Source organism: Argiope bruennichi, chromosome X2 (genome assembly GCF_947563725.1).
Source record: "Argiope bruennichi chromosome X2, qqArgBrue1.1, whole genome shotgun sequence".
Lineage (NCBI taxonomy): Eukaryota > Metazoa > Arthropoda > Arachnida > Araneae > Araneidae > Argiope > Argiope bruennichi.
The window spans coordinates 87,961,387-88,249,744 of NC_079163.1; the positions used below are offsets into that span (position 1 = coordinate 87,961,387).

The 288,358-nt window shown below is 28.1% G+C and overlaps 2 protein-coding genes across 3 annotated transcripts; both read right to left on the bottom strand.

Moving 5' to 3' along the window:
• Positions 1-28,274: 28,274 nt before the first annotated feature.
• LOC129960598 (alpha-N-acetylglucosaminidase-like) lies at positions 28,275-187,353 on the bottom strand. Of its 2 annotated transcripts, none has more exons than XM_056074100.1 (24): positions 187,214-187,353; positions 171,624-171,673; positions 149,858-149,897; positions 132,628-132,767; positions 128,618-128,799; positions 119,636-119,783; positions 112,817-112,887; positions 109,218-109,379; positions 108,000-108,068; positions 97,485-97,548; positions 92,352-92,422; positions 88,702-88,776; positions 85,835-85,919; positions 68,708-68,857; positions 58,534-58,676; positions 54,871-54,943; positions 53,085-53,171; positions 50,864-50,955; positions 50,608-50,712; positions 47,927-48,047; positions 41,891-41,953; positions 32,021-32,064; positions 30,452-30,609; positions 28,275-28,488 (listed from the first exon to the last, which is right to left on the bottom strand). In XM_056074100.1, exons 2-24 carry the CDS (start codon positions 171,660-171,662, stop codon positions 28,424-28,426), a joined length of 2,247 nt encoding a protein of 748 aa, XP_055930075.1. In that variant the 5' UTR covers positions 171,663-171,673; positions 187,214-187,353; the 3' UTR covers positions 28,275-28,423. The 2 variants fall into 2 exon arrangements, with proteins under 2 accessions (XP_055930075.1, XP_055930076.1); XM_056074101.1 differs by lacking the exon at positions 187,214-187,353 and adding an exon at positions 178,575-178,663.
• Positions 187,354-229,513: 42,160 nt separating this feature from the next.
• On the bottom strand, positions 229,514-230,704 carry LOC129959817 (DNA-directed RNA polymerase II subunit RPB1-like). Its single transcript, XM_056072710.1, has one exon. The coding sequence runs from the start codon at positions 230,702-230,704 to the stop codon at positions 229,514-229,516; it is 1,191 nt and encodes a 396-aa protein (XP_055928685.1).
• Positions 230,705-288,358: the final 57,654 nt, after the last annotated feature.

Below are 288,358 nucleotides of genomic sequence, written 5' to 3' on the forward strand. Positions count from 1 at the left end.
CTTAAGATAAAGAAATTTTAATCTTACCTATTTCTACATCGATCTCTCGATTTTGAGTAAGCGTTTGTTTCTGGGATCCAGTTTTAATCTTTTAAATTTTATTATTGAACTCGAACTACTGAACATTTACATTCGAAGAAGCAGGATTCTTTTTAAAAGCAAGTTTCCTTTATTATAGCTCCTATTTTGTTTTATTTATATATCTGGGAAAGGAGAATTAGTGCTATGAAAAATCCTTGAGTATTGGATATACAAATTACAGCTAGTTTTATCTTTTACAAACCTATTCTTCTTCTATTCAAGCAAATTTTCTTCAATCTCGAAGTTTTTAATTATGTCAAAACTCAGATTTCTTTATTTTTAATGAATAATTTTGACATTTTAGTTTATTTTATTTTTCAATCAATTTTGCAGTTTCTAACATAATTTTTGAAAAAACATCTACCATTGGAAGCATGATGACACTCTTTGTTTTCTGGTGATACAGCAAGATAAAGTCACAAAAGTTGAAAAAATTGAAAATTTCCAGTTGAATTATATAATATTATAGTAATATGAAATATATGAATTTGTAATGCTTCTGTTTTTTCCAAAAATAGTAAATTTAAAGAAATCTGATTTGTATCTGTATGGGATTAGTGAAATAGTTATAAAGAGATTTCGGGTTAATAGTTAAAAAAATTTCAAATTTATCTAAATGACTAGAAATATATATATATATATATATATATATATATATATATATATATATATATATAATTTCAACTTTAATAACAAAATATAATTAAATGAAGATAATATTTGTTGTACTATGTATGTCATTTTCTGCATGAAATAGGAGATGAATGATATTAAAAAATCTTAGATTTGTAGGGTTTGATTGATATTTTAATACAATAAAATCAACATTTATTCTTAAGGATTCAGTGATTAAATGCGTATAGTATTATATTATTTCGGATTGTCTAAATTCTTTTGAATTGCAATATCTATAATGATTTTATTTTTAATAAGAATTAATATTTTTTTTGTTTCCTTCTAAAGAGCATTAAGAAAGGCGAATTAATTTTAATTAAATTAACTTTAATTCTTCTTTTTTATAAAAAATATTTCTAGCATTTTTATTGAATTTCCTCACAGTAAATGGTTTTATTTTTATTAAAATCTTATTTCGAAAACAAAACAAAAAATTGCACAGTAAAAACATGCTAGAGACAAATACATGAACATATAAATTTAATTCCTCTTCTGTGCCTTTATTATAATTAATAATGAAAAAGTGAATGTATCTTTTTAGTATTAGAACGTTAATCTATTAAGTGGTAGTTGAAATATTTTCCCGTTACAAAAGCGTATTTAAATTTTTATGATTATGTTTAGAGCTTAAGCCATCTGTCATTCATAATTTATAAAAAAACTATCAATTAGATAATATTTCTAGATATATACTAGATACAATAATAGAGCAATGACATGAAAAAAAGTGAGTGAATTCAGCTGCAACGTATTAAAATTCATTCTCAAGGGAAAGAAGCATTTTTTAAAAATGAGAAAATGAAAATGATCAATGTTTATTATTCATTTATGTTAACAGCATACTTATACTGCCTAATATATGATATCAAAAAGCTCTTTTTTTAACATTGAGGAAGAGTGCTTTTGTTTCTCTATCTTTTTAAATTCATCTTGAAACAGTCTTTCAAGTAAATATTATTAATTTTGCACCAAACAGAAAAGCTAGATAATTATTAGAATGCAATATTTATTCATTTACTAAATATTTAAAAAGAAGAAAAAGAAAGAAAGGAAAAGTAAGAAGTAAAAAAATAATTTAAGAAATAAAAATCCTTAGAAATGATACGTTTGATTCCTCTGTTATTGCATATTCATAAAAGTAGAAATTATGTAATATGACAGCAGCAGACTTAAACAACTCATTTTGTTTGTCGTTGGATATTATTGATGATTCAAACAATAAATTATTTGTATAATGTAATGACTTGATCGAATATAATAATACGTAAATAAACAAGAAAGCAGATTACCATAAAGAATATTGTAAAATTATTTTTAATCTGTTTAAAGAGTGAAGAAATTTGCTTATTTGCATGTTAGCAGATTATTGTGAATCCAAAGCAAGAGATTCTTTCATATAGAGAATCTAGCTTGATGAACTGACAATGAAGCAATGAAAACCTTGTGAAAATTGTCGAGAATCAAACAGAAAGATTAAGCTTATTTAATAACAAAGGAAAAATAATCAGTGATTTTTTTATTCAAACATACATTTGATGCGAAGTTTGGAATTCTGTCAATTATTCTAATTAGTTATATAAACATTACTGACTAATCGATGAGGCTTTAATGAAAACAGACACTGCAAATTTCAGCCCGCTCATGTTTAAAGGAAAGCTTTTTTGCAATTTTCCTAAAAAATAAGTTCAGATATTTTGATGAAAAAATGGTATAAATTTTTGCTTCTTTAATTTATGATAATAATTTCTCCTGATCAACAGTATATTTCTCAAATAATAACCTTTTTAATAAAAACAACCTATCAATTTTTAAGACATTCAATATATCCATATGGTTTTTTTTTAAAATATAGACTTACTATAATGGAATCATGTGGAGCACTGTTCAGCAGTAATTCAAAATTGAAAAGGAAAATAAATTTTAAAAAATTGGTGTATCGTTTAAAAATGAAGTAAAAAAAAAATGCTTATCATCAAAAACTTTCAAATTCTTTACACGCACTCTAAACAAAATGGACGAATATTATTTTAAATTCATACTTATTTAAGAACTTTGTAATTCATTTTTTATAGTGCTACAGAATTTTGTAATTAACTAGAAAAAAATGTTTCTTGAAATAAAATAAAATCTGTTTTTAAGTTATAACAGTTCTTGATTGTTTAAGATGCTACATTTTAAAAGTCAACCATTTCTGCACTGCTATTAAAAATGTATTTCTACATTATATACATCTTGTTAATTATTACCTATAACCATTATCAAGTCTTTAGGAGAGTTATATTAGGGTGCAAGTTATCATAATTTTTAATATACATAAAATTTTTTTAAAGGATTTAGTCATTCACTTTTTAAAAAAAATATGTTAATTATTTATATCACTTGAACTAGCCAGCAGTCCTATTTGTTCGAAAGAACCGCAAACACATACTTTCCTGCTTATGCAAATTATTCTGTGAATTTGCTGTTACTCCTTGAATCCCCTATCAATCTTCTCGGAATTTCTCTACTTCTCAGAATTCCTAGCGGGATTATCATAGGCCTCTTGGCGAATTTGTAACTTTTCTTGGAAATCTTTGGACTAATTTGGTTATGATATCTAGGTTGTGTTCTTATAACAAACACGTATGCCAAATTTAGAATCTAAACCTCTCCGACTGGCAGGAAAATTTCCTGAAAGATGCTACTGAAAGAAAAGGAAACGTGAAATGCATCGGATAAAATTATTTTTCTTACCCTAACTTAATCGGCGCGGAATATTTTGCTAATCAGTCAATATGCCCAGGACTCCATCTGTTCAGCGAACCAATCATCCAATCAAGATAAAAACGACTCCACTATTTGTGTATACAAGCATCGATCAGCAAGAAGTAGTATTGGAAAATCTTTGGATATTTTGCTATAAAAAACGATGCCCCCAAGGATCTTATCAATCTACGTCTGTTACTCTATAATCTTATCTAATTAAAATTTTTCATGCATTAGTCAATTCTGAGATAAAACTATGTTTTAATTATCGCTAATTATATTTTAAGTACATTATGCCATGGAACAAAATTTTAACGGGATCATTATTATTCGAGAAATATATTTCCCCTTCGAATTCTGTACCTATATCCAGTAAGTATTTCTATATATTAACAATAAATTAAATTTAGTACCAGCTACAAAAAACTAATTTGAAATATTTTGACATATTCTCTCTGAAGAGATTTTTCAAAAGTATATTAACTGATTTAAATTTTCAGAATAAAACATATTCGGAAAAAAAATTTTTTTTTTGAAGAAAGGTATGCTAAAGTATGGTTTAATCAGGTTTAATTACTGTCAATAAAATTCATACAATGGTTCCTAAAATTTTTGAGAGATATGGCAGATTATCTTTCTTTATAATTTAAAACAAAACCTGATTGAAGGTAAAAAGCAAACAAATCATTATCGAAGATGTTATCAGCTCATTGTGATCACATATTTAATCTGAAATTATTTTTTCCCCTAAGCATGCTTCTGGTTTAGCATCATATACGTTCATAAGGAAATTAAAAACCATTAAAATAACAACTCAAAGTTTATTCCTAATAAAAATATTTTGACGTAAAAGCTTTAAAGAAATCTTTTGAATCGAAAATTAACACTTTTTAGTGGATATCTAAAAAGCAATTTGATGAAAACGTATTAACTGTTAAATAACTCATTGTACTTATTACAAAAAACTTTTTGTATGCAAATTAAGCAGAGAGGCTCGAAGGTATTTTGTATGAAAAAGTAATATATTAGATTACATAATTTAACAATGTAAATCAATTTTCAACTTAACATTGGAGAGCCCTCTTTTATTATCTTCTAAAGATAAGGCTTCTTAAAAATCGTTAAATATTTTAAAATGATGATTACTACCTAGCACTCATTAATATGGAAATAAATTTGACCTTTAGGTATTTGGCGATTTTGCGACAAGGTTATGAAGTTGATATTTAGGAATATGAATTTTTGTAAATAATTTATTCTAAAATTACTGTTGCACAAATTTTGATTGAAAAAATGAAAAAACTATTTAATGAAAAATTTGAAAGGATAGAGGGACTTTTTTTATGTTTTTAATTTAATTCGAAGTCAAATTCTTTTAAAACAAATTAATCAACACAAAAATTTAAAAAAATTATTTAAATAGTAAAATGTATTTATTGCACATGATATGGAAACCTTATTATTTTACATTCTTAATATATTTAAGCGCAAGTACGCAGGTGAATATGAATTATTGTGCTTTTTTATTATTATAAGTGAAAAAAAAACTCATTTCAATCCAGTGTGGTTGAAAATTACAAAACATTATTTCCGTCAAATTGCTCATCACAATATAACAAAGAGTCTAAGAACCAAATATCATTTTGAAGGAGTTTGAGTATATATATATATATATATATATATATATATATATATATATATATATATATATATATATATATATATATATATATATATATATATATATATATATATATATATATATATATATATATATATATATATATATATATATATATATATATATATATATATATATATATATATATATATATATATATATATATATATATATATATATATATATATATATATATATATATATATATATTAAAATTTAATTAAAACTTAATTAACTTCCAAATTTTTAGCTTCATTTAGCATTTAGCCCATATGAACTTCATTCTAAAATGTTCTCTTATTTCCTGATCCAATTCCACTTTTTTCATTTCATCAATTCAACGCGAGTTCTAAAATTGGTGAAGTCGACAAGTCCCCACACTCCGAGTGAAGGGATAAAAAATTGTCAACCGAAGCGAATTCTTTTTAAAAGATCCTTATAATTCCATTACCGAAATCGAAATCGACACGTGGAAAGAAATCCCTATTAAAATTTCTCAGTATATAATCCCGAGGATGATTTTTTTTAGCTTTTCCTCTTTTTGCTCTTGTGTCGTTCTGTGTTGATGTTCTCGTCGCTTATGCTTGTACATAAATTATGCCTCCCGGGATGGAATAAAAGCGAAGTTTAAAGTTCGAAAGTGTCTTCTCTATCGTCGACCACGATTCTGTTTTAAAATTATATATATATATATATATATATATATATATATATATATTAGTCTCTGCTCTTTTGTGCCAATATAAACAAATAAATAATTAACTAATAATAAATAGTTTATGTAATAATATTAAACCTAAACATGCAGAATAATTCTATTTAATTTTTTTTATATATGTTAGCAATATTTTTATTTCTTATTTTAAATGTAGGACATCAATTAAAATTTTTTTTATATTTCTTAAAAAATACATATCACTTCTTTAAAAACGATACGAAAAATTCAGTAGAAACAGCCTTGTAAATTAAGGTTTAAAACGTCAAAATTAAAAATTTGAAATAGTATTATTTGTTACTCAAGACTGCTAAAAATAATCAACTGTACGCAAATTACTGTTTCTAGTTGACTAATAAAAATCTGTAGCTAAAAGATGAAATCAATTGCTTTATTCTGGATTTTGTAAAAAGCAAAAATATAATAATTTAATTTATATAATAATCTTTCTACGAAAGGTATGCTTTAAAAATCATTCCTTGCAATTGATAAACCGAAATCATTGTCTTTTTAAAAAAAATATGATGAAAAAAAATAATATTTTTATTTTGAGCTTAGATAACATAGAAGTAAGTTATGCACAAATTGAGATGTATTAAAAATAAATATTTTGTAATTCAAAGATTATTTTAAGCAAAGAAGCATAAAAATCCAATAACTTTTTCAGAAATAAATGACACAGCTATCAACACTTGAATCTGATTATAATTATAAGAATTAAAAACTGAGATGGAAGAGAATATTAAATAAAAAAATACAGAGTTATAATTTCAGCGTTTTCAGTGTGGAAAAATAAATTGAAATTTGCACCTTCAATGATGATTAGTACCGAATTCTACCGAACGAGATAGAAATTGTGTAAATAGTAGCATAAACGAAATTGAGCGAAATATGAAAAGAAGATTTATGGAAGAAATTATTATTTTTAGGCTTTACTGTTTAAAATATATGTACGAAGTACTAATTTTTGAAAATTAGTTTTTCTGTCTGTTGATAGAGGAGATTATTTCAGAAAAATGAAAAGATTATAAATTTGTGAGCGTGTAATTTTTTTTATTGCGTAAATTCTGAAGAGAAAAGCAGAGAGGAAAAAGTGTTACAAAATATAATTATCTATCAGAACACATAAATAAAAGTATTTTAGAGACGTAAATGCTGAAAGGAAAGACAGATAAATGAATAACAAATATCACGCTTATTTGTACTTTATTGAATATAATTTTTTTTTCCAATTGCAATAATTTTCTTTCACGGTCTTTGCTAAGAAGCTCATGCCTACTATTCCATTTTGTATACTAAATATAATTTTATGTTTTTTATCATAGGTGTTAGCTCATTTTATTTTTTCATTAAGTTGTGTATCTTGAATAGCTTTTTCGGTTTGTTTACTACCCTTCAATTCATTTTGATTTTTTTTTGGTTGGATATCCGAAGGCAATTTTTCTGCTGAAAATAAAATCTTTCTTATTTTTTATGCTACAAATGTAATCCCTTGTTGTGGAATTGTATAGATTGCTTAGATAATTGTTTAAGAATTTCTTTTTATGCGTTGCATTCACTCGGACTAGATTATATCTGCAATGAATAGGTTTTGAAATAATGCCAGTTGTGTGTTTATTTATTGTATTAGTTACGTTTCCTTTGCTTAAGGTATTCATAATGAAATTGAAAGCTGCTAAAATTTTAGCTTTAAACTTTAAATTCGAAGAAATATAATCTGTTCCCTCATATGAATTTGGAAACAGTTATAATTTTAAGCATAATTAATGCTCTAAAATATTAACATATTTGTAGTTCTTAGAAAATTGCCTCCAATTTATTTATTCAGAGGAATAATAAGCTGGAGAAACATAAAGCTGAAACGGAAAAAAAAATATTTCGGAAACGATATCTGCAAATAGAGATCCAGGCGTAAAATATCGCCAGGCCAATCAATACCTTATTAGGATAGGGATTATTGCAATTGTAAAAAATATATATAAAAGTATATATCTAGCTTCATATTTTTCTCCAAGAAAAATTTGCAGAAGTCTGGAATAAGAAAATCCACAGAAATAATATTCAAAGTTTCTTATAAAGTAAAGTTTCCCAGCTCATGTTATAAGTAAATATCAATAAGTTATAGGTTAAGTCACTCAGCAAATTAGAACTAAATAAATTATTTATGGTTAATTTACTTAAAAGGAGCAAGTAAAATTATCCGATATTAAACGCTGTTTTAATTTTACGTCGCCTAAATTGGCTGATTAATTTTATTTCATTTAATCCAATTTCATCCAGTTGTTAAAAATAAAAAATAAAAATATCAGTAAAATAATAAGAAAATGTATAGTTAATGAAAGCAAGTAAAATAATGAGAGCAAATTTAACAGCTCTGAAGGCCTTTTTATAGTTTATGCCAATACAAAAAAAATGATAGTGGTGGTTGTAACTGCTTTAGCTAGTATCATAAGAATAGTCTTTTATAGAAAGAAATGATTCAGTTGTAATTTATTTCTCTTTTCTATTCTATTTCCATTTAAATTTTAGTGCTTTATATAAAAGCATAAAGTATTACTGTCAAAACTTAATCGAACATAATTTATAAATAAAATAGCAAATTAATAAAGAATTTTATTTTCAAACAAGCGATAAATTTGTTTGAGAAAAATTTAAATAGAAACAAAGGAAAACTTTGCCAGTCAAATCTTATATAAATATTTCTCATATAATAATATTTTAAAAGTAATTTTAGTGAAACATAAAAATATATTATGTGGTAATTTTAAATAAAAAATACTGAATTTAAGGCCATTTATGCTTAGAAATTCAATTACAAGGTATATTTTTGATTTAATAACCATGACATATTTTTTCAAAAGTGGGCTAAACTTATATTTTACATAAAAATAAGTTATATAAATTAGGTAATAAGCAAAACAGTCCTAATGTTAACAAAAGAAAGATGTATTGAGCTTAGTAACAGTTATTTCCATTTCTTCTACTATTTCTACTAAGCTTTTACTCATCCATGTATGTTGATCCGAATCTGGTTTTTTCATACTTGTTAGGAAATCTCTCCTGAATATCTTACAGATTAAGATTAGAATCCTTATTAAAACAGACTTTTCTGTATCTTGAAATTTATATAATTGTGTTGACCAATAAATTTTATTTTTTGAGTGTATAATATAAATAGTAGTATGAACTTATTGACATATATTGCGTTTATAGGACTTATTCGTTTGCAAGTGTTAACAAAGAATAGATACCATCTACGAACACTATCAAATACCGTAGCATATTTTTATGGCACTTTATTCTGCCATTTCAAATACTGTTTTTAAAATAAATCTTTTAAATTGAATTTTTTTGTTAAAACATTTAATGAAACTAATCCGTAACAATGAAGTCTCTGTATTTTATCCTTCAGTTAAGATGCATCAAATCCCTTCAATATGAGGTAAAAAAATATCGAAGCAGGAAAAAATATATTTGGAAGTCTATGTGAATTTCTCATGAAACAACAAAAAATGTTGTTTTATAGAATAGCAAATGTATAGCAAATCTGTTCCTGAATAATAAATATTTGGACGAAACGCAATATATATAAAGGTAAAGCGAAATGTTAAACTGTAAAATCGCGCATAAACGGGCAGATATTTTGTGATATAGAAACTAAAATGTCTAATGGAAACTTATGAGATATATTAACAGAAAATAATATCTAAGACGGAAACTAATTAATAATCCTTCATGTTTGAGATATCAGGAAGGAAAATAAGTAACATTTTAGACTTTAGAACGTGATGATAAGTTAAACATATCTATTTTAGTCACTGAGGAATTTTGAAGAATTAAACATTATTTACATTTATATAATATGAAGCATGAGAAACATTAACGCTTACAAAGGATAATGTAACTATGACCAAACCATTAGCTTCTATGATGAGCTAAAACTATTTCACGTAGTCCCAGGTGATGACCACAACATTTTGTAACAAATTGCTTTGAAATTAAGCTTCTTGTAGTTACACCCCCGCACGTTTTCTTCCCTTACTAATTACACGCTCTTTTCTTTTGCAGATAGAACAGTATTGTCTTGAATACCTAATTACCTAATTTTCAATTCAAACATTTGTAAAATACTCTCTCTTATTCATGACTAAGATGTTCGAAATGTTTGTCAAATGGTGTCAGTGGATTTCTTTCCGCTTATAATAATTGAGAAATTAGCCTTTTATTGAGAAAATAATGCGAAAAAGCTTGAAATATGGTGAAATACATTTCAACCAAAAGTGTACTACTCATAAAAAGTTTACCGATATTTTATTTAAAAGATTATATCTATACTTTTGAAACTTCGAATATTCAGCGTATTTTGGGTGCTTAGTTTACCTTAAAGCAAAAGAATACGAAATATAAGACGCAAAATTTTCAACATTTATTGTACATGTGTGTCGAAAATAACATTAAAACACCCTCCCTATTTATGCACCGTATACCTATAACATATTGTATTTAATAAGATAAAGTGTTTTATTTTATAGCTTAGACCTGAAAATGGCCGACCGAAATTCATTTGCAATGCTAAAAAGCAACATGCAAAGCAGAAATGCTGTTGAACCTGTGTTGTTCATTACTGTGCGAAAGGGAAATTAACAAAACGTGGAAAAACATTTTCTTGTTCTTTGTATTGCGCCTTGAATACATTACGATGTTGTACTACATAAAACAGACAATCACTTTTATGTCCTAACCTGATATCTTTACAATGTAACTTTAAGAATTAAGTTACATTGTAACGTAAGGTAAGTTGTCCGTAAATTTTTTTATGGAATTGATTTTAATGTTAAGGATTTTTCCCAACATTTTTATAAGTAAATAGGCAGTTTTTTGTAATTCGACAATGGTACTCATATACAAATTTAGGAAAATGAGGTGAAGTTTTATTGTAATTAAAAAAAAAAAAATGTAGCAACAAAGAAAATGCACAGAGCGATATAAATTCAACCCATTCAGCATAAATTCCTAAATTAAAGCGATTTATTATTCTTAATCTAGTTTAAATTTTCAATTCTCGTATACAAGAAACACTTCAAATTTTATACATTTAGTCAATAGGAATAATCTTCATATACTTAATTGTTTAAAAAAAAGCAAATTTAAAATAATTATTTCTAATGAATGATAATAGTGAAAGACACGCACGACACATAACTGGAAAGAGGAGAGTTCAAATCTAATTTTATGCAATTTTAACGTGGCGACAAACATACAATCAGAAGTCCGCATCTGCCACATATGAAGTAATTTGTCCCTGATAATTGAACTCACAACAGTAACAATTCAGTCTCTCACACCTTGAAGAGTAGCAAACAATAGGTGGAACATAAAAGCTGTATTTCATATACACCTTCAGATAGGGAAAAATTCGAAAGTAGTTCGGTTAGGCTGAACATTTTCATCTGACGTGCAAGGATGATCAGTGCTTTACCCTTTGAATATTCAGCCATCTTCTTTACCAACTGTAAATCTGCTTATGACAAAAGACTTTTTTTTTTGCAATGAAAACGCTGCATTGCATGCAACAAATGTATTCACTCTTTGCATACTGCAACATGCAAAGTTACTTTTCCCGAGGCTTTTTTTTTTGTGAAAAAACGCAACATTATTTTTACTGGGATTATCAGAACTTGAACTTTTCTCAGTCACTTGATGTATCCTGTGTGTCCAGATTTATTGCTGAGCTCTGGAAATAAATATTTTAAATTTATTCTTTTGTTTTTGAATAACCCTGTATTTCGAAATCTTGAGATTTTTATTAGATTCTGATAAGATTTTTTCAAAAAAATTGATACATTCTTCCATTTGATAAAACTCAATTTCCATACATGAATAAATATCTATATTTTTAAATTATAGATTACAGTAATTTTCATGGAAGAAAAAAGTTTTTAAATAGGAGAACATTACTGAATTTGCTTTATTTAAAATTTTTGAAAGACAATAGTAAAGATGTAAGTTTAGTTTTAAATATATAAAATTATTCTTATGTTTTATTAAAAAAAATTAGCATAAAAATTTGGATTATTGGCAAAATAACAGGAAAAAATTGATACTTCCAGTTAGACTACCCATTTCTTTATGCGGAATTAACTGAAAAGTAAGTCTTGTTTCTAAAATTTATATTAGCATACTATGAATGAATCTAATATTTTGTGTTTGATGAACGAAATTTAGAAAATATTACATAAAAAATAAATTATTAAAAGGCATTAAAATAAGAGAGCCTATAAAATAAAATAAAACATTTCAAATACTTTCTTTAATAAGAAATTTTAAAATTGAAACATTTCATATGAATTAATTTATAAAAATATTTGAAAAACATGGGATTATTTAATAAAAAATTTTAAAACTGAAACATTTCATATGAATCAATCTATAAAAATATTTGAAAATAATGAATCATACTTGTAGTATATCATGAACAAATTCTGAAAATAAAGCAATCCAGGCATAAGCCCTGTTTCCTAAGATTCCGAAACCTTCTTTTCCAGATAAAAATAAGTTTTTTTCTTTGTTTTTGGAATTTTGATGTCGGAACTAATCTACTCGAATACCATATAATAGTGTTCCTAAAATCGTTAGCTTCGGATTACTGATCCCCCAACTTGTGATGTTTCAAAGCCTAGTATTTACCAATTTCAAAACTGTCTTCCTTAAATTCTTTAAACAATGTCGATAAAAAAAAATTCAGCAAATGCAGCTGTATTGCCTACGTTTTCATTTAAGAATTTTCTATTTTATGTCTGTTTAGTAGGATTATAAATTAAATAATTTAATATAATCTGTATGAGAGATTTACACTAAATTATTAAAGATGAAAAAAATGCCTTGTTTATCTCCCAAAAATGTATGCTAGGTATAAGAGAGAAAATAAAATACTCTAATACTAAATAGTAATTATCGCTATTTCAATTTAACGAAACATAGAAAAGTAACGAATTCTCTGCATTCTGCTGATATCTGCTGATATTTAGAATTTAATTAAACGCAATTTTAAAAGCCTTTTTTCTTGTTAATTCGTTTTCTATATAAATTTACAAAAGAAATAAATGTAATTTGTAAATTTTTTTATAGTATGGAATTACGAATGATTTTCAAAGTAAATCTAAAATACCATATTGTAATAAAGGGTTTATTAATTTTCTTTTGAAATATAAAATAAGCTTCGAATATTGGACTAACGACATTCAAAATATTTATCCCAAGGTATAATTAAAGGTTTGATAGAAGAAACAATTTTATTTTTTGGTTTTGGAATTTTTTTTTTATTTTTATTTTTAGAGTTGCTAAGAATACTTGTCATACTCTAAAATGATAATGCAGTAATGTGAGATGTTGTTTTTGTACCCTATTTTCTCCAGATCAGTTAATGACACAATCATTTCCCAAATTACACTCGGACTTATCTGTAAAGAATACTGATATCCACTATTTTTTGGTCTAAATGACGTGTTTTTTGATGCCCAGTAATCAAGTACATATCAGCAGTCGGTCCGAGTATGGCTCACAAATGGTCATCGTTACCTATTCTGAAGACGTTTCCGCACCGCAATTAAAGTCACTCTTCTCCATGTTTCTGAAAAACGATTAGTTGCCAGATGAAATACTGTAGTGATTCTTGTTCTTCGGATTGAATGAAAAAGATGATTACCATCATATGGCGACATAACAAAAAGAAAATGTGGGACAAATTTTGTAATTGAATTTTCTTGTTGAAATTAATTTCATGGCTTGTGGATAAATATAGGATAGACATTTAGATGCCTTTCAGCATTAGTTTATAATATGCCCATTTCTGTGTATTCAACCAGCATCCTTTTCTAACGAATTTGCTAAACTATTTTGGAAATATCTTTCGATATCATATTTTGAAAACAAAATCCATTTATCGATATCGTTACGATGAATTGCGATCCAATGAATCGATGTTCATAATTAGTTTCCGTTTTCGATGCTTAATAAGTGTTTGCTCGAACTTGCATTATTAGTACATTTGCAAAGTTTATACAACTGTATGCTTTACCGTTATACTGCCCTTCTAAAATCCATTTTGATTTAATTATCCTGATAGGAATCAAGCCGAAATTATATGTTTTGAAATAAAAGCGTAAAATAAAACGATGGACTGTGGTCAAAATTACATATATATTTATTTATTCAAATGCAGCTATTGTATTTTACATATTTTTTTCTTGTGCCATGAAATATTTTTAAACAGCAAACTACATTGGAGCAGATTTCTCAAAAATGATACCAAAATTTTATAAGTTGGTGGTTGAATCCTTATTGTAAAATTCCGCTCACTTAATATCAAGGCTTTATACTAACATTTATATGGATTTCAAATTTAGTTTTAAATTTGTTAGATTATTTGAGTCAATAAATTTTTTTCTGGTTATAATATTTACAATACATTGAAAATTTAATTTAAAATCCTATGCATATAATTATATTTATTACGGAATAATTCATTTCGTTAACTTCTCTTGTGCTATATGCATATGTACTAAATCTAGTTCATTTGTCATTTTTGAATATTTACTACATCATTCAAATTTTAATGCTTATGTGTTAAAAGTATCATTTAAATTGTATTATGTTTATTGAATTGAGATAATTTAGAAAATTTTTCGGTAAATAATTCATTGATTTAATTATGATGGTAAAAGCAAGTCGGCAACAAAAATAGAAAAATATTATTAAGGTATAAAAATCTAAATAATTAAAATTTTCAAATTTACTTATCATTTGATGAATAAATTTTAATTTTTATAAAACTTTCGATGTAGATCGAAATTTTATAATTTCAAACTTGAAATTCCGAAACCAGCTCCGAATTATACTTTAAGATTTTTTTTTTTTCCTTTTTAGTTCATTTTCTTTTCTGTAGTATGTGCTTTCAAAGTTTCAAAATATATAATTTTCCAAACTTTATACTTCTAAAAATATTGCTTTATTTCTATTTTATGATATAGTGTTCATTAAATTATGCTTTTTTATTTATAAAAAAAGATACATTTTTAGATACAACTTTAAATATCGAATTTTCAGTATTTATAAAGCTTTCGATTCTGATCGAACATTCAAGCCATTGTGAATAAGTTTTGTGATATTTACTTACTGGATTCGAAGGTATTGCTTTGGATGCACTTGAAGACCCTTATTATTCTGATTTATTTCAGATGGCATATGAGTAGAATATGTGTCTAGTGGGCCGCAGTCCTGGCATAGGGGTAGCGCGTCTTCTCCGTGATCTGGGAGTCCCGGTTTGGGCATGGTTGTTCTTACTGTTCTATCTGTGAGATGTGTGAATGTGCCCTCCTGTAAAAAGGGGTTGTGCAAGCGAATGAGTGATGCGTGAGTAGTTAAGTCGTACTCTTGGCCCTAGTTGGCTCTACGATAAAAACAAGAGACGCTCTGACTTCGAATAGTAGGCTTGTCCGTGGAAAGATCCATAAGTAACAACAACAACATATGTGTCTAGTGGATGCTTATAATATTTATCATGTTTCCTTTATTTCATATGCTTCTATATATTTTCATAAATCTATAATTTTCAGAGTTTTATGCCATTAAAAATATTGCTTCATTTATGTTCCATATACTGTTTATTAATTTATTTTACTTTGCATTTGTTATAAAAATTATTTTTAAAGATAGATCGGTTAATAGCTATATAAATTTAGATATTCATTGAATTTGATTGAACTATAATGTTGATTGAGGTTTTAAGAGCATAGATTATCAGTAATAGCAATATTTTGGAACATTTCTCTTTTCACGTCGGTTGCAAGCCAATGAGATTGGCTCTATTGTGGTAAAATGGTCAAAGTTAATGGGAATAAATTGTAGAAGGATAAATGTTTTTTTTTTTTGGATTTATTTTATACGATTGTGCTTCTTTTACAGTGATTTACAATTAAAAAATGTTTCTTTTTAAGTATTTAATCATTTGAATTGTCTAAAAGATTTCCCCATTTAAATTATATGAGATATTTTTCGATGAAATGTTTTATTTTATTTTTATACATGGTAGCATATGCATAAAAATGATATGGCATCATATAAAAATTTATAACATATTGCAAGTATTTTTTGGGGTGGGGGGAATCTATTCCTAATATACCTTTTTTAGCGATGCAGAAGATCTGTGAAAACTGTTAATAGAAAACGAATGAAAACATAATTACAGAAAGTAGTGATATTTAATGTAGAAAATATTTCAAGTGAAATTTTTATTGCATAGAATTTCTTTTATGATTTTCTGAGCAAGTGAAATGTAAAAATAAAAAGTATGAAAGCGTATATAATCCCAAAACTTTTGAAAGCTAACTATTTATATTAAAAGACAGAAAAGAAGTATATATATATTTTGGAATAGTTTAAATCTCTTTGGCTTTATAAATGTCTGGAAGTGTTTAAGAAAGTTTCTGATTTTTTGGAAATCTTTTGTTTTGCATTTGAACTATTTCAAATCGAAATAAGTAGGTTCTGCTCATAAAAAACAATTCATTTCATATAAATTAAAATTGATAATGAAAATCCCAAGTGAAAACATATTTAAAGAAGACAGAATGCACTAGTACCCATGGGTTTCTAATTATTCAATTATGCCATAACCATAAAAATTTTAGTTTGAAATAAGAGAGGCCGTAGAAACCTCAAGTGCTTTACTCTTCAGTAAATTTGATTGCTATTACAAAAATTAGAGAACACACTTCTTGAAAATGAAACAGGTATGACTTAATCTAATCAGTTAATCTTAAAAGGCAGATTCCAATCCTTCTTTGAGATAAGTTTTTAACCTGCTATGTATAAATCTCCTAAGAGATCGTTTAAGGTATCGCGTAAAAAGAAATATATCTACGAGTTATACGGCTATTTGGAAATTCCATGCTTTGTTTAAACTTTTACCAAAAAAATGGATTTATTACGTTGAAAAGAAATCTTAAAAGATTCTGTATTAGAGCTCCTGGCAGAATTAGCTCAATAAACTTTCCTGTGAATATAGAAATAAGCGTGTGCTCCCTCCCATTGTGGTCTTTCTGTTTTGATCTTGTAAGTTTACCCTTTGTTTGTGTCATTGCGCAACTGAAGAAATATAATCTACCATAGAATAAGATAAGATTTTCAATGCTCTTTAGTAATAGAAAATGGGAAACAAAGTGCTGTCGGAAATTTATAATTTAGAAAGAAGAATAGTGAGCAAAAAATATCTTCTCAGAAATAATCCCCATCTTTAACAATAATATTCAATCGCCTCTGTTTCAATTTTTAGAAAGTTCGCTCGGATAAAAATAGGTGCTTTAGAGTGAAAACTGATGGCCTTTTTAAAAGCTTTTCAAAAATGTTCAGTTTTTATTCTTCAAGTGATTCGTAGACATGAATAGTTGGAATTTCGGGGGCGAGGAGAAAAAGCATTGAGAGTATGGAGAATGAATGGTACAGACGCTTCCAATTCAATTCCTGATTTACTCGGATTTTACTATGCGTGACCAAGAATTATTTTGGAGATAAAGATGCGATTCATAAGCGCTACCCTTTTCTGCTTCAATATTTCAAAAATATCATCCTAATATCCACAACACACTTCAACATGCATCACCTATCCTCTGAAAAAAAAAAATCATAGAAAATTATTCCACAGTGATCCCCCAGACGGATAGTGGGACCTTTTAGTGGTTCATTGTGTATTTGGCTACATTTTCGCTCTAAATCCGGCAAAACGACAGCTGGATTGTTGAGTGTAATATCAACAGTAAATCCAATTCTCTTTGCAAGTGATTATGGAGTAGAGAAATGGATCTTTTTTGTCCCTTCCCATCAGCGACTGACAAATCTGCACGTGGTCAACTATCATCGAGTGGAACCCATTTATCGAGCTGTTTTCAAAATTCAAGCGCATTCAGGTGTTCCCGAACACTAGTGGGAGTTCTCTCTAAGTGGTTACAGAGTACATCAGTAGAAATCGATGGCTAATCGAACCATTGCCTCCTCGTTTACTTTGCTTTATCCGTTAGATCTATGCGCTTTGATCTTCGCACGGTTCCTCGCCATTGTTGAAACTTTTGAACCGGTATCCGACTGTTGCGGCACCCTAACACAGGATTTGTCGCGGTTGCAGGCATGTGAACATTAGGTTGAATTTTCAGTAAAACCAAATCATGCAGCAAATTTTACATTTTTCTGCAGGCGTTTTACATGTTCCGCATTACTTTTAAAAGTTACAAATTGCTTGAAAAAACTTGTATGTATATAGAAAATTTTAAAATTACAAACTGGAAATATAAAAAAATTTCAAAAAAAAAAAAAAAAAATGCTATTGTGCAAATTAGGATTTAATACATCAGTTGCTGCTAGTCTGGGGTGACATATCATTTCTGGTAAGAACTTTGCTCTCTACTTTATAAAATGAATTTTTTCAAAACATTCGTAGTTAATATATGTATCGTAAGATAATTAAAAATCTAATTGTATAGAAATAAGACCACTAATGTTCATTGCATCTGCATGTTGTTTTTCCTTTAAAATCTAAGAACTTTTTTGTTTAAATACTTACTTTGCCATATCTCATGTTTTCGATAGTTTCAAACTTTTTACTCTTTTCGATTTTTGGCAAAATTTAAGAATTAAGTGCTTTAAATTTTTAATTTTTTTTTTAATTTTTACTTTTCCATACCTCATGTTTTCTAACGATAGTTTACTCTTTTCGATTTTTGGCAAAATTTAAGAAATAAGTGCTTTAAATTTTTAATTTTTTTTTTAATTTTTACTTTTCCATACCTCATGTTTTCTAACGATAGTTTACTCTTTTCGATTTTTGGCAAAATTTAAGAATTAAGTGCTTTAAATTTTTAATTTTTTTTTCATCTTTCATTCGTATTATTTTTAAACAGGAATAAAGAATAATCTTCATAAAAACTATGGAGTTGTCTCTTTTTCGTTTCTTGCGCTTTTGTTTTATTGATATCCAAATTAATAGAAATTGATTTTTTGAGAAGAATTGAAAAGTGGCAGAATTACAGTCATTGGACATATTAACTTAAAAAAAAGTTGTCCGGAGAAATTTTAAATTTAAAAAAGAAAGCAAAATTAAAAAAAAAAATATTTTAAAGATTTAAAGAAATTAGATAGTATTAATAATCACGAATTCTTCAAATTTCCAATATTTGTTTAATCGCCACAATTTTAATTTAAAATAGAAGTGATCAGTTCGTTTTCTGGTACTTCATTTTAAATTTGGTCCGTATAACTGAAACGTTTTTAGGAAAAACTGCATCTCAATTAAATTTTGTTCTTTAAAAAAAGAATAATGTTAAGATGTAAATGTAAAAATATTTCCCCTTTCTCTTTTTTCTGATAAATTTTAAAATATCAAACTGATATTAAAGTAAGAGGATATTTTGCTCTAACACTTGATGTTGAAGATTTTTTAAAAGAAATTCCTATAACAATTAATAATTACGCAAATCTACCTGGCATCATCTATTCAAAATTAAATGTTCATTTACACTAAACAAACCATTATTCATTAATTTTTACATCTAAAATTGCCCATCTCTACCATATTAAAAACACATTTTTATTTGAAGTAATTTCATATATCTTTACGAAAGAATACCATAAGACTTAACAATATTTTCTGAAATGAATAAAAGGAAACTAAAATAGTTCTATATATTTCGAAAGCAAAGTGCAAAATCCAAGAAACTAATATTTGGCGTTTATTTGACCTTGGCTTCTATTAATTTAAAGTAATTAAGTACACTTTATTGAGAAGTAAATTGCTTGATGTTTTTTAAAAGTGCATTTATTTTAATTATACAATGACAGTTTTTTTATTTTATTATTAGCAATGAGGATCTCTTCCAAGTAATGAGCTATACTAAAATATAATCAAATTTTTGCGTGCTTTTATAGAAATAAATTTCAATATTGTTCAGTTATTTTTCACATTGATATTGAATTACATTTGAATTTGAAAATTTGAATCATGCAAGCAATGTTTCAGTGATTTTCTGGAATTTTATAATTGTATTTAAACCTTAAGCAGAAGCTAGGAATATCTACAACTTTGCTTGTCACATATTCTAAGAATTCCTTCATATTTGTACAAATTGTATCCTATACATTTATGAAAGGACTAATAGGAATCGAGTACATGAACAGAAATAAGGAAACATGACTTTACTGTTTATTCTTGAGTGATTGACGTCTACTCAAGAATAAACAGTGGATGTTTGCTCTAGTGCAAATAGGGAAAGTTAACAAACGCAAGGGGGCACACCACGCGTCTGTTGACTTTTTAGGATATCTTTTACTTTGCGGTCATGCCCAAAGCGAAACAGAAGCCGAAATGTTATCTTGAGAGAGTTCTTGGAGCTTTGTCAGTTATTATTACAGATCCGATACTAATGAAATCTTTAATATATCTGAGAGTGGATACGTAGAGCGTAATGTCTGAAAATGCAAATTTTGCTGATTGAGGTTCAAGAGAATCAGAAAACAGTTAAAAATGTTCTTTTAAATGATGACGCAAAAGGGTAGGGAAAAAGAATTATCCTCTCCAAAATATAAGCATAAAATTTTATAAACTAGTGCTTCCTTTTCTTGCAATAAAAACCTTTAAAAAGCTTGGACAGAGTAATAGGTATTTTCTTAGTCTTCTTCAACTATGAAATTATCGATTTCGTCAATATGGCCAATAGATTAATAATTGAAAGTTTTAAAAAAAATGCGTCAAATTAATGTGAAATGAATGATAAAAGCCATTTGGAACCCCCCACCCCAAAATAACAAAACAAATGTCAATGTAAAACATTTCTCAGAACTGTGAACAAAAAGCCAATTTTGTCATGATAAAATTACTTAATGTATACATATTAATTGTTTATATACTCCAAATAATTTTTAAGAGGTGTTTCAGATTTCTGATACAATAAATACTTAATTTCAAAAGTTAAATGAATAGTACAGCAGTCAAAAAATAAGATCTAGATTAATGTCTCAAAATTTTAAATTTAACTTTTTTTATAATTCTGACGTATTTTTATTGGACACTTAATAATTTTTAAATACAGAAGAGTTATAAAAATAAATTTAAATACAAAAGATGTTTCAGATTTCTGATACAATAAATACTTAATTTCCAGAGTTAAATTAATAGCAAGGCTATCAAAAATATAAAATCTCAATTAATGCCTTAAAAGTTTAAATTTAACTGTTTTTAACAATTCTCATGTATATCTACAGAACACTCAATAACTTCTTAAATATAGAAGAATTAAATAAAAATTTCCAAATTTTTTTTTTAAATTTAATATCAAAGCATTAAATTTAGTCTACATAAGTTTTTACAAAGCGTTTCATACATTTTAATAAAAGTTACCAAGAATACAAAGCTCGAAAACAATCACGTAATAAAGCTGAATGTATAAAAGGAAGTCAAAAATCCTTCGCCGGTCTGCTGAGTAATGGGAAATATTTCGTAACACTTTAAATAATTTGAAATTAGCAATTGCATTAATCTGTATCACACTCAAATAGATGAGTATTTTAAGATCAAATTTATAATTGTTTTGGCAGGAATGTAATCCATTTATATGAAATATTCAGTCTTGACTACATTTAACAACATCGCAATGATCAGAAATAGGGGCATTAAATTCGTATCCAGATGACGTGTTTGACGTTCAATGCATTCGTTTATGATTTTCCTCGTCAGAATGCTTCTACTAATTATTTATCAGGTTATTAGGAAATACGTTACGAAGGTAGATTTCAATCGCTTTGTCCTGGAGTAAAATTAGCTTGCAGATATCTTAAGAATTCCTTTTATTTCATTATCAAGATTAATGACTGCATGTGCTTAGCATTGTTAAAATGAAAATATATATCAGTTCTATTGGTTAGCGTTCTTTTTGAAAACAACCATGAGGAGCTTTGTATATTTAATTTAATTTATTTCTACCCATTTTCGATTTCGTGCATTTCTCCTATACTTTTATGTAATGTTATGTTTTTCCTAGCATTTTATCTAGTATACCGAATGAGTGTTTATAGTATCGATAGGTTTCATATTTTTTCAGTGATTGACAAATTCTGTTTCATTAAGATATTCAAATGAATAAACAAATATAAAAAGTGTATTCTTTTATAAACTTACTTGGATCTTCACACTTTTATACGCTTAAATTTGACGCGAATTTGATCTGCATTTGACAAATATTCTTTCGTCAGAGAATTTAAATTAAATAAATCAAGTTAAAAAAATTAACAAAATAGTAAACTAACTAATATTTGATATGCGATTACAGGGGTACAGGGGTAGCACGTCTTCCCCGTGTTCTGGGCTTCCTGGTTCGGGCATGGTTGCTCTTCTTCTGCGTTCTATCTGTGAGGTGTGTGAATGTGTCCCCGTATAAAAAGGGGGTGTGCAAGCGAATGTGACTCATGAAGTAGCTAAGTCATACTCTTGGTCTAGTTGGCGCTTCTGAAAAAACAAGAGACGCTCACTCGGCTTAAATCGCTGACAGATAACTGTCAGCGGGGTTGTGAAGTGCCATAATTCACAACAACAACATGTGTTGCACATTCTGCAACATTACACGAATTTCTTACATATGTTATGTTATGTATGTATTCCTTATATATCTTATGTATTCACAGGTAAACTCGGCACAATTGAAGAACTCTGCTATTAAAATTTGCCGCAGTTTTGAGTTGAAAATGCTTTATTTTAAATTTTTACTATGCGATACTGAGGAATAAAATCCAGATACAATTGTCTTAACATTTATATTTACAAACAGGTGATTTCCTTTAATCCATTTGTCACAAACAGTTAGATTTTTCAGAAACTATAAATCATCGCGAAGCATATCTATGGAGGTGAAGATAAAAACAAAATGAATTATATGCTTACTTTTTCTCCCTTGAACAAACCATAGAAAACTAATTGATGCACTCCCCTCAAATTTTTTTAAGTATATAAACTGCTTTTTAAACAAGTTTGATATATCTAAAAGTAACAGAACATAAAAGGATAAAACAAATCGAATTGTTAGCAAATATTTTGGATTTTCTTTACTGATTAATGATCGAAAAAATTATTGAATTTATACACATCTCCATTTCACTTGAATTGCTTCATATTTTTGAAGATATAATTTAATATTTTAAGAACATAATCATCTGTATGTCGCTTTAATTAAATTAATTTTTATTCCTTATAAAGAATCTTGGGAACCTTATAGAGAATCTCGGAAAAAATTATCTCAAGACTTTACATAAAATGAAGGATTAAAAAATTAAATGAAATGAAAATTAATGATTCAAAAATTAAATTTAATTAAAATTAAGGATTAAAAAGAAGAAAATAATTAAAAGAATGAATAAATTTAGTGTACCAAAGATTTGTGTACTAAAATATATTCGCTTCTTTAGTACACAAATAAAAGTGTATTTTCAATAACTGCTTTTATTAGAGGATTTTGTTAATTAACATAATTTTTGCTTAGAGGTATCTAAGTAAGCAGCAGACTCCCATTTAACTGTAACCCAAGCCTAGAAATTATCAAAAAAAAAGTGACATAAGAATGAAACTTAAAATTTAGTGACGAAAATAAAACGAAAGACAAGCTGATAAAATCTATTTAGGCAATTTGAAAATGTCTTGAAAGCCATATGAAAAATATATCAGAAAAAAGGAAGTATTTTCAATGAATTTCATCCTTAAATTATTTCTTAAAAATTCTTCTTAATTAATTATCAAACATTAAAAAGATATGTCAATGCAGAAACTGCAATATGATATAAAAACTAGAATGAAGTAATTATAGAACTTTAATAACACCCTTATTCATTTAAATAGATAGCTTTTTTTTTTCAGTATTTACTCTATGTTAATAATAACCAGTTTGCAACGAATATTGTTAAATTTTTTTAGATGTTTAAGATAGTCAAATTATTTTTTTAAATCTACCTCATTGGTTGCTTTTATTTTTAATCCATACTTTCATTTATTATTAAGCAGTTTATTTGACTTCAGGCTATTAAAACGATAATGAATATACAACTAATTTAGTCGTGTTAGATTTTATAGGAAATTAATTTTTATTAATAAAGATTTTGTGTAAATTTAACTATGAAAAGATACCTTCTTCGTATTTAATGATTCTATGTCCGCTTGTTTGTTTATTAGTTGCTTTATATCATGAATATCCTTTCTGATATGAAATAATGGTGAAGGTGATTAATTTGGAGATTATTTGTAAGCAAAATATAATTTTTCTCGCTAATAAAGAATTATATCTATTGAATAAAAAGCGTATAAATTTCAATATGGTATTTTCTCAAATTATCTATACACGATTTATTATTCTTCAAACCGAGATAATTAACTTACTCTGACTGACAGCAACAGAAACATAAGAACTGAAATCTATGTTTCTTTACAATAAGTTAGAAAAACATATGCAATTTTCCTGAAATAAATGATAAATTACTTTAGCACAGCTTTTTGGCATTAAAAGTCTAGTTCATATACCAAGTTTTGATATTTTTTTCTAAATGCTTCACTAAAATAATAGCTCATTTGGTGGAGATCAACGTACAGTACCTTTAACAAAATCTGCATTTCATAAAACTATAAGTGTTTTTAAAAATCTATCACCTTCAAGAAAATGTGTCCCAGGAAATTCATTTTCAACATTTTCTGTTGAACAGCAACCAAAATATATTACGTTTTGACAGTGGAGTAAATTTTTTCATGTTGGTAGATTTCTCGGATAACCAGCGAGATCGTGGCTTTGCAGATAGAACTCGGAGTTGCCGTTGTAGAATTTTCTTTCTACATCCAATTCAAATCCATTATCCAGCAGAAAATTTAATAAATTTTTATAGATATTAGAAAAGAAAGATTTATTTTTATTCAAACTGCTTGATTTAATCGGCAGAGGAATGCCGAAGAACAAAAAAAGCAAAATTAGCCTGTCCAGTCTCGGCTTCAGCAGGGTATTCTAAATGTTTTCATATTATTTGATGCGTCATACCCACGTAGCGATTTAGTCTGGATAGAATTGGCAAGGAAGAAGGGTAGATTAAACGTGTCAGGTCAACCGTTCAGTTTATAATCTATTGGTTAGGACACAATTGTTCTGTTCAAATATTGGTGCATCGGTTTGAATCCTCCTTCTGCCAAAATTGATATTTTTTAAAATCTATACTAGTTTTTAGGTTAATGAATATAAAGTCAGCTTTAATTTACGAATTTATATTGCTTATTTTCCTCTTGTTGTGAATTATGAAATTAAACTTAAGTGTCTTTGGTTCAAATCCCAATTCTAGCACGAAAAATCGAACTTACACATGCTTAGAAATTCTTTTCATTTGATTAATTGCATTGTTCGCTTATGTAAGCCACAAGATTCTGTCTTTAGAAATTAAATTAAAATTTCATATTAACTGCATTAGAATTAAGTAATGTACCAAGAATTCAAATGTTTGGAGATCCTTCTTTTGGATTAGAATATGATTATTTCAAGATTAACGATTCAGTTTGATGAAAATAGCGGAATATGAAAACACCAAGAGGAAAGGTGTCCTTCGAGATCCCTGTCTAATTAATATATAAAAAAAAATTGAAGATAAGTCTTTTGTGTCTCCTATTTTATTCCAACAGGATTTTTTTAGATAGTAACAAAGTAAAGTTCATAGTAATTTATGAAATTATTACTATGTACATACAAAATGTATGTTAAAGAATGTAGCAAGAATGCGAAATTTCGAATGCTCAGAAATCTTCTAATTATATTGTTCTGCTTTTATTCAAGCTGCATGATTTGATCAAGATAGAAATGCAGGAGGAAAAAATTATAGATATTCGCGAGTCGTTTATATCTCGGCGTATTGTCTTAGTCAAGTTTTTTTTTTGTCTTAGATTCCAATCTCGCTTTTACGTAATTCTTTACTTTATTTTTATTTTCCTATTTATTAAAGTTTTTTTATATTCGTGCAAAACAAATTTTATTTCAACTTATTTATTTACAATCAGTTTTCCAATTATTTTGGATAGAAACTATAATTTCGTATAAAAGATAATATATTTAAAACCAGTGAGAATTCAAAATTCTGCATGGTCAAGAAAAGAAGTCCTTTCTGTGGAATACTCCGTACATTTATTCAATTTACGGAATCTAGACGAATAGGAATTTATATAGAAATGGAGAATGAATGGACAAGTAAAAGGTATCCATTTAAATGACTAGAATGCTGCTTGGTGGTGAGAAACCAATGTTATATTTTTTTAAAAAAATTATTTTATTTTATTTATTTATTTTTTTGTTATCATGTGTTCGGTTATCCTTTCCAGGACTTTTTTTTAGATATTTAAATAATAAAGTCGATGACAATTTTTTAAATTATGCTTTGAATTTCCGAATGATTGTGGGTTACCAAATAAAATTTTTTATGAAATACATTTTCTTGAGAGAATTTAGAGAGAGTTTGGACTCGCATATGCTCAAAATTCCACTGAAACAAATTTCTGAAGAACGAAATATTACGTTAGATGTATTTAGTGATCAGAACTTCGTGTTTTAATTGATGTTTTTGTGTCTCCGGTTTGATTTACTCCTCAAACAAAATTTGTTTTTTAGAAAGTTTAAATACTTTTTTAAGAAAACAAATAAAGTCCGATTCAGTTCATAAAATTATACCTCAGATTTTCCAAGTATTTTGTGTAATGATATTAAAATCTTTTATAAAATATGTTGCATTTAAGGAATCTGACGAGAATATGAACTCGAATATTGTCAGAAATTGTGTGCTCTTATTCAAGGCATGCAATTCAGATAGAAATTGATGGAAGACAAAAGCTTAGATTAAAAATGTCTAGCAATCTGTAAACGCCATTGTTTCTTGGTTAGAACCTAATGTTATCATTATAGATTTGCATCATCGATTCAAAACTCGCTTCTTGAGCTAATTTAAAAGAAAATTATTTACATTTTTTAATGGAAAACAGCTTATGAATTTATACTTCTGGATTTCGCATTTGGGTAATTAAGTTATAATTTTAGGCAAATAGATAATATTTAAAAAAACCTGAAGAGAATTCGAAAGTGCACTTGCTGAGAAATTTGACTACTGGATTCATTGTTCATTTTATTCAAAGTAATGATTCAGACTTGATAAGAATACTTTGAAGGATCAATGCGACGTCCTGTTTGTTATCGAAGTCGTGGCGAAATTTTCTTACACGAATATTTTTTCATCTTTTTTTTAGAGAATAAGAAAAATAATGTTTATGCCAATTTACGAAATTATATCGTCAATTTTCCTATCATTTCGGAAATCGTCCCTTTTTTGTGTGTAAAATATAAGTATAGAAAAAAAAAGTCTGGAAAAATTTCGAATTCACGCTTGCGCAGAAATTCCTTTATTGCATCACATTTTTCTTTCATTCAGGCTACGCCTTTCAGTCTGAATGTGAATGCCGGAGGGCGAAAGGTGAAGTTAAAATCGTCCAGCAAGTCATCGCAACGCGATCAAGAGATTAAAAGTAAGTGTCGACTTTCACAGTTCAACTTTGAATATAAATTCTTATTCCTGTTTTCTACTCTTTTTAACTTTTAAGAGTTATCTTTGTTTTTTGATTAAAGTTTAGTGTAGTTTATGATTTTAAATTGTTGATATTCCTATGGTCCTGAATAATCATTCAATAGAAATTAAAATAAATTCTAAAAATTAATTAAAATTCTCTGGTTGTAATTAAAATAGCCTTATTCAGAGTCTGGTAGAGAAAATCGAATGAGTGCTCATAAAAATGCCCAAATATTAGCAACTTGTGTTTGGTAACATAGATAGAAATACAACTATAAAAATTGAGGAACAAATTTTGGTACAAAATGCCTTTTTTGATATAAAATGCTTTTGACAAAAAACATCTTTTTAAATGTGTTTTTCTAAGGCAGATCTTTTACTTCTAGTGTTCACCTTTGAGAATTAAGAATATATATATTGTAAAACAACATATAATGTTCAGAATACTGAAATGTAAGTACGAATTTCTGTATCATATATGGATATACATACGGTAGAAAGCTGGATTAATTAATTATTAACAATGTCTTTAATCTGTTGAATAAGATCATGAATGAAAATTTTGCAGGCACATTCCTTCTAACCCTGAAGAATATTTATCATATTCAGTAGATAAAATATTAATTGTTAATTCTGAAGAAAAAATATGAAGAAAAATTAATAATTTAATTGAAACCAAAAATGATGTTATTGGAAAAATGAAACGATGCTTTCTTTGAATATGTAGTATTTCATTTTTCTGTACGCAATTTTCATTAATTTTCACAAAATTGTCTTATCAATTGTTTATTTTTTTCCTGATTTCTCCATGAGCTATAGATGAAATGTTTAATATCAATTAAAGAGACAAGGAAGTTCTCTGTGATTTTCTAAGATGCACTCTGAGTCTGCTTGTATTTTTCAAAAAGTCTTTTAGAAATTTCAATAGGATCCCCTGAAAAGTAAATATATCAATTTTAGAAAACTGTATGATATAAAATATGTACCAAATTTATGATTAAATAAAATAAAAGAAACAAGAAAATGTTTTATTAAGAAAAATAAATAAATTCGTTAAGAAAAAAACCAAGTATAAGTTTCAAAGAGACAGTTTCTAGAGATATAAAAGAAAACATTATTTTTTAAAACTCTGGAGATTTTAATAAAATTTTATTTATTGTTTTATTTTGTATAGAAAGCATAATATATTTTTATTTTTTCATTAGTTGTAACATAAAGCCATAAATTTAAGTAATTTTGCGCCATTTCTAAATAAAATGCTAGATTCACAATTTTTTTTAACCCTTTCTAGGGCCGTGGGAAGTATGCTTCCCAACAAATTTATCAATCTTTGTATGAAATTATGTAGGTTGGCATAAGTTTTGACAAATTTTTATAGTAAGTCAGAAACTTAGATGCTTCAGTTCTTTATCTCAGACAAAATGATATGTCTTGATTTGTTACTTAATTATTAATTAACCAAATTAATTAACTAATCAAATAAAATTTATCTAATAAGCTAAATGCATCCCTTTTCTTATTCTAATTTCAAACCTAAAAATATTTCAACATAATATGATTAGAAAAAAATGGCAGGGGAATTTTGGCAAAAATGTGAAGGGGAATTTTGAAATGAATTATATTTGAAACATTATTACTATTTTTGGAATTAACTTGACAGGCTTTAAATATATTTTAAAAGATTAAGAGACGAATTTCATTAAATAAATGTTCTAAACTATATAATTGTAAAAAATATTGAAAACATACAAAAATACTTATAAGGAAATTTTGGAATAAACTTTAAACAATTCTATATGGGCAAAATAACGTATAAAATATTAAGATTAAAAAATATTTAAACTAAAGTTGAATATCAAAACGATATAGTTTGTGTAATATGAGAACAGATACAAAAACAGCAAATCTAGCAACAAATTACAACGTTTTCCATTTTGTTTCTGAAAAGAATACTAGAATGTTACTTAAGTAGATAATAGAATTAAATAGGCACGTTGTGAAACCGCAGTTTTTTCAATTAATGTCTGCTTAAAAATAAAGTTTTAGAAAACAGAGACGATTAAAACATTTTAATTTGAGGTTTATTTAAAAATAAATTAAAAATTATATTATTTAAATACAGCATATCTCTTTTTTTTATTAAAGATAATAGTTTGGGGTATATTCCGTGCGGAAAATAACACGCCTTTTTTCTACTTGACGTTACTAGAAGTATCCAAATTATCATATATGGTTTTACCTTCCAAAGTATAGCGCAGAAACCCGAATGAGCTGTATAAAGTTTGCATGTCGCCAATTTGGGCCCAAAATTTATTATATGTAAAAAATGTTGGTAGTAAGGCCAAAATTCATATGTTTGTGTCGTTGCATATTTGAATCATTGTATTCACGCACATGCAAGTATACAGACTCATAGACGGTCAACCTTTGACGGATTTTATCTAAAATTTCTAAAAATCTATAATTCTAATGATAACCCAATAGCTAAGTCTCATTGACTTATTTCCTTTTTTCTGTTTCGTCATAGGGGCACGAACGAGAAAACATATTTTTTGTTGATTATTCGGATTTCGTCCAAAATTTGATAGAAATCTGGAATGTTGGTAAAAAAGCCAAAAATCCACATTCATGCTTCTAGTTTATCGTGAATTTCAGTTTTCATATTCAGAAGTTGATAGACATAATTTCAAAATTATATTTACTTTGGACGAAGGGAGATTTGAAACGTAGAAATTCATCAAAAGCTTGAAATCAAACTTTTTATCAATCACACTTTTTCTCTGTGTAACTTATATTCGTGAAAGTAAATTTTAGTCAAACTTCAAGAAAAGAAAAAAAGTAAATGTTTCAAGTTACTTTGATTCTAATGACCCTGAAAAAGTAAATTTTGTTTTTACCTTTGGGTTCAGATGAATAAAATTCTTCTCCCATGTCAAATTTATATTCTATTTCGGTAAAAACTGCTTTGTTGAAGTCTGCTTGCTTGAACGGATGACGATTAATTATAGTGTCTTCTAAAGTTTCGAAAAAGAACTGCCACCGTTTTTTATAGTAGCTAGAAGGAAAAACATTAAAATGAAAACAAACTGGATTGAACACGTTCATTAAGTACCATAATAAAATAAGAAAAATAATTAAATTTACAAGAAAAATATTTGATGAATCTGTAATAAATGCATTTGAAGCTAGAAAATGTGAATAATTATCTGGATTTCACTAATTTTAAAGAATGTTACTTTTCAATATTAAAATCTAAACATTTTTATGATAGAAATGTACTTTTAATAGAAAAAAAATACGTTTCATTTTTCTTCAGAAGTATGGGAAATTTCATATGGGAGAAAATGCATTTTAAATGTAATATAATTTTTATTAAGATGTGCAGAAATATTTTTGTTAAAATTTTAAATTAAAATTAATTTGTAAGATAAACTGTTTTTTCTTAGTGGTTTTCAATTGCTGTATGATTACTGTAATTCTGACTCTAATTCTATTAAATATTTAGACCACAAAATAAGCCTCTTTTGTTGCCACGATATAAATATGTCTTATGGAATCATTTATAAGAGACATGCTTACAGGGGGTTGCAATTAGGGAACAAGTGTTTACATTTAGATATTATCAATGAAAAATATCTAAGAGTTTTTACGCTAAGTAGTAAAATATATTTTCATCCTTTCAAGGAAAAAACTTGTTTGTTTAAAATTTATAATAGTTTATAGTAGTAAAATAATTTATAATAGTTGTTTAAAAGAGTTTATAAATAAAGTTAAGGAAATTATTTTTTCGTTATAGACTATTAAATAATTTATATTTTGTATTATATAAAGTAGAAAAATAGTCTAGAAAGTAGTTATAATTACTAGTAGTCTTCATAAAATAGAATCGGGAACAAACTAAAGCAAAAATAAATAAATAAAAGGGCATTAAAGACATCAGATGTCTATTTTTAAAAAAATGCTAATACAACGTCGTTTTCTATCATATGTAAGGAAAAAAACTGAATAAAAAGTACTAATGAGTGCATAAAATGCCATACTTAGGTTCAAAAATTATGTGCTTGTGTGAATTTCAAAACTTTAAAAATGCCTTTACTTTCATTGTGCTTTTAAAAATTGATGATCCAGTTTGAGGAAATAAATTCCTTAATTTCGCTGATGACAGAATTTTGTATACTATATTTTATAATATGAATTGCACATTTTCAAAAGTTAGTTACATTGCTTTGAAGATAAATAAACCAGAAAAATTATATTGCTCTTTTATGAAAATTACTTCTCTGTCATTGTACATTAAAAAAAAATATTCAGGTGGTGCAGATGCGGCAATCTTCCCTCCTCTTTTAAATTTACTCCACTTGGATTTAAGGGACTTACTTCGTATAATACAAAAATTAAATAGCATCATAGAAGATGAAATATAATAAAATAGCAATAATTTTCAATAAAATTCTAAAAAACTTTACTTAGATATAAGTCCAGCCCACTGCTTGTTCGCGTAGTCGACCAGCTAAAATAGAAAAAAAAAGAATTAGAATGCTAAATATTATCTATTATGTATGAAGTATTCAATGAATGTAAAATTATAAAATAATTGTATCAAATGTATGATAAGACATTAATGCCATTCATTCAAATTTTAATTACTATACAATTTTTAACCGCCATATTATCATAAAATTTGTTAGTCATATTAAAAATAAGAAAAAACTTGATATAAATTATGAAAAATTGTTATTTTACTGAAAAATAAAAATCTTAATAATTAGTATATAGACATGTCAGTTTTTATCACACACAGTTGTAGTGAAATTATGTATTTGTAAATATAACCATATCTTATGTTGCTAAAAATATGCTATAACTTTTTTTTATTATCAAACCAGTAATTCATTCGAAAATGATACATTTTTTGAAAAAAATATTTTCTTATAATTCAAACAATTATATATTTTGTAAAAAGGCGTGTTTGTTTACTATCTCTCATTTACATAGAAATTGGAAATCTTTTGTCATAAATAAAGATAGAGAAATATTTAAAGCAATTGTTTTACTTAATGAATAACGATAGCATTCTTTTTCTATTAATCGAGCAAGGTATGGCATAGTCATGCCTTTTCTCTTTCATTGCATTATATCAATCGTGGGAAAGAAAATTGTTGATAAAAAATTCCAAAAGTTTAATTCTTTTTCTCCATTTTAAGTATAGAAATACAGGGATGAATACATAATTGAAGTAATAAGTAAGTGAGCATATGTCAACATCTTTTAAAAACAACTTTGTTTTTCAGGCCTATATTTAAAGGAGAAAATATTATAAAGGAGATACGCATATATATATATATATATATATATATATATATATATATATATATATATATATATATATATATATATATATATATATATATATATATATATATATATATATGTAATATTATTTTTGTGAAGTAGAATGCAGTTTGAAGACAATGAAGATACTTTTAATTTCGTGACGTCGTTTTATTTCATTTTGAAGAAGCAAGCATATGTACAAGCGACGAGCACACAGAACGACACAGAAAGGAATGAGGGAAGAGCTCTCGGACATTTTATCCCTGGTCTTATATACCCTATGATTTTGATAGGGAAAATACTTCTTCACAGCGCTAATGTATTATGAGATTTCGATAGGGATTTTCATTACAGGCGCGGAGGAGGTAGGGGAAACACAGGGAGATTTTAAAAAAGAATTTGCATGATCAGCGGTATGTTATCTCTTCACGCGTAGTGTGGGAAAGTTAGATTTTAGCTGATTCAACAATTTAACAAAGCTTCTCTTGAATTAATTAAGTAGAGACAGTGGAATTGGATCACGAAATAAGAGAATATTTTAGAATGAAGTTACTATGGGCTAAATTAAGATGAAGTTACTATGAAAATTAATTAAATTGAAATTAGAGTTAAAATATCATTACACACACATATATATATATATATATATAAATTAGTATTAAATGTAGGCAATAGTTTTTATGTGAAGTTTGTCATAAATAACTAAGGGAACATTGGTAATAGTGCCAGGTAGCCAAGTATAGGCACTATTATTTCTAATAAAATTTTATAGTGGAGCGTTATACTTGTTAATGTTGGAATGAGGTGAAATTGTGGCTTATAATTTAATGGCACATATTTGCAAAATGTTTTGATGACAGAGTGCTAGAAAAATGCTTACACTATATAGGGTACGCTATTGATTTATATTTTTATAATGCATCAAAATGTTAAGATAAATTATTCTTTATTTCAATCCTATTTGATTAATCTCTTAACAGGTTAGTATTCTTTACTATCTAATTAGATTGCTCACTCTCTGGGAATGTTTGTTTTTAGATTCAAATGAGAATCCATAGAATAATTGGGATATTTATGTATTTCACGTAATTTTTGTATTGAATTTTGTTGTTTGGATATAGCTGGAATTCTGGATTTTTTCAACATCCGGGATTTGCAAAAGTTTCTGAATTCTTACTTATGTTGATGGTATTATGACAAAACGTAGAGCATACATAAAGGTAATAATAGCATAAGAACTGTTCAAACCCCAAAATATTAAATATTATCAGTATATACGGTATGTGAATTTTTTTGCGGTAAAAATTATCTCCCAAGACCCTGCTTTTAGGGACAGTTGTTTGAATATTGAAATGCCTAGGGATACAATGGTAAGGTGCTGTCCGTCAAACGAAACTGCCGTTTCTTCGTCTGACTTTCGCCTTTCAAGAGTGAAAGTAACTAAAACTTCAGAATTCAATTATTTCTTTATCAAATTGCAAGCGTTTTAAAATTTTTGAGTAGGATTGAATTGAATGGGCTTGTCACCCATTGGGGTTCTGTCATTTTCATCTGGCCAGCGACATAATAAGCAGAGAGTTAGTCAATTGCATTTAGGAGAAATGTGACTTTTTTTAAGAACTTTTATTCTCTAGATTCTTAAAACTTCTGATAACCCTGTACAAGTGCAGGTTTACTTTAACAATACTATACTTTTCAAAATCTGGGAACAAATTGGAATTAGGTTCCTCGAAACAAAACAGTAAATAGCTTTATGAAATCTGATGACTCCATTTGCGTAAGAGGAAGCTTGTTAAGAATATTTTAAAATAGCTATGCTCTATTGGGAGGGAGATATTTATTCTTCAACAGGAGGTTCTTATTTAAATTTTTTAAAGATAAAATTATAAGGATTCAGATTTTCTGAACAAGTTAAGTTTAAATTCCATTAAAAACTTTCTAAAGAATTATATAAAATCTATTTTCAAATTTTCAAATCCGTTTATTTCTATGTTGCATTTTAAATCATGAATCGAGCACATTCAGTGTCTATTAAGCAGCTATCTCTAGCAACTAAAAGCATAAAAATGTGCGTGCCTATTGCTTATCAATAGGTGCATTATAGGGCATATTATTTGATTTACAGTACCAAAATTTGGCACAAATATACTTTAGAGAGTGGGAATATTTACCTCTAAGTAATTTTTTAAATGAAGCGAAATTTAATAAATTAAATATGATAACTTTTAAAAAATATTATCGAACAAAAATATATTTTACACTGTCTGAACATTTCAAAAATTATCTTCTCAGAGATATAAGTTTAGTACTGCAATTTTCTTGGAAGAAAAATAAAACTTAACCTAGTAAACATTTGTATGATTCCTGGAATTTTATAAAATTTCATTCGTGATTAATTTTTAGATTAAAATAAATAAAAAAATTTCTAACATGTATAATATATATACTGGTTGAAAACTGAGTAAAAGGCTTAGAGGTCTTTTTTTTATTTCATTGAATGCAGCCTTTTTTTCATTCTTGGTTATGAGTACAAGTCGTAAATTGATTTTTTTTAACTTGAAGAGAAAGAATTTATACACTTAACACGTATTGTTAAAACATTTGATAATTCCGTGGGCATTTTCTTTTGTTGAAAGTAGTATAAAGTAAATTAACAAAAAAATTGATAAAAAAAATGATGTGATGCCAATAAAAAATATAAAGGAACAATTGGCATGAAATGTAATAGTATTCATGAGAAATATCAATATGCTACTTAATCCCTTACCAGTTAAATGCATTTATCAGACAGTAGGACCAACTTATTCACCTCGTACTTGTTGAAAATCGGATCTTTGCTCATTTAGCTACTTCTTGGCTATTGTCTTGATCTCATTGTTGGAATAGAATCAGAATCTTGCTCTTTACATAGGAAGAAAAGTCACTAGAGATGAAACCAGAGCTATATAGGAGAGATACCACGACTCTCAGTTAAAACTTTACTGCAAATGGTGAGTGGGGGAAGAGCAGAACATGGCACATATTGATCTTCTATCCCATTCGATATGCTGCCTGCCTATTTCCCGTTCACCATAAACTTTAATTATTTGACAGTAGGTTTCACTTTCAAAATCATTTTTAAAACCGTATGAGCATTATGCTTCGCACTCTAACGAGAAATCAATTTTGAGCCATTGCCGTCTTTTCAGATGTTATCTCTTTCGAAGCAGAATCTATTGTTCTTCTGAGGAGAAAACACATTTGCTCCATAATTATTTGTTTTAGAGTAAGACATTGTGTAACTTTTTAATCAACCTTTGCATTATTATTATTTTTCATCTAACATAATGAAATATGTAGAATAAATGAGAATTTGGGGTGCATCGTGCGATCTCCACACACATTTTATGCATTCTTGGCCGAGTAGAGCACACTTTCTTCGGTTTAAAAAGTTCGTAAATTTATTGTAATGAAAACGCAATTATAAACGTTGTTTTGTCCCATGGAATAAATTAATAGAATAGATAAAGTTAGTATCATTAACAAAAAACGATGCATGTTTTGCTGCAAAAGGTTATCAGAATAACAAGTTAAAAATTTGCAATATCTAAGGCACACGTAATTTTTAGAAAGTATTCAAAGCAAAACAATGTTAGTTTTGTTAATGCATAGAACCGTACCTTTTAATTTATTAATCATCTCGAGTTTTGAGTTTTTTTTTTTTTTTACATTTATTGGCCAGGTTTTATTATTTTTACAATTTTTTTGCAACAACTACCACGATATGTATTCAAAATTAGAATTTATCTATCTGCGATTAATTCGTTTTGTTTAAATTCTAACTCGTCAACTGCGTAGTTTATTTAATATTTTAATCAGAAATGAATCACAAGTGAAATACGGATGTTGAAAAAAAAATACTTCATTACGAAATAAATATGATTATCACAGCGTATAGAACATTAATACGAATCATATCATATTTGATTTATATAGAAATCAAAGAATTAATAATATTTTAGAAAAAAATTGGATTTTCAAAGTTTATGAAGGGAAAATGAAACATTTTATATAATTGTAATTTTTTTACCATTATATTTGGAAAAAATGCATTAAAGCATCAACATTTTTCTGCAGCTATGGTATTAAGCTTATTTAAATGAAAAATAAAAAATAAATAATTACTGAAAGATTTAAAACAATTTTTGCTTGATTTAACAAAAACTATTAATAAAAATAATTTTCATAAATAAATGAAATTTTATACAAAATTAAGATAATTGAATATCGATTCAATTTCCTTGAAAATGCTTCATTTATAAGATATTTTAAATTTTAAATAGACTATATAAGCACTAATATTCAAGCTGCATAATTCTTGCTATGCTTTCTAAAGTACTTTAAAGAAAGTACAAAATTAAATAATTTCAGCAAATAGTTCTCATTCTTTATTTTCAAACATGCATATTATTCAACACATATTTCGGTATCAACTCTTTTCCTTTTGCAAGTCTTTTATGAACTCATGGTAATAAAATATAATTTACTAACATATACTTCATATTCATTTGGAAAAATTATTTTTATCTGACTACAGCTCAAAACAAGCGACAAGAATAACATTTCTACGATGTGATGTTTACAACTAAAATGTTTCAAGAATTCTTATTTTTTTTCTGATTGATTTATCAAAATGTGATCCCATTGTATTTTTAATGATCCTTATTCATGGAAAATGAGAGTAAAATCCGAATGGAATTCCAAGTAACTATAGGCTCATTATTAAGGTACCGCTATAGATATAGCATTTTGTATGATGAGCATAAAATTGATTTTTAAACTTAATTTGATTAGATAGAAAATAATGGAATGCAAACCTTCAAATCCGTTATAAAAAAATGATTTATAGAATTTTACAAAATATCATGAGCTTATTTCAATTAAAACATGCTTGGAATGCAATAGAGTGAGAGAAAAATAAAGACAATAGTTAAAAAAAAAGAATTCAGGTTTTTTCTTATTAGTTACAGACTTATTTAAATGTAAAATTTCAAACTATTGGCTTGGATAAACAAGTCAGTCAATAATAAATGAATATAAACCTTTCAATTTTAAAATTCCACTTAGTCTTTAATCATCGAATATTTTCAAATAGATATAAGAAATAATTTCAGTTTTCCTGGAAGTTTTAATGGTTTTAAGTTATTTTGAGGCTGTTGATTTTAAAACTACAATTATTCTTGATAAACTGGCACCGGTAGTTTGGGGATAATGTATATATATTCTTAATATTTCACATGTATTTCAGCTACTAATGTATACTGCTGATGTTAATTTCTGTGTCTGCCTGTTTTATTCATTTTTTTTAAATTTTATTTATACATCTACTATCGCAAAAAAGATAATCTAAATCAAATACAAACGAGAGCTCACATTATTCATGTTAATGTTACCGTGTCCTTTTACCATTTTCACTTTATTACCCAATATTTTTTTCATGAGACAAAGATATACTGAACTCTGAATCCATTAGTAGATATGAAAATGAAGTAACCTAGTCTACAATAATCCTTTGAATTGAAGTCGATTTTTATAATAGTTCAAAATTAGTGCTTATGAAGACAACTGAATCAATTTCTCATAATATGTAATTGAGTATTAAGAAATCGTAAACATTAATGAAGTAATAAATTGAAATAATTTGAAAGGTTTTCCCGGACATCAACAAAAGTAACAAAAAAGATTTTATATCTTATTCAAAGACATAGTTTGATTATATTCAAGTGTTACAACGCCGCTTGAAAGCAATATCGTCCAAAAATGGAAGTATTATGCAAGTGCTTGCTAAAGTCCTAAGCCCATCACTTAAATTCAGAAGGGCGACAACTACAGTCTTAAAATGGATAATTAAGTATAGTAGACTAAGTACGCGACGAAACCATTACATAGCCACCTAGTGACAAAATTCAGAGTTAATTTTCCTATCTAGAAAACGGTACCGGAGAGGAAAAAATAAATTTTAATCCATCATCAATTTGTGGGAATTAAAGCATTATTTTGCATCAACCATGCTCAAAATAATACCAAGAAAACAATGCATGAAACGAGCATTTCTTTGCCGCGACATAACTAAGGAGAGGCAGGCGGAACATGTGCACCGGACGCAATCAAAAGGAGCACACCATTCAATAATCAGTTTATTGTATTTAACATAAAAGTAGATTTTTTAAAATCCTATTCTTTAGGTACATAAAGATTTAAATGTTATAATGTTAGAAGAAAAATACAATAATGTAATCCGTTTTGCTACCTGGGAGCATACCTCTATTCAACTAGATTTCTATGAACATAATAACAAAGAAAGATCTTCAACACAGCTATCATGACCAGAACATCACATCTGAAATGCTTTTCAAAGATGGTCGGGGAGAAGGTTATATTTAAACGTCTTCAGATCTTTTTAAAAAAAAAGGGAATATTTCGATTAACTCCACAGGGTGTCCCGAAGTTTGACATGATGTACATGGAGATAAAATGCCAGAGTCTCCATGTCCACACGGTTGGATAGCTGCTGCTTCTGAAGTTCGTGAGAAATTAAGAAGAAAGTGTTGTTATTCCTCTTTTCAGAGAGTACAAACGGTATGAAATACTTTTACTCCTTTAGTAAATTGTAAAAAAATCCATTTCAAACTTATTAGAATTTTTTTAATAGAAAAAGAAATGCATATAATTTTTAGATTATTATTCAAATTGCTACTCATTATGAAAGAGACTAGTCTCTATTATTCGTAGAAGTGCTGAGTGTTTAGCTATCTATTCAAATATTGCAGAACATATATCTTAAGTAACCAAAGTATGCTATTCAGATACTGTTGTTACTTTATTCAGTTGGGGCGTTATTATGAGCCCCCAAAGAGATTTTTCAAAACTTTAAATACAATTATAATTGATTAAAAAGTAAGCTAAATTTCAATGTTTCGTAATGAGAACGTCTATTTTTAAACCATTTTAAAATTCCGAAAATAATCTTTTCAGTGAATTAAATTTAATTATGAAATTTTTTTTAAATGTTATATACAACACTAGGTTTTCACAGTTAATTCAAACTTTAGTTTCATTAAGTCGTATATTTTATTTCTTTGTGTTAAAATTTTATGATTTGAAGTAAAACTTAATTTTTATTTCAGAGTTAGTTTTACAATTGGTATTGATTAAGTGATCTAGAAATATATATAAATTTTTATAGCTTCGAAAGCTGTGGATATTTTTAACATGTACTTCAAAAGACAATGGCAATTTTTCATATTTCAAAATATATGCAGCTATTAAGTTTTATTACTAATAATAATTACTGTAATACTCATTTGAAGCATGTATGACTTTAATGGCTAAAAATCGTTACATAAATCAGACGTAATTTTTCATCAAAACTTAAAGTTTTTTATTTTACATTATAGCTTATAAATGCTACATTTTTTTCTTGTACTTATTATTATGAATATATGATCATTTATAATTCTGAAAAATATTTTTTACTCAATGTATTTTGTATAAATAATGAATGATTTAAATGGCTGCTCTACCTTTTCGCATATTTTCTACACATATACAGTTTTGTATTATATAAGATAGTAATTTTACTTAATTTCAGTGCAAACGCATCGGCATCAGTTAATTTGTTATTCAAGCATGTAAACAAATGATGTAAATTTTTTGTTTACAGGCTTAAGGTAAACGAAACTTGTATCTTGGATGTAACATTTATAGTTAATCAGATAATGTATTATAGTTAATTATTATTTTTGTATTATAGTTAATTATTATATATATTATTATAGTTAATTATTATATATATTATTATAGTTAATTATTATATATATTATTATAGTTAATTATTATTTTTGTATTATAGTTAATTATTATAGTGTATTATAGTTAATTATTAATGTATTATAGTTAATTATTATTTTTATTCAAATTAAAATCATACTTGGTCAGAATAATAAATTATCTTCATTAATTTTTATATTTTTAGAAAGTCATTTAGCTCAGCTTTTTTTGGTATATAAGGTCAAATAGATCAGTGGCAAAATGCGATGAAAATTTCCAATTAGTTTAGGCATGAAAATTTCGTTCTATATTTAGCACATTTTATAAAATATGCATGATAATATATATTTTGTGCACTGCCTATTTTTTTAAATTCTATAACTTTTTTCTTGGTTGTTTGCAGCAATTAATACTTTCAAAGTGCTAACAAGGCTGTTTTGTAAGTTCAAAGATATTTATTATAAAAATAAAGATATATTATTTTTGCATATATATACTATATTTTATATATTAATATTTAGGTTTCGTTGCAATCTGAACCCGGAAACTCCCGGTCATAAAGTCTCAAATGATAGGAAGGGCAATATGCAGATTATAGTTTTTCCAATAAAGGGGAGGGGCATTACTTTTAATTTGCCCTTGGCACTATTTTGTGTAAGTAAGCCCCTGTTTGCTTGGTAGTCACCTCCATTTTTATAGAATACATTTCTTTAAATTATAAAATATTATCAGTGTGATGGACGGAAAGCACTTTCTAAAAGAATAATAAATGAGCCAAATAACAAGTAAGTGCTTCTTTCTTCCGTGTATCTTAATGTGACAACTTTGGGAATCGTGATCAAACAAAGGTACGTTATATACTTTCGACTCTGGACATTTATAAATTTACGATGTCTTTTCATGCTAAAAGGATGATGATTTAAAATGTCGTATTTAGCACTATTTACTAAATCAAAATTGTAAGCCTGAGTTTTGCCTGTAGGTGGTACTTAATTGGTCTATCATATTAATCACAGTACTTTATCTGTGCGCCAATTTGTAACTACTTCTCGGCTTTCTGGAATTAAGGGGGAAGGACTCAGAACTTTCTGTACTTTATCTCATTTTCAAACTTTATCTCATTTTTGAAACTTTAGAGTCGATAAATTAAAAAATGCCCACATAAGAATAAAACAATTTTTATAATACCATACCTCACCAGATGGTCCCCAGAGAGTAATTTGGTTTCTGGCATTGTATTCATACTGTCGCCTTTCCTACAGATGAAAAAAAAAAAGATCATTAAATAGAAATCTTGATCGCAATATAAACCTGATCAATAATAAAGCTTCGAGCCTAATATTTAATCGCATTATTCAAATATTAAAAGATTCTTATTTGACAAATATCCTTTACTTTTTACTTCAAATCATATTAAAATATTTAAAAACATTTACTTTTTTTCTTTGGCCAAAACCAATTATATATCCAAATGAAAAGTAGAAAAGGGAAACTCTTTTTCTTAATCTAAAATGAATTGATGAAATAAAAAAAAACACGTCTGAAAGTTATAAATTAGCCAATTACGTTTAGAAGAGAATTATTTGAACAAAAATGAAAGTAATGTTTATAAGATCTGACTCAAATTAACTAGATTAATTGGAAGGAGGTTTAGGTTTCGCACTTTGATTTCTAAAACGCTGACTCGGTCAATTAATTGTACGATATTTCATTTCATTTAATTAATATTAGTTTATGTATTTTTTATAAAAAAATTTATAGCATAAAGTCAAAAAATAGAATAGTTTAATCATTTTTTGTTTCAGTTTACGATAAATCTTGTCTTTTAGCATTTGGGATATCAAATGCAGTACATATTAAAACTTCTTTTTATATAAAAAAAAGTGTTATAAAATAGCATGTGCCTTTTGTTACAAGTAACCTTTCTTATATTTCATGAGTAGTGAAAATTTGAAATTGCTATTTATTTATTCTTGTGTTTATGCTTGTAAATAATCTGCTTTCTTTTCAATAAATAGGAAACTCGATAATACATTGTTCTTCCAAAAATTAACTGCAAAATTTTTGTAAACATTTTTTTATTGAAATATATAAAAAAGATCAAATCGCTTAATTGGAAGTAATTTTTGAGAATAAATGATGAACGCAAGCACAATTTTACCAAAACATTCTAAAAGATTTGTTTTTTAATCTTTATTTGCATCAATTTTTTTTTGTTTTCTTTTCATTCATCATTTTGAATTTTAATGTATAACATTTGAAATTAGATTTCAAAAATATTATTTAGCTTGTCAACTAACGAAATAAAAGAAACGTTGCGTGGGCTGCCTAACATTTTCTTTCTCTTTCGATGTGTTATATTTTTTCTATTTTACGATAACTGTAATAATACAGCACTGCAATAAATGCAAACCTGAATACTGAATGAATGTTTTGTTATGTATTTCCCTAGAACACTTTTCGAGGATAATATTCTGATATTACGTTTTCATAGAACATATTCGAATGCGAACGTTTTCTGTCACAATTTCTATTGTAATACTTTTCATTCATTGTTTCTATTGTAATACTATTCATACAATCAAATGGACTCATTCGATTGCTAGTGACATACGATTTCTTTTAAGCATGAACAATTTCTTCATATCTGGGAAGAAGGCCTTTTTTTATTCGAATACGAAGCTAGAAATCATTTTTACTTTCTTGTATACGAAGTGTACAAACAGAAAGTATCGTGATCAACAACAAATTCGAACTCATTTGACGAATCTCCAAACCTCCTGGAATTAGAAAAACACATTTTAGAAATATGTCTGCCTGTCTGTCCGTTCATACATGTGTCTGATTGTGAACACTTAAAAGCGTTCTGATTTAGACGAATCAAATTTCATGTAGGGTCTCTACTCTACTGTCTGTCAAGTTGTACGAATGTTATTTAATAACAAAACTACAAAAGCTAGATGGATAAAATTTGGTACAAAGATTTAACATCTAAAATATACATGCCTATTAAGTTTTAAACCAAATCCGTCAAGAGGTTGACTATCTGTCGGTCTGTACATGTAAACGTGATAGTTCGAAACCCCAATTTTTTAAGTAAGTGAAATTTCGTATGTGATTTTGTGACAACAATTGCAGTTCACTGTCAATTTTGTTTCAACTGGTCGGAAGAAAGACAAACAAAATTTACATTCGGTTTTCTGGTTCTTCCATGATAATCGCATTCCAACGATTAATCGCCAAAGATCCCATGTTATTAGGAATCGTAACTATTGTTCGCCAATGGCGTACCGTTAATTTATTAGAGAATATGCTAGAAATTTCCGAGTGAAAAGAAAGAAAATTGGAAATAAAAGATTGGGACAATATGGTATACACTAATTTGATTTATTTACAGACGTATAACTGAACTCACCTGCTTATTTTTATAATGGAAAAATTTGCTGTTAAATTTCATTTAAAAAAAGAGAATTTTAAGAAAAAATAAAAAACTTTTAATGAATTGTTTGATGTTAAAATATTTCTATGGAAAAATATTGATAAAAACAGCACGTAAAAAAATTCAGTTTAAGACTAGTTGAATTAGGAGAAGAATTAATATTTCTGTGCACACATTTTTGTACTTCTTTGAAAACGAAACAAGTAAATATTTAAAACAATAAATGCTGATTTATTATTATTATTATTATTATTATTTTGAAAACTTGCATGGTAGTTACTAGATTAAACATGCTTACAACGATTCCGATCAGTTCAATGATTTCAGTTTTGGGATTAAAAAAAGCCTAAAAGGTCAAATATAGAGAACTTATATCCGTTATTTGTATTTCAATCATGTAACGACTTTTGAGTAGCTGTGGTTACGATTTATGTATTGCTCATCAGTGAAAAGCAAAAAAATATAAATTTTTCGAAGAATCTGCATATTAGCAATGAAAATCGTGTAAAATGAGCTAGTTCTGACTCTTCTTTGATTCATGGGTGCTCAAACGATGATTTGCTCAAATCAAATCATGTATTTCCTTTACGTGATGATTGCCCGTTGAGGCTTAAAAAAAGACATTTCGGATCAATATTGGAAGATGTTTGTCCCGATTTGGAGTCGTTAATATTCATAGTATTGGGATCAATCAAAACAGTTGTCTCTCCAAACTTTTAATATACCTGAAATATCTCAGTAAAGAATTTCGGTAAATTTCGGCAAAGATTTCGTACAAGTTCATTCTCTTCAATTTCTGAAATTAAAATAAATTGTCAAACACGTAATGAACCTTTTCACTGTACCACTCATAATACAGTGAAAAAATGGCTTACCGTTCTCGAGAAAAACGGCAGGCCCAAGCTTAATATTAACGCTACATAATGCCATTACTGCGAGACTATACACTGACGCATTAATACTTTAATATAAAAGTTCAGGTAATTTTCCGACATACTACGGATATGTTAAACTATATTTCATTATTTTTTGAACAATGTTGTGTAATTTCTCAATAATGTTGAGTTTTGGTTTCTCGGTTTTGTAGAATGGTTTTTGTAGTATCGAGAGAAAATGTAGATTTCTCGCGATTTCGCATTTCCTAACTATACAACATCATTTCATCTTTGATATAATATCTGCAAAATATACTAACAACCTTTTTTCGTGAAGGAACAAATAAGTTATTCCATTACAGAAAAATTCTAGTCAATTACTAAGCATTTAGAATTGAAAATAGACTTTTATGAATATGCTGAGAAAGGATTAAAAAATGTACATAGAAGATATGGAATTTGCTTTAATTTATTTTATTTTTTCGAAACGAAACTCATGCATTGTGCGCATTTCCAAATTAAGATGATAGAATTACAACACTCTAAATTTCAAAGTAAATGAATGCCACGGATAAAATCTCTCTGATTTACACATTGTTAGTGTACAAATATTATTAAAGTGAAAAACAACACTCAAATATAGTATTCTTTGGTATCAAAGAAATTCCATTATTTTTCATTAGGACCAACCTTGATGGAAAGTTCGATTGCAAATCAAATACTTTTCTTCTTTTCATTATTTACGAGAGAGTCGACGGTGAAATATAAAAATCTCAAGATTCCAAGGAATTCAATTTTCTTCGAAATTAAATAATTCGGAGGGAAAACGAAATGAAAAATTAAAATTTTTGATACTCGTAATTCGAATCAATACCCTCACTTCAGATAAAGGTCAGCAAGCGGTTTGTGACAGGAACGTTCTATCTATTTTGAAATATTTTATGTGAAAAATGGAAAGAAAATTTGAAAATTCATTGTACCTTTTAAATCGTCTGTTCTAGAGCGAAAATTTATTTAAAATACTCAACGTAAAAGTAATATTTCAGTAGACAAATTACTATCGAAGTTACTTCAGAAGTAAATTTTTTCAATAAAATATGTGTCACCGACATCTGACTTGATAAAGAAAAAAGAGACCCAAAATTCCTTGCGAAGTGAAAGCCGTTATTCAGCAAACCATCAATAATAAATTTCTTCTCAGATTGATTTCTTCTCAGCTGCTGGCTAAGGAAAATGGTATATCCAGTATAGCAGAAATGTTTTTCATGGAGAGTGGACGAGATTTAGAAATGAAAATGATACACAATCCTGCAGTGGATTAATATTTATAACAAATATAAATATTAAAACAATGCATAGAAAATTAAATAAATGCATGATTAGCAACCACTGAAATAATTATGAATATAAACCAGTTTTAATGAAAGTAAGACATGAACAAAGTGTTTCAGTGTTTCCAAGGAATTCGTAATTTACTTTTGTGTTTACTCAACATTTTTAATTTTGTCTGCCGACTTTTTTCTATATTCTGCATTGGAAAAAAAATGTAAAATATTTTATTTGGAAAACATTATAATTTATAATTTTTATCTGAAATACTCTTTAAGATTGATTGAGCTCTATTTCATAATTTTATAGAATTTCTAGTACAATAATAGTATTGGATTAATTATCAAAAGTAACTATCGTAGAGAAATAAAATTTACAATCTCATTGTAAAACGGAAAGTCTAATTTTTTTTATTTTAATAAATTTGTTTATAAAATAAAAATGACCTGAGATTCTATGTTTTCTTTAAAATTAGAAAATTTTTATTTACGTAAATTCCAAATATGTTTAATATGACTTATCAGTAAATTTTATTCGATTTACATTTCGCAAAAAGATTTTGTGATTTCAAGAATTAATAAAGGATCCATTCAAAATTTTAAAACAAATTACAATCGAAGTTTGAAAATGAATGAACACTAAGAAATTCATATATGCCTGAATGTTACCAGTAAAAATTTTTGAATGTAATTATTAAATCGCTATTAAGTAGTTATTAAATCCTAAATATTTCCCAGAAAAATAAACAAAATATCATGTATGTGTTATATATTAAATATAAGTTTGGTTCGTTCTTAAAAGAATAATAACGAAACTTATTTGAACAATCCATACAATTAATTTCTGATTACTTAATTATCAATTTAAATTTTAATTGTTCATTTCAAATCTTATTCTATCTTAGAATATATCATATATAAAAACTGGATAAGCATATAAACATGTATAGAAACTTCTATTCTCTTTTACATAAAGGAAAGAGAACGAATCTTCAAACATATATTTTTCTGTAGTAAGAATCTTCTGCATATATTTCAAAATAATGCATAAATTATATGAATACATTTTAAAACTAAATTTCAAACTTCTTTATAATGCAAGAAATTTAATTATGAGTCTCATAATTTTTTTTTCATAAATACTTCCTTCTGAAAACTCTAACATACGAGTCATAAAATTTCCTCAGTAGGTGTTCATATTTCGAGTGATATTTTATATCTTGAATGAACTGAAAAAACATTTCATAACACTTGTTCAGAAAGAAAAGGCTAAAATTAGGTTCTTAATTTATAAATGAAAAGAGCTCAAGGAATTTCTTAAAGGAATTTTTAAAAACCAAGATATTTATGCTTCTGAATTTCACCTGTATATATAATATATTTATTTGAAATATGAACAAACATTTATTTTCATACACTAAAGAGGATTCAATAAATAATGTTTTTCTAGGGTAATATCATAGCAGACGACAAAATATTATTGCAAGGATTTTGATAATTTCTTTAAATTTCGTCATGGAAATTGGAAAGAATTATATAAATTGTTAAACATTGTGAGGCAAATAACTCAAAATAATTCATACTTACCAGTGGTGTACGGGCCAAATTTAATGCATCATTTATCCATCGTCCGAGTAGAAAATGCTCATCAGAAGCTAATAATTCATCTAAATCATCATATAACTCTAATATAGAGCTAGAAATTTCTCTATATAAAAAGAGACAGAAATTCGTAGTTAATAACAGGTTTTTTTTTTTAATTTAATGATATATAGAGAAAAGAAATTATCCGTGTATAAGAGAGATTTTTCTCTTTCAGCATGTTCTTAAAAAATAATTTTCTAGACGATTTATGAATGTTTTAAATTTAGTGCTCATAACATATATTTAATTAATTTTAGGATGGTCAAATTCCTGTTTACATTTGTACATTTCAAGTCATTCATAGTTTATTAAAATTCTTAGGGAAAGTATTTATAAAGAGCAATTCACCTCACATGCTTTATTATAATCGCTAATCATAGCTCAATAGGGAAAATTCATTGGTGTTTTGTCTTTTCGGAGAAGATATTATAAACTCTGTAATCACAGGTAATTCATTCGAATTTCCCCAAACTAAAATTGTTCTCCAGAGAGTATTAAAATACAATGAGTTAAAGTTTATACAATGCGTAGAATATTCTGGAAATAATCGCAAATAAGAATTTCGATTCCCAAATTAGTCACCTGAATCTCAGGCTTCTAAATTCTTTCGATATACATTCTGTGCCAATAATTTACAATGGGATTTACATTAGTTTTTGATTTGCTATAAAAGTATATTTTTTACTTTTATCAATTAGACCTGTTAGTTCTTCTAGCTCAATGAAAATGGAGGTATTAAATACAATAAACAAAACGCATATATATATATATATATATATATATAATGTAATTATAACAAATATGTTATAAATATGTTACAAAAAAAAAGATTATTTCGGGTTTGTAAAGGATTGGTTTCAAATATTTAACACAAATAATACATACACTAAACCCATAAATAACATACAGTAAGCACATACAAATAAATCTGTGTTTAAACTTCTTTTAAAATTATTCTCAGCCCCCCTGACATTAGATAAATTAGGTAAGCAAAAAAAAAAAAAAAAAAAAAACTACTAACGCATTATTTTGTGAATAGTAAACAGGCCCATTATTGAAACATGCAATAAACTTTCAGAGTCGTGCAAAAAAAAGACAATTTTTACAATAGGACACGTGTTCGCAAAAGCAAAATGGTCGCAACGGGAGACTCTGAACAACAGGTGATTGCGAAATAATTTGTGGGGGGTGAATGGGAGACGTAAGCAAATGGGAGTCAGAAGCTCAGTGGTCTAGCTAGCAGTCAGATGTGGAAGAAAATCGATTTTTCTGTAACTGAGAGGTAGGCCGTAACGACTGATCCTATCAAAAGAAGGTAAGTGCGCTTTTTCCTAATGGTTCGTATTTAGGCAGAGAAGTGTGGGCGATTGATTCAACAAGTGAGACACCCAGAGTGTAATTTAAAATTGGTACTTTGCAGATGATTCTTGGCTTATGTTATAGTCACTGCAAATCCTCATTTTAATTTAATTTTTACACAAAATATGGCAGTGAAAAATGTCACTGAATGTATTGGGCACTGAAATTCAAAATTCATGGCGATTCATCAATTCAGGGCTTTGTGAAGGGGGCTAAAGAGATGGAAACGAAATAATGCAACAGTGTTGCATTATTTCGTGAAATGTGAATTATGCAACAGTGTTGTGAAGTCGTTAATACGTATTTCATTAAACTTGTGTTGTACACATCATGCAGTAAATTCTTTCAATTAAGCCCTTGTAACAATCTTTTTTTCTTTTATGACCTAATGAAAAGATCTGTTCTTTCTGTAAGTTTTTTTCATAATCTTGATCTATCATTTATGATTTAAGAATCAGCCCGTATATCATATTCTTTCCTCTTTTAAAACTGTGGACTAATTCAAAATAAATGTACATTTTTTATCATAGGTCAGATTTCTTTTATTTTTTTGTATCAATAGAATATCAAAAGAACCTTTAAAGTGAAACTATTTTCTTTCATATTCTCCATTTTTGATAAAGTTTGGGTATAAATTATGAAATAAACAATAGTTTAAAACTATTGGATTTCAAGATTAACATAATTATATTTGAGTCTAGTATTACTTGAATAAATCGGATTGAATCTGAAGCTCAAAAATATTCCTTAATTAGCCAAAATGAAAGGAAGCCGAAAATGTATTGTTACATCATTATTCAAATAATTTGGTTCCAGTTTCACAATCATTATTTTTTCCAAGATATACGCGAATTTGATATGTTTGTTTGCTTTTTATGCAAATTACTATTCAGAACATTTTTGATTTAAATTGTGAAACTTCTGTCTGAATATTTAATTTCTGCCTCTAAACATAGAAATTTTTGAAAGTAATAGCTGTATACCATTATTCAACGAAGAAAATGAGATGGAAAGAATGAAAATAAAATGAATTCTGCTTGTTAGTCACTAACAAGAAGTATTCTTTTGATGTTATTTTCCTCTCTTTGCGTTGATTATTTCAAAATAATTTTTGTCTTAGCTTAAAATTGTTGCGTTTTCTTTATACCGATGGAATTTTGGAATTTTACGTTCAATGAAACCTATAATATAAAAGCCTATAAACCAACCGATTCTGCAAATTTTTATAAACTATCTATATTTTCTTTCTTGTTGAAATACTTTACCTGAAGGCGGTCAAGTTGCGTTTTCTGAAACTTTGAACAACTTTTGGATACATTATATCCATAGTGAGCTGAAGTCCTTGTCTTGTTATATCAACAAGATCATGCCTATAAGAGGAATTCCATTAGAAACAAATACATCATACTGTCTAAGGTTATATCTTAAGCGATGTTTATTACAAAATAGGATATTATAAAGGAAAGCTATTTAGGACCATTGCATTAAGTTAATTTATAAAATTCTTATAATTTTACTTACTTATAAAGAAGTGACTGAGATAAGATGGGATCGTCGGAAGCATTTACATACAGATCCCAAGCTATGAATACGTCCTTTGGATCATACCAAACCTAAAATATAAAAAATGTTATGATGTAGGTTTAATGCATTTTCGAAGAAAAACTTTGCTTTTCGCTTAGTTTCTTAATTCATTCATATTATCACAAAATGTCCAAAAATATTGTCCTAATATTTTCATAATAATGTAATGTATTCAGAAAATTCAACGTCATGGAGATTTTGTGCATATCTTGTGCTTAAGATATTATCATTTTCTTTAATGAATACAAGTCACAACACATAGAAATATTTCTTTTCGTGCTTCTTCATTCATCAAATTTGCAGGTCCTGATGATGTATAATAAAGTGCATGCTTCATGATTGAAATAAAGTAGGCCCAAAATCCAATTCCACAGCAGATAAATTATTTATGTGGGCAAGATGAAAATCAAATCGGCTCTGGAGAGTTGAACGTTCTCCAACAAGTGTGAAAGTCCAATATAGAAATCGCAGTGTCTCTTGGAATATTATCCTCGTCACCAAAACAGAACATTCCAAATCATCCCGAGTCATTCTTTGAAATTTAAATGATAATTAATAAGAAACTACTCAATGCTTTGACTTAAATCATGAATGAAGTGTTTGAATCATAAATGAAAATTAAGAAAGATTTTTAAATCAATGTCGTCGGTATGTAGCTAAAAGTGAAAAATCCAAAATAAAAAGTCCTAAAAAATATGAGTTTATATGCTCTTGTTATTTTAAAATGTCACCTCTGTTACAATAAAATTCGCGCATATTAATATATTGTCAATATACAGACTATACTACAAATGTATTGACACAAGTAATTTTTTCTCTTACAGAAATAACGTTTTAAAATAGTAAGAATATATAAACTTTTTAATAATGGCCAGGATAGCTTGGTTGGTAGGGCGTTGGATTCGCGTCCCTAGGGTTGCGAGTTCGAACCCCGCAGGCTGGAGACTCCCCGCGGTGCGGTGGCTCACGCGCATATCAATCTGTCAGGTCACAAAGTCCTCCACCACTGGGGGTACTGGAGTAGGGGTGTTCGTTCTCTGATTCGGGACTAAATGTGGATGAGTGAATGAAATGCATGAACAAAGTCCGCCCCATAAAAAGGCTGTGTGACGTGTGTGTAACTAAGTCGTACGTTTGGCCCTAGATGGCGCTACGGAAGAAACAAAAGACGTACTCTTGGCTTAAAACCACAAATGACTTCTTAAAGTCAGCGAGCTTGTCTGTGACAAGTGCCATTAGAAACAACAACAAACTTATTAATTTTTGCTTGACTTGAAAACTTATCGCTGTAAAGAGGTGATACATTGATCATGAAAATGCGCAATTTCTCAAAATGGTTAAATATAATCGTAATTTTATAAATTTTTAAGAACAGTGATAAAATGCAATTAGCTCCTTTTAAATGCGACAAGATCATATGAAAGCTTACAATCATGTAAGTATTGTTTGATGGGAAAAATTTCTTAGTTGCTTCTTATATGATTTTCCCGCAAATTGTAGTTTCCTCTAAATGAAATGTTTGTAGATATTTTGAATAAGTCAGTCACTTAAGAAAAGATGATGATGATGCATTTGCAATAATTGCGAACCTTTCCTAATTGCCTGATCGGAATTTAAGTATTTTGTTTATACCATATTTTTGTGATTTTTTTCTTCTTCTTTTCTTCATTTGAGAACACTGAATAAAAGACACTGCATTTTCCTCCTAATACTAGTTTAAAAATATATTTTGAGGTTTGAAGATCATTAAAAGATTTCTCATTTTATACATTTTTATTTATCGAGTATTTAGATTCTTCATCTCCTCGTTTTATTCTTAAAGTTTAAGAAACAGACGTGAAAAAGATAAAATGGTGAACTAGGTACAAATGTGAGGTACAATATTTAATTTTTCTTCCACGATAATAGAGAAATTAATATAATATTCTACGCTCTATATTTCTATAATTTACATCTTCTTAGACATTAAATTTTATATATAACTAAACGCTGCTATATTAGAATGCTAATGGCGTCAAGAATTTCAACTCAGTATTTCTTTTTGGAATTTTTGCATTTAAGCATAACATTCTTAAATAATTTTGTTTGAACAAATAAAAAAAAAAATAACGAACTCAGAAAGGAAGCTTATATATAGATTTCTTAATACCATACTTACGTAGGGGCTTAACTTTAAGGATGGCCTTCGTATTAGAATATATTTTCCATGATTCCGATATGGATCAGTTGCGTTATATACACTTCTCTGCAATAAATTTATAAATTTATTTTCAGAATTATAAAAATATAGGTTTGAAATGCTGTTTCATTCATTTCTGAAGAACGTTATAAAATTTCTATCACTACGATATTTAAATCTCCGCGGAAATGTCATCAAGAGAAAAAAAATTCAGCTTCAACTTTTTATTTAAGAATTATTACAAATAAGCATATAAGCAAAAAGATTCTCGAGAATTTCAGATATCTTTGCGGCATTTTATCCTCTTAATGAATGAAATGGAATATTACTAGGCAGTTTTATGATATACCCTTGTTTTTCCTATGATAATACAAAAAGAAACTCAGGAAAAGTAAAGTAATTAAATTCACTAGTAAAAGTAATTAATAGTAAAAAATAGTAATCATAGTAAAAGCATTTAATAATAAAAAATAGTAATCATAGTAAAAGTAATTCATAGTAAAAGCATTTAATAATAAAAATAGTAATCATAGTAAAAGTAATTCATAGTAAAAAATAGTAATCACAGTAAAAGTAATTAAATTCACTAAATAAGCGGTGTCATGATTTCAGAATATATATGTATACCGTATAAAATTAAAAAAAAACTCTTTTCGTTTATATTTATTGGGAAATATGCCAATAAATCTATCTCTTAAATATTTAGAATTCTTGAATATTACTGCAATTGGTCTTTTTATTTCTTAATTTTGAAATTTTACATATTTTTATTAGTTTTAATACCTTATTTATTTTTATTAATATATTTAAAGTTGCATGCTTTCCTATATTACTATGTTTTCACTTCATTTCTCTTTTTCCATTACTCCATTTTTCTTTCCTTGATATGTATTCAATTTAAATATTTACATATTCTAGAAATTCTACCATTCATTATTTTTATAATTATTTAACCGCACCATAAGTAATTCGGATAAATTATTTTTAGATGAATTAAATGTTTCATAAATACACTTATCCGAATCATATTTATTTATAACTTATTCTACAATTAAAATAATTGTCTCGTTTTGATAAGAAATATCAGTGCTTATATGTGAATAAAATAGCATTAAAAATATGCTGATAGATAAAATAAAGACTAATATTTTAAAATGAATGGCCCATAAGACTAATATTTTAAAATGAACTTTTCTAAAAAAAGATATTTTTTACGATTTAAAAGTCTTTGAAATTTAATTTGCGCCTTAAATTTCGAGAAAACTGCAAATATTTACAAAAAGGATGCCTCTAATATACTTAAATGAATCTGTCTATTCATTCTGAATTTATACTTCATTCAGATTAAAGTATTAGATATATGAGAAACGTTTTAATGGAAACTCAAAAAGAATGAATTAAAATAATACTTTTGTGCATGATTAATAATAATTTTGTGCATGATTAATAATAATTTTGTGCATTTTAAATGAAATAAAAAATAATACTTTTTCAAATATATTTTTAAATTATAATTATAAAAAGTTAGAAAGTACGCAACTTTAAAAATTTCTTAGTATAAAATTCTATTCTTTTAGTAAAAAAAAAATAAGTAATTAAGTATAATTGAAATTTTTTTTAAAAAATATTTAATACAGGATTTTTTTCGTACACATATATAAATTTTCACAGGTCAATGATTTAAAAAAAAAAAAAAAAAAAACTAATAGAGTCCAGCGTTCCTTAAGCTAAATAATTCCTCTTAACAAATAGAAACTGTACTTACTCTTAAATATAATAATGCCAGTTGCAATTTAGCTGATTCGATACCGTACCGACGGCTAGCAAAATCTTCTAGCCTAATATAAGAATAGAATGAAAATTTTAATATATTTAATCTTTCAAAGCTTTTTAACAGATATTCATTGGTTTAAATAAATTATAAGAAAACTCCATTAAAACAGGAATAAAAATATCTCTAGTTGTACTTTAATTTTAAATAATAAATTATTACTGAAATAAACTGATGTTTTAACGGAACTTAATAAAGTTATAATCTAATAAAATTATTCCGGTTCAGTAGTATTAATTTCTTTTTGAATTGGATATAGAAAAAGTTTTATATTCCTTTATGTAACTTCTAAAATTGAAGAAAGGAATGAGAAACATCAAAAATCAATGAAGCCATCATTTTTAAGAGCAACTTAACGCAATATACTTTTTAAGACATTATTCTTTGGTTACATTGATGACTTCAACTATGTTCTGAATTTCTCTCATAAATGAAAAAATGTTTCCAGAATGTTTCATTTAAATGTTATTAGAAAACAGAACTTTTATACGTGAGTAATATTAATTTATAATTAAGAATTTATAAAAATTTAAATTATGAAGTATGTGAAAAAATTTAAAAATAAAAACAATATTTATACAACGAAATTAACCTGAAATTTCTATGAAGTAAATTCTTTGAAATTTTTTTGGCTATATAATTTATTTTTATTACAAGTATAATATTTAAAATTCTTCTATTTGTAATAAATGCAATAAGCGCGTAAAAAAATAGTTAAAACGCCTAAAAGCTGAATATTTCTCGAATCATCCAACCGAAATCTATACAATAGAGGTAAACATTTTACTAAATCATAAAAATCGCGACGCAAAGGTTGTTCAAGATATTTTAAATAAAAAGAGGGGTTTTGTAGATGAAGCAACGAAGCAAGTTTTAATAAATATTAAAATAAGATACCACAAAAAATTCAGAGCAAGCATATTTTAAAAGACGCATAGAACACATCTAAGGAGAGTTTGAAAATCATTTGTCAATTAGAAATGTTTCCAAAAAAGGAAATAAGGAAACGAAAGCTCAACAATTCAACTTAAAGCATATAATGATTTATTTATTATTTTTAAATCTGAAATAAATCCTGCAAAACTAAACTGAGCTTACATGTGTAGTTTTTATAATTATTTATCTTTTGTCGATGCCTTTCCTGTCAATTAACTCTTTCAGGCTGTTCTGAATTCATTGAAATAATTCATTTTAAGGAATAAATTCATTTAATGATATTATCAATCAGATTTAGTTGATTACTCTTGTATTCAATGCATCTTAACAATACTTTGATACGCACAAGTCTTAAGAGATACATCTTCTTCAGGTGTGTCATGAATCATGATTCCCGGGTATCCTAGTAACCTTGTCTTTTTTCCAACAAACTTTCCACTTCAGCCCCTATATTTTCCTCGCCCTCTTCTTTTCCTCGGACACGAGGAAAGGGATCAGTTTAAATAATTGTAGCTGCTTAGATATCCTTGAATAGTAAAATACCCGCTGCATTGACCATGTATGATGGTAATGTATGTTGTCAGTGTTTCATCCGGCTAGTAGCTTAAATACTTAAGTGGTTAACTAGCTAAGGAACGAGTCAGTGTTTTAGCTTGGCATTAAAGATTGTTAACATTATTGAAAGTGACTTTGAGCATTTAAATTCGAGCTGACATCATGGTAAACAGTGAGATTTTCATATTCACTTGTTGAGATATTGGAAATTGCAAAATTTAAAGCTAATAATTAATTAAGTAAGACGTATTTTTCATAATCAGTATATTTTTAGCGATAATAAGAAGGCTTTTAATTGTCCCAATCAAGGGAGATTCTTTCGCAAATATTATATTTAAAAAATATGTTAAAATCTTCAGATTTATTAGAATTCACGATTTTTTTTTATTGTTTCGTAAAAAAAGTTTTCTGTGTGTGAAACAAAAATTGCAGTTTCAGTAGTACCAAAAAATTCAAAATTTTGTACAAATTAAAAAATGCTTTGAAAAATCAAAAGGATTATTTTGTAATTTGTGATACAAGGCTATTTTTATAGGTCAAAGATATATTACAAAAAGTTGTTAAATGCAACAACTAAATAATGAATAATTTATTAAATTTTTAGATTATAATGATTTTTTATTAGAAGGGTTTTTTTTTCTTTATATTTTAGTTAGAAAAGTTGAAAACAGAAGTTTCTGTTCCATTATATTTTAGAACAATTGAAAAGAAAAAAAATAAACGTTTCATATGAAGATAGCCTGGACATGAATGGAATGAGATTTTACAGAAATATTCGTACCTTTATTGTGTTAGAAATGAAGAAATAAACATTTCTATTACCAGAAAACTATTTAGTACTCAAAAATGGTTTTTTTTTCGTATTAATTACCGTAAATAAATTATATTCTTTCACTAGCAAGTCAAAAACCCTAAAAAATCATCATCGATCGTAAATTCTATGAATTACTTAAGGAATGTTTAGAATATGTTGTATAAAATAAAAATAAATAATATTAATTAATTATATAATATTTTAAACTGTAGGTTAATATTAAAAAAAAATATCTATCTAAATATGACATTGTAAATCTTGCAATTACAATTGCTAAATCAAATTGAAGAAAGAACGTTTTAAAGTGTAGACAGTAACGAAATTAATATATAGCTTTTGGTAAACATAATAATTGTTAAATAATATAATTATGTAATAAAGTGTGTGCAATTAAGTTCAAAAGTCATTTCATTAGTCTCTATATACTAAACGTTATGTAGCTAATTAAATGATAAGATCAACGTTTATTTGTATATTTCAATGAATTAAATGTAATTAAATAAATATAATCAACTAATAAATATTGTTTAAAATGTGGTCCATTATTATTCCTGGAGTTCTCATTAAAGAATATTTGACAAAGGAAATGCATTTTATCAGTCAAGGTAATTTTTTATTTCTCTTTTCTTGGGGCTTCTTAATCGCTGTAATTCATCAACGCAATGCTATAAATATGTTTTTATCAGCCAAACTGCAGACAATAATTTTTTCGTAAAACCCATGCCTTCATCACTACTTGTAGTTAATGCAGATTTTTGAAAAAATATATTTTAAAAAAAAGTTTTTTTCGTCTATTATTTCATGTTAAATGACGAGGGAAAATTCAAAATTTTCTTCCAGATTTTTAAAAAATAACAACTGAGTTATATCAAGTATATGAAAGAAATATCTAAAATGGCAGCTTTTAATAAGATTTAACTAATTCTGAGATTTCTGATTTCGCCTTTGCTTTAAGGCAAAAACTGGTGATTTTGAGATAAATTTTAAAAATAATAATTCAGTCGATCCGTAACATTTCACTTATTGGTCCTTAACTAATTTATCCCAAAATAAGTGACCAAATAAATGCTAAAATTATTCAAGAATAAATTTAAAGTTTTATTTTACAAATATAGACAAAATAGGAAACAGTCGCTGTACTTCTAGATTCATCACTTTTTAACCCACTAAATTTATATTTTAAATTGTCTTGTGTAGTAACTATTGTCAGACTGTAAGTATGAATAAAATTTTGCCTCATTCTAAAACATATAGTTTTCTTTTTATTTTTTATACATACAAAAAATTCTTACCATTCATGTAAATCTACAGGTCCTTTTCTCCATCCCATTTCATTCATCAATTCGTATACGATATCATTCGTTTCAATGCCTTCAGGCGTCAAACCAGTTCCAATCATTGTGCTTCCTTCGTAGTTTCTTCCCTCAAAAGGTCCCTGTAAGGTATCAATTCAAATAACATTTGATTGATATACACACACAAAATAGAGGTCAAACACAAATTAGAGATTAAAAAATATCTGCTTCTATCTAGCTACTGCTTGCATTTTGAAATATATCCTATTATTGCGGAATAGATTGTGAAATACATCTTATCACTGTAGAAATAGGAATAGAGAAATTTATTCCTATTTCACAAATTTTAAATAATAAGTTCTGTGTATTTTCCTCCAAACAAATATTATTTTCGGCTTCCATATCTATATTATTCGGCTTCCATCTCAGATATGCCTTTTCCTATTTCAACAAATTAAAATAATGTAGAACAAAACTTGCACTATTTCATTATTTGAATGTCTTCCTCTGAATGACTAGATTTCTTGGCTGAAATGTGCGAATTCGATTTCTTTAAACCTTTGGGAACAAAATTTGACGGGCGAAACTTCTTATGCACTTGTTTCGAATAAGTTACGGATTACGAATTTAATTCGTCATTCCAAATTATTAAATCTATTGTACTGCTCCGTCAATGTCACCTGTAGAAAGAGATATTCACAAGAATTTTCATTGGATAATTGTGATAAAGAAATAGGAGCCTTGCTTCCTCAGATAATTAAAAAAAAGAAGAAAGAAAATATAAGAACTTACTTTAGGAAGGGCGTGGATAAACCTGAAAGAAATTTCTGTGTGTGAAGAGCAAGGAATTACATGGCATTGCAAAATTTATAGAACACGTCCATCACCTTCAGGAATATGACTTCGAAATTCAGCTTTACTAAGGAACCTCTCACAGATATGCATGCTTCCTCCCTCTAAGAAACTGTGTCGAGAGTGCTAGTATTGTTTCCATCCCCCCAAAAAAGAGTGGGGGGGGATTGAAACATACATTTTGGATTCACAATATTTTCCAGTTAACTCCAATTGGCTTCCATTCAAAACATCCAGAATGCCTTCTAGTGATGGTAGAAGGGAGCTGACCTTTTCCGTAATTGATGGGTTTGCTGCAAAAAGGAGGTAGCTCCAATTATTCAAGTTTGTAGAAAACCGGCGGTTGTACCAGGAGCTACCTCTATATGGCAACAAACTAACGAGACAAACAGCTCCATCGCTTGAGTTAACGCCAGAACTAACGATTGGGATCTATATCTTTCTGGCACCAAACGAACAAGTTTTTATTTCACAAGATGATAGTACATGTAACTCCAAATTCCCTAATTGGAGCTACATCCGTTTTGCAGCAAACCCTTCAATTTCATTTAATTTCCTGTGGCCAACATAGATTTATATCCATCATTTTTTCTCCTCTCTTTTCTGGTGATGGGACTAGCATGACAGGGAAACAACATTACAGATTCTTAACACGAATTTGTCATAATGTTTAATAGCCATGTTAACATCATCGCCGGATAGAGTGGTTTAAAGATTTTTAATATTATACTATTCCACGCAATGAGCAAATTAAATACGTTTCAAACGCGAAAATCTTTTCAAATAAATGGGTGCTCAAAGGATTTATGACATTAGTCGTATATTTCGGAAATGTTCTATTTGATCGCTAAATAATTTATATTAAACTTAAAGACTCCAGAAAGTTCAAATAGATAGTATGGAATTAGGTGTTACAGAAATTGCATGTCAAACGTTATTTCCAGCAATAGTTTCTTATTGGGTCTAGATACAATTTATGAATAGACATTGTATATGAAAATTGTATTATTGTAAATGAAAATTTATATAAAAAATCAAAATTGTTTTGCAACGAGTTACTAAAAAAACACATATTTAGTTAAATACTTCTAAGATTTTCTCATTCAAATGGACTAAATTCAAATATTTACATAATTCCGGAAAATATAAACTATTCTATTTCCATAATGACGATCTTAAAATATATTAACGGTTGACCTAAAAATGTTTTATCCATGTTATCCTATGGTAGATATTTTAAAATACATGAAAATTTCCATTTAATTAATTTCTTCTTAGCCAACTGTTAGATACGACTGATTTCTTAAATCTTCGGAATATATTTTGCGTTTCTAGTCGAAATCTGTTACTTTCATGCCATATTTTGGTTTCTAACACTGTGTATTAATGAAGTATCGATTTTAATCACCCATATTCTGACTAAACCCACAGTTACAAACTCGCATATTGCTGCAAATAAATCGCATTTTTCTTTCTTTACTTATTTTAAACTGTGCACTCTGAAATTTAGTACAAAATGGACTTTGCATCATGATAAAGTTTACTTGGAAATCGTAAATTACTGTCTAAAATAAGTTTTGTTTTGTTTTGTTTTAGTTTTATGATTGCATTTCGAACATAAAATCTTTACGATGATGAGAACGATTCGCAAGACTCACTAACTGTCTCTTTGATAATAAATAAATTGTTTGTAAAATTGGTAAATCAACTAATAAGAATTTTAAGCATTATTTTAACTACTAAATTTCAATTGAAATAAAATATTATTAAATAAATCTAATATAATAATATTAATGGAATGAGATATTTTCAAGCATTTCCTTATTTGGAAGCACAACATAATTTGCGATAGAGTAAAATTTTACTCACTATTATACTCTATTGTAAAATAATACAGGACTGTAATGTAGTATTGTATAATATTTTATTATTACATTGAGAATATTTACAGTATATTATACAACAGTATTTTTTTAGAAAATGCAAATAAATGCTTTATTACAGTGTTTTGTTAAAATGCATTTTAGCTAGACCAGATGCGATTTTTATTAAATCTAAATATTTATATTAGTCGCGATGTCTTCGTGAAATAATATTGGCTTTGCCGTCAAAGAGACCGGTGTTGGAACTAAAGAAACCAAGGAATTCTTGGACCAAAACATTGAAAGAAAGTTCAGGTACGTGGCTCGTACGCAAGTTGAATCCGTTTATGTAAACAGTCTTTCCGTTGCTCCGACATTAAAGTTTTGTGAATGAGATACTATCTTAGATGTCGTCTCTGGCATTCGACATCGATTCAGAATTACCGGAAGAATCAGAATAGAATTCAGAATCACGATTTTGATTCAGAATTCAGATTTTTGGTTCGTTTTCCAAAAAATGAGTAGCTTCTAAATGGGGAATTAATTTAATAATTGCAATTAATTGCAGAAGACAGAAATAAACAGTGGACGTCTGTGATTAAATATATTAGCAAAAAGTGTCGTACGAGCACAGCAGGTTACTCGGCTGAAAATGTCATTGCTCGGCATAGTAAATCTTTTCAAGAGGGAGAGTTTTTGAAGGAACCCTGCTTAGCATGCGTGTCCTCACTTTTCGATGATTTTGATAATAAAGATAAGGTAATTCAGGGCATCAAAGATGTTTCTCTGTCTAGAAACACAATAAAAGAAAGAATCTTAAAATTGGCCGGAAATGTATCAGATCAACAAAAAAAGAAAAAAAAATGACATTAGCTCCGCTCCTTTTAAATCACTATGTCTTCACGAAAGTACAGACGTCACTAAATGTGCGCGTTTAGTTGTCTTTGCTCGATATTGTGTAGGAAACATCATTAAGAAAGAATTAATCGTGATAACATCGTTGCTAACAACTACAAAGAGCACAGCTATTTGTTCGGCTGTTAAAAATTCGCTTGCTGAGAAAAAAATTGATTGGAAAAAAATTGTTTCAGTAACAAGTGACGGTGCTCCAAATATGGTGGGCAAAAAAAGTGGTTTCATTTGTTTATTTCAAAGAGATGTAGGACATTAAATTCTTGAATTCCACTGCATTATTCACCAACAAGCCTTGTGTGCTAAGAGTGGTTTAACATCTCTTGTTAATGTAATGGCGTTAGTGACGAAAATAGTTAACCTCATATCGTCGCAGGCTTTAAATAAGCGAAAGTTTGATGCTTTGTTGGATGAAGTCAACTCGGTGTATAATGGCTTACTAATGTATAATAATGTTCGTTGGTTGAGCCGCTAGAACGTACTTCAAAGAATTGTTGAATGTTTGGAAGAAATTAGATTATTTCTTCAAAATGAGGGGGAAATAGAACAATACCCACAGTTGCTAAATGTTATGTGGCTTTCAAAATTGATGTTTTTTACAGACATGTGCCAACATTTCAATGAATTGAACGTAGAGCTTCAAGGCACAAATAAAACAATTGTATTCATAATGGATCTCATTCGCACTTTTGATGCTAAACTGCATGTTTTCAGAAACGATATTATCACAAGAAACTAAAAGCACTTCCCAAACTTGAAAAAAATTAGATGAAAGATTAGATTAGATTAAATTGATAAAATCAGAAAAAAGATTTAGATGTACATGAGGAAGCAGAAGAAGAAAAAGTTATTAAGGAATTTATATCTGTAATTGATTCTTCAATCAAGGAATTTTCATCGAAATTTTCACAGTTCAAATCGAATTTTCACAAAGAATAACTGGAAACGCTCAAATTTATTATGTACCCTGATGTGACTTCATTTGATAAACTGAACTTGTCCCAATTCGATTGGTTGGAAATTGAAGAATTTGAAATGCAACTGATTGATTACCAGTCTAGTTCAATAAGGATTCAAAAATTTATTGAAACAAGGAAAAAGTTGGAATTGATTGAAACAGAAAGATTAACAAGCAATATAAGTAAAAATGCCAGTAACGAAATTTTGGAAACATGGAATTCGATTTCAGATACATTTAACTGTTTGAAGAAGCTGGCTCGTGCTATTTTAACCATATTTTCATCTACCTATGCCTGCGAGTCATTATTTTCAGAGATGAATAACATTAAAGATTCGCTTAGAAACCGTTTGGCAGATGACTCCAATTCAGCGCGCATTCTGCTAAAAGTAACATCTTACAACCCTACTATAAATTATTTGTCATCTAATCTGCAACAACAGAAGTCACACTAATGTTACTTTAGTTTGAATTATACGCATAACTAAAACATTGACTACTATATAATACAAAATGTATTTTTTCGTAGTATATAAAGAGTTTTGAGTTGTTAGTATTTAGTTTTATTATTTTTTCAATAATCACAATTCAAAATTATTTGACGGCACGTCTATACCTCACTAAACATTTCTTTAGAAAAAATGACACGTTGATCCATAAAGGTTCGCCACCCCTGACATAGAACAACAATTTGTTTAACGCGTGTCGAAATGAGGAACAGTGACCCTGAAAAAAAAAAAGAATTCTCCTCTGTTGAGGTGTTTTCTGCTGCTCCCCATATAAGAGAGATTTTAGGGTAACACCATTCACTTGCTATCTCCAAATCTCGTCGAAGACGGCCACGGCAAAGTATTGACAGCAAAGCTCTGTGAAGTCTCTCCATACCGGGGAAAGTCAACCCAACCAACCAACACCATTCACTTGTCCCAAAGTTGCACTGACGCACAGAAAAATATAAGCGGTCGCTTTTTTTGGTCTCCGTCGGTGTCCTTGCGAGTTCGCCATTTTGATCGTAAATTAAATATTATTTTTAGTACATTTCGGATTTTAATATGAATTTCAATGAAGTAAAAGCTAATCTTTGCCAGTTATCCTGTAATGTTGAAAAAACAATAATTTTCACCAAATTAAAGAATCGGTTCGAAATCGGATCTTGCTATGGCATCCGGACAAAAATCAAGATCATCCTAAAAGGTACTAAGAATTTTTGAGCCTATACCAAATTTGGAGCACCAAATTTGCCTGAAAAGGGGTCCGTTTTCAAAGGTATTTTTCATTCTTTCCCCAAGAAGTCCTTTGCCATTTCAGTATCCATAAGAAGACTTTTCAGGGCGAAATCAAATCGCCGAGTCGGTAAGTTTCTTGTTTATTTTCTTTAGAAAACACTAAAAAAGGAATTGTTATATTATAAAGTATCAGATATATTGGTCAAGTAAGTTTATTTATGTCATGGGAAACTATAACTGACAAAAATACTTTAGTTACTCTCATTCAATTCAACTTAAAGTAAGTTTGATCTTTTTCAAAAAGAACTAAAAAAAAAAAATCATTATACTAAATGAATGCATTTGGGGTTTACATTTAAAGCAATGTGTAGAAACATGTACGAATGAATTTAAGATCCCTGGTTTAAGCCATGAGGATCTATCAATAAAATTCAACCACAAACTTATGGTTGATTCTGCTATAGCGCATGAAATATCGGATGCTTATCGATTAATGTTTGAATATGCCTATTTAGCGTAAATATATGATAAATACCCATCAAAAATTACAAGCGATCACGGAAAGAAGCATAAAGAACAAAGAAAATAATATAAATTTTTTTATATATATATTCAGCAGACAGGAAGAAAACAGGAAAAAAAAATCATTCAATTAGTATTTGCTAAAATTTACATATAATCAAAAAATGAAAGTCAGCTAAAATATATTATTACGCGATCCAAAGAAATTGATTATAGATTATTAGAAAATGAAGACGAAAATATTTTTTGCTTAGCTGATTATTATAGTAAATATCATTTTTTTAAAAAAAAATCAGAGATCTTGCAAGAATTAATGTAGAAAGACTTCTTTCGTTAATGGACTTTTAAAATTTTTTGAGGGTGTTAGCATATATATGAATCTTAGACAAGGACGTGAACTACACTAGTGCTCAGATTTTCTTTTATTAAGCTGTATATTCATTGAGATACATGAGCGTTTTGTGTTTCGTAGAGTAGTGAAGAAAACTGAATATGAGCTTTGAATGCTTTTTTTTTTCGGCCAACTAAAATCAAAATTTGAAGTAGATATACAATTTGAGTAACAAGACTACGTACAAATTTATTTAAGTCGTTGCCTTTTTGAGCTGTCGCATTTTTATGCTTATGAACGTGCAGACCGGCAGACAGTCTATACATTCGTTCACAACTTGATATAAATTATAAATATACACTTTAACTGTATACCAGATTTCATTTGTGTAGCTCTTTGTGTTCTGTACTTATCATTTTTCTAAGATTCGATCAGAGTGGTAGACGCTATTTTCATGAATTAATTTCTTTCACAATTTGATAGAAATCTACAAGTGTCATCACGTCTACCAAATTTCATCCATCTAGTTCAAGCGTTTTTGCGCTATCGAGCACATAAACAGTTACACGATTCTGAAAAATATACATATTTTTGCTGTTTATGATCTTAGCTGTAAATAAAAAATTAAATTTTCATCATTCTGTTAGGTTACTGGGGCTACCTGATATTACTAGGCATGTGCACCAAGTTTCATTAAAATAAAAATAAATAAATAAAAAATATTCACGATTTTATACATTTCGATTTTTAACCTTATGGTTGGAATATTAATCCAGGTTTCTATAAAAATTGCAAAAAATGAAGATCGCAATCTATATTTTTTCCTTCATGACATCCTGTAAAGACTAAAATTGCAAAAATTCGCTATACTGTGTCGTTACTGTTTTGTTTTAAATCTACATTTATGAAATATTGATTTAATAATTAATCAGTTTCCAGGTTTCAACTGCAGTTTTTGCAGCTTATTTTCTCACAAAGCAATTAGAAATTCCTGGAGGTGGAATTTGTTTCTATATAAATACACGATATTTCTGTCATATTGTATCAGAAATTGATTGCCTGAAATTTTAATTTCAGAAGTAATTAAAACCTTTTTCTTTAATGATTTTTTTCTCTCTAACAAAGCTTATCATCTTCAATTCTAAAATTCTGAATTTTATTCGTTATTTTCTAAATATAGAACTTCTGAATTAATTTTTGTTTTGAGTAAATAATTTTTATAAAATTTATTCTGAATTAGAATAATTAACAGCATATAGTTATTAAAAAATTTAAATAAAGAACTGCTTTGCAATTTAAAAGACATAGATAGCTTTTATTTTTCACTAATGCTAATACCTACAAAATTTCTTTAATATTGATAAATTTTAAAATTTTTCTTGCTTATTTAAAATTTTTTTAAAGTGACGTGTTTCTTTATAAAATATATAAATTGAGAAAAACACAAAAAATTGGCATAAATCTCTAATGCCTATGGCATCATGTTATGTTCACCAAAACCAAGTAATCATCCACTTGTTTTTTACATCAATTAAATTCATATTTTTAATTAAGAGAAAAACATGATACTATTACATTCAATAGTTGTTAAAACTTTTTATCAACTTTCATACACATGTAGTTACCGTTTATTAAAAAAAAAAAAAATTAGTAATAATACATAGACTCTCAGTTAAGAAGTGTGTATTAAGTCCGATAGAGGGGGCTGTTTTAGCGTTTCTTTGCGTATGGATACTCGTGTTTCAGTATTTGTGTGTCTCAGCTGTGATGCACAAAAAAGATACAAGTAAGATTGAATGTTATTTTTTTTCTCTTTGTTCATTGAGGCCATGCTGGAATTCAAGATTCATGATGAAGTAATCATTAATTAGGATGAACAAAGTCGCGTTTTCAGTACTAATTTATTTATCTTCGAAAGCATCTTTTGTGTCTATTTTGAGAAAAAAATTGTGAAACTTTTTATGAAAACATATTTGGGTCACAAAGGTATTAATATTTTGTACAAAATGTTATGTAACCAATGTAGTTCGCGAAATTGACTTCAATTAGTTACTTAACTGAATACTGAAACAGGGACATTCAAATAAAATGTAAAAATTCAGCAATATCTGCTGCATCATGAGGCAACGTAACGATATAAAACTTCTTTTAAATTAAATGAAAACGTCCCATCTTTAAATGTTGTTAATGCCATTATAATATCATTAACAACATTCCTGTAAACTTGTAATCCTGCTTGATCCGTTTCAAATTATAGATAAATTTATAATATATAATTTGAAACGGATCACGGATTTATAGATAAATTTATAATATATAATTTGAAACGGATCACGCAGGATTACAAGAAGATTCTTTAGAAAAATTATTTTCTGAAATAAAATGAAGCAAACGTTAAAATTTTCTCGCAAGACAGTTACTTAATAAGACGGATAATTAAAAAAAATATCAAATAATCTCTTAGCGATGTCATATAAATTTAAACACCAAAGGTCCTAATTTTTTAAATTTTACATAATGTTTTGCTTTATTCTGTAAATGCTGCTGATTTCCGTTTAAAAATGTTCGACATTTTCTCTAAATATTTACTTATTATTTGTTTTTTTAAATTTCATTGGAATTGAACATCCCATATCTATAAATCCAATTTTCTATATATTATAAATTCCAGAACAAAAGTAAAAAAAAAAAAAAAATCCTGGCTGCAGTAAAAAGACTTATGGAATAAAACTTTATTAAATTTCATAAGATCCGATGTCCTTGAGAATACAATATTAAAAGAAATTAATAAATACAATCAAAGAAATTAATAAATACTTGCATGAAAAAATAAAACGGCCCGTGAATTAGATGCGGCCTGCTTAATTGTTTTATTCGAACAGCCACAAATTTAATATAACGACATTAAAAATCGAATATACAATATAATAGCTATTAGAAATGCCGCATTTATACTGAAATTTTACATTTGAAGCATAATATAACTTTTAGAATGCAATTAAATTTTATACATCGCATTATGATTTAAAAAAAAATTCTTATAAGGTTTTAATCCTGTATTGAGATTTATAATTATTACACTAGCTCCTTCTTCATTTTTACCCGGTTCATAAAGATTCTGTATTTTCCTGGTTTAATGTGTGCGAAAAGTTTTAATTTGCTTTTAATTTAAATTTTGCTTATTCTATTTAGATATATAATTTTTTTTAATTTATTCAAATGTAATTTTTTTAAGCAAAATTTTTCTCTATCAGAATAATTTTAAAAAAATAACTTTTATACATTTATACACTTGAAATTCAAATTTTTCAATATCAAAAGAATTAATCTTATAATACAGAAATGTAATTTTAAAGTAAATGGCAGAGATACTTGCAATTTACAAATATTTAAGTTTGTCTTATAATTTGAATCTAGTTTTTAAATTTTAAATCGTTTTTTCGTAGCACATCAAACATCTACAAGTCTATGAAGCTTCAAAAAATTTGACAAATATAATAATACTTACAGTATTAACTTGTTCTAGCGATCCGTAGAGTCCTGTGACACCTCCGTAATTGTGAAGCATACACCAAATAAACGGTTGCCCATAATATGAAGGCAAACGATGGTATTGTGGATATAATTCGGATTGAAGGTCTAGAATTATCATTTTACCCTGAAAAAAAAAAGATTTTTTAAAATTCTTTTTTATCACTTACAGCTTTACCATCGATATACAAAATCATTTTGAAGATAATATTGTTTAGCATTCAGCCTTGTTAACATTTCATTTCACTATTTTTAAATTAAATTAAATAAAATCGCAAACTTTTTTTTAAAATATACATTTTTACATGGAAAATAAAAGTGTTGTCTTCCTTTTCAAGTAACTAGAAAATTAAATCTCTTATACTTCCCCCTCCCCTTCAGGACTTTTGCTTTACAAAACTAGTTAAAAATCTATCTATTATCCTATGATGATAAAAATAAGCAGAAAGGAATATGAGCAAAATGATAAGAGTCGATACAGATTGGCAACGCGAGGAGAGCAAAATTAGTTTTGATTTATTGTACAGAAATTACTAATTCTTACGCAGAGAAAAGAATAGAAGTACAGAAAATCTATATTAAATGTGTGGGAAAAATGAGGGCTCACTGGAATGGCTATGATAAACAATGTCAAAAGAAATAACTTCCTTCAAAATTTCTTAGAAAGAAAATGGCCAAAACATCTATCTACAAAAATAAATAACAAAAATTAAAACCTTCTCTGTGAAGCAGTTTAAAGAGGTGGGAGAACGATGTCTCTTAGAAATGAAAAGAAAACTGCGTAATAAAATTTTTCAATTGCATATGGAGTTTGCATATGGACCATCCAGTTTTGAAAATATTCATTTTTTTAATTTTGAAAATCATTATCCCAATTTTAAAAATTGTATTTTTATTTAAGAATAAATTTTTGAATCACTCTCTTTTAAAATTATGTAAAGGTTTTCTTAGATGAATTTTTTCTGTGCACATGCAGCCAAAAATATAACGAAATATGACAAGTACTTTTCTCCAAGTACAAATAGGTGGATCAATGTTTTAAAAAGGTCTAATATATTATATGGAAATGGTTCGTAAACAGTTAATTATTTATTTTTTTTGAAATAAAAGCTTTTCAGTGGGATGTTACTTGATTCCTTTGTCTGTTCCCCCTATCATGAGTCATCATTTCATTAATACTGTTCCCAGTCTTCTATGATGTTCCTCTCAGTTTGGAATTTGATATAAGAAAAGGGAGCGGGGATGCCTCCCTATACTTGTTGCTTTTCAGGTGCAGGTGCATTCGCGAATTCATTACTCGCGTTACATACATGTGCTTTCACGCTCTCATGCCTGTTATTCTTCCCCCTCCCCCTCCCAAAGGTTTTGGGGTCGGTAAGTAGCAGATGGATATTGTCGGGGATATTTTGCAATTAATTGATGAATACCGAACTTGGCCTAGCACTCATCAAAGCTTCAATACATGGTTGGCTGTGGGTAAGAATATTGATTTAAGTATTACTTTTTCATGCCCAGCTCACAGCAGAGGTAATGTTCGTGGACTTGTATTGGAAATTTAAACTAAAGTATTTATTTTTAAGCAATAATTTTTAAAAGAGAAATTATATTTGGAAATACACACATCCTGTCAATCCTGTAAACATCAAATTGGTTGCTTATGGATATGTGGTAAAGACTTAGCATTCTTTAATTAATTGGTATTCTGGTAATATTTACGTAAGTATCTAATTCTTTAATTTTGAAAATTCTTGGGACGAGTGACATGCATAAATTTGATATTTGATATAAATTGATTTGGCAATGAAATGAAATAGATAAACTCCCTCGACAGATAAAACGAATCTCTCGGCATTTTTCCTATGATAAATTTCTGTAAGGAAATTTAATCCAGTGAAAGATTTACTAAAATTTCGTTAATATTTTCATTTAAGTAATTCCGGTTCTACCACTGATTATTGATAAAAATAGAATTAGCATTACAAAATAAAACTGTTAATGTAAAAATTCCATTATATTGATGCATTTATTGATCCTTGAAGACAACTTTAAAATAATTATATCCGACATTCAAAATATAATATATATATGCAAATTGTCCATCTTTCAAAGAATTCTACATAAAACTATAGTCAAATTTGGAAACATCACATTTATTAAACAGATAAAACAATACCAACTGATCCATATTAACAAATTCTGATTTAATACTTAATGAAATTAGAGTTGAATGAATACGTTTCCTTAGAGCTCTCACTTTATGAATTATATTATTCGGCAACATGCCACAATTTTCTTCTTCTCTAAAACCAAACTGGCTACTACATATAATCTTATTACTGTTGAGCCAGAAGTTGAATCGAATAATGAAATTTTTTTCTCATATTTTACCAATTGTTGGCAGAAGACACACTTGTCGATATGTTAAACGTTATTCAGGATCTTTCGCTCATTTTGCAGAATTCCTAATATTTTTGCAAAAATACTTAATATTTCTTTGAAATTCAGAAATATAATCTGGAAACCTCATCCCCTTTTAAATTCTTAAAAACAAATTCTGTTCCTTTTTTACTAAGAGGATTAATCATGTCGGCAGTCCAACTGCGGTAACTTTTTTATCGTTACTGGATGAAAAAAATGGATAATTAAAATTGTAATTTTATAATTAATCTTTGATTCAGGATCTTTATTTTCAATTAATTTGAAAGAGGATTTTTTACATGTTTAATGCTAATATGACTATTAAGTCAATCTGAATAATATTCAGATTAAATTAATATTCACATTAAAGTCAATCTAAACGTGAATCTGAATATTGTCATACCTTTAACATAATTTGTAGGGAAAAAAAATTCCATGCTTCTTGTTTTGTTTTCAGAAGTAATTTTTTTTACACTTTGTTATAGCTTATTATATTATTGATTATTGTAATAGATTTAAAATATCCATTACCTTTTCACTTTTATTGAAATTTTAAACAAATTTTTAAAAAAATAATTTCCTTTATATTAAGATATATGTTTTTAATTTGAAATAAGAATTATATATTCCTTGCTATTATAATACTTCAAGCTTTTAAAACGTTCTTTTAAAAATGAAAATTAAGCACAAAGTTACAATTATTACTTATTTCTCTGCTAAAGTTTTGGAAAAAACGGTGTTTTAAAGTTTACAAATCTGTCCAGCAATATACCAATGAGAAAATATATTTTTTATTCTTTAATTAATTACAAAGAAATGTTGTTTCTCGTTTAAAATAAATTTTTTCGTTCAAAATAGAACAAATAAAAACTCATAAAGTTTGCATGACATGCTTGTAGAGAAACTAAAACTTTAAGTTTAGAGACATTCTGAACTTGAAATATATTCCTCTTTCCCTTCAATATTTTCTATTATAAACTTTTGTTTCGTTGCTTTGTTTATTTCTACAGATGTTTTATCATTTTCATAAGGACTACTGTCTTTCTAACGAAACTGGCATTCCGAATATTCTTTATTGTTGATCACGTCTTATTTTTAAATAAAGTAGCTGGGAAATGTTTCTTGTGACATGTTGGAATACTTTATTTTGCATTTTGAATATTGTTCATATAATTAAGAAGATAAACTTTAATCAAATATTTCTTTTTTCAAAATGTGGAATTTGGATTTATCCGTTTCAAAATTTTTCAGTGATAAAAATCAATCTTAAAAATAATATCATAATATTCGAAAATTTCTACTTCAATAAATAAACAGTAGTTATTTATTACCGAATTAACTGAAATTAATCAGGAAAAGCGATAGAATCGAATGATATAATAAAGAAGAAAAAAAAAATGTTGTATAACACTGAATCTAAAACTAATCACTTTCGCCTCGTGTTATTTAATTATGAACTTTTTACGTGCTTGCATCGAATATGTTGATATACTAACTTCAATGAAATTAACTATTTAACAAAAAAAAATGTTTATAGTGAAAAAAACTATTTTTATGCAACCTTTCTTCAATCATTACGATTCTAACACACTGTTGTCGCCAGTTTATGTTAATTGCCCATACACTTAATCTATAATTTCTTTGTTAGCATTTTTGTGCAGGTTCATTCTTTTTTAATTTTTGACAAGAACATCGACGATGACTATGTTTTACAACCTTCTTTATCCCGTGTACATGATTTTCTTCTTGTAAGTGCCAATATAAAACTGATTTTTTACACCCCTGATCTATCCTTAAAGTTGGTTGGATTCTTTTCCTTATTACCTTGCAATAATATAATACACCAGTGGTAAAAATAATCTCCTGTTCTTAGATTCTCAAAGTATTCGTTATTGTTAACATATTAGAAGAGAATGTATTGATTCTTTTTGGCTCATCAGTAACTAATAGATCCATGAAATCTTTGCATTTGTTTCTCCACAGCATTATTCTATTTATGTCAGCTGTTATCATTCGTCAAAAAAAGGGCTTTTTGAAAATTAAAATAAAGATTCTTTTCATGAGAAATAAAAATTGCTTTGATAATTTGTTTCACCATATGTGTGAATTAATTAAAAATCAACAAATTTCTTATTTATGCATATATTAATTTACATTAAAGAACAATCAACAAAAATATCAATATATGAATCAATATATTTTTCTATATTAATGGAATTTCAAATAACAGGCTTTTAATGGTTTCGCTAATAATGAGGATGGGTTATTTTTTTCGAAATAAGTAGCATTTCATGCTGTCACGTTATTCCACACGAAATATATTAAAATTCTCTTGCGCATTACTGCATAAAATAGAAAATGTGAAAATATATCTCTTTGATTTATTTTCAAAATAATAAAACTTAAGAGAATTTCCGAAAGATTTATTGGATGTTTTGAGTGAAGAGTAGAAGAATTGCTTTTTAGAAGAGTTAGTGAAAATAAAATATGAGTATTATTTTTTACAAGTTTATAAATGCAAAAATGTTTTGAAGCATACCACAAAATGAAATCCATAATAATTATTTTTTAAAATTTCACTTAAATGGATGATATATTCAAAAGAAACATATCAGATTACAAAAGGGTCCATTAGCAAAAATGCTTTTAATATTTTAAAACAGGCGGTTTTGGTTAGGCAAAAAAGGATACGATAAATCTTAAAAAGGGGAATGCTTTCTTTCGTTTAAAGTTCTGTCATTTTTTTTTAATATCCATATTATTCTTCTAATTGAAAAGCCAAAAGAAAAAAGTATTTTAAGGGCAAACCTATGTATAGAATGTTTTAACTGATATGCTCTTAAATAAGTGCCAGACAACATAGAAATGTATAAATTATAAAATTTCGTGGAAATTCTTATAGAAAAGAAATTTACCCCTCCTCCCATCTTAAATATGCAGGTAGGTTTTCGAAAAGATACATAACAAAAAAAAAAAAAAAACTATAGCTTTTTTTTAGATGGATATAGTCGCTACCGTTTGATTAACTTTTGATTTTTACCTTTTTTTTAGATAGTTAAAGTCACTTCAGTTTTGTTAACTTTTGATTTTTTCTGAATTAAAGTTAAAAATAATAACTGCAGCTAAAGTTTCGATTCCCACGATAGCATTCCAGTAAACAATAACATATTATCTGTCAAAGGTGTAATACGGCCTTAGAAAGGTTTAAGATATGTTAATCGATCTTAAGTGTTCTCCTAAAAATGTTAAAAAAAGACATTTAAAAGACGTAAAGACACCGACAAAGAAACACATCTACTAAGGTTAGAGTGCGAAATTAAAACATCAAAATCGAACGTTCAGTAAGATCAATAAAATTAATGTTCAATTCCTTTAAAGATTGAAAAAAAATAATAAATAGCATACAATTTTATTTAATTTTTTCTATCAAATGAATCCGAAATATAAGGATTAATTGCGAAATTTTAAAAATCGTTTAAACTTATTTCCTTATAATTTTTATAGTAGTAAAATTACTAATTATACAATATATTCATAAATATTGATGTTGCAGTTCATCACTAGTTTGTGAACAAAGAAATGTTTTTGATTGATTGCATGAATTTTGTATTGATTTCTATCATATAGTTTGTCTCCATTTAGATCCAGGTTTTAATCCAAATCCAATTTTAAATTCAGCATCTCCCGATAAAAAGTTACTAAGACCAAAATCTTACATATGGTAATACAGCAGTAGAAATGGAAATTAATGAAATTGCTATTATTTCATCTGAGATAAATTATATTCCTGACATAAATGAAGAACAAACACTTACTTACTCCAGAAGAATTAATGGATCGTATGAGAGTCTTCAGTTTATCAAAAAATACCAAAGTCAATTTATGCTATTGTAGTGATATAAGTGGTTTAATGTCTACTTTTAACGATAAATAATTCAGAAAAAGGGCTATTTGCTTATTGATGGCTCGAAAATCAACTTAAAAGATTCATATCGGTAATATCTCACAATCTGCTCCAAAACTCCAATCTGCTTCTTACATAACGAAAAAAAATATGAAGATAAAAAAATATATTACATTTTATAAAAATATGAAGATAATGCTTCATGAAATCGACTGTTCACATCATAGTTGGAATATATGAGAAAATTTTGTAGTAATTGCCATTCTTAATGGTATGCAACTAGGTTAAACAAAATACTCCTGGATCCTATGCAGTTAGGGCAGAAAAGCAAAACATTATAATTCTATCAAAAATAATTAACCAGAGCGTAAACATTATATTATGGGTGAAAAAATATCCAGAACGTTCTCTAATCGATTAAGAGAAAATTATTCCATTATTTTACACATAAAATTGTTTGTTTGTTTGTTTCTTATGGCACTTGCCACTGACAAGCCCGCTGTTACGAAGACAGCCATTTAAGCCTGAGGGGGAACGTCTCTTATTTTTTATAGCAGCGCCAACTAGGGCCAAGTGTACGACTTTGCCACTCACGCATCACTCATTCGCTTGCACAGCCCCTTTTTACAGGAGGGCACATTCACACATCTCACAGATAGAACAACGGAAGAACAACCATGCCCAAACCGGGACTCGAACCCGGGACGCCCAGATCACGAGGAAGACGCGCTACCCCTATGCCAGGACGCCGTCACACATAAAATTGGATTACTTAAATATTCAGAACGTTTATTTACCAATTAAAGTAGCAATAGTATATAGATAAATAATAAAAAAGCTAAAATCAGAAACGTATAACCATTTTGATTTCCTTTCGGTATTATAAGATATAGTATATTATATACTACAAGTCGCTCTTGGAGACCAGTTGATTCGCCAGAAGTAATGGTTACTAAAATTTTTAACCAAATATTTTGTGTAACTAAGTATTAATGGCATCATCAACAAAATATTTTTAACCTTCAAATTTTGATGCTCATATAACCCACATTATTTTAGAAGCCTTAAATTTTTTAAATTCGTTTTACTATGCATTTCCTTAATTTTTATCTCTATATCTTTTTGCATCCAATTACATCACAAGAAAGAGCGCAAAATTTTTTCGTCATTGCTGTATTTTGAATTTAAACCGTAAATGCATGCGCAGCAAAATTAAAAAAAAAATTATTATAAATATCCCTTATCCTAAACCCTATTCAAAATGGAAAAAAAAACCTAATCTTTTTATCTTGATTATTAACAAGGAAAAAAATTCAAAATGAAATACAGTGAAAGCGATCTGAGTTTCACGTCGGCAATAAAATATTTTTGGTTAAACTATTTACTTAAAAATCGGAACACAAAATTATGCGGTAAAAATTTGTATTTTATACAAATTTAATTGAAAAGATAATTATTTTTAAATTTTAAGATGGCGTAAAATTTATTTTTATGCTATATTATTTTCGGAAGTTATCATTAAAAAAGCTAAAAGCTCCCTTAAATTTTAATTAATAAAAAAATTAAATAAAGTTAAAAATAACCAAAAAATGCACATTCCCACCCTCCAAAATATATATGTGCTGTGTTTGGTAGCTCCAAGTCAAACGGTCTAGCCTATAACAGACGTTCAGACAGATTTCCTCTAAATGGATTTCGTTCAAAATTTACTAAAAATTTGACAAGGAAGAAATCTGTTGCAGTAAAGAACATGTACCAAATTTCATGTCTTGCTGAAAGCGTTTTTGAATTATTTTGTTCACAGATTCACAGATAGACATACATAACAGCAAAAACGTATTTTTTGGTTTCAGGAGAGGGGTTGGGGGTCTGAAAAAAGGAGTTACGCTAAAATCTAGCATTCTAATCTTTTGACATTTACAATATTTTCTATTCGTACACGAGAAAGTAAAGCAATCGTCGCAAAAACAGGCTAAACCATCAAAATAATTATAAAAGTTGAAATTCTCTCAATTTTTATCTAAAATTATTTTATTTTTCTTTGTTCTAAGGAACTCGCAAGAAATTATGCTAAAACTCTAGGATATATTGAAATAAATTCTGCAGGTCAACATTGAAACTTTGTATCAAAGAAAAAACCACGCAGTTTCTTTAAAATTCTTTAGAAATATGCGGAATAAATATTTTGGTTTTGCATATTTACTTTAGACTGAATAATTCTAGAGGTTTCATTTCTTATACTTTTTTAAATAGAATTTAATATTTTCTGCACTTTAAAATTTGCATAAGAGAGTTTTGAATTAAATCTTGTTGGGGAATATTTCCATTACAACAAACACTTATGAAATTCATAAGAATTTGAATTTTAGTATAAGAATAACATATTTTTTTCTATACGAGGATGAGTTCGTATCTTTTTGTGTAGATGAAATGAGACACTCTGACAATCCAGTAAATTTGACCTATGAAATTCGTCTAAGAGGTTAAAGAATAAATTTCTTCATTTTTCACAATTCTGGGAGATTAAAAATTTAGAAAATTTGTAAGAATTTTATTTTTGGTATATTTCCAGTAGACTGAGAATTTTTATATGCTTACTAACCTAGGATTTTCACCTAGGCATTTCATAAGATTTAATTTTATGCAATGCAATATTCTGAATAGTATGCTATAAATAATTTGTAAACATTTATTATTGCGGATATAAAACGTTCTTGTATTTAAAAATAATTAGTAAGAGTTTTTTCTATATGTTCTTAAATTATTACTGCTGCTAAAATTTAATAGTATTACTATTACTAAGTAATTTTATCGAAAGTATAGTCCAATAGTTTCCTTATAAAATGCTTTGACTAAAATATATAATATTATTCATGTTATTTCAAATTTATTTTATATTCTGTTGTTATTTCAAATTTTATAATGGATTTGTAAAAAGATCATTAAGAATATGGACCTGTTAAATTAAATGTTCAACGATTAAATGTAAACGATTTTAGCTTTAATATTTGATAAAAGTACCATAAACAATGATGTTTTAGAGAAAAGAAAATAATTCATAGAACTACCTGAAAATTTTTCTTCGTTGATTAAAATATGTTTTAATTCTGATAAATAAATACTTTGCTGTTCTTTCAAATTAAACACGATTTTATTCCGGTCAAAAATTTAGAAAAGCATTATTCAATTAATAATGCTTTTCCAATGCTGGTTATTGATCATAATCAACAATTTGTTGTAAAAATAAAGCTAATATTACAAATAATTAAAAAGAATAGACATTGATTTCCATTTCCATTTATTTTATTTTCCTTTTGTACCCATGAATTCGCAGTGAATCATGAAACGAAAACTATAAATCATCTTGTTTATTATTAAGGCAAAAAAAAAAAATGGATAGGAAAATATTTAACATTTAAAATTTTTATAATATTATCTTTTAGTTTATAATATTTTAAAATTTTAACAACATTTTAAAAACTTGAGAACCGACGCAATCAAAAGTTGCGACAGATTCAAACATTAATAAGGCGAAGAAATAATCACTGATTCATTATTTTTGCTGTCAAAGCAGAAAATATCATCTGTTGCGCTTTACATAGTTATGTAGAAGTGAATTCTCAACCGTTGGAACAGACAAGACTCTGCCTAACAAAGGGTCTTAAAAGTCTGTATAATAAACAAGATAAATTTTATTTAATATATCATTTAAATGGTGAACAATACTATATAGCAATCTTTTCTCTGAATAATGTGTCAATTTAATAAGCTCATTCAGCTCCAAATAGTAAATAAAAACATGTAAATATGTAAAAAAAAAAAAAATCGAAATATTTTCAGATACTGAATTGTAGAACTACATACATAGCCTTATTAAATCTGTTTTACGGTGCAATGCGCCGTTGGAAACATGGATTTGCAAATTTATTTAAAAATAAAATTTCAATCATAATAATTTGAATAAATGGCTCTTTATTATCGAAAGACAGCTTCCGACAAGTTTTCGGCATAAAATAGGCTATATACAGACATTCGTATATCGGTGGCTATTACATTTTAATTGTAAGCAACATAAAAATTCATATAAAGTTGAAAAATGGTAAAACATTTCTAAATTCGATAGAAACATCTAAAAAGGTCCACCTTGCTAATATCGTCTAAAATATAATAATCTAAATAAAAAATGCATTTTGTATAATTCATTAGATTTTTATTTTCCTAATTAGTAACATTGATCAGTTGCTATTATTTTTAAGATATAATTTCTGTTGATATGAATTTCTATTGAAAATGAAAAGAAAAAGCGAATTCTTTTTATTTCAGTCTTCTTCTATTGTAGGATAAGAAAACCCATAAACTTGAAGGGAAATTTAGTTTTTATCATAGTTACTTTCATGTAAAGAAATAATGAGTTTTAAGCTGCTTCAGTTGAAATACAAATGTTAATGTTATAAGCAGAATATTTAAAGACTTATGGTATTATAATTGAAAGGTATCTAAAGGAAATTAAAAAATGCACTTGTTTAAAGCAAATCGATATTTTAATATCCAACAATAACCGATATAATCGACCGAAGGTATAAGTAATAGAACTATTAGTCCAAATTATATTAGACATCATTAGCAAATTAAGAAGACAGAAATAAGAAAAGAAGAAACTGCCAACATGCATTATTTGTAAAAGATGTATCTACATATCATTAAACTTTAAAAATAAAATGTTGCCTGAGTTATTTTGTGTGACAGTTGCAAAGATTTCTTCTTAAAAAGGAGCTATTTGCTTATAGGAACAATTGCTAAGAAACACCATTACCGCTGTTCTGCTGGCATAGTAATATGAATAAACACATTATTTCATTTTGCTTATTGAGCAATAATTACCTTCATTTATTACTTTTCTTTATTCAGTCTCTTGTTTTCCAGATAATTTCTTAGAATAATAATTGGTTTACTTAATAATCATTCATATTCAGTTCTGTTTATCTGCTTGGAAATGTCTTTCCGTAACCGAAGACGATATTTGTCTGATGTTTAAATGAGTTCTTTTTTTTCAGTTTCAAATGTTATATATTTTTATATCTTTAAAGAATATTTAATGAATATTTTATTGACTTTGCTTTTAAATTTATTAATGTATGTTTTTGTGAATGAAATTGTCTCAGTTTGCTATTCAACTGCAACATTAAGTTTAGAAACTCTAATTAAATTTAAAATATATATTCTTAACTGCTATCAAAATATCTTCGAAATATTTTTATGAAATGTTCGCTACTATTTTAAACTTTAATTCAAGAATAACGAAATACATTAAAATTCTATTAGTAACTTATGAAGTTAGTTCTATTAGTGAAAACATGAAGTACTTGATTTTGCATTTAGCAGGGTTTTCATTTCATGCAAAGATTTGAGAGTGGAACACTGAGACAAATGATGTATAGAATCTAGGGTTGCAGATATTAGAATGTACTATATTCTAAAAATAACATAAGGATAAATGTAATTTTGAGGCGGACCGTTAGATGAAATGAAAATTTTAAATGTATAAATTAAATAGTCGTATCGTATTAATTAAATCGTATATTTGTTCTAAAATATGGGCTAAGAACATTTTGATATAAAAATTTCTCCATTTAATCTTTCTAATATTAGAAAATAACCTAAAGTATACATATAAACAGCTGTTGAAAAATAGGAAATGCTAAATGGAAACGAATAATTAACGAAATATAAACAATTTGGATAAATTTATAAATTATTCAGTAAATTATACATAAAATTTTTACCAGTAAGGATTTGAGAAGGATTTTGTTACACAAGTCTATCGGACACATTTTTGTTTAATGGAAATAAATAATATTTCGATGGGATTTTGATTGAATATTACAATAAGAAAATTAACCTCTCTGTATCAACCTCTCCATTTTTAATTTTTGGTCGCATTAGAGCTATTAAAAGTTTGACATTTATGCAGTCATAGAAAGATATAATTTTTCTAAACCATAAAATCCTGAGAAAGATAGTGAATATGCGTTTTAGAAATACGGAAATTGTGGATTTCAAAAAGTCTAATGAATTGAATTTTAGCTATATTTCATTCACAATCACTTTTGAATTGAACTTTGAACGAGTGGAACAAAAAAAAAACTTTTTTCCACTTTGACCGAGTGGAAAAAAATTAGAATGACGAAAATAAGATGGAACCAAAAAATAGAACGGCATGTAATTGATGTTGAGCGATAAAATTTTCGTTATAACATAAAACTTATTTAAAAGGGTAGTTGCGATCAATAAATGGCGTGAGAACGTAAAGGTTAAAATAGAAACTATGAAACAATATAACTTTTTCTCTTTAGATTAAAGGAGGCATAAGCCTCAGCGAAAGAAAATTGTTTTTCACAGATAAATGAAAACATTTAAGTACTTTCTCAAAACATTTAAAATAAAAGCGAGAAAACTTTATGTATAAATTTAAAGAAACACTCCTGGTGCGTAGTTATGATGCATGTAAATTGTTTTTATGACTTCAGGGAATCGTAAATTATCTTTCATTTTGTATCTTCTTTCATGTTTGTTTTTTAAATCTTTCGTGTGTAATATATTTGAAATTACTATTTTTAATCCATTCGTAAAGGTGATTTGTAAATGCGTTAGCACTTTTTCTTGATACTAAGAATTAAAATTTGGCAATAATTAATTGCATCCATAGTAAAAAATTTTAATATTGAAATAATAAATATAAGTAATGCCTTATAAAGATAGTCTATTAAAACTAATCATGTAACTATAATTCACCTACGCAAATTAATAAAAGTAATTTGCATGCTTTGTGTGAATATTAAGGTTGTAATACAAGTTTTTATGTCACTCAGCCGTATGTGATGTCCTGTATAAACATTATTTTCTCATTATACAGGCAAATTATTAATATCTTTATTAATATAATTAATAATAAATAATATAATTAATAATATTAATAATACATATAATTAATACAAGAGAAAATGATCAATATTAATTATCCATAATTAAAAATATTCTTAACACACAAATTATTAATCAAGCAATATGCCTTGATTTTAATCAAGATATATTGCTCATTCATATATGTCATTCTTTCCGCTCTTTGAATTAAACTAATTTCAATAATTTATCTCTAATCAATTAAAAAAATATTAGAAAGATTAGTAAATTAGAAAAAGTAGCATAGCAGAATCGATGACTTAATGTGAAATATAAGAAGCTAATTTCTGAAAACAAACAGTAAATGATAATGAAATGATCTGTTCTTATAAGTAATATGAAAAATATATTGATAAGAGGGATGAAAAAATAATATTTGTGCATAAATTTTGACTAGAAAAATTAAAATTAAAAGGTCAAAAAATCGAAAAGGGAGTGAGTTTTGGTTGACAGGTTCTCAAAATTGTTGTAATGAAATCAATTAAGGAGGTTTTTGTACCAATCAATTCACATTTCCTTCATAAAGTTTGAGAAACATTATATTCAGGAGAAATTATATGTATTATTGGTTTAAACTATTTAAAGAATGCAAAAAAAAAAATAGATTTGGGAATTATGAAATGCATATAAATAATTCAAAAATAGCGGGATTTCTTTTCAATTATGCTATTATTTTAATACAATTCATGTGTTTTAAAATTCTTTTTAATGCAAATTTACCATTATTTAATAAAATATTTCGGTTTATGATTATTTTAATATTTTAAAGTTATTTTAATCATTGTATATCCATATTAACCTAATTCTATATCCCTTTGTATAAAATAAAGATTGTCTTTATTTTTTTATCTATTTCTGTGGATTTTTTCTATTTTCCTTTATTTATTTATTTGTTTCTTAAAAATTCTAAGGAACTTTAATTTTTCTTCTATTTTATTTCATGGAAAAAACTCTTTTTCATGTTAAAAATTAGAAATTATTACTAAGCAATTAATTCTAAGATATTGATACTTTTTCTTCATTTGCTTCTTGAATGGTAGGGGACAAATAAACTCCAAAAATAAGCTTTATGCATTTCTTCAACAATTAACAGTATATTGATTCTAATTTTTTTTTTTTTTTGCATTTATACCATTTATTAAATTGTCATTTAACTCAAACTCTGTTTGCTTTATCTTGTAGTTAATTGAATTTCTGAAGATATTTTTGCGTCTGTTTCATACAATAAAATAATAATTTTTGAAATATTCTTACAACAGTGTCCATAATTCTTAATATTTTATAATTTATAACACAGCTATAGGGCATCTTACGTTGTTTGAGAAATAAAGAATTCAACCAGAATAAGAGCGAAGATTGACTTTTTTTTTCTAACAAAAACGCAAATTTTTAGAAATTAGAAGAACGGGAGAATGTTGAAACTCTTCAAGTTTTTTGTAGTGCAATAATACTGAAATCTGCAATATTATTTTATTCCTTACAGTCGTAAACTATCCGGAAATAACTGGAAGCAGTGCTCGAATTTTAATAATTGGGTAATTTTTGTGTCTAAGATGCTAACAAAATATTTATAAATCTTTCTACAAATAAGTTAAGTCAATTTATACAATTTATGCATATATGATGCTGACAGTAGTAAAGATTTTGTACAAATTTTTTTGTTATGCAGTTTCGAAAAAAAATGATATTTTACACGAAATCCACCTATTCTTTAATGATCAAATAAGACAAAAATTTGCAAATACATTATTATAACATGCCATTATGATTAAACTAATTGTTTAAAGCTTTTATTAAAAATTAAACGAAGAGAATGATTTGTTTGCCGAAAAGTTGCATAAAAAGTTATCAAATATTTAAAATATTGGGTGAGAATTCTTACAATATAATTAAGTTCCTGAAAACATTTGATGAACTTGAACCTCTATCTTGTGAACAATATATATATTTAATATTATAATTTTAAAGCAATAAAATCTTGGCCCATGTACCATAGTAATGAAATCTAATTAATATTATAAATGCACGAAGAGAGATTAATGCAAAAGAACCCAGAATAAACTAACGCAGAGAGATGTAATAATAGCGAAATTTTGTTCTATCTTGTCGCTCAAACAAGGCGACAAAATAGTACAAGAGTAATAAAAAGAAATAATGCTTTTATTACTACGGGCTCGTATTTCCACTAGAGAAATATAACTCACCATTAAAAATTATATCCGAAATTATATCAATCATATAACAATGTGTAGCATTGCTTGAAAAGGCTGTTTTTATTTATATTTACAATCATATTGAAAACTATTTTTGGTTATTAATTATAATTATATTAAACTGAGAATATGAATATAATTTTACTTTTCTAATTCTAAAGGGTGATTTTTAATTGATCCATCTTCGATTTGCTAAAATGCATGCTTCAAAATTGTACGAGCAAATTCATAATTAACATCTGTTTTTTTTTTTAGTTTTCATAAATAACATAAAAGAAAAGATTCTTTAGCGATAAAACATATTCTTCGAAGTTGCAAGTTTATGATAAAAAACACAACATTATTTTACCCTATTAAGATAATCACTGTCAAAATACATGCTATAAAATACAGGCATACTTGCTGTATATGCTACATAAGAAACAAAATAAAAATTCAAAAATCTATTAATCCAATGGAAAATTAAATAAAATCCAGCAGAACATTTTTAAGCCTTGCCTTCTTAAAAATTTACTAAATAATAAGAAAATATACATTTTCTCTAGAAAAATAAAAGTCTCCCAAATAAAATGAAATTTGTAAGTTCTTATTTGCTTACAAAAAAGCATTTTCAGAAAATCAAATGATATATTTTACAGAGAAAAAATCATAGTGAACAAATTAAAATAATTTTGACTAATTTTTCCAACTCGGAATCATTTAATAATAAACTCACGAATAAATAAATAAATTTCCCTACAAATTATTTATCATTTTTTTAAACAAGAAATAAATTATAAACATCTAGGATCACTACGCAGCAAATATTTTCAATAAAAATTCTACCGCAACGAAATCATTAATGAACACAGAAGGCATTCAATCAGAAATATTAACTCATTTTGAAATTCTTACAGTGAGTGAAATTTTGAAAGTTTTAAGTTATTTACTGAAATGTTACATTAATTACGTTAATGAAAATACTTTTAAGCTTTAAGAATCAGTAGCATTTATTTTAAAATATATTACATGAAACTCATTTTTAAAGATAGTAATATTATCTTAAATATTTAGAATTTGTCTTCCTGCTGAAATTCTCGGAGTTCTGCCAAATCTATTCCACAGTTTTTTCATTGAAATCACTTAAAATATTTCATCAAAGATATAATTACATTGATTTAGGCTATATTTATGACTGAAATACCTGAACGCAGAGTTGTTTCATGATCAGATATAGAAATTTGATATCAAATGGTCTGATGATTTAAAATTCTAGACTTTGAAATCATATTTATCCAGAAATAATTTTTTTTATCATTTTGAAAAATGGGTTCTTTTAATATTCAAATTGAAAAAAATACCATAATTTAATTTCAATTATATAAAAGGAACTTATCATTTATTAAAATTAGATTTTCATTAATATTTACGAAAGTTTTTGAGCAATAAATTTATTGTTTTGAAGAAACAAAGAACTCAATTTCAATATTTTTCTATATATTTGTTTTGCCATTTTTAAAAGTTTCGAAAGGCTGTTACATAATGGCAAAATATGCCACTATTAAGAATTTTATCTCTCAGATATGATTTTCAAGTTTTAATTTAAAATTCGTTCTTATTTTTTACTTACCTGGGGTACAGCTCGCAAAAACGCCCTTGCTTGATCCGGCTGCCAGATGTCAGGGTCAGAATAGAACATCCATCCTTGGGTAATCCTGGAAGATATAATAAAAATGGAGAATGTCATGAGAAGAGACTGAATAGAGTTATTGTCACATGAAACAAAAATCACACCGTACAAAAAGAATGGATTATAAGATGACATATATTGTATATTTCTGTCAATCAGTATACATCATCTTATCGCCGTATCTTTTTGAAACATCCGAGAGAAGTCATAAATTTTCAAAACAGTTAGAAATGAGATACATTCTTTAGTTATTCAAAGAACATTTTATTCTTCTATGAAAATGATGGATAGTTATATGCAAGGTACAAGTAAAAATGAGATAAGTTTCGTCGAAATATAATACCAGGAAAAATGTGTATATAAAATAGTTTTATAAAATCCAATTTTCGGTTATGATTAAAAAATGAGGAGCATGTGTTTTTTTATTTTCTGGATAATATTACGTCAGGAGAGGCTTTATAGATTTACATAAAATCTCCTAGTACCAAACCTCGTTTTATGTTTAAATTAAAATATGCTCAGCTATAATACGTAATCATAATAAGTGCATTAATCTTTTTTCATATACATGGTATGGGTAAAGGCAATAATCTAATTTGAAATACTCGTTTCGAAAAATATTTTTCTGCACAATAAAAAAATAATAGTCGTATGATTTTAAACCGGTACTGATTCCTTAATAAAAGAAGAGTCACAAAAGTAGCAATAACCTAAAAATGCTAAATTTTTATTCTAACGGAAAAAATATACAAAGGTATAAAATTATGTGGAAACAATTTGTTTCAGTTGTTTTACTTTAGGAATTAACATGAATATGAATATGGTGGTACTGATGTGCTAGCCTCAAATTTTCTCCGAATTGTAGTCCACTGGACATACTAGCGTATTTAAATTAAGCTCTTCCTCTGGCAATTAAAAGCAAATCACACAAAAATATGTGATAGCATCGTATGCACGCTATCTTTATAAAGCCTCCTGAGTATAGTGAAGAGTAGCACCACACTTTCAATGGCCGCAACAAAGCAAGACCTAAGTTGGCTTGAGGCTTCAGAATGCTCAGTTATTTAAAAATAATCATGGATCATCAGAAATTGACATACATCTTACTGTCCAAAGTTGAAATATCTAGAAGCCAAATTTGAGAATTTGAATAATATAAAAACTACAGACGAATTTAAACATCCCAATATATAAACGATTTTGATGCTCCTTTAATCAACGTAGATCTTCAGACTCAATGTATCATTTTAAAATTTGATTCTAACCAAGATTTCATAACTCACTATCACAATGAAACCTATAGTTTTAAACAAATGTTTTTTCTGTACATGCAAATGAAGTATTCCTGATATACAGATATTATGTGTCTATTGCAGTTTTATTCAGCAGATATTAATTAACAATGCGTTCCAATTTTGCTTTGCTTTTATTTTTTTTTATTTTTAAATCAATTATTTTTTTTTTCTAATATTGTCTTTAATATATAAACGTCAGTGCATAAACAATAAAAAATTGATTAATTGATGTTTATTAAAATTTTTTTAGTTTTTCTTTAGAATTATCGTATATTCTCCTTTCTTCGGATTTGATATAACTCTAAACAAGTACTATTTGTATAACCTTGAAAAATCTCGACTTAAAATTTACCATATTCGCAGTTTTTTAAACAATAATTCGAACTTTTAAGATAATGAGCTAAAAGATTTTTCCATAAAGTGGTAGCAAATTTTGAAATGTTTCGGCAATTCTTCTGAAATCCGAGAATGAAAAATACTATAGTCAAGGGAATTATTTATAACGTTAGAAGGAAATAATTGACGTAAAATGATACTCTCTCATTATTTTAGTTCCAGAAATTGTCGCTTTATTTATTAATATAGTAAAACAAGAACCTTCTTAGCTTCAAATCTAATCTCAGAATAATACTTAAAATTTTTAAAAAGTATTCGCTCAGAATCATTCAAAACTAAATGAAGTTTATACCAGAAAGAATACGGAAATAAATAAATAATCTGGAAAATATATTATTTAATTTTGTAACATAAATTCATTAATTTTTACAAAATAGTACATATTTCCATCTGATGTATCACAGTACGTAGAAATTAGGAGAAATACGTAAAAAAACTGTTTCATTTATTTAAAGGTTTTTGTTAAAAATATTTTATATAAATACGTTTCCCTTCGTTAAAATGGCATCTTCCTATTCATTATGTTAACCTTTATATTATTTTTATAGAATGTAGGAGAAATTCATACTACACTAGTAAAGAAAAATGCATTTAATGCATCGATTTGGACGTTTGATGTTTTGGATAATTTATATCTTTAATTGTATTAACACTTTATGTTCTTAAATATAAGCAAATTTTATTATATTGTAAACAAAACTGTATTTTTCCTTTCAGTATCCCTTATCTGTTTACTTTTGACGGTTTTATTCCGCCAAGGAGTGATATACAGCGACTGAATAGAGTGCAGCTCTGCTCTAGAATTCTTTGCTAGGTATGTGTTTTTTTATTACTATTCTTTTCCGATGTTGATTTTTCAGTCTCTTTTTTTATTTTCGCTATTTCATTTTAATTCAAAATTGTAATATTTTTCTGTATATCGCTTTGTTTAAAAAAAGCAAAAAAAAAAAAAAAAAAAAACTTTTTTTTAATTGTTATATTACTTCTATTTTGGTGAAATCAAGATCTCTTAATATATGTGCAAGAGATCTGAGATCTGAGGAATCTGATAGTACTTTAAGTGGAAACGGCAGAATATTAAATCAAATAATTTAATTAATTATTTTGAAAACTTACCAGACAGCTTCAGGATCTACTGCAGTCAAACTCTTGTACAATGACTTTGAACACGATTGCAAGTAATCTGGATCGCTGCAACGAATTTTTTAAATTAAAATTAAATATTTTCCTTAAAAATATATTTGTGAAATATTTTTAAATGCATGAAGCAAGATTTTATGTGTAAGAAAATATATAAGATTACTTTGTTTTTGTCATAACTGTTTCATGACTTGTATTTCAAAAAGTTTTAAAAGACTGAATGATTCATTTTCAGCAGTTAAAAATCATGCAATTTAGCATCATAATTTTAAAATAAAGTAAATCAGATATTGGTAATACTTATACGTTGTACAAGCTTCTAAACTTTAAGAATAGTTGAGACTGAGAGAAAATTTTATATTTTAAATCTTTCGTTCGGCGTCGTTTTCTACTCAGGGAATAATTAATTTCCTGCTCCCTCCCCCAGTTCAAAGATCTATTTTCACTCCATGGGGTATTGTTAAAACATTCATTTTACAGTAAATTGAGGAGAGGGGTTTCCGAAGCCTAATAATCTTTTCCCTGTTAGAAGGACTCCTAGATTTGGCTACATATGTCAAAAAAAGTTTTTCTAAATTCTTCCCACTTTTAATAGAACCATTCGCACACTTTGAAGTATTTATTTTTGTTTTTTGGATTAATATGTTTTTTACAAATTACAAGACGCATTTTAAACAAAATTTGAAAAGTAAATTGACCTTTTTACTTTAATTTTTATGATATTTTAGATATTAAGAATATTTTACGTAATTTTTAGTAATAATCATATATGGAAAAAGTCATATATTTATTATTTCTATTTGATTCATCCGTAATTTTTTTGAATCCTCAAATTACTTAAAATAATCTATTATGAAACAAAATTTTATAATTATTGTTTAAATATAAGAAAAACATTATACGAAGAATGATAAAACAGTGTGCAATCATTATTTGTGTAATAAAATAGTTTCAAAAATTGTTAATCAATTCTTATCAAATGATTTCAAAATTTCTAAGAAACTATAAATTATAATTTAATATCAAATATTAGGAAATTTATCATAACCAAAAGTGAACAATTGTATAAAGTTACATTTAACAGAAGTGGACAATTTACTAAAGAGGCATAACTTTTCTGAGAATTTGAATTTCGATTAGATCTTTTATTGCCAAATAATCTTGTAAGGTGCTTTTGTCAATATGTCCCATCAATAACGTAAAACTGCGAAATTTTAAATTTTCATTGTTATCAGTAGTTATCCTTGAAAATGCATATTCCTTTTAATCTCCATGGAAATTTCTTATTCCTTGTTTTTCATTGAAATGCAAGTTTATCCACAAAATATTTATTGAGGTTTTCAAGAAAAAGTGATTAAATTTTCTCTGTATACAAAAGTGAAAAAATCATATTCATATTTATAATTGTAGGTATTAATTTTTCAGCTGACTTTTCCCCAAAATGGCGATACAAATTTCACTTCTTATCTCATTAACTTTTCCAATGAAAATAAGTTTTTCATTTACTCAACAAAATTCTCTTATGCATCTAAATAAATTTCATTATTAACTTGTAAACTAATAGATTCCTAAATCTTCTCCAAGCTCTAAATCATAAAGAAAATTTTTTTAAGTCATGAAAATTTAACTCGTCTAAATTCTTCATATAAATTCTCAATCTCTATATGAGTGAGAAAATTCCGAGGCATCAAATAAGAAAAGAAAAGTCCGCCTATTATGGGTAACATAAATTTATTCAATGGTGTATTTCTTTCTACTCTTGGAATACATTATTCCTAAACGTCGCCAATATCAGGGAACGCTCACACAGCTAATAATATTGGCGAAAAAATATCCCCACCCATTTACGGAAAATGAAGTGCAGGGTTATAAATTGGTCGGAAACTTTTCCTTTTGGGAAAGAAGAGGAGAACCGATCATTTGGCGCAACAGTTGTATCGCAGTCAGTCAAAGTAAGAGATTTCAAAGGCATTACAGGACGTGTACCGCTGAACGGGTAAGGGTAAGTGACAATTTTTTTAAAAAGAATTTAGGAGAGTGTTCATAGAAATGTTTTCCGGACTAAATTATTTGACTCCTGCTTCAATGTTTACCTTTTGATAAAAAATATATACAAAAGTTAATTCAAATTTGTCTCAGACTTGAGTTTTTAATATCATAATTAGGCGTTTCAGATTAAACAAAGAAAAAAAGAAATATTAGAGTTATTAAAAGTTAGTTATTAGATAAATATGAGATAAGAAGTGTAGATTAATATTTACATTTCGTAAATATTAACTAGAATTTGAAAAATTTTGTGACATTTCTTAATCTGGTAATCAAGGTAATTTTTTAAAATTCAAAAATAAGGCAATTTTTATTTCACTGTTGTCATATCGTGCCAATGGTAATGTTGCCATGTATATTTTTTTTTCTTCAGAAGTTTGAAAATAAGAATTAGTCACTGAAATTTAATATTTCCAAAAAAATTCTTACTTTCGTTAATGATTGAAGAATAGAAGTATTAAATACTTTTTTCATGCTTGTGGACTCTTATGGAAAACACTTGGAAAGAAGTTTCCATAAAATATAATATATTCACGATATGAAGAATTCTAACTTGTTAATGATGAATGAACATCATCATCCATTATTCGGTAGCAATATCTCAAAGTACATTAAGAAATTATGCATATTTACTGCCATATTGTACATAACGCTGAGTTTTCCTAAATAGCCAGGGGTTTTGTACTCTGAAGCAAATTGAGAAAATTTACATTTTTTTTATTAATATTAAGACGTGTTCCATTTCCTTGCATTCAATTCTTCGACTTCTACATTCTTTGCATTTATTTTTAGAAATATACGATCTAATGTTATATAATTGAAACAAATCGGTGGTGTTTATTATTTTTATTAATATTAATACGCATTTCTTTTCGTAGCATTCAATGTTCAGCACTCTATTTCATATCAAAAGATATTGCAATATCTTAGTGAAAATGACTTTTGCAAGTCAACATTATGCACGTTTTGAATTTATATCTAGAAGTGTATTGTCATGTGTTATATTCAGTGAAACCAATAGACGAAATTTCTCCTTCTTTTTTATTAATATGAATACGTGTTTAACTTAATTTCACTCAAAATTCAGAGACCTGTGTTTAAAAGAAATCAAAGGCAAATGCAATCTGTTAGTCACAAGATGACTTTTGTTCAATGTTCAGCACTCTATTTCATATCAAAAGATATTGCAATATCTTAGTGAAAATGACTTTTGCAAGTCAACATTATGCACGTTTTGAATTTATATCTAGAAGTGTATTGTCATGTGTTATATTCAGTGAAACCAATAGACGAAATTTCTCCTTCTTTTTTATTAATATGAATACGTGTTTAACTTACTTTCACTCAAAATTCAGAGACCTGTGTTTAAAAGAAATCAAAGGAAAATGCAATCTGTTAGTCACAAGATGACTTTTACAGGTCAGAATTCTCCAAGTTTCGTATTTATTTTTAGAAATACATAGTCAGGTATTATATATTTTGAAACAAATCAAAAGAGAAGAGAGAAAGAATTTTTTTTATTCCTTTAAACAATGCATATCAATTTAGAATTGATTGCCGGAAAATTTAATTTTTCTTACCTTGAAGGAGGCGGCATCTCGTTAAATAAATCTGCGCTGTACATATGGTCTGTTCCAAATTCCTCAATATACTGAAAAGTAAGAGTAAGTTGAAGCAAACTTTGAATAAACAGAAAGATATACTATTTATTTCCTCCAAATACTGTATTTGAAATGAAATTAAGACTGTAATCTAAATCAGGTCATTCTTTATTGTACATCATTTAGAAAAGAATTAATTTAACATGGCCTCTTTAAAAAAAAAAAAACATTTTTCTATGTGAACCAAAATCGAATTTCTTATTTTAATAATTTTTCCCTTTTTAGTTTTTAAGTTATAATTCATGATAAGAAATGTCATGGAATCTTGGAAATGAGTTCTTTTTCATATTCCCTATTATTATATGGCGCCGTTCGTATGGATTTAATAGTAAAATTCATCTGCTAACTAATAACTAAGCTCTGAAAATTTTAAAAAAGGGCATTGCATGAAGAAGTAAATTCAACATCAGGAAGTGAATGAGAAATAGATTGATGAACTCCATCTATGCAAACCTGAAACAAATCGAATTAAATAAAGTCTGGAAATAAGATTTTTATGCAAACTGTTATCCAACATTTAGCAATGCTATACCGTATTTAAAAAATTGATTGTCTATTATTTTTTTTCATTTGAAAAGAGGGGAGAGGATAGGATTGTATGTCAAAAATAATAAAAAGAATTTCAATGTGTAGGAAATTTTGAATAAAATACTTTTTATAATTTATAATTTGAAGTTATAAAAAGTTATATATATATATATATATATATATATATATATATATATATATATATATATATATATATATATATAATGATTATGTAATAATATTTATATGAAATAGCGTAACATGTTTTAATTGCTTAAATTCATTTTTATGGAAGTGGACAAAATTTTTTATTACACTCTCATAGGCGTAATAATAATTAACTTTAAATATCCTTAAATTAAGTTAATAAAGACATTTTTTGCAGAAGAAGTTATAAGTATTTCTTTGCCCTTTTCATACTCAAATCGAGAATTAATTTCTCATTAAATTATATTAGGACATAATGATTGACAAAAATATTTTAAGCTGTATTATCATAATTTTTTTCCACTAGAGTAGTACGAACTGCAATCTAGCATACTAAAATGATAAAAAAATATTTTGAAGGAATTAATAAATGATGGTGCATAATGAATCAAGTCAAGAAGTTTCCATGGATTGTTTGAATTAAGTTAAGCTAAATTGAAAATCAATAGCATCTTCTATCCTGTAATATTTTTTCCAACTCATTTCAAACATGTGAAGTAACAATTTCCTGGCATTTATATTGATGATTTATCAAAATAAAAACTAACCACCTCACTGGCATTTAACTGAAAAAAATGTATATCTTTGTTTCATTCAAAAATATTTTGGGAAAGTTTAAATAAAAAATTAAGTTATCTGAACTTTCACTGAAAGGCCCATTAAACAGCAAAAGAAATGAAAACTGAATTTTTATTTTTAAAAAGTAATCATTGCCATATTTCTAAGATATTTCTTTATCTTAGTCCATAGATTATAAAGCAAAAAAATGATATCTTTCATTATATCAGATATTTTATTATAGAAATATGAAAGTGCTTTCTTTGCACTTTCGATCATAAAGCATATCAATATATTCATTCACTGAAGGACTTGTTTCCCTTTATCAGTGGCGTCATATATGAGGTTAATCAAAAGAAAATGAATATATAAATATATGCAGTGTGATTAAAAGAGGCATTAGATTATTTCCATCAAGGGTTTTCAGTCTTAATAATCGAATGACATAATAATTGTATCGATCTAAATCCAGAGGGAAAAAGTCTACTGGTATAGCATATTTGCCAACCGTAATTAAATGTATAATTATTATCTAATTAAAGTTGTTTAGTTATATTAATGTATCTCTATGAAATATCATGACGACTAATTTGAGACATAGCTACGTTATTTTCATTCCTGATAACATAAAGAGGGCCCCTAAACCGGCATCCTCCTCACCGTACTCCCGTCTCCCGCCTGAACCGTCATCCTCCTCTCCGAAATCCCGTCTCCAGCTAAATCCTCAGGAAGACGTCAGATTTTGGATGGTTTTCTTATGTCTGCCCATATATACAGTGAATTATAAAAAATTCTGATCATGAATCTGCGATCATCCAATCTGAAAGTAACGATTTGGCCATGTTGCCTTATTTAAAGTACGTTGATTATTGTATTTAATATATTAATTTATCACTTATTTAAATAATAATAAGTGCATTCATAAGCAATCCTGTACCTCTTTATAAAAATACAAAGTAAATATATTAAGTATAAAACGCTTACTATCTCAAAAAAAAAAACAACCAATAAAAATAAAAAAAATAAATATTCAAGCAAAAGAAATATAAAATACATATCATTTTATTTTATCTTAATGATGTATTTTAACTTCAGTAAGATGAGATGATTTTGAAGAATATCTATTCTCGGAAAAATACTCTGTACCTAAAATTAAACAGAAGGCCTATTTTTACTTTTAATGCTCTCTCCAGATGATATTTCATTTTGGATCAGTAAATTTAGACTTTCTGAGAAATCTAAAAATACTCGATTTCTCTCGATACTCTGTACCTAAAATTAAAAACAAGGCTTATGTTTCCTTTTAAAGCTCTGTCCAGATGATATTTCATTTTGAATCAGTAAATTTAGACTTTCTGAGAAATCTAAAAATACTCGATTTTCGACATATCAGATGGTAATGAACTCGCTTCCGACTATAGGGTCACTTCCAAGAACCTTTTTGCATCTTAAATATAAATATTCGACTCTCTTTCGAAATATTTTATTTCACTTTCAAAAACCTACGAAGTCTTAATGGTTTTCTAGAATCGGTTCAAAGACAGTTGAGCAATACTATGGAATTGTTTTTAATGTATTGAGATATATATTCATAGAGAATGAAAAACATTCGTTAAAAAGGATTAGAGTTTCCACTTAGTGGAAACTCTTCTGCTACATCTGGAATTCTCGAAAATTTCAAAATTGTTTTTAGGAAAATATTTTTATTTTTTAATTTTCCCTCCTGATATTTCTAACAGCGATGGAATGATAATTATTCCTCAATTACTTTATTTTTCTATCGGAAATTATTTCTAACAGTGCGTAAAAAAAGCTAATAGTTTTTAAGCAATACTATAATGCATCATTTCTATCGACCTGTTGTCAGTTGATAGCAAATAAGCAAATATATATCTTGATTTTAATTACAACGAAACTCAAAATAAATTTAAACGTTAAATGGTATCGTGAAACACATCACAATTTTTTATACAACAACCCTGCAAATAGAAAATTTTGAAATGATTTCCTACTTGATGTTACAAAGACATTCAAAAATAACTTGATGTTTCCCGAATGTATTTTTAATACGAATTGAAAATTACAAACTGAACAAGGACTTTATGTAAAATAGAATGAAAGAGAATTTTAATATGACATAACTTTTGACTATACTGTATTAAAAGTTCTACATGAATTTAATTCTTCAAATTAGAAACCGTATTCACTTGAATCTTTTTTATGTATATAAACTCAGAAATAATGCAAATGTATAAGCTATTATGTGATTATTTTCATGAACATTTTTCTTTTATCTATTAAGATTTTAAAGAGTACCAATAATTTCCATTTAAATATAATTTTCAGACAATAATGTTATGTTTGTAGTAAATATATATTTTGAAATCCTTTCTAGAAAGTTCACTGTAAAAAAACTAAAATCTCCAATTTAGTAGAGAATGTGTCTGGTTTTGATGTATTAATGTTTATTTCATACATTTAGTTGATCTCGCTATAATTTAGGGAGTAAGCAAAGCATATCATGATGTAGAAATTCGCACGTTCAAATAATGATATTGATTTCCCATATCATAATATATGAAAAAATTTTATAAACAGCCAAACTTTATAATATGTTATATCTTATAAATGAAGTGTTTCTTCCTTTTAACGTGAAAATATGTTGCCGCAAAATATATAAAAATGTATTTTAAATAAGCAAAATATATTTTAAAATGGCCTTTCGGTGAATAAGCTGAACTTACTGAGTATGTTCATGAAAATACTCTTTTAACTAGTAATTTTATAAATACGGTGTTCAGAAATGTTACTTTATAACCAAAATGGTTTGAATTAAGGCATATATGCTCGGAGTTCTACAAAGAAAACTCTAGTCACAATAAGAACGGAATTTCGATGGCTTTCATCAAAGATCATAGGAAGCGCATGGCGAGGTATAAAGAAAAAAAAACTTAAAAATCTTATAAATATGACAATTTCTTAAAGAATGTGTTAGAATTTATCACGAATAAAATTTTCTAGAGTTCACCATGAGATCGATTTCAATATGCAAAATATTGACACAGTATAAGAACACCTAAGAAAACAAGCCCGTGTCAAACTGGTTAGAGATTCCAGTATATTTAATTGAAGGATTTTTTTATTGACATTCATTTTCATTATCTTAAAAATAGAAAATGTAAGAAAAAAGATAAAAACTGTTGATAAGAATTTTGAGTCTCGACTTCGGGACTAGAGGGCATAAGCCAGAATCTGATTCTATTTAAGATCTGTCATTTTTGCAGGCCTAGTAACATTAAATTTGACATCATGGGGCGAACTTCCTCATGTTGGTGTGATGAACTTTGGAGTTAGGGAGGATTAGGCGTCTTTCTTGTCATCTGAATGGGGTTCAAAATTATACGAAATCCTTTCCAAAATAGTGCCCTAGTGTTGCTTCCAAACTTTAAGTTAATATAATTAAAAAGAATTAAGCAAAACAAATAAAATTCCTTCACACATTCATCAACCTGCAAAATGGCATTCATTTAAAAGTTGAAATAAACACACAGTTATGAGCCTAAATTTTATCGAAATTGAAACGCCACACTTTGTGTAACTCTATTACTACGAACAATTATGAAAGCAAATTAAAATATCTCTAATCTGTATCCTGTCTTTGAAAACATAATTCATACAATAATGCCGAAATTCAATCCAAATCTGATTATTCTACACAATTTTCTTTAAAAAATGCATTGAAGGCACTAACAAACTTACTGCTCTTAGGAATTTGGCTCCAATTTCTTCAAATAGAGGATCAGTTGGCTGGAGGAACGTAACACTGAAAATAAAATAAATGTTAATTTCATTTGCATTTCTGAATTTTAATTTAAAAGAGTTATTTTCTGTACAACCATGAATAAATAATTTTCAGTGTTTTCTTAAAATTCCAAAAAATATAAAAAAATTATTAAATATTTTTTAGAGATTAAGATACATATGAAAGTCTTCAAATCGAATTATAAACATGCTAGTATAAACATCAGTTAAATTCCCATTTATATTTCATAAAGTGTTGTTACAAAGAATAAACCAAACATTTTATATTTTAGCATTAATTACTATTTTATTCATATAAAGTTCAGCAGCAACAAAACGTTTATTTAATGAATCGTATTGGAATGATATTCAATCTTAATTAAATGGCGATCAATTCTACTCTACTGAATAAGATAAGAAGAAAAATAACATATCGTAGAGTCTTAGAAATCTCAACTACTGAAAAACTTTTATTGCACTGATTGATTTATTAACTTTATTTGATTTAAACCACTTCTTCTGGTTTTTAAAAAGGGAAACAATTCTTCAAAGTCAAAAAAGTTAGTAAATAAAGTAATAAGAAATTACTGACGAATGCATTTAATTGATGACGATATTTTTTTATGTCTCTATGAGAAAAGATACTAATCATGCTTGTAGGAAAAAAAGTCTTCCTTGCAGAAAAATTTGCTGTCTTATTACTAACTTAAAGTTTTGTAGAATGAAGAAACTATTGGTTAATTGTAAAAAAATAATTTCGATAAACAAAATAAAAATATCGCATCTACATAAATATATAATTATATGAAAACTGACTTTCATTATAATCATTTTGCTAAATTAATCTCAGTGCATTCACTCATGACATTCATAAAATTTTTAAAGTTCACCGAATAAATATATAACTAAATTTTATCATTTTGTTTATCTGCATTAAATTTAAAGAAGTCAATTAAAAATAATATAAATGTTTAAATTTATGAGCAATTTAGCTCATTTCATACTTTATTTTGCGCAGTTTTACCAGACTAAATATTGGAGAGTAAAAAAATAATGAAACATAACAATTAAATATGGGAAGAGAAAATTATTTAGATTCAAAAAGGATATACTTAATATGCGAATTTTTGGCATCCTTAGAAACTTTATAATGCATTTTTGACAAATTAATTGAGAAGTTAAATGAAATTGTGAAAAAAATGTCCAATTCTGAAATAGCTTGAATTATACAGCAGTTGGCAAATGTTTTTATCATCTAATAAAAATTTGGAGGAAGGCTATCACAAGTATATCTAACTTAAAAAATCCTCAGCGCGATTTGTATACCAGAAAAATGAACTCTCATATCATCGTGAGCTAAAGTAGAATTGTTTAGAAAAATTTCACCTCTTTCCCGAACATTTTTGTACACTTAAATTAAATTTTTGTGATTGTTATTTAAATGGAATTAAGATTATCTCATATCTCAATTATCTAATTAGAATATCGAGTTAAGAATATCTAAGAAATGTGAAAATAAAACGTGCATGCTTTAATAGAAATTATACAAAAAGAATCCGCTACAAAAGTTTCTTCAAAGTCATATAAAAAATTACGCAATATATTTTCTTATTATATTATTAATCGTGTTAATATAATACGACCATGCTTAAATTGAAATCCATCGCCTTAAGGTTTAACCAAAAAGAATTTTCATAACTGTTTTCGTGATTTCATTCATAAATTATATAAAATGGTGATCTCGTTTAAAATCTAATATCGAGTGAAATCTTTTTTTTTATAATGGTTGTAAATATTTACATGGTATATTAGCATGTTAAATATTTACTTTATTAACAATTCTTTATTTTAGTAACTTATTTTCTGCCTACGCAAAGAATTTAAAATGAAAGAATGTTTTTATTAGCTAGATATTATTATTAGTATAATGATATTTGATACTCTATGTGATATCATTAAATATTAGCACATTTATATTCATTGTACTTAATAACAATATAAACAGGGTTGTCAAATATTATTCAAAAGAAAAACAGAAATATTAAGTTTAGGGAAAATATATTAGATATAAAAAAAATATAATAATGTTATAAATAAAACTGTTTAATATTTATTATTTCTTTTATTTTTGAAAGCGATTTTAAATTTGCTTGAAAAATATTTTCTTAAAGAACACTTAAATGTTGCATTGAAAGTAACTAGATAGAGTAAATATTTAACATGAAACGTTGTTCTATTAGTCTAGGCTTTTATAATAATTCTTGTTCTTTTAATACATAAAAGGGGAAATGTTATATTTGAAAACAACAAAAATTGCCCCAGTTAGGGAATCCACAAAAATAAATATAACACATGAAGAAATTTTAGTAAAGCTAAATCCACATTTAATAATTTTTTTAAAAAGTATTTTTGCCACCAATAGTATTATTTACTTGCTTCATTTATAAAGAAAGGTGATAATTTAAGTTTCCAGTTTAATTTAATTTTCTATATTTAAACGAGATCTTCCGAAAATGATGCTTTTTTGTCTCACTTGTATTTAATAAAATGAATAATAAAGCATTAAATTTTCCATTAAAAATATTCAGCAAACTTTTTTCTATTAGATTATTTAAAATACTTTTAATAGGGTTCCATAGACCAAATGTATTAAATTTTATCTGTTTTTAAACATTTATCAAAGAATGAACTGCGAGAATCTACACATAATAAATATTCCAAATTAAAGAACACTATTTTTTATTACACCTAGATTTTGTATGTTCCGGATGAAAAACGGGAAAATAATATTTTTATATATTAAAAGAAATAACAAATCTGAACTTTAAAATTTTATAGATACTGGCTACTTTTTTATTGCCACTTTTCTGACAAAAGCACTTCTCAGTTTTCTCCACGGATTTTTAGCTTTTCAAAAAGTCTGATAAAATATTTTGCCTGGCAAAGGTTAAGTGCACGAGGTTTAAGGTAAGCCAATAAGTTTCAGAAATTTTTTTATAAGAAAAATAAAAATTCATTAATTTTAAAAGAGTTATCATAACCTCAATAAACTGCAACTCAAATTTTTTAGTACTGGGTAAAAGTGGGTAATTTCTCACACTTTTATCTTTATCTGGAAAACACAAAAGAAATTTCAATAGAATTGAAGCAAAAATATTTTCTTAAGAGTACTTTTTATCAGGAGAGTAAAATTGTGAGACGAAAATATAAATTTATTCTAAATGTAAATTCATTTTTAAAAATTACATGACACAAAAAGTCAAAAGATGAAAATTAGTTTATATATTTAGATTCTCATTCTTGTGAGAATTTACTAAAATACTCGTTTAGACCTAAAATAAAACAATACCGCATTTCAGAATCTTAAATCCTCAAGTTAAATAAACAAAATATTGATTTAACATGGATATTTTAAATTAAAAATGACATTAATAGATATTAAAAATTACATTCAAATTATGTCATTGCACACTTTTCAAAGGAGAAAACAATAACGAATAAGTTTTCAACTAATCCAAGGCACTATTCATTTACAAATAAAATTAATTTCACTCTAAGAAAATCTTTAAAAAAAATATTTCTGAATGAAGGTTATTCGCATTGAAAATAATTGGTGTATTGTTTGGTCTAGAAAAATTAATATTTCTTATATTCCTCGATGTTTATAAATTTTAATGCTTTTTCTTGAAAACTAAAATTAAAATTTCTTATTGTATTGAATTTATTCAAATATTTTTTTAATTAATAAATAATAATTAAATTTATTAAAATTTTTTTTATTTAAATTATATTGAATTCCAGTTTCTTTGAAATTGAAATTAAATATAACTTCAAACCAATTTAAAGGAATTGTAAAAGAAATTATTTATATATTGCAGACTGTAAAAATATACATAAATTATTCCTTAGTGATTTGCCACTATTATATAATGCATAATTGTCTTAATTAAACATTGAAATGCGACATATTGAGTACGGATGACTGTCCTTTTAGATGATTTCTTTCCTTTAGATTCGTTAATTTTAATAAACAGATAAAAATGAAAAAAGACGTGTAAAAATAAGCTGGATTAAGGATATTTCCGTATTCTTATTTATGTTTGCGGCTTTTTCTTTCAATGAAGCATTTATATAGATTTTTAAGCAAATATTTTTATATTGTATTTTGGTGTAAAGCGATGTATATATATATATATATATATATATATATATATATATATTTACTTTTTCGAGAATTCCTTGTTTTTGGCGTTTGGGACATATATTTTCATTTTAATAAATAAATTAAACTATGCAAAAAGTTAATAACGAATTTATCATAGCGCATGGCCCGTCGCGCGCTCTACCAAGGGGCACTGTGGATAGCTTTGTGTCAGGAGCATTCACGGAGAAAAAATTACTGACACAATTGTTTTGTTTAAAAAATCTTAAAAATGCAAAAAAATATAAAATTTGTGGAAACGGAAAGTGTAAGACATGTCCATTAGCAGATAAGGAACAGATCAAAAATGAAAACTCAAAATTACAAATATTCTGTAAAAACAAAAATTTGATTTATCTCCTTAATTGTTCAGAATGTAATTTAAAATATATTGGCCAAACTAGCACCGAGCTTAATTTGAGAATTAACAATCACAGATCCGATATAAAAAACTTCATAAAAAATAGGAACACTGACTTCGAACTGGAGCATTTTCAAAACCATAACTTTAACAATATTAATATCTACATTCTTGAAGACAATATTAACGAATTAAACAAAAGATTAGATCTGGAAAACATTTATATTTGCAACCTGAAAACTTTATTTCCTTATGGTCTCAATAGTAAATTAAATGGGGAAGGTTATGCAGATTTAAACAATAATTGCATTTATAACAAATTTAACATATTTAAAAATTTTCTAAATAAAGATAACTTTTCTAAAAGATTTAAAAGAGGTAAAGGGAAAGGAGGAAATTTTCAAATTATATTTGAGGAATTTCAAAATTTCTGTAATCTGAAACACAATAGTGAAAACATTCACAAAATTAGGAAATACATTTTTGGTCTTAGAAATAATAAAATGAAATGGTTTTTAAATAATAAATTTGGGGAATTAGAGTTTAAAAATTCGTACACTAAATGTATTATTCTAGATCTTATTAAATGTAAACTTAACATTGGAAAAAACGATTTACTTTTTAATAATAAAAATAATGTTTTTAAAGAATACTGTGTGATTAAATTCTTGGATATTTACTTCGAATATCTAAAATTACCCAAAATTATACATAATAATAATATATTTTTTCCTCTTGCAGATAAAACAACTGTATCAATAGCGTTTAGTTACACTTCAACTTTAAAGAAAAAAATTTGTAATTATAATTACTATAGCAAAAATTTAGATAAAATAAATAAAACAGATTGTTACTGTAACAAAGAAAAATATAAAGATTTTATAGATATTGATAAAGGTCATATTATTACAGGTAATTTAAAAATTATTGAATCCAACTCTTTAAGAGATTTGATGGGAAGAGGAACAAAATTTAGATTAAGAGAAAAAATAAAACATAACAAAATTTTGATTTCTATTGGTAAGGATTTGGATGTTTTTATTGCCAAATTATCTAGAAAATACCATTGGCCTGCGGAAGGTTTTGGGGAATGGAAAGTGAGAATTTTAAAGGAAATTAAACTAAAAATGAATACTGATTTTGACAGATCTAAAGAACGTGGGATTTATTTTAGTAAAACATTAAAAAACGAAATAAGAAATTTAAATGAAAAATTTGTTATTACAGTAATAGATAAATCAGCAAATAATTTCTGTTTATTTTGTAAATATTATTATAAAGAACTTTTAATTAATGAATATAACTCTAATGCAACTTATATGTTAAAGAACACCGGGAAAAAGGAATTAGATAAAAGAATGCTAGCTTTCGCAAAAAAAACCAAAACTAAGACTTGCTCTCTTAACTATCCTTATTTATTCCCAACAGTTAAATTTCATAAAAATCCATTGAAATTCAGATTCGTAACCTGTAGCACTGGCAGTTATAATTACTATACGGGTAAACATTTCTTTAAATACTTAAAAATTATCCTGGACAAAATAAAAAATGAAGACATCTTTATTATTTCTAGTAACAAAGAAGTATTGGATTTTCTTAAAGATAACAACATTAATAAACTTAATACTTTTGATTTCGAAAATTTATACACTAATCTACCTCATGAAAAATTAATAAAGGTCTGCACTTTTATATATGACGAATATTTAAATGAAAATATCATTCCGAAAAATAACTGGCTTCAGTTATGTAATTTTAATATTACTGAAAATTACGTGTTTAATGGTATTAATTTTTATAAACAAGTCAAGGGCATTCCAATGGGAACAGCTTTCTCAAGTGCTTTAGCTAATATTTTCCTGCATTACTATGAGAAAAAAATAATTAAATATAATTTAATAAACGGGTGGAGATATATTGATGACCTACTTTTGATTAACTTCGACAGTACTAATATTATTACTAATTGCTATCCAAAAGATTTAATTCTAAAAGATACAAATAAAAATCAACTTGAGGCTACCTTTCTGGATTTAAAAATCGAAATTGCTAATGATAAAACAATAGTTGGTATATACGATAAAAGGGATGATTTCAACTTTAAAGTAACAAAACTATGTAACTACCATTCCAATCTAAACTCTAAAATTTTCAAAAATCTAATTTTCTCACAAGTTAACAGGATCAAAAGGGTTTGCAATAATAAAAATTCTTATATTGAAGCATCAAACAACCTCCTTAAAAATTTAATTAAAAATGAATTTCCTAGAAATTACTGTAATGTCAATTTTTTAATTAAACAAGGTATGGTTTGGGATTAATCCTTTGGCTTAGATAAAAATAGAACTTTCCTTGCATATTGGATCACTCAATAGATGGCGCTGGGAGCCTACATCTGTTTACATAATTTACCGCTAGTTTTTTAAAAACAGGGAATCACAATCGATAGTTTAAAGTTTCTTTGACTGTTGATGGTATGTACTGGCCTTTTCGTTTTTAATTTTTAATTTTAGTGCTATTTTTTGTTTTTATTGTTATTTTTGTTATTGTATTTTTACTTTGTTGTGGTTAATTTATTCTAATTTGTTGTTTTATATTTCCTTTCTGTTAAAATGGTATATCTCTTGAGCATAATTTCAGGGGATTTTCGGGTCACGAGGAATCATTATTAGGCAATGTCTGTTTTTCCTCACAGAAAAAATCCCTTTCTTTGAATCCCTGCCTGAGGGTGACCCTTGAAAAAGTCTTCAGGCCGGATTCTTTTTTTATTTTTTTATAATTTTTTTTGGTTTAATTTTTATTTGATTTTTTGTTTTTCCTATTAACTTGATTCTAATACTTTTGTATATATATATATATATAGAAATTTGAAAGACTTCAATGTGAATGCAACGTGAAAATTTGCTCTAAAATGATTTAAATTAAAATATTTATGAAAGAAAATGGACACAATTAAAAAAATTTACTTCAAGACAAGTAAATCTGCTCAAGGAATTCCTATAGAGACAAATAACTAAGATATCAAGCATACTAGAGTAATAAATATCTTTTACAAATATAGGTTTCTGAGGAATATTTTACTATTTATTTTCATATTATCCATTTATTTCCATTCATGTGGAATAAGTCTTTGTTAAATAGCTTAAAGGATATTAATGACATTAAAAAGATATTAATGGAATTATAAGTATTTGAATGAAATGAAAGCAATATTAAAGTTCTGATAATGAAACCTCTTTTTCGTTAAAAAAATAAATACTAAGTTACGATTACTTTTGAAGAATCTAGAATACAGCAATTGCTTTGGTTTTTCGGAATTTTCACTTATTCCTAAAAATGGCATGCATTGATATCAGTGAAACGAATAAAAAAGAAACTAAGAAACTTCCAACTACTTAAAGATTAAATTATCTGAACTTCTTTTTGCCTTTAAAGCTTCAACAAGATTCGAAAGAAAGAATCATCAAATAAAAAAAAATCCTTGACTTAGTAATAGAAGAGTAGCTCCAAGTAGCTCGAATGAATTTACTTCATTTCAGAATAAATTTACTAATTCCACACTAACTGTTAGTACTTTTTATGTGAAAGCGCAATAGTTTTGTACCGATGTGGAATTTTCTCTTCATTCTTTTTATCACTAAAGTATTTTTGTACTGAAGTTGTTAATTACGATTGTTTGAACGCATGGTAGCATATAAAGAAAAGTAGCCGAAGAAAAAAAGTACATTGCAGTCTGAAGTGGTCTTTAAGTGAGTGGAGAAAATAAGTAAAGGGAGTAAGCTGTTTTATGTATGTAATGTTTCTTCATATTAGGGATATTAGCAAGACTATGAAAGTTTCGAAAAAGCAAATTTTAGGGATTAATTTCAATATTGAAGTGAGTCTTTTTTTTGTGAGACCAGAAATTTTCTATCATTAGAATTTTCCTAATAATGCTGAAATAATGGAATTAGTTCCTCTTTATTTGATATGTACTCAATCTGTTGATAGTTATACATCGCTGTACTGAAATTTCATCGCCTTTGTGATTATTCGATATATTACTGTTGAGGGAATACAAATTGCAATTAAATGGATCAGCGAAAGGAACTACTCATATTATTTTTTACTGACTTGTCAAGGAGGAGGGAATTTTATTTTATTTTATTTATTTATTGTCAGAATATCATTTTAACAGAGTAATTTGCTTCCTTATTTCAAACATCCAACTGGTTATTCTAAGATTTCTGCTGGATAGAAGTCAGTGTATTTTCTGCTGCATATTGCAATTTTCTCTGATTAGAGCGTTTATCTTTTTCCATTTAAGATATAAATTATATTATGCTATTACCAAGAAGCATATAATAACAATTCACTTTGTTTTAAAACAGCTAAATTTGTTTACAAACAGGCATATATATTGGAAATTTTAACAATTAACTATAAAAAGATTAATAATTAAAAAGCTAGAATAACTTTTAATAGCCTTGATATTACATTATTTTTGGGTTGCTGTAAATAATTAAGTTTTTGGTTAAAAAATCGAGTTAGGATTCCACTAAGAGTTATAAATATTAGAAGTGCATTAAATATTTAACATGCTCAAGTATTATCAAATATTTCAACTTCTCCCAAGATGTATATATATATATATATATATATATATATATATATATATATATATATATATATATATATATATATATATATATATATAATGATTATTTTGACATCTTATAATCACTTAAAAGTAGGAACGAATTATGAAAAAAAATATGTCAGAGGTTAAATGTCCCAAACTAGAAATAAAAAAACAAGAATGTTTTTTTTTATAAAAGGTGTCAGAATTATAAATGTAAAAATTCGGTTACAAGCCCTTTATCATTTTTATTAATAAGGAACGTGGTGACTTATCATTTTATTAGCTTTATTTATCATTATATCAAATGAAATATTATTAATTTGAATAAAACTGGCAAAACAATCCCAATACAAAAACTGTCATCTAATGAGATAAGAGAGTACATAAACCAGTAAAGCGATTAAAGCTTCTTCAAACATTGAACTTATAGATATGACAAGAAGCAATAGCTATGAATTAGTTTCATACCTATTTCATGGCATAAACTTTTAAATGATGGAAAAACAGATTTTTTTTTAAGCACGGCTACTAAACCATTAACAATGATTTCGTTGAGGTTGCTAATAGTTGAATTTCTAAATAGTAGATTTTAAACCTAAATAGAGATAAGTTTTTTATATACAAATGATTTCGTTTTGCTTTATATATTTTTATACTTAGATCAAAAAATTTGTATTAAATATGCATGGAAAATATCTTTATAAAGTACGTTTCTTCTAAGCAATTGTTTTACAATCCCTTACTTCTAATTACTTAAAATTCTTAAGTATTTATATGTAAAATCAGAATCCTGCTCATGACTCTTAAAATTCGACATACGCCCTTTTCGTCGGTCAAACATATTACTTCTATTCTTCGCGCTTTCGCAAATTTCTTTTTATAACTTTATTATTCATTATTAAGGCTCTGTCACTTTTCATAAAGTATGAGCTTTATATTTTCAATCTAAAAGGATAATCGGCTTTATATATTTCATTATTATAAGCATACATTTCCAAATTAGATTTCTGATCATGAATTGATTCAGGAAATCCAAATATTCTTCTTCATTTGGAGACAGTTAAATTTTCTATTAAATATTTTAATTTAACTTCAAAAACAAACCTTTCTTAGTAAGTCTTGAAATAGAATATTAATCCAAATAAATTCCTCCCAAATTAACAGAAATTATTTTCATAAAAACAAGCAAATAATTATGATTATTTCATAAAATTCAGAAAACCAATATATTATAATTATTTATATCTAGAACATATAATTAAGAAATTTAAAAAAATAAAACCTACTCACAAGGCGAATGGTGGTTGAAAGTGCGCCCATGTTCTGTTCATGTATGTTGTATTTGCATGAGGAAAGTTCCTATAAATCATAAAATCATTTTATTTTTGATAATTAGTGCAAGAAAAAGGAATTATATAAATAATAATAGAATTCATTAATTCTATTAAATATAAAAATCCGCGTCTATAATTTAAAAGAAATTAAATTAATGAAATGAGTTTCACCTTAAATAGAAATGTGTTCAGTTTTCTTTAGTTAAATATTACCATAAATCGTTAGTTATAATTGGTAAAATGTTAATATGATAGTTCTAGTTAACTGTTAATATAATAATTAAATTAAATTTAGCAAGGAACTGAAATAATAAAATATATTTGAGAAACTCTTCATTCACAATATGCATAAAAATATAATTTTCAAACAAAAATTTACATTTTATTTAGCAATCATATATATTTTTTCAATAATTATCACAATCATAAACAATTGCCAGAATTTAAGAGCAATTTTAAATATTTTTGACACCAGTGAAGATTTCAGCACAGAATTATACTTTTTTTCAACGTTAAAGATTTTATCAAGCGTTAAGCTTGAATTACGTATTTATAAATATTAAGTTGCTAATGTAATATGCTGATCAATAATCATAAGTGACAGTAGAATTTCTTGAATTACGGATTCCTACTTTAAATAAGAGCGCTTCTTGTCTTATATATGTGCGAAAATATTCCTATTCTAGTTATATTTTTCACTATCAGAATGTTAAAAACCTATGTTGCCTCAAATGTTTTACTGGAATTTTCCAAAACAAATATATAAACTACACAATCTCTAGTTTTTTTCAAAAGTATTTATAACTAATTATTGCTTCATTTATTTTATACGCTTGAAATCAAGAAAAACTGCGTGCATATATGGCTCAGTAATTTATTTTCAGATTGCTTGTAGTGATTTATTTGTTACGATAAATAAATTTATTTATCATATAACAATCTGTTCAATAAATATCTCACGATACCATATTAAAAACATTTTGAAATCGATTGCTTATCCAGACAGGAATGATGTTCAAGAAGCACAAACAACATTTTAATATATTTTAGGTAACATACATAATTATGATTTATATTCGACTGTAACCTGATGTGAATTGATTTCAATGGCAACAACGGATATTATTTTCAATACAATTTTAAATAAGGATAAGCAATTGTGTTTATCAATAACCTCTTAAAGGCAGGAACTACTCTTCCACTAAAGGCTGGAAGTACTGGAGTCATCCCAAAATCTCTCATTCGTTTAAGAATCTTATGTTGGAGATCCACCTGAATTCTGTGCCAGTTATCCGTTAATGGTCCTACCCAAGCTTGCATGTTTCCCATTCTGTTCCTGGAATGACACATACATGTTAATTCTTTTTTTTTTTCAATATTAAGAGAGTGTGTTGAAATTCAGATTGAATTAACTCAGTTAGAGATGATTATTTTAAAAGTTTAATATTACATTTCATATGTTCCGATACATTTCTTCTGGCAAAATTAAAGAAAGGTTTAATGATATTTTTCATACATTTATGTAAGGCAAATAAAAATACTGGATAATAAATTCATTTATCTCATTAAATGATAGTTAATATTTCTAAAGTAATTAGTTCCTTTCGAATAAGCAAAATGGAGTAAATTCATGCCTTGATCTTCACAAATATATCCAACTAATATACACACACACGCTCACACACCTAGAGAAAAGCAATCAGAGATAATTCGCGGAATTTCATATTCTCTTTACTTTTCGATTTTACAAAAAGAAGTAGCTAGATTTTCTAGTGAAAATTGTTATAATCATTTAATTTAATTAATGATTCAAATAGATAATTTTTTCTAAAGTTTTGAAACGTTTCTTGAAACTACTATTTTCTACTACATTTTTTTTATTTATTTCTGCATATGATATAAATAATTATTTGAATATGAAATACAACAAATCATTAATAGATATTTTAAAAAAAAAAGACCCAAATTAATATGAATAATTGTTTATTTGTTTGTTGCTGTTTCAATTACTTTTTTAAACATAGAAATTACCTTTGCAGCAACAACACGATGAATTGAAAAATATTCATAAAAGTCGCCCATAATGAGATGTATTTTGTTTGTCGTTTCCAATTTGTCTGTGTTTATAAAATTTCGATTATATTATATTGATATGGTGTGAAAATTTAGAGTAAAGAACCAGTTCAAAGATCATGTAAACAATTTTCTATGGTTGGTTATGAATATTAGAGACCTTACACATTTTTTAATTAGATGCATTGATATACAATATTATACAGACTAACTTACAAAGCCGCGGTGACCTGAGGATAAGTTCTCGTCTGGGGGCTTTAAGTTCGATACGGGATTCCGACGCGATACATGACAAATGATGGTTCATTGTTGGGACCAAATATCTTTTCGCTTGTGTGCCGGGGAAGCTTGGAGAAGGAAGTGCCAGATCAAGACCGTCCTCGCTATCTGGCCACCGCTCAACATCACGAAATATGCCCCAGAATAGCCATAGTGTTGTCTAGGAGTTGAAATAAGAAGGCCGCGATAGGATATTAGACTAACTAAATTACTTTGTCTAAAAGCATACAATATCTTAGAAATGAAACTTAAATTGACAGATATTTGCAGAGGGATAGACGAAAATCTCGCAGTAGCTTTAAGTGTCTAAACTTGTTTTTATTGAATTTTATTCCTCTCTATATAAAATTCTATTAATTAAAAAATATTCAACTCAAATAAAACCAGTGTTTTGCAAAGAAAACTGTGATAATTTATTAGTCTTACAATAAATATTTTGGCTAAACCATTTAACAAAACTAATAAATAACGACTGATTGAGTTCGACTTCCAAGTAATGTTTTTCATTGACAGAAAATTCTAAGATTTTGCTTTATCTGACATTCCCAGAATCAAAGAAATTTATCAACAGAATTTCGAAAATAACCCAACTTCTCCTAATAAACAAAAAATATGTTCAAACAGTGATTCATTTCTAGCATGGCAAATATTTCGCCAAGTCGAAGAATCTATAATGGCAACCTAAAAATCGATAAATTGTCGTATCATCGTGAAAAACAAGATGAGCTCCTTTGTGAAACGGAAATGCGAAAACAGGGGGATGCAAAAAAACTTCCGGGAATCTCTCTCTACTTAAAAAATTTAATTAAAATATTTCACTTTTGGTAACCGAATATGGAGTTGCAACCCATTCGCCAATCATCTTCCAGGATTGATAAAAACGATGGAAGCAAGAAATAAAGCTGAATCCCTGACACCGGTAGAACCTTTCTGTAGGACACTAGCTGCGTGGGAAGTAGAGGTAATATGACCTATCCCCATTATTGCACTCCCTAGGAAACGCTATCCCCAAATTTTCTCATTTCCATTTCTGAAGCGACGACGATAGGAGCTCTAAGTTGGTAAGTCAAAATCTATATTCAATATAAGCCGTACAAATATGATCATAATGGTAAGTTAAACATACCGATTTATGAAACTTTAAAGAATTTTATTTCCTTATTTACTTTTGTATTATTTGCGTTTGCAAAACTGGGAACGTGGGAACTAGTTTAAAGTGTTTATAAACCTGCGATCCTAGGCAGTATACATTAGGAGGCTTTTTCTCTCTCATCTCATTTTTACTTGTCTATTGACTTTTATATATTAAGATATTTTTGATTTAATCGATAATTTGATATATTTACGAATAATTTGTTATTACAGTAATGCTATGAAATTGTGTATGTTTACCTATTTAATTATTTATTATACAGTAATGCTATGAAATTGTGTATGTTTACCTATTTAATTATTTATTATACAGTAATACAATGAAATTGAGTATGTTTACCCATTTAATTATTTATTATGACTGCATCCATATCTGCAATTATTGCAATATATAGTATATTGCATTTAAACTGATATTTTGAGTTTATAAATACTATAATAATTAATTGAAGGTTACGAAGCAGATAGGAAAGTGATCAGTTACACTGCTTAAAGTATAAATATTATCATAATATTTTGTAATTCACAGAATTTTTACTTTTCAAAAATTTCTTTGGTAACTAGGTTAATAACATTTTTTTAATCGACCTATCTGCTCTCCTCTTTTCCACTGACCAACTGCTTGATTAGAAATCTAACACTGATTTTAAATAAACCATTAATTTCTGATGTTTTCAGAAACAATTTCATGCAATCCCAAGTGACGACCTTGAAATTTTCTAACAAATTTTAATTTGGAAGTTTATTTACCAATAGCAGCAACCCAGAGAGTATTCTTTTTTAACTTACCTTTACCTAACATTTACTTTACCTAACATTGCCTTTAGAAAAACACAAAAGTACGTAAATATCTAACAGCAATGTGTATGAAATATTTGTTAAATTCTTTCCTGCGTCATAAAATTCATGAGATCTGAAATAAGGAATCAATGTTTATGAGACCGCTGCGATATTTAAAACTTTTACTTAAATCGTCCATAAATACCTTTATTCTATATTTATATGGTCGCGTGACTGATATTTAATATTCCTTTATTACCCCCGACTTTTTCAAGTATGAATTACACTTGGAGAAAATACTGTATTTCTCAAAATATTCGGTTTCTGTATTTTAAAAACTCTATACTTTTGACCTTTTAAGATCTGAAAATTTTATTTTTAAAATTACGAGCTTCTGTCTATTAGTGTGCTAATTCGAAAATAGAAAGGGGTAAAGGAATAAATACATTTTAAAAATGAATAAACGGAAAACTTTTGATTTCAACATACCAAGCTAGAAACGCTGGACCTGTGACGAATACATCGATATCATGAACCGTAAAATTCATCTCTTTGAAAATCTGTAAATGAAACATAAAATTATATGGCATATAAATAAATTCAAGAAATTATCAAATAGAATTCATGTTATTTTCACATTAAAAATATATAAATTTATAAAAGTGCCATCAAGAAAAATTAGATATGCAAACGGGGAGGATTTGATATGTGTTAATTAGAGCAAAGGAATCACATTTCTCATAAAAATGTACAGAGAACCAATTTCTATTATCTTACATTTTTAAAAAAAGTTTTAGAATGTTGAAATGAGAATGTTGTTAAGAGGTATCAATAGAATATAAAAAAATCGTTATAAACATAATGAATTTTCAGAAAGCTTCAAAATACAATTTTCAGACAACTTCATAAAAAAATTTATGAGCACTTTTATGTATAAATATAAAATATGAAGAGCAGAAACAAGAGTGTTTCTCAGATATTTACATTTGTCATTTAATTAAAGATTATTAAATATCATGGTTTTACATTTGTAAATGCATAAAATGTCAAAATTTCCAAACGTAACTTTTTTCATTGCTTTGCTTTGAAATCGAAAATAATTATATTTAAATTTTATTTAGGTTATTAACTACAGACTGTAGCCTAAACATGAGCTAATAAAGTAAATATTCCAAATTAATGTTCTTATATTGAAATGTTGATAATCACCAATTTCCAGTCTTATTCACTATATCTTAATAAAATCACATTTATTCTGAAATTAGTCGTCTTTGGAGCCCAGCGGGTTCTCTGTAGACATTGGATAGATTTAATTTCAGTTAAGTCGTTGAAATATAAATTCATGTACATTATGCTACTAAATTGTTAGACATTAAAATATTATTTTAATTCTCTTACATACGATCTATTCATTGTGAATACGAATGGTCGCAACGGGATTCGTTCCATGACATCATAGCGCTGTTAAAAATGTAATTGTTCAGCCATATGTCTTCTAACTTTTACGGTATTGTAACTTCAATTTTTTATTCGTCTTATATATTACATAGATATTAAACATAATCTTTCTTCTTTGACTTTCATTAATGAAAAAATCATGTGATCAAATCTTTGATGAAAAAATGAAAACAGTCTGACTTTCAGGGCAAAAATGTAATCAGTTGATGAAAATTAGGTTAAAAAAATTTAAAAAATGCCAAAATTAATGAAAAATTTGTCCGCCTTTTAAACTAGCATCGTTAGCCTTTTAAACTATCATCATAGCAAAAGATAATTTTTAAAATTTGTAAATGGTACAAAATTAATTTTTGTGAAATAATATTTTCGAAATAATCGCAGATAAACGCCAAAATGGAGCTTAATTTTTGTTTGTTTCTTATGGCACTTGCCACTGACAAGCCCGCTGTTACGAAGACAGCGATTTAAGCCTGAGGGGGAACGTCTCTTATTTTTTATAGCAGCGCCAACTAGGGCCAAGAGTACGACTTTGCCACTCACGCATCACTCATTCGCTTGCACAACCCCTTTTTACAGGAGGGCACATTCACACATTTCACAGATAGAACAACAGAAGAACAACCATGCCCAAACCGGAACTCGAACCCGGGACGCCCAGATCACGGGGAAGACGCGCTACCCCTATGCCAGGACGCCGGCGCTTAATTTTTAATTAATTAAAATTAAAATGTCAAGAAAATCGCTCTGAGATGTAAATTATTATTCTCCAAAGTAAGTGTATGAGCCAAATTTGGTAGTTGTAGATCAAATGGTTCTGCTCTGTAGAGCACAAACCTCATACACATTCATCTTAATTATTAATAGAGGTGAGGACTTTAAAGTATCTTCTTCTCAGTTAAAAATAATAAAGCATTCAAATGAACAAAAATGAATTTAAATACGCTGCAACACTGAGTTTTATGGAATAAAATATTTTTTGCATGCTCTTATTGATTTCCTCGCTATTTTACATTTTCAAAAATGAATATCGAACAATATATCTTCGTCAATACTAATTTAATGTTTTCCTTTAGTTAATTTCATTTAGTTCTTTAGCAATGAAGGTCAAAATTCGCTATTTTTAAAATATTAAAAAATCTTGGAAAGAAGTTCGAAGCTTTTAACTTATCAATATCAACGTATTTTTGTTTTAATAGCAATTTGTCAGAATTTTTTTATTCGGCTATCACGGGAAAATGTTTTCCATTTTAAACTTTCTGTGAGATAATGTCGGGTATTCGTATACATTTTATTAGTTTTATAATTTTTTTCTCATATAAAGAGCACTGAAGTAAGAATAGAATGAAGCATCTAGCTGTCGATAGATACTCTTTTGAGGAAATATATATATATATATATATATATATATATATATATATATATATATATATATATATATATATATATATATATATATATATATATATATATATATATATATATATATATATATATATATGCACTTTTGGTGAAGAGATTGTTATCAATTTGATGCCAAGTTAAAGAACATATCTTTTTTTTTGTTTGTTTATAAATAACTGTGCTGACAGATAATGTTTTTCTGCACTCATTCAAAGTTCAAATTTGCCTGAAAAAATCAAGAAAGGCTGATTAAGTACTAATCTTGCATTCAATGTTTAGATCTTACTCTAGATTAGATTAGAACTAGACAAATTTATGAAAAATGGATTTTTTGCTACTTCTCATATTGCCATTTCAAATGAATCTACAAAAAAAGTGAAGAAATTTATATTTTTATTAGATAATGATAAAATTCTGAAAGTATGAAAATAGTGTTTCAGTTTTTCGTTTATTTTTCGCTTCCTATTTCCGCCAGTTAATATTATATTTTCCTTCTTTATCAAAGGAATTTTGATATGCAGTCGAATCCATTTTAATGTCGCAAAACAGAGTTCATAAAAAACACAGAAGGGCTGACAGTGGCCTACAGAATGTTCGTCAAACTGCTGATCAGTAAGAACTCTTTGTCACACTTCGACGCCTGCTGTATCTTCATTTCGTTCTTAATTCAGGAAATCTTTGACGGATTCCATGAAGCAAAAATCTTCAATCAGTGCAACTGTAAACTCTAGTTACTAGTGTAGGAATATGTCAATTTTATGACACTTTAGTGTAACATAATAAATTAAATTGACTATTATAATCCATACGATAGATTAAAAAAATAAGAAATTGATACTTTAATATCTCTATATTGATATTTACTAACTCTAACAAAAGTGATAGTACAAAATATAGTGTACGCCTTTTCAGATAAAAATTTTATTACATCATTTGTAGAAGATTAACAACTTATTATGTATTACATGCAAATTAGTAAATGATTTACTTGTATTCTGCATATTTTTCTTTGTAAAAACTAACAATAAATTTCCAATAATGCTTATAAAATCCTGCGCGTGACACTACCTTTTATACGTGCAAGAAATATCTTGAGGATTAGTGAAAAAATCGACTAAATAAAATGTTTTATAATGGCTGCTATTGGGGAATTTCCCTTTTGTAAAAAAAATGAGCAACATTAGAATATTCAACTATTTTATTATAATAGCATAAAGAAAATGAAATTGTATATGTGTCATTTGAATGTAAATACAATTATTAAAGAAGGAATTCAGATGTATATTCAGTCGAAAAAACTCATTTCTGCTAAAATTTCTGGGTTTTGTACAAAGATGGAATAAACTGTACTATAAATAGAATTAATTTCATTTAGCCCTGAAATAATCTATTCATGCAACAACTATCCTTGTATTTAGATACCGGAAACTTTTAAAACTAAACTACTCCAATAAAATAAAAATTAATTAAATAACTTATGCAATGATTAATACGTTTCTATGAATAAATTCATCTGAGAATTTTTATCTAGATAAGATATTTTTTTATTTATCCCATTTCAATTTTTATTGCAGAAAAATTGAAATGGAAGAATTTTCTTTTCGATTTAACACTCGTCATATTTAAATTATTCATGAATAAAATGCACTCACCGATATAATTAGCCAAAAGGGGGAGCATTTGTTCGAAATCATTTTTAAAGCAAAAATTTTTCGGTACATTTTACTCTAAACTGAGAAATGGTTTCTTATTCCTTCATGAATGTCGAATATGATAACACTAATTCATATTTTATTTCTTATTTTATCTTATTATCTTCTTTTAATATTAAGTTCTACTGGTTACTTTTTTTTTCTTGTTCACGATGTATAAATAAAGTATTGTAAGTATTGTAGCGTCAAAAAAATCGAAATCGAGATTTTGACCAATCTCCATGTTTTAGACCTCTTTGATTTTGCAAAACACGTTTTTGACATTATATTTGTCTGTGAAAAAGATAACTCAAAAACACTTAGAGCTAGATAGTTGAAATGTAGCATATGATTTTAACATTGTGACCGAAAAACATTCAGAAGAAATCTTTTTGTCCGATTGCCGAAAACAAATTAACACTATAACTATAGAATATAGAGAACTACATCAATAAAATATGATAAGCAGATTTAATATTTGAAACGTATATATGTGTTAAATTTGGAACGAAATCCGTAAAAGGGTTGGCCGTTTTCGGTCTGTACTTTCAAAAGCATGTAAACGCGATAACTAAAATCCGCAATGACTTAAATATATGAAATATGGTATGTGATCTTGAAACTATAATTCTAATTCTGTGTCAAATTTTGGATTCAATCAATTGAAAATAACATGGTTAAAACACAAATAAGATTTTCGAGCATTGGCATTTTATTGCTAAAATGCCAATGATTACTCACCAAAACAATCGCTGAGAATCACACAATAGAATCAATAAAAATGCTAAATCACGCCAAAGATCAATATTTTGCAACTATTGTTCAACAATGCATTTGGGACCCTACCCAACATCCACAATTTTATAAGAAGAAAGTGGATAACACCTTTCTTAGAGTATGAGGAAAAGTTTCGAGAAATCCACATCCGCAGGTTACAATAGAAATTTTGAAATGCAAAAGAATTTTTGCTATCGCGTAGTTTTGTCAAGAAAAAGAAATAATTTAATATTTATCCAAATTGTGATTATTTTTTTTAAATGATGCATAAAATATTCCCTCGAGAAATATCCGGAATTCAAGCGCAAAAGCAACCTTGTTGCTATAATTGCAGTGACATAGTATTTATGTCACTGCAATATTTTTGCTATAATTATTGTAGTGAGAATATTTTGGTCACGGCAGTAACTTTAGTTTGCTATTGAATACTGCAGCAAAAATTGTCTTTCACATGAAAAATAGAAACAAACTGAGTGTAAATTATATGTATAAAAAATTTATATTGACAAATTTTTACCAAGTGTTTTTGATCAAAATATTTTTTTTGACTTCTCATAGCAAAATAGATAATTTAAAATGAATACTTTTTTATTTATCATCTGAAAAGTATTATTTTGAAGTGCTTATTAAATAGAGGAAACCTTAAAAATTACGTCATTCAATATCGCATAATTATTTACGCTATATGGTTTATATATTTATGGAACATTTAAATGTAATAACTCAATTTATTTACTAACAGTAATGCACATCTTCTACGCAATCTTTATTACTTAATCTATATTTTTATATAAAACTAAAATCAAAAGAATTTTGCATTCAATTATTTCAGTTCTTGATAAAAACCGAAAAGCAATGCAATAAGCATGAAGAAAGATAAACTTGTTTTCGAGAAAAGATAAAAATGTTGAATAAGGTACTGATTTTCAGTGAACTTATTAAATATCGAAATAATTTTTAAAATTCACTCAAATTCTTTAATGTGATTGCAATTCAAGATAAGTAAGCTTTTACTAAATTATTATTACAAAGCACATTACATTGCCTTTCACAATAACAAATTCACCATTTCGTATCCTATTGATTTCTGTTTTCAAGTAAATTAAGAACGAAATAATCCTTAGATATTTAAATGACATCTTGTGAAATAAAGGCTAAAAATAATATAAATTTTGTATAAAAATAATATAAATCTATTTTATTAGATAGAAATAATATTGAAAGTGAGAATGGTAAGTAAAAAAGTAAAAAGATTCGTGTGAGTTAAGTTTTGCTTTTGGTGTTTATGTTTCTTTATCTTCTTAAGCGAGTTTTTACTTCATTTTAAAGAAATATTTAAAAGTAGATCTTAAAAAGTAGTAGCAGAAAATTAAAAAAAAAGAAGAAATTTTGCTTCCTTTAAGTTTTTACAAACAAATGAGATGAGAGATCAGATTTCGTTTCAAATTAGAAAAGTTTTGTAACACAAACTTAAAATGAAAGAGAAAAGCTGGCATATTAAAGAGGTATTCCAGCCTTGGGGCTGCTTCAAAGAGGAAATGTGTTGTTTGTTTTTGTCTTATGTTTAAAAGCTAACTATTAGCTGAAAATAGTTCTATTCCCCTGCGTCATTTGAAGGCCTCCTTTTCACAGAGGACAGCTCGATTTTTTTTTAATTATAGTTTTCTTTCATAGACATCTACAAATGTTTTCTCTTTTTTATAATTCATATAAACTCCAAGAAATAACTAGTAAGAAAATAAAGATAAGAACCTGTACTGGTTTTTTTTAAAGATTTTTTTTTCAATTTTCTTGAAAATATTGTAAAATTAGTGTTGTTCTTTATTTGCACAGAAGTCTTCATTTTCTCTTTTCATGCCATTGAAATTTTTTTTCCGTGAATTCTAAAGAGGGCATGCTATATGCTTGAAAATTTAAATCTGAAGCAATAAAGTTTATTTAACTTTTAATAAGTTTATTTAATTTATTAAAACAAATTTACCTTATAATAAATGGCTTCTTGTGCTGTAAAAGCAAGTGGTAAGTTCATACCATTCAAGGCCATCCAATCGATTTCTTTTTCCCATCTGTCCCAAGTCCACCAAACGTAAGAATAACTAGATGTGCAAACATTTTGGTAATACCTGTATCTGAAAATAACAAAAAAATTATAATTTATATAAATCATCTAATTGATTCTTAATAAGACATGTTTTGTGTAAATTAAGCATATAATGTTGCTATTTTTATTGTACATTAACTGACGAAAATAGCATCTTTAATCATTTTCATATGTGAATTTATCTAATATAAATTATTATTATTTAATAATAATTCGCAAATATTAAAAATATATGATGTAGAAATTATTACTTATTGAAAAAAAGTTTTTATGTAATCGATTACTTTTGAGTCCTGTAAGCCATTAAGGGAATAATTCTTACAGAATAAAAAAGAAAGCGATTTTGTTTTGAATATGTTTGAACTATAGTTCTATTTTAACAAAACCTTAATTAACTTTTCTAAGGAGTTTTTCTGTGATCAGAAAATGCAACACAACATAGCGCAGAATTTTATCTAATATCAAAGAAGGTAAAGTATTTTAAAATTGTTGCATAATTTGTATCTTAATAATGTAAGAAGTAAATTAAATAAGGTAAATATCAAAAAGAATTATGGTTTCTTTGCTTACAAAGGAAGTGATAAAAAAATCTCTTTTTTCTTACATTATCGGTTTTAATTAAAGAAGAAATTTCAAGTATTTCCAAATTAAAATTAACTATAACTGACATTTGAAAAAGAAACTAAAAGATAATTTCCATTCGAAATATCTTCATAAGATATTGGAGCATTAAATGTTTTATTATTCAGTGCGAGCCTTTCAGAGAAACCCTATTTAGATTTAAAAAAATAAATTATTATAAAATATTTCATTATTTTGCAAAATTGAGGAATAGAGTTCAGGTTAAAACTCTGAAAATGTAAGTTTTAATTTTAAATCTGTAAAACATATTATCTTACCCAGGTAGGAATACTAATATATTTTTTTAATTTCTGAGTTTTTTTTTAAAGATGCAAATAGGTTATTTAGGACAAAATTCAAATTTGAAAGCGTTACATAAATTCTTTATTTTTTTTAGCAAAATCAGATTAAAAATTTTACTTTCAAAAATAAAAAAAGGTATTTTATCTCAAGCTGTTAATATTTAAAATATTATAAATCAAAGTTGAAAAGAAATTGATAATAATGAATTATATTTCATCCTTTTTACATTCTTCTAACATTTTTGTGCCATCTGGTAAATTTATAAATATTTTTGCAGTAAAATTCATACTTTTACTTTACAGTATCTTAAATATTTAACTAAATTTATAAATGCTTGAAAACATTCAAAATTTGCAAAATAATATCGAATTTAAAAGTTAATAATCGTTCATTTTCATAATTATTATACATACAGTTAATAATTTATTATGGATCTCAATTATGTAAAGATAATTACGAAGGTACTTATCATGATGTAATTAAACGTCGTTAATTTTTAAATATTTTACCTTAATTAGATAATTAATTTTTCCAACAACGGATGTAATAAATTCATTTGAAGCCATGAAAGATATCCTTTGCATATTCTTTCCTTCCCAATATTCTTTCTCACTAAAATGTTAAATAATTTTTGTAAAATCGCTCATTTGTGAAGGAAGAAAGATCTTCCAAAATTTCTCTAAGTTAGGTGTTTTTGTCTTCTGTCTATGGAGAAACATTTCTAAAAACAATTTAACTGGATTTTTAAACATGTGTTTGAATGTAATGATTATATAGACATATTTCTTCTTCATTTTGTTTCTAATGGTACATTCGAATTCTTAAAATGAAACAGCTACATTTTAAACTATTTATTAAAAATTTTCAGTATTCTTATAGCATTTTTAGATTTAGCAACATTTTTAAGAAAGGCATAATTGATAGTATATGTTTCATATTACTGCAGGGAAGACCAGAGCAGGTTGACACCAATTTTGATTGCGATTATTTATTTATTTTTTTTTGGTAATAATTAACTAGCTTATATGTATTCTAACACATTCTAAATCCTTTTTCTAGTTTAAACCGGAAGTAATAACAATTCGGTTAAAAAATAAGCAAGCAATATCGAGTTGAAGGAGCTAACTCTATCGGTGTCAACGTGCTCCGTGGCCGGGGAAGGAATTTTATTGAACTAATGTTTAAATAATTGAATTTAACTAAAAATTGCACTTTTTTTCGAATTTAGGAACATTTAATCAAGATAAACGAAATGAGATCGATTTCAAATTGCAAAATTGTTTTTACATCTTAGTAGCCCCAGTGTTCAAAAGCTGCGGCAGAAACGTTTTTAAATCATACCTTGAGGCAACTGCTATTTCAGCATTACTGGAGAAAACAAATGCATTTATTATTTTAGAACTTTTCTTGAGGAAACTCACCTTCCATTCTTGGGGGCTCTTATAGTTAAAATTTTAGCCACGAAATTTTTAAAAATTTTTCTTATCTTCAATTAACAGTTTCACTAATATAAAATCATTAACCTCTGGATTTTTTTTTCTAAACTCAAATAATCCGAGTCTTCCATCAAATCACAGTTGATATCAAAATCGTCTTCATCGCGAGACACCCATTCATTTTCTTCACTCTCAGAATGAAAAATTTGCCTCCTGAGTTTCATTCTCCGCATATCATCTTTCGCCGCTTTTCTACTTTTTTAGCTTACCTTCTTCATTTTTTTAAAGTGTACGACTTTTGTCTTGGTTTTCACAGTTGTTTGTTTCTTTAATTCTAACGGCTTGTTTTTTATTTGAAGTGAATCTTTCATTGGGTATCTGTCAGAATAGCAGCCTGCCTCTTCCTCTATTCTTTTCTTATTCCTCGTCTTGTGCTAGCTTTTGATAATCTGATGCTCTGATATCGCCCTCATCATCTGACTGCGGTTCAAAATTACGAGGTCCGTACCCAAAAAGCTCTAGTGTTGATTTAAAGTGGGGCGCTGATATAACTAAACTTCTATGAGTTTAGGCACTTTCCGTTTAAATGAAAGAACAAACTGATAAGTAAAATTGCGTACTTCTTTCTAACTGATACCAAAATAAACATTTGAAGCTCGTTTTACATATTCTGCCAGATATGCTTCCTCCTGAGAGCTGAAAAACTTTCGTATTGGCAGGTAGTGGATAAGCACTCCCGGCTTTTGAAGCTTTTTGACAGTAGCGTTTTAGGGAAAGCAAAGATATCCAATATTTTTAGCAGCCTTTATGCGACAATTTTTTATGAAATACCTCTTTTACTGCTTCAAAAATGGCCTCCCGAAAGTCAAAGTTCTATTTGTCATATTCTTTCTGTTTCTAACCATGACTGAAAAAAAATATTAGTCCTCGACATCATTCAAATCACTAGGTCAACCTACCCAACTGGTACCAACTTGCCCTGTCATGCAATTTTTTATTTTAATTCCATTTTTTTTCAGAAATATTAAATTAATTAAAAGGCATATTCTCATGAATACGCTCATGAACGTCAAAATATTAAATGTATCACGCAATAAACTTAACTGCTAATATTGTATATTCTAGAAGAAAATTAAGTGAGTGATAAATAATTACTTTTCAAGCAAAAAATAATAATTTGACCTCTAGTCAAAAAATAACAATTTGACCTCTAGTGTCTGCAGTTCGTAGGAAACTGACTACAAAACTTCCGAGCGTATGAAGTGATACTTCCTGTAAACTCTATTCCCACTTTTACTGCCATTTAAGGTTTTTTAACAATATTATTAGCCGAGTGCCATTTTGCCCCTGGCGCTAACCAGCCCCGGTCTCTCCTATTTGCAAAGCTCATTAATTTTTGTAAAATTTCTTAATTGTGATGGAATAATGATCTATCAATATTTCACCAAGTTAAGTGTGTTTGTTTTCTATCTGAAGAGAAACATTTCGAAAAAAACATCTTAATCGGACTTTTAATCATTTTTTGAGAATAATAATTATATAGATAAATTTCGTTCTTTTTTGTTTCTACTGGTTTATTGGAACTCTTAAAATCAAAAGCAACATTTTGAATCATTTATTAAAACTTTTCAATATATCCTATAGCAAATGCAAACGCCTCATATGGACAAAAAGATTAAAATTTTTTGAATATGTTTGCACAAATTTATAATCAAAAATGAATCGCAATATATACTCTCATAATTGATTTAGTTTTCGAATTAGAATTCAAGTATTTCACTTCATCAATTTTACATTATCGTCTCCTACTGCCTGAAAGAGATTCCATTCTATTACAGTTTCATTGCATGGATATTACTTAAATGCTTAAATGCTTCATTTTTGAAGAAATCGGAATTTTTTCTTTAGAATTGTCTTTATTTACACTAGCATAACTGGTCGCGATTTCAAAATATTGAGTATAATAATTTAAGATCAACTTAATTGAATTTAAAAATATAAAATAGCGGCTTTTACGGGAAAATCCTAATTAATTTGTCTATTCGTTATATTTTTACAAATATCTAAACTGATAGGAATGATTCACAAGTATTTTAGCATTCAATTTTGAATTACCTTTGACACTAAGTTTACAATGCTTCATCGAATTTAAGATTACAAATGAAAATGGAGCTTTTAGTATTAGCCTGTATAAAATGTACCATAAAATTCGAATGACATATAAAGATATATTATGTTCAGTGGCCTTTTGTGTTATAGCCGAATTTTACGCAACATACAAGGCAATATAACGCACATGAACTGAGATAGACAGCAGTCTAGACATCTAAATGTACGATTTCATGCGGGTCTCTATCTGTGCCTGCGAACCAAAGGTTTGTAACTAACTATTCATAGCCACGTGTATTCAGAATAGAAAAATCCAGCTGTTGTTTATGACTTAAAATTGATTGCAATAAAGCTCTTCTTGCAACTTTGAAACATAATTTGAGTAAGAAACTAAAAGTTATCAAGCTCATCTATCTGTTTGTTAAGTTAGAAAAGTGCAGATTTGAGGAAGAATAATTTAGAATAATGTTGATAAGAATGTTTAGAATAATGCAGATTTCAGGGAGGAGTTTAATATTATTTAACATATTATTATAATATTAAAAATATTAGAAGTTTTCTAATATTAAATACAGATCTTCTAATAAACCTTCTTAAATATGATATTTTCAAACTGTCTGCGTATAATTTAAATTGCTGCGAATATTCCTAAGCTTCTTTTTTTAAGTATTGCTAAATGATTTTGCATGTTATGTTAATAGTGTACACTATAATGTTAATGATGAGATGATGAGTTAATGTTAAATGATGAGATCAAAATAATGATGTAGAGTGATTCACGTGACAGAAACTAAGCGGAACATCAACCTGATTTTCTAATAATTATTTCATTACCAGAAAACAACATAGATGATATATTATATGATATATGTTTGATATCCGGGACAAATGTTATGAGATATATGTGTTTGATAATACGTCCTTAGTTAATATACAATAAATTTTATTTAGCTAACAATTTTAGTAATTGTTAGGCCTTTGTCTCTGTTCAGTTCTGTTGATAATTTAAAGAGACTTGATAGCCTTTTTTAAATAAAAACAATGACATCACGTCTTTTAATAATAATTTTTTTCTAACATATACAAGTGATGGAAATTTTGAAGTAAACACATTCTTCATAAATCTAATGAGAACAATGAATATTTAAACCTATTATTAGTTAACATGCAATTATATTATAAAGAATGTGTTCATTCCAGCTTTTATTACTGTCTTTAATCTATAAACACATTAAAGCGGAGACAAAAGCCTTAAGGCTTAGTCTCCGCTCTTAAGTAATGTTGGACATTTATTAGAATTATTAATTAAATAAAACTTATTGTATATGGGCGTGTTATAAGACACGTGGACTTTATAACATATGTCCCTGTGTTGCTTTCTAATTGATGGTATTGAGGATTTATATTCTTCACATAGATTATTTTCTCTGCATCATTATTTTGGTCTAATTAGTAGTCATTATCACGCTGAATATTATTTTTATAACATATATACAAAATAGAATAGCAAAACTGATTTTTCAAAGGAAGTTTGAGAGTTTCCGCAGCAGGTTATATGAAATGCAAACACTTTTGAAATGTGACATATGAGAAAGTTTATGAATAAAAATTTTAAGAAATGTTGTAAAATTTCTAATATTTCTTTTATAACTTTCCTCTTTATTTCATTATTTTGAACAATATTACGATAATAACTCTCTTTGAATTTATTATTCTATGTTCATAAGAGGAAGTGCAATAATAATAAACGTTTCAAATTTTTTTCTTCTTTCGGATATTTTTCTTCGATTTACTTTCTGAGGATTGATTTAAAATTATTTCTTAAACGGCGCAAAAGCTATAAATGATACCGGATTTCAAATAGAAAATTTCAAGAATGATACCCCCATTTCATTTCTTGAACTGAGAACTATTTAAAAATCTAGAGAATTCATTGACTTCAATCTAACTTATCGGAGATATTCACACAAGAAAAAGAAATAAGTATGCATGCTTTCCACTTTTATTTTTCAAATATGAATTAGTTTCATAAACATGGATAATCGCCATTTTCCATACTATAATTATAAAAATATTCTGGGAGCATAAGAAAGACATGATATTTACTTTTTGGTTCATAGAAATTAAAGGAAAATCCATTCAGACCATTTATTTGCTAGCTAAGGACCTTAATATTTGCTAAGGTCAAGACATGCAAGGAAAAGGATATTTTGACCAAGATATCAAATTCATTCCACCTTTTTCATGTTAGATAAAATGTGGATAAAAAACAGAAATCAACCAGGTCTTTTATTCAACAATTTGTAATACTTGGAAATGCCGATTTGATTTCCCGAAACATTTTGACAAAATCAATCCCCATGATTCACTGATCATCAGGTATTGAACGACCAATATCTTGAAAACGAGTACAAAAATCGGTGCAACAAAATTTTTTCTTCTGAGAAACACCATTTTCCGCGGTCGAAGTGATAGCACAAAGCTTTTTGTGATTTTCCTTTTTGTGTAAAAGGAATAAGAATTAATTCATTAAAACTTCCACCAATTGGCTTTCTGTGCTATACATATTCTGATTTAAGTTACAATAATTTCCTGTTACTTATATCAAGGCATCAAAACACCAAAAAGGCAGAACACACACACAAAAAAATGAAAAAGTGTATCCTCTCAACCAAAAGATTATATAATTGATATTATTTTGTTATTCTAGAGCCACAATGGAAAACTAAAAAATTGAAAATTTTTCTCGACTGATAATCTTATATTATCATGGGCTTTATTTTCCAAGTGTCGACTACGGAATCTGGATACAGTAGGGAATTTCCTGGTATCTGAAAGATTTCAAAGTGAACTTCTAATTATAAGCCTTCATAAAAGAAATAGCAAAAATTTTAATTATTTCATATTAAACTAATATTCAGCATTTATTTAAAAATAACGCTCTAGTTATCAAAAACAGTAGAATATGGCATGTTTAATTATAATCGTATAATTTCGGAGTCAGTTTATTGGAAGTTTTAGACATCGAGACCAAAGGGTTCCAGGTTCGAAACTCGATTCCGTTGAAACACTTCCTTGTAAATGAACTTGTGCACGTTAAATCCAGAGTCTCGGTCAGAAAATGAATTAATTATCAGCCATATATAGAATATAGAACTTTTAAAGGACATTGGCCCTCGTTTGCTTTACGTTTTATGGAAAATTTCCAGCAGCCAACAATACATTACTAGGAAAACATATCAATCCTTAAATAATGCTAGTAAAAACACTATCAGAGGTTAGAACCCAAACGAAATCTGATTGCATTTTTAAGTGTCGTTTAATCCATAATAGGCTGATCTTTGTACTTCCGCTCTGTTCTCTAAGTGGTATATATTAAATCTTTCAGTAACGTTTTCAGATATCTTAAGAATTTAACTAGGAGACCTTTTTTCCTTAATTCTAGGCATTTTAATTCTCTTTAAAAATTTTATATAACCTTTTCCTCTTTGGCGGTATAGTTATATATTTGCCAGTTCGAGAAAGTATATATATTAGGTTTCATTATCAAAATATCACTTTTATATCAGATACAATTGATAACTACTATAAATTTATTTATTTTACTGCAGCATAAAACAAATAAACAGTTTAATGTTAAAAGTGATGTCAATTTTTCAGTAACAATAAAAAGTACAAACGCATTTTTTATTAATGCTCTAAATCTAAAAATATTCGTTATAATAAATTGTATCGATGCAAAATAATTACTATTTTTCAGTTTGAAGCTATATTTAACATTAATTAAGGTAGTTTGAAATGGATAACATTCAAGGCAACTTTATTAATAAATGCAAAGAAACCCACACAACCCATATATATACCATATTATATAACCGCAATACGCTTTAATTAGTAGCTGCAGTATTCCAAAATGCTCTAAAGAATAAGAAAAAAATCAGAATTAAAGTTAAAAGATATTTCACTATTAAAAGGAAAATTTCAAAAGAAAATCACTTCAGGAGAAATTATTTTTAGATGACCATACATAAAGCAAAGCAAAATATTTATGACCAATATTATATAACCGAAATACGCTTTAATTAATAACTGCAATATTGAAAAATGCTCTAAAGAATAAAAAAAAATTCAGAATTAAAGTTAAAAGATATTTTACTACTAAAAGGAAAACTTCAGAGAAAAGATTTTTAGATGAAAATACATTAAGCAAAGCTAAAGAATATATGAATATATATAGAAATAAAAGTGATTCTTAGAAGCAATGAAATTTCGTTGATCAAACAGAACAAAGCTAAACTATAAGAAAAATCGATGTCCTAATTCATAAATGTAGAAATTTTCCTATTGCCTGGACCAATCAAAATCCTTCGAGGAGAGGAAAGGTCTTACTTACTTATCGTTAAACCTTATTTTTAGTGTTTGGGTAGGTATTGGTAGCTCTACAGGTAGGCGGAGTTGGTTCCCAGACCAAGATATATGACAGCCGCAAAATTCTTTCAGATAGTGATAGACTCCCGCAGCTGCTGCATATCCTCTTGTTCCCGATATTAGGACTTTGTCATTTTGAGTGGAAATCTGTTGCAAACAGGTATTTATCATTTAAAAGAATACAAGTGGTGCATTCAGTATATAAATCAATCTTATGGGAAAAGTATCAGAATTGATAAAAATGCTTGTCTTTAATGATATATTTGACTCTTATGTGAAATTAAAAAAATCTCGTTAATCATATATCGCTTAACAATAATAATTTGAGAAAATTGTTATCACTAAAAACGAATAAATTGCTGATAAAAGTTTTCTATGGGGTGAATTCTGATTAAAATCGGTTGAAATTTTTCAAGATATGCTTAATTATTGTTTAATTTACATGTATTTCCCTTTATGAGTAGCATGCATATGTATACATAAATATAACAGGCATAATTATAATACTTCTTAATAGCAGTTTGTTTAGTATTGACACTGCCAAGGGCGAAATTGTCTTTCCCTTTACAATTCCTTATAAATTATATCAACATTGCCTCAGAGTGAGAGCCTGGATGAAGTCTAGATTTACTGCTGTGTATCTTGTGCGGTGTGAGCTCTCGCAAGCTCAATCAATCTAATATTACAACATATTACATTATTATATTTTAATTAATACTGTCAATGACTTTACTTGTTTTTTTAGCATAATACAGTCTAAAATATGAAGAAATTCTGCATATATTTTATACATGTGAGACTTAGTTTAAAGTGATAATTATTTATTTTTTGTATTTATGTGTTCATTTGCATAATTTACTGCACATTAGACACAACCACTCTTGAAGTCTGTAATTTCTAAATTTTTTTGATGACCAATGAAAGATAGTTCCAAATTGCATCAATTATTTTTTCATTTAAAGCCTATCCAGATTTTAATTTTCATATGAGAACCATTTCCCTTATTTTATGAATATATAATGCTATTCTAATTATGGCATAATTGAATCGTTCCAATGTTTTTAAAAAATAGTTTTTATTCGATAAATTTACTTTTCGCTTATCCATTCCTAAAAAAAATTTAAAAAAATAAATAAATAAATAAAAATTCCAAAATCACTTTTTACTTTGATGCGATGATTTGCTTTGTATTACCGACTTGTATAAAGCAGTTCATTTCTAACTTAAAAAATTAAAAAGGACATTGATTCTATCGATTTAAATGCTATAAAGTAAGTAACTATAGTAATGTTGCTATAATGTGCTATAATGTTAGTAACTATACTTTGATTGCAATAATATGAATTAATAAAATTAAAAATATTTCTTGTGTTACAGTCTCTAAGTTTCTTTAAAATGGGAATTATCCTGGGTGCTTTATTATTATTACATATTAGAGTAGTTATAATTCCATACATTCCTTTATAAAGGATATCTTGATTAAAATTATCACACGGAAAGTATTTAATCTTTTCATTCATTTTCTACTTTCATTATGAATAGATAATTGTAGTTTCTTCATACAAATTACTCATGAAGGATTACTTTTTGACTACATTTAATGAAGCAAAACTATATTTACAGTCGCTTTTTACTATATTTATACCGCTTATTTAAAGCGGAACTTTATGAATCTTAGTGATTGATTTGTCGGGGACAGATCTCTTTACCAATTCTACTTTTTATAGTTATTTTAGGGTCTGTCTAAATTGAATAAATGCTGAAAGCTGCATACGAATTTCCAACTTCTCTTATATGCTGTTTAAATTAGAGTCATTAGTTGCGCCGAATCAACAATTATTTTAAGTACCTTCTAATTATTTCTCAATGTGCGTCTTATTAAGTTGTTAGAATATTATTTATAACATAATTATATTAATATATTTCAAAAGATAAGTTATATTTTTAGAAATAGTATCAGAAGTTGTTTTATATACTATTCCATTCTGTTTCTACCTCCCTTTCCAAAAGTTCCCTCATCCATTGGTGTAAAAGTGTGGGGAGAATTAACCGATTTCATTCGACCACATTTGGTATTTCCGAAAGGAGCAGAATGTAACGATGCTGATAGCGATAGTGAATAATTGCTATAAATCTAATTATAAAATAAATCCTAAGGGTTAAATTCAAGTTCTTTTTTCAAACTTATCTTTCTTTTTCTTTATCGAAACTAACTCCCAGCTCACTATAGCCTTATCTAATATATGAACTAGAATCAAACGCAGAATTTAATTATATAATGCAAATTAGTTCATTATTGAGCTGCGATATTAATTTACTAAGAAATAAAAGATTTACTATGGGCTGTTTCAGAATAGTCGATTTTATCTTTCAAAATTTTGTTTTAGAAAACAATTTTGAGTATGAATATTTATTGATTTTTGGCAATCAAAACAAAAAATACAAATACTTTAAATCTCATTTCATTAATAACACATATTTTGTTATTTTAAATGGAATTTTATTGAAATGTAACTTATTTTCATTACGTTTAAGATAACTATTCATGGAAACTCGCCTTTGCGTCCGAAATTTAGTAGATTAGAGCTCCAATTCAACTGATAATCCATAGTACTTGTAGAAACGGGCGTTAAATCTGGGTCGGGGATTAAACATCCTCATAATTGCATAGTGTATTAAAGACGAATTAATATGTCGTGCCAGGTAAGGTGAAGGCGTCTGATATGACTACCGCTCAAAATTACGCGATCTGTTTCCAATAAGAATGGTATAGTTTCAAAAATTAGATGTTGGTCCAATATAAAGGTGGTCTTTTTTCAAACATTTAAAACTATTTCGCTTGATTTATTTCAATCATATGAAATTCTACTCATTTCTGTTAACTCATGAAATGTTTGAATATTCATTATTTTGTACAGAGTATCGGTAAATCTCAGAGACTGAGAGTAATTTAATGATATAAATAGCTCGTGAACGAACTACAAAAAGAGAGTATATTTATTTAAATAAAGCGATAATTTTGCGTATTTATTGAATATCTTGACGTAAATAAAATTCTATTTAACACAACTTAAAACATAAATTTTAGATGAAGTAAAATTAATCAAGTAGAGTAGAGTAAATTATGGGAATTACAGGAATTAAAGCATTAGAGGAATTACAGTACTGTCAGGAGCACTTCAGAAAAGAAAAATTGAACATTAAGACGCAAAACCTCAGAGGTATGCATAGAGTAAATTAAATATATAAATAGCTCGTGAATGAATTACAAAAAGGAAGTATATTTATTTAAATAAAGCGATAATTTTGCGTATTTATTAAATATCTTAACGTAAATAAAATTCTATTTAACGCAACTTAAAACCTAAATTTTAGATAAAATAAAATTAATCGAGTAGAGTAGAGTAAATTATGGGAATTACAGTACTGTCAGGAGCACTGCAAAAAAGAAAAAAATTAATATAAGGACGCAAAACCTCAGAGGTATGCATTTCAGGCAAAACGAATGAGACAAAAGAAAAATTAAGCGGATGTAATTGATTGATAAAGCTGCATGATGTGCATTTCTTCTAATATACATTTTGTATCTCTGAACTCTACATTAATTAATACTTGAGTGCGTTTATGAGAGTTGTTATATGTCACTCCTACACCACCAATTCTTAATTAATCTGTATTGTATTATTGATTATTACTCTCTGAAATTTGAATTCTTATATGGTGACGATAGAATTTTATTTAGTCAGGTTCTGCTACCATGCATGCTCTCTTTTTGAAGATTTTTTTCCTTCATTTCTTCTGAATTGCATACCACCAAGATTTGGCTTTTGCTCTAAAATGCTCTGCATGGGATATTTTAATTCTAACAACTTTGCATATAAAAATAAAACATTTACTATATTTTTTCTATCTTTGATATTTCCCTAACAAATTTAGAAGCGTAGATTTAAAAGAATGTCAGAAATGAACTCAAACCTCAAAAGCATCTCTATTGTCTAGATTGTAGTCTACTTCAATCAGAATTTGCTCTGCTTTCTCTGGAATGAGCCTATGTAAAAGTTGCGTAACAGCATCAGCTTCATCGTTGCTTGACCTATATGTGCGTCTTTCAACATCTGTAAGAAAGTGTAATCAAAAATACTTTTTATTCTTCTTTTTTAAAAATATATAAGTATTCATGAACGAAATATTTTATTTGAGGTAAAGAATAAAACAATTAATTTTAAACTGTAAAACAATGGGGAGGTCAAAGATAACAATTCACAATTGATAATGCATTTCGAAGCAAATGTTTCCACACACTTTTATCTTGGATATAAAAATTCAAATGTTTCTAGACAATAAATAGTACAAGTAAAAATAAACTATAGAAAATGTTATTGTTATTTAAAAATTCTAAGATATTACTTTTCAGCATGCTTTGAAATATTCAAAATATTTAAAAATGATGAATCTTGATTTTTTTAGATTGATGCAATTTAATCGACATTTTGTTCTTGTTTTCTGATTGCATGGGAATGTAACGAATTTTGGGTTAAGAAGCATAAGATATGCTCAATTATTATTTTCATCTTCGTACACGGTAACATTTATTTTGAGAATATATATATAAAAAAAATTAATTACATTTTTCGACTAATTTTCGGTTGAAATGTTAAGCTTTTGCTTCAAATATTATTAAAATCCTTTTTAAATCTGACTTTCAATATTTAATTTCACTTTTGTCACTAAACCTAAGTAAAATTAAGTATTGAAAGCATTTTGTGTAGAAAAAGCACTGAAAACATTTTGTATTGTGTTAGAAAGTATAAAGATTTTCTTACACTAAAAAAAAGAATCTTTCTCTAAATCGTCCACATGACAAAATTATCTCGCTTCAGTGCTTCTGCCTTTTATAATGAGCAAACAAAACTCGCAGTCGGGATGATGGGTGCTAAATACAACGTTCAATTCAATGGTTATAAAATAAATTTTGATAAAAATTTCTCAACCAAATTCTCCAATTCTATATATTAATATAACGTCAACAAAACATTGTGTTATGCATATTGCTATTTTCCTTTTTAATCTTGAGTCTTTGCCAGTGTGCTGGAAAACGATGAGAAAATTAAAATTATTCGGTTGATATCGGGTTAAACATATCACTGCAATTAGATTAGTGTGTTCAAAACTCACGAATAATAACATTTAACTGCAATGTCATGATTTCAAAAATATATTACATATCATATGAAAAGATATTGCATATTATATATTTTCAATGAATGAATTCTGTTCATCTGCCAATAGCAAAAAATAGAGAATGCATACATATACAGGATAAAACTGGTATGTTTGCGATGCGATTTCCACTGACATTAAAATTCAAATTACACTTAGTAACAGGATTGTGATTGTTAAAGTATTTTTAATGATTTTAATCATCATTTTTATTCTGAATTGAAATATGCAAAAAAAAACTTTCTACCACTGATAGTTTTTATATAAAAACACTTTTAATTGAATTTTTGGAATCAGGTTATATTTTCGACGACAATTAATTTTTGTGAAACATTATTTTGAATTGAGCACAGCACAGTTGTAGAGACATTAATTTATATGCTTCTTAAATTGAATGATGAAAGAAGCAAATAATTCATGCACCATCATTTTGCGACAATGTGAGAGATATTAGGTTGTTGCACCCACACAGAGCGATTTGTTATAAAGAAACCAGAATTTCTAAAACATTTCTTCAATACAATTTTATTCTACTTTATTTACTATTTTGTATTTAAAATGCAAGTGATTTGTTTTGGTTGATGGTTACTTATGAAAATAAAATAAGAAAAGGATCGTAGCTTTCAATAAACATGTAGAAATGTTATATTTAAATATGAACAGTGATTTATTACTCCCTTGGCTAATCCACCGGGCAGGGGCACCTCAAAGTAAAGATGAGATGCTTCAGGCATGGTGGTTGGATTTCGCCACCCTGGAGACTACACGAAAAAGTGGGGGTCTGACTCCTCCCATCGATGATGGGACGTAATTCCTTAGGGAAGGGTTGTACCGTGGCCGGTGAGGGCGCTTAGCACTCAACCATAGTTCCCGTCAGTGTTGCTGTTGCGCCGGTCCGGTCATTCAGTATTTATTATCCGTGTATCTTCGGGCGGGTCGGGGAGTCAGTAATATGACCACTCCCTTGGTTAAAAAACGTTTTGAACATACTTTCAAGAAATGAGTGTGGAGTTCAGATAAGAGTTAGGCCACTCATATAAGCTGCTCACCTCACGTTAACATCTGGCATATTGGGATAAGGGTTCTCAGCACAAAACTGTCGTCATTTAAATAATTCGGTGCAAACCAGGCGCTAATTCCTTAGACTGATAATTTTTATTGCAAAAATTATAGGAATTAGTGTCAAATTCAAACACAAAGTTAACGCATGAAATTTGACACTTGTTATGAGAACTGTAACTTTCAGTGAAGAGTTACCTATCTATGTAAAAGATAAATCAGAAGCTAGATGATTTTACCTCTGAAAGAAATATTACTTCTTGTGAATCTTATCTAGTGATACCAAATTATTTAAATGACCTCATACAGTGTTTGAAATTGTACAAAAAACAATCTGAACTTTGGGGCTCTGGTTCAAAATTCTGAAAAATATTGTTTGCCAAAAATCAGTATGATAAATATTGTAGAATTATATGTTGCCACTTAAAAGTAACTGGATTGTTAATGCAACTACTTTTGCACTGCAAGCCCAAGTAATTAAATTTTGGGAATAATTTTAATTAAAAAATTTGTTATTTAATTCGATTGAATTTTTAATTTAATTTTTATTAAATTTATTTTCAATGGGAATGAAACAGCAAGGGTCAGAAAAATTTTTATATCTACAAGAGATGACCAAAGAATAAATTATTATTTTTAATTCAAAAAGTAAAATATATTGTATATTTTTCCTTGACCAGCTCTAAAAAGATAAATATATTTCTTCTTTATATGAAGTTAGTTTTTAAAACCTTTGTTAATACAATGAATAATAATGTTGAATTTCAGTTTTTGAGGTAAAAATTCTTCCTTGTAAGCGAAAAGGGAATTCTAATAATGAAATATTTATAAATTCCCAAAATCAATCTGTAAAGTGAATTCGAAAACTTATCTCAGAAAATATTGAGGAGTGTCATTCAAATTTTGTTGGAAATTGTTAAGCATAAAATTTCTATGAGATTTTAGGTCAGTTGCAATACACATACAAAGATAAAGGTTCTCAGTTAAAATATACCTCAAAATAAATTTGTTAGACTCACAGTTGAATTTATTATGTGGGTACTAACAGCAATGAAAATGGAGAGCATTTTCAATAAGATATCTGTATAATGAAAGAGAGATAACAGGGACAATGGAGAAAATAAGTGAAAATTGAAGGGGAATATTTCAATCAGCACAGAAACTGAATATCTCTAGCATTTTATGTGAATAGAATTATAAACATACATATTTCATTTTCATTTAGTTAAATACACAAAATTATGGTGGATGGATCCAAATGACTTAATTATTTTTATTCAATGGGAAAAATTATATTCAAATCAAGAATTGTTCTTATTTACCAGAAAATCGTTAAATTGCGTACTCTAGGATGTTATAAATCTCATGAATGTACTTGTATGTACTTGAATTATCATCCTGTCAAGAATACAAAACATTTTTCATGAACAAACTATATTAATCTGCAAATACCATAAAATAGAAAAATGCCATAAAATAGAAATACCATGAAAAAATAGAAATATGTATATTTATACATAATTCTTTACAACTGACTTGAGATCTTCAGTCTTAGAGCTTTCAGATTAATCAAAATTATTTCTGCTTTTCAATGCATTTGATCCCCATTTTGAGTACTTTATGAGGCCATATTTTTCACCAGTCACTGAGTTAGTCAATAACTTACTTCTTCCTCGTGAGGATGAGAAATGATTCAATGTAAAACCATTCTTAGTTTCAGTTTGTGTTAGCGTCATCACGTGTCTGTGTGGAAGAGGTGGCTTTCGGCTATTTTTTCGAATCTTTTGATTTTTCATTAACTCTGCGCCACAGAAAGTGCTTTTCAATTTGGACGACAGACCATTTTATCAGGAAATCAAAAATATAGTAACTGGCTGGATAAATTAAAGATTTTTCTTAGCAATGAAGTGGGACGAAATGAAAAGATTCATATGTTTACTTTGGATTACCTGCACTCAGTGCCATAAAAGCAGACCCATCATTCGGAGCCATGTTTGTCCACAAACGTTGTTTTCATCAACATGACAAAAGATGAGACAGATAAGTAAAATGTTTTGAGTTTTTAAGTTTAAAATATAGTCATTGAAGCTTTGAACAATTTTTCCCTCTAAAAATGTCATTTAATATTTGAAAAAGAAGCTTTTGCTTTAACAATTCATGGAAAACATGTTAGATCAATGTTTAAAGATGCTCTTTTGAAACATTATAAAAAAGTCCGCAAAAGTCGTTCTTGTGAGTTGAAAATGCTAAAATGCATGTTATAGGAAAAAAGGAAATAATCAAACTATAAAATATGGTTGAAGTGTCAAGATTGGTTTTTGAACTATACAATAATGGCATTGAAATGGCTTGGTGTTTTTATTATAGATAATTGATCCCAATGATTATTCTTAATTCAATAAATAATGGTTTAATTGCAGTTAAGTATATTTCAAAATAAATAATGGACCATAGTTACCTTGCAAGAAAAGAAATAACTCTTGAAATCCTTTTTTTGTTATGATGTTTTTTCTAAGAATATATATATATATATATATATATATATGACATTTTTTCTAGCCAATATAAGGTAATTTAAACAATAAAATATTATATACTAACTTAAACAAATTATTTAATAAAGATGTCAGAATGAATGGAAGATGAAGTATGAGTTTTAGTGTGTATCTGTCCATGAAATTGATTTCCGTTTTCTGCCCTAATGAAATTCTGTCAGGTAAATCCATGAAATTAAGTTCGGATATAAGATCTACCAAAATAATATTTTCTTAAGATTCAGTATTCCTATTTTACAAACTTAACAGTTTTTTGTTTTCTTTCTTTCTTTCTAAGCCTAATGAATTCTGTTTATACGCTAACGACGAGGAAACAAATTCGAAACTGTTAAGTTACGGTAACAGTTATGTTCAAATCTTTGGGAAGTTAAATTAATTTTCGTATTTACATAGTTTATGTTTTAATACTAATTTTACATCGCTAAAAGTTTTTTTCTAAAATAATAAATTTATACGAAAATGGTCGCAAATTATTATCTAATGCATATATCACTAATCATTTTACAAACTTTTTGCAAAAAGAAAAGTCAATTTTCAAAACGTTTGGCTTTTAATAGATAAAATTCCATTTCATAAGCATTTTTCAATCTATTTTGTGCAAATAATAATAATAGTAATAATAATAAATATTGTATAATATTTTTCAAAAACTTCAGCCTGAATGTATTCATGTACCTTAAAACAGATCGAATCCAGATCCATGTTTATTTGTAATTACTTTATTGGAAATTTCGCCTTCTAGTGCTTTAAATTCCTTCAAGTGAATAATAATCAATGTAATTTTAAATATATATATATAACTAAAAACAAATATGAATTCAAGTGAATAAAAAATATTTTTTCAAAAAAATTACAGAAAATTGATTGTTATAACTATGCATCTCTTTATACTCTGGAAAATTATACGCATACAACCTTTTCTTTACACTCAATGTAGTTTGGTTTTGCTTTCTCCCACATTGTGCATGCAAATTTTGAATTATTGCTTTAATTCATCATGCTTCCATTCCGATGCAGGACATTTAACTTTTTATTCTGGTTAGTATCTATTTTCTAATGTCCTAGTTCGTGAAAACATAATTGCTACTTCTCGATTAAACTCCATATGAGTAACTTGTTTTGTTTTTTCTGTCTAATGCAATATATTTCAATACCATTATGCAAATATATTTCAATGCCATTCCTTACTTTTAAGCAGTGGAGGAAGGTACAACACAGCTTATGCAAATGATCAATTTTGCCCATACCAGAATTATATCTATGAATCAAATTTTACTGTCCCATGCACATATTTTTCTTTTGTGCGTGAAAATATCTTTAAGTTAATTGTATCGAAAGAGACAGTCACAACAGAATTATCATTAAAATGATACATAAATCTAATTTCTCTACAATTGCAATCAAATGCCCGAGATTACTGATAAAAATTACATAATTTTTACCAAAATTAAGGGAATTCTTATAATGCAACTGAAAATAATTCTCCTTTCTAAAATGCAGGAAAGTTCATCTTTCATTTTCAATCACAATATGATAATTCTTTTCTTTTACAGAATAATGATAATTAAAAAATCTTATTAATTGTGAATATTGAAGGTTAAACTATCTGTCTGGATTTGAATACAATTTTTAAAAAATAACGCATAACATATTTATAGTGTTAGCTTATTGAAATAATTTTAAAAAATCACAATTAGAAGATATATATATATATAATATATAATCTGGAATTTCAGCAACATTTTCAATGCTAAGAAAATGAGCATAAAAAATAATGTAGATATTTAATTTTCATCCTAAATGTTCTTCTTATCAAATTATCTTGTCTATAACAGACCACAAGATAAGAATTATTTGAAAAATAAATGTTTTGTGAACATTCGAAGCTTTAGTTAATGATTATTTTGCCAATATTATTCTATGTTTTGAACTGAAAATGACTGAAACATGAATAAAATCTTAAAATCCTGAAACATGAAAATGACTGAAACATGAAAATGACTGAAACATGAATAAAATCTTAAAATCCTGAAACATGAAAATGACTGAAACATGAAAATGACTGAAACATGAATAAAATCTTAAAATCCTGAAACATGAAAATGACTGAAACATGAAATAAAATCTTAAAATCTGGGGTATTTTACACCGTCAAAGAATTTTGATACATGTATCCAAAATTTCACAAATTTACTTTTGAGTATTAACATTTTTCGTGATATCATTATCATAGTGAAACATTTATTCTCCATAAAATGCATTGAAAAATATATTTCCTCATTTGTTGATATAAATACTGTTCCCATGTCTTTTTAGCCGTATAGCCTGATGTAAGTAAACTGTGGTCAAGACTTAAGTAAACTGTAAGACAAGACTTAATTTAAAATTTTTAAATATTATTTTCGGGAAATGTCTTTGTAAAAATGGAATAAATTATCCACTTCTGGTTTGAAATATCTCTATTGCTGGATTTACTTTTATCTGTTGTTCATTATTAAAAATGTTGCATATGTAATATTATTTTACATAGATTAAAAATAAAACCTGTTTTAAAATCTAAAAATTTTCCTTTATTTTTAAATCATAAAATAAAACTGGAATTTTTCTCTGAAAAGCACCTTTTCATCCTAGTCGGATGATGTATGATGTACCTAGTCGGATGATGTATGATGTACCTAGTCGGATGATGTATGATGTACCTAGTCGGATGATGTATGATGTACCTAGTCGGATGATTTATATTACCTTGATGAATTAGAGCAAATATATTTCTTATTTATGTTATTCTATCAATGTGCACCTTTTTAATTATGTTTATAGATTTTTAAAAGTTTTGGATTATTTCATCGCATTTTTACAAACACTACTGTTTATAGTGATTGCGAACGATAACTGAATTAGAAATAAAGTTCAAACATTAGATTTTAAAGATCTCAGAGGAAGTTTCGAAAGCCACATTTAAAGTTTCGAATAAAAATTTTTCAAAATATAACCCTCAAAGCCCTAACAATTCAGATATTGCACTTTTGGAAAATTATAGTAATAATGGACTCAAACGACCATCAGGAAAACTCATTAAAGGAATCTAAATAAAAATGATAAAGATAGCACTTAAAAGTTTAAATGTTGCAGTTAAATTATAATTTCTTTCATTCAAAGGAGTTTCCCGACGGAATATTTCCAATAAATGCAAATACACTTCATGTCTTGGGATTCTACTGATACCCTTCAGGGTTTCCGAAAACTTGCGCCATGAAAATGTTTGATAGTTAAGCTTTTCAAATGTTTAACGCGTAAAACTTTTTGAGCATAATAATTTTGGAGTTCATATTCAAACTAAGAAAGAGAAAATATTTGGAATAATTTGTAATTTACCGTTATTCCATATTTTTTCCACCCCCATTAGCTGGAGGTCAACATCTCAACTTAATAACGGGTGTGATCGTATGATCTCACCATTACACTTTTATTCTCAGTTGTGTGTTGGTACTTTTGTAAATATCTGGTAAAGTATTTAGAACTTACATTAATTGGATATATTTAAAAAAATATTTTATGGATTATCTTATTTAAATATCATAAGTACAATTGGTAATTAATGGCATTTACTAAATTAATTGATACGATGTAATTATTACTAATGAAACACGTGACGTAGACTTAGTCTTTCAGATAAGAAATTAGAAATAATTTATAACTTCATTTAAAAAGTATCATAATCTATTTTATTAAGTATTTTAGGATATTTTATAATTGAAAATGTTTATATAGTTGTTTAAAATTCACTCTAACCGTTTCCATTGTTCGCCCTTCTGTTGGATGACGTTGCCCACGCACGCCTTGTTGCAATTTACTTTATTGTAATTGAAATCGCAAAATATTTTTGGTTTAATATATTGTTATTTACTTTTACTCTTCATTATATGCATTTTAAATAATATAAATTAATCATTAATAGGAAATTTTAATAAAATTATATAGTGACTTGGGCGTTGGTCGGCAGCCATTTTTTTAACCAAGATGTCCGCCATTGTTGAAGCCTATGGCGATTATTTTTCTAATTTATTATTTTAAGTCAAGACAATCTCTCCTGGTACTAAAATCATTGTTTTAACGCATTTATAAGTCTCAAAATTAGAAAAAATTTAAAAATTTTTTTTTAATTAAATGTAATGATTTGAAAACTAAAAAAATGCTTTGTTCCTGTAATGGTAGCAGAAAATAATCTTATATTTTAAATAAAATATCTTTTAACCAAGTTTTGGTTAAAACTGATAAAAATTTTGCTTTACAGGTTCTTTTATAAAATGAAATAGCCAGAGAAATAATAGTTATAAAAAATTTTAGAATAAAAGACCTTTTTATTCTTTGTTAATATTTGTTTATTTATAGAAACATTTTCATGCTCATTTGAAATTAATTTTCATAATTTTTCTTCTTTATATTAATTATTTTCTTCAAAGTATTTTATTGCAAAGAAAAAAAGCAGGGTTAATTCTAAAAAAATCATAGCTATATTATGTATTATATCATCAAATTTATAACATCAATAGTCATAGTTTATTAAATGAACTTGCTCCTCTTGAGATATTCCTCCAATTTGCTGATTTGATAGTGATTTGGGCGTTGGCAGGCAGCCATTTTTTTTAACCAAGATGTCCTCCATTGTTGAAACATATGGCAATTATTTTTCTAATTTATTTTTTTAAGTCAAGACTATCTCTTCTGGTACTAAAATCATTGTTGTAACGCATTTATAAGCTCGCAAATTAGAAAAAATTAAGAAATATTTTTTTAATTAAATGAAATGATTTGAAAGCTAAAGAATGCTTTGTTTCTGTGTTGATAGCAGAAATTAATCTTATATTTTAAATAAATTATCTTTTAACCAAGCTTTGGTTAAAACTGATAAAAATTTTGTATTACGGGATGTTTTATAAAATGAAATAGCCAGAGAAATAATAATAAAAAAAATTCTTGTTTATCAAACTTTACAATTTTCTTTATAATCAATTGCTGGTATCTTATTTTTAATATCTTTTTATTCTTTGCTAATATTTGTTTATTTATAGAAACATTTTCATATTCATTTGAAATTAATTTTCATATTCATTTGAAATTAATTTTCATAATTTTTCTTCTTTATCTTAATTATTTTCTTCAAAGTATTTTATTGCAAAGAAAAAAAAACAAAACAAAAAAAACAGGGTTAATTCTAAGAAAAATTATTAAGAAATTGGATGTTATAAATTTGATGATATAATACATCATATATTTGATGATATATTGTGTATTATATCATCAAATATATAACATCAATAGTCTAATTTATTAAATGAACTTGTCTCTCTTGATATATTTTTTCCTTCAATTTGCTGAGATTTATATTATTACTCTCATTGAAACTGTAAAATATTTTTGATTTTATAAATGATGATTTTCTCTCTGTTATGCCCGTTTCAGATGAAATAAATGGATTATTAATAGGAAATTTTGATAAAATTACATATATATTGACTTTGGCGTTGGCCGACAGCCACTGTATTAACCAAGATGTTCGCCATTGACAAAGCATGTAGCAATTATTTTTCTAAATTATTATTTTAAGTCATGACAATTTCTCCTGCTATTAAAATCATTGTTGTATTCACTTGTAAACTTAAAGATTAGAAAAAAAAAATTTAAATATTTTTTAATTAGATGAAATTTTTTGAAAGCAAAAGAATATTTTGTTCCCTTAATGATAGCTGAAAATAATCTTATATTTCAAATAAATTAATTTTTAAGGAAGCTTTGGTGAAAAAATGATAAAACTTTCCTGATCAAGGCATATTATTTTAAATTTATATCTAACAGGTTGTTTTATAAAAGGGAATAGCCAGAGAAACAATAATTATTGAAAAAAAATCCTTTTTATCAAATTTCTGAACTTTCTTTATAATTAATTGCTGGAATCTTATATTTAAGATCTTTTTATTCTTTGTGAATATTTGTTTATCTATAGAAACTTTTTCATGCTGATTTGAAATTAATTTCCATATTTTTTCTTCTTTATCTTAATTATTTTTTATTAATTTTATCTTAATTATTTTATCACAAAGAAAAAAAAAGCAACGTTAATTATAAAAAAGTCAGAGCTATGTTGTTTGTTATATCATCAAATTTATAGCATCAATAGTCTATATATTAAATATCATCCTGGGATAATTTTCCACCAATTTCCTCCGATTCATATTATTCTGTTTGAAATTGTGAAATATTTTTGATTTTATTTATCATGATTTCTTATTCATTATGCCTATTTCAGATAAGTGAATTATTAATAGAAAATTGAAATAAAATTACAAATTTAATGATTTGGGTGTTAACTATCCGCAATGATGAAGCATGTAGCAATTATTTTTCTAATTCATCATTTTAAGTGAAGACAAACCCTTCGAGTTTTAGATTGATTGTTATAATGTACTTATAAAATTCTGAATTAGAGAAAATTTAAAAGATTTACAAAATTAATGAAGTTAAATGAATTAAAAGAGAATTTTGTTTATCTGTTGATAAAATATTTTTATATTTTAGATAAATTTTCCTTTAATCACGATTTTTTAATTAATTGATAAAACTTTCGTGATTAAGATACATTAATTTTAATTTAGATTCAATAGGCTTTTTTATGAAATGAAATACCTGAATGAAGAAAATCAATAAAAACATTTATTTTCTATAAAGAAAATAATTATATTTTGAAATCTTTTTTCATTTTTAGAGTCTATTTCTTCTTTTTAATTGTTTATTTATTTTATGAAACAGTTTCATATTTAATTTGCCTTACTTTTACAGTTTTTATCTTGATTATTATTTTTTGAGAATATTTTGTCAGAAAGAGAAAAAGCAATATCCAATATATCTCAGTTGCAATATCTATTATATATTAATATTTTTTCTAATATCCTAAATAATGAAATGTTAGCTACATTGGGACCTAGATTTTGATACATTTAATTGTTATATTTTGCTTTAAATGAACATTATGCTCAGGTTTGCCATGCTGAAGTCATCAACACTTTCATAGAAAGAAAATCGTTAAATTAGATCTATTTTTATCCAATATTTTCCACTTTCATTAAAAATATGTTTATCAAATTTATTTGAAATTCTATATTGAAGCAAAATATTGTCTCCATTTTGATAATATCTGCTATTTGATTTAAGTATCTGGCCAATTTTTGAAGCATTTGTGAGTTTTCAATAATACTAACAAAAATAATTTCTTTTATTAATCATCATTCCATTGAGAATTTTCATAATTTTAGGTCATAATTTTTTATTTTATGTTTTCAATAATAAAACGGTGAAAATGGTCAGATTATCAGATTTTTATCGGAGCTATCTTTAAAAAATTTATGCCTTAATTTACATTCTGTAGAAATAATTATTTTATTTATTTATTTTTTATTTATACTTATTCAAGTTTTTCCATATTTGAATTCTTTCGCAAATTTACCTAGACAATATTTCATTACAGGTTTTTGATAGTTTCACGCTGTTTGACTCTTGTTCCAGACATAGAGTGTCATCTATTTGCAAAGTCTACTAAAGGACTAGGATAAAGGTTTGTATAACTTAGATATTACACTTTTGATTTTTATTCTTGTATAAAAATAAGTTTAAGTTATTTAAGTTGAGCTGTTAAGTGTGAAATACTTTCTTTTTTGGAAGTCAGGAAGTCATACAATTCTTCCATGTGGATTTAATTGCTGAAAAGCAATTCCATTCTAATATTATTCGGTTCCGACAATGTCTGTCCTGAATAATCCATTTGACCGACTAGTTTTGAATTTTCGCATTTTAAATATGTGAAAGCACAGCGTGAAAACAGTCAACTTTTTGATGGATTTGTTTCTAAATTTGAAAGGTATTTACGTTTTGGAGCTGAATGCATTCATCTAACTTTCTTTATTTTGTAGTTATCTCGTTAACTTATATTTAGACAGATTTTTTCCAGAATGTATTTTGTTCAATATTCGATAGAAATCTGTAAATTTGGTTAAAAAACCATATACCAAATTTCATTCGTGTAGCTGAAAACTTTTTTGATTTATCAGGTTCCTAAACACTGTAATGACTGTTGATTTATAATTATTATCATTAACTGTTGAAATTTCATTGGCAAACTATGATCATATAAAAGATATTTGGATCCAGTGTCATGAGTCAATTTGTGGCATTTCACGAAACATCGATATAAATAACTTTTATGCATTCAAGGTTTGTGGAAAATTTCTCAAGAATCAATTAAAAGATCGAAGTTTTTATATTTTAAGACATTCATTAAAATCTATTTGACAACGATTAATACAGAATTTATTATATTTCTCTTTTATAAGAATAAGAATCCACATCCTTTTGATTTCTTTCAGACAAGTTATAATTCTTAGTAATTTTTTATTTATTTTGTACGTTATTTTCCCGATATTTGTTTATTATTAATATTCCATGATATATAAGAAATAAAATACGTTTGCACGTATTAGAGCAGGTAAATATTTTCATTTATAATCTTTATCTACAATAAAAGAAAATACATTTCAGTATCACAGAATGACAGTAACTTCCTGATAAAAAAACCCGATATTTTTAACAAATTCATATGGTGCAGTATGAAAAGATAATAATTGGTAATATTAGAATGATAGGTTTTTTAGAGATTTGTTCTTTATTTCACAGAATTTTTTTCTTTAATTAAACGAATATTTGAACAAACAATACCCAATAAAAGGGGGCATTCATTTATAACTGAGGGCTCTTTCATTACATTTCTCTCATTTCTTCTTCAAACAAGAAAGTAATAAAATCTTAGTAGCTGTGTGCCAAACTTTCATCAGTAGAATGCAGAATTGAAAAGAAAATTTTAAAATATTGGTATTTATTTTATGAAAAACGAATTATAAAGGCTGAAATTTATGGAAAAGTTAAAAATAACGTGTTACTTATAATATTATTTAGAAAACATTCTTCCAGTATTAAAAATTTGGTACTCTACTTATTTAGCCAAAGCATATTTCAAAAGCTTTATGTTATCCTAATTTTCTTCTCTTTAATGAGGAAAAAAATATGAATATAAATAACTTTCAATTTTACCCAATTCGATCAATCTAAAAAAAAAATGATTTCAAGCTTTATATCCAGTTGTTAGTGATAAACATAAACTTCTTTTGGAATTTGTAGTTCTCGTGCTGATAAATTACAATTCTTGTGAGTAAAACTGATGCCAATAATTCAGTTATCAGTTCAGAATTCAGTTCAGAAGCCAATAATTATCATGCAATTGCTTACTCCATTTTTCATAATAAGATTCATTAGAAGTGGAGTGTATTCTCTACCGCTAACAAAATTGCATTCAATCTGACTTAAAAAGTTTTGTTTTTAAAGAAATTTCCCAGGTAAAGTTTGAAAAAGATTTTTGAACCAGAAGTCGCTTATTTTTATTCAATTACCCACGAAAGGAAATAAGATGATAACAGAGCATTTCATAAAACGAGACATGCTGACCTAAGATTAAGTAAATACTTGCTAAGCAAGAGATATTTGAATTAAAAATGCATTCCACTCGCATAAATTGATTTGCAAAATGATCTTCTAGAAAAATGCATGATGGCTATTGAAAATATTAATCGCCTCAGACTTATTTTCATTTTACACAAAACACAGATGTTTTTTGTTTTTTTTAAGTTACCCGTTATTTTAAAGATTCGAATGAAGTAAAGGGAAATAACTATGACTATCTGAGAATTACTGGGCTTACTTCAGAAAAATGAAAAATATTTAAATGGTTGACAGGATACTTTACTTAGTTACATTTTTTTGTATTATTTACGCATTTATGGTGGTTGATGAAATATATAAATAGTTTGTGCATATTAAAAACTCGGTAATTAGGATATTCGTTATACATTTCTCGTTGTTGGCAATTAAATAAATTTATACATGCTTTAAGAATCTTTTATTGCATAATTAACGACTATTTTCACTAACAAGCTGATATTTGTTGCTTTCAGACTTCAAAAAGATGAAGCGGATGAATTTTCCATGGGGAACCGAGGAGGTAAGTTTTAGTTATTTCATTTCTTTATGCATATTTCAGCAATAATGCTGTGAGTTCGATTAAAAGACATCCGACTACGTTGTAAATGCTATCTGACTATGCTTTTTTCAGAAAAATGTGAATTTTTTTTTATTATTTGAAAATAACGTCCAAACTTCATAGATTTTAAAACAGACTTTGTTTTTAATATATGTATGATAGAACTCTAGATAGGAGCTTTCAATAATACACAAAAAATAAAAATGTATTCAGAAACATTGGTCTTTTCAACCGAAAATGAGTGATTTATTTTATTTTTACTGTAAAATTCTCCAAAATAATATCTGATATGCTTATATTAACTCTCTACCTACTCAGCCGTAGTTTGCTAATTGTTGGCATTTCTGTTTAAAGCGGCATAAAAACTAGATTTGTTTCCAGCGCTTTTGGATGAACTAATTGACAACTAGAATATCTAAACGCATTTTCTGAAGAATGAATATTTCACTGTAATTGACTCACGGAAAACATGATAACTCAAGATCAATTCAATAAGATTTCAGGAAATATGGTATGCATGTATCCAAACTTTTTGAGGGTGTGATAGATGGCGTATTTTCAGATAGCTTCATTTAGACATGTTTTGCATACACTTTAAGTTCAAAACATAGACACATTTTGACAAAAAAAATCATTAACGGCAACTTCAGATGCTCATAAAATTGTTATTTATTAAAATATTTTTTGTATGGTTTGTTACATTTTATGTAGTTTGAGTTATATATAGATGAAATAAAAATTAAATATTTCCATTATTTTTTAACTTACTCTAATTTTCCTAAGATTGAAAATTCTGCTAAATTTTCTTTAAATAAGTAGTTTTTCAAAACCTAAAGGCAATGAGTGTATTTATTTGATCTTTCAAGTCTTTTTTAACTATTTAATACAATAAAAAAGTGTTTAGTCGGATACCTTAACAGGACGGTGAATTTTGTAATTTACAAAAAATGAACAAATTACTAATTTCTAAAATTTTATCTCTAAATTTTTTGCATATGCATTATAAATTTTTTTTTACTGAATTTGATGAACATTTCAATAATTTTTTGCTATCCTCATCTGTAAATGTCAGTTTTTTTATATATTTCAGCGCCTTATTTGATGAAACTTTTTAATTAGAGGTATAATTGAAATAGTTAAATAAATAAAGCCTTGTTCCATTTTTTATGTTAACCTGTGTGCTAATTCAGATAGTTTAATACTTCATTCTTTCTGCAGTGTGATTTTCGAGAAATTAATGTTGTCAGACACTATAATGGGAAAGAATTTCTTTTTTTTTTCAATGGGTGATATCAACGTTGCATCTTCTTATAAATTTTGTTTATTTATTGGCAATATTTTTCAACTTCAATAGCTTCAACAGTTTTTAGACTATTGTAGTAGATAATTCCTTTTGCTGAGTACCAAACTTTCTCCTTAATCTTCTTTGGGTGCTATTTTGGGACGTGTCTTATATATATATATATATATATATATATATTCGTTTGTCTGCACACTGCACAGAGCACTGCATTTAGTTAGTGCATAGAAACTATTTTTCATTGTACATGCAGCTACGTTGATATATGGGTCATTTCTGTCATTTACTAGAGGTACATAAAACACCTCAAAACAAGGAATTTTTTTGTTTGACTCCTACAGCAATATTGTTTTAATTTTTTTAAATTTTTATTTTCGTTATTATTTTAAAAGTCCGAAATAATGTAGAAAAATACTCATAACGAAACCACTAGCATATAGAATTTAATGGCAGATCCTACACTTTGATGTGATGTGTAACAACAATAGACTCAAGCGAATTAATTTTTTAAAATTGCTGTCAAAATCTGCAGGGAGAAAAATTGCAGTTATTTTTGCACCAACTAATAACCACGCATTACTGTTTTCTCAAATACTAAGTAAAATAATGTGCATTTATATAGAATATTTGAATTTATGGTATTGGGAGTCAATATTTATGCAAGTTTATTCGCTTTTCATTTCAATAGTTTAACTTTAGGAAAGCATTTTCATCCAAATAGTTTCGAGTGGCTTTCAAATCCATTAGAGAAGTACTGTATACTTTCGTCACTTTTATTTAACACCCACTAACCATAGATTCCAATAATCAATTTGAGTTTTTAACCAGAACTCGAATCCAATATCAGCTCTTTTTATCATTACGTCATACATAGCAGAATGTGAATAAAAAATAATAAATAATGTTTAACATGCAATTTATATTTCTTACCTGTTAATACTACTGTGATGTGCAAAAAGATGGCAACAACCTGCAAAAAAATTGAATAGTATTTAGCTGAAATATATTAATTTATAGTTTAATTTTTTAATTAATTAATAAATGATAATTTATGATTTTCTTGTCATTTTTTTTCTTTTTTCTTATTAAAAAAATGATGCATATAATTATTTAATCGTATAATCAGTAAATTTATTGCCTTGACCTTAATGAAGTTTAATAAATGCATTTGTTTAATGCAAAAGATTGGTCTTTTAATTCAAGTTTCAATTACAAAACTTAAAATATTGATATTAATAATAGCAAGCATCCTTAAGTTAGCAAGAACATAGTCTTTTTTTTCAACATTTTCTTCATAATCGTGTATTGTTCACTAAATAATTTTTTTTTGTTTAAAAATGTCCTTTTTTTGTATGACTTCGGCACACTGTATTAATACAATACTTAAAAATTCTTTTTAGTTTATTAAGAACTGATTTTATTTTCTACTCAGACTCTTTTTCTTATTGACTAATTCTTTTTATTCTCTTGTTATTGACTAATTGCTAATCATTCGCAGTTGAAAATGTTTACTTTTAAAAATTTGTAGGATAAAGCATGAATTTTATCCTTCTAATTTTTTTCAAATTATTGTCATCATCTTTTACTTCAAGTTGGACTGAAAATAATAATGACCGATAATGTATTTGACGTAACAGATTCTAGTATCAAATTAAGTATTAAATCTTGATGCAATTTGTTTTATAAATGCGGATTGTATGACAAATTTTCCCTTTATATGCTCGATTCCATCATTCTAGTTCCTAACAATTAGATTCCATTGTAGAATTAATTTGTAATAGGTACCAGATTTATAAGAAAGAAATTTATTGAAAAAACGAAATTTTTTTAAAAAAAAACTATAAATAATTAATACATTATTCTTTTCATACTTCTGCTTTCCTTTAAAATCATAATTTAATAATTTTAAAATCCGACGCTGTATAAATATTTTTAAGAAAGAAAAAAATGCTAAGCAAAGTGAGTTCTTTTAAAATCTGGACTAAAACGTATAAGTATTTAAAATTAATTATATTTTATATCAGAAAATGTTTTAGAGAATTATTATTATGCTTATTAAGGAAACACATTTCCTAAAAATTGGTCTAAACGCAGTTTTCTTTAATTAATGTTATTTCCTTATGTCGGAATGTGAAAGTTTTGTCTTTAATATTTCACTAGTATTTCATTTTTTTTTTACTATAACAACTATATTTTTTTACTATAACAACTATATTTTTTTACTATAACTTACTATTTGCATAATTTTTCGTAATATATTTTACTGAATCTAGAAATGCAGATATAACGATATTCATATTGAAAAAAGTAGTAAGTAATTCTAAAACGTGATTAAAAAATTAAATTCCAAAAAAAAAAAGCAATTTAAAACGCCCCCTCCCTTTTTCTTTTTTCTCAAGGTTATTTTATTTGAATGTAACATTGCAATACTATCAAAATGTTTTCAATAATACTTAAAACATAAAAATGCTTTGTTAACATATTGCATCATCTTAATATTAATGACAATATTTTATTCTTGTGTAAACGACTAAAACTGTTTTTTATACAAACATATAGTATTGTACAAGAAAATCATAAACAAATTTATTATAAAATATGTGAAAAGAAAATGTTGATCAATATGATTGACAATATCTGAGAAAAATGACAATATCTGAGAAAAATTCTTCTTGCTTGAAAAATGCTTGAGCTTATTCCATAAAGATTAACGTAAAAGTTATAGTGAAACAAATTTAGAAAAAGAAAAGGCATGTAAATCCCTTGTTGGTTTCATTTTTAAACATATTTTAATGTAAAGAAATATTACTTTTCTTCGTTATAATTTGAAGAGTAAGGAAAAATATCATTGTTAGAATGCTGTTTTAACCACTAAATATATATCATAATTTAATAAGGAAATTATATATCCGTTTTATCAAAAAATTTAAGTTGAAAATTTTGTAGCTTTTTTATAGGAGACTATTAAATGCATTATAAAATGATTATTTGGCATCTGAAGAAGGTACAAGTTATAGAAAAATCTATCCATGAAAAAAATTTTTTATACATCTTTTAAATCAGAAAGCATGCTTTGAGGCGAATGTCGAATTGTTTAAATTCAACTGCTCTGAAAGCAAAATTATAAGAGATAAACTGTTCAATATGATAAAAGAAAATACTCAACTTAAATTAGTGATTAATATTTCAATGTGAGATAAAATACTTAAAGATTGAAATGTGGGTGGAAAAAAATATGTTTACTCAAATCTATTAATACACTAAGTCATTTTTATGCAATAGAAAAAAATAAAAAAGTACTGGTGAGCAATTTTATATATCTGAATCCGTTTGATATTAAAAATTAAATGTATTAATTACGTTTTACTTAAAAAATAACGAGAAGAAGAGTTTTAATCTCTTTTATGTAGCTTCAAAAAATTCTTCATATTTTTATAATGATGAGAAAATATACTTTACAAGAAATGCTCAATAAACAACATAAAAACTCTTCGTATTAGTTTACAAAAGAAATATTTATCTAAATATGCTTTCCCCATCTTTCTGAGATGCTATTACTTAAACATACTAAAAGCGTTGATCATAAGCTGAAAAAAAACGCTATTAAATCGGATGATACAAGAGAAAAGATGAATGCGAAACTTATATATACATACGCAATAATAATGTATACCGCTTCGATCAAAATAAACCATTTCACAAGCACGCACTTGATGGCATTTACCGAGCTATCTATAGTAGAAACATCATTCGCTAGGTCGTATATTCCATTGAAAGCTGAAGTGGATATCAAATCATGATTCAATCCGCGTTTTATGGATGAATGGTAACAACTTCCACTTAAGTGGAAAACAATAAATTTAAAGCAACACATTTTTACGTATCTGAGTTCAAGGACTATCTAACAATCTGCTGGTTATTTCTATGATAAGATTTAAAATTATTTGTAATGAATTAAGAGAATGAATCTTAAAAATACTAGTGTAAAGCTCTATTTTTACTTTAGAATGAATAGCAAAAAGATTTTTCGGGGATTTTTTTAAAACTCGGTAGATCATTGTTGATAGAAATTAGGGAAATGCTAGAAATTTAGCTAACTAAAACTTTTCATTATCTGAATTTGAATTCTGAAGCATATCCTTCGCACTTTAAAGATTTAAAATGTAATATTTTTTTGTTAATTTCAAAAGCAGATGGCCCGCTTTTCTTAATAAAGAGGAGCCATATAGATTGTTTTGTGGTAATATGAATTATGCATTAAAAATATCTAAATAGTTTTGATACTCAATAGAGAATAAAGGATTTAGTTTATATTATATTAAATTAAAACATTTAATAAAACAAATATATTAAATAAAAACCTTTTTTTAAATATTTGTATAAGTTAAAAATTATTTTTTTAAAACTAATAATTATCTAAAATTATTATTTTTTTATTTTAATTATGTTCTTTTTTAAGCATTTGATTTATTATAAATTTTATGGAGCTTCGAAATCATTTTTTTCTGACGTTCACAACCAGATTGCATCCACGCATATGGAATCTAAATTTAATATAATAATTGGTGATAACATTTTATTTATCTCACAGTAAAATAAAGAAGTGTTATAAGAGTGAAAAAGTATGAAAAGACAAGACTCCCAGATATGAATTTCTATTGATTTTCGTGTAAAAATAATATACTAAATATATAATATACTACTCTCGCTTGTTCCGCTTTTCAGTTACGTATTAACACACAAACAGATAGGTGGTCGTAAATCCAAAAAATTTTCTTTCGAACTCACGAATTTCTAAACCGTGATTATTTGCAATACTCCTCACACTGAATTTTTGATTATACCAATACTATCTCTTTATATACTAAGTGTACGAGAAAGTAGCATGACAAAAGATCTTTTTATATACCAATTATACGAGGAAGTAGCATGGCAAAAGATCTTTTTATATCAATAGATAGAAGAAGATCTTTTTATATCAATAGATGAAAGATATTGAAGTAGCATGCAAAGGATATTTTTATATACTAAGTATACGAGGAAGTAGCATGGCAAAAGATTAACGAAAAAAAAAATGATATCGATCAGAAATTAATTTCGGTTTGTGTGGAGATTGTACTAATGAAATTAACTGGTAAAAATAATCTTAACATTTTTGATTTCGTCTGATGCTTTTAATTACCCGTTATCATAACTTTCTTTGAAGACTTACATTGTGTAGTTAGAAACATGCAATTCTAACTCATTGAAAGAAGACAAAAATTACAGAAACTCGTTTAAGAGGAAACGATTTAACGAAGTAAAAGTTAATGTGTATTTAAACGTTGTTAACATCGTTTCTGCATTCCCTTGTTGATTCCCAAATAAGAGAAGGCAAATATTGTTGTTGACTCAATTATGGAGAAGAAATGGCTGGAATGTTATAAAGAAATTTGTAGTCATCCGTTAGGAAAACGATTCAAATCATTTGAAGTCCAAATATATTCACTCAGAATTTAAAAAAAAACTCAGATAGTCGAAACATGTCGCTAATTTTCAATGAATTACTTCGTTTCGGTTTAGCTTTTCCCCATTGGATGCTTTATTCGTACGTAATCTTCATTCTTTCTAAGCGGCAATCGAAATTTACGCAAGGGGATTTTCCAAGCTCTTATTCTATTTCACAAAATGAATATCTGAGGAGAGAAGAGCTCTGATTTGTGATAAGTAAAAACCTATTTTTTTTTTCAAATGTTTTAGCATTTACTGGTTTGGATGATGTAAGAATTGTGATATTAATCTCATATGGACAATTCGTTGCTAATTCCAGGTAAATGTCCTTAAAATCTCAAATGCAAAAAAGTTTCTTGAAATACTAAATATTTACGAAATACATGTTGAACGGTCGAACTCATATTTTCTTATTTTTAAATTAAATTTTTTCCTATATATTTCTATAAGAAATATTTTTAAACGGTAATGTTTTCCTATAACTTTAAAGTAAAAGTAAATTTACTCCTTCTGGAGGTTATAAATATGTGTATAATTGTGGAATATTTTTCTGACATTGACTGCTTATTATTTTCATTTATTTTCTGAAAGAATAATTACTTTGAATTGATAACTTTTCTCGCTCCATTCATAACTTCCTCACAGCATAGACCATTATTTAATAAATTTTGAGCATATTAATCATTCCAGTAAGTTTGTGAAAGTATTTCATTTAAAAGTATTATAATAGTTACTTCCATTACTGGATGAAAATTAGAATTGTTAAAGATAATTTCGCTTTGGGGATATAAATTTATAACTCATATTTTGCTGCAAAACTGGGAGTTAATATTTTGATAGAATTTTTGAAGTATTACTCAATTTTATCCCTTTGAACCTTATCTATTTCGTTCGAATATTGAAATTAATATGAAGAGCAAATTTTTGTTCCTTATACTTAAATTTTTTCTAATGTGCACCTTAAAACTTTATAAATATAAAGTACGATCAATATTGAAGTCAATATCAATATTGATTAATATAAAATAAATGGAATAACCCACTTTTTTGGTAAATACTGCATGCCAGCATCAATCTGTATTTTTAATATTTTTGATAAAAATTTATTTTATTTCTTTCTGCCATAAGAAAAACAGTTTATTTTTAATAAAACATTTTTTATATTTTCTGTTATGATATTCGACGAGCAAATAGTTTGACAGTTTGAGAAGGATTGCACAAAATATGTTGAACTCCACAAGTTATTCCTCCCCATTTTTTGTGTTTAACTTAATATCAAATATTTTAAAAATCATAAAATTTAATCGAATTGATTGTAATTCAATTTTTAATTGAATTTTACATTTTTTATTATTTTGAGATTAAATTATTACATTTTTGAGAGCAGTTCATTTACTTTTGAAGTTATACATTGATCTGAGTTTTTACTCTGAGTTTGTATCGTTGTTTTCCTAATATATAATTTTATGAAGAAAAATAAAATTTTAAAACTATGATATTCAAATAGGATTATGAAGACAATACGCGAAAAGAAAACAAGCAAATTAAAGTGTATAAAGTTAATAAAGAAAGAATATGAATGATACAAGATGTAAAATATTAAAAAGAGTAAAAAGAAAATCAAAAGACTTTATTCTTGGTTTTTCAGCAATATAATTTCTCCTACATTAACATGTTGATTGCTGTGTCACTCACCTATGATTCATACGAATATAATTAGCTGATTTCTTCTCTTCTACAATTAATAGATGGTAAAGAATATATTATCTAGTTAAATAGATAGTCCGAATCACAGGTTTAAACCAAGGTAACGAACGTCTGAAAATAAGGTGAAACAAATTTACTTTTCTGCACTAAATATTGTCAACTGATTGAATTTAGAACGTAATTATTTATTTCATTTAAAATTCAGTTATTTTTATATATAAGAATTTTCATTTTTGAAGAGAAAAATGAGCAACTGCGTTATTTTTAGATCGCTCATTGAGTAGGTCGTTGAATATAAATCTATCTTACCTTCAATTTTTTTCGTAAGTAAATTATTTATACAGGTCCCCCCCCTTTTTTTTGCGGAAAGAAAAAATGAAGACAATGTATTAACAACAAAATCATACTTCTTCCCATTTAACTAACTGAGAATAATGAAAACTGACGATCTGGGACAGAAAACTGTCCGAAAAATCGTGAATATGGAAAATATTAAAAGTAGGATAATAGAATGTAACTATGCTATAAAGTATAAATACAAAATATTTATTATGCATATGTCATTTGTTTTAAAATATTCCTGAAAAAACTATTTACTGCCTATGTGACTTAAAATTTATATTACAGTTCGATAGTTCGATTATTATTAATTTATATTATATAATATATGCAGCACAATATTCATCATCACAAATGTAATTTTTAAATTTCTTTTTATTATTCAAAAATTATGCAAACATTTAATGTATTTTTTATTTGAAAATAACTGAGAAAGAATAGCTAATGTAGTTAATTCAGTTATTATTTTTTGAACAAATTCAGCGATGTACATTTTTACACATTGTGTCACGTTTCCATTCAAGTCGGCATTCCTCAATGTTTCGTTTTTAATAGGTAATGATCAAGATATATTCTTCAATGCAACGTAAAAAAAAATTATTGTACCCTCCGAATTTCATCTTTAGTTTTAAGAGAAAAAATTTAAGCAAAATCGTCCGCCGTTTGTTGACGAAGTACAACAGAGAGTAACTTGAAGACGTTCAAAAACTCGTATGACGTCATCCATTGGTGGCAATTTTCCATACTGTCAAGTTAACATGCCTTATACTATAGAACATCAAGCTGCTATGTACTTAGATCAACAATTGTTAAAAAAAATCGTGAAATCAAACCAAATTAACTTCTTGCATTCTCAAGCTCACAAAAATTTAGACAAAGAATAAAAAATAATAATAAATAGTAGTTTTTAAGGCAATGATCACATAAATGCTTTTTGAAACTTGGCGTATTTCAAAATAGAAAGTTATAAGTTTGCATATTTAATCATTTAGAAAATATCACGATTTCGAAAAATGCTGTTGTTTACTTATTTTAAGTATAATCGATATTTTCTCTTCGGATAATGGGTAATAATTCTCATGATTTTTATTTTTCTCTGTGAACTAATTTTCATAAAATGCATAAGAAATCAATTTTCTAAAACTAAACTAATGAAAATAAAGTTATTTCTTTCATATTTTTATTAATATAGATGCTTTAAAAATTATTATTATTATTACTATTTAGCTACGAAAAAATACTTCCAGTGTCACATTATATTTTAAAAGATATTGCGAAATGGGTACATGTACCATATATTTATCAATTAAGCTGTATAATTTAACAAGTAATTAGTTTCAAACAGTTTCATATACTATTTTAAAATGAAAAATCCACCAAATATGTTGATATATTATGATAAAATATAAGAGAATAATTATAATTAATAGAAATATTGAAACCCAGAATCAATTTGTGATGCTGTAAAATCGGTAACTATTTTCCTCAGTTTCTATATAGCGAAATTAAAATGTCAGTTCACCAGCAATTTTTCATGCTTTGGGCTGGATAATTCATCTTCGAACTTATTTGAGATTTTCCCTGCCTTACAGACTGTTTATCCTAGAGCTGTTAAACTTCGCACGTATATTCTTTGGATTGTGAGAATGTGTATTTGGAGCAATTTTTGAAATTTTAATTAGAATAAATTTAAAATTTAGTTAATTAAAAATTAAATGAAATCTTGTATATCTTGTATATTTTTTTTCTATTCTTAATCTTTTTTAATTCTTCTTTAACATCTTTTTTATTCAATAATTGGTTACAGTTTTTCTTCTAGAGATCTTAGCGTTGAATTATCCATCACAATTAAACAGTTTCTTTACAATTTAGGTATTAATTTGAATTTAAACCATGATTCAAAATGGTTACTATACATTCTTTTAGAACCATTATTCCATACTATCCAATCTTTCAAAACCTAAAATGGTTCTATCCATTTTAGGTACAAAAATTACTCTATTTTTTTATGCTAAAACTTAGTAAACAAATCCTCTGTCACTTTTCATACCTCACTCCTAAAAAGTATAACTATTATTCTTCCTCCTATTCCACTTGATGATTTTAATACTGGGGAAAGACCTTCACGTGGAGCATCAATACAGGATGTTAATGCGTTATCTTGCCAAACTTTTATGCTAAATATACCAACATTTGTGCATGTCTCGTCCAAATAATAATTTTCTTTTGTAAGGAAACTGTTTAATTGTGGTGGATAATTCAATGCTAAGATCTCTAGAAAAACTGTAACAAATCATTGAATAAAAAAGATGTTAAAGAAGAATTAAAAAATATTAAGAATAGAAAAAAAATATACAACAAAAAAAGTGCTAATAATATTTAATATTATAAAGTGCTAAAAATATTTTTGATCATGTCTCGTCCAAATAATAATTTTCTTCTTTTCCTTATGTTATATTATAACCATAAGATAATTTCTTCTATATGTTAGCATTTTATCTCTTTCAATTAAAGCAGATTAGAGCTTTCTCTTCCTAAATGAAAAGTCTAAGTCATTTAAAAGATGACATAATGTCTTTTAGATAAACGTCTATTTTCTGTCGTCTGTCTTTTAGATAACCTTCTAATAATCGAAGAGTTTCTGAATCATTACTTAGGTTTTCAATTTTTTTAACAGCAGGAATCTTATTTTTTTGTATAGCAAATACACTTTTACGAAAAAGAATGAACTTGATATTTTTAGAGTAAAATTGTCGTTTTTATTTAGGCGAATTCATTTGCCAACAGCATTTGACATTTTTTTCCCAAGAGTCAGGAAAGTAGCATGATTCATTTCTTTTTCGATACTAAACAGCATACTTTAAGAAATTTTAGTTAATCCTGCTGTCCTTCCGACAATAAAATATATTTTACAGCTGGAGTTTCTTCTTTAGATTGAGTAAAAGTATTTAGCACATTTTTTTTCAGGCAACTCTGCAGTGCTTTACTTTTTTATTCTTTAGGATAGATTCCGTGCTTGTTTAATATTGTACGGCTTTGCATTTTTGACTTTTTCCATAATGACTTAAAATATTAATGCCAATTCATCTAGACTCGCAAGTTGTTTGATAAATTTCTGAAAAAAAAAAGTCTGACTATGAATATAGGGGATATATAAAGAAGTAAAACTTCTACAGCCTCAAAAATCCGAAGTAATTTTTTGTTCATGGAAAAAGATGGAATCGTTTCTTCCATTGGCGACATTTAAATTGGGAAATCGATGCCCATCAGCTGTCAATAATCAAAGGACAGTAATTGAAAATCATTTTCGGTTTGAAGAAAGAGATTTAAGAAAAAAAGAAACTGACTTCGCATTTGAAGCTCTTTGAATATAAAATAAGTTTTATCACCATTCAATTAACACACAGCAAAGAACAGAAATAGAAAAACATCGATCGAAATATTAGCAATAAGTTTTCTGATTTTTTTTATTCACAAATGTACTAGTTCATATTTGTGAAGGATGAATTTTTTTGATATAAAGGTGGCATTTTAAAATAAAGATGAGTGTGACATTTTAAATTCCTTAAGAGAGATGAATTTCCCTGCCTATTTTTTAAAAATATATCTTGCGTAAAGCATATAAATTCATCCAAATATAAAATTATTTGGAATGTCTAACAGAAAAACTTAAAAGTTGACATAAGATATGAAGGAATATGTTTTTTCTTATTATCAACAATATAATTTGCAGTGTGGTGCAGAAAGTTGAATTAATTTTAGCCTTTAATTAAATGCCATCTTATTTCAAGGCAATATACAAATGGTGAAAAGCAGAAAAGAAACAGTATCCACAAAAATTGTTAATTTTTTGGTATCTATAATACTTTGTGTGGTTAAAATTATTGAATTTAATTTCTGTCTCGGGAAAAGAGTACGGAATGAAAGATTTATGTCCAAATAATATCCGAATCAGCAGTGCTAATAAAACAAATTAAGAGAAGAAAGCCCTCTCTTAAATTTCTATTAAAAATCAGAAGTTTGTATATCTTATGCATAAATTAAGAATTATCTTATGGTAATTATGACGAGAATGCATAGAAAAAATTGCATTTTATTAAAATTGAATTATAGTTAAATTTTCAATTTATCGATATATATCTTTTCATTTGGTTTGTTACAATGTTTCTTCCCTTCGTTTTATTTCGACAAAACTTCAATCAGTTATAAGGCCGCGGTGGCCTGGTAGTAAGGTCTCGGCTTGTGAGCCTTAGGATTTCAGGTTTGAGACCCGATTCCACCGAAGAACCGTCGTGTAAGGGGGTCTGTTGCACGTTAAATCCGTCATGCCAAACGTCCTCCCGCTGGTGTGGTGTGGAGAGGGGGGTGTCAGCTTAGGTGTCGGCCTCGTCATCTGATCGCGGTTCGAAATAACGAGGTCCCTCCCAAAATATCCCTAGTGTTGCTTTGCAACGGGACGTTAATATAACTAAACTAAACTAAAACAATCAGTTATAATCAGGAGACTCAAAGGCCCTGGAAAATATCTGTGAGCAATATGTGTAAAATATAACGATGTCTATTTACATGTTCTATATAAACGATTTTATAATATCACCGATCACGGTAAAGTGCCAAATATAAAATTCTGATAGACAGTAAAAGGGTCTTATTTGGAATGTACGAGTATCATGATCAAATTTTTATTCATGGAATTCAAGCAGAAGGCGGGGAAAGAAATCTTTAGGGAATCAAATAATATTCGATTTGAAAATAGATTTTTACCCCAGAGAATATTGATTATTAAAACTAAATTCTGTTCAAATATATGAGTTATACAGTGAAATATGTTAGGATTGCAACAGGATAATTTATCTGGTTGAATGATATGTACGCTCTGTAGCTTTTATTATGTTGCTATGTCGACCTGCCTTGAAGAATAATTTGTGGCAAATCAGGCCTGAAATTTTTTTTGTAGCAAACAATAGTCGTATAGCTATTCCTGCCCGTATATGAATATTTTGTGGAATTTGCAGACATAAATATTGGGTAAAAAGCACAGGTTGAAAATTCTTTTGTCTGATTGACATCAAACAGAAAAATGAGCAATAGGTGATGTCTGCACAACTCAAATTTTAACAGCCTTAGTAAGATCATCATACTTTCATTTAGTAGACTTTTGAAATTTTCAGTGTGGATCAGCTAAGAAGTATTGAATTTAATTAGAAAAAGCCCTTTCGGAGACCATTTAGATACCTAGTGAAAATTATGAAAATGTGAAACTGAAAGTAAATACAAATAAACTATAAATTCAAGTTTTACAAATTCTTCCATAAAAGACGCCAAAGTTTTGAAAATGGACAAAAGTAAAGTGATACTTATGTTGAGGGAAATCTTTTTTTGTTACAAAAATTGCCGCTCAATTTGAATCGATTCAATAAAGACATGCTCTGAACTAGAAACTTCATTTGGACATTTTTCATTGTTTAAGTTACTGTTACAAAAACTGGTAAAACGGACAAGAAATAAATAAGTTTTGGCTATATGAAAATATCCCTACACACCAGTTTCTGCAGGTCTAAAAGTTTTCAATAATAATAATAATAATAATAATCCTATTATTGAATATCCAGTTCACTAGAACTTGCATAAGTTAGTTTTGATCCATTTCCATGGTTTAAAAAAACGATTTAAAGGGAAAGTGTTTTTTGAATTCTGCGATTAAACAGTTGATTACATTCTCAGAGAGTGGGTTCTCAAATTTTAGAACAATTGGACAAGCATCTGAATTCAGAAGGGTAGTTCCTTAAAGGTAAAATGCTTTGGAGTTTTGTAATATCTGTAAATAAATAATAAAAATAATTCTGGCAACTTTGAGCATAGTTGGTACGTTATAGATACATGTAAGCATGCAGATTGTATTATTTGTCTAGAACTAGTCATTATTTTGAATATTATAATTTCTTTTTAAAATTATTTTCAGGAGTCTTCTGAAGAAGAAATAACACCGGATCCACAACCCTCCGCAGAACTGCAGGCAGCTGCTGCGGAGATTACTACTGAACTCCCAGCAGAAAGATCACCTAAAGATGATTCCTATCAAAGATCTCCGACACAGGAGGAACTTCAAACCGAATCTTCTCCTAAACAAGATGTTGTACCTCTGCCAGGAATTGAAGGGCTTCCAAGGCCCTCTTTACTACCTATCAGCCAAGCCATGCGAAGTTATGCATCAACCTTCCCTAGTTTCCATAATTTTTCAAGTATGGATGCATTGCCGTTCTCAGCCTTTGCAGGACTAAATTGCCCACAAAAAAGAAAAATGTCTCCTTCTGAAGGGAGAGATAAATTTCGGTCGTATTCTGCATCGAGGAAATCTGCTCAGGCTAAGAAAACTAAAGAACGTCCTCCACCACCTTCAACACCTGGAATAGTGGAACAAGCCAGAAAACCGGATTCTCCAAATTCCGCTGATAGTGGATCACCTTCTGGTGGAGATCATAGCGGGAAGGAGGTTGCATCTAATTTTCCTGGCGCATCAGCCATGCAGTCTGCATCTAATTTTCCTGGCGCATCAGGCATGCAGTCTGCAACTAATTTTCCTGGCGCATCAGCCATGCAGTCTGCATCTAATTTTCCTGGCTCATTAGCCATGCAGTCTGCATCTAATTTTCCTGCCGCATCAGCCATGCAGTCTGCATCTAATTTTCCTGGCGCATCAGCCATGCAGTATGCATCTAATTTTCCTGGTGCATCAGCCATGCAGTATGCATCTAATTTTCCTGGCGCATCAGCCATGCAGTCTGCATCTAATTTTCCTGGTGCATCAGCCATGCAGTCTGCATCTAATTTTCCTGGCCCATCAGCCATGCAGTCTACTCTTTCTTCCACCAGCGGACTGGCCGAAACGCAGTCATCGGCCATCAGTCAACCTGCGCCTACTCCTAATAGAGGAATGAACGAAGAGGAGCGTATGCGACATTTTCCCGAGTATGAGAGGATGAGACAATTGCTTGTACCTGTTTCCAGGAGCCAGATTCAATGGTCAGCATTTTTGCATGGCAACCAACGAAATGGATCACTTCCACCTTCTCAACCTCCGCCAGCATTCCATCGTTTCCGTGAAGAACCAAGAGATTTTAATCAACCACCAGTCAACCCGTATCCATCTCCATTTCGCTTCACTGCAAACAGAGGATCCTTTCCAGGAATTGCACCGTCCAGATTACAGCAACGCCGGCCCACTCCATTCCCTTTCAAAACAGCTGAGTCCACTGAAAGACGACCTCCTCCGACTTCACCAAACACTTCCGCTTCACCTAACACTCCCACTTCACCTACTAATGACTCGGAATAAAGAAGCTTTTCTTTTAGTAGTCTTGAAAAGAAATTTTCGACTCCTAAAATAGCAAAGAACTGAATTGAGACTCATCCTGCGTCAAAGGACAGATGAGATTCTTTTTTTTTCGTATTAAAAAATTATTATTCGCTTGTTATAAGCCTCACTTAAGTATGCAAAATCAATTTTGAAAATGTTCTACATTTGAAGCTTTCTTGCTAATGTTTAAAAACAAGGGCATTTATAAATAACCGATTATTCTAAGTGTTAATGCCCTAGGTGGTGGAAATATAATATTCAATTTTTGTTATTTCAATTTTGATTTTAATTTGTAATTTCGATTTGTATTGTAATTTGAGATTCGATCAATAAAGTCGAAAAATTTAATTTGGTTTCTTTTTATTAAAGCAGTGAACTAACTTTTATTAACTTAATGAAGTAATAAAAACTCATATATGTGTTTATCGCATAATTTTGGATTTAAAGGATTCTTTTCCGTCTGAAATGTTTGAATCTAGAACATTCTGGGATATTCAATCATGGAAAACTATTTTACAAATTTTATGCTAAAACTACAAGATGCCATTTCGACGGAACATAGTATTTCGATGATATCAAAACAAAATCTAGAATTATTTATATATGAATTTTTATCTTTTATTATTTATATTTTTATGCAGCAAACTGCATATACATTTTCTTCTCGACGGACTTTCTCTGCAACTGTAGATCACAAAAAATAAAGCGTAATTTGAGGTTTTGTTTCTGTTTAATGAATTGAAAAGAATATTAATGTATATTGTGTATCTAATGTGACATTAATGTATCTAATGTCACATATAATTATCTTTACATAGATTGAAATTTTGTGTTTTATGTATTATTTTGGTTTGAATAAAATATTGTTAAAATTAAAAAAAAAAATAATCTGACAGATAAGTCTGGTGCAAGTTGAGGACACTATATATAATTAGTTTTAATTTTCCTTACAATAGGTTATTTTACTATTATTAGTTCATCCATGAAATGAAGATCTTTAATTTTTTGGATTACGGCTAAGAGAAATCCTAGATTAATTCATAAGATGGAGATTTTAAAAGAGCATGGAAAGGCTTTCTCCCCATTTTGGTAAACTTAAAGATGGATACAATGAAAAACGGTTTTTGCATCATAAAACACCAAGCACTGTAAAGTATGATTTGTGGTATTTTAAAAATGTCCTTGTTGTAGTATCCCTTATTAGAATAAATGCAAACATCACATATATAATGATACATTACTATCTGCAGAATGATTAAAGACAAAGCAGATTAGTGCCACAAGAAAAACGAAATCCTAATGCTAATTAATTATTATTAATTTCCAATAATTAAATCTAGGTTTTACATAAAAAAAATTTTGATGAACGAAATGCGTCATAGAAAGAATAACTTGTCTAATGAATTATTAGTAATAATCCACAATTTAAATGCTTTTTAAAATAAATTCATTTTTGAAATATGAAGTTGCAGTAGAAAATCACTAAGTGTGACATTAATTGAATTATTTAGTTTCAATTAAGCTTCAGTTTCATATTAAATTAAATCAAATTTAAGTCGAAGAATAACCGTTGTAGTAACATTCTAAAATACAGGATTCCTTAATTGAAGTTTCCTGACAATTAATTGCCTGAACTTGTGAATGTATTCAACATTTTTTTTTCTCTTCATCTATTTGCATTCAATTGAATGACAACTATTTAAAATCATTCACTCACTCAGACACTGAAATTTCTTTAATTCATTTTAGAAAGTTTTACTGTATAATTGCTTCTAAACGAAACATCCATTATTGCCTTGTTACTTACCATGTACTTAAGCTGACATAATGACTAATATTCTGGTTGGGAAAACTTTTAACCAAAATAATGCGTGTAGTGATATTTTTTTTAAAGAATGAAATCGCCGAAAAAAGATTTCAGGTCTAATACCGTTCCTTTCAAGATGGAACGATTTGATGAAATCTAACAACAACTACTTAATAGGTTAAAATTATCAAAAATGATTGCCATCTCATCTTGACGAATCCATATGTTCTAAATATTCTACAAGTCATCAGGAATTTTTGAATAATGAACTTGGATGAAATTTAAATATAATATTTTTACACAAACGAACCAGAGAATTTCTCTAGTTTCTGAATATTGAAGAATAATAGCATTAGTTATTATTATTAGAAAGTATATTTTAACTCTTTTTTTTAGAACAAAGGAATAATAATTTTTTTACCACTCATAAAATGAAGCACCATTAAAATATTTACCTATTATTGTGTAGTATGTTATAATTTAGAAATCTCATAATTTTCCCTATTAAATAAGACCCTGAATATTTTATTTTTCCTATAAATATGACCCTTTATCATAAAAAAAAGACTAATTCCATAAACTTGTCACACTAGTAAATTTCGCAAGATATTTTAAAACCTAAAACTGGTAACATGAGTTTACAGTTTCCTAATGGTTTTCTTCTTATTTTTTTTATTTATATTTTTTCGTAGTGTTCTTATACCAATTTTCTATAATCAGGAACATTTCCATGCTGAATGGAACAATTTATATAAATAAAAAAATATTTTTATTCTACCAATTAAGGGACGTTTGAAGCCAGACTGTCCCTTCTTTCTAATCATTACTTTTCTACTTCCTCTAATCAGCTGTTTCTTTGCATTCAGTTAACTGTAAGAGAAACGTTCAAGAAGTTCCTTATTTATAGCGTAGCTTCATCTTCTATCCATTATCTGGGCGATTGGGAAAATACTCATGAAACGATGACATTGCTCAGAATCTGAAGCAAAAAATACTACGCCAAGAAATTAATCACTAACCTTAGCTTTTTTTAACCGTTTTTTATATAGAACGCTTGAGGAAAGAACAGAATAAAAATGGCTAATAAATGTTTCTTTGAACTGAAAAACAACTAAAATTCAACTTAATCAGTTGAAAAACTGAACTAAGAATTTATATTGTGCCTATTCTGCTCTATGCAAGTGAAACTTGGACTCTTAACTTGGACACTCGCCTTTCTGTCAACATGTTCGAGAGAAAGATCCAGAGAACTATCTTTGGCTCAGTACTAGCGAGAGGATGTTGGCGAACTAGATTCAATTTTTAATTATACAAACTCTATAGGCAACCATAGATAACACTGGATAGATAGGACTCTGCTTTAAATGACCAGAGACAGCAAATTCAAGGTTCCGAGACTTAACACCCAGTATATCTTTTGTGAAATCCAGCCTCCAACTCGTAATCCTTGGATATCTTAGACGTTATGCGGTCAGAACTTCAAAGAAAAGTTGTACAATATAATTTAAAGCAATAAGTGAATAATATGAATCATTTTCTAATGGCATAACCCACAAATTTTATGAAATAATTGAAATACAATGTTTTCTTTTCCTCTAAGGCACAAAGTACAAAATAATATTATCTTGCATATTATTTTCTCTCCGTTTACAGTACTTTTTTTGACCCCCCCCCCCAAATTAAGAAGTAATATAACTGATTCCCCGTGGTTTACATATTTCCATCGTTTTCACTACTAATTTATTCTCCGATTCAAAAATTAAAAAAAAAAAGGTAACTCCTATACTCGCTGTATATATATTAGATGTGAGCTAATGGAAAGGGAAATACCTAGCACTCTATAATCTATATTAAAAAAAAGAAAAGACATACACATACATCTATCAATGTTTCTAACTTATCTAAACTGCTTTACCAACTGTTAAATAATTCCTAATATTTATTAAAGAAAACAATTGTATTTTAGGAGAAAGGTAAAAAAAAAAATTATTCAAAGTATGAGTTATCGCTAGCTAGACATTTTATTCAACTGTCCTTCAAATAGTCAATACCTTCTTAGAAAAATTGTTCGCATTTTACAGCTGATCAACAAACCATTTTTCGACTCTTTATGATTATTGATATTTTGCTGGAAAAGTGTGTGTAATATTGATGAAAACAAGTGGTAGTCCGAAGAAGTCAAGAGTCTGGTGAGTGGGTCAATTGTTCCCATCCATGAGCAAAAATCACATGCATTGCAATATGGGAATTGTCCTGCTACAAAATCACTTTTCCGTAGCTTGCAGCTTAGTAAGGACAATTTTCGATCAATGAATGGTTCAAATTTATCAATTGTTGATGTTAGTGAAGTGTTCATTGCTTCAACGGATTTTAGAAACACATGGTACACAACACCCATCTGATCCCACTAAATACAAAGGCATGGTGCAAAAGTAATGGCCACTTTTGAATCGTCTGAAGTAACACATACTCGCATTTTCCTTTAGGGCATTTTCACCATAAGTTTCTTCAAAAATACGACAGTTTGCACTCTCATTTTTCTTTTGATTTAACAAGAAAAGAAATAGGTTCAGCTCATGCTTTTTATTTTATTTGAAACTAGACATGTTTACCACACAAGCACAACACCATGCGAACTTGAAGTAGGTTTCACATAACGGCGTTTTGATAAGAACGTCCTAGCAACAAATTGACATAACATTTGAAGACTGTGAACCAAACCAAGTTTTCAGCGCAATCAAGTGAAGAAATTAAGTTTATTAACCGACACACCTAGAATAAATCAAATTTTAGTACAAAACTAATAATTGATTTATTCTAGGTGGAAAACGAGCAGAATGCTTGAATTAATTGTTTCGAAACTGTTTGAGGAGCATTGCAGATTATCCTCCTTAGGTTAAACGTGATCAGATGAAGAGGATAATATTTCACCCGGCTCCATTAGTCAATGTTTCTTGTCGCATAAACTTGTGAACATTTAACGGAGGACGAAGACATGCATAAAATATTTTCAATGGAAATGAGTCATGAATGGGAAAGCCCAACAATCTCAATTCAAAAATTTTATTATAAGGAAATCTTTCAGACAGGAGATCTTTGATAGAATATAGTCTTTATCCTCATATCATCGGGTAATAAAGCATTATTATCCGCTCCTGCAATCCGTTTACGTAGACAAAAATTTGAAATTGATAATATATTTAATCTACTGACTTAGAAAGTCAACGAATCAGGAAGGTAGAAAACAATCGTAAGTTTTTTATTATTTTTTTTTATTTTTGTATTTTAAAGCAGGAAAAATCTCAGATAATATAATAATTATGGTATTAAATATTTTACTTCGAGATTATGATGCTCTTCAAGACAAATAGTACTCATAGAAACTTTCATTATGTTTGCATTGGAATTAGTTACTTTATTAGTAATGTAATGCGTTCTTGAAATTACAATTTATAATGACGAAGCTAATAATATATATGTAGAAATGTGAATGAGGATAAATATACATCATTGTCTCTTATAATATTTACACTTTTGATACATCATTTGATTTACATTCAGGAACACTGGAATCTCATCGTCGAACGGAAAATAGGTATTTCGCAACAAAAAAAAAAAAAAAAAAAAAAAAAAAATCTGATATATATGTAGAAACGTTAACAAGAAAAATATATACCATTATTTCTCATAATATTCAGCTTTTTTCTGACATAAATAAATAAGGAATAAATTTAATAAAAACAGTTCTTGAAATATACTTTTATTAGTCTGCTAAAAATAGAATTTTTATTCTTAATTATATTTCAATTTATAAGTTTTAAATTCTGATTCATAAATATTACTGAAATCTCCAAATCAAATTCCGTTTAAAATTCAATAGAAGCTGACGCCACTGGTATGCAAACATAATTTAATTAAATTAATCCACTGATTTATGAATAAATTTTGAAAATGTTAAAACACACCACTGTCAACAGAAATATACAAAACTCTAACACTTTAGAAGGGAGTGCAAAATCTTTTACAGAATTCCATTCTTTACAATTATGAAACAAATCAAGTAAATGAATTGCAAAAATAATTGTATCGGGAATGTTCAGTTCAGTAATTTTATCATCTTTCTCTTCTCTAATGATTTGTATAAAGTTGCCAAAAATATCCATTCGAGAAGTGAAGTATGGAAGTGCGGAAAATGGAAATGGTTGAAATTTAAAATGAGATTTAAAGTAAAATTTCATGAAAACGTTATTTTAATAAATGGTGCAGAAAGAACGAGAAATTTTCAAAATTAAACAAAGTTTCAAGATTTAACGTCAAAAGTTTTCTTTGTTTTTTTTAAAGAAATTACGTTAATGAGTTCGTCAAACTTTTTTCTCCACGAGTTATTTTAGTTTGTAAATATAAATTAATTTAAGGTACAAAAGTTAATCCTAGGATATAATAAAAAATCTATAAATTTAACCATTCAAACTTTGCTGTGTTTGAAAAAGCTGATAAATCCAATATATCATGCTAACAATAATAATAATAAATAAAATCGAATTATTAACAAATAAAATTAATTTAATAATACACCTGAATTAATAATGAAAAAAATTGTACTATGATTGAATATAAACTTATGCTCTCTGTCTGAATGAACTTAACATAGCAAAGATTCAAGTTAAGATTTTGAATATTTTTGCTTTGATTTCATAAAATTAAGTCAAACTAATTGTGATGAATTCCAGATATTTTCTTATAATTTAAATAAAGCATCTATATTTGTCAGTCCATAAAGTTTATGAATGTATGATTTATGAATTATGATCTGGTCTATGAGACCAAGACTGACTAAAAATCTATAACCAAATTTAAATCTACAAATGGCTGTAATGCATTTCTATTCTTATAGATTTTAAAGCTCTGATTCCTCAAATTAAAGTAGTTAGAAGGGCAGGAAACTTCAAGCCTTTAAAGTAGTCTTCGAAGCTAAAAATATCTTCTCCACCCCACCCCGCCCAAAAAATGAACATTTGGAGAATAATTTGGTAGTCACTGTGAAAGTTTTTAATTCAAAACATGTTAAAAGAAATATCTTTTTGCACATTTGTTTCACGGTTAACCTTCCGCCGGACGCTTCACGCGCGTATGCGTTTTCTTCTCTTTCTCATTGCTTTCCTAGATGGCGTTACCAGTCTCACTGTTAAATAATTCTATTTGGTAGTGTTACACAATGGATTTGTTAATTGGCTTTAAAACAACGTTTGTGAGTGTTGCTGAAGTGAAGACAAATCGCAGTCTGCTAAGATGTTTTTGTAAAGAGAAATAAGAATAATTGACAATTCAGAAGTAGTACAAAGCAGTATGAAAGCTTCCAATAATGGCTGGGGATATTTTTGCAACTCTTGGACAAAGGAAAAGAATATAAATGATTTCTACAAAACTCTTGAAAATCCAGAATCGTCTATTATTATAAAATAATCTGTCTTTATTTAACTTATCACTTAATCATTAAAAAAATTTTGATGCTCCAAATTTACAAATATTTACTATTAAATTAAAAAGAGAAAGTTTCTTTTCAAACACATTTCATTTAAAATATTAATCGCATAATTGTAGTATAGTTCGTATTCTTGAGATTAATAGAAATAAACCCCTTTTTTAGATAAAAATTCAAAAATATGTGATGCATATAAGCAATATCTAATATCTAAAAAGAATCGTTTATCATCATAATAAATTTAAAGAAAATTATGAAAAATATAAAATTTTCGATTCAAATTTCTGTGTCTTAATCCAAATTTCGGTTAAACTAAAGCTCAGGTCCGAACTAGATTTATACTGTAAATCATTATAAATGACAAATTTATTTTATACGAGTTTAATATACAAAGCAACAGTGCATATATTTTTTAAAATGTTACCAGTATAAAAATGTTTTTGTATATTAATGCATTGTGAAAACATGATTACAATTCACAGAGATGAAATTTAAAACTTTATTCAAGACTTACCAAAAATAGAAAATTTGTCGAGTTCCAAAAATTCCCCATTCCAGCGTTTCCTGAAAGAGAAAAGGAAGTAAATATTTGTTTTCTAGTTCATTGATGCCTGGGAATTTTCAAAGGCTCTCAAGATATTTTCGGTCACCTAAATGCTTTTAAAGCGTTACTGGAGAAGCAAATATGAAGAAACATCAGCATTTTTCAAACAGTATTATAACGTAGGTTTCTAAATTCCTAAATCTTGGGATTCCTAAAGGGAACAACAAGTAAGAGAATTATTTTTTTCTAAATCTGCTTCGAGTTTGGTTCCTTTCTTTCTTCCTTTTTTTTTGTAAAGAAAAATTAATGTTATTGTTTATAGAAAGAAAACGAGTTAACCAATGGATTAACAGTAAAAAAAAATGCAAGAAATATCAAGAGGGCTGAATATAACAAATTCTGAATGATAAGAACCCTAAACTAACAGCCGGCAACTAAACTTTGCACAGTACATATATATTTCTTTGCTCTTAGAAAGAAACGAGACATAGAAAATAAAGTCACAGAATGTGGAAAATACAAAACTGAAGGTAAAATTATGATATAATTACAAAATGCATTCTTTTAACGAAATTCTTGTCATGGTGTGTGAATAGCGGTCCATACTTGGAAAACGGAAATTTTTGCAATTTTCTAACTAATTTTCAGTAATTTAAGTCCGAAGAAATAAAATTATTTTTTATATTTTTCGTTTAAATGAGGAAATGTTTCAGTAAATTAATTTTAAATATCGAATTAAATTTGTAATAATGAAATTTACTGAAAATTATGTTAACAATTAATTTTTGTTTTCATGATTTCATACATTCACTAATAATGATTTACGCAGCTTTTGTTGAAAAAAATTGTATACTCTCTGGGGTTCGATTAGTGCACTGAATATAATTATGTTTTACAGAAAAAAATCACCACGGGCTTTTATTTTTTAACTTTATCGTTTGAGCCTTTGTTTAAAGAAATATCTTAGAATGACCAAATTTAACCACAAAAAAAAAAGAACTACATTTACAAACAAAAAAGCAGTCGGTATTTTAGACGAAACAATTTTGAAGATCTCTTTTTTGCAACAATAAGATTCTCACATGAGAAGTGTCAGATATTTCATTAAAATTCAAGCAATATATATAAGTCTAGAATTCATATCTCAAATATTAAAACTGATTTAAAAGTCTTATTGAACGCATTTAGATTCAATACTTTGCATTTAGCATTGGAAAATCTAAGAATTTAAAGCAAATTCTGATTTATAGATAAAATTTTGTCCTGTTTTATTTGTAATTTATAAATTTTTAAAGATACTGTTTGATTATTCTTGATAAAAACGAATAATATATTAGGATTTATACGGGGAGAACTTCCACATTTGAACTTGAACCTAGATTGGATCAATACCACAGTTTTAATTTCAAAGATGACAATTTCTAAGATGCAAATATGGTACCACTTTTAAGAGAAAGGACTAAATGTTTACAATCAGAAAATAAATGCTTAAATTCAGATATCAGCACCTAAATAGTATTTTAACAAAGACTAATAGCACTTATGCTGTTTTAAAGTAAGTAGCAAAATATGTTATTATATCCTCAAACAGAAAACTAGTTTAGGTATAATTTAATAAAAATACCTGAAAGATTAGATTAGACTTTTTTCATCTAAAATTTGTTGGAATTTGATCGCGAAAAATCACCTAGGTTGATCTTTAACACATTCGCTGCTACGATTCACATCCCATATTCGGATTATCTATCTAATTAGATTATTCCTTCTTTGTTATTTCTTAACTATATTGGAGAAAGGGCTAGTTAATTAGATGGCTCAGCACAATTAGGAGGTAATGAGCTTTTTCAGTTTGCATTAACGTCGTATTTAAAAGTTAAATTAAAGATGACGAGTAAATATGCTGAGAAAAGCAGATGGCGAGTAGAACACATGGATTGGCAACCTCTCTCCAGGATTCCACACCACACTTGTGGAGGGCATTTCTCCTAGAAAGGATGCGGAGTGGACCCACTTACACGGTAGTTCTATAAAGGAACCGCGTTTCGAACTGGAAACCCTCCAGCCCGATGCTGAGACCTTACTACCAGGTCATGTCGGCCTTACACCGTTTCCAATCAGCATTTTGAATTAAATCGATAACTCGATGAGTAGCATAGAGGAATCGTTGTTTAGATTGAAATATTTGAATCAATAGGATTGTTATCTTGATATAAAGAAAAAGATCCTAAAGTAATTATAAAACCTATTAGATCTCCCATGGGAGGAAAAACAAGCCTAATTAAAGAAATTAACAAAATGATATAAAAGATATCAAATGGAAAAATAAGAAAAGAAAATGCTACGGCAGCGTGGTTTTGTATCATACAAAATCCAGGGAATAAGAATAAATAATACTATGCATGAAAAGTCATAATACATGTGCACTATTGTGAATCTGAGTATCAAAAAATGTTTTTGCTTTGTGTCTAAAGGAATTGATAGTTCAATCTGAATCTACGTAACTAGTTTCCATAATTGAATTGATGACACAATTTTTAGGCTACTTTTTTCCTAATTTAAATCTTATTTCACAAAAAGTTATCAGTTTTTCTTGTAAATAAATGGTTTACACCCAATTCAATAATCTGTTTTGAAATAAAATTTCTTCTCAGTTACTATACATTAAACAATATTCAAGTTGCCGATATGCGGCAACCTTCTCTTTTGTGTATACTTAAATTTTCTTACTCCTTTTACTACTTCCCTTATGTTTAGATCATCTCATATACCGAAAATTTATAATGTAACAGATCAAGAGAAGTGATTATTCCAAAAAACTATTTGATCTGAATTCTTAAAAGGACATGAAAGAAACCATTAGTCTGTAATAGAACTTTAATCCTATTTTTTTAATATCCTTAGCCATTCCGCTGACTGAAAATTAATTCAGTTCTACCACGATAAACCCACAACAATTATGGTATCCAAGGATATTTCCTTTCTTTTATCAGCATTCTGACCTCGACACATAATAAACAGATGAAATTTCTAGAAACTTGTCTCAGTAGGGATACATTAATGCATTCTGTTAAAATCTGTTCTCTTTTTTTAGCATTATTTTATTTAATAATGTTACCAAATACATATTAGAGCATGGGGAATTTATTTACAACTCTGTTTTAATATGTCCATTATAATGTGATGAAGCATACATTTGAATTAATTTTTACTCTCATTGTTTGAGGTGCAAATAGAGTACAATAAAAATAGGTCGTATTTTTTTTTCCGGTTATGATTCATTTGCCTCATTACATGTTTTACTTTTTCAGCAATAGAGTTTTCAAATAGTATAATTTTGAAGACTTAGTTACTGTAATTTAAAAGACTTGTATAAGTGCACATACTTTACGAGAAAATTGTTAACTATAAATTTGGCAGAAAAATTGGGGAAAATGTATTTTTTGTTGTGAATTCGCTACTGTGATGAAGTAAAACCTTGTTATCGGACGTGAGTAAATCTTTAATAAACTATATTAGTTGAAATCGCGAAAGTGAGAAGGTCCAACAGTTGATTAGACCAGTGCACTCTCTGACATTTGATTATTCTTATTCAAAATACCACTAAGAAATTAGCTATTAGGCAAAGAAATATTTACTCTACCGTATAGCTCCGTATACATGCCTTTCGAATAAAATTTTAAAAAATCAGAACTGAATTCTTTAGATTCTGAAATAGGGAGTCACTGTGCTCGTTTGATCTGCAAAAAAGTTTTTCTTCGTTTTTTAAGAATGATCGAATGAAAAGAAATTGGTATTCAAACTTTTGTTAGACTTTTCATTATCTAAGTGACCTACAGGTGACTTCAGCAACAGAAGATATAGACGCCAGCAGAAATATTTGCACTCTGGGTGATGTAATGAGCAGTTCTAGGTTTTACTGCTTCGACCAATCAATTGATAGTCTAGATACTAGAAAAATCAACTGTTGGAGGTCGTCTAGCCAAATTTAAAATGAAAATGCCAAGAAGACAGAATATGAATAAAAGATAAGTTACTGTATTCTGAATTTTTTATATTGCTAGCAATGATTTCCATAATCCTTCGGAGATATTTTATGAATCGCATATCCATTTTTGTAGTAAGAAACACATAGTTTTTTTGCAAATAATTCAAATGCATTTTCTTATACCACCTGTGAATCTTTAAGAATTATATATTATTCATATTATTACAAGAAAACTCCCCTGCCTTTAACCCAGACATTAAATTGAAAAAGAAAATGGAAGTACTACGTTCATTAATAATTAATTTTCTTTCCAAAATGAGTCGTAATTTTAATTCTGAAGAAATGAATGATTATTCTGATAATAATGAATGATTATTCTGATAATAATGAATGATTATTCTGTTATAAGTACTGATAATTTCATGAATACAGCTAAAAATATAATATAAAGCATAATAATCAGAAAAGGGCTTTACAAAATTTAATATAAAAAGTATCTTAGACAGCCGTTAATTATTAAGAGTCATAATTGCAAACCGTTAAGTAAAACTCCTTTGAGTTAGAAGTATTGGTGCAATAAAAAGTAGACAATTATAAAATAACAAAAAAAATCCCTGTCTGCTCCAGTACATTTTGTTCTAGAAGAAAATAATTTGCCAGGAATATTCGAAAAATCAATAAAAGCGTAATGCAAACATTACTTATATAACCGTTAACTGTCAATGTGATATTGCAAAATTTTAAGCATTAAAAAGTACTTTTTGAGTTTATGTTACTATTAAAAGTTACTTTTTATCTATTCTTTAATAAAAAAATTGCGTTGGTTTATATTTTATCTCTAATTATATTTTCTCTCGTGATACTTTAAAAATGAAATTTAAGATTCTGTACAACTTTTCAAAATTATGAAAACTCCTTATTTAAAATATGTCCATCCTTTACAGAAATGAATTTAAATTTTCAAGCATATATTTAGATTACTACATGAAATATATTTCACTGCACTTTTTTCTACGGATATAATATTTTGTCAGAATATATTTCTTTAAAAATATAATTTTGATACGCTTAAAAATCAGATCAACGATTCAATTTCTTCACGAGTAAATATTTTATACAATAGTAATGTTAAATATAGATGTTTTCATGTATTTGGCATTTTCAAAGAAAAGCAAAACATTTACATAATTAATGTTGTGTATATAATAGAAAAAGGATCGATCGGATAAAAATTTTCCATTAATTTTGGATTTTTGAAAGAACTAAAAATAACTTTTCAGAACATTATAAATGAAAGGGTACAATTTCAATTACTAATTTTCTTGGGAAAAACTCTGTGACATAAAACTGAGAAAAAAAATTGTACTCAAGCACAGGATTATAATAGTCGAGAATCATTTCGTTTTATTAAAAACACATATTATACATTATTATTATAATTTTCACAGCATTTTCTTATTTCTTGGATATTAATAATTATAAATAATATTTGACACATTTGTATCAAATAAATATGTCTCAAAATTTTAATATTGTTTAAAATTTTAATTCTTTTATATATTTCATGTTTCATTTAATTTACCGGCAAGCACTTATAACTTTAACATAAGGGGAAAAACTTAATAAAAATCAAAATTGTTACATGAAGAAAGGGGAAAACTTAATAAAAATCAGAATTGTTACATACAGAAAGGGGAAAACTTAATAAAAATCAAAATTTTTACATACAGAACTCGTTAACAGATTATATATAACAAGCATTATAAGCGAAATAGATGAAATAAGCTTCTATTTATACATAAGTACTACATCTTTTGGATCGGTGATTTTTGTTAGAAAATTGTATGTTGCGTTAATTTTTTTTAGAAAAGAAGAAACATCCAATGCACATGAATTAAATCTATAGATAAGAATTTCTCTAACTTATCGTACTTTTCATTTCATACACAACATTTCCGACGCCACATGACAAATTAAATCTGCAAACTATGAATCAATAAATAATTACAAAGAATTTTTTTAAAAATAAATTAATGGTGTGTTCGGAATTATTTGTGAAATTTTCCTAACTGTCAAAATATTTCTATTTTCCGTTACGACATTATAATTTAGAGGCTGCTGCATACATTTCAAGCTATAGTTTAAAATATTTTGTATTCATGTTGCAATTTATTAAATTACTTTTCCTTTCAGAAATGCGATATTATAAAACTTTTTCTAAGCAATTTTATGAATTTGTTTTATAAAGAACTGAAGACTATTTATAAATGGAAATGCTCGAAGAGAATATTTTATAATTCTTAAATAATTACTATCTATTCTAGCAATCTTTGGTAAGTAGATTATCAACTGAATTTTAGATGAGCGGGCGAAACAGTAGAAGGAAGTGAAATTTCAAGTATTTCAAAATGTTCCACTATGTTAATCGCTTAACTAATTTATTCGAGAGATGCATGTGCATCGAATTGTCATATTGTTGAACTTATCCTTAAAAATATGTCATAAAAAGACGTTTAATAAAAAAAAATGCATAAAAATCTATAAGCGTAGTAAGTTGAATCAAATCATTCAGTTGAAATCAAGTCTCTTAGTAGAATTAAAACGTTAATAATGTAATAATGTAATTCCAAACCTGAATGTGACATCTAATTAAATACTTCAGAAAACCTAACTACCAAAGGCATAATGGATGTATATACCAGATGCTAGAAAGAGCTATTGAGCTGAAATGTGGAGAATATATATTTTATATATTTTTTTTAAATCCATCTCCATGACAATGCAACAAAACCGAATTTTATCTGTTGACGAAATTAATAAAAGTTCCTGCTTTGCTTTGTACTTCAAAATAATTCTAATAATAAATTAGTGTTTTATCACAGAACTTTAATACACACATATTTTTACGCACATTAATTCAAAAAATCCTTACTTACATTTATTAATTCCGAGATTTCATATGCTGCCCCTCTTAAGAATTATAACATAATTAAATTATTCGTGAACTGACAGCATCACATTAATTTATCTAATCTACTTTCTGAAATGGATAATGGAGATTTTTAAAAGATAACAAAAGTATTTGCACTTTTGACATTGTATTGTTCCGGAATTGTATTGTATACGCAATGAGTTATTAATAAACATTCATCATAATCTTTATAAAGCTGGAAAAAAAAGGAATTATGAATTAATTTTTTGATATTAAGGAAAATCTTTAATTTTCAGTTCAAAATAGATAAAAGCGAATGAATTTGTTATAGGATGAGGGGATGTTTGTAATGAAAGGGCATGATAGCAATTTCACCGAAATAACAAAGCATGTAATAGAGAACATGAAAACATAGGATTAACAAGCATCATTTCATGTCTAAAGTTCATCACTCTTGTTTTAGGAAGAGATAAATTACTTCTATTTGTTCCGAATTTTTATAGAATTTCGACGAATGAAAAGCAATAAGCTTTAAGATAAGAGTGTTTATATGTAGATTAAATGCTGTCAAATCCTATTATCTCAGTCAGTGGAAGTTATGCAAATCTCATTGCTACAAGAATAGCTTCCGTAATCTAGTTCAATCTTTCCTCTTCTCGAATTAATGAGATGTTTTAGGATACTGGATGGACAAATTGAGTGAAAATGACTCCCATAATGGTGAGAGAGAAACTGAGTAGCAGAGTTATATGTTAAAATAGAAAACATTGCTGCGGAAATTAACGAGGCAATAAAAATCTATTACAATAAATAATACGAAATTTCTCTATTCTATAAGATAATGCAAATTATCAGAAGATGGTTCAGTTAAGCCTATTATAACTAGTAATATAGCAGTGTCATTTTGAAACGTTCGGTATTTATTTCAAACTACGGCTTTATCAGATGTGTTTCAAGTCTCTATCATTAATATTAAGAAAAATAAGATTACCTTACAGATTTTAGTGCATCAACTTTATCTCTTTGATATATAATTTTCCACTTCTTAAAAGAGGTTCATAAAATAACCTTTCTCTTCTGTTTTATGACTTTCAGACTAGAAACATGGTAATTTAAAAGTGGAACCTATACTTTTAAGAGCTTATTAAGAGATTAATTCCAGAATTCATTTACCTACTTCATTTTTCACATATTATCCATTTTTCTAAATAACACAACTAACTATAACGCATATAAACTTAACTATATTTTCCGTTTAAGACAAAATGAGAGCCTAGCTATTCAGTGGTTTTTTATGCCATATTGTAAAATGACGAACTACACTAGTCATGGGACTAAAGTTACTGCTAAATACGATAATTATTTATTTTGAAATTTCTAGTCTATTGAATTGTGTATTATTGTATCCCCTTTTATTAGTTTCCCGTATATAAAGTATTCAGAAAGGAAGTATTACAAACGTTAAAATATAAGAGCTCGAGACTTTGATGAATCTTGACGTTTCAGACTTCCCTTGGTTAAAAAAATGCATTTTTGACATTATGTCTGTCTGTCTGTGAATGCGATAACTCGAAACCATTTTCAACTAGACGAAAGAAAGTTAGTATAGGAATTTACATCAGATTTTGAAGAAAATCTATTCAAAAATCTGTCTCTCCGGCTGTTCGAGTACAAATGAATTCTATAACTGCGAAACATAAACAGCTGTATAAAAAAATTTGGTATGTAGGTCTAGAATTTTAAATGGAGATTCTTATAAAATTTTGAACCAAATTCGATCAGTTAACCGTCTACCTGTTTTCATTTTCTCATGCATGCAAGCGCAATGACTTAAATCAATGATATTTTGTTTGTGATCTTGTGTCTATATCTACTTGTATGTCAAATTTTGGTTTCAATCGGTCAAGAAGGAGCCGTTCAAAATTTATACTCGATTTTCGGATATTTGTGTATTATAAAAATACCAGAGATTAATCCGTTCAATAGATTCAGTAAAAATGCTAAGTTCACGCCAAAGATACTTCGTAATTATAGTTCACCAATGTTGTGTAAGACATTCGCAACCTTACCCGAACTCCACAATTTTATACGGGGATATCATTTTTATTAGAGAGTTTGCTAGAAAGATTTGCAGAGCCATTTCCGCTGATTACTTGTGAAAATATTACTGGTCATTATCCCATACCATTTGCTGTAGGAGCTACTAGCTGGACGACACAATCAAATTTTGTTCATCAGTCGTACTTCATTCTTGTAAACATCAAGTCTGAACATCGGTTAATGCATTTTAATTAAAGGGAAAATAGAGTGTAAATTATGCAGTACACTGTATAAGTATAACGTAGACTTTTAACATCAATATTTCTACAAGAATCAGAATTTAAGAAAAAAAGGAAGCTTTACTAAGCGGCGCATTCTACAAGAACAAAATTAGCAGAGACTCTTTGACAGTGTAAACCAAGTAGAATTCCTTCGTACGTACATGAATGTTTAGAAAAATACCACGCGTTTGAAGTCTAATACGAAAACCTTATTTAAGTTTCATGTTGAAGTTTTAAAAATTCCTGCCACTTTTAAAATTCCACAATTAATTACATTTATATTCAAATCAGCAATATAATACTAATTAACAATATGTAAATATTAAAAATAAGGTGCATTTTTTAAATAAAAATTAAATGATTGTTTCATGCATAGTTTTTCCGGATTCAATAATGCCTGAAGGGGTTAAGAATCCGATGAATTAACTAGAATATTTTAAGATATGTTTGATATAGAAACTCTTTAGAACATAATATCGCACGATTCCCATTGTATGAAAGTCAGCCAAATCCTATTTGAGATATTGCTTCTTTAAAATATGCTTTTTAAGCCATTATTCTCTAAACAAAGATCATTCAAAAATTGAAATGATCATCCGTATTCTCTTTAGTAATTACGTTTTTACATTTTCATTAATTTCTTATATACATTAAGAAATTATCGCTGTTTAAACTGATTATGCATTAGTAGACATGTCCTAGAAATTCACCAGGAAACATTAGATGCTACTGTATATTAGGCTATTTTGCATCTGCAGCATTTGATTGGACTTGAAGGCTCACATATTGAGCGCACATTGTAATAACTGAATTCATATCTTTTGACAAAGAAAAACATGCCATAATTTCAGTCTACAAAGTAACATTAATAAAATAGCGCCATCTATCGAAAAAAACGTAATTTTTTTTAATTGCGTAATTCATTTCCCCACTCTGTGAATATCACAAATAATAAGCTTCTTCAACATACTACTAATAGTTTTTCTCTATTAGAGTCCTTCAAACATGTGCACTTTTATGATAACTACACTATACATAGTGCGCTAATAATCTTGATCAATGTCAAATATTTGATAAAATCGGTTAATGGGAAAGCGTACTGTTTAAAAATAGTTACAAGGCTATTATTTATTACCGTGTTATATATAACCAGCATAATAAAACGGTTCTTTAAACTTAAACACAAGTACGCCATATTTTAGTAGAAAGCAAAAAGGTTGAGAAAAGAACATTAACTCTTTTTAAGTTATAAAGTGTGAACAGGTTGAGTTATAAAATGGAACGAAACGAACAAAATTCTTTATAACATATATATTTCAGATTTACTTCAAATTGTGAAGTCTTTGAGGAAAATAATATTACGTCTTTGGAAACAAAATGTCATAGATTCAGGAAATGATTGTAGCCTGGATAAAACTGAATTCCAAAAATTTTACTCACAACTTTTTACTCAATTTTTTTTCTTTCAAATCTGTAATTTCCGGACCTGTGAAGTGCTGACTCGACATTATTCTCAAATTTTGTTTCAGAACAAATATTACATTGAGAGAATGCGAAAAAATAACATTTCCAATGTAGAGGTAAGAGATGGATTTTTTTTTATTTCATTGCTATTACTGAAAATAAAATAAAAGAGTTCAGTTCTTAACAAAATAAAATATAAAAGCAGTAACAATTTTAAAAAGTGTTCAGAAACCATACATAGGAAGGGACTTGTGAAATGATGTGGGGAAACAAAAAATAACATTTTAGGAAATGTAACATTCTTTGTTTCATTTTCGAATTTTTTTAAATATATATGCATGGATGTAAATATTTTTATTATGTTAATATTAGGAATTATTTGAAATAATGTTTGAGTTTTACTATTCAAGAGAGTCTTCCTAGGATTATTAAAGTCGGATCTAATTCATGTCTGCTGTTTGTTGTAGTTTAAACTGCTTTATTTCTCATTATTATTTCAGCAGAAAGACAAATAAAAGTGTTATGCATTTTCACATTTGTTAATCGAGCCAAATATTCTGCGTTATGATGCATATGATGCTATTTAGCTTAATGTTGTTTATTTGTAAAATACTGTTTGCCTAATCCATTGTTGATAAACCAACCCTATATTACTTAATTCAATCAATGCTTTTGGAATATGTTTTCTAAGGCTTCAATGTATTAAGAACTGGTATTTTACACCAATGAGATGCATAATCCTATAGAATTTTTTTGTTGTTTATTATCAATTTTGATTATTTGTTAAGTAATGTATTTCCATTCTTTTCTGTTAGCATTATTTTGTCTATACATTTTTGACATTTCCAAAGATTTATTTCCATATTTTAAAATCCCTTTCTTTTGTTTAATTTTTAACTTTTAGTCATGATTCTGCAATTCTAGTATAACAAGCTTAAAATATAACGAAACAATGAAATAATTTATTCTTAATTTAAAGTTAAATGCGCCATTATCCGAAATTTCAATCAAATATATGCTTTTGAATTTCATCTTTATAGTTTAGCTCAAACGACTTAGCACTGTAATATCAACACAGTATATAAATAGTCTAGGAATGAACCTCATATTTTCGGACAATGGCCGGTAAGAACGACACCTAAGATAGAACAAAGATTTTTAAATTTTCACGCTATATTTGATGGGTAGTGGAAAAGTATTTCCCGAAAGCATTTTTCTACCTCATAATTTAAATTACCTAAAATTATCATAAACTTTATAAAGCAAGAAATATTACCTAAAAGAAACTTAAAATATTTCCTTCAACATACACTTTTTTAAAATTTTCCAAAGCAACTTCATTCAAATTAAATTTAAAGCCTCAATGGGATTTAATTTACACCACATTAATAGAGCAGAGACAAGTATTAAATATTTAAAAATACGTGGGGAGGAAAAGGAAGTAAGCTATTTGAATGTCATCACTTTTAAATTGAGAAACAATTCACTACTATTCTAAAGTATCGATTTATTATAAAATAATTGTAAGATATATGGAACCAAATATCACATGAATTTTTAAAATGTAAGAATTAAGTTCAAAAAGGTAATTCATGTGTTCTAAGTTTCGTAAATCAAAATGATATGATAAACTAATCATATGATGATAAAATCTAATGATATGATAAACTAATCATATGATAATAAAATCTAATGATATGATAAACTAAACATATGATAATAAAATCTAATGATATGATAAACTAATCATATGATAATTAAATCTAATGATATGATAAACTAATCATATGATAATTAAATCTAATGATATGATAAACTAATCATATGATAATTAAATCTAATGATATGATAAACTAATCATATGATAATTAAATCTAATGATATGATAAACTAATCATATATCAAATGACTGATCATTTGATTAGCTTATCATAAATCAAATGATATGATTTATGATAAACTAATGCCTCCCTTCCTTAATGCGGTAGTGCAAAAGCAAGGGGGATAGAGAGTTGGCTGCAATGTCACCCTCGCTAACGGACAGCTCTTAAAAATACCGAAATTCATCCCTAATCTCGCAATTTCAAAACTGTACGTTAATCGAAAAATTCTTTCATTCATAAAGTTTTTACAATATTTTTTTTCAAATTTATTATATAGCAGAAGTTGCAAGTAACTTTTCTTGTAATACCTGAGGGTTGGTCTTCCCAAAACTTTCTCGCATACTCTCTAGTTTAATTATAATAACGTCCCATTGTAAAGCAACCCTAGGGCTATTTTGGGACGGACCTCATAATTTTGAACCTCGGTCAGATGACGAGGACGACACCCGAGCTGGCACACTCCTCTCCACATCACACCAGCTGGAGGACGTTTGGCCCTGATAGATTTAACGTGCAATGGACCCCCTTGCATCACGGTTCTTCGGCTGAATTGGGTCTCGAACCTGAAACCCTCATGAGCCGAGACCTTACCACTAGGCCACCGTGGCCCCGCATGCTCTCTAATAGAAGCTTTATTCAAGAGAATGCCTTGAATGGAATTGGCGTACAATTGAAAATGAAATATTAACCTTTGACTCGAATTCAGCATTTTTACTAAAATTATCGTGTGATCCTTGGTGAGAGTTTCGGCAATTAATCCCTGACATTCGGATAATAGCAGCCGAAAAGAGAATTTGTGATTTAGAAACGGTTTTCGCAACTGATTGAAACAAAACACAGAACTACATTGTAATCGCAAAATCATATACCAAATTTGATATATTTAAGTCATGATGTTTTTTGAGTTCTCGCGATTAAATGTTTCTGAAAGTGCAACCCCTCGTTGGATTTGGCTCAAAATTTGATAGGAGTCTACAGTACAGATGATAAATACGTGCATCCAATTTTATTCATCTACCTCTCTTTGTTTTGTAATTATTGTGTTAACTTATATTCAAAATGCCGGACAGACCGACTTACTCTGAACAGAAATTATAGAAATCTACAAATTTGGTGTACAGACCATATACCGAATTCTTCCATCTATCTCAAAGCGATTTTGAGTTATCTTTGTCACAGACAGACAGATGGACGGACATTTTCCAAAAATTTGCTTTTCGAACTCAAGGAAGTCGGAAACGTGGAGATTCATCAAAAGCTTGAGTTCGAATCTTTTGACGATTATTATACTTTCTCTTCACTACGTATAGAAGAAAGTAATAATGGTATATCCTTTATGTGATTGGCGTAAAAACATTTAATTTTAGAAGGGTTTGTGTCTAGTTAAATCATTTGAAGAACATTCTAGCAGCAACATTTGTAAAAATATATGTCTCTTCCTCACCTTTGAAATGATCTACATTCATAACAATTTTTAAAAATTAGTTTGGATGTTGGATATCTACAACAAAAAGTTTCTTCCAGTTACGGGATACATTCTAATTAGATATATTTCTGCATAATGAAATGGTCTGAAACATTTGATATGTCAGATTTATAGAATATGTTGCCTTGACCCATTGAAGACAGTCGAATCGAACATGAAATTAGTTCTGAAATATTGCGGTCAATTGAAATAAATAAACAGCTAGAGATTCAATTTTTGATTAGAAATAAATTTTCTTTGAAATTTAAATATAAATAATGCTTTGATGCATAAAGAAAAACAATACTTGTTTGCATGTCAATGGGATTTAAATTAGAAATTTATTCCTATTCTAGAATTTATTTAAGAAAAGGAAATCTCTGAACTTGTCTTTTAGCACTGCAATTGAAATCTCACATTCAGTAATAATATCGCCTGAAATTATTTGAGAATTTTATTTTTTTGTGGAATAAAACACTCGAGACGCTTCCCATAAAATGAAGAAATCAAAATAAATCTATATCAAAAGATTTTGACTTTGTGATACTTGATTTTGATATTACGTTATATTGTCAGACTATTCAATTACTGAAGATAATACTGTATTATACACATATTCTGCCTCATATAGCAAAGTAATTTTTTTAATACAATGCCTTTCTCCAAAAAAAGAAATTTCTCAAATTTAAATTCTAAGTATTTTTTAAAAATTATAGATTTCCTTCATTTTTTAGACATATATATCTGAATATTTATATAGACATATATATCTGAATATTTATATAGACATATATATCTGAATTCATATTAATAATGAATAAGACTGTTTACCTTTTAATGCTTTTATTGAAACATAGGTCAGATTTATTTTTAGGGCTTAAATATCAATAAAAACTCAGAAATACCCATTTCCTTGAAAATAATTTATTTCTGGTACTATAAGCTTCCTTGAAACGGATCATAAATTGGAAAAAAAATGTTCCGAGTTGTTACCTAAAATATCCCGTCACTGATGGGGAAAGAAAATATTTTTAATACTCTTTCCCTAAACAAGCTTATAAATTCTACATAATATTATATTATTTAAAATAACATGCTTAAAGAAGTTTTTACTTTTTATCAAAAGCACAGCAGATATTTTACCACAGAGACGAATGTGTCTTTATTTTTTCATTAAAGACATAAGTAGAATCTCAGTCATATATTAATACGATAATAACTGATATTTCAGTTTGATTCAAAGAAGTCAGCATGCTATAACCTTAAATATAATACCTACTTCTCTGTATTTAAATATTATCACGCTAAATTTGATAAAGCAGACTTGATAATGTTTACGATTATCTAACAATGAAGATATCAAAATCTCTAAAGGGTCAAAGATCCTAAAAAGGGATGACTTTTGAAGATTATCAGCCATACAGATACTGAATATTTTCGAAAAGAAAAATAAAGATACAGTCCAAAGGAAGAAAACAAAAACAATAGGAGTCTAAAATTAATACATTACCTTTATTTTTTCTCCCGACAAATATAAAAATATCCCTTCTATGTTAAGCGGGCATTCCTTGAAAAGATACTTAACAGTTTACCACTTATCGATGACGTAGCCTCTGTTATCTTGCTTCTCTTGCAAAGAAAGCTCTGTTACGAAACGTCTCGAAAACTCAGTCAATAATCAGTTTTCCGTGCTATCTTCTAATCTGATATGATTCGAAGAACTCGATTTCGAAACTATGGAGAAGAAAACGTGCAGGGAGAAGGATCAGTTCTGTCCATCGGAATCCATGCCTTCCTGATTATGAAATGATCGATATTGTTTCGTCATTTATTTTTTTAAAAAGCAATACTAAAAGCAATTTAAAAAAATAGATTGCTGTGAAAATTATAAGTGATTTAAACAGTATATTTAGAATAATAAAAATAGTCTGTGCAGAAATTATACAATACTTATGTTTACTAAATTGCCGTAAAAATGTGGCAATGCAAAATGTTGAAAACATGATATATATGTAATAATAATGATTATTCCAAGATGTACCTCTGGATATACCTCATATACTTCGCAGGCTGTATAATTGCCGATAGTATCAGCACGATTCACATTGTAATCGATGCAAATTATTCGGAGCCTTTTTCATTCTTCCTCCGTTAGATGCGAAAAATCTCTCAAGCAATTAAGACATATTTTGTGTTTCTTTTAGAAATCAACTACAAATGCTTCTGTATTCCTTTGAACTGTTTTATAGATTTTTTTTATGAGTGAGTTTTTGTGAAAATTCGGTTTCAATTAATAATATCTATTATTCGAGGGTTATTTTGGAATGCATCTTACCATCTAATCATAGATCAAAATAATGAGGTTGGCATCAAACTGGCACCCTCTTCTTTAAAATTTCGAAGCACATTACTTAAATTTACGGTACACAATAAAAAACGTTTGAGTGAAGTCAGATTAGACTATAGGAGGTTACTTTACACAAATCACTTAAAAAAGAAATGATACTATTGATATTGTCACTTTTTTTAAATTCCTATGCATTTTAGAGCCCTTATTCTTCTTATATTATTATTATTATTATTAAATAATAATAATAATAATGTAAAAGTATGGTGTGCCATAAATATAAGCAAAGGGTTTCTTAAAAAGATGAGAAACACTTGAGAAAAAATGTGCTGAAAAAACGTGAAACATTTGAGAGAAAATATGTTGAAGTATCCGTATGTTGCATAATATGAATATTTTCAGCATAGAGTTCTTTCCAATCTAACCATTTTTTTTTAAAAATATAAGACTCATTCCCTATAACAGGGAAAAGAGTTGACAAGTTCAAATATGATTATTATATTCTACCCAACCCTGAAGCCGGAATAGTCTGGTTGGTAGTTCGCCGGATTCGCATCCCTTCGGTTGTGAGTTCGAACACCACCGTCCGAAGACTCTCGGTGTAATTGGTGGCTGGTGCACATATAAATCTATCGTAGCCACAAAGGCCTCCAATACCACTGGTGGTACTGTATCAGAGGTGATCATTCACTGATTCAGGCGTAAATTACGATCTGTGGATGAGTGAATGAAATGTATAAATGAAGTCCGCCCGTGAAAAGGGCTGTGACGCCTGAGTAGCTAAGACATATTGTTGGCCCCAAATGGTGCTACTGAAACAAGAGACGCTAAAGTTCAGCTTAAAATCGTTGGCTTTGCCCGTGGGCTTGTCTATGACAAGTGCCATAAACAACAACAACCCAATCCTAATATTCTAGTCTCAGAAGTAAATAACTTTACCCTCCGCAGTCTTCATGCAATCAAAACGAAAAGACAGATGAAATATAAGAAGAAAAAAAAAATTAAAGATCGGCTTTTGCATTAAATAAGCTTTAGATTTCTAATTAAAGGGATTAAAAAATACGATAAATAAAAGTAACTGTAAGTTTGGATACTAAAATATTGCTGCTCTGAATTTTGTTAAATGTTATTGATGAAATGCTGTTTTAAATAATATTCCTTGCACAGAAAAATGTTAAGAAAATCAATCTGGAGCCTTTAATAAAATTTTGAACATTTTATGTTTTCTTTTACATCATATGAATTGTCTTTCTCGTGATCTGGGCGTCCCGTGTTCGAGTCCTGATTCAGAAATGGTTGTTCCGTACCCTGTGTTCTATTTGTGAGGTGAGTGAATGAGCCCCCTCTCCCTGTAAAAAGGGGCTGTGCAAGCAAGTGTGTGAGCGTCCTCTTCATATGAACTAGAAGTCAGACTTCTGCCCCCGGGTGCTGAGGGGTCTTTACCCACAGAAGCTACTGCTCCCCTCTTCCGCTATAAAGCGGACACGACATAATCATCATATGACATCGATTCATATTTTGACTGTTAGAAGGGACTAAAAAGGCTGATGTTGTCATGGAAAACAAAACATTTAGCATTTGAAAATAATTTTGTAAATATAATATGCCATTAATTTTAATAAATATTCATTTTCTAAACGCATAATTCTATTATTGTTGCTAAATATTTATTTTCTAAGTATTTTATTTCTAATTCAGTATTGAAATGCTCATTTTTCCAGACAGTATTCCTAATTTGTTGGGAAACATTCATTGCGTTTGCCTTCACTTTGAAAGAATACATAATTAATGAAACGTTCTTTGTATACTCAATTGTTTTTCTGCTATTTAATAGTATAATTCAGATTCTTTTTTCAGAAATTTTTTGTTGTTACTAAAATGAGAAAAACTATGTTTACTAAAATGAGAAAAACAATGTTTTTCTCATTTAAGCAATAGTTTTTCATATTATTTTTTAAAGTTTCATTTCTTCAACTATATATCAACATAATGAAGTTTCATTTCATAATCTTAGAATCTATTTTTTACGTATTTTTGGTATATTTTATTTTTATTTTAAATCAATTTCATTTCATTATGTTAAATACTTTCTTGTGCTTTCTTTTCTGAAATACTGCTAAAATACTCAATTCAGTTTTCAAAAATTTTCACTGTTTCAATCTCATTGCATTTTTTACAATACATTTAAAACTTTGACTGAACTTTCATCTCGTGTTGTATATTTGAAAAATAATATTTTCAGTACCCTTTTATCATTTATTATTTTTAGAGGTCGTTTGGCTGACCAATGTAGCAATAAATATCTGCAATCTTTAAGTCATACTTTGAATGATAAAGAAATATCGGTTCTATATTATGAACATTTCAAAAAATATATATACTTGATAGACTTTATGTTCTGTGATACCACAAATCATAGCTGGTAAGAAATGATACATATATAGAGTGTGTTCATTTCTCTGGTGACTTATAAACTGAAGTGTTGTCATTTCGTGTAAGTCACATTTGGAGTTTATTTCATGATTTGAATTCTTGGTGGCGAATGAACACAATTTCATTTCATGGCCATATTCGAAATGGTTTATCTTTTTATTCCATAACATGCATCTGCATAGAGTTGTATAGCGATTGAATCAGTCATTATATAGAAATAATACATATCGCCAGTGGACTTGAACTGGTAGTTAGGTTTTAGTGAGATTAAGGTCCTGTTTTAAAGCTTAAAGTCTTCTGTTTTGGGAATGAGTTTTATAATTTTAGACCATGATCATTCACAAGGTGACTAGTGCCCCATTTCCAAAATTCCACACCAAAGTAACGAGAGCACCTTTGAGTCCGATATTTAATTTCGTGTGGCATGTTAATATTTAATGCGAACGAGACCGATATACTCAAGATACATTTGATGTAATAATGCATCTACGACCTTATGATTCTAAAGCCGATAATCTTATACCAAACAACAGCAACCTGATATATAGAACTAGAGAGGTTAATTTTACTCTGCATATGCTATTTCATAAAACACAGATGTAAAAATAATATACGCTAGAGTTCGATGAAAATTGAAAAACCACTTTCAGTAAATTTCATCTTACTTAAATTAAGATTCCGTTTGGAAGCAATACGAGGCCTATTTCGGAATGGACCTTGCAATTTTGAACCGTTCTTGGATGATGAAGAGGATTTCTAAGTCGTCACACCACCTGGGGGACCTTTGACCAACAATATCAATTTCAAGGGGCATAAGGCTCTACAAATAGTTGATCTTTGGTACTATCGAGTTTTGAACCCGGCACAATCCGATAATGAAGAAACCAGATTGTACCATCACGTTCACCGATCTCAAAAGCTAGTATACATGGTGATATAGTTTTGACACGGGTTTGGAAAAGGATTAGAATTTTACCAAACACTCTCTTGGAGAAGAGGCCACCTCTGTCTGGGTAATAGGGACGTGCGGAAACATGAGTTGAAAGCAACTGCTATCTTTAACTGTAGTGTTTCCGAGGTGATGAGAAATTTGCAATGAGTATTTATATAATTTTATTTCTCAGTGTTACTATGATTTTAGAGATATATTTTGTTTCAATAAATATTTGTTTCATCAATTCATCTTTACATAGTAGTAAAATTATAGAAAAATACATGAAACAATGAATATTGCAGTTCAATTTGGTAACGAATTTATTTACAATAACATATATAGAGATACGCTAAAGGTTACGAAAAACGATTAAAAACACGGGAAAGGTTTTCATTTCCCGCTATATTTATACAGTAGCATTGAACTCAAAGCCAGAAATCGAAGTGACATGATTACTAGGACTAGACCTTGTCCCAATTTTGACGCATGCGTAGTAACTGGTAATAGATTACAAATGAGAGAAAAAAAATTAGAGGGGAAGAAAGCAGCACTGTATTAAAAAGAAAACCTTCTCCTTTTGTGAATTAATTATACCTCTGTGGTTCTATTCTATTCAGTGTATTAATGTGGTTCTATTCCTCTGTGGTTCCATTCAAGTTCAGTGTATTAATACTAATTTTTGCATTTCAAGAAGGACTTTTCCCATGTGTTTGTATAATAATTATAAATTTTTAATCATTAATTATGTTATGACCAGGTTGATTATCTCTAACACTATAAGTTTTTAAGATATAGCAAATACTTATGACATTCATTATCCAATGCATTTCCTCTGCCAAAAATACCATCGGCATTTTTATTATTAGCATATAAACACTGATTAGGTCATTTCGTTTCGAAGATTACAACTAGATTCTATCTAGAGGGATCTGATCTTTCTTCCATTAACCTTTAAAAAATTCCAGGCCTTATTCATTGTGTAAAGAATAATATAGCAACGACAGTTTAAGACATAAAACCATTAAAGGACTTTATTGGTTCATTTCCATAAACATTCTACAGTTTTCTGTACCATATATCTTTAGTTTTCGAAGTATAACCATTCACAGAATATTTCTCATACCTCATAAAACAATAAGAACAAATACTGTTTCGGAGATGAATAAGAAATTTCTATTTTAAAAGAATTGAATGTCGTTTATTATCCTGTAATAACCTGGCGGAATAATAAAATTTTTATTACGCAGGATGAATTATTTGAAGATGGTTTCTTTTTCCCAATATAATAAAAATGGTTTCATTCTTTATAGTTTAGTCTTTTCCTAAACATGATTTAAGCATGTTGAGGGAGAGAAAACACAAATAACATTAGTTGAGGGAGAGATAACATTATTGTTGCGTTTTAGATTTTTTTTCCCACAGATTTATTTCTTAAGCCGTTAGAAATTAAATATTTCGAGAAAGAAATTTTAAATGTGGTACATTGTTTTTTAGAATATAATAAAAACGATAATGGAAGTGTTTATCCGATGAATTTTACGTGAGAAATAATAATAGAACGCACACATTTTTGTTTCATGACGTGACTAAAATTGCTTAGTTGCGGACTAATAGAAACATTTTACCTTTAAATCAATATTTTCATATAAGATCTTAATTTTATCTTGAATATTTTTACTTAAATTATCGGAGAGATATTTAGAGTACAATAATGATAATAATTAAAAAAAAGATTCCAGATGCCTCGAAAATTATTTCGCATTATTCCAAATTAAAAAAAAAATATTCGCAATTGAAAGCTGTAAAATATATAGTGCAATGCGAAAAAGTATAAATACTTTGATCTCACTGTATTAAATGTTTTATTCATCCTAATAAAGTTCCCCTTCTTTTAGATAAAATTTTAATTTAATATTAAATAACTAAATTATTAAAGATAAATTTATTAAACAATATTATTTTATAACAATTTTTTTTTTCATTTTTGAAATATTTTAACATTGTTTTGTGACATATATTTATAAATTAAATAATTCAGAATTAAAACAGGATATTAAATAATTACTTAACTGTTTTTTACTTTCTCGTATATACAGTAAACAAAGAGAAAATATTGCAAACGTCAAAAATATTCGAACTCAAGATTTTGATGGATATCCATGTTTCAGACCTCTATGAGCCTGAAATAAATAAATTAGAATTATCTCTATCTGACACGGTAACTTAAAAACGCTTTGAGCTAAACGGATGAAAAAGGAAATGTATTATAATTACCTTAAATTTATAGATTTCTATAAAATTTTGAAGGAAATCATTTCAAAGGAAACCTGTCTATCCGGCTGCCCGGATTAAAGTTAACACAATAACTATAAAGCAAAGAGAGCTAGATGGATAAAATTTAGTCTGCAGATTTAATATGTGAAGAGTAGATACTTATTAAATTTGGAACTGAATTCGTCAAGGCGTTGACCGTCTGTAGGTCTGTACTTTCACAAGCATTTAAACGCGATCATTCAAAAACGCAATGACTTAAATATATGAAATTTGGTAAAAAGATTTTCCATCTTTTTACCAAAAGATGCAAAAAATTGTGGGTCACATGTTAAAGTGTTGATCGCCTGTTGATTTATATTTTCGTAAACATCTAAACAGATTAGTTACAAAATAATGTAATTTTGTATGTGATATATATGCATTTTTGTATAATATACATGAACTTGTGATTTTAAATGTAGTTCTATGTCAAATTTTGGTTTCAATCAGTCTTCGTGCGTGAAAAACATACATTGCGTCAAAAATGTGTGTAAAACATATATTCAGTTTTCTGGCACTAGTGTATTATCATTTCTCGGTGATGAATGGCTCCAAAAGAATCGTTGAAAATGACCTGTGTTTAATAATACATGGGAACATTTATGTGAGACAGTTTAGGTAAGAGCACTCTCGTGTTTTTTTTTCCCAGAGAATGAGGATAAATTTCAGGATCACAGATTTCATTTTTCAGAAAAATTAAAATTTATTCGACAAATTAGATACTACCATTTTATTTCTGTATCTAAATCCCTATCTTTGATATAGGAAGCTTCTTAAGTCACATGGTAATTTTGAATGTTTCCTCTTAAGTCACAAGAAACATTCAAAATTTCAGTGTTGTTAATGATACCAAAGGAGTGATGATTATCTTTATAAATTGACTGCTCCGACCTGCTCTAAAGTACACGGAAAAAATTGAATGGCCGGGCAGCGACAGCAATACTGGCAGGAACTGTTCAGTATTAAGGGCCATCACCGGCTACGGTACAACCCTTCTGGTGGGTGGTACATCCTGCCATCGATAGAAGGTAGCCAAACCCCCACCTTTTCTGTACCCACCAAGTTGGCGAGAACCAACCACCACACCGGAAGCTTCTCATCCTCATTTTTGAAGCGCTTTATAGTGAGGGTTAAAGGAGGGATGAAATAGATGCAAGACTTGAATGGTCTTTTAGCTGTAGATGAAGGGTTGAAGCAATTTTTTGTAAAACGCAGCGAAGACCACAGAAAACAATGCTCAATATGCGAGGTCTTTATTTATATTAATGGCCCGTTTTGAAGCAATGCTAGGGCTACTTGGGAAAGACCTTGTAATTTTAAACCGTGGTCGGATGGTTGAAATGATGTCCACACTCCAAATCCCCCCCCCCCCCAATGCACCAATTGGACATTTGGCTCCAATGTATTTGGCATGCACTAGATACACTTACACGACAGTTCTTCGGTAGAATCTGGATTCGAAAGAGGAACCCTCTGATTAATTCTTCAGTTTCTGATTACGAATAATAACTGAACATATATATCTTATGAAAAAGCATTTTAATAAGATTTTTTTGATTGAAGAAGAAAACAAACGTGGAGTTCTTTAACAATATATTTTTATTCATTAGGATGTTACTGAAAGAGCTCAATTTTTATATATTAAGATTTCTTCGTAAGACTCATAATCAGACAACGTCGTGAACCGAATAGGGATGTGGAAAACAGTGGAGAGGAACAATGAGAAAGTATTTTGATCTTATATAATTTTAGAAGGGAATTTATTAATATGGCGCTCCGATACAGAATATATTAGATTCACTATGGGAAAATAAACTCTCGCAACGCAGAATTGAAGACAGAGTTCAAGTGAATAGAACACAATTCTTTTTAGGATACAGATAAATTAAAACTTTACACTTCTGCTGGCTTTATACGAAAACAAAGTCTTTACTATCATAAAATTCTATGAAGATGAACCAGCTTAATAATGATATAACTTTTTAAAAACAATTATCTACTGTCCGTGGCTTAGCACAGAATTTAAATATAAAATATAAGAAAATTATTATAAATGTATAAAAACTTAAGTCCGAAAGATAAAATAAAATGAATCAATAGAACAGAAGCAAAAATAAATTGATATATAAAGTTTTGTATTCATTAGGATCTGCAATTAATTACGTACAACAATTCCATAAAATTTAAATATGGAAAAATATGACGTTTAGTATTCATCTATTTGATAACAGCGATTTTAGTATTTATCAAATCCAGAAATGATATTAGGCCAAACAATTTAATTTAATAATTTCATACATTCCTCAATTTCTTTTAATTATTTCTTCAATTCACTCATTCTCTATGACAATATGCAGTATGAAATTTTACATTCAGATTTCTGAGAAAAGTGGACATTTATAATTTAATATTCAACATTATGTAGAAAATAAAATAGATTTTTGTACATTTGTCTTATTTTCCAAGCTCGTATTAAAACTTTTTACATGCTTTTAATATTTTAATAGAGTTAGAGTCGTGATAGAAGTATATAAAATGAAATGTTAAACTGAGGGCATTGGTACTTGAAATATTTTCTCTCCTGAGAAAATAACATTTTTCTTTTCTGTAAATTAACATCAAAACCCTGTGTTCTTGAGCAATCTAAGGTAATATTGTTCCCCAGAGTCATGAGGAGGTTGGAAAAGTGGTAGAATAAATTTCTTTATAGGTAAACAATAAAACACTATTCTATTTAACCGTCTAGGGTAAAATTGTTCCTCAGAGGCCAGAGAAAGTAGGAAGTAATAAATTTTTTCTGTAAATAAATAAAAACATTTTTTTCATGCTCTAACGATCCATGTAACACTTCATAAAAAAAATTACATTTTTATACAAGGTAATATTTATGAACAATTTTAAAAAACAGTAATATTTCTTAGAATAAATTTTGTAAATTTGATTTACCTACATTATAAAAGATATTTTTTTAACCAAGTAACACTTCTTAATAAAAAAATTATGGAGATTTTCAAAACGGCAATAATTCAAAATATAAATAAAAAATTCTATTTGGTTTAAAAGCAATCTTTATTTTTAAAAAAAGGTATATAAATTTTCAATTTTTTAACATTAAATATCTTAAATTTCAAAATTCACAACAAACTTTGAAATCAGCAAACTGTTAAAAATAAAATACTATTTCAATTTTTTAAGTTTAAAATTTTTAAAATTCGATTTTTAAAAGGCATTAACCGGTACTCAAATCATAATTTTTTAAAAAAATAAAATAAATTTAGTTCGCATCCTTAAAAAATAATTTTTGGTAACTTCTAACCAGTTGCATTTTTACGCACAATTTTTGAAGACTCTTGAAGAAAATAGCATTTTGTTCACCTCTTTTGCACTTTTTTTCTACTTGACAATTTAACATTGAAAATAAATTTTACACTTTCTTGAGCGAACCTGATGAATCAATGGTTTCAGTGGGCTTGAAATCAGATCAGACTTCCATGAATTCAGATGGAAAATGGAGCGGAAATCTTTCACTTAGAGTAAAAGTATCATAAAACTGAAGACAAAAGATGTGCCAAGAGCATCGCTTTTCAGTTCTGAGGTATGGGCAATGGCTTCGAAATTCCGAAGCATTTCATCTTCAAACGGATGACATCCTGTCCGAAATTTGTAAAATATTCTTTCATTTAAGGAGAAACAGGAGTAAAGTTCTTGAATAATATTTTTTATTCTTCATGTTGTTATGGAAAGTTCAATTTTGTACATTAAAAATTTCTTTGCAAGAAACATGACAAGAAAGTGCCGTGAACTGAATGGGAAGGCAAAAGACAGTGAAAAGAGACCGCGAGAAAGTATTGAGTTTATATAATTTTAGAAAGAAAATCGCTGATATGACATTTTGATTCGGTATTTGTAACAGTCACTGTGGTAAAATAAAAATCAACACAACTCAGAAGTCAAGCCCGATTTCATGTCACTAGAAAATAATTTTTAGAAAGCAGATAAATTAAAATTTCATATATATAATCTTGTATGAAAATAACTGTGTGGTTACTTCTCATACCTATTTCTCTCCCATTATGTATAACCATCAATGATGCGCTTCTTTAGCAGGAAGAACTTCAACGAAACCTTAATTACTATTTTGGTGTTTTACTGCACGGGAGGATTGCTGCATTGTTGTATGTACTTTGCACCGTTTTCCTTTGATTTAATGTTTATTGGGAAAAAACTTCACATTGTCTTAACTTCGGGATTTTAAAATTTTTTATTTTTATTGTTTTAATTTTATTTTAGTGAAAAAGTTATTCTCCCCAATGGAGAAAAGTCCGAAATAAAACTATACCAGATTGTATATAATGAGAGAGATTTCAACGAGCGAATGATCAAGAGAGAATCAAGTTCACAGATGGATCATTTTATTCCATGGATGGTGCGGGGATACTAAAGGGATTATGAAAAAAGTTTTATTTCAACATAACTTATCTCCTATTGAGGTAAAAAGGTAGTTAAATAGGGTGAATTACAGCATACCATAAGAACAACTTTCTCAAACATTTTCAGTTGTTATAATTCATTAGTAGTTAGAGACTGAAAATTAAGCCTTTAACTTAGATTTTTTTTCTTACCCTATTTGAAAATTAATATCTGCATTCTCTTAAAGTGCCTTTTTATCCGTATATCTTAAATCTTTATAAACTTTGTGGAGGAAATGGCAAAGTCAAGGAGAAAAATTCCATTTTTCTGATATCTCTTTCAAAAAATCTACCCTCGTCTTCCAGCTAGCTGATTGGAGTATTATTAATTTAAATATTATTTTACATTTTACATCACTGAAGATTTTAAAATAGTTTTCTGAGAAACATATCAAATGGCAAGAACATAAGCTAGAAAAAGTTAAAGAACATCTTGAATACGAAGACAGAGGCAACAAGTACAGAAAAAAAGAGCGCAGAGATTATCTAATGTTGGTGAGATAAGGGAAGTACAAATCATATTCAAAAAGGAAGTCAGTAGCGTATCGAATACTGTAAATGAAATTTAGAAATTAACGCCCTTGCATGATGAAAATATTAGAAATTGTCTACTAGTAGGATCTATAATTATGAACTATACTTAAAATATATAAGAATACTATAAGGTATGGGCGATACTATGAGGTATCTATGTAAAATTTCGTTATAAAATTTTCACATCTTTAGTTTATACATGCATGTATAATAAATTTATTTAACAATGGATAATAAAGTTAAAGATAATTTTCTGAATATTATTAAGAGTTTAATTTGTTTTCCAATTTGCCGATTTAACTTAAATCTGTCAATTTTACAAATAACATTAAAAAATGAAATTCAGTTAATCTGATAAATCGGTAAAAATTAAACTACAGAAAAAATGCTTCATAAAAGATGAAACGGTACATTACTACAGAAGTTTCAAATGTAGCACTTAGAACTTCAACCATGTGGTTATACGAGATATGCAATAATTGTTTATTTAAATAATTCGAGAAAATCTGTTACTAACTGATATTCGGTTTCAAAGAAATTTCACTGGCCTGAAATCACTAAGAACCAATTCCTTTTTACGCAAGAAGCAAAAATAAGATTTCAATTCTTAATCACATTCTGATAAAAATTTAACGGAAATAATTTTTAACCGCAAATTTTTCACTTAAGAATTAGATGTTAAGTGTTTCGCACAGTTTCTATTAAAATCTCTTAATGTTTTATTACAGTATTTTTATGAAGTAGTATTCTAAAAAAAATTGGTACGTAAAGTGTAAAGTTTATTAAAAAAACATCTACTTTATTGGAAGGAGAAACCGAAATCTGTTACTGAAATCTCCGTGAGCTGAAATGCCAAGTTTAAAAAAAGATTCAGTGCTGAATAATAGTTAAGATAAGTATTTTAACATAGTTTATAATTAAAATTTCTAATTTTGCTTGGTTAGATCAGTAAAAACAGACGCTAAAATTGCATCGAAATTGGAATAATTTTTTTGTAAGAGGTTAAATTTTAGTATCGAGAAGAATGATGAAGGGTAAGAATTCTAAAAAATTAGCAGTAATAGACCAGTTAAACAATTTTTCCAATCTAATGCTAAAAGATACAATATATACAGATACTTCCTCAATCCATTCTAGTGTAAATAGTAGGAATATGCAAAACATACTGTCAAATCGCTAAAATCGTATAATCTAGCTTTCCATTTCTTAGTGGCACTCGTATGCATATTTCGAAAAAACGTATGGTCATTACTTTAAGAGATTTCGTCAAAATGAGAGCAATCTACAAATTGCTGTTGAGAGAAAAATTAACTCGTCAAAGCTCATAACGTGCGAGTTATGCACACAGATATAATTTCAACAAGTAAAATTCGAATTCGTGAAACTAAGTTTTATAAATTGCAATTCATCAAAATCTGGGCCAAATTTTTAGGTTTACATTATTTTTTCCGATAAGTATGCAAATTTGTAGAATTATTGACGAAACAAGCATTTTTTTATTTTGTGGCATACTGTGGAATAAGATTAATCTTTAATTATATATAATCGGAATGCGAACAAACTTTTGCATTTGCTAGTCTCTTTATAATGGATTGAGGGTTGGCTATAATTTAAAGAAATTCGTTTACCTTCATATTTAATCTTCACTAGAATTGTATTTCTAAATTAAAAAAAAATCTTGATCCATAAGATGTTGAGAACATTATTGCAATAATACATTTCAAACTTAAAAAATCCATTCGGTTTTTGGAATATCAACTATAATTCTGCGACATCGTATAAAGCAATTACAAAAAGTTCTTTTAAGTACTTTGTTCAATTTTAGATTTCCCAGAATTCGGAATTTAGTTTCCCACGAGTTTGTAATTTTGGAAATTCGTTAAACAAAATTCATTGTAAACTTTCATAAATTACAGTATTTGAATTGATGTAAACACTCAAAATGGATAAATAACGTTTATTAACAAGTTCGTTTTACAGACATTAAAGAAATACATGAATACACACGAAAAATGGAGATTATATACTATTAGCAAAATATTAAAAAAAAATGCTTCACACAATAAAAATTACATGGATCATGTTAAGCTATTAAATCAAAGTACAACATGCATCAAGGAATCAAAATAGAAAATATATAAAAATTCCCATGAAAGTTCAAAGATTCCAGATTATAAGCAAAGCATTCTTGTATTTGAAAATAGTACTTAATCCTTTATATTCAGAAAAGATGCATAAAGCACAGAATGAATATAACTCATTTTAAAGCTTCAAAACACACAAAAGTTTGTTTTTTCTAGTAATTTGCGAATCTTTATGTCCATGTTTTCATGCACTTTAAATTTGAAACAACTCGAGTTAAATGAAAGGTAATTTTTAAGTCGTGGTTTTACGATAAACGAGAAATTTGACATTTTTAATCGTGTTTTCTGGCTACAATAATAAATTCTGAAAATATTAAAATAGTGTAACTGTCAATTAATCATTAAACCTAAACTTAGATGAAGATGCCATGTTCTGAAGTCAAACATTAAATTTTAGAGAACCTTAACTCAAGCTTTTAAAATATTCATGACTGAATAATTAACGTTTTTGACAAAAAAAAATCGATAATACTTTTTAAAAAGACTTATAAATGTATTATTTTAAAAACTTCATTAATTTCTAAAACTATATAGAAACATCAAAATGAGGCACCCTTCAGAATGATACTGAATGAATGAGTGCAAAGAAACAATATTTGTTTTATTAAGAAGTTTTATTACAAGTTTAATACGCATTGAAAGTTGAATTAAGTTATTTACGAAAAAGATGCTAAAAAACGGCATGTGCTTAGTAATGGGTATCTAAGAACGCTTTTCCATTCAAATTTTAAAAATCATGCACACTTCAGTTATGATAATCCATCATTCTAATTAAAATTTTTACTCTTTATATAAAAAAAGGTAGCTGGAGAAATTACTAAACACGCTAATCAATCACCATGGTGATCAGTCATGGTGAAAGAATTGCGTTTACTAAATTTGGGAGGATATCTGATGAGCTGGCCGGCCGAGCCCATCAGTCATCCTTTGCTGCGAAAATAAGAGGGGTTTTTCGTTTATTCAAATGTATACAATTATTCTACAAACTTAACATGTATGAAATTATATACATGAAAAAATTACGAAACTGCGAGGAAATATTTTATAAAGATTAAAAATATAAAACAATAAATTAAATTTAATTATAATCTACCAAAGGGGGGGGAATGATCTTTAAAATGAATGGAGTAAGCGTTAAATTATTCTTAGCTCTAATCTCTAAATTTTTTCGAGTGTTTTATTTAAACACTGAATACTTAATTTTAGTTCGAGCTAAGTCAATGAAAAAGAAATTTATAATTACAAAATTGAGAAATATGGAAACATGACATTAACAATATGGACTTAATTTATGAGAAACCTTTAAATAGAAGTGCTTAATTGTTCTGAATAATACATATACAAGTTCTTACGATTTTGCATCCTTTTTATAACATTTTTGTAAAGTTTCATCATCATTAAAAAATATATACATTAACTTTACATCAACTGTATTTGACGTTCCATTTTTTTATGACAACACTTCACCATGACAAACTAAAACACGAATACTTTAAACAAAGATAATACCAAATACAATATTCCATCTTAAATTTTTCTATTTCCATTTCCACTTTAGAAAACTTTTGTATTTAGTCTCGGAGAAAATAATCGATTCAGGCTCGATAACTTTTAAATGAATGCACTCTTAAAATGACAAAATTAGTTTCTGTAGCATGCCCTTAACTAATAAAATTAAACATAACTAGAATAAACATGCTCTAGAATACGCAATTATATGGAATTTGTTGATTAAAATAATTTTATAAACATAGAATTTAAGCTGTGGAATCGAACAAAAGTAAGTGACTGCAAGCTTATAATTCCTTAAAAGAAAGTTAAAAACTAACAAGAATTCAATGAAAATAAGCAAATGAAATATTTTGCACAAACAATACAGTACAATGTAGAACCTTCACAGCTGTACATTATGTATTATCGGAATATAACTTCATAAAATTAAGCTTGTGAATAAGTATGCTCCGCTTCAAACATTACGAGAATCCATCAGCATTGAATGTCATATGGACTAGAAATGTAAAAAGATTCTATTCCAAAAAAAGTCTTACGCACTGGATAATAAAATTATGGTTATAAATTTTTCCTTGCATGTCTGCAATATTTTTTAGACCTAAAATTTACATTTCAAAAATTTGGCATTTATTAAACCGATTCAATCTCAAAACTACTTTTTGGGACGGATGAGATGGTCAATTATGGCTCAGTTCTGGAAGAGCTATTACAGATAAATTTAGCGACAGAATTTAAGCGTTTCTGTAGAGGGAAAATGAAAGATATTTCATTTGCAAATAGTATTACATAAATTGCTTTACAAAAACTTATTTCCAAAAACTAAGCAATATTACAAAAGTTCTATATTCTACTGTACGCACCAGAATTCTGTTAACACAACACTCAAAAATGATTCTAATCACAGTATACAAAAGGTATCAATGACTTTTGAAAGAATGATAAAGGAAATATTTATCTGCAAATCAAACTCACATGAGAAAACTAGACGTATCCGAATATTTTGCACCGATTTCTATTCAGCTCATCTATTTCAAACTTCCAGTTTTATATGGAACGTATATGTACGAGTTTCTTCAGTCTGTATAGTTCAACTTAATCTGGGTGAAAAATGCAATGTTCTTGAAACGTCATCTTGAATCATAGTCAAATACTTCCTGAAGTTCTCTCGTTTCTATTCAAAAAGATCTTAGATGTAGTCATATGGTTAAGGATATCTGAAAAGAATCAAGTTTGAGAAGAATTCAATTATTATATTGTATGCATAAAATGATTGAAATATTGAGTAATTCTAATAATGTAGCAGTTTTTGATTGCTAATGAAATACTCAAAATTTCCAATATGAAGCTTGAAGTAATTTAAACACAACTGACAATACATTAAGAGCTTTACAAAAACTGTTATACACATAATCATATGTCCAATATCTCAAGCAATCGTTAATGTTCGACCGTAAGAAGAACTCTTACTCAAATATTCTTAAAATAATTCTTTTCACAAATCATAAATACATTTGAGATAAATTTGCTTCGAAAGTTTTAAAGACATTGATTTGTAAAGCAAATTCGCATTAGAAAACTAGATGTTTAAGAATATTTTCCTCCTATGTATACTCTGCACATACATTTCAAACTTCGATAATTTCACATTTAAGGCATGTCACTTCATTTTGATGGCTCGACTTCTACAAATGGCAAATGGAAATCTTAGTAGAAATTGCAGTATTCATGAAATGTCTAGAGATTTCATCTTGAAACATAGTCGAACATTTCCGGAAGTTCTCTTATCTCTTCTAAAGATCATATAGTCATATTACAAAAGATATCTGAAAAGAATTAAGATTGAAAAGAAATTATTACATTAAAAACAAAATGGTATAATATTACATTTTAATTATGCGGCAATATTTTATCTATTTAACTATCGGACAAATCCATTTTAAAGAGCTTACATACTATTTTAACTTGGATGGAACAGCATAGAATTGCATCTTACCTTTACAATATAGAAGTTTCTAGATTTTTTTTTTTACAGATGAAATGCAGATTTCGGATCAGATAAGCATAGAGAACATTTCTTCCAGTTCAAAATAATTGCGCAATTCATGACCATTGCAGAATAATAATCTGTACTTTAAAGAGACCAATCAGCATCATTCCAAACGAAAATGGTGACCTTGGCTGTGTTTTTATGGTAATTCACATCATATCCTTCAAAAATTAGATTGCATTTAGAAGACGCAGAAGTTCTTGAAAATATGATAGTTCAAATTGCCTGCATTATAGAAAGATCTTAAAACCAGAAGGCAATCATTCTCCAGATGATGAAATGTAGTTTTAAAAAAAATGGCACTTTTGTTTAATTGTTTAATCCTGCTAATATTTCCTTGACTTGTAGAGAAAATTCTCGCTCCTTCAATATGCTGCTAAATCACGAGCATAATGCCTTGTAAATAGCTTCAAAGCGTTTAAAACCGTGCAGTGATATACTGGGATAGTTAAGTCACAAGGAACGATCCATTTTAATACAAATGATTTGGGGAGTAATTTCGGAAAGGCGGAATTTCTTGTAGAAAAATATCTATTTTGATTGACACAGAGCGGCTTGTACAGATTAAATAGTTTTAAAAACTTATTAAAATTAATTTGCTAAATAATTAGTTTAATATACGTTGTTTTAATTTTAACAATATCACACGCATTCTTTAAATAATTGTATTGAAGGAATATCTTAATTGTTAACAGCCCGAAATATTTCAAGCTTATCTCAGAGTAAGAGTTGCTGATTTAGGAACTTTGGGGAATCCGCTTTTCTTGACTTCGAATTCAACTGATAACTGAAGAAAAATTCAAATTTGAAAATTTCTTTCTTAATGAAAACTAACCTTAATTGTACCAGATAATCGTTAATTCATAAAATAATTGCATTCAAGCTTAATGAGATTGTTCAAGTCGTTTTAGCTACTTAATATTTTGTCTCCATTTTGCCTTTATAAAAAGTCAATGACTGTTCCCTTCCCGACTGATATTTAACATATACAAAACCTCATCTTAATGCTTTGAAGGACTGATTTTTCTGCCGCGAGAACTTCAAACAGAAGGAGTTACAACCGAAATAAAGGATTATAAAATGCTGGATTTGAAAATTTAAGGGATCGTTTCCAAAGTCGTTCCAACGACAAACAATTTTTAATAAAATCCTCAGTTGTATGTTCCAAATCATTAAAAGATAATGTGTGATTTACCGACTATTGACGTCGAGGCACTGACAATCCAATTTCAGACAAAACTCGACAAATTACATAGGAATCACCAAGAGAAAATACAGAAACCGAGATGGTTATGCCAATTAAGCACTTGGTTGCAACACAAAGGCTAGGGCAGCAAGCGATTTTTCTAAAGATAAGAAATGGGTATATAGAAACATTTTCCAGGAACATATATTGAACGAGATATCTCGGAAGATTTCGAAAAGAACACCGATTTAACATTTTTGAGAAGAGAGAAACAAACCAAATGTCATGGTTATTTTATACAATAAAATTAACATGGAATCCTTATAATTCTAGGCGTTGCAAAAAATAAGTCGAGGTAATTTCTAATAAGGATCCTTGCTGTTTGCCCAACATCAGTTTGAATGATATTCTTAAATATAATATTAACAGAAATTGCCGTAAAAATTATAGAAAATTTCTTTAAAGATGTAAATGGACAGTTAAGGCTTCTTCTACATGTTGTATATTTGTCTCTTTTGCATTAAAAAATGACAGACAATAAGCCTTTTCTAAGTTTTAATGTTGATTAAATCGGATTATACAGGAGTATGTATTCCGAACGCACTCGTATAGCACTTTGTCTCAAGCAAGGGATTCTTAATTAACTCGGTAAGAATTTATGAGAAGTTAACGTTTACCCATAACATTCAATGTATTTGTAACCTAATTTTTTTAATATAATATTTAATACAATATAAATTCAATATAATTTTATAACGTATCCAGGTTCCGATTTAAAATGAACTTCAATGTAACGAGCAGTATATTTTTTAATATTTGTTATAAACCCATATTTGTCTAGAGTTATCTATTTTAAGCTAAAATTTTTAATAACTTAATAAAAGATAATAAAAAATGCACTTCATTTTACATATCTTCCTTTGATAGCAGGTATTTTAGTGAAGAGAGGTTAATGCGCATATTCTGTATTTCCATTTAAATATACTTCTAAAATTAATTCTAAAAATTTATGTTGGATTTTGGGATGAGATGTAATCGCAATCTATGGTGGATTTCGAGAATTTAGTTTTCAGAATTACTCAATTAAATCATTTATGCAATATTGTTTGGCCTTTTATCATATGCAGGAAAGAGGGCAATCGCGTTTGAAGCAATCAAGGTATTGGTAGCAAGCAATTTCAGAAGGTATTGGTCGCTACATCACGGGTACACTCTTGTAGAAAAAATGGTATAAACATTACATTACAGTACAGTAATTTTTAAATAGTGTGGAATAAGTGATTAAGCTATCAGTAAATAGGGCAATACTAAGAAAACTCGTAATATGTCATTCATTAGTATTATCAAGAATATTTTATGTGCAATTCTTACTTTTCATTATATACCGTGCATTCGCTCTTCCTGAATATTGATATATTGCCGGTAGATATATCGTTAAGTCTGATAATATTTTGAAATAAAGCTAGTAGGGAAAAATATATATCTGTTTTGATTTTTAAAGCTATTTTTAAGTTATATCCGAACAATTACAGTAAAGATACTTAGACAATTTCTGCACTGATTTTTCCTAACACATTGATGATTATGCAGTTTCGAATTTTCATCCATTTAAATATTTAATAATGAAAATTAACCCATACCTAAACAGTTTTGCAGCCACTTTTGACTTTCGTACACGCAATCAAGCGGAAAGCTTTAACTCGATATTGACAGTTTATAAGATTTGGAAAACTTTAAAATATGAAAGTATGAAGATTACGAAGTACGACATTCATTTACAAAGGAGACTGACGGCTTTCAACTCGAAAACATAGGATGTCTTTTTTGGTCAAACTCCTTAAATAAGGGTATGAAACTTATGTTAACAAAATTGTCTTATATATCACTTGGAATTCAAGGATTTACACATCTTGAAGGCCACCAATTTCCACACTAAACCACAACGCACCACGGTTGCTTTATTCTCTGAATACCAAATATTCATATACTCCACCACAACCCAAAAAAAATCACAACACCGTTCTCAAGCTCCGCCACTATCCGCACATTCTCACACTCCACTGCGATACATAGTTCATACCACACCTTTTCCACACTCCACCACTATCCAGTGAAATCATACCCCAATCGTTCTCGTGCTTCGCCGTTTCCCACTCATTTCCCGCACCCCACACATCCATCCACACCCCTCGTGCCACACATTTCCCGCACCCCACACATCCATCCACACCCCTCGTGCCACACATTTCCCGCACCCCACACATCCATCCACACCCCTCGTGCCACACATTTCCCGCACCCCACACATCCATCCACACCCCTCGTGCCACACATTTCCCGCACCCCACACATCCACAACGCTCATGCCACACATTTCGCGCACCGTTCTGATGCTCCACCACTACCCGCACAGTTCATAACACCATTCTGACACTCCACCACTACTCATGGAAATTACACCATTCTCAGGTTCTTCCACTATCCACACTCCACTGCGATCCACATGGTTCAAGCCACACATTTCCCACGCTCCACTGAGATCGACACATCTAACGCCATACCGCTCTCATGCTCCGCCACTACCTGCATAGATCCCACACACGGTTCTCACTCCTTTACTACCCGCACAGTTTATACCACACCATAGTATTTACAACATACCATAGCACTGCACATGACTCGCATGAGAGCACCGCTGTTATCTCACTGCATTGCCCCTCTCATACTACATGATGATTTACAATAACATTCTTCATCGCAATACTCCTTTTCATAAATTTCGGTCATGTTTTCTTCAACATTTCATACTTCGGCATAATTCTACTTATTTAAGATTTGTATTATTTGTAGAAATATCATTAATTTAACATTCTGGTTTGTAAAAAAAGATTAGACTAAAGTTAGTATAATGCTTTATCTCACTATAGTTATTAAACGCACCAAAGCGAGGATCAGTTTTCCCTCTATAAATTATCCTCAAAATTTATCATAGATTATTCCGATTAAGCACATAAAGGAACCTAACAAATATACAAACCGATTTTGTAAATATCACAACCAGGGCAGTAAAGTTTTTTTGGAATTCAAAAATGGAACAAGTATCAAAATTTTTCACAAATATATAATTTCATTATGTTTAAGGGAATTTCACAAAAGGCCGTAAATTCATTAACATAATCTTTCTCTGAGAGAAATTTAAATAGGTAAAAGTTCCAGTAAAAAACTGAACTGAGAAACTTAGAGTTCAAAAGAGCTTGTTTTATGTAATGTAATGAAATCTTAAGCATCTTTATTTCTTGCTATTTAGTGCATTAATTAATTTACGATGAAAGCCAAATTGATTCAAATACAACCATATGTTTTGAAGTCCATTTTCCACAATTTATTCATTTAGCATTTTCATTTGTACCATACATTCATTGGAATTTCTAGACAAATATGGGTTTAACAATTATTAAAATACTACACCGCTCTTTAAAAGAAGGACGACTTTAATTATGAAATATATATTTCTAAAATTTTAAAATTATATTGCCACATATATTTAATTTTAATATATTATAAATAATCTCATTGAGTAATGAATTGGAAAATACAGGAAACACCATTCAGATATCTAGCATCTTTTCTAGATAATTTCGTGTCTTGTTTTAGACAAAGTTCTATGCGAGGAAAGAACAAAATACATATTCCTGTACAATCCGATGTAATCAACAAAGTACTTATATCGCAAACATTAAACATTTTATAATGCAAAAGGGTCCAATATAGAACATGCAAAAGAGGTTTAAATTGGCCATTAACATTATATAAATTTCCTATAATAGTAACCCTAATTTCTGTTAATATTTGATTAAAAAATCTCATTCAAAACTGATGGTCAAACAGCAAGGATTATTCTTATTAGAACCAATTTTGACTTTTCACAACACCTAGAGCTATAACAATTCTATGTTAGTTTTATATTTAATCGTGGATTTTACACCTTATAATTGATCCGTTTTTTTCCCTTATAAATTTTAAACTAATGCCCCTTTTCGAAAAGCTCTCGAACATCTCGTTCTTTTCTGTATACTCTTGGAAAATTTTTTCCAGACACTCATGTCTTATTCTTGGAAATAATCAGCTGTAATTTAGGAGGCTAGGAGAGTTGACAAGTATCTATAGTCGAACTATATATTTTAGTTTCTGTTAATCAAACCGATATGATTTGAGATTCTATTTAACATTTGTGCAGTCAATCCTCAGATGTCTGTTAATGATTCGTTAAACAGAACTACGGATTTTTGTAGTTTTAAGACGGTTTAAGAAACTTTAAATTTGAGTTTAAAAAATAATCTAATTTTTACGCCTTAAATGAAACCACGGACTGAAAATCTGGGATTTGATTACGTAAGTCAAGAAAAGCAGAACCCTGAGAACCTCTGACGCTGTAACTTTCCTAGAAATAGATTTAAATTGCTCAGAAATGTCATTCTGTTTTAATGTTTAGACATTGGATAAAATTACTTGTAGAATACATTGGTGTTAACCAGCATTTCGGAATTAAAATATAGAATGACAGCTTGTAGAAGTCGGATTCGAATTAAAAAAGGTTAATTTTTTAAATACTGCAATGATTGGGTTGCAGATTTTTTTTAAGAGATACCTAATTTTGCTTTTAAACAAAGTCATTTTCATTCCACAAAGTTTGTGTACATTTTTGATGATTCTTAGTTTGGCATATTTAATCCAAAGATTCATCTTTTTATTTTCAATGTACTAGATAATTTAGATGCATTAAGTTCGTAATCTAGGATACTTTGAAAAGGCATGGGAAAAATACTGATATACGAAGCAGAACTTTCTCTGATGAGTCCCTCTTTCAAAGATTTTATATGGCTGTTTTGAACTACTAGACGAGTATGGAAAAGTATAAGGATCAAGTTCAATGTTAAATTACTTCACCGTGGTTGTTCTTATACAAATTATTCTTATCTGATACTTAAAGTCTCCAGGGCTGTAAATTGATCTCGCTTTTAGGTGACATCTTTAATAAGGCTTGATGCAATGGCATGCATGATTTGATGAATCCTGAACGATAAGTGCAGACATTCGTACCGTTTTTCATTCCGTAAGGCATCTTGGTTGAGTATTCTACAGAAAGACAAAGAAATCACTAACTAAACTGAAGATAATAAATGTCAATTTTTAAGTAAATATATGACAATGTTACAAATGATACAGTATAGTCTATTCCAAACAGCAGATGGAACTTCCAAAAATCAAAATTAGGGCATTAAACAGTGAAATTTGTTTAATGGAAATAACGTTTTATTGCAAGATAAATTTTACTACAAAAAAGGTTACATAACACTACACATACTCACCGATTCCTGTAAATTGTCTTCTGACATCCATTTAAAAGTATAATCTAAACTATGTGGAAAGATTGAAGGTACCGGAGCAAGATTTGTCGAATTTGTTTTACATTTACATTCCTGTAGGTTAATAAATTAGTGAAAAATAAAAATATTCCTGTTATCTTAGAAAAGGTTTGATCATGAAAGGCCCGATAGAAGTTTAGTTTCTTTTTCATTGAAATGTGTTTATTTTACAATTTAACTAAATGCAAATTTTTCATAAAAACGTTAGGAATTCCATGAAGTTCTACGGATTTTTTTTTTGTCGAATGTTCAACGAATTGTATTCCTTATAAATCCCAAGAAACTCGCTTCAAAGAAGATCAAATATTTTTAGCTACTAAATGTAAAAAATCCTGCGAATTTTCGATAACAGAAATTCTTAGAAATTTCAGGAATTTGTTGAATTTCTAATCTACGACGTTTTTTCGGCCTTTCTAACGGAAAATAGGACATTGGGCTGTATGCATACTTAAGACTGAAAACACAAAAGGCAATTTTTCTATTCAAACAATGTACAGATGTTTACTGTAATTTCAATTAATTTTGGTTTCTAATCAAAGTAATTACGTTGTTTTGTTGGTCCCACCCGCTAGATAAATTAGTTAAGCATTAGAATCCGATTTGTTTTTGATTCTCAAACTCGAAAATTTAATACGCAAACGATTTGAGAAATTTTTTTTATTCAAGATGTATTCAATTATTTTGCCACTTAAAATATACATTTTAAAAGTATAAATTGTAAGTTATAATTTGTTATAACTAAGTGCCAGAATAAATTCGGAGCGACACACAATTTACCCCACAAGCTACGACATGGTTGGGAGAGCTCTTACGAGTAACCTTTCATGATTTTAGAGAGAATTTTTCTCTCGCATGAGTCGGAGCATATTATTTGGTTAATTATTTTGATGTAAATTATGTAGTTATGAATATTTGCATAAAAAGATTGAAAAATGTCGGAAACCAAAATATAATAGTTAAGTGCAAAAAGTTTTAAAAATTGCTAAAAAAGAGGCGAGGGTTGTTGAAAAGAGTTATAAAGCAGAAATCTTCTAGTTTAAAGGCTTATCAAATGATTTGCTTAAAAGTTTTCAGACAGTTTAAGAAATATATTATCTAGTTCCTGAACTGAAAAAATAAGCTGCATATTTATATTTTGAGTATTGGGGTTCGACTGATAACACGAAATTCTTTTTTCATACTGTGAAGCACTAAAGCAGCTAAAATATTTTTTAATGAATACATTATTCTTCAGTTCAGAAACTGCAGAAGAGAATTTATAATACCAAATTTGAACAAAAATATGCATTAGATTTTAATTTATGAGGTTTGTAAGAAAAATTACCAAAGATTAAAATTCTATTTTCTCAAATTCTAAGATGAAAAATAGCTTTAAAACGTATGCAAATGCAAAGATAAAAATTGTTACTCCCGAAAAATAAACTTGGAAGCAAAATTCCAGCATTTTTATAAAGAGATCAGTTCAAACATCATGAAATATTTTTTATTCAACGTACTTAATTTCGCAAAAAATTCGACTTCTAAACGTATTCGCTACTTAAAAATTTAAAATACGAGATTGTACATTCGACAATTTCATGTTTTGCCATTAACGCAGGTTTTATATTTTAATAGAATATTGGATCTCTTTTGGATAAGAACTATTCAATATCTACTCCTGACGCTGTTATATACGTTATTAAAGCTGGAGGAGCCAAACTTTATAGTTGATTGAGATTTTAATAAAATGAGTTATCGCTGTCTTTGAGAATTAAAATACGAAATAAATAGCTGATAAATAGAGAAATTGTACAACACTTGAAACGTTTAATATTTAAATGTAATCGCATCACTTCATTATAAACCGCCTTACTTTTTTGACATTAACGAATTCACAATTTTATTTACGAGACGTATCGAAATATGGACAATAAGCCTCAGTTCTTGATACGTTGCCGGATGACTCGCCATTGATTCCCATCTAATTACTTCATACGTACTATCTAATTAGATGAGGCCCTTTTCTTCAGGTGAGATAGAAAAGATGGCGTAATCTAATTAGATGAACCGAATCGCAGGCATAAGCATGGCATCAAACGTGCAGTTACTTGAGGATAATACGGCCGTATTCAAAACAGACTATCCTCTTTAAATTTCTAAGCCTTTTTTATTTCAACTTTTGATTTTTCGCTTTCAGATTTAAAGTTTAATTGAATTTAATATTAATGAGGGAAGTTATGATCAATCATGGCAGTTCGGTCACTTTCTTAAATTCATTTCTATTGTTTTGAATAAAGAGACTTGGCCATTTCCATTTTTAATAATTCGAATGTAAAGGAAAAGAATTAAAAATCCAGAATTTCCTTAAAAGTAGTCAAACGTATCAAAAAATTTAAGTCATTGTCAAGTCAAAAAAATTAAGTCATTGTTTCGGCAAAACAAGCATTTAAATAACTTCTTGAATTTTAAAAGAATGAAAGGTACATTCAATAATGACCCTATTTTTGAAAAATTAAGGTTGTATATTATCTTGGTATTCGTGCAAGGGTTATAAAAGTTTTAAGAAAATTCATCAGATTTCTTAAGAACTTGAAAATATCAGATTCAAAAATATATTAAATTTCTTTCATTTAATAACAAAAAAAGGGAAGCTTGCACGATTGAAATAAGAACGATCGCTCTAGAAAGCAAGCATTTTTTCTTCCACAGAAAATATACTCAATTAACTGAGTGCGCTAACTTGAGATTTTCTTTTTCAAGAAAGCAATGCATTTCTTTTTGGTAACAGTTTGAATTAACACTGAAACGACCAAGTGTCTGTAATAGCAGCACTGTCCATATTGTCCTCATAGACTTAAGCTGTTGTCTTATTACAGCACTATATCAAAGAACAGTGCCTAGTCTTCCAATATATTTTCACTCTTGAATTTATCAGTTAAACTGTTCCATATAAAATGAAATATCTTATATGGAATACAGTTTCAGTACATAAATATTTAAAGTTTCATTTCAAAATTCATATTATATATAAAATTCGATTTTCGCTGTAAAAGATCAGTTTCGTATAAAATGGATATTTTTGCTTGATCATAATACAAAACTTTACGCCAAAGTTCAGAGCTTTTAAACAGTTGCAAAATACTGTTTTTAAAACATAATTTACAAATGCGTTTAAGTATAAGTTATTAGAAACAAGCTTGGCTTGTTAAAACATTATGCGACAATTATCCTATTATTACAAATCCTAACTCCCATAGAAACTAGTGGTAGTGGTTTGCCCAGAATTTTCTCATACTCTTCGATAAAGGTATTATATCTAATATAAAAAACAAATGAAGTAAAAAGCAAATGTCTTTCAATATTTAAGAGACAACCAGCTAACAATAAAATAAATATTTTGAAAAGAAGTTCATACAATTTAAAATTTTACACTTAAAATATTATCAATATCTAAAAATTTTAAAAATATTCCATTCATAATAATTATTTAAACATTTAAAAAGACAAAAGTTATTCCCTAGAAAATGCGAAATATTTCATTTCTAAAACGGAAATATCTGGAGATCTTTAGAGTTTGCAGGGAGTACAATAAATGTTGCCTCTAAAACTTGATTTCAGTTTAATCTTTTCTAGCGTAACGCGTGGAAGCCAGTTTTATAATAAAGAGGTTTTTAGCGAAACCCTTATGCAAAACTTTTACAATTGTTCAAAAATTCTGAACAATGGAAAAAAAAAGTAGTTTAAATACTCCTTTCAGTATCGGTTACTAAATTCAAGTTTCCCTTTAAAAATGCAACATACCGCCTAACAATACAGTAAAAAAAAAAATGGCTACAAGTTATCAATGAAACTAATATTTAAAACAAATCATGGATTTTGAAATATAAAATGAAAAATATTGTCAGTTTCCGAAAATAAAAAATGTATTCCACCTATAATAATTATTTAAACATTTAAAGAAAGGTCTAGAAAAATAACGTACCTTACTGGCACAAGAATTGAGGGCATCTGCTAGTTCAGTATTTAATACCATAGTAAATAAAGGAATTCATAAAAGGATGAAAATGAGCTCTCGTAGAATCACTTGAAGAGATTGGAAAAATCTTCAACGGAATTCGAAAGACCAAGACAACGAAAAAAAAAAATTAAGTGAAACTCATCTTATCATTATTCGTTTTATTCACAGCAAAACTGATTACTGCTGGTTAGACATTATATAAATATACTCTTTTAACTGAAACATGTTGCCATCTTCTAAAAAGTAACTCGATAGTTACCTGAATTAAATTCTTAGAAAATCAGATACTGATTTGAACCCAGAAGGTAAATAAATGAATGCAGTGAAAGATCGCTAATTATTTATTTTTAATTTATTATATCCCGAAAACTATTAAAATAGAATAACTGATATTATGCACCAATGAATGCAAAAATAAATCAATGATCTTTTTAGCAGAAATAAGTAAACAGAGAAAAATCAGTCAATTATTAATAACAGTATTATCATTGAGTTTATAGACGAAGGAAAAGTACTGGATCATAAGCATAGAAGTTAATGAAAAACTATGATGGAAAACCATAGATTTAGGTTCAAATTCCTGCCTACCTTTAATTAGGGATTGCAATACCGGACCAAAATTTCAATACCGGTATTCGGTATTTTTTAAATCTTAATACCGGGATACCGGTTTTAATACCGGTCTTAGAAATTTTAGAAAAAGAAAGAAAACATTGCTGTTTCTTTGTTTTATTTGCCAGTTTTGTTAGAGAGAGTAAATATCACAAAAAATAATTTGTAATTTATAAATTATAACAGTATATAATCACAAAAAAGTAAAGAAACATCTTATTTATTTAAATCACCATCTGAAAAATTAATTTACAGGTTTAAGTTGGTTATTGATTTTTGGATTTCTCAGCTTCAAAAATCGTTCCATCTTTAGTAGTAAACTGTTTCAATGTGTTTTAGAATCTAATATTAACATATATTCTGTTTTATTTTCAGTTAGTATATATTTTAGTAATATATCCTTTTTATAGGGGAACGTTTAAATATCTTAACAATTTTTCGAACTTTATAAATGATAGGAAGCAATTCTTGATAGCTCAATATTTCATCCTCATTAGCAATATCTTCTTCAACAATTACATTGTCATTATTTTCATTGTCCATATCACTCTCACTCTTACTCTTTTCAAAGCTGGAATCCGAAGTTTCTATATCCACAGTATTTGGATTCTTCTGTTCTTTATTTTTTTTTTTTTTGGTATGATACATCTATTACTCCTAATTGAATTCCATGTGCATAGCACAACTGCTGATTTGCACCAATCAACTTTCCAACTTTTTTCATAATTGTTGCTCCATCAGTCGTTATGGATACAATATTTTCTTTCAGGGATAATCCATGTTTCGCTAATTTAGATTTAAGCAATTAATTAAGCCATTAATTAGCTAATCAATTTCGCCCGTTAGGGAGACATAAAAACAAAAACGTATACTATATTGCTATGTTCGCGATACCTGAACATATAGTGGCGACAATTTTAAAAATTTCTAGTAAATACCGAAAAACCGGTATTTAAACTTGTGAATACCGGTATTACAAAATTGTACAAATGGCTCAAAATACCGGTATTCGGTATCCCGGTATACCGGTATTGTAATCCCTACCTTTAATAAAATAGGGTTTTATTCAATTGTTTGGAATCAATAAAAAATAAGTTACGCAGTTTTGAATCTTAATTATTCACACTGATTTTATTTACGTACTGCATTTTATGATATTTTTTTAATCAACGATTTCGAATGAATTTGGATTTGAGCTCTTAATGATGTAAAAATTGTGTATTAGAAATTTTATTATGTTGTTCATTCTCGGATTTGAAAACACTTCGCTCTTTTGCGTCCGAATGAGTTGATTCAGTCAAAATAGGATTATACGCGAACTTAGGAGGCATAAAAACTGCAGATTACTCGTAATATCATCGGAAAAAGATCGTAATTCACAATAAAATACTTTAGAGCAATTTTTATTTACTGTAAGAGGCCTACAAATTAAATGAAGAATAAATTGAAAATTTATGCTCTTAAAATTTGCTAATTCACTTTGTTACAAAATGATAATTTTTTTATGTTAAAACACTTCTTTTTTTTTTTTTTACTCGTCATTGTATTTTTTGATAACATTATAAGAATAACAACGGTAGATAATCTCTGACACATTTTATGATATTATGTAAAGTATTCTCCGTGCCCCTCTAAAAAGTTTTTTTTTTTTTTTTTTTTTTTTTTGCCGTACCGGCAATCATTACTGTAGTTTCAGTTAAAATAAATAAGCATGGTCAAAACCGAACCGATACTCACCTACACATGTGAAGAAACCTGAATGAAAAAGTATCTAATGAGGTGGAAATCAAAGTCAGAGAATGACGAAGAATTCCGGAAATGCGTTCATCCTTCCACGTCTCACCCCTTAGCGAGATAGAATCGTGAAAAAGGGGTAGTCTCTGTACACTGAAACGTACAATATAAGAAATTAGTGTCTTGCTCTCTACTTGGGAATGTCTGGGCAACTGATGCCTTCAATTTAGTGCAGAACTAAACATAAAATAAATCTACAGAATATTACTTAATTTGGTTGTTTGCTCATTCTTTACTCTAAACTGCCCACTCAGAGCCGTAAATTTGACCGATTTACGGTAATTTTCTAACAATTTTGCTCATAATTCAATTAGAATTAATAGCCAGAATTGAAATTCTTATGACGCTCTGACCTAAGAATGAAAAACGAATATATATATGTATATATATATTTATATTTATTCTTATCGGTACATTTCCTATACAAAGAATACCTATGGCAATGGTTTTCATGACACAATATCGGAAAAATTTCTGCATACTTCTCTTTCTGTGATCATTATCAATAGAACTCAGAACTATCTCTCGTATATATAACATTTAACATTATCTAGACGTCTCTTGAGGAAAATATAAATGCGCAGATAAGTTAAGAGATAAAATCTTACATGGGAGAAAATGGCTTTAACTCCAAAATTATTGGCTGTAGTCGATCGCTGACAAATAAGTCGGGGGAAAGCCGTATTTATTTTCGAAGCCACAGTTAAATCCTTAGGGTTCAACACAACTAAACTAGCAATCAATCGGAATAACATCCAAGGGAAGAACATTGGGAAGACAATTGTTAAGATAGAATTATTTAAAAAATGAAACTAAATGTTTTATCCCTTTTTTGAGTCGGTAAATTGCCACCTGCTTTAAATGTGAGAGATTTACCTTTCATTTTACTTTTAATATTAAATAACTGGTCGGAGTGCAAAATTAGAAAATTCTTCAGGAATGGAACACGCTTTGGCTGTCTGAAGCGTCCTGAATGTTTGGGGAATGGAAGAGAAGATTATAATTCTCTGTTCTGACAATCTTGCGATTACATTTTTATAGCTATATACAGATCGAATAATGATGTATTTTTCATATCATCAATTATTGTTAGGGAACTAATTTTATTTCAAACATAAGTTTCCTCAAATTACTATTAATTTATATGTTGTTTTCGAAAAAATTCAGAGAAAAATAATTAGAAATTTAGAAACAGAAAATTATATGGAAAGTTTAAGTGCTTGAAAAAAGTATGTAATGCCGGCGAAATGCAAGTACTGTGAAGTATAACTTTATTAGCTTATCAAAAAAATTAAAAATTAAAAAACGATTATCTTGAATTCTGGAACTATAAATAATTTTGTTGGAATTAATTCAGACACGATTATAAAAATCAGAACAGTAGAAGCTTTACATAATGCTCGATGGATGATAGAGACAATTTATTCCTTTAGCAAGTTTTTATTTAGTTTTAAAAGTGTCTGAAGTGAACTGTCTGAAGAACATTTGCTTCTTTGTTATAAGAGTGTATATTAGAGCATGATTAGAGAATTTCGAGACTCTATAAATTTTGTACGCGATACTACTGCATATTGCCTGATTGCCTGATTCTTTAAATCGCTAACGAGATTTGGTATTATAAACGGATGTTACAGCCGTTGAATATTTTCATCTTTATCGGCATTTGCCATTGCCCGAATTTTGCTACTGAGACAGTCTACCTGAATGAGTAAAATATATACTGGCCGTACAAAGTTTTTGTCTCGAGTTTTTAATGTCAAATGTTCAATAATATTCAAAATACTGAAAAACATATGACACAGATCGTGGCGATACTAGTCAAGTCCAGAACACAACGATACTATAAAGTGTGTATCGAACTTGATGCTTGGTATTAGCATCAAAACTCCCACGTCATCTAAGGCGGTTTATTTAGTAGAATAAAAATCAAATAAAACAATTGCCGTATAGTTTTATACATTAAATTCAATAATTTATTCAATTATTGGTAATTAATCAATAAAATTAGTTAAATATTATTTTAAAAATACTTTAACGAAAACTTAAACCTTTTCATTTAGAAAATTATATATATACCGAAAAATTAATGAAACGTTCTGTAGTTCTTTTCAACAAATCTCTACTCCATAATCACTGAATTGCCTGAGTTTCATTAGCCAAAACTACAAAAAAAAAAAAAAAATCTTGGGGAAAATTAATTCTTTCTTGTGTATTTTGAAAGAAAACATAGGTTAGTTTCTTATTCATTCCGAAGTTGTTTATGCCTTTCTCGTGTTGAGAGATATTAATCTCTAGTTTTTATAAAGAAATCATTAAACAGCAAAACTTGTCTTAAATAAAAAAGTCCGCTCGCTTCATAAGGCTGTTGTCAGTTTTTGAAAGAAAGCATGACAATAATGAAACTTTGTTTCATTTTGATTTAGTGTGTTAATTTTATGCTTTTTTTAAAGATTTTTTAATGAATTCTTTTTTAACAGCAATATTTCAATCATCTGCCAGTAATGGATGGTAATAATTTCTGTTCATTTTTATTAGTCATAGAGGAATATTAACAATAATTCCCCAACGGCAACTAAAAATAAAAATATCACCAACCTAAGTTTTTTTAAAGATAATTATTATAACATATAATTCAGAATGTATAATTTTCTTAGTGTCATCAGATATCAGACTATGCATTTCGAAAGCCTAGTAGGCATAGTTGAAATTTTTAAATTGTGACTATTGCATGAGATAATTGATTCTTTTAGAATTGTAGAATTATTGTAGTTATAGGAATTAGTATTGAAAAGTTTTATCTTTTCTCCCGCAAACTGATAAAATAACTCTGTGAATAAGTTTTTAAAAGCACATAGCGAAGTGTCTATATAAATGCGCCATCATCTGCGTCAAAACTGAATTTCAATTAATTGCAGAAATAACTGTTACTTCACAAACAATTATTTCTGCAATTAATTTTCTAAAGGGGGTAGGATGACCTCATTACTTTCTTCCCATGTTAATGATGGTTAGGTGAAAATCAGAAGACAAAGTATCAAGGAGAGGCATGATTTGGTAATTGTGCTAATATCCTCAGTTAGCCTGATCCGCAGGAATGAAAATATTATGAAGCACTATTGTTGAGAAAATTGCTTAACATGTGGGCACTCAGGAGCCTTATACCCTACAAAGGAAAATAAGACAAATAATAATACAAAATTATTACCATTAAATTGATAATAAATGTATTTAAAAATCATAGTATGTGAGGGCATTATAATATCTTTAAATATAGACTAAGACTTCTAAATGATTTTAATTGATGTCCTTGATTCTTATATTTATTAAAGTGCTTACATTTAAAAGCTTATATTTGCAGGATTTATTTTATTTTATTTCTTTTAATGCATCATAATTTAGAAGGAACAAGGTTTCTCCAATTTACATTGAGATTTTCTTATACTCTGAGCTAATAGATGATTAATTCGAAAAATTTGATTATTTAGTAGAAAATTAATTTTTGCCATTTTTCTATTATTTTTTATATACAAGCTGAATATCTTTTAATGTTTTTCTGTTGAATGTTAAGCCAATAAAAAAGCTGAAATTACATTTTTAATTTCGTTCAAACGTACTGCTTTTCCAAAAGTTGATAACTATTCCATTAATAAATTTGTGTATGATTCCTATTAACTTTAAACAGGCTATTAAAGATAAGTTTTAATCATAAAAAAGGGAATGTTTTATTGTACGTGTTAAGATGCAAAGAATTCTTACTAAATATGGTTAGAAAGACCAGAGGACTATAATTTGGATTTGGTAATTGTTTTCATCATTGCATTCATTAATTTGAATAAAAATAAAATATAATTCTTTACATGATTTAAAGTCCTTTCCAAAATTGACTATTTTAGAAATAAGCTATTAGATCAGGAGAGTGGACATCCTGTATAATGAAAGATTTAAATGTTTTAATATCAGTAGTAAAGCATTTCACAAAACTCGAAAATGGATTCTTAAATAATAAAAATAATGTCAATAATCCTATGGTAGAAATTCTTCAGTTCTCCCCCTCAATGATAAAAAAAAAATTCGAGAAACCTTTTAATTTCTGAGTGGTAATGCTTTATCATCAAAAAAGAGGGAACCGGGACCGTAGAAGATGAAGACGTGCGCATTATCAGGTTGAACAAAGGATGGAACCATTCAAATGCGTTAGTGCAAATAATCCTCCCTGGTTTGACAGATCTTTTGGAAGGCACTTCTGGAAAAATAGGGGAGATGGCACAAAGCATCAAAAACTAGCCGCCAGACATCCATGAAGCCTGATAATCTCCCCCTCTCCATTCTTTACGTATATAGCTATACAATTGTATTGAAATGGAAGTTCGTGTGATTGCTTAGTGAATGAATGCTAGACGGCACGTAGAAAGGATAAAATATCTAAATTAAATTTTCCTTAAAATGTCAATAACTCACATCTTTACAGGTCAGCAATTTCCAGTTTCCAAGTTCACATTTCATTAAATGTAATTTCAATTAAGTTTAAGTTTAAATTTAAGAATCAAATAGACATCAGAAGTTATAGAGTTATAAACCCGAAGCATCCATATTTATTTAGGATCAATTTATCCTCTACATCATGAAACCCAGGTCATTTTTCCAAAATGGAATAAAAATTACCATGATGAATTTGCCCCATTTTTACAAATTAGATGCTGAAGACAAAATGGTTCATAATTATTTGACATATTTATTTATTTAAAAGTTTTTATTAATGATCTGTGTCTTTATTACAAATCTGAGAAGTGTCACTTTATTTATTATCTTTCCCTTAATTAAAAACTGGTAAGCTAAAATTTTAAAATGCGGCGTTTCATGCTTTTAGCAAAAGTTATCATATTAAAATCTTTTTCTGTGCTCCATTTATTTTCTTGAATTTAAACTCTTTTTAAATTTAATGAATATTTTTTTAAGTTTGCAGTTGATTTTTTTTCTTTTAATTATTTTTCAATCTTTTAAGTGAATTAATGAATGACTTAGATTCTCAATGTAACAATTGAAATCGGCACCTTCTGAAATCCTTAAAGCTACTCTTTCCTATCATAATGTAACCCGGTATCTTTTTTGTAAATGAAATTCTTATTGACAACTTAAATTAAAGCTTTTGTATCTTCTGGGTGTCATGTCATGTACGTGCTTGTAAATTTTTTAGAATAAATAAAAAGTTCTCGGTGTCCTCTGGAATTACTATTATGATGTGGCTGGTTATCAACTCTTTTATTGTTAACGGAACCCGCATAATTGTCAGGGTTTTATGCATGAATGCTTCAGAAACGAATCTAATTTAAATTGTCTTCATCCCCCATGCATATTTTTCTGCCGCCAATCGTTCTGTATTCCTTATATCATGACTTGTCGAGGTCTTTTTTTTTTTATGGATACTAAGGCATTGCTTAAACATTGGTGATAGTTCATACTCGACCTTCATTAATCCTTCTCTTTATCGATATTAAACTATACAATTGCATCAATAGGAACTTGAATGTGAGCTATTAAATCCTTTTCTCTCACTTAAGTCTTCCAATATGTACTCTCCCGTTATTATTTCTCTGTCAATTCTATCATAGACTTTGTGTTTCTCAACATCCGTCCTTTTTGTCTTCCACCACAATACCACCAGTTTAGTTATATTAACGTCCCGTTTCAAAGCAACACTAGGGCTATTTTGTGATGAGCCTCGAATTTTGAACTACGGTCAGATGACGAGGACAACACCTGTGCTGGTACTCCCTCTCCAACCTTCCACACCACACCCGCTGGAGAATGCTTGGCCTCGGCAGATTTAACGTGCGCCAAACCTGCTTACACGACAATTCTTTGGCGGAATTGAACCTCGAACCTGCAATACTCCGGTTCCAAAGCCGAGACCTTACCACACGGTCACCACCACAACGACATCTTAATGTTAATTAAATGATTTGAGAAAAATCATCTGACTAACCTATGGCTGCTTGGTGATGATTATTTTCTCGTTATAAGAAAATAAGCGATTTAATAATTGTTCTGTGGGTTAATTTCATCCTACTATGTAGTACGCAACTGGATGAAAATATCAAATGCATTGGCACTCTCAAGCAACGCACAAAAGAATATTATTAGATGTATTGAAATTTACAACACACATTCACCCCTATATTGAAATCGAGATCCATGTAAAGCTGTTGATTAAAGAATGTCAAAAGAACAACAACAACAAAAAAATGTCAATTATTTAGATTCAAAAATACATAATTGACTTTTTGACCATTCATAAAAATATTATGAAATCATCAGAGACAGCTAGATTTAGCGGAAATTCGAATCCGAATCTATGGTTTTTCTATTATTCGTCTCACTAACTTCTATGCCAATGGACTGGTACTTTTTCTCACTTAAAAAGACTTGTGAAGGATTTTCATGGTAATAATTAAATTCATTAATTTCCTCCATTTTTCTTTTCTCTCTTTTAGAGATATTTGATTTATTTTCATATATTTCCATAGATTCTGTCAAATATTTTTCTTAAATTACTTCCCAGATCCAATAAAATAAAAATTAATAACTTCCGGTACTCCAATATATTCATTTATACATTATCTGGGTTCGAATAATGCGAATGACTAATCTTTTAGTCAAGGAAGAAACACAGTTAACTGAGTTTCTTCTGTGGGAGAAGGCAACGTTTCATTTAAAAGAATATTTTGCATCCTGACTGCCTGCTTGTCATTAGTTTTTTGTTGAACGATATGTTAAAGTTGAATTTCACTTCATTTTTGATGGCATCTTGTTCTGTTAAATTTCGTCAAACTTTACTATGGTGGTAGCAGTTGAACTGGCAGGTATCCTCAATTCCAGTATTATAAAGGTAAGCTGTTATGCTTATTTCTTTTAAGCATTTGTAAATTTATTATAAGAGGAATATTTTTTTAAAAAAATTAGATATCGGCGATATGGTCCGTTTTGAATTTTGAAATGAAAGAAATGTTTCTTCAAAATATTTGTTATATTGTTAGCTAGTTGTATCTTTACCTCCTGTGTTATAGAGATGTATTAAAAAGGATCTTTTAACCTATACAAAAAAAAGAACTTTACTGTTGTTCTATACACGCTTCTATCAATTAATTTATAGCACAAGAAAAATATCGAAAGAATTTTCATTGCTGCTGCGAGTGAAATGCACAACGTTTTTATTAGTCGAGCTTGCATTCAATCTATACAAAAAGGAACTTTTAATTTTTTTAAAAGAAACTAATTAACTTTCCTTTGCAACTGTTTAGAGCTGTGAACATTGATATAAATTTTTGTATTATTATGATATCAAAATATTTTATATGAAATTAATCTTTAATTGATTTTTGTCTCATTTATTCTATAAAACTAGGTTTATAGGTAATATATATTTTGAATTCTCTGAAAGAATCCAAAACGAAACACTTTAGATATATTTGCATTAAAACTAGATTATTTTTAAATTTTCTATGGGACATTTTTTTGATTTCCTTACGTTCGAATTTACTAATCTTCCTAATGTGATGACACATTTTATTTGAGACATTTATTATTTTCTAATAATAATATAAGGACGTTTTGTCCTTGCCTCTTTTGAAACAGAATTTGGTAGAAAGATTTGTTGATAAAAAAGGGGAATAATCAAATCTTCATTAATTATACACCTTCATAAAAAATAAAGATAAGAAAATTTGAATTTAAAAAATGAATACCAAAAACAAATTTGAATTGAAAAGTTAGAGGATTTTCATTTTTTTAACAAGCATCAACCAACACGATTTCAATTTTAAGAATTAGCCTAAAATCCTCAAGTAACTTAACACTCACGCTGCCGTGCTTTTCAGTTATGAAATGCCCCCCCCACACACACACTTTGCCACTTCAAATATAATAAAGAAGTTGGTTTAATTGGTATGCGATAATGAATTAGATGTGAATCGTGAATAATAAATCAGTTAATGAAAAAGAAATATAATTGGGCATTTTTTCATATTATACAGTTTTTTAAAGTAATTGATATGGAGTGGAAAAAATTTTTTGGACTTAAATAAGTTATTAATCTACATCAAAGAAAGTTGGGAAAAATTTTCAACCATTCTCCGGTGCTTATCTTTCCAATTTCACACATTAGGTTTTAACAACTTTTAAATTAATTGTAGACGATAATTCGCAGGAATTTTTAGAGCTACACTCAACTTCTTTTGCATTAAAATATATATATAGTATTGATTATTTTGAGGCAACATCGGTGCCATTTTCTTAATTTTGATTTTTTTAGGCTTTATCTACTTTTTGAAATAGGCTATTGTGTCCTTTATAATGAATTGTCATGTACTTATTTCAAAATTGATGAAAATGTTTCTCTCCAAGAAATTATCTTCAGATTAATTGATTTGTTTTTCTCCAGAATAATTGCCAAAGATGAGTGCTATATAACGCAAAAATGGTACCGATAATGTCCAGGATTCTTCAGACCATGTGTTGCCAGTGCATGTCAATCCCTGCTACATATCTCGCAAAATGTCAGAAAATTACAACTTTGGAATTTGATACTAGATGATAATCGTCCGTAGAAGAGAGCAAAGCCAACATCTACGACACAATCACTTGGCAGAGAACTTTCATATTATTCTTGCCTCATCATACTGTCAGTAATTGGATCAGCTAAGTAAAATCTTTCTTATTAAGAAACATGAGAGATCATATTAGATTCTCTATGTCGTGTATGTGAATTGTTTTCTTTGTGCTCTTCAAGATATCGTAATGGATCTAAATTCTCAAGAATGTCAAAAAAAAAAAAAAAAAAAAAAAACACGATATAATTCGGCGGGAAATCTGACACCAATCATCGAATTTTGGCACCGATATTCTGTGGAGTAAAAGCTGAATTACTTAGAGTGGAAATAAAATTTAGTATGTGTTAAGGTGCACAACAGAATCATTTTGATAATTTTTAATAAGTTTTTATATTTTGATAATAAGTTTGTAATTAATTTAATTTAATCACTTTGAATAATTTAAGTATTTCGCTTGCCATAGTTTATTGCCCTATATTTTAATTCTGACCACATACTAATTAATATTAAACATGCCCTTCAAATAATTTCATCTAAAACTCGCAAATTAAAACAAGTTGATATTTCGGAATAATTCAAACCGACCCTCGTGGAAAGTTTTATAATCTGAGGTTATCGGGGATATGCTGTTGTTGACTTTTATAACCCTAATTCAAATTTTCGGTTCCTGGTTTCACTTAATATTAAATTTATGAGTTAGAGCGGAACGTATTCAAAATTGTAAAAAAATTCGAAAACTATATACGCCAGTTTTTTTACCACAATCCTTAGAATAAATTCGTATATTTTGTAAAAAAATGTTAATAAAAAGCCGAATTTTATTGACATTTGAGGATGACAAACCGCATTTTAGAAGGAACTTGAGAAATCATTTCGCGGTTCATCGACAGAAAATAGAGAAGTTGAGAGGTACAAGCCAACTAATACAAAAAGCGTAAGGGGTGGGGGGTGAGAGACAGAAGATGATGTTCCGAAGGTCATGAACTGGTTGTCTGGAAGACTTTCCTAGAATATGTAGTGAAGGACGAGATGTCTCAAGACGTTTCGAAAAATGCAATTGTTCAAAGGTTACCCGAAGAAAAGAACATGTAAATTGCAGTTTATAAAAACCACGAATAAAAAAAATGCCTTAAAATGGTTGTTCTAGTTGTGAAAAGAAATCAAGAAATGGCAAGTTTTAGAAAAAATTACTTTAGACTTTCGTCCAAAATCGGTTTTGAATTAGATTAATGAATGTAATTAACATTGTCACAGTTATTGGAAAATTTGTTAAAAATGTAAACGGGCAGTAAAGGTCTCTTCAGCACGTAGGGTACAAATTGGATCATTTTGTATTAAAAATAAGTTTTAGTGCAGGAAATTTTAAAAATATTTTATTATACCAGAGCTTTACATAATATTAGAAATGGGTATTATTTTCATTTCTGCCATAGTATTTTCTCAAATAAGGACGTGAACTAAAATTTAAGAGAACTGCCAAGAGTAGTCCAGTATTTCTCTTATCTTTCAATAGGATTAAATTTTGAAATATACGGGAGTTATATCATAAAATTATCATTGTTGTAATGAGCAGCATATTTTTGTAATTATATTAAATGCCTACTTTTCTCGCATTCTATTAATTTTAAATATCTTGGAAGAATTAAAGAAATATTCCGAAAAATCAGTTGTGAAAGATACAGTAGTATCTGGCATCGTCGACAGGAATCTTATTAAAAACTTCTGTTGCAAACTGTAATTCGAGAGATAAGTTGCAGAAATTTTAAGTTTGCTACAAAAATCAGAGTATTTTTTTATTTTGAACCGAATATATTAACTTTTACTGTTTCGTTTGAATAGAATGTTTTGAATAATTTTTGGCATGATAATTTATATCTGTATTGGACGCTTTCAATTTTATTCTGTTTATTCAAATGCATTGAATCGGGATATCAATTTGACATTTTGTTAGTAATTTGTCAATACACCTTAAAGATTTTCAGAATTTGAAATAAAATGCCTTATGTTTCATAATGTTGCTCGTATTTATTAAATTTAGGTATTCACTGGATTTTCAGTATTTTACTGTATTTATTGGCAATATTGATTTAATAAATTAACGCCCTTTTCTGAAATCCTTTATTAATTACAAATCATGTAACTATCTTATTTATGGAATATTTGATTATATGATTCATCATTGAGATAGTTTTCTACCCTTACCGAATTATAAACGGAATGAAACAATGCTGTTCGCAGATTTTTAAGCATCCTTACTTTTGGGTACTAAAAATTGTTTCTCACTTGTGAGTTCTAAAGAAATCGTTATAATTATAATTTTGAGGATAACATGAAGTAAATAAAATTTATCCTCGTTTTAAAGAGTTTGATAATGGCACTGTAATAATATATAGTAATAAATAACTTTAGTCTACTTTTCCTTCAATCCTAAATTTTAAATTATCCGTAATATTTTAAGCAAAGTTTGTAAATTTTTTATTTGCACTAAACGAAAATAGAATTATGCTAGAGTGGGAAGTATTACAATAGAAAAAGGGGAATTGCCAAAGCATTTGAGAAAGAACAATGCAATGTGGAAATGGGTAAAAATTGTAAATCTTAGAGTTATCATTTAATATGAAGAAACTGAGTTCTTGTGTATCATATGAATGGTGTCGAGGATAGGTATGGTTTTGGAGTGTCAAAATAGTGCAAATTCCTTTGCTCAAAGTGGATGGCGATAGTGGTATAGAATAAATTCTGTAGGTCATTATGGGTGAAGAGAGCGGTATGGTGTAAATGCTGTGGGTCAGTGTGGGTGGCGAGAGCGGTATGGTGTAAATGCTGTGGGTCAGTGTGGGTGGCGAGAGCGGTATGGTGTAAATGCTGTGGGTCAGTGTGGGTGGCGAGAGCGGTATGGTGTAAATGCTGTGGGACAGTGTGGATGGCGAGAGCGGTATGGTGTAAATGCTGTGGGTCAGTGTGGATGGCGAGAGCGGTATGGTGTAAATGCTGTGGGTCAGTGTGGATGGCGAGAGCGGTATTTGTAAATGCTGTGGGTCAGTGTGGATGGCGAGAGCGGTATTTGTAAATGCTGTGGGTCAGTGGGGATGGCGAGAGCGGTATGGTGTAAATGCTGTGGGTCAGTGTGGATGGCGAGAGCGGTATGGTGTAAATGCTGTGGGTCAGTGTGGATGGCGAGAGCGGTATGGTGTAAATGCTGTGGGTCAGTGTGGATGGCGAGAGCGGTATGGTGTAAATGCTGTGGGTCAGTGTGGATGGCGAGAGCGGTATGGTGTAAATGCTGTGGGTCAGTGTGGATGGCGAGAGCGGTATGGTGTAAATGCTGTGGGTCAGTGTGGATGGCGAGAGCGGTATGGTGTAAATGATGTGGGTCAGTGTGGATGGCGAGAGTGGTATGGTGTAAATTCTGTGGGAAGTGAATTCTACAGTGTGGTTAAAATTGCGTAGTGAATTCTATGGTATTGTGCGCTTAGTGGAATGTGGCGTGGTATGGTTTGGAGTAAATTTGTGAATAATAATGATGTGGTGTGGATTGGTTAGGTGTGGAGTGTAGAATTTGAGGTGTGGTATGGTATAGTATGGTGGAGTGTGGTATGGTTTGGAGTGTAAGAATTTGTGGAGTGTGGTATGGTTTGGAGGGTGAGAATTTGTGGAGTGTGGTACGGTTTGGAGGGTGAGAATTTGTGGAGTGTGGTACGGTTTGGAGGGTGAGAATTTGTGGAGTGTGGTACGGTTTGGAGGGTGAGAATTTGTGGAGTGTGGTACGGTTTGGAGGGTGAGAATTTGTGGAGTGTGGTACGGTTTGGAGGGTGAGAATTTGTGGAGTGTGGTACGGTTTGGAGGGTGAGAATTTGTGGAGTGTGGTACGGTTTGGAGGGTGAGAATTTGTGGAGTGTGGTACGGTTTGGAGGGTGAGAATTTGTGGAGTGTGGTACGGTTTGGAGGGTGAGAATTTGTGGAGTGTGGTACGGTTTGGAGGGTGAGAATTTGTGGAGTGTGGTACGGTTTGGAGGGTGAGAATTTGTGGAGTGTGGTACGGTTTGGAGGGTGAGAATTTGTGGAGTGTGGTACGGTTTGGAGGGTGAGAATTTGTGGAGTGTGGTACGGTTTGGAGGGTGAGAATTTGTGGAGTGTGGTACGGTTTGGAGGGTGAGAATTTGTGGAGTGTGGTACGGTTTGGAGGGTGAGAATTTGTGGAGTGTGGTACGGTTTGGAGGGTGAGAATTTGTGGAGTGTGGTACGGTTTGGAGGGTGAGAATTTGTGGAGTGTGGTACGGTTTGGAGGGTGAGAATTTGTGGAGTGTGGTACGGTTTGGAGGGTGAGAATTTGTGGAGTGTGGTACGGTTTGGAGGGTGAGAATTTGTGGAGTGTGGTACGGTTTGGAGGGTGAGAATTTGTGGAGTGTGGTACGGTTTGGAGGGTGAGAATTTGTGGAGTGTGGTACGGTTTGGAGGGTGAGAATTTGTGGAGTGTGGTACGGTTTGGAGGGTGAGAATTTGTGGAGTGTGGTACGGTTTGGAGGGTGAGAATTTGTGGAGTGTGGTACGGTTTGGAGGGTGAGAATTTGTGGAGTGTGGTACGGTTTGGAGGGTGAGAATTTGTGGAGTGTGGTACGGTTTGGAGGGTGAGAATTTGTGCGGCATGGGTATACTGAGGAGAGTGGTATAATTCTACATAAAGTTGTAAATATTTTTGGTTCTAAGGAAATATTGCAGTAGTGTCGAATAAAATTTACATAATCTTTGAATTTTAATTAATACGAAAAAAATTGTCTTCTTAAAATTGCTGGATCCCAAATTCAAACAGTTTGGTTAAAAAAAATTATCAAATCTCAATTGAAAAGTGATGAAAATTAACTTTTATAAAAGAAATTCATTTTATATACAAATTATACTAAGTTTTCTAAATCTTCACTGTGCTAAACGATTTAATTTTTGCTTTTGAAAGCTAGCTTTGATAGTAAGACTGTCGGTATTGAATAGTTTTCCTTAAATATTTGGATCGAGGGGAAAAAGCGTCTTCATCAATTTATTTGTGGAAAATTTTCTTGCAGGCCTAAGTTTGGAAATTTTCTGATAGATAATATCTGTATTAATTATTCGCAATATTTGAAAAGCAACTCGAAAAATCATTTGTGGGTATAATTTTTTTTCTATGGAATTGCTCTAATTTTAAAATATTTGACGATTTCGTGATCCATCTAATAACTCTTAAGGATAATAATTACGTGTTAAGTAAAGTTAAAAATCTATCAGATATTCTTTACTCTAATAAATGTCAAATTATAAAGACAATACTTACTTGCTATTGTAATATTAGTCACTGATATTTTTATCTATGACTATTTTGAAATTGCAGTCCCCAATTATTCCTTGCGTTTTTCTCCCTGAATATATCCGCTGTATAGAGAGCAATATCAACTGGCGAAAAGACAGATTTCTTCAAACTCGATATCCCACTTCCCCAATCTGAATAATCTTGCATGTGGAATTCAAGTTTCAAAAAAAAAGTTCAAAATACGTCATGAAATTGCCCTAGCTTGTGATTTAATGACTCGTTACGAAATCCAAACGCAAGGTTTTGGAATTATTTTTCGATAGACGAAATGCAGGATATATAAATTTACAGCAATGGAGCTTTTATAAAATGCTTGTCAACAATACAATCCTTCAATATGAATTTCCGAATTCTATTAACTTATTCTAAATTTTGATTTATAATCATAGCATGTAACAAATATTGTTTTAAAATAATTATGCGAAAAATGCACTGTTTATTTAAAGCAATAACTTTAGATCTGAACCTGGATATTTTTCAAAATGTTATCTTATTGAGAGATGAGATGACAAATGCTGGAAATGCAACGGGAGACAATGAATTAAATACAAAATATAAAATCATTACAATTTAATTGTTTTAAAAAATGGAGGGAAAATCGAAGTACATATTCTTGTGTATTTCTAATATAATTTATAAAATCGCAACCTTTTTCAATGCAAAATGATCCAATATACAATATACTGAACAGCCATTAACTATTTACATTTCTAACAAATTTCTTAAGAAAAGTGACCTTCATATCTATTATTACTCACTCCCAATACTTTCCAAAGCTTTAATACCCATTTCTTATCCTTAGAAAATCAGTGCCGTCTTCCTTTTTTTTTTCCTTAAATTTCATGCTAGTGACAATTTGACCTGGAGCTTTGTTTCTCTATTTTATATTAACCTTGATAAGATATTTTCTATTATTTTAAGGTTCAGCTTTTCAGCTCCCAAGAGGCAAACGATCGCAAAATCTGAATTATTTTTCCCAAATAGTTTGTTACATTTATGGGTTTTATGAATTATTTAATGTATTTAGAATCATTTCCCAAGCCATTCTAAAAATTTTCGAGTCTTTGTTTCATAATGTAAGATTTTCGACACAATGCCAGCCGTATGAAGCGTAATAATTTCTCATATCGTTAAGATAAAGTTTGGCATGCTCCTCATTTGAATCGAAAAGAAAATCAGTATGAGTGCAGTTGCATGCACGAAAATCAAGACTTTAATTACTAAACCGACGGAATTTTTTTAGCCGTTTCAGTTTGAGTTTATCTGGTATAATTAAAGTACATTTTAATTACAAACCGAATTTTCAAATTTGGATTTTACTTAAATTATTATATCGCCGATTTTGTGAGATTTTCAGAAATTCTTAAATCTGCAGTTTTTTCCTCGATATAAGGTTTGAATTATTTCGAGCCATCAACCTATTTTTAATGTGTTGGATGCAATTATTTAAAGAATGAGTAATATATTTTAGAATAAAAATAATCAACTTGAACAGATGAACTTGAATTATTAAACTCAATATTCAGCTAATTTAAATTTTATTTGTAGGAGCCAATCTGTTTCAGCCGAAGCAGATATTAAATTTTCTTTCTACAATAGGAAATCGACTATTTACTCCACAGATGTTCGGTGGGAAAAATGGATTATTCATTGTCACTTATGTATTTAAGCTTTGCAGAACAGTTTTAAATATTTGGACTTACTATACAGACTTTCAAAAAGCTTAGTGCTTATGATCCGATATCATATTGAAGGAGCAAGATTATTCTTTAAATCAACTTCATATATAAAAATTAAGTGAATCGCCTACTTTAACCAAGAACAATGCAGAAAGTACTCAATTCTAATAAATTAGATGCAAGCACCAATTATTTTACTTAGTTCCAAGACTCTTATCACATACAAAACTATTGCCATCTAGTTTCAAGATTCTCCCACAATTCATATAATTTGAACTATCGTATATTCAAGCAAATTTCTGCATCTTCTAAATCTCATCTGATTGTTGAAGGATATGAATTACCATAAAAAGCACAGCCAAGATGACTCTTTTCGTTTGGAATGATGTTGGTTCATCACTTCTAATAAATTACTTATTATTCTGCTATTGCCATCAAATACACTATTATAATGAGCTGGAAGAAATACTGTGTTCAACCTATCTGAAAACTGATCCAAAATCTACATTTCATTTGTGAACGAGCTCAGCTAGGAACTTCTGTACTGTAAAGGTAAGATACAATCCTATGTTGTTCCATCCACTTATAATGGCATGCAAATCCTCTCGAAATAGATTGACATGCCAGTTATATTGATTGGTCAAATGTTGCTACGTTATTTTAATTGCTCAATATTTCAGATATTTTGTTTGTATAGTAGAATTGAATTCTTTTCGAACTTGATTCTTTTCAGATATCCTTGTCGATATGACTATATATTAAGATTTGTTTGAATAGAAAACGAGAAAACTTTAGGAAAAACTCGGCTATGGTTCAAGATGAGATTTCAAGAATATTGCTTTTTCCCACTATGATTGTCAATTGCCGTTTGTGGAAGTTGAACTAACAGATTGAAGTAACTCATATGTACATCTTCGATATAAAACTGGCGAAGTTTGAAATAGATGTGCTGAGTAGAAATCAGTGTAAAATATTCGGAAATGTCTAGTTTCCTCAAGTGAGTTTGTTTTGCAGATCAATACATCCTTACAATTTCTGTCAATCTTTCAAAGGTAACGAATCACTTTGTACATTGGATTGTGATGGGTATCATTTTTGAGAGTATATTATGTATAGACTTCTGGTGCGTACAGCAGAATATATATTTTTTGAGATTAATGTTTTTAAAAGTAAATTTTTGTAAAGTAAATTATGTATTATTTGTATATGAAATATTTTAAACATCATAGTCTGCGTTTTTGATGAAAATATGAGTTACTGCAATCGAGAATAGTTTTTTCTATACAAGTCAAATATATTTTAAGAAAAAAATGATAAAGATATCCATTGAAATGCTGGAAACGCTTAATTTTAGATTAAAGATTCAAAATCTTCAGTCTTCAGGTTAAATTTCAACTTTCATAAGAATCAACATTTAGGGTCTTTGACCCAACCATGGACAAGTGCATATAATTATAGAATTTGCTCTCCCTGTGTTTAAATGCTGTTAATCTTCTGTAGATACCGGATGACTCTGGTTTTATCAAATGCAAATTTTGCATATAAATTTTAAATGAAGAGTGCAGGTAGAATGGCAATTGGAAAAATATTATTTAAGGTGCGTAAATACCCCTAGATTTCATGCTCCCTTTTCCGAAACAGTTATATTCAGTCTCTGTGTATTGTATCGATATCCTGTTTGAATTCATCCACGATGTGACAAGGTATGCAATGACTTTAATACACATGAGCCAAAAACAGTACTGAGATAAATTTTTGAGATTTTTATTATTTTGAAAGTAGACAACTATTGCATTCTGTAATTAAAAATATTCCTGCTATCCGATTGAAAATTTCTGTTTCATTCAGTACGTAAGAAGTTGTTTCTGGACTATACCGTCCTTTTTGAACTTCTAATATATGCAACATTCAAGACTGGTGGATTCTTCGTAATGTTTGCATAGAAGCCTATTAGCTTATACATAGTGCTATAAGATTAGAAGGACGCCAATTCCCTTAACTGTGTATGGATATGGAGGTTTTTCTTTGTATTGTATTTGCAAAATATTTCATTTTTTTGTTTCTATTTGAATACAGTTCTTATTTAAAAAAAACTGTTTCTTGTAAGGAATAATAAGCTTGTAATCGCTTACTTTTGTTCGGTTCCACAGCTTAATTTTAATTATTAAATTCTTGTAGTCAAGAAATTCCCTATAATTACGTTATTTTGGAGAGTATTTATTCTAGTGATCATTAATGTTTATAGTTCAAGGGCATAATATATAAACGGATTTTGTTATCCTAAGAGAATATTCATTTAAAAGATACCGAGCATGAAACGATTATTTCCTCGTAAGCTAAATGCAAAAATTTTAAAGACTGAAAAGGGAATAGAAAAATTGAACGAGAACTGCAAATGTGCGAATTTTTAGTTAACTTCTTAAATTTAAGAAGCAACATTAAATTTTGTGTTCTCTTTGAAATATCCATCTTTCAGTTTATGATAAAATATCATTATGAAATAATCGAAGTCAAATACTGTTGATGTACATATTTGTGATAAGTCTTGGCAAAAAAAAAAAAAAATGTTATAGAAAAATCGTAATATTTTTGATTTCTATATATATATATGTGTTAATTAGAGCCTTTAAGAATTACTCATACATTTCCTCAATATTGTTAATATGTGAATTTCATTTTTCTTTCACTTAGACATAAGTAAAGTTAAGATGAATATTCAGGGTTTAATCGCTTAATTTCTTCGAGTGGTTTTATTTAGAACTAAGAATAACCGAATGCTTATTCCATTCATTTTATAAAGCCATCTTTTCTCCCTTTGGTAGATTGTAAATTTCTTGTTCTATATTTTTAATCTATAAAATATTTCAACTCGGTTACATCCTTTTTTCATATATATAAATTTAAATTTGTTGAATTGCATAAATTCGAATGAACAGAAACCCCTCTTAGTCTCGCAGCAAAGGATGACTGATGGGCTCGGCCGGCCAGCTTATCAGAAATCCTTCCAAATGTAGTAAACGCAATTCGTTCACCATGCCTGATCACCATGGTGATTGATTAGCGTTTTTATAAAGCAACTCCCATAATATTGTAAAAGTAGAGCAAAAATTTTAGACTGATGGCTTATTATACTAATTTATTAGAATTAAAAAAAAAGTTTGAATGGAAAAGCATTCTTGTATATCCATAACTGAGCACAGCCCATATTATAACGTTAATATTTAAATGATTATTTTAAGCTTATAATGATTTTAAATGGCTTCTAATGCATATTAAGCTTGCAAGACTTGTTAATCCTTATCCTAATTTTCCCAGATTTATTACGAGGCGGTGAAACACCATATCCTGAAATTAAAATTTCGACTTTTTGAAAATGTGATGTATAAACTATTTTTCAAAATGTCAACTCTCGCTCATCTGAAAATAAGAAAAAATCGATTCACAAATTCCATATTTGGACTTGAAACGATTCAAGTTAAATAAGAGTATAAAAATATGGATTTTAAGATTCACATATTCCCAGAAAAATAACCAACTAATATATCTTTTGGGGATTCTAAGAGTTAAAATGGGCCCTGAAATTCAGTTACTTATGACTCGTTTCCGAGTGCAAAGGGTTAAATAAATTTTAATGTATAAGAATGTTTTAAAATATGTTTAAGATAAAACATCTCTGTATTTTCATGGGAGTTTGTGTATATTTCTTATTGTTTTCATACCTTGAAGTGTGCTGTACTTTGATTTAATATTTTGACATGAGACCGTGTAATTTTTATTGCATACATTTTTTTATAATTTCTTCATCAGTATAAAATCTTCATTTTCATGTGTATAAGCATATCTGCAATATTATGTTCTCGTCAACAATGTATTAAGCCTGTAAAATGAAAATGTAATAAAAGTAATTTATCCATTTTGAGTGTTTACATTTTATAGATTGATATGCTGCAACTTAAACATTTTCAACAGGTTTTGCTTCATGAATTTAAGTTAAGAAGTTACCAATTTTTAGAAAATGGGAATTACGACTTACTTTTTAGAAAATTTGAAACCGAACGAAGTACTTAAAAATTTTAAAATTTAAAATATAAGCATGCGTAAAATGATGGTTGCGCGTGTTACCCAATAAGTTGGATATATCTCGGCTCAACACAGCTTAAGGTAGGATTTTGAGCTATGGCACAGAATTATAATTGAAACGGTTGGATATGGTGGGTTTGTAACTTATAACACTGAATGTTGCAAAACACTTGCCAACATTTTATGAAACAATATTTTTTTTTAATATTTAGAAACGCAATCCCAGCGAAAATTAATTACAAATAAATGTTTAAATTGTAAATTACTAACTCTAAATCTGTTAGAAATGAAACTATCAAAAGATAAAGTGTTTTATTTTCCCTTCCGGAATGTATATAACTATTAAATATCCATATATGGCTTGCTGTAGGTGAAATTTTAAAACAAAGTCTCTGCATTACAATTTGTAAACTTGCAGGAAAAGTAAGGCAAACTTTTTCCCGAAATTTTGGAGAATTACAATTAAAGATAATATATTATGTCAGGTGTTAGATTTTTTTTCCCCCTTGAAATCTTCTTTGTATACATAACTCGCACACTCTGACCTTTCAGGCGTTTAATTTGGTCCATCGTCTTTTCACCAAAATTGTAAATTCCTCATATTTTGAGAATCTCTTAACTGCTTTTTCGCCAGTGTACATATGAGCAAAGTAAAAATGTGAAAAGCTAGATGGATGAATTTTAACGTGTGCCTTTATCATTGGTGTCAGATGCGCATCAAATTTCAGTGATTTGTCCGTCTGTCGGTCCGTGTATTCGCCTATATGTAATCATAGAGGAAAGAATGAGATAGATGAAATTTTTTATATGGTTTTGGGAACAATAACAAATCTCCGTATTTCGGATCCAAAATGCATATCATTTCTTGGTGAAACTATAAAACATGCAGTACTTTATCAATGTATTCAAAATAGAAGGGGAAACATGGTTTTCGATTCTCTTTTTATAATTTCCAATATACCGTTACGTAACACATCCTTATGTTTTACTCATCCTTTTTTACTCTTACTTTACCCTCCCATAAATTTTACAAACGCTTAATCCTCTACTTCTACTGTACTATTAATGAAAGTGTAATTTTCATACTATTTATCTTCCATTATTAAATAAGCATTAAATAAAAATGCAACTCCACATTGTAGGTTTCCATTTTGGTCAGCTGTCTCAAGTAATTAAATTTGGGCAAATATAGTAGAAACTTTTGACTTGAATGATTTCTTAGAGATTTAAAAGGAAATAGCGAGAAAGCATCGGCTATCAAGTCGCGACCTCATTTAGAATGAATAAGCAATTCTGTTCATAAAATTGTAGTAAACACAGTCGGCAGTTTGTTCAAAACAATTTGTGCATTAAGGACACAAACATTTTTTTGTATGTCCCTATTTTAATTAGTAGAAACAACTAATTAAAATAAGATGCTGATGTCGCTAAAAATAACCTAGGAATTTTGAAATTAATGTAATTTTCATTTTTCTAGTTCTTACTTTACTCTTCGGATTGTTCTCATTAACGTCTTAGCAATTTTACAATGCAAACTCTACGAATGTTTTCATGGATTAATAAAAAATCAAATGCTAAATGACTCCAAGTTTAGTTAGATATTTTATGTGAATAAAAAAAGTTTGAAATTTTCTTATTAATCTTAGTTTGGAAATTAACAAATTCAAATTAATCGCAAGATTTTCGATTAAAGCAGTTTATCAGCTCATTAAAAATTTAATTCTTCTTATTTATTCTAAAAATTCGTTCTAAATTTACTCTATTCTTAATCACCCGTACTTTGTCTGAGCTTCAACTTCAGAGCTGTAAATGTTTTTATTTTTTCAAAGTGATTTTAATACATATCGAAATGGAACGTCGTATTATCAAATTCCTATATGAATCTATGAAAACTCAGTTTATAATTGTCCCTCATCATTGCTTTTTGCCTTCCTATCCGATTTACGGTGCGGAATTTACATTTCTGCATGGAATTTACAGAGAAACATAAATAATTGGTAAAAATTAAACTATTTTCTGGAAGAATAAAAAATATAGAAGACTCCACTTCTGCTTTGATTAAAATAAAAATTTAAAAAAAATTCACATATACAGGACCTACTGAGTAAACATTTGCTAAAAACAAAGCTTTGAATATTTATTTGCATATAATATATTTGTTTTTTGAATATATGCTTAATCAGAAACTGCATGATTTTGTTATAAAATTAAAAGTAGGTTCAAGTTTTTGATCAGAGGGTTCGACACCCGACATGAAAGATCCGCCGTGATCAGGGTTCGACATGGGGGAACCGCCGTTTAAGCGTGACTAGTGCATGCGAAATAGGTCGAGGCCAAATGTCCTCCCATTGGTATGTTTTGGAAATGTTTTAAGTGAAAGTCGTTCTCATTTCATAAGACCACGGTTTTGAATTACATTAATTCTGTAATAGATAGCCCTAGTATTGCTTTAAACTGGGGTAATGTAACTAAAATTTTTGCAGATCGGCTATTGCTTTCTGTGGTATTCGGCACATTTGATTAAAAAAAAAAATTGCTTCTACTCTTCATCTACAGTTAATGATCGATTGAAATCTGGCAATAATTTCATCCCTTCTTCGGCTATATCATTGACAGCATTCAGATCTGGAATGTTTTTTGTAAATTGAAATAAAAACCTCCCTATCCCATGATATAGACTTAGATTCAAAATTTAATGACGTCATCTAGTTTCTATAATAAATTTAAACATTTCTGAGAAATGGACACTCCGATTCTGAAATGTAAAGACTTTTATTGTATCATCTTAAAAACGCAGCAGGAATTATTCCAAAACACTTCTCGTCATTCTTTAATAAATGCATTATCCACATGCTGTTGGCAAAGAATTATTATAAGAGAGACTAAAAGCATGCAATCTCTGGCGATTTTCCGGGACGATTAGTTGTTAAGAGGCGGTTAATACACAAATACCAGAAAAACGAATATGTACTATTCACGCCTTTTTTTTCGACCAATTGACACTAATTTGTCGAAAAACTACAATTAAGATCACAAGATGATAAACAAAATTACGCATATTTTAGTCATTGTGGTTTTGAACAATTGCGTTTAAATGCTTGTGAAAGTATAAATCAACAGACATTCAATTTCTTAACGAATTTCGTTTTAAATTGACATATATTTACACTTTAAATTCTAAATCTGTGTACCAAATTTTATCCATATAGCATTTTTCGTTTTAGAGTTAACCCAATAACTTATATTCGGAAACAGGATAGACAGATTTCTTCTAAACAGATTTTGTTTAAAACTTTATAGAAATTTAGAAATTCGATGTAATGGCCATATACCAAATTTTATTCATCTAACTCAAAGCGTTTTTGAGTTATCGTATTCAGACAGACAGACATAATTCCGAAAATGTCTTTTCAGGCTCAAGACCTCAGAAGCGTAGAGATGTTTCAAAATTCTTAATTTTAAATTTTCTGACTTTAATAGCACTTTTTCTTTGTATACTTAGTGCACGAGAAACTAAAAACAATGAATTATTTAATGCCCTATCCTAATTCTGAATGATTTAATTAATCTGTAAATATTTATTAGAAAGCGATATTAGAAAATTCAGAATTAATAAAAATTGGTGGTCATTTTAAAATTAAATAATATCTAATAAAATTATTAATAATTAATATAGATAAAATTTTAATTTAATAATAACTAAGTGAATAGAAACTTCTTTATAATAAAAAAAAGGATTTTATTTCACTATTAAGAATTTCCTATTTCGAATTTTTATTATGCCCTTTTTTACCGCAATATTAACCGTTCTACGAAAAATTACTAAAATGCTTAAACATTCATTTAAATACAATAAGTGATTTCAAAGTTTTTTAAAGCAATTGACAAAATGCCCATATTTCAGTTTTCATATTTCATTAAATCCTTTAAAATATGAATTTATTAAATGAATCATCACAATATGCCGATGAACTCTCCAACAATGATTTAACTTGAATAGAAAGACGCATTTTTCCGCCCTAGACTTTGCATATTATGAGCCCCCTTCCCGTTTTTTTAATAAGCGTGTGAATTTAGCTTCATATTTCAATAAAGTTGATGAATTTTTTTAGTTTTTGATTTTAGTAAATTTATGGAAATGTTTGTTTTAATTTATCTATATATTACAATTCATGACTATGTGCCATCCACGTTTGCATAAATATACATTCATGCATGCATAGGGTGATTATCAATGTTGCAATAAAGTAATTAAAAATAATAAAAAAATAGAGACTCGACCAATTAGAGTTGACAAAGTGTCAATTTTAACTCGATATTTTATGATTCCTAAAATGCAAATATTTTTATCTGTTTATTATCTTTTATATCAAATATTTTATCTATTTATTATCTATTGCATTTTTATCTATTGGAAGCTGGATAATATTTTTAATCGATATATATGAGGCCGCCTCTCACTTCAATGCCTTTGACAGGGTCTAATCGGAAGTCCACTACTACTTATAACGAAAAAAAAAGTTCAAAAACAAATCCTTCCACTTCAAATAAATTTAAAGTCAATGATAATAAAAAAATTAAAGAAGTAAATTAACTTTGCCTTCCACCGAGCAGGATCTAATGCCCTTGGTAACCTGACTTTAATACTCTATTATTAATTCCTTCTAATTAAAACTACATATCATTTAACGATTTTCCGTTTATTATGCTTCAAGTTATCATCTTTTAGTGCATTAAAAAGATGATCAACATTACTCATAATTTTGCTTTCACTAAATTTTTTGTTCATGTATTTACACCAGCCAATGCAATTCTTTTCCCAAATTAGTCAATTTAGCTCTGATTTTATTTTTTAAAAAAAAACGAATGTTTGGACTATTAGTCAGTTAAGGAAATTAACGGTTGAAAACAATTCTTAGAATTTATTCTATCTACATATTGCGCTAGAAATGTAATCGCACCGTTGAGACGACAAGTGTTAGACACGGTTGTGACCTCTTAGACCATAGCTTGCGTGCTCCGTACCTTAAAAAATTGCTAGTTTTGACTCTAAGAATAAATATTTAACGATGCCTGCCCTCGAGATTTCCGATTTTTTCCATCATGATGCACGCACGGAATCCAAAATTTTGACTTTTGCAAATGTGACCTCTAATTATTTTTCAATAAAATAAAACGAGTTTGAGTGTACTCACAAGTACTGTGAGTAAACTTTTGAAAGAGATCTGCCTATTTGAAGCAAAAGAATATTTCTTTATTAACGAGAATATTATGGAAGTCGATCGTCGTAAATTTAACAACAGCAGCGCCATCTTTCGATAAAAATATTATCTTTATATTTTTGAGTCGAAATCGTACTTTCAATTGACACTGATGATCTGCCTATTTAGAAATATGCAATATAAAAAATGAATCATACTCTTCCAAAATTCTCGATTAAGTTCAACGTTTACTTTTGCTCATTTTAATGAAATTAATCACTTGATGCTTGCTTCATCTAGTCTGTAAGAGGAAAATACTTACTTTTATACCGATATGGCTTAAACATGTCTCATATTGCACTCTGTTGTCAGCATAGTTTATCTCATATTAGCAATTCAAACTTTTTTTTAAATATTTATTTTTGTTAGAATAAGCTATTTATGTCAATGGAAATAACATTAAAAATGCGTGTGCTTGAAGAAAGTAGTTTTCACTTCAAACTCACTTTAAAGCAAAAAGCAAATGTATCTCAGCATTATTTGTAGATTTGAAATAGTAGTTAAATTATCACTTTATACATACGTCCTTTTGCCATTTGTATTTAGTTTTTTTTATAACACGTGATCCATCTTTTTCATTTATTTCCGATTGAAATGTTCTTTTCTTCAATACTACTCTATTTTCACATCTAAATGGTGGTTTTAAGATATGATAATTAAATTATATGATTTTAAATTTTACACAAAGAAGAATGGAACTTTCAGCAGGAATCTATTTGAGATTCGGAACAAGAATTATTTTAAGATTTTTTTTTTATTTGAGAATTCTACCTAAGGTAGAATATTAACGATTGCTTGAGATATTACATCAGGGATTTTGTGTATAATAATTTTTGTAAAACGCATAATGTAGTTGCTATTTGTGTTTAAATAATTTCAAGCTTCATATTCAGAAATTTTTTAAGCAATGTGGGTTGAAACAAGTTCGTAGTAAATCGCAGTTCACAGTCAGCTCTGGATTAGATATCCAAGTGCTTTCGTAAAACTAAAAAAAAAAAAAAAAAAAAAAAAAAAAAGGAATATAAATCCATGTTACCTATATTTTTGTCCCTTCAAGTTAACTTTCATTTCTAGGCCTAGGGTATTTTATCTAACTATTCGTATGAGCTTATAGATATTGAATTTACTCCCCTTGTTAATTTATACTACGCATCTGGTTTTATCCTATGAATGTAAATTTCATTCACTAATTGCAAAGAAAGAATAGCAGCTGAAGAAATATAATTATTACAATACACTGTCATAAAGTACGCCTATGATTTTAGGTTCACTCTTCAGAAAAAACTGTCATTTTGTCTCCATTGAGCCATAATCAATCATCTTATCCATATCCAAAAGTAATTATTAGAATGAATCATTTAGGTATCATTAGAATGAATCATTTTTAATATTTGTTTTATTAAACTGCAGAATTCAGGCGACTGAGGGAAAATTTATATACTTGTATTTGTTGGTTATGTATTGTTATTTTCATGCAATTCTCTTTCAAATATACTTATGAATAATCTTTATTATCATGTTAACAATGAATGTAATCCTTGTAATTCTAGCATGTTAATAAATGCAATTTATCTATTTCGTACCTTTAAATTTTATCTATTAAGATTGTAATTTATGCAAACTTTTCCTTTAGGTTTTGTTTCACGAATTTAATTTTCGAAATTAATAATTAGAAGAAAAGTAATCATGTTACTAATTATAATTAGAATTTTGAAATTGAACACAAAGTGCTACTTTTTTAAATAATAAACATAAACTTGCATAAGCTAATGTTTGAGCGTGCTACGAAAAATGTTTAGACCCGCCATTGGCTGTCTATACGCTTTGTAATATTTCTTATACTTTAATTAAAATGTTCCATTAAATTAATAAAATTAATGCTAATGATGTTTTTACGATAAAGTTCTCAATATTTTGACGTGCAAAATGATTGAATTTAGAAATATGCTCTCTGGTCCTTCAAAAATTGATATCAAAGGTAAATTCAATTTAAATTTTAAGTAGTTAACCCTCAAATTCTTTTAGGAAACAAGACTAACAAAGTTTTTTTTTCTTCCAGTTCCTAGCCCCTTCTCTAATCACCAAAAATATTTCTGTGGTTTATCGTATATTAATTTTTTGAAAAGTTTATTTCATCAACAACTCTCTCACCGTATTACTATTAATTTTTAGGCTCGCATTTAAGTATAAAAAGAAGGTATTAGAAATAACAAAAGAAATTTGAATATTTCATAAGTCGTAGATTTCTATCAAATTTTGGACGAAATCTATTGAATTGTGCGCATAAGATTAATAATAAAATTTTCCAAGAGCTGGATGGATTTTTGGTCTCTGTAGTTTCATGTAGTAGTCTGTATATTTGCTTATATATAGTGTCGACAAAAAAGAGCAAACGATAGATTTCATATCTTATGACCAAAGAGAAAATCTATCAAATTTCTGATTAAATAAGTCGAAAAGGCCAAAGTGTATACTTGTTTTCCTTCCTTATACTACGAAGTACAAATTATGCCGTATTTTGTCTGTATATGCAAAATTCAAGGTTGAGAACTCGTCATTTGGTATTCGTTTATTTGGTGGGCTGCGGTGGCCTGGTGTAAGGTCATGGCTTCAGAACCGAAGAACAGGCGTGTAAACGGGTCTGGTGCACGTTAAATCCGTCGGGGTCAAACCTCCTCCCGCTGGTGTGGTGTGGAAGTTTGGGGAGGGGATGCCAACTCGGGTGTCGTTCTCGTCACCTGACCGTAGTTCAAAATTACGAGGTCCTACCAAAAATAGCCTTAGTGTTGTTTTAGAACGGGACGTTAATATAACTAAACTAAACTAAACTAAACTTTCGTTTCTTTGGTGATAAAATATCGAGGTTTGAAATGAATTGTTGCGAGACCACTACAGATTCTTGGCCCTTTTCACTCTTGCCTCCTTCTCCTCAATTTTTTAAAAATTGCATCGTCTACTTCTGCTATACTATTGCTCAAAATTTAATTTTCAAACCCTTTATCTCTCATTATTAAATAAGAACAAAATTTCATCCATTGTAGGTTTCAAACATTTTGAAGAGTACAAGAACTACAAACGGATTTTCCAACTTGCTTGTCAAAAAATCACCCGAGTACATTTGTGAAAATTATAGCTTTTTCTTAAAGATTTACAAAGCAATTACGAAAAACCTGGCCTCAGCTGGCGTGTTGAGACTTGTAACAAAATTGCTCGTTTAATCTTGAAAATAACTGTTTTCTAGTAAACCCCGGAAGCAGTTTGCCTTTATTAACTAAGTTGTTTTTAATAAATATATATTTTTAATATTCTCATTCAATTAGTGGGATTGTCTTTAATTTGTATTCTAGCACTTTTAAATATAGCTTGAAACTTGTTTTTGAAATTATCGAAGCCTTTTGCATACTTCAAATTCTTAATTTTCTCAAATGTATATTCTCTTCAGCATTTTTACAATAATGAGAATTGCTAGAATGTTTCCCGGACTTAAAGGAAAATGAAATTCAAAGTGACTTTGATGTTTAGTTGGAAAAATATCTTTATCCCACTGAAAGATAATGAAGTGAAATCAATATTAATCAGCCTGCTTTGGAAATAAACAATTTCAATTCTTGTTTAGTAATAAAAGTTGCTTTCATTTGGAATCTAATTATATATTAAATATTAAAATATAATGTTTTAATTGATTTAAGATGGGTTAAGTAATCAAGTTTTGATGCTTCATCAAATTACTGACAGTGTACTTTTATCCATGTTTAGTCGTAGTTATATAATAAGCAAATTATAAAATATCAGTTAAAGATATGTGTCACTTTGATAAAATAACCATAAAACAATTGTAAAAACATGCTTTTATTAATTACTATGGAGTTGATTTTCTTTTTAACGGAAATATATAAAACCAAATCATAAAAGAGGGAGGTACTGATAACAATACTCTAAGAAAAATTGAATTTTCACTAGACTAATACAATTTTGCTCAACATTAATAGCATTTTGAAAACGAATTTTCTTTCTTACGATATCCATATTTTCTATATTATATTTCCAACGAGACTTGGCTTAATTATAATATTTTCAATTCCTCATGCCTTTACGATCTGGTTTCGATCCTTTTACTTTCGTTTAAAAAATGCATTTTAATCTATAGAGCATTAATAAAAAACGTATAAAAAAGTTTTTACTTTTAATGTAATAAACACTAAAAGGTAGAAAATATCTCGCAATTCTTTATGATAAATACTATAGAAAATTGTAATCAGTTTTTTTCTTACTCTAAAGCCAGAGAGAAACAGTCAGATTCAATAAATCTGTATTTTCTTATCGTCCGAAAAATAAAATAGCATATTTAAATGATCTTTATAAATTATTCTTCTAAATATTTTAATTCAATTAAAGACAATTTGTTATTCAAGAATCATTCAATTATATGTTTATCTTAATCGCATATTTAAATTAATATTGAGTGTTTTTTTTAATTCTTAAATGCGATTTTCAGAATTTTTTTACACACAAATATTTTTAAAGATTTCATGCTCTAAGAGAAAACACGTATCAATTTATTGAGGTAATATTCCATACTTTTATACCAGTAAAAAGACAGTGTTAAGAAAATTATCAAGAATAAACTTCCTCCGATTTTTGGCTGTCCTAAAAGTAGGGCAGTGGTATAACCCTTTACTACCTGAGTTCCCGTCTGATAGTAATATAGATGCTCATCTGTTTGTATGTTACATTCCAAATGCTACTATTCTATAACTAACACAGTTACTTGTCTTAAAGACGTCCATCATGTCCCAGACATGGGGGATGAGTAAACTGTTCTCAAATATTTACTTCCCTTCATTATGGAGTCAGCTTGCTATTTGAATTGCATCAAAGTGGACTTAGATTATCTCGTTTCCGTAGCTTCAATTTGTATTCGTTTGAAAATTATTTCGACTTTAGCATTTTCAAATGTAACGTACATTTTTAACTGTGCAGAAATCGCTATTATCTAGACAATGATTTAATGATTTTACCTCGAAATTCCGATGCACTTAGTGACTCTTATGATATTTCTTTAAAGAGGAAGATAGAAAAAGCAATTCGTGGTGATATATATTTTAAAGAAGCAGTAAGCACAAATTATATTTGAGTTTCAAATAGCAATGAAAAGCATGGCATTAATACCAAAATAAAAATACGATACGAAAAATACGAAAAAATACGAATACAAGTTTCCCATGTTCTTCATGAGACAGTTCGTTAAGTTAGTCTGTTTCAGTTATGAACGATTTCAAAGAAGGAAAAGGTTTATCGACCGTAGAAAATAAAAGATGGTAAACCGGTAAAGATCCAATGCTCATTACATCTTGAAATAAATGGGCCCGCGGTGGCTTAGCGGCCTCGGACCCAGGGGGCTTCAGGTTCGAGACCTGATTCCACCGAAGAACCGTCGTGTAAGCGGGTCTGGTTAACGCTAAATCCGTGGGGGTCAAACGTCCTCCCGTTGTTGTGGTGTGGAAAGTTGGAGATGGGGTGCTAGCTCAGATGCCGTCCTCGTACTTTTTAAATGTGACTTTTGTCACATTTCAGATGCCGTCCTCGTACTTTTTAAATGTGTGTGAAAGCTTGCACCCAGTTTCGATCTCAGTCTTGTTCCTTATGACAATTATATTCCTCATTTGATTGTTTTTAATCAGTTCCGGAGTTATATTTTTCCGACATAAATTTTGGATTCATTATTAAAGTATCGTTTGATTTGGAATTGTAAACAATGTAGCTGTAGTGATAAGGTCGTCTTTAATTTCTTCGCCTTTTCCTTTAAATTTCTCGATTAACTCAGCTATCTAAGATGTGTGCGTTCGTATTACCGTCTTCTAGCATTTTTATCGCTTATAAGTTTTTGAGCAGGAATCGTTTGCTAGATAAATTACTTCTTTTGTAGATAGCTTTGAATTTATTTTATTTTGCTTTCAAGTGGTTCCATATTAATATAAATAACTGCGAATTTTAAAATAGAAATTTATCACTATTCTTTCTTGTCTTTAATTTCTTTAAAAAAATTTCATTTATCTGAAACGGCAAGTCAATTTCTAGACGATCAAATAGATCTTCTTTAATTAGAATTATTTTCATTTTGACTTTCCAAAGCGAAGTAATTGATAGCATTAAGTTTAACTATTCGATGACTCGATTCTCTAAGAGATTGCAGGATTTTTGAAATGAGAGGTTTTGAAAACTTTAAATCGGCTGTTTAGGGTTTTTTTTTTTTAAATCGATTTCCGTTTTAGTTTTTTGTGCAAAAGAAGGTTTCGAAATTCTGATTTAGTAATATGTATGCTGCGTATGTTAGCTCTCCAGTTTGGTAAACATGCAATGGAATTTTTTAAGGTGTCATAAAAGAAATTGTTTACCTTTTCGCTGTCTTATTCATTGCATAGAGCATCAATGAGGCAGTAAATATATAAGTAAACTGAGAACACTAATTATTTATTCACTAGCATAATTCAGTGCTAGAAAATATTCATTTACTATAATTAAATTTAGTATGATCAGAAGCAAAGAGAAAATATGCTTTCACGAAATGAACACTCAGAAAACAGCAAACAGATTCTGAATTTAAAAAAAAGTTAATTAGAACTTGAAATTTGATATTAAAGAATTTCATTTGTCGGTCAAAGTAAAAAAAAAAATGTTTTTTATCCTAAAAATAACATTACATTAATCTTACAACATTAACATCTCCATATCAGCAATGCTAAACTTCCATTATTAGTGGTAGAATAAACTGTTCCGAATACATGCCAAATATACTGATACCTTGAATCGGATGATAAAGTATCATCAGTGATATCATCAGTGAAAACTATATTTCTCCACTGATGACCAGCCGAACTGGCGTGTTCACGGTGCTGTTCATATTTATTCTTTTAATTGGATATTCTCTATAGTTTACACTAAATTGTTTACAGATAAGAAATCCAACAGGATTAAGTATACCGTTTGATGTGAAATTCTAAAATTTGCGCTTACCTGTGCACTAGCGTAAAAGCATTTATCCGGTAATTTCTCTTCACTCTTATTTATATATCACAAACACGAAGGAATTCCCCCCACCCTGCCTAAGCACCAACACGGAATTGAAACTAAGGTTGAATTCTAAGAACGATCATCGTACAAGTTACAAATCATTCCGTATAAGGTATGTCCCGTCATTCCCGGAAAGGAAGTTTAGTTTAGTTACATTAACATCCTGTTTTAAAGCAGCACTAGGACTATTTTGCGACGAATCTCGTAATTTTAAACCACAGTTAGATGACAAGGACGACATCTGAGCTGTCTCCCCCTCTTTAAACTTCCACACCACATCAGCAGGAGGTCGTTTGACCCCGACGGATTTAACGGGCACCAGACCAGCTACAACAACGGTTCTGTGGTTGATTCGGTTCTCGAACCTGAGAACTCTCCGGTTTAGTGTCACGATACGCACAGTTCCAGTGTCTCTCAAGGAAATGGATAGTCTTGTCCTTCCCAGTAGAAAAAAAAAGTTAGACGGGTGCAATGATCATTAGGAATTGGAGCTAGCGAGGAGATCCTACATCAATGACTACTTAAAAGAGTTATTTAATATCTTAAGTCCAATCTTCGTTTAAATTCTTTCAAGTCAATAAAAACAGTAAGACTTAAGGCACAAAAACAACATCAGCGTTGTTCGCAAAATTTTTGTTAGCTATTAAGAGGGCTACCATCGTTATAATATTATACAAAATTTATCTTGATATGACTTAAGGATATTTTGTTTTGGCGGCAGTTTTATGCTCCTAAATCTAATCCAAATTTCAATACAAGCTTGCTTTTCAATGATAAATGAAAGATAAAAAGTATTTTTATACCTCTGATTAAAACCGGATAGAAATATTTGACGAAAGAATGAAAATCATTGAAAGCTACTTGGTTATTATAAGTACCTCTCTCTCCCCTCCGAACAAAAGAATGGTCTGAAAACCGATATTCGAGTCCTACGTTTTAAAGATTATTTTAAATCCTGCGAGATAAAACAATTCAATAATACAAAGAAAATCAACATAAATAAAATGAAATAAAAAATAAGTAAAAATCATATAAAAGAAACATTAAAAATTTCCACGATGTATAAATTGGCTACATTTAAAAAAAATTAAAAGTATGAAAGTAAATATAAAATTTATACATGAAACCAAATTTAAAATTAAAGACAGAGAATTCAAGAAAATCTCGTTATTATTAAGAAAGCAGTATTTAAAAGGTAGATTATTGATCGTGAGTATTTTATTAGAAAGGACATATACTGCAAAATCAAAACAAATATGAAAATTTGTAGTTAAAATTAATATCCAAACAGAATTTTTTAATCATAACGTTAACAGAAAAAACATGGGATTTAAAGCTTTAATAAAACAATGATATTAATTTGAATTTCATTTCAAAAATGTTAGAAAATAATGAATGTGTTCATTCAATAATTCTAGCAAGAAAGTAATGTTAGAATTGTTTTCAAAATAAATTTAAAAGGTTTATTAATATTACAGAAAACATTTTATGAAAATGAAATAAATATCACTGAAAAGAAATAGTTTGAATTTTAAGATGGTATAAAAATATTTTTTGTGCGGTATTATGAACCGAGGTAATTGCGAAAACGTTAAAATTTTGATTTATTTTTAATTAATTAAAATTTAGAAAAATCCTTTAGTGAATACCTACTACCAAGCAGAAACTATGATTCAAATTTCAAGTTTGCAAGCGTTGTTGTTGATGCGCTTTCGAGAAGAATGAGTCAATAGTAATAAGCATCATTGAATTTGCCTTTTATATAAATAGATAAAAACTACTGCAATTAAAAACACGCCTTTTTTCATCAGAAAGGGATAGCAATAAATACCTTACATATTTTAATTCAAAGATCCTATGATACAATGCTATAATTTGAGATCTTATCATTTGCATTTTCAAAGCTCATATAATAAGACATTACAGTATATAAGACTATATGATAAATCTAGCCTTTTTATGTTTTATCATCAATTTTTATAAATGATTCAATATCCGTTTCACCAAATTACATAATTTTGGTATTTTTTATATTTTTTAAAATTTTGAATCGAGTAACATGAAAGCCCGCAATATGAAAGTATATTAATTCACTCAAACTGCTTTTCAATTTTTTTTATTAGAAACATCTTTCAACATCTATATGTATTACATTTTGAAAACCAAAATTATTCCAAGTTCTACATAATATTGCGCTAAAATGAAACGCTTCATTTTTTTTTTTTTTTGAAAAACAAATAGTAATATCATTAAAATAGAGTTTAACTGAAATTCAGAAAATTTCATACAACTCATTTTTTTATTTAAATATTGCTAAAAAAATATTTTACTTCTGAAAATAGGTTTGTCTAAAAGCTTAGTCGAATCATACTTTTTAAAATAATTCATTTCATTAATAGATAAATAGGGGGAATAGTATATATTGTGAAAATTTTCTCAATGTTACAAGCATTTTGCAAATAAAAATCAAATTATGAAAAATAATTATACAGGATTACACTTTCCATTAGCTTCTAAACAGTGAAAGAAAGCATTGGCAATAAAATTGGCATCCAGGTATTATAAAAAGACTGCGCCACTCGCAGAGGCAACTTACATCGCCATCTATCGATGATTTCGGGAATTATCGGTTATGTCGTAAACGATGAAACATTCAAGGAAATAGTCATTTAAAAAGTTATAGTACACTCACAATTTGGTACGGAAAGATACATTGCATACATTAATACTCAAAACAGAATGTAAACCATGAGCATTTATTTGATTGTTATTTTCAACAACATGGCGTCGTGAAACGCGAGCAAAGGCTACTTTACAAATTAAATATGATCCTGTGTGGTGGCGCTTAGGAAGCGCGCGCATCTATGAAGAATCTGCAACAACGCATTACTAATGCTTGTGCCTCTGTAATGCTTGGAATATTGCACAATGTTCAACGAGTAATCCAGTCCAGAGTGCAAATATGTATAGTGGCTAACGGAGAGCATTTTGAGCAATATAAATTAATGACAATCTTAACAGGGAAGCGTCTCAGTTACTTTCTTCAACACTTTATGACACGACAGTTTTCGAAATTGAGACCAAATGATTGTTCATTTTTTGTATTTCGTATTGAGTAATAATGAGTGCAAAGTACCTTTCCGTAGCAAAGCGAGAGTGCTTTATACCTTTTTAATTAACTCTTTTCTCGTATCTTTCACCGTTTACGACATAAGACTGCTAATTTCTAAACTTATCAATAGATGGCGCTGTAAGTTGTCACATCTAATAGCGTAGTCTTCACTATGCTTAGAGTCACACAGTTTAGAATTTAAGGGAGAGTGTAACGGATATAAGCGGAAATCTTGTATATGTAATGAATACTTCAGCTTTCCACAGTATTATATATCTGAAATTTGAATGACTTCTCTTTCTTCTTTCTATTATCATTGTAAAATGGGCTTTATTCTTGCTTTAACAAGCATTTTTTAATTCCGAGTGCTTGAGGTAGGAAGAGAAAATGTTTTATATGCACTTTTATTAAATTTAATTTATCTGATATTTGTACAGAATCAATTTTGTAATCTATTTCTAGCTTACTTTCTTACGTATTAAGAGTTTTGAAATTGTGATGACTTGCGTGCTCTTGATGACAATAGGTTATTTAAATTTTTTCAGATTTTACTTATCAATTTACCTAGTAAATAAATTTAAATGTCGATTGATTTGATCCACCTGGTAATGAATTCGAAGAAATATAATTTCTAGATTTCAAATTATTTGTAAATAATGAATTAAAATTTAAATATCAAAATGTAATAAATAATGAAAACAAATTAGCTCTATTTTCACTAATAACAGTTTGTAAATCGTTTTTTTTTTCACTGAATTTTTTAAAGAAACTTTCTTGTGCCTGAATTAATTAGTAGCCACTTTCGCTTCCTTCTTATTGTGTTTTCATCTTTTTATGTCTGAATAAAATAATTTTTAAAATGAAATTGATGGATAGATTTCATTCATGTATTTTACACAGATATATATATATGTGTGTGTGTGTGTGTGTGTGTGTGTGTGTGTGTGTGTGTGTGTGTGTATAAATGCTTAAGATATACATTCTCCGTTACAAAAACAAAAATCATATATTAAAGAAAGCATGCAATAATTTTTTCTGTTTATTCAAATCTTTATATTACTGAGTGTGGTGTGACAAAAACGTCCATAATAGCTGCAATAATTTACAGAAGGCAACAAACATGTAACTTTATGACATGTAACTATAGTTTGCTGTAAAAGATTGTTATGACGATTTGCTTTTAATAGCAATAAATAATAATCAAAAGACTAAATATTGAAGGCATTTCTGCGAATGCTTCTTCCCACATTATACCAATACATATTGTTATTATAAAATTGTCAATTTAATTGATCCTTAACTAATTTTTTAAAAAAATTCAGTTCGGAGTATAGAACTTTACTGAAGTAATGTTGCTTAGGAATTCTGTAAAAGGAGAAACGGCGACACTGTTTGAGAAAGTTCTAACCGCATAAATATTTGGTTTAGGTAGTGACATTGGTGAGATGAATATAACATATGTAGAGAGTTAAAAAAGATTTTTTAATATCACATTGGTTGGGAAATTTCCTCCATTAGAACCTATTTGGAGCCTATGCTGCTTTAATGTGAATACTTTTAAACAAATTAATAGTCGCTTTCGGTATTTCTCTATACTCATTCTTTTTCCCCGTTTATGAAAATAATAAAGTTAAATCTGTAGCCTAAATAATTATGTTAAATCTGTCATTGGTATCATTCATCAGTAGTCTGATCTACCGAAAAAGTTAATGATTTTATCAAATAAATGATTAAATATGAAGTCATTTTTAAATATTCTTCTTTTGCTTAGTTATGGCGATGCATTCGTTCCTGCGTTTTCTATCGATGACTTTTTCAAAATAATTTTTCTTTTTGTTTTTCTAAGACTTTGCAAATAATGTTTTTAGTGCAAACTGCATTTTCATATGATATATATATATATATATATATATATTTATGAACGTGTAATGCATTTACTGACTTTTTAATCACTCGATATAAATGGGTATTTGACTGTGTTTGGAATTTTAAGAGTCGGTTATACAGAATAGTTTGATTTGCATTGAAGCTACGACTAAAAATGAAGTTAAGATGTAACAAGGAATCAAGATCTATTAAACCGCTAAGAATAGGTTTATAACTATTCATCCTAGCTATGTGTTGAATTTGAATTAAATGACCCATATTTGGTGACCTGATTTTTAATGGTTTAATAACCCCATGCCTAACGAAATTTTTACCATTAATGGGCTTAAGAAACAAAAAATTTTAAAAATGCATGATTCTTCGATAATTAACCTTAAAAAATATTTTTTTTATCTTTCAGAAGTTTAATCATCTACCACTACGTAGCAAATATTTTATAAGGATAAGTCATATCCTGTCTCAAGACATTGAAATGAATGCGCTTGAGACACATATTTTAAATTTGTGGCAAAATTGTTAAATTACGAAAGTTGGAGTATCTTGAAGAAGTATTTCGTAAGATGCGATATTCTTCTTAAAAACTTCACCAATTCAAAGGAGATGATGAAGACGAATCTTTATTGTTTTCATATCATATTAGTGATAGGGTATTTAATTAATATAACCGTGATTAATGTTCGACAGTTTAGTAAAAAGATAACAATGTACATATATATAATGAAAATTATATTATAATAAAATAGGTATATGTTTAAAATGGGTAACTATAATAACTGGAACCTAAATTTTTTGATTCTCAATTATGTTAATATAAAAAATATTTTTAATTAATTGAAAAAACAATTTGTTGTGAGATATTTGAATAGAGTGAATCCATATTCAAGTGAGAAACATAAAGTGCACCACTCTGATTCAGTTTTGAAATCCATTGCATATGTCGAATGTATCTCGCAGTTTCAACTTAATACACCGTGTGGTTAAATATTAGGTGATATACTTAGTTGCTATTGTAGAGTGAATATATCAAATGAATCGATTCCATACATCTCTGATGGATTGTTTGGGTAATGTAATTAGTTTAAAAACTGTCAGAAAATTTAGGAAGAATATATCTTTACTTCCCTTTTTGAGATTGAAAGGCAAAGTTCGGTTTTTCATCCTGTTCAGAGGCAAACCATCTAAGATCGTATCGACTAGATAACTTCAATTTAAAATCATGAAGTAACTACTCAATATTATATTGAAGATTTTGAAAATTTCAAGAAATATTTAACGATTTGTGTAAGAAATCTAGAATTATTTCAATTACAATAGGGACAAAAACCCATTTTAGAGCATCCTATAGACTATAGAGGTGCCGTTCGATAAATAATGCACAATGTTTCATTAATGGTCAACAAGCTTACAGAAAGATATTTGAGAAAGGAAATCAAATGCACATCTTGCTAAGGAAAAATAATTTTAAAGATATAATTTGTATATATATATATATATATATATATATATATATATATATTCTTGATCTGAGTTCTTAAAATAATTATTTTCTACCCACTTGAATTAAAATTTCGTCTTAACTTTTAAAATGTTTGCTGTTTTATTATGCTCTGCAATCTACATGCGTAAAATAAAAACTGTATCTGCTAAATTTATAGAAAATTCCAGTGTGAAGTTACATAAGCTCTAAACATTTTCCCACTTCTCTTCATTTTTCTTCTTCGTGAAATGAAAATAAAATTTCAGTAGAAAATTTCGAAGTGTGCTTTCTTTATCAAGGAATGGCTTTTCATACGTACATCTTACCACTGTTCCGGAATTTTCTCTGCAAAATTTAGTAGAAAGCATTTCTTTCTTTTTATTTTAGAAATAAGAAGAAAAAACCCGTTTCCTCTGATAATTAATAAAATTGCAAAATCGAAAAGGCGAAATTGCATCGAAATACAATTTGGCGATTAATTGCAAAATATTTTAAAATATTTTCTAATTAAAAATTTATGTTGAGTTGATTAACGGCTCTGTTCATTTGTACTTTGAGTTCAGTAATTCTGTAAATTCAATATTTAGAATTATGCGATAAGTTAACATGTATATTTAATGAGATATTTCGATCCCTTCTTTTTCGAGACTGCTCTTCAAGGAAAAAAATGAATAAAACATTTCCTATGTTTGAAATGGCAGGGATAGAATTTGAAATGAATTGTGAGAAAAGCCTCTTATAAAGGCAGAGATGCCTACTTCCGGCGGTTGTCACTAGATTCTGAAGATAAATGTCTAAAATACCTTTTTTCTCTTTTCATCGGAAATGCATACCGTTAGAAGGAAAACAAAAGTTACTTGAAATCATTTAAATAAGTGGATAATTAGAAAAATATTATTTCTGTTATCAAACATCGATTTTCTTAGAATTAAGGTTAAATTTAGTTGTTTTCCCTTTAAGAACTTATAACAAACTGTTGGGAATGAGGTTACTATCGAAGAAACAATAAAGGCTGAAGATATACTACCTCATTCCCACCCAAAGAAAGATTTCTAAAGATTTCTTACAGAATATTTTAAAACCTTAATGTAATTATCGATCAAAGAGGTTTAATGAAAGATTAAGTAAAGTTCTGCGATAAAAAGAAATGAAGAAATTCTTGTCATTGATGTTGCTATCGTATTATTACATTGTTCACAAGATTACTGTTATAAGTTCTAAGATGTAATATGTAAATTATAATGAGCTGACTAAGGTAGACTGATTGCGCATTGCAGGATCGAAAAGAAGACATGTAACAAGTTAAATTCGACTTCAAGGTTTTCTTTTTCTGCAGCTCAAGGGAAGTATCCGTTTTTGTTGAACAAGGGGATAAAAGATTCTTCCATTTAAGAAGCCTTGAATATTAATCGAGCCTTTTAAATTTTAGTAACTAATTTCCTTATATTTTATGTCTTGTCATTTATCATTTTTAATGTGGTGTCGATAATAATGTCTTTCTGATGTGAAACATAGATAAAATGCATTAAAAATTACTTCATCATTTGTTTATTGGAAATAAATTTTTTCATGTCAAGTTTCATTGATTTTTTACAAAGTTCCATATGCATATTTATCAGCAATTCCTTTTTTTGACTTTGAAATTGTCTTATAGATTAGCTCGAGAGCAGCCTGTATGCAAAGCAATTAAAATTCTATTTTTAAAATTTTATAACAAAATGAATGATATTGGTTTTTAATCAAATGCTGCTCTATTCTTATGCTTCAGAAAGTACGTTTCAATTGTAGGTGTGTTTAAACTAATGATTAAACGGTATTTCTAAAGAACAAATGATTTTAAATTTTCAAATATAATATACGAAGTTACTACGACTTATTCATGATCATGAAGTTATACGACTTATTCATGATCAGTTTTAAAATACGGGTAGAACTAACAATGTCATATTTTTATTTTCTGGATTGAAGTGACTTTTCTTTTGAAATATTTAAGGAGAAATTTCTTAATGGACGTGACAATCAAAAAACCCCACAGTTTTGTAACTTTATTGACGGGTATAAACGTCATTTGCATTTGTGGACGGAATAAATATTTGAATGCTGTAACCATATTATTCCTGAATATGTTATTGAATACAAAAATAACCATTTTTGAAGTAATAAAATAAAGAATCTATTTATGTATAACAAGCATAAAGTATGTACAGATTTACGCATTAAAATACTGTTTTTACTTTTTCCTGATTTTTATCATGGCTTATTAGGATTTAGCTTTGCATATAGAAAGTTATTTTTGATTCTCACACTCTAGTTTTCTTCTTTACACTGATGCTCAAAATTGGAAAACAAAAATTGAATTGCGCAGTAACAAAAGCAGTGGTTAGATTAAAATGTTAACATAAATGTTAGTTTGAGATGTCGTAGATTCACCATCGATGAAAGTTTGAAAATATCAAGTTTTTTTGCGATATTATTGCTTATTAAATATTTCACGAAAGCAACATTTAGAAAAATCTAAGACATGTATAGTGTTAAAAGATAGAGTGCAAAGTCTTAGTGATATACATCATAAAAATCCCCAATTCCTTTGATTCAATACATTATTTGTTTATTTTGCAGGTAATATATTTTATTTGCTTTCAAACAAACACAAAATATTTCGTTTGCGTATAATGTATTTTAGTTGCTTTAGAACAAACATGATATATTTACATTGTACATATAATGTTTCCTTTGAAGAAGATCGAGGTAGAAGAAGATTAATCATTGCCATTCTTGTTCGAGTATAATTAAAAGCATATAGAAATATCCAAAAACATATTAAAAAATAGCTCTGCACCTAGAAAGTCTTTGGGACTGAAACCGAAAAGCCTTTTTTTTTTTCAATTTCTGTTTGGATAAAATAAATGTTTATTTGAGATTGTCGGTGAGTTGCATCTAGAAAAATTTGTTTAAATATTTTTAGTTTAAACAGAATTGAGTTAATATTATGTAAAACTAGGATTAAAAAAATGCATTTTTGACATTTTTTCAGTAATTGAGCTAGGGTATAGAATACTTTTTTTTTATGAAAGAAAAACTAATTCTGCATACGTAAAACTTTTACGCATACACTGCATACTTTTTCCTTACGGTAAAGTAAAATTCATTCCTGATAATAATTATATTTTTTAATGGAACTGAGTGCATTCACCACTCATTTGTGAACCTCTGATATTTAACAGAAATATCGTATTTAACATTTATTTCACCAGCGGATAAAATCTCAAAATGCATTTTAAAGGTGACGATTCTAGAGGAGAATCATGCTAATGCATATATCTTTTTGATGTCCTTCGAATATGAGGTTTCATGTCTTTTTTGTCCTCCCATAGATTTGCTATTTACTCTTGTATTTTAATAATAGTAATAAATGTCACATATAGATTGATACAATAGAACAAGTGGTTAAAAACACCAACGAAGTAGTTAAAGAACCAGCAGAATGTGACAGACAGAGGATAGGGAATTTCTAATAGTTTAATGGAGTAATATCTTTCGCAGCCTCATTAACCATAGTAATTTGAACAGATACAGCAACATTATTTAGAATATTTGGAACAGTGTTTATTTAATACAAAAGCTAATGAAAAAATATATATTTACCCCTTGACTAGTTTATTCAAAGCAAAAACGAGTAGTCTAATCAAAAGTAAAATTTCAAATACTTCTTTCACTTATCAACTTGGTATTTATGTTGGGAAAAAAAAATAAATGCATATTTTTTTGTATTGTGAAATATAATTGTATTAATTGATAGTGAATGTATAATGACTATTTCTGCATATAAATGTCATATACTAATCATATAAATAAGTCATATGCTAATCATATAAATAAGTCATATACTAATCATATAAATGAGTCATATACTAATCATATAAATAAGTCATATACTAATCATATAAATAAGTCATATACTAATCATATAAATAAGTCATATACTAATTCATTAATTGTCAAAAACGTATTCCAGAAGGCTGATTATTGTATTAGATAAAAATTTCAATTCTAAAGCTGCAGAAAAGAGGTTTTACGAAAAATAACCAATTTCGAATCTTCGGACTATCGTTTTTTTTTTTTTTTTTTTTTTTTTTTTTTTGTAAATTTGGAGAAATTGACCTTTGAATTAACTGTTTCATTCAACAATCATGTGCTACATTAATACTAAAGTAAACATTGTAAAACTCTTCCGATCATAAAAATACCTGATAATGCTGCACTACCAAAACGAAGCGCATAATATTACAGGTACCGTGAATCGCGCTATAAACACCATTCCGAGCATTAGATGCGCAGAACCTCACAAGCAGGTACATCTCATTATAAGTGATGTGATCATGGATTAAGATAGAAAATGAAATGACAGCATCTGAAGTGCATTTATTTGTAACCATCCATCAATCAAGATTATTATTATTGTATCTATCGATTTCGGATTTTAAATAATCTTATTCATTCTGCAACTTCTGGTCCTCAAAGTTACCATTCGAAGGATCAAGATGATGGTAATTGGCCTTCATTTCAGTTAGTATGCGACGAAAGAGCGTGCATTGCAGTTTTTTTTCCAGTATCTGGTCTCGAAGTCACCCACTGACAGTCTGCAACTCTATTACCACACCAATGCGGCTACTTTATCTCTTTAGATGAATATGTTTGCCTCCTTAATTGGTTTTATCGCAAAATATATTTTAAAGAAAAATAAACAGGTTGTTGAATCTTTCGGATACTATACACTTCGGAAAATATAGAGGTTATTAAGAATAGTTTAACAATATTCTTCCGATTTGTATTATTTTTTGCCTTTGACATGGTGTCAAACGTTTACATCAATCTAGCATGATTGCAGAGTTTTCAGTCAGAACAAGAAAGTAACAGATTCTTCCAAAGTTACAGGTGTGATTGGTGAACATGAAATATTTTGAGGACAAACGTCTTTTTTGTTGTGGTAAAGAAATATGATTGGAGGGAGAAATGTAGATCAAGTGTTATTCTCATCACCTATGATCCTATTGAAAAATTAAGAATCAATCCCAAAACGGTCCTTGTATAGCTCCAATGCACTAAATCTCTCTAAAATAAACTAATGCAATGTACGTCTTGCTGAACAACATAGAAATCTTCAATAGCCAGAAAACAAAACGCAGACTTAATTTAATTATAATTAAATCGCCTGTATATTCTCAAAACTTCTGTGCTATCTTTTCTTTTTGTTAATAAAAAACAATTTCTTTTACTATCATCGTTGACTTTTTGTATTTGAATTTATTTTCAAATGTGCTATACTAGATAAAATTAAAATTACAACATCAAAATGCTCGATATTTCAGTATATGACACTAATATTCTTTTAGCCTGTCTGAAACAGCTATTAAGGTTTCAGTCTGGCGAATATGCATAGGACATTCTAGGGATATGTCAGGTTAATAATTTGCTATATGAATTGATAGTATTTTAAAAAGTTAAATGAATTTTGGTTAAGGCCATGCGAACTGTACCAAAGAAGCAGAGATGTGATTATGTGTGCGTAAAGGATTTTGAATCAGATGGAATTGCAGGGCTGTCGGAGGAAGAAATTTTCTTTGTACAGAAATTATGAATTGAGATTCCCGAGCTGTGCACATTTGTAAGAAGTAGTGATTTCATGAAGACACTAACAAAATAACAGAGAATTTCCCTTTTATGGACGACTTCTAAAAAGGAACTGTCACATAATTTTAGAATTCAAAGGATGGCTTTAGCTATCAAAATGCATAGTTGGAGATAACTACAACATCCACAGGCGTCAGAGCCATATGATCTTTCAGCAACTGTTTTTTAACTGCCATCCGTGATCACTCCATGCCAATAGAATGGTGGTCCTTCAAAGATGGTCCCAATACGAAAAACCAGTCAGAGCTGTTATGATGTAATGGATATTCGACTCGTTCTGATTTCCTCACTGTCTATTCAAACACGCCATTTGAAATGGGCACTTACTAAATGGAGTATGAGAATATAGAGGCTTGGGTTGCGTGGAGAGGAGACTGCTTTGCTGTGCACTCTAGTAAGGCTTTTACCGAGGGTTTAGGTAAGAAGCTGGCGTGGAGTGCTCGCCCATTCCGAATGAATGGGTGAAAAAAATGGAATGACATGAAGTGCATATATTCCATTTGAGTGGAGAATATTGATCATAAATGACCGCTTTAAAAATGCGGCTTCATATCAGACGTTCTATGCGTGCATACCACGTATTTCTAAGTGCCATAAATCCAAACTACGATGTTCGTGAAACAGCTAACCAGAGCTTCGAACTGAATGCAGTTGTGTTCACAGACGAAAACGATTCTTGACCCGGAAGTAGTAATGGTCTGGCGCTGGCAAAAAAAAAAAAAACATACTCCTGGGATAGCTTCTGTCAAGTAATTTCTGATGTAGATTAAACTTCTAGTATAATGATTTCCAAAGAGATTTCAGATGTATCAAAAATTCTTTCGTTGTTATTTAGATGTCAATAAATGCAGAATGATGCAGCAGAATTATGATTTAACTTAATATGATGTTGCTTATGACTGAATCGTTAGATGCTTGCTCCAACATTATACTGCTGATCCACACTATATAGGTACAATCCGAAATACCTCTAAAAATGCCATTGATCTACTGTAGTTGAAGCAATCGCAAGATCTTTCATTTTCAAACATGCTGGGAAGCAACTTCTTTCTCATCCTCCGTCCGTCAACTATTATTGTGAGTATTACAGAAAATTAATTTTGGGTTTTTCCTGAAAAAGTAATAATGGTTAGCCGTCCCATAAAATGTTATCATCTCCTTCTATAATTAGAAGTATGTACATATAACCAAAATTAGATTATATTAACCTTTGTTACACAAAGTATCAAATTTGATACATAATTTGTTAATAAATAAAAAAAATTTTAGAATTTTTATAATAGATTTTAGAAAATCAAAAAGAATTTTTAGAAAAGGAATAAGAATTCTTTGAACAGAAAGAAGAATTTTTAGAATACAATGTTTTTTGTTGTTGTTGTTGTTATATGTAAATTTCCCATGCCAAAACCCTTTTTTATTTTGAAAAATGAAATATCATTTTATGATAAGACTTATTTTCTTATGAAAAATATTCATTAAATAGGTCCTTTAAATTCCATTTGGAGTCGAAGTGGCTCGGTGGCGAATTCTTGGTTTTATGTTTCGAGATCCGAGTGAATTGATTATCCGCTGTTTGTTATGGGTCTGGTATATATTTATTCTGACTTTGTTCATCAAAGAGCCTAACGTTCTTATCGCGAGAAATCTTAAAGAATTGGATATCGATTCAGTCTCTTCATTATCCAAGGTTGAAAGCAAAGAGGCCGATTACAAATATTCCCAAGGTAATTCGAAACGTGACATTAATGCAACAAATCTTGGATTCTTTATTCTTAATTCAAGGCAAGTACTTATTGGTAATATTGGTTTGATTTTCTTGAGTGCAGCTTTCAGCGAAGTAATGAGATTCATAATTAAACATTCACTTCTTAATATATTAAATTTAGTCTCTGATCCTAAAAGATTAACAATCAATATTTGGGAGATTGTTAGGGAGATTTCATTCCTAAATGAAATGATTCGTTAATGAAGTGCCAGCAATCACGGACGCTGTGTTGACAATCGGGTCAGGAATTCTGGGCGTCTAATCAAAGCTAATCCTGGAAAATGTGGGACACGATTGAAATATTTTGTCTCCTATTTGAACACTTATATGTCCCTGATTTGAATTTCTCTAAATATATTTTTTATTTTGAATTTAACTTGTTTTTATTTATGATAATTTCTATTGAATTTTTGTGCATTGGATGATAGACAACAGCAGATATTTAAAATATTCTTGGCAATATTTTTTTATAAAAATGCTGAGAATTATCCATATCAATCATTTCATGAATAGTAAATACACGTCTATTGTGTTTGTTTATCATGTACTTAATGATTTCAGCACTGAATGATAATTATCTTCTCTAAGCTTTCAAGGATGCGGAGACTTGTGATTAAATTTCTGAATTAAGGTCGTTGAATTGCAGGTTTGAGAGGAACCGATTATACAGACGTCTGAGTTAGGCTCAAAATTATGAAATCTTTTCCGAGACTCCCATTTTGTAACTTCAAAATGATAACGATTTAGTCTAATTAAATTAATGTCAAGTTTTAAGTTGCATGAAGGTTATTTTTGGATGTTCATTCTTAATTTTGAATCATTATCCGATATTGAAGACTACACATGATTCAATACTGTCCTTCATCAAACTCCGACCATGCCAGATGGAGAACGTTCGTTATTTAAAGTTCACCATGAGAATATACTTTAGTGGATCTTCGGTGGAATTGGATCTCGAACTTTGAACCCTCCTGCAATGAAACATAGACTCTGAAACCTACATCGCATTCACAGAGACAGACGTTAATACAATTAGATTTACAATTAAGTTAAATTTTACTATAATATGGGGTGAAATAAAAATTTTGTTACATACTGATTGTTTTCTCTAATCGTAACCCTAAGAGCTGATTTTCTAAATCATTAGTGACAGATATATGCTTGGAATTGGAAATGACGTAAAAAATTATATTTTTGTTATTTGAATCAATAAATGAAGGTCTGAAAAAAATTTCAAAGTCTAAGATTTTTGCATTTTTGGGGGGCAATTTGTCATATGTAGTAAAACGTTTTTGTTATTTTAATAATTTAAGCAAAGGAATTCTTTTTTTTTTCTGCAACTCAAATTGACCGAGTTAGGAAATTTTGAATATCACTTTTTCGGGAGATTTTGGTTCATTTAAAAGATATTTCGAAGATAATCAAACAGTAAATGGCGGTTCTTGCTCGAGTCTGCCACTGATTGGTTTAATATAATGAAATGCAACGCTCAAAAATATGGACAGATTTGAACACAGAAGTGTGGAAATTAATTTGTCAAATGTATTTTACTAATTTTGATACAGAAGGCCAGGGGATTGTAAAGAATTTAGACTATATATATATATATTTCAGAATTACATTTATCGCCTCGAATTCTATAAGATCTAATTATTTACGTTATTTAAAGTATTTTTCCAATTGAAAATATTTACCTATTTATAAAGATTTAGAAACTAATTAAAGGGTCATGTACTGTAGACACCATATATATGAGAAAGTGGAATTTTGTGTGTTCTTAAGAAATGAAATGCCGTGTTACAAATATGGTTCAGATAAGTTTTAAAGCAATTCACTAATAAAACAGAAATTTCAGATGAAGAGATATACAACATCTAAAAGAACGAAACTTCGGCTCCATCGGAATTCGAGTTTAAACTTCTGCAACGACTAAAATAGGCCATCCTACATCACAAAATCTAATTACGAACACATTTTTCCTAAGGATTATTAATAATGGAGATATCCTCCTTTGGGCCTATTATTTATCTGGAAATGTGACGATAAACAGATGTTGATAATGTGTCTGTACTCACAAACTGTGAATAGAAATCTTTTGTTTCAGAAATAAAATTATAGCAAAATGCTGCATTGTTGTAGAAGAAACTAATTTTCTTGAATATAAAAAAGTAAACTGGCGAAGAAAAATAAACTGAGCGGAGTGTTTTCGGAATATTTCTCATCGTTAACTAAAAGTTATTTATTTTTTTTCGCTCTGGAATTTAACTTGAGGTATTTCTCAAACTCGAGACTTCCTGTGAAAATTAAGTAAAACAACATTTTTTAAGCTTATCTTTTGTAGAGCGTTATCTCTGTAATCTGATATAATTCTTCATTATTTATATTAAGAGAGTTAAACTAAATTATGCTCGCATAATATACATGAATTAATAAGGTTCACGGTGGCTTCGTTTCGACCTAGGTGCTGCAGTGCGTTCCAGGTTCGAAACCCGATTTCACTAAAAATCAGTGATCTATGCGCGTCTAGTGCTCATTAAATTCGTTAGGGATGAATGTAATTCCAAAGTATGGATTGGCAGTTTGAAAAAGGGAATAACAGCTCAGTTATCTTTCTCGTCATCTCGCTGCGGTTGAAAATTATAAGATTCGTCGCAAAATAGCTCTTGTTACTTTAAAGCTTGGATGGTATTATAACTAAGCGAAACATAAATTAGAGTGAGCAAAAATAATTTGTGAATCCATAATACAGCTTCAAGCATTGAATGGGAATAAAATCACGACAAGGTATAAGACAACGAACAGTTTACTTCTCAGTGACGTTTATAATGTGTCTGTAACGCCATGCGAATTGATTCCATTTTAACTTGATTTGTCATAAATATAAATTTTTACCCAGTTATACCATCAGTACCATTATTTCTCACAACACTTATATTATAACTTCATTGCCAAGTGACTTTTTATGATTCAGCTTAACCTTATGGATACAGTTAGAATGATTTTGGGCGTTATTGATTTGCTATTTAATGGAGAGAAGAACGTTTTCTTTTTAAAGGGTTAAAATTAAAAATCGAATTCCTAGTTAATAACAAATTTAAGATTTTTATAGTTTCTAGACCAAAATTCTGAAAAGTAGAGTTGACACATATTGCGAAAGATTATTTAAGAAAGGAGACTGCATATTAAAAAAGGAGACTGTACTGCTCAATGCAGTACAGTCTCCAATTTTATAGAACTTTGATTTAAATTGGCGAATGCTTGAATTTCTAGCTATAGCTGTTTGAATTTTACTAACATCCAGAAATCTCACACGACAATATATAGAAAAATCTGACTCGTAGATTTTCACCACAATGCTGTGCCTTTATACTTTTTCTTTAAATTTCTAATATAAGTTCTAAGGGACGTTTACTCTTAAAAATAACTGCCAAACGTGACTAAAATGAATCAAATTTACTAAAGATTGTTCTTTTTTACTGAGCAGATTTTTCATGAATATTTTGTAATTTTCAGTCTTTACTTTCCTCCGTTGGACTTACTATACACTTTTATTCTTTCGAGGTTGGAAAGGTTATATTTGTGTTTTTCATCACTAAGAGTTTTCGCGGCTATTTGAAGCAAAAAACATCAAGATTTCCTCTCACGAATTATAGCAGCTCTAAAAAATATAAAGGATAGCGAAATTTTTCATCATCTGATACATGATGTTCTGCATTTCAATTTCTCGATGCGTTTGATTAATTATTTGCTTTAATCTGCAATTTATATGTTCAGTTTTAAAGTTATTAATTTATTTCTTATTGTATATTCCTTAATGAAATAATATCTTCACGTAGAAATTCTTTTATGGATCTATTCTATCTTCTCAGTTTCAAATATAATGCTTAACCTTTGCGTCATGACTTAACAAATTTGCATTGATATAAAGATAACTAATCATTCCAACAGAGGAATTTTTAATTCATTTTTATGCGAACTATACATTTTTAAATCTGCGACATGAAAAATTTCTACATGAATCTGTGGCTTATGTATGTACTAGGAATAACAACTGTCTAATGAATCAAGATAATAAGTCAAATGTGGCTGCGTTAGAAAATAAACAGCTAGATATTTGATAACAATTGCAGACATATTTATTATTACGAAGCGGAAATGTCACATAAGTTGTCCTGAGGGCATTAATTCATATGATTTACAACCTATCAAAAAAGAAGCACAAAAGATGGATGAGATATTTATAACATCGAAACGTACATTAACTCGTGAAACATTGATATATTCTACTACTTAATAAATAGCAATCTCCTTATCATTTGAATACACTTCCCTTATTTTTTTAAAGCAATTCGTCAATCGATAATGCAACTCTTCTAGAATCATCTCATCCATAATATCACCAAATGTTAAAAACACTTACTTTTTTTATGACATTTTTCCTAAATTAGTGTTACGACTCACTTTAACAATAATTTTCAGGTAAGACAGAAAGTATTAATCTTTACTTACTCGGAGGGGAAATAATTTCTCCAGGTAATTCATTTTTCTCGAAGGATTTCGTGCCAGTAACGACGAAACCCATTAAGTTCAGCCAAAGAAAATAAATTATCCCGTTTTGCTCTCGGAAAATCACATATTAATTAAGCAAATTCTGATCTGCATAACTTGTATTTCTAGGTAAAATACTACCGTCGTTTTCTTTCATCTAAATTTAGGTTTACGACTATGTAACGAGTGGTTAGACTTGAAGAATGGAGTAGCATACACTTTGCAGTTATTTTTAATTAGCACAAATGATTATGGGTTTTTTTGTGACTGTCAGTCCTCCCGCGACTGATGTTGGTCAATTTAGAATTCCTTTCCTGATTTTTCTGAATTACAATTCTCATCTATTAAATATGAATTTTTAATCAAAATTCCTGAATAATATGCATATAATATCTTTAATATATAAGAATTCATTAAAATTTTATGCATTATGCATTTTTATTGATCCTGATTATTTAGATTTTTAAAAATCTTTTAACTCATATTTAATCCACTTAATTACTGATTGAGTTTCCGATTTAGCTTCCTGGTTCTATTGTTTTGCCAAACAAAATAAATTAGAAACTATAAGATTGCAATTTTTTGTCAACTATTTCTTTTCTCAACTTTTTAAGATTTGTAGATTTTAAAGTAATATAGTGAACCATTAATTACAGTTGGAATCTGTTACGAATAAAATATTGAAATAAAGTAAATATGACATATTCAATTTTAATTTCAAAAAGGCTTCTGTGTGAATAACTGAAAAATTAGAAACTTTTTGATATATGTCTATATGTGAATAATAGTCAATTACAATAATGCAATTAGAGATCTTATCGTATTAAACTCACGTTATTTATAAAATCTTCCTAATTTTGCGCAAACAAAGAAATCGTGCATTTGCATAATGTTAAGAAGTATTCGTAAAATATTTATTTAGCATGTACCGAATACTCAGGTCAATTGGAATTATATGAAATTTGATACAGAATCTTATTTGAACTGCTGTCAGAATTCAACAAGAGTATATGATTCAAATAGATTTTTCGTTGTAAATGAATAAAATGAAGATCATTTAAGTTTCGGTCAGCAATAATTTTCCTGTTGAATATGACCAGAGCGAGAGGTTTGTTTGTTTGCTTAAAATCATGTGTTTGAAATGATAAGCAAAAAATACATTTTTTTTTGGAGAAACAGAAGACAGAATTACGTTGAAATCAAACTATTGCATTGTAGTGGGTAGGTCGAAAACTCGTCAAAAATTTAGTTTCATTACGTATTGTTAAAAAGCCAACCTGAATTTCTGTATAATGTGCAAAATAATATTCTTCAATTTTATATATTCTTCTAGTTTTAGACCCCTATTGTGCAGCCTCCTTAAATACATGTACACTTCAATCAAAAGGAAGCATTTTTAAGTATTTTCTAGTAAATATAAGTCATCACATACTCATTCTAATAAAATACGGTTTTTCCTCCATTAACTATATTGGATTAAATTTGGTTATTAAATATGATTACTTTCCATATATTTCATTTGCACTTCTTTATACAGTTTCAATCCAAAATTTAAGGATTTGCCTTTTTTTTTATCTACAAACTTGTAGAAACATTGTTAGTATTTCTTTGAAGTGCAATTTTCATAAATTTAAGAAATGTTAAGATTAAATTTATTTATCTTATGAGTAGATTAACAAAATAATACATTAAATATGCATGCTTGATCTCACATATTTAATTTTAAAAAAAAAACACAGAAAAACCTTTAGGTTAAAGTGGCAAACCATTATTTGCATTCCATATTTAAAAATTGTTTTAAAGTATAAAATTCCGCCTTAGAAGAAAAAAGGAAAGTTAAATTGCTTAAATTCGAATTATGTGTTAAAATGGGAACCAGGAAAACAAAATTGATATTCTTATAAAAAGTAAGAAAATATTTATAAATAAAAGAAATTTCTCTTCACTCTGAGGACATGTTAAAAATTATCTATTTCTATTTCATATCAACATTAAAATTTCGCACTAAATATTTAAAAAGTGTTAATTTTTGGATGACATGCAAAAGCATTTTTAAAAAATGACGGAGAAAATTTATCAGTCATAATAAATTTAAAATATATCTTCATTTTTATTAATAAGCAAATGTAATAATAAATGAGCAAAATATATTTTTGAAAAAAAAATGAAACTAAAGAAAATTCTGACTCCTAACTGAAACATCGAAGCTTAATAATTTTTTATGTTTTAATCGTCAATCCTGATTTTATTTTTTTCCCAAATTTGCTTTTAATTAAATAACAGAGATAATATACACACAAAAAAGGTATTTAAAAGCAGTAAGTTTAATCCCCTGAAAACTTTAATTGATTTCATAGCAATTTGCACCTTTTTTCTACGCAACTTTGTAATTTACAGTATATGTCTACGATCAATATTTCAGGAATAAAAGCCGTGGTCAAGGGTTTTGAGACACTCTGTATAGTTTAAAATTGGTCGAGCCTTTTTTCTTCTTCTTTTTTTTGTTTCATAGTTTATTATGTGACTTCTTTCTGTAATTTCTCAGAAGGAATGTATGACTCCAATCTGTTGTTGTGCACAAAAAAAGTACCTTGAATTTTGGAGAGCTTGAATTTTCACTCTAATCGGGTTCATACAGTAATAGATATTTTAACCTGCAAAATTATACCATAGATTTTTTTTTCAAAAATTTCTTTGATTTCTTCCTATCTCTGATTTTGAGTAGTAAAGATGATTTAACCATATCTTGGCAAGATGCCACGGTTTAACTTTCTGCCATGGCTGTTTCTAAAGATAATTCTTTTGATATAGATTTTTAAATTTACCGTTACTGTCAAAAAGATTTGCCGTAAAGCAATGACAAACATACCCTCTTTTTGAGGAAAGTTTATAATTTATTTATTTATTTTTTGTATTGGATAATATCTCAAATATTATATGAAAATTTAGAAGAAAAAAAAAAGAATTTCATGCTTTTAAAGGTAAAAGAATATTTAAGTAAAGAATTTGAAGTTTTCAATCCTGTTTCAATGTTTCTTGAATCTCTGTCGCAAGAAAGTAATGCAAAAATATATTTAATATTGAAATCTATGTTACAACAGGCTGAAAAGCAATACCGATTTCATTCTGTACATTACTCTTTACCAGATTTTAAAAACATTGGTATATTTTTAATCTACTTTTCATTCAACAAAGAAATGGGTATATTTAGTAGTTATGTGAATTAATTCTATAAATTGTGCCTACCTGAATAACTATTTTACTACATTTCCATGGTAGTCGAAATATTTTTTAATTACTTAAATCAGCGAGAGAGAAACTTTTTATTCTTAAATAAATAAATTATTTATATTTTATAAATCTAATACACTGGTGTGCAAATCTTAAACAACAGGTGCTTTTCTTGCCATAACTCCACGAGAAATCATCTGAAAGGCATGAAATTCAGAAATGAGTCACAGCATTTTGTACTTAAACGACGAAAGCATAACTGCTCAAAAATAAATACAATGCATATAGTATGGAATTAAAAAAAATGCTTTATTGAATTCATAGTATCGCTAAAAATGATTGTCTGTCCAAGAGGAAGAACGACAAGTAGATGTTCCTTAGTATGGATATCACTTTTCTACTGAATTGCGTGTTCATTGTACTGATCGCAATAACCCTTTTTACAATTTCATGGCTACCTTCTTAAAATTTGCATTGTAGCTTAAGTTTTGCACACCAGTGTATTTAAGAAACTATGGATCGTTCAGCAGCAACAATGTGTGTGTGTGTTTTATTATTGCATTAATAAAACTAGAATATTTGTTATCACAAATCCAGAAGTTAAAACAAAAATAGTAAAAACTACAGGGGCTGACATAAATACTGTAAATAAATTTGAGTTTTTATCATATTAATAATATATTTTCAAGTTTTAATCAATGATTAGGATTTTTTTTTCGTTTGGTAATCATCAGGCCACATGTCTTTCCATTATTATTTCCAACGCTTTAAACTTTTCCCAATTTCGTTTCTCCTTCAGTTTTTAAGTTAAAAAAAAATTATGTTTTCTGTGAGTATTGATAAAAGAATTATTAAAAATTTTTTCTTTATGTATTTATACGTTTTAGTATTTAAAGCATTTCGTAGATCATTATTATAATTAATAAATAATTTTTCACGCTAAGAAAGAGCGTTTATCTTGCAAAATTAAAATTAATAGATTGTACTGTCATTGGGGACATGAATTATGCAAAATTTCACTATTTTATTACATCAAGATGTGAGACGAAAAATGCAGCGCTAAATTTTTTTTGAGTAAACGTGAAATAAATAAGATTAAATAAAAGAGTAAAAAGGAATATAAATTATTTCAAAAATTTTCAAAACGAAAGAAGAAAAATTTAAAGGGAAAAATCCTTAAAACTCTCATAACCCATGGTTGTATTATATAGTATTGTCGTATTATAAGGTCTTTAAATAATGAGTGCTATTGGACTGTTTACAGTAACAGCTTATAGAATGTAGGAGAACGTCTGAAGACGAGCTTAATGAAAATACATTTATCTTTTCGAGGAATGCGTCCGCTCTTCTCAGAGACATCTCAGTGATATATTTTTATTGTTGCTATAATAGTGTTAAAGGCGCATGATCCAAATCAACTTAACATAAGCACTAGGAACATATATCTAACCCGGTATTAATATAAAATTTTCCATGTTTAATTCTCGAAGATGTCTTTTTTACTTCCATTGGTTTTATGAAATCTTTTCCAAGAAGATATTTCGATGCTGATATCTTTCGCAGTTAAGAAAATCTAATGCATATAGTGCACTAGAAAATTTTTCTAGGCATTTTTCTTGACTTTTTGAATTTATTTATTATACACAAAAGTATCTGACTAATGTGCAGGATATAATTTTCTTTAAATTATAGCTTTATTCTTCTCTTCATGGTTAGGCAGAATGTTCAATTTTTTGTAACTTTTAAAAGCTTTTTGTTGTACTGTGTCAAGGAAGTCGCCTGACACGCTTAGGAAAGCGAAGATATTCAGAACCTATATACCTTCAAAATGGGTTTTAGTTAAATTTAGCTGAGTAATTTTTTGCGTTAGCTGGAAAATGTTCATGTTTTACAATAGTTTAACATTGGACAGTTAAAGCTACAGAAATTAGACCTGACTATCGTTAAGCCAGAACTCCAAGCAATTCAGAATTGATGTGAAGTTAAAAATGGATAAAATGTATCATTTAATGAGCTCTACTCCATAATTATCTTTAGCCAAGTAATAGTACACATACACAAATACACACACATACACACACAAATACATACATGCGTATATGAACATATTATTTATATATGAGCGATAATTATTTTATAAAATTTTTAAAAGAATGTTGCATTTTACAGACATCGAACAAAAATCATGCATTTCTTATATATTAATTCAATAACAGGTTTTGGGTTATTGTATTCTTCGATTTTATTTGGAAGTCTGTTCTATTACATTTTCGCCTTAATTTTAGTTCCGTCTTTCGATCTTCTAATCATGTTTCAAAATATCTTTAACGATAATTTCTGAAAGGGATTTATTGTAATTTTTATTGGCTTTCGACTGCCTTTGGAGTTTTGCTTCAAAATTCTGACAAAAAATTTATGTTTCTTGGTTGTGTCATCCGTCGGCAGTGTGCTCGGTCTTACCACAATTAACGAAAATTCATTCAAAATTTTCAGGGACATTTATTTAATCTTTATGAGAATTCTCTAAAGAAAATCAGAGGCTTCATTCTGAAGTTTCACAAGCAATAGCAGCTCACTCTTTCTTGTAAAATGGAGCTAGCCACTTAATGTCCCTTTATTAGAAAAAAAATTATTCTAATTGGTGCTATACTGGTTGATTCTTCGCTATGAATAAACAGAAGTTTTATTGCTATGTATATTCGGAATTCTTTCATTTAATTTGATCTATTAAGTTACTAATGAATAAATGTTTAAGGGAGAAATCGATAGTCTGCGAAACATGATGAATGTTTTCTGCAACTGTTCGTGGTTTCTAGAGATGAAAACGGTAAATTTAAATGTACTTTAAACCTTTATCAAATGTGATTTAAACAAATAAAAAAATTTTTTACAGTTTGAAAAAATTATTTTCGCTTTTGTACATAAAGTAACTAATTTTTTTTTTCTTTTTGGACAATTGCAGAATTTTTAAAATGGCTTATTATGTGGAATAATCTGACAGAATAGGCATTATACTTTAAAAATTTTTGTTCTCCTGTATTTTGATAGATTTATTCATGAGTAATATGATTCGATAATAAACATAATTTTAAAAGATACCCATATATTTCTTGCTATTAGAGTCTGAAAACTTATTGTTGTTATTATTATTATTGCTATAGTTGTTTATAATGAGTTTTCATAATAATTTTCAAATTATAATTCTTTTATCATTAAATTTATCGGTTTATATTAATTTACAAATATCACTGTGAATTTAAAATAATACATTCAAAATAAAATTGTAGATATTTGAAAGAAATTTTACAGAATTTTTTGCTTATTTTGAATTTTAAGAGTCTCTTTGCGATAGTATTTTGCATTATTGTAACTATTATTTGTGCTACTTTGTGTTAACAAAGTAATTTTTTGATATGTATTAAAAATATGTAATAATGCTTTACACAAGACTTAGTTACATATAACTTGTCGTCAAATGGCATAACATGAAAACTTCAATAAGAGTTTCTGTAGTCTGATTATGTTACACACTTATTGGTTGGTATTATTTCTAAAATTTTATAAATGATTCAGTAAACATAGCATTTTCTTTGTGCAAGTTGCTATTTCATTTAAGAAAATTTTTCTCAATTTTATAAGTCATTAATTTTTGAAATTATTTTTTTATTATTACCTTGGATATTTTCCACTTATAAATTGAAATATTAGTGCTCATTTTTATAAATGAAATTAAGGATTTCAAAGTATTTTGATGTTCAAAATATTTTGATTAATAAATAATAATAATAATAAGGATTCAAAATATTTTGATATTTTGATGTCAACTTAACTTGTCATAAGAAAATTAGATTATTTTTAATGATTTTCATAGCTCTCTAATTATTACTTTTAATTCAAAACCATTTTAAGTGAATATTTCATTCATAATATTTATAATAGAAAATGAAGTACTGTTTATAATAAAAAGAAATTGATGGTACGAACAAACACGACAAGAAATTTTTCTTTCAAGTGCAAAGTCATTGTTGAAGATTTTTGTCTGCAGGATTACTGAAATGCAACAAGATATATGATTTAAATCTTAGATTTGGTCCGTGCAAAATTTTCTTTTACCATAAAACGATGGCTGAATGTTTGAGTTGATTCTGCAATGCTGCAGTAATTTTTAAGCAAGTTTACGATATTACTAAATAATTTGATTTTTTTTTGTTACAAAGGTTTCATTACACTTTTTATATAAAACACAGTCATATTATATTCAACAAATCCCTCTATTTTTCTTATATTAATGACCATCCTAATTATGGTAAAATGTCCATAAATATTATTTTATCAAATCTTTTATTTAATCTAATTTTAAGTTTCATTAATATGTTTATTCTTTAATACATCACACTTGAAAGAATATAAACATCTGTATGAATATGGAGATAGTTTTTCACTCTATAATGTTGATTCATTTTTTATAGTAAATGCTTTTAAGATGTGAAAAATGAAGTTCTCTTTATTTTAAACTAGCCGCCTTTGACGACCAGCCGGTTTGCCAATCTTAATGTTCGTTAAAATTTTAATAATTAAATATTTTATGCAATTCCAACTTTAATAGATTCTTCAGCAAAATATTTTAAAACTTCAAATTTTGATAGATTTGATAATTCACTCATAATATTATAAAGGCCTTCAGTCATAACGTGATATGTATTTCTCTAATTTTCTGTTACCCCTCGTAGAATTTATGCTTCAAATTAAAGTGGAAAGGATTAATCTGCAATTAATATAATAATATTTTTTACTGAAACAAAGCATTTTTTTAATAATATGATTACTGATAATAGAGTCACTGAGCGTTTAAACTTTATGGGCACTAAAGAATATCTTTCTTAATTTATGAAATATCTCAAGAATTTGTCAACAAAATTTTCTCAGATTCATCATGAACAGATCGATTCATTAACAATGTTTAATTTTAAATGCATCAAACACTAAGAAAATAAAATGAATCGTTTAAAATAATCGGTCGAAAACAGGTTTAAAAAAACTACTTAAAAATGATGTACTTAAAACTATAAGCATATACAAAAAGAATATATAACTAACATAAATACAATTTAATTACAAAAGCATGCAACTAACCTAAAAATAATTTAAATCATTGAAAACAAGTTAAAAAAAAACTACTTAAAAAACGATGTACTTAAAACTATAAGCATATACAAAAAATATATAACTAACATAAATACAATTTACTTACAAAAGCATGCAACTAACCTAAAAATAATTTAAATCGTCCGTTGATAATGGTTGTCATGGCAACAATCAGAACACAGTGCGCATGCGTGAATTTTCTTCGCCAGTTACGCTAACGCAAATGCGTGAATTTTTCTACGCCAGTTGGGGTAACGCTATGCAGATTATACATTTTTAATTTCCTTTATTCTGTGTTATTTTAATTCAAAAGTACTTCAGAATGAATCTGAAACATGGATTAATTAACAATGTTTAATTTTAAATGCATAAAACATTAAGAAAATAAACAGAATCGTTTGAAATAATCCGCCGAAAAATGTTAACCCTAGCCTCATTACTGTTGGGAGAAAAAAAAACTGAAGCCTTACTCATTTGGCGGTGTGGAAAATGGAAGATTATTTTAGCGGAAAAATTGGCGGTGGGGGAAATGGAAGATTTTTTTGTCGGGAAAGTTAGTTTTTAATTAATAATTAAAATTTCAAAAAAAGGGACCCCAGGTGCACATTCCCGACATCTAAGGTATACATGTACCAAATTTGTAGCTGTATGTCAAATGACCTGGCCTGTAGAGCGCCAAAACACACACACACATTGAGCTTTATTATAAGTATAGATTAACATGTTTGTTAAAAAAAAAATCATGTGACATCATTTTGATTAAATTTGTATTTCTTACTTCAAGACCAAGTGAAGGTTTATAATTTTTTATACAAGTTGAAAAAATTTCGTAAAATTAACTTCTGGAATGATTTTGCTCTAATGAATTTGCATTCTTTCAATTAAATTTATTTTTTGTATCTCGAGTAAGAATGAATGTGATTTAAAAATTAATTTTTTGCTTACATTTGAAAATATTGCGAAAAAGATAATATAATATTAACTTAATCAACTAATTAATTAATTATCTGTTGAGTTTTGAAATTATATATTTGAAAGAATTTTACTTAAAAAGGTGTAAATGCAGTTTAGTAATTTAAAGAATTCTTTATCTTAAATTATTCATCCAAGTGATAAATTAAAATTACTGATATACTACAAACATGCAAATAAATTAATTTTGGGATTAATTAAGGGATTTAACAAATCCCTTGTAAATGCTTTAAAAGATATTGTAGATTTAAATTTTTGTGTTAAAGAAAATATAATGAGAAATTTAATTAGAAAAATATTTTTTCAGAAGTGCATGGTTTGAGCTGTAAAATTAACAGCGCAGCATTTAATCTATTATTAATTTATTAGAAGAAAATATAATGCAATATACAATTATCGCTTGCATCACTGTATTAATAATAAAGATTTCTTTCTCTTCCGTCACGCTGAGTGGCGTATTTTCTTTTAGTTCCATTTTCTAAAAATGATGATGCTCTTGTCTATGAGGAACGCAACACTAAATGAGTTTCCATTAATGTCTTTAAGAGTAAAACTTCTATTTCTCCTCAAGAAAATGTCTGAGAGTGGGAAGAAGGCCATTATCGTTGTTTTTTAGTTTTAATGCCAATATTAACAAAAATATTTGCAAGTAAGCTTATAAATACACATAAAATATATAGGAAGTCTTTTTCAGTTTGGTTTAGCTGTGAGCAAGATAATACATACAAAAAATGGCCCATGAGAGTATATAATGGCCCATAAGTATTATTTAGAATACGCAATAAAATGTTTATGATTTTTTTAGTCTGACAGGAAAACTTCCGGCATTTTTTTTTCCGTAGACAATATTTCGCCTCAATTCGGATGCATATATATATATAAATATTAGAATTTATCTCGACACTTGCGTTTTCTCTATATATATATATATATCTACGAAACTGCCTTTCCCACACCCTTAGGATAGTCTAGTTTTTGTAATTTTAACTATTCGACACTAAGCTGCAGTAACACAACGCAGCTAAATCAAATGCTTACTGAACTAGATGTCGGCATTTATGTTTTCACCCGATCTTTTTCATATCTTCTACATCGTTGTAGTGAGAGTGCCGTTCGAGCTCATGTCCCTGGTATAATGCATAACTCTTAAAGGCTTCTATAAATAAATGTTTTTCCTGAGAATGAACTAAGAGAAATAAGTTGAGATTTAAAGGTAATCCACTCCTGCTTATTTTCAGAAAACAGTTTCTATATTTATGTGTGTATGTGTAATTATTAATTGAAATTAAATTAGCAAATAATTAATGTACTTATTAATTATTTGCTGATTGCTTGGACTCAAACTTCATTTTAACTTCAGAGCTATGCGCATTTTTGTTCTTCATCTTTCTCATAACCTATATGCTCCGAAAGCCGTTGCTAGCACAACTAAAATTCGATTAATTTGCTTGTAATCTCCTTTTGAAGCTAAATGACCTGTGAATACATTTTCTCTCCCACTTTTTTTTTTTTTTTTTTTTTTTTTTTTCATTTTTCTGTTTACTTTACTGAATGTGTCTCTGTTGGTCATAGATTCAACAACAGTAATAAAACCCCTTAAAAATTGCAAAAAGTTGAACTCTTCTCAAACGAAGAAAAAAAGAATAAATGTGAGATACTATATATTCACTGTGGGACGGTGAATGTTTATCATATATTGTTAATCTCTATTATGAAAGAAAGAGTTTTTAACAATGTTCCTTTTTCTTATTTTCAGGAAATTTTTATGTAATATCAAGTTTATTTGTCAAACCCTATAGGAGCACAGAGTAGCATACCGAAAAAGAAGGAAGAAAGTATACGGAAGAGAGCATTTGGAACTTATATGGTTTTCCAAAAAGGAATTTTCCAACACAGTTTTTTTCTCTGTGGGAAAATAAAAATCTGCGCAACTCAGAAGTTAAACTGAAGCCGGAGTTCGAGTGATATGGATTTTTTTTTATAACATAGGAAATTAGAAACTACTATGTGTGTGTTTACACACACACACACACATTGTATTTATTTCCCTAAATAGACTCATTATTTCAAGTTTTATCATGGATGTCATTAATTCAAAATTCTGCACTTTTTAATGTATATACAATATTAACATAAAATCAAATAATTTGTACCATAAGATGAAGTAATATTGGCAACTACACTTACTATAGGTAATTCACCTTTACACAATAATTATCATTCTGTGTGTTTTTCAATTTCAGTATTCATAAAGTAAGACGAGTATTACTTTGTTGGAGCCAATTCAACTTACTAATGCATTTCATTTTTAAACTAAGCATTAATATTAATATGTTAATTTTATTAATATTTTTAAATTTTTTCAGTCATGAGAATTTATTAATAAGCTTCTTCTAAAATAGTTATTTTTATTTATTACTTTCATAAGTATCAGTATTCTAATCGATTCCTATCATTCCATCCAAGAACGAGTAACAGTAAACCAGGAGCAGTGTTAGTTATGGGACTGTTTGGATTGTATTGATATACTTCCTCATTCGACACCACTCAGCTGATTAAAAATCAAAATCGATAAGAGGAATAGGCTTATAGCATGATTTTCTTTACTGTCTTTTGGACTATAGTAATTATAGAGCTTTTTATCCATGTTTCCTGAATTTGAAGAAATGGTTATCATAATGCAGCAGTTTTTTCTGGAGTTTTTGCAGGAGTTTTCCCTCCATTTATTAAAACTGTATTCATATATAGTTATAATATGAAACTTATTTAATTCAAGTAAATATGCATTACATCTTTGGAAAATCAAACTTGGAGAAAATTGCATTCTTTCTTAGGAAATAGTATTCTGTAGTAAAACTGTTTTTAGTACTTAGTGTTTAATAACTGATATTTTGTTAGATTATTTTTTCTTTTATAATTAATATTTTCAAATCATCGATATAAAAAGATGGCACTTGAAGGAGTTCCACACATGGGTATAGAATCACACATACACTCAGGAACTTTAGGGTCTCGGCTTCGGAACCAGAGGTTTCAGGTTCGTGACCCGATTCCACCGAAGAACCGTCGTGTAAGGGGGTCTGTTGCACGTTAAATCCGTCATGACCAGACGTCCTCCCGCTGGTGTGGTGTGGTGTGGAGAGGGGGTGCCAGCTCAGGTGTCGTCCTCGTCATCTGACCGCGATTCAAAATTACGAGGTCCGTCCCAAAATAGCCCTAGTGTTGCTTCAAACGGGACGTTAATATAACCAAACCAAACCAAACCAAACAGGAACTTTAGACATTCATTATTTTATATTTGTTTGTATTTATTTGCTTTGAAGCAATATATACGATGTGCACATTTAATTAAAAAAACAAATCTGGTGATTTTTTTTTTCGATGCAAAAGTATATTATTTAAAAAAACAGGAACATTTAGAAATGATTAAAATTTCGAACTAACACGTTCTCTTATTTATAAGCGCCTTCCTAGATTCAATATCGTAGCATATTTTAACTGTGAAACTTATGTCCGCATGGAAGTAATGTTTTCATTCATCAAATGCTTTCATTCATCAATTCGTAGTTGATTGATTGATTCTATTTTTATAACGAGACCTGGATTTGTGTCCTAAAAGTCATATCAATCCATCAACCACGAATGCAGTTTTTGAAAAACATTTTTGATTCGAACCCCGATAACCCTGATGCTTCTGTTCACCGATTATTAAATTTGGGTAAAAATGCCAAGCAAAGCTGAGATCGCTTGAAATTTCTTTCCTATTCCACAATCGTTTTCCTAACTACTGGATTTCAAAATTCACTTCATCTTCTATGTACTGCGAAGTTTTGGATTCCTGTAATTCTCAAGGGCTAATTTCTATTGATTTAATTATCCAGCATTAAATTACAGTATCACGTAAAAATCTTCAGCCTAAAACAAATTTTTATTTGCTATATTTCAGTAAAATTCCCGTCTTGAACGAATGTGAATGCTTTACAAATATTTGTTTTCATCTTTAGCAGCGGAACTGAGAGGGTGCTACTGTGAAACCTTTCCATGGTTTAAACAATGGGATTTTAAAAAACTATTTAAAGAAAGATATTCTGCCTGAGTATGAAGGAAACGAATAAAGCTGCCACTTAAATGTACTCCTCTCTAGCATATTTGTGGTAGGACACTTCATTGACTTTTAGGACTGTGATCCGTTTTACGGTAAAAAAAAAAAAAAAAAAAAAAAAACAATGTACATCTCTCTAGCATATTTGTGGTAGGACACTTCATTGACTTTTAGGACTGTGATCCGTTTTAAGGTAAAAAAAAAAAAACAAAAACAAAAAAAACTGTACACCTCTCTAGCATATTTGTGGTAGGACACTTCATTGACTTTTAGGACTGTGATCCGTTTTACGGTAAAAAAAAAAAAAAAAAAAAAAAAAAAAATAAAACCTACACAGGAAGTCATATCGTCTGATTGCAACATCAAATAATAAAAAGTTATTCTTCATCAAAAGTTTAAAAAATTCTGAATTCTCTTCTGTTCTTGACGATTTTGCTGTCTGTTACCGCTTTTTTTTTTAGAGTTTGTTATCTTACTGATCCGACTAATCTAATCTCCTTACCCTGGATTTTCTCAAGTTTTTCAGGTATCGTCCACTGAAAATTGTATATTTTTATATTTTTTTAATCTTTCAAAACATGTGCGTATAAAGAAAGTAACAAGAATTTTCAATATCACAAAATCTGTTCCTCAAGTATTCCAATTTTAAGAAATACATTGCGTTTTAGAAATACATTGAAAACAAAGAAGTGATTTCTACCGTAAAGTTTAAGTATGAACAAAAAGAAGTAAAAATAATTGGTGCTGCAAGAGTAAATTACAAAAGGCTTTTGTCTTGCTTGTTAACATTTAAATTCGGAATTACTATATTGGAACAGGTCATTTTCCATCAAAAGATGAAAACTCTGAAACTTATAAAAAACATTTTTTTTTCAAATTCAGGTTCCTGAAAAAATATTGAAAAATAGAAATACCGTGTTTACTTCTTATATACTAAAAATTTCTCAAGAAATTATAACGTGGAACGCCTCTAACTTCTGTTCGTCATTCCCAACGAATGCCAAAGTCGAAATCGTTAATAAACGTTTAATAACTTAAATGCAAAGTCAATTCTTTTTCGACTAAAATTCTAAGTGCAAGATTATTAAAGTAATTTATCACTGAATGTAATAGAATCCCACATTCAGTAATTAAACATTCTCCAGCATACTTATTGTTTAGTATTTTACCTTACAGTTTTCCAACTCATCTAAATAATATTTTGAACGTATTAACGAAACTTTTAGTAGTGATTGCAAAGAACAGAAGACTTTTATATAAAAAAACAAATAAAATACGATACTCAATTCCTTTATTTTTTTTTTTGAAAAATTTTTTTAACCAAAGTGTTCTTATTGTTTATGAAGAATTTAAATTCATAACAATAAGAATTCTCATTTTTGTTGAATTTCATAATGTATTATAATTTTAGAAAATTGAACCCTTCTATTTTTGGGCAATTAAACAATTTTCTGAACTTACTAATAAAATTACTGAATCTAATTATTTTGCATAATAACTTATCCAAATCGTGCATGTTTCGAAACTAAGTTATTTTAATTTTCTAGAAAAGCTTAAATTATGTCATTAATAAAAAATCAATATATGATAAAAATTTCCATGTCAACCATAGTAGTTCTTTTCTTTTTTAACAAGTAACCCATTCAAATCCTTTATCCATGGAGATTCTTATTTGGTCTTCCTTAGAGCTGTCCAAAAAATGATGAACGGTGAAGCTTACTATTTGAAGTATCATTGCCCTAATGCAGAACCTTATTGTGATTAGTTTGGTACATTGTAGCTCTTTGGAAGAATGCATGAGACAAAACAAAATGTTCGTATGTGGACACTACTTTTTTGTCAAGAGAGTAGCATAAGAACAATCATCAACAAAGAAACATTTTTAACATTAAAATATTTGATTACATTGAGAAAACTTTTTATCTCCTAAATCAAAATATTTTAAGGATCGATTTTTACTTCTACATTATTAATCCAGTATCGTTTAGTAATTGCATTCAAAATTACTTTGCTGCAATGTTGCCTATTAGATATTTATTCCAAGCTTTGACCAAAAGCCAAATAAGTTTGTCAAAATTTTAAAATTATTTTTTAAGCTTTTCTATTTTCCCAGAATCTAGACAATGAAATGTTTTGAAGTTATACGAGACTTTGGAAAGGGTTTTGGTTTCTCCGTGCTTTAAAAATTAATTATTTTAAAAGCTTAAATTCAAATTTGAAAAATCCTTTTAATTTCTGATTTAGGCTATTTCTGACTTTCCGATATTTCTTAAGGTTTAATTTCAGTAACTTAAACTGTTCAGTGTTAACCAGAAGTATTACCTGAAAATCATCCACCTAAAGTAAATGCTTGTTCATCTATAAAATGGTAAAGTGCTCTTGTCGAGCTTATATAAGCTCTGAATGCTTCCTCATGGGATAATAACCTTCAAAAACCATTATGAGATGAAAATTTCCCCTAATAAGGAAAATCAGGAATAAATCTGTGATTTAAAGACATTCCTCTCCTTATTTGCCAAAAGCTCACTTCATACATATATAAAGTAAATTCAACAAAAAAGGGAAAATTAAAGATAAAAGAAACAATCAAAACAAAGGCAATATTAGTAAAATATAAAATAAGCACCAGTCTAGTCGTTGAGTGCATAGTTTTAATACTATATATACGTATTTCGGTATCACTCTGATTAGTAGTAGCATCTGTAGAATATTCAGAATAGATCAACTTAGTTTGTTCTCACGCTAAATTGTTGTAAGTAATGGTTGTTGTAATAACAACAAACATTACTTTATTTTAATATTATTCAATTGTGAACAATCTCAGTTTTCTAGAATTAGATTGGAACTAATTTCCTAGAATTTGTGTCTAGTTTTAATTCATTTTCTATTGTTTTGCATTTGGACATTCAAGAGACTGCGATCGGTGTTAGTTCTTATTAAGTCAAAGGATTTTATTTGAAAAGTTATCTCCAACAAATTTTATTTGTGTTTCATATTTCAAACTTTATTACCATCGAGATATTCAAAATAACAAATATGGTTTTGAGTCCTTTTCTGGAGTGGGGTGTGTACACACAAATTTCAAACAGAATTTCAAAACAAGTCAGCTATTGAAGAATTTCTGAAATCCATCTATTAATCTAAAAAGCAAATGGTGTACAAAGGAAATATTTTCAAACAATTCATCTTCTCTTCTTGTAACAAAATTGAAGTTTTTCTAAAGAACGTTTAATCTTTGCTTAGATTTTTTTAAACTTTATTTTGATAATAAGAGAGAAAACTAATTCAAGTTGGATGCTGAAAGTATTACAAGATACTTGATGCTGTTTTTGTAAATACTTGAACTGATTCGATCACTGAATGCAAAAAGGATTGAAAAGGCTTGCAAATTTGCAGATCTAAACAAAGTGTTGTGTATTTTCAAAGGTAAATAAAAACGTCACGACAAAAGCTAAATAAGTCTTACTATGTTAAACAAAAGAATGGAGTGACAGAAGTAATTTTCTCCTTGTAAATGCAACAAAAATAAAATGTCATAAATGAAAAAGAAAATTTCATTATTTTTCTTCATTCAGACATTTGAAAATTTATTTTTCCTAAAATAACCTTTATTAAATATTATTTTCTAAGGATCTATATTATTGCAAAAAAACTGCAGGAAAGTGATTGAATTGCCAAGCTATTTAAATAATTCACAAATTAGATAGTTAAAACCTATATATCTCTTTAACAATGAATACATTATACAAAACTATAAACATTTCAATTTTTAAATAAAACTATAAATATGAAAAATTATATCTCGAATAATTTAAAATAGTTTTAGGAAAGATTATAGGGTTAAAAATAAATATATTTAAAAAATCCAGCAAAGTACATACAACAGAAAAGATTTAGAATTCTGAATTTCGAATGTGGATCGTATTCCTAGAAAAATATTTTTGTTTCAAGGAATTTAAAGATAAGCTCAAAGATAAGTTTTGTTCTAAGTTCTCTTGACTATAGGAAGTATAGTCAAGGGAATATTATCCTCGGAATGTTTTCGGTTTATTCATTAAGAAACAATTATTTTGCTCTTTAAAATTTGTTAGTTTTTCACAGGTAAATGTCAATTTATTATTTGAATTAATTAAATTAAAATCATGTGTTAACTTCAAATAAAGTAATTAATGTAAAAATTGGATAAAGAAGTTGCAATATTTTAAAACTGATTAACAGATGCATTTTTTTCTAAATTTATTCTCAAGGGATTCTATTTAAATGCAAGATATTACCACGCAGTATCTGCCCAGGTAAATACGAAAGAAACAGTTAATTATGCATTTTAAATGAGTTTTCAGTTTCAAGACAGCCCATAAATTGCAAAATATTTTTATGTGAAAGGTCATGAACAAATTTTTTTTCTGAATTATAATATAAAATGAAACTTACACACTCATAGGGAGAGCCTATGCTCTGAATTAAAATTAAATTATTATTATTATATTTGTTAAAATTATGTTATGTTAAATTATGTTCTGAAAATGAATGTAACTTTTGCTCTTCCGTATGAGCTTCTGCTCATGAAATAGGACAATAGTGTTACTTTAGAATGATACATTAAGCTATGAGGATTAAATAAAACAAAACTTTTCTTTAATACATCCTAGAAAACATTTTAATTAATTGAGAAGGAGAAAGTGATGGAGATTTAAATCTTCAATAACTTAACTGCAGAACAGAAATGAGAAGAGTCTAATTTAATTAATTGAGAAGGAGAAAGCAATTGAGATTTAAATCTTCAATAACTTAACTGCAGAACAGAAATGAGAAGAATCTAATTTAATTAATTGAGAAGGAGAAAGCAATGGAGATTTAAATCTTCAATAACTTAACTGCAGAAGAGAAATGAGGAGAATCTAATTATAGCAAGCGGAAAACTTATTTTTTTTTCACTCAGAAACATTCTTCTATTTAACATTTTTGATTAAATATTGTTTTCACTATCTCTCTACAGATTCGAACAGTAATCATCCCTGGTATCCTATCTACTCCTTTTATGTTATGTCTACCGCCTCCAGTGCTTTTATGTTTTGATTAAATCATTCATATTGCTCTAATAGTATCGCGAAGAGCTTATGAAACAAGCTCAATACACAAGAAACAGAGAAATTTCGTGTGATTCCTTTCCTCACGTAGAAGAAAGTTAAATATTTAAAATCCCCACATATTGTCCATTAATGATGCTAGAAAAACTTTTTTTCCGTGCTCAAATTCTTATTTCATCCATCATACGACTTCCTTTGTAAGAATAGTTGCTAATATTGTTTTTTTTTTTCTGATTTTGTGATTCATACATTCGAGTAGTTACTGAATAGTTTTATATGTTTCATAATTTAGCTGCGAAAATAGAGCTGATGGGGAAATACTAATCTCATAATCAAAGCTAGTACTTGATATTCAAAGCTCATTTGTAAAATTACGGGAATTAAAACAATTTTTTTTTGAAATTTTTTATTAACTATTGAGTCAAAAGAAAATTTCTATTTCTTCATCTGGATATCTCCTTTTTAAAGCTGCGACATGCAATTTTTCTATTAAATTCCGTGCTCCTGGTGGTTTATTTGAAATTCAAAGAGAAAATTTAATTCTAAATATTGTAGGAAGGGATAAGACAATACTTAAGATTTCAGAGTAAGACTGTGCACATCTAGATGCATAATACCATGCACAGTGATGTTATTTAAAAAAATGATTCCTCTACGTTGTGACTGTTTTTTTAATAAAATTGAATTGCCAAAATTGAAATACCAGGAAATATCAAAACACATATAGTACTAGAAATTACATGATTTGTTGAATATAAACTCTTTTGCCTTATGAAGAATAATCTTTTTATAAAAAAAATAATAGTTTTAAACCATTCTTTATCTGTTTCGTTCGATAACGCAATCTATTCACAGTCGACTCATCTAGATTATCATTGAAAGTTAAAAAAATTTAGTTCCTTAGCAATGTTTCTTCAAAAATAATGCTGACGTATTTTGATAAGGATTTCAATGAAAGACAGTAAGTTTAAATCTTTATTTTCTCAAAGAAGAAAGGATCTTTTTAAGGTATTAATTATTCTTGACGGATATAATGCCAACAAATGATGAAATCAATGAAATTCCAACCAAGAAAATAAATTCATGCACTTTGCTGTTGGAAAATCAAAAATTAATCAAGTTAACTCTACTCTGCATGTGTCATCTATTCCATTTGTTTCATCTTAATTTAAACTTGCCACTCTGTAATGAACGGTTTGGCTTAAAGAAAAGAGATCTATGCTTTTCGTTAATTTTTCGCCTGTCTCTGAGACTCCTCTTGGAGATTTTTGGTTTTGGTTATATTAACGTCCCGTTTGAAGCAACACTAGGGCTATTTTGGGACGGACCTCGTAATTTTGAACCGCGGTCAGATGACGAGGACGACACCTGAGCTGGCACCCCCCCCCCCTCTTGGAGATTACATCGAAGCTGATTAGATTAGAGCTCTTTTATTGACATTTTTGTATCTCAATTCTAATATATTTAAAGTAGATTATTATTTTTGGCGAGATATTTCACATCTGTAAGCTAAGAAAATAAAGTGTCAGTGACAATCTATTAGCAATATATTTTATAAGGCGCGCGCACACACAGAGAGATACATCAACTGTTGTATTCTAAATTTTAATAGTTAAGAAATGACTCGGTTTTAAAATTATTAATGTGGAATAATTTATTCAATAATAATAGTTTTCTAAATGTTTAAATGATATAAAATGCTCTGAACAAGACTGAAAGACTCATATCTGTAAGTTTCTAATTAAATAATATCGTTTGATTGTACAGACATTTTGCAAGATAAAAGACATGTGTTATGCTGGAGAAGGTGATAAAATTATATCACTTTCTTTTTTGGAAATGCAAAAATAAA

Excerpts from the sequence above, each read along its gene's own strand:
- LOC129960598 (XM_056074100.1), bottom strand. The coding sequence starts at position 171,662 with ATGGGGAATTTTTGGAACTCGACAAATTTTCTATTTTTG. Across the intron at positions 112,888-119,635 it reads AAGAAGCCATTTATTATAAG|ATTTTCAAAGAGATGAATTT; the intron begins GTAAATTTGTTT and ends TTTCATTTACAG. Across the intron at positions 50,713-50,863 it reads TCTCAGTCACTTCTTTATAA|GCATGATCTTGTTGATATAA; the intron begins GTAAGTAAAATT and ends TTCCTCTTATAG.
- LOC129959817 (XM_056072710.1), bottom strand. The coding sequence starts at position 230,704 with ATGCCGCACAAATTCTCACCCTCCAAACCGTACCACACTCCACAAATT.